The 288,358-nt window shown below is 46.0% G+C and overlaps 2 protein-coding genes and 1 long non-coding RNA gene across 8 annotated transcripts; 1 reads left to right on the forward strand and 2 right to left on the reverse strand.

Moving 5' to 3' along the window:
* Nucleotides 1-751: 751 nt before the first annotated feature.
* DICER1 (dicer 1, ribonuclease III) lies at nt 752-71,878 on the reverse strand. 2 transcript variants are annotated; one of them, NM_203359.2, is made up of 29 exons: nt 71,739-71,878; nt 49,065-49,128; nt 47,924-48,024; nt 43,700-43,888; nt 42,737-42,899; nt 41,628-41,758; nt 39,773-39,907; nt 39,164-39,324; nt 36,840-37,008; nt 35,079-35,551; nt 27,479-27,611; nt 25,971-26,213; nt 25,285-25,436; nt 22,603-22,735; nt 21,862-21,937; nt 21,038-21,177; nt 18,993-19,172; nt 18,546-18,759; nt 18,190-18,343; nt 16,557-16,739; nt 16,185-16,290; nt 15,501-15,676; nt 13,757-14,540; nt 10,854-11,009; nt 6,969-7,857; nt 5,008-5,276; nt 1,606-1,768; nt 1,424-1,499; nt 752-1,098 (listed from the first exon to the last, which is right to left on the reverse strand). In NM_203359.2, the coding sequence occupies exons 4-29, from the start codon at nt 43,841-43,843 to the stop codon at nt 933-935; spliced, it is 5,769 nt and encodes a 1,922-aa protein (NP_976235.2). In that variant the 5' UTR covers nt 43,844-43,888; nt 47,924-48,024; nt 49,065-49,128; nt 71,739-71,878; the 3' UTR covers nt 752-932. The 2 variants fall into 2 exon arrangements, with proteins under 2 accessions (NP_976235.2, NP_001421951.1); NM_001435022.1 differs by lacking the exons at nt 47,924-48,024; nt 49,065-49,128.
* A 25,012-nt stretch (nt 71,879-96,890) lies between these two features.
* CLMN (calmin) lies at nt 96,891-218,964 on the reverse strand. 5 transcript variants are annotated; one of them, XM_024982132.2, is made up of 15 exons: nt 218,680-218,964; nt 140,842-140,903; nt 137,016-137,111; nt 134,590-134,673; nt 131,825-131,917; nt 130,795-130,985; nt 128,583-128,776; nt 125,231-125,313; nt 118,638-120,272; nt 114,655-114,851; nt 110,571-110,631; nt 109,905-109,975; nt 109,381-109,477; nt 106,786-106,994; nt 96,891-103,990 (listed from the first exon to the last, which is right to left on the reverse strand). In XM_024982132.2, exons 1-14 carry the CDS (start codon nt 218,759-218,761, stop codon nt 106,830-106,832), a joined length of 3,111 nt encoding a protein of 1,036 aa, XP_024837900.1. In that variant the 5' UTR covers nt 218,762-218,964; the 3' UTR covers nt 96,891-103,990; nt 106,786-106,829. The 5 variants fall into 5 exon arrangements, with proteins under 5 accessions (XP_024837900.1, XP_024837899.1, XP_024837901.1 ...); XM_024982131.2 differs by having other exon boundaries at nt 96,891-106,994; XM_024982133.2 differs by lacking the exon at nt 109,381-109,477 and having other exon boundaries at nt 96,891-106,998.
* Nucleotides 218,965-222,880: 3,916 nt separating this feature from the next.
* On the forward strand, nt 222,881-227,575 carry LOC112443218 (uncharacterized). The gene is made up of 3 exons (XR_003031537.2): nt 222,881-223,699; nt 226,632-226,750; nt 227,142-227,575. It is a non-coding gene; the product is annotated as an uncharacterized lncRNA (long non-coding RNA).
* The last annotated feature ends 60,783 nt before the right edge of the window (nt 227,576-288,358 follow it).

Consider the following 288,358-nt stretch of genomic DNA (forward strand, 5'->3'; position numbering starts at 1 on the left):
ATTCTTATGATGTATCTTTTAAAAAATCCATAGGTTACATATTCTGGTTTTGAAAATGTCTTCAGTACACCTGACAGAAATTCTCATATAATCCTGTCATTAGTTAGGTTACAGCTATACTAGTGAGTCGTTAAGTATCACGCTGTCTCGAGGTCTAATGCATAATAGACAGAATGAAGGGAATGTGAACAGTTTGTTCCAGAAAGATCAGAAGTGAAAGAATATCCACAAGGATTTTACTTTTAAGGCAAGAACCTCTTTTATGCAAGATAGCATGGCATGAGAAAACTTGAATGTGATCTGCCAACACGCCGGCCCATGCTGATCAACAGTCTGTCCCTTACTAGTAAGTGCAACAGTGACCGGGAAGCATCGTCTTATGCGACACAACGTGGAAAGGAGAGACAGCACCAGCACACTCCTCTCTCAAACCGCATCCCTCTGCTCGGCTTATCGACGCCGCAGGGCGGGCTCTGCCACGCACGCTGATGGCTGCCCAGAGCTCTCAACAGAACCCGTTGTGGGGGGGGTGCTGTTTCAGGTTTAAGCTCCTTGGACTCCTAACTCTAAGCAAAACCGACCAAAATTAAACTAAAATGAAACAAGACAAAAACTGTCAAGAATCACTTTGAACACTTGCGAAAATGTCATCAGTAAAGCACTCTCGTGATTTAAACAAAGCAGAAGTGAGGAAAGAAGACAAGAAAGATTGTGTTTGCGCAAAAAACTAAAACTACAGTTAGTTCCAAAATTTTTATACATAGGTTAAATGTTTTATTCTGTAATCTATCTTGTTATCAAACAAACTTTACGTTCTGCCTTCAACTCGTTCCACTCACTATCAGTTTTAAATCATCCTTTTCAACTTAAATATTTTCCACCTTAATTCTGCTTTCCTTTTTTTTTTTTTTTTTTAATTTAAAAAGGGGTTTTCAGCTATTGGGAACCTGAGGTTGATTAGCTTTGAGGCTTCGCAGGGCTCTTCTTGCTGCTGCAGACTTGGCAATCCTGTAACTTCGGCCAACGCCTTTGAACTTCCCCTTCCCGACCACTTCCACGGTGACTCTGACCTTGCCATCGTAGGTTCTCTCAGCTGGGCTGCAAAAGAGCCAAGCAGCTCGAATGAGAAGTCAGACGTATTTATTGTTATTGTCAATCAGCACCGAGTACGTACTCTCAGGCTGACACCTCACAGAGGAAACGTGCCTTCTGACAGCTGCCCACTGCCAACAGACGGTGCTGCCACGTTCTTCTCACGTCCCAGGAGCAAAAAGAGCCAGCCAATCAGGCTGCAAATCGCAACCGCAGGACAGCACGTCCCAGGGTGAGCATTTCTTCAAAACCCGGAGTTTATGGCATCTCTGAGGACTTTCCCCCTTGTTTATCAGTGAGTTGACGCTCTTCCATGCACACTTTCGCTTACCTGAATTTGGCAGTTTCTGGTTCCATTTCAAGCAATTCTCGCACAGGGGAACGGGGCACATTTGCAGAAAATTTTTCTGTAATCAAAACGAAAGAATAATGTGCTTAATACGCTTGTTGTTTTTTTTTTTTAAGTTGCTTTTAATTGTGATCCTACTTCTTTCGAAGGGGAGCCAACCGTACCGATCAGCGGCCGCATCATGGGATAGTACACCTGCCAGACCGTCTCCAGCGACATCCCGCTGTCCATGTAAATGGCGCCCGCGAGTGACTCGAAAATATCCCCCATGGCCTTTGGAACTTCAATATCCTCTTCCTTCTCTTCATCCTCCTCGGATCTCCTAAGCTATTATAGTGAGAAGAGAAACTCGTAAGCAGAAAGGCCTCTTTGAAAGGCAGTCTACAGAGATGTTTTCTTTTCTCGGATGTGACTGCTACTATCTCTTTAACAAGGGAAACAACATCAAACGTTTATGACAGGCCAACGACACTGTAATAGGTTCTCCATAAAAGCTGCTGTCGTGTCCGACTCGGAGACCCCACGGCCTGCAGCACGCCAGGCTCCTCTGTCCTCCATTAGCTCCCAGAGTTTCCTCAAATTCATATCCATTGTGTCCGTGACGCTATCTAACCACTCATCCTCTGCCACCCCTTCTCCTTTTGCCTTCAGTTTTTCCCAGCATCAGGGTTTTTCCCAATGAGTCCAGACATTACCTTATCTTAAAAAGTTTTTCACTTAAGAAAAAAAAAGCTCTTCTCTATTTAGTATTCTGTATTCAACAAGGGAAAAAAGATTACTTTCAAATAAAACCAAAGACAACACTAACACAAACTGTAACAGTCAATAAATTTATGAAAAAAAATTTCAAATTCATGCACAGTCACAGAACTGAATGCTGAAATAGCTCTACCTGCCGGCAGCTCAGCCAGGAGCCAGCAGAATCCTCATCCATGCAGTGTGAGAAGGGTGCACACTGCTGCGGGGAGGGTAAAGCGCCACTTTTTGACAGGGAAATTCTACTTGGAAGGTATTTTCCTCCCAGCTCTCCTTTTATTAAACTGCTTAATAAATCATTCTGACAGAGAACCTGACACATAGTAGGTATTCAAATTAATAGAATAAAAATTTACATCTGTAGCAAATGCCTTTTAAAAGTTCCTAATTCTTTGACGTGGCAATTCCGTCTCCAGGAGTTCGTCTTAAGAGGGCAGCTGGATATTTAAGTATATTTATCACATACATGTTTATTAAAACCCTAACTAAAAATACGTTAACCATTCAGCAACGAAGGAGCTGTTTGGACACATTATACTTCAGCCATATATTCACTAGCATGTAGCCTACTAAAAGTCATAATCCCAATTAATAATGATTGGAGAAAGTCACCCACAGTATATTAAGTAAAAAACAGGGTATGCGTGATAGAATTTCATTTCGTATGTTATCTAAGTTTATGTTTATATACATTAGCAACAAAACATCACAAAATGATAATTTTGGTTATTTTATAAAATACAAATTACTTGTGAAAGAGAAATAAAAAGAAGAGGGGAGAGCCATTTCTAAATGGATTGCTTAGCCACACAAAATTCTATACAGTGGATTTATAATGCCGACTACTGGAAAAACAAGACAACTTACTGTAGTGGATGGGAATTTTAAAACTTGCCAAGTTTATAAGCATCTACTTGTGGCTCAGACGGAAAAGCATCTGCCTGCAACGTGGGAGACCCAGGTTCAATCCCTGGGTTGGGAAGATCCCCTGGAGAAGGAAATGGCAACCCACTCCAGTACTTTTGCCTGGAAAATCCCATGGACAAAGGAGCCTGGTAGGCTACAGTCCACGGGGTCGCAAAGAGTCGAACATGACTGAGCAACCTCACTTTCTTTTTTTCACCAAGTTTAATTCTCTTCTTTTACAAATGAGGAAACTGAGGCCCAGAAAGGTGAAGAGACTTTCTTAAGATCAAACAGTAAGTTAGAGAAGCCAGACCATGACATTCTCCATCACTTTTTCGTAACTTCCATACATATGTTTATACAAACAAAGGGCAGGAAAAGAATGAACAAAAACTAGCAAAAGCCAGTATGTCCAACTGTCATCGAAAGGTTTTTTTTTTACCAAGGACCTTAGTTCTCCAAGGAGGGAATTGAACCTGTGCCCCCTTCATTGGAAGCTCAGAGTCTTAACCACTGAATCACCAGAGAAGTCAAAAGATAACTTTAGTTTTAGCTAATTCCTCAACTTCTGAGCTTACGTATTTCTACAGGAGGAGACTAGAGGCAATACTGAATGTATCTGAGGTGGCTGTGACTCCTGGTCTCACTGCTGGCTGTACTCCACCTCAGGCCCCTAATCTCGGAAGAGTGTACCAGGAGGAAGAGGGCAGGAAGGGTACCAGCTATGCCCCTCCTTCAGCACACCCGCCACCCAGTTCACCACCTGACCCTCTGCCCTGTGGCTCCACCTCCAAACCCAGGCTCCCCACTTCTCTCACAGGACGCCAAGGAAGTGCACTCCTCCTTAACAAAGTCTGTGTAACTAACAACAGGGAGGCACATAGTCAAGAAAGAGTAATTACAGTGGCTACCAGAGTTATGAATGGATTCCCTGAGTTCTCGTAAGAAATCTATGGAAAGAACAAAGGAGTCAGAATGAGAAGAAGAAATGAGAGTACTCTCCTGGGTACCCAGGTATGTGGATGGATGTTAGTGGAGAATCAGAGGCTGGAAAGATCTCAGCAAAATCTTTTCTTACAAAACTTCAAAACAGGTCTCACACACACACACACACACACACAAGAATTAGCTCCATCACCAAAAGGACCTTTGGCTGAACCTACAACAGACGTCTCTCAAATTCCAATCCTTAGAATTTTAGAAGTTTGCTTTTTAAATGAGATTTCCCCATTTCAAGTGAAGCAGGATGTACATTCGTGATGCTTACCTGAGATAGAGCAAATATTTCTGATCTATTTTAAACAGACAGAAAGGACAGAATCCACCATGCCTAGCTCTCACTAAGGTTAAAGCTTTTGGGGGGACCAGGGGGGGAAGGGTGGGCTGCACCTCTCTCGCGTGCCTGAATACCGGAAGCCCACATTGGGGGGCAGGGGGCGCGGTGCACCTCTCTGGTATGCCTGAATACCGGAAGCCCACATTGGGGGCAGGGGGCGCGGTGCACCTCTCTGGCATGCCTGAATACAGGAAGCCCACATTGGGGGGCAGGGGGTGCGGTGCACCTCTCTGGCATGCCTGAATACAAGAAGCCCACATTGGGGGGCAGGGGGCACGGTGCACCTCTCTGGAATGCCTGAATACTGGAAGCCCACATCAAGGACTGGGGATGAAGCTGCTGGAAGCCCCTGGCTCCTTCTCCTCACCAGAATGACCACAGTACCTGTGGCCAAGTTTAAAAGGGCTGCCTGAAGACTATGACCCACGTAGGTTTCCTGGAGAACGCAGAGCGTGCTGAGGACCATGACCCTGGCCTTCAGCCAGCTCTTTGGATGGCTGTGTTGAGAAGCCTAGTTGGAAGGATTATTTTAAACACTGAACTCAACATATCTTAAAACAGCACTAACCTCAGAATCCATTCCTTGCATTTCGTTCTTCTCGAGCTGAAACTGCACGAAATCGTCGATGACATGGAAGAGCTCGGGAGAAACGGCCTTAAAGTACTTGTGGTAGTCATACTTCACAGCCAAAGACGCGAAGATGGTATTGTTGACCAGAGCAGAGCGCAGGTCAGTCAGGACCCCTGGGGAGTGCTGCCGTGGGTCTTCATAAAGGTGCTTAGTTATGAGGTAGTCCAAAATTGCATCTCCCAGGAATTCTAAGCGCTGGTAACAATCTGAAGGAAGATTCAAAGGGAAGCCATGAGCGCCAGCAAAACCACCGACATGATTCCAAATAATAACTCAGTTAAAGGATGGATTCCCCTAAGACCCACTGAAAAGACCTTTATTGAGGAGGGGGTTCCATTTACACATATATTCTTAAATGACAGAATTAGTGAATGACATCCTACTGAAGCTTCTGGAAATTAAATTCTAATGGCAAATTAAGCACATTTCTGATACATAAATTGGGGTCATAAAACCCTTAAGTTGCCAAAAGACTAACACTCTTTAAGAAAAAGGCATTTCCCAAGTGACATCATTTCACTGAGCCTTTTCCTTTGGCTCTCTGCTGGCCAGGTAGGTGCTGGGGCATCATTCTAAAGCCTCCATCACGATCGGCATCTCGCAACGTCAGACCTGCACAGGTCCCCTCCCCACGCTCTGCTACCACCACTGGGCACTGTCCACTCACACTCTGGAAAGTGTGGGAGTGGTACATGCCTCACCACTCCTGGGTTACATTTGTTACATAAGGTAACACTTGGTACAAGAAGACCTTCTGCTCAAACTGAATAAAAAATGGTGACTTTGACACAAATCAAGGAGAATAGCGGGGGCAAGCAGAGACCTTAGGCAAAAATGATCAATGTCAAAATGTGAGACCTTATTGACACTAACCAACACTTCTATTTTCTCACACTGATTTAAAAGGAACCGTTCAACTGTAGAAACCCAGGTGGGAACAGATTAAGGGTGAGTGGCCCCCTCATCCCCAGTGAGCTCAGAAGCAAGGGCTGAGACAGAATAGAACCCAGGGCTCCTTCCAGTAGAGTGCGGTAGAAAACCAGGCCTCATTTCTTCTCCACAAAGAAAAACAGGTTTCAGTTTCACCAGTGTTTCTAGTCTAGAGCAGATAATTTTTCACTTTTGGTTTTACATTCTTCTGATCATCTTAACCTACATTGTTTTTCTTATACAAACGTTATACTCAGCTTTGGTTTTCTGAATTCAAGCGCTTATGACTCTGACATAGAGAAAAAAAACAAAACACAACTACAGACTCTCGCTGTTTCACAACCTGAAGCTGGTTTTGGTTTTAGGCGCCTATTCTCTCTTCTAATCGAATGGACTGGGAGTCGATTAAATAAAGGAGAGAAAGAAACATGGAGCTTACTGCAAAGCAGGTGACGGGAAAAACAGAGCAAGGGCGATGAAACCTTCCTGTGATAAGAGTTTCTTTTAATCGATTCCTCTTTAGACTTTAAAAGACCTTAAGAGAGGGGCCTTTTTGTTCAGGAAGAACAATAAAAAGACAGGGAGACACATCCAGGATACAGGAATAAATTATCCAAGAACCTGAAGCAGCAGTGGCTGGACACCATAAAGGCACTGCGGTGGGATAAAATGGCAAAACACATCACAATACTAAGGCTCAAACCTAATTATGCTGCGTAGGAAATGACAAGAGTTGCTAGGACAGCTCTGCTCCCAACTATCAAAGTTTAGGAACAGTGTAGCGCCCAGAAAGATGAGGGGAAAAAAAGGACCGCTTTCATTTGCCTGCGCTTCCTCCCCACGCCGTGCATATTAAGCTCTAAGTCTGTACATACACAGATTATTCTCTTTACATTATTTTATGGGTCGATCCAATTAACACCAGGTCTCATTTTCAGAGCAGCAACCTGTGGTCTGGGGTTCCTTACCCGTGATCGTATTGTAGTGGTAGGAGGCGTGTGTAAAAGCCTGTAGAAGGTAAGCCTTATTCTTGAATCTGTAGTTGATTTTCTTTTCGAAATTTTCAAAACCCGAGATCAGGTGACGCAGTGTCCGGTCTGCGTCGGGGTGATCAAACATACACCTCGGGGGGATCTTCAAACACCCATACTCCAAGTCTTTCAACACAGAGGCTCGGTAGCCGGCTCCAGAGGCGGCCGCACGGCTCCCTGAAAGGTTCTTTTGTTGGCTGGTGAAATTCTCCCTGGTCGGGCACATGGCCTTTTCCCGATCAGTCCTTTTAATTACCGGGAGCACCTTCAGCCCCAGCGAACAGAGGAAAAGCTGAGCAGCCCTCTCGCCACAGCTGGTTAAATAGCAGCCCAGCAGGGCTTCCACACAGTCGGCTATGCTTTTGTCGGCAATGCACTGCTCGGTGTGCAGGTCGTAAGAGATGGACTGCTTCCCTGTGTCCACACCACAGTTTTCTTCTGATGGATTCCAGAACCCCACCACAAAGTCATCCTCTTCAACGGCTTTGCTCGGATCCAGATAGCACATCGCATCCCAGGAGCTGTAGTCGAAATCCTCAAAATCGGATGAGAATGGCAGACTACCAAGGGAGGACTTTTTGGGCATTTTCCACTCGTATGCAGAATCGGTGGCAGAAAAAGGAGAAAGAGAGATTTTCTTGACGAAAGCCCCTGACCCCATCAGCATGTTATCTATGAACTTGATGTGCTCCTGATCGTATTCCAGGAAGTCGTCCTCATCGTCCGCATCCTCCTTGTGAGCCCTCCACATCAGGTCCTCCTCCTCCTCTTCCTCCTCCTCGAAGTCATCGTCCAGTTTGCCATTAGCCAACATGCAGTCTTTTGTCTGGAAAAGGGGGAATGGGGAAGGAGGGGAGACATAGCTGCTGTTTTTAAAAGGGTTTGAGACTCAATAAAAGCAAGGGTTATGGATAATTTCAAATGACAACCACAAATACTAAAAGGCAACTTTCAAATCACGGCCATTTGTTTTCAATTAACATAAAATAAGTTATTTAATCATATAAACAAAGTAAAACATGTTCTTTGAATGTTCGTTTTCTAAGTTATAAAATGACCTTTATCTAGTATGAAGCTTTAAGTTAAGGATTTTATACATGGATATAAAGTTTAAAATTAAGGCTCACAAGGCAAAACTTCAGCTAAGAATTATTACTCTGGCAAGATACACAATGAAAGCTCTCATATGCCGATCACAGAGCTCTTCGATTTTGCTGACAGTTTAAAAAAAATTTTTTTAAGATTTTCAAATTAACAAAATTAAATTCCAGGTGTAGAAAAAGCATAACTTCTGCAATTCAGTAAGAGTATAACATATAAACAGATAAAATTATTTTCTTTATAACATTAACATGTACAGTGGGGCTTCACGATGAAGGTCTGTCCCTACTGCCACTTCAAATCCAAGCACATTTGCTACAATGTAAAACCAAACTGCCTTGCTTGGAAACTAAAAGTGATCACCATGAAGCTATGAAATTATGCTTTTCCCTTCAGGGTAACAGATTATAGCATAACTGACAAAAATAGAAGACAATTTAGACTAACATGAAACACAACAATCCCATTTCTGTCAGAAGGTCTTTGCTAATTCCAGTTTCTCTGGCCAAAGCTTATTTGTGAGTGACAATCTTAATAATGGGCAAGGATTCAGTAACCATGGAACTTTTCTGCAATGCTAGAAAGACACCAAATTTCTGTTGTGCAGTGAAAAAATAAAATAAAATAAACAAGACTTTACTTGGGGAGAAAGGCAGGAGGGTGTGCTTCAATTCTGATAGTGACAACTTTGCAGAGTATTATGACAAAAAGGTTTTTAAGCTTTCTGTGGGTTTTTTTTCAAGAGAGATACAAACAGTGCATTTGTCTGAAAAGAAATAAGTGCAATGAACCAAGCCATGTATCTACAACTATCTCTCTTTATATTTTTTGATTAAAAAGTTTACGATTTCTTTTCAAGAATAAGGAAGAACACCAAAAGAAAAAAGAAAAAAAAAGCTATAACGGTGGATACCTCTAGGGACTATTACCTAATAAAAACCTTATACTTTCCCAGAGTAACATGAGATGTTTTTGACTATCTGGTCCATAAGGGCGGGGGGAGGGGTGGAAAAAAAGGCCAAATTTTGATTTTAAAAAAAGACAATATTTTCATTTAAAAAAATCTTTATGTATCTTTAGTAAGATGCTACCATAACCAAAAATTGGCAAAGTGCAAAAAAGGCTGGGGTTTTATCAACAAATAAGCTGTGTGATCTTGTGCAAAGTTCTTTAATGCCTCTGGGTTTCAGTTTTTCTATCTGCAAAATAGTGGGATTCTACCTTACTAAATGGTTTCCAGGAGTACTTCCAGCTCCTTAAGAACAAACAAAAACAAAAAAACACTAGCAAGAAACTCTTTGCTCTCACAGTTCAAGTTCACTTTCCACCTAAGCTATTCCCACCTCTGGCATCTGTACACAAAACTTTCATGTAAACCTACTTGCTGAGCAGCGAAGCAGGCAGAATAGGAGTGGATTAAGCATAAGTTTCCCAATATCATCTAACAGTCTATTTCGAGATGCAGAAATTATTAAATAAAAACATAAGCAGTATTTTAATGCAATCTAAAAATCAAAGTACCAGGCCATTTGAAATGCTACAGAAAATAAATAAGAACTTTATGTTGTATCTTTAAAAAAAAATTTTTTTTTAATTAAAAGGACATGCTAATATCCCCTTTATGCTAAAAAAAAAGTTTTTAAAGCACCAATGATACTATGAAACTATTTATAAGGTAGGGTAAGTATTTCTGGAACTTTTGTCATAGACATGCAAGATTTTCTCTGAGGTTCTCAAAATCATACACACTTTCCTCTAAGCTTCTATTCCTAAATTAAATAACATATATAATTTTTCTAACCCAACTTGCATTAAAATATTCAATGCTCTGCCAGGTAGTCAAATACTGCACAAGTATAAAAACATTCTCAGTGAACTGGTTAAAAAATCAAAACAGGGTCACCGAGCATGCTACCTGGAAATACTTAAAAACAGATTGTCTAGGGCATACACGTCAGAAAGAAGATGAGAGAAAAAAAAAATACATGTAGAAAACAAAACTTGTGAAAGAAACGGTATTCTCATTGCTGATCTGAAGTAGAGATGAAGTAACAATTAACCAGTTCATCATTAATGCAAAATAAATGTCTGAAAAATGACACGGCTGGCAAGATGGCCTCCCAGCCAACCGCCCTGGACGGCGGGCTTCCACAGCTCCGGGCTCCCAGGCCCTGCGAGCTGCCCTCTGGTGGCCTTCCAGACGAGAGAAAACACAGCAGCAGCAGCTAACGTTTGCAGGCTGCTTTTAAGTTGTTGGCAAGATTTAAACTATTTCCAGGAAACTACAACCTTTACGTATTTTTATTTTTTTAAGGTCGCAAGAGGAGAAATAGTCCTGAGGAGGCCCTGAGGTGCAAAAGCAAGATTTTACTGAAATCATTTCACAGACAAATTGGAGATTATAGGCTACTGATTTCACTGAACAGAGCTAAGGATCTATGATAAATCGCAGTATGTCATATTCAAGTTAAATGTCACAGAGTTAAGCCCCTTTTTATTTTTGAATCACAACACCAGATACTCTTTTGCCTTTGGCAAGGGAAGATAATAGAAACTGTTCTCTATCACAGTTACAACACTGTTCTAAATTCAATGAAATCAATTTACTATATAGAATTTCTACTCGATTATAAACACCCTGGGAAAAGAAACAAAAAATTAATAAAACAAGATTCTGCCCCCTCACCAGAAAATAAATCCACTCAGTTACAAAAAACTTACCATTTCATCTTTTTCCCATTTCTCTGTGTTACTTTTGTCTTGATTTACTACGTAACCAGGAGGAAGCCAATTCACAGGGGGGTCAAATATGGACACCACCATGCGGCTGGGCAGCCCCTTCTTTTTTCCAAGCCGATACAGATTACAGTTGCTGACCTGCAGCAGAAAAAAATTTATGCAACACTTATCCATAAATGATCGCTGTGGAACTCATATAAGACATTAATGTAATTTTTAGCTAAAGATTCTTCATATTCCATAACTGGTCATCAGTTACACAGACTGAACAGCTTTTCTACCTATTCATGATAGGAAATATTAAATTCTCATGTAATCTGAAGATATAAAATTCAAACTGCTGATTGGAGCTATCAAAATAGGAAATAATCGAAATCCACCAAGTCCAAAATGTCCCAATATTCTCAATGAAATAAAAGGCGAAGTACCATAAACTCTAGCTATAAAATAAAACCAGCACTGAAGTAATTTTTTAAGTTCCTTGAACCTAAACTATAAATATGATTTCAACTACAATGCTTTTCCAAGTATCATTCTTTTGTTTTGGATGGCATTTCAAGGTATTTCAACTATTTTAAAACAAAGCAAAAGCAATAAAGACAAACTCCATGTTTACTGACATCAATAAACCAGCTTTACTGTCTTCCCTCGGGTCCATTTTTTCTAAAGCCTTCATCTCCTCCATAATCTCCTCAAATCGCTGTGTCTCTGCCTAGCTTTTACTTGAACACCAAGGTCTAGAACTGTCGATCTCATTTTCCGAAAATAGGGCTCCTTTTTATTAAGCACTTCATGAGTCCCTTTCCCCCACGTAACTCCATACCCCTGAAAAAGCACCCATGCTGGAGAGGCACTGGTTGGGATGTGAGACAGAGAAGTGGTCCCTGAAGCCTGCAGGATTGGGGGGAAGCCCCCCACGAGGCTCACTCTGGGCCGAAGGGCTTTCCCACGCCGCCCGCATGGCGTTAAGTAGACTCTGGTTTCCCTCTCCACTCCATGGGACCACGGCATCGCAGATGCCAACGAGAGGATAAAGAGCGACAGGCACTTGGATGGAAATTACAAAGTCAGTGGAAATGGTTCTTCGGAAGGAGGAGCAAGAAAGAGCTCAGAGAGGGCCCACGGGAGGTACAGAGTGGGGCGGGCCTCATTCACATGGAGACATGAGGCGAGCAGCAGAGTAGCAGCAGCAGGTGTGTGCAGGCCCGGGAAAGACAGCCGGGGAGGCCGCCTGGCCATGGCAGGGCTGGGGCGGGCATGCCGAAGGGCTTTCAGCACCCTGCTGCACAAGTGACGATGATCTCTGCACCAAGTAAGGAGTCAGAGCTTTCTGAGCAGCGGGATGGAAGAACTTTCAAAACGGAAAATAATCTCTTTCCTACCTAAGAGGATGAAGTTACTTTCTACTCACTCTCAATCTCTGCAACCACCCTGGGGAAATCTCGTTTGCTTTCAATTAGCACTCTTAAAAAGACGATTCCCCCAGACCGCATCTAAGTCCTACATTCTTAATTACCTGAACATTCCCCCGCCAAGTCTGTCAAGTAGAAAGCCCTAAACTTCACTTTGACTCCGACACTCCTGCCTCCCCCAGCACTGGCCCCTCAGAGCCCGGCTGCCCTGGGGGTTACTCCTGCAGCAAGCACCCTCTTTACTTAAGGAGGCTGCAGGGAAGAGTGTGGAAGGCTTGGACTCCAGCCTCAGCCACGCTCCTGACCATCCCAGACCAGCCAGGTGAACTGCACGAGCCGACAAAACACTCTAGGCAAGAGTTTCCTCATCTGCAGGATGGGGCCATATTATCATCGACCTCTCAGGGGTTCGCTGAGAAGACCGGATGGAGAACGTCTGTGGCCCGCTCAGTGCACTGCCAAGTGTCATGGACAACAGCAGGGGAGGGCGGTGTCATGGTCAAGAGCAAGGTCTCTAAAGCCGGACTGTCTAGGCCATGCCACGTATTTCCACACTTTTGACTGCTGCCACGGTTTATTCACCGAGTGCTGACACGCTCTGCCATCTGTTCCCTGTTTACACACTATAAATGCACGTCCTTCCATTAACGCCTTCCCTGATCACAAGTGATAGCCCTTCCTTCCAAGTGCTCAGCAGCTTTGTGTGTTATATGCCAAGCAGGTACCTGGCGCCTTGTGATCCCTCTCTCATCATCATTTAAATATTTATCCTCATTACTTTTCTTCTCTGAATCTTAATTCCACACTACATTTAGTGTCACTCCTGTGCGGGGTTTCCCTGGTGGCTAAGCTGGTAAAGAATCTGCCTACAATGCAGGAGACCCAGGTTCGATTCCTGGGTCGGGAAGATCCCCTGGAGAAGGCAATGGCAACCCGCTCCAGTACTACTTGCCTGGAGAATCCCATGGGCAGAGGAGCCTGGTGGGCTACAGTCCGTGGGGTGGCACAGAGCCAGGCACGACTGGGGACCAGCACTATCCCTTTCCCGTGCACGTGCTCCGGAGGCCCCCGCTGCCCCGTCGGGTGTGGCGGCCCCTGCAGCAGGACCTGTGAGTCCTCTGGACCACGGATGCTGGAAGCCACCCTGAGTAATTCCTCTAACTGCACAAGGGTTTGGAGAAGGCAGTGGCACCCCACTCCAGTACTCTTGCCTGGAAAATCCCATTAACGGAGGAGCCTGGTAGGCTGCAGTCCATGGGGTTGCTAAGAGTTGGACACGACTGAGCGACTTCACTTTCACTTTTCACTTTCATGGATTGGAGAAGGAAATGGCAACCCACTCCAGTGTTCTTGCCTGGAGAATCCCAGGGACGGGGGAGCCTGGTGGGCTGCCATCTATGGGGTCGCACAGAGTTGGACATGACCAAAGCGACCTAGCAGCAGCAGCGCAAGGGTTAAAGGACAGTTCCTTACCTTTTTGCTTCTCATGTAGGAAAGGCGGCCCTCATGCGCATCAGGATAAGTGCAGAAGAGATACGTGGTGATGGCATGCTTGAGGAAGGAGTCGCCAAGCATCTCGAGCCGCTCCAGGTTAAATCCATCACTAGCGTTCGAAAGGGTCAAAGCCTGAAGAATGAGCCCAGGGTTGGGGCCAAGCGTCCTCGAGGAGTACCCAGGAGAAGGGCTCTGCTCAGAAGCTGTCCTGTCCGGGGGCGCCTCCCCAGTCTCTGTAGTACCAGGCACGGCAGCCGTCACGGGACTTCCATCTGAGGTAGATGTGTTAGCATTTCCATCAAGGTATTTATTACTCAGTAGAGTACATTCATCGCTGGGCTTGGGCTGGTTCTCGTAATTGTATAAATTCTGAATGGGATATGAGGTAGTTGGTTGTACAGGTATTTCCTGCTTGTAGTAATTCAGATGGTTTCCTTGGCAAAAGTCTCTGTTAGCTAAATCGTAACTGCCATTGGCAAGACTTTTATTGTAAGAAAGACCATTAATTGCTGTCAGATCTGTTGAAACTTCAATTTGGAGCTTACCAGGTGACTCGCTGAACAACGTTCTGCAGTTCACAGACATTTGGTCATGATTTTCTAGAGGGGAGGTTCTATTAGCACCTTGATGTGCAGCATTTTCAGGGACGACAATTGTGCTGTGCTTACAGTAATTCTCATTTTCAGCTGAAGAGGAGTTAGCAATTGAGATGAAAGATTTGCTGTCGATAGATTTTTTCCACCCGAAGTCTAAGTTAGGGTATCTGCAAAGACATTTTTTATAACTTTTCATCAGACCCTTCAAAGAGGCTAGTGCAATCTGAGTAAAAGTTAAATAAAGATCAGTATAAATATATTCCTACCTTAGAAGAGAAATAAAGTTCCAAGGCAGACATCAGCACTACTGGGAATTCTTCACAACATAAACCACACAGTGGGACACGGCTCCCAACCCCGCAGCTCTGGGGGCGCGGAGCTCATGAAGCCTCGGGTCAGCCTAGCAGACCCAGGGCCACAGACTGCACGCACTGGGACTCCAGGCCAGCGGGGTGACTAGCTGGGGAATTTCGAGTAATTGACTCAATGTCTCTGTACCTTAGCCACCATCCCTGGAAGAGGAACCAATAATTCCTACCTCATAGGACTATCCTAAAGATGAAATCATCCAACATAAGCTATAGCGCTTAAACCAGTGTTTGACACGGTAGTAAGTGATTGGTACTATTTAACAAGTTCCTCAGTTCCTGAAGCAACTTGCTCTTGCCAACTGGATAAGCAAAATAAATCTGAGTCATTAAACCAGTAATTTCCTTAGAATGCAGAGACTTGACTAGTGAGAAGAGAACAACTGAAGACGCACACGGAGGCAACTGCTCTTTAACACATATTTGATTTATAAAAGAGGAAGAGCCTTAAAATGTCAGCCCTGGGACAAACAACTCTTTCCATTTTTACTTGAACTGCCACCACTGAAAAGGGAACCATTGGTTTTGACCTTAGGCTCTCCCCTCCCTTTGAGCATCAGCAAACGATGACTCAATATACCGATGTTCACTCAGGAGTCAAATGATGCAACTATTTCAGGTATTAAATAGATACCACATTTTCTTTCCAATCTTTTAAAAAATTATTCTACATAAAATTAAAATGTGAACCAAAGTCAGTGCTTTTTGCAAACGGGATTTCATGAGCCATGTTCTTTCTGACCCACAGCACAGGCATACCTAAAATCCACAGGAAGTGACCTGACTCCCACACCAGCGTCGCTGGCCGTCTGGGCTCTGAGCTCCTCTGCAGTCAGAAGGCAGTGAAGGCGGTAAAGTATGCTCGGGAGACAAACGGCTTTTCTCCACAGTGATGCTGGAATTGGATGTATAGCACAGAGTTCTGGAACCAGTATCTGTGAGTGAGCAAAACATGTGGATGAGTGTAAATTGTGGAGAGGTAAATATAAAGCAAGCACACAAGAGAATAAAAATAAAACTCAAAAATCAATTTCACTGATGAATAAAGACAAAAATCAGAAACACTAGCAAAATCTTATTTTTAGAAATGTTTTAAAAACTAACCCTTTAAGGAAAACAGGATTTATCCTAGAATTTCATGACAGAATGGCTACCAGCGGACCAAGCATAAAGGCCAAACCTCTCATGCTTACCAAAAAGACATTCATCGTGTTTGACAGACACAACAAAATTCTGTAAAGCAACTACTGTTCAATAAAAAAAATTAATTAATTAAAAAAAAGACATTCAAATGAAGTCAATATGCCACATTAATTAAAGCAAAACAAAACCTAAGTGTTGGGCAACTTCCCAAAACTCCTAAGTCGCTCAGTTCACTTGGTGACATAAAACTCAAGCGCCTTCCAAAACACCAAGTCATGCCAGTGACAGTGGACGTGCTACCTGCTTATTCTGCAGGCTCTCCCACTTGGCTTTCCTCTTCTCAGCACTGCTCAGAGGGAGAGCTTTCCCCTTCTGATTCAAATGACGAGGTGTCAAAAGATTGAGTCTAGAAAAAATTCAAAATAATCTTATCAAAGACAAAAACAAGTGCACTCTGACAGCGGCTCTACGACTTCAGGGCAGCTCCCTGGAAGAGCTCATTCAGACTGCAGACCCCTGGACCAGGCTCTGGGCAACTGTGTGCGCCAAGGACCTCCTGAGTTCAGGTCTACATACCGGTGGGCCGCAGGGACCACAAGCCCCCCAACCTGCCTGCTGACCTGGGGAAGCTGGCACAGGTACAGCCCAAGTGCCGTCTCTGGAGTGCCTTACCGTGAAGACGTGTGGTCCACGTCCAGCAGCGGCTGGTTGAGATTGGTCAGGTCAAGGTTATACTTTGTTTTATAATACTCCGCAAACGTTTCATACTCAGGGGAAGGAAATTTACTCAGGGGGGTAAGATCAGTGTACACGTCAGCGACATAAAATCGATGAGGCTGATCAAAATTGCGGTATCTAAACAAGAAAAACAGTTCCAGTGACTTTATGGTTTAAATCAACTATTCTCAAAACACAAACTGTTTTGAATACAGAAATGCAAATAATGATTTTAAAGTAAGAGTTCAAAAGGTTAAAAATATATAACAACAATGACACTTCAACTCTAATACATTTCAAGTGAATTTAAGCCAAGAGAAACTATATTTACATCAAGTGAAAACCTGACTCTCCATTCTCTCCTATTCTAAATATCTCATCCTTATTCTAAATATCTATACTTTGATACCACATGAAAGCCAAATGGCTCCTTTTGTCATTGTTCAGTTGCTAAGTCGTGTCTGATTCTTCACGACCCCTTGAGGTACAGCACCTGTTCATCACTACCTCCCAGAATTTGCTCAGAATCATGTCCATTGACTGGGTGATGCTATCTAACCATCTCATATTCTGCCATTCCCTTCTCCTGTCGCCTTCAGTCTTTCCCAGCATCAGGCACTTTTCCAAAGAGTGTGCTGTTCACATCAAATGGCCAAAATATTAGAGCTTAAATGGCTCCTTTAAATATCTCTAATTTCATCAATATAAACAGTATAGAAAACTTTCAATATCCAAGCAACCAAGTAAATAGTTTATATATTACTAACGTTAAACACGAAAGATTCTCGCCCCACAAAACGTATGTTACTGCACCATTTCTGATATTGATAGGCTGCTGTTAACGAACATTTAAAACGTGGCACTGAGGTACAAAGTGAGAACAGAAAAAACAAAACAGAACAAAATCCAAAGACAACTGCAGCCAGTATTTTAATTCTTTAAAAAATGTGATATTTAATCTTAATGCTCCAAAACTTTATTCCCTAAATTTTTACCGAAAAGATGGCACTAGTGGTAAAGAACCTGCCTGCAAATGCAGGAGACATAAGAGACTCGGGTTCAATCCCTGGGTCCGCAAGAGTCCCTGGAAAAGGGCATGGCCACCCACTCCAGTATTCTTGCCTAGAGAATCCCACTGACAGAGGAGCCTGGCGGGCCACGGTCCACAGCGTCACAGAGCGTCAGACACGACCAACGTGACTTAGGGCACATACAGCAAAGCACTGTAATTAACTACTTTCATCCGTTTAATAACACCATGCCTTTCAACAACTTTAATAAACTGTTATTTATAACCAAATTCTTTAAGACTGTGGGGATTAAAAGGATGGAGGTTTTACAAAGAAAGCCTATCAACATCATTTAGATGAGCTGAGCTTCACAAAGTAAAATCCTTTCACCAACCGCACTTCAGGCTTTGTTTTTATGTAAGTAAACTGGGCAGCACAGGCCTGCCACTGGGAGATACCTAAATTTTCTACTGGCCATGGCCATGCCAGGGTCACAGCCCACCACCTGCCCCACGTGCCTAGGGGGAATCTTCAAAAGCAAGTGTCACCTCCACTTTGATTTCCACTTAACACCTTACCTTGGAATGATAACTGCATCTTGGTAATCTTCTAATTTGAAAACAAAAGGAGTTTCTTTTGAATACTTTGTGCTGGGAATGCCTATTCGAGCTTCAGATTTCTCGATATCTTCCATGAATTTAAAGTCAATGTCCAAAGTGCTGGAGTCATTAACTTAGGGAAGAAAAAGATCTTTAAGCTTGTTAAAATGTAAAATACGGGTAAGACCCTCCCTCAAGCTCTACCTTCATTCCATGTGCCTAGTTCAGAGTTATCAGAGATTTCTGTACCATCTTCAGTTAAGCTCATTGTTAAGCAACACTTTGGTTTTTTAGCTACTATACAGACAACGCTTTAGAGTCTGGGTCCTTCTTACCAACATTAAGAGGTAGAACGCAGTAGGCTGAGTCCGCGTCTGTGGGTTTAAATTCTAGTGCAGGTTTTTCAAGCCGAAGAATATGTGAGAATATATACTGGTGAAGCCTTGTGATCAACTCAAGCATTTGCAGAGATAACGTGAAGCCGGACTTCTTCAACTCAATAGATATGGTCACCTCTCCAGAGCGCGTGTACACAGGAAAGTGTGGGATCTTCAGAGAAAGAAAAATAAAGCCCAAGGTTAGCCAAGATTTCAGTTCATTATAAACAGTTAACTTCAGAAGAGGAATGATGCTTTCTATCAGGGGAACAGGAGAGACACTTCCAAGTGTAAAATAGTGACCATTTTGAGGTAACAAAAGACAGTTAGTTTTAAAGTCACTTTTCCTTTAAAAAAAAAAAAAAAAAGACAGTCCAACATAAAAGGCCGCTATGAAACGTCCACCTGAGGTATGGGCTTGGCTGTCAGTATTCCAAAGCATCTTGTGGTGTCCTCAGGGGGGTAGAGCTTCCGCCTTCTGAAGTTGAGCTCATCAGGTAAAGGTGTCGTCAGGACCATTCCGATCACGTACAGGTAACAGGGCTGACCAGGCCTGGGGTAGCTCTCCCTCAAACATTCTGGAATCTGGGAGTGGAAAGAAAAATGTAAGCAACAAGTGCCAGCGTATTCACCTCTTTTCCAGATGTTGGCAAGAAAACAAATTTATTTCCTGGCTTTACTAAAAGCTGATGAGAGGAAACTAAGACCCAAGGCAGGAGACCTCCTCATTTACTTAACCTCACCGGAGAAGCATACAAAACCATCAAACACCGCAGGGTCTTTTAACACAATACTATTCATTTGATGTGGGCTTCCCTGGTGGCTCAATAGTAAAGAAACTGCCTACCAATGCAGGAGACATAGGTTCAATCTCGGGGTCAGAAAGATCCCCTGAAGAAGGAAATGGCTACCCACTCCAGTATTCTTGCCTGGGAAATCCCACGGACAGAGGAGCCTGGTGGGTTAAAGTCCATGGGTTGCAAAAGAGTTGGAATACAACTTAGCAACTAAACAGCAACATTTCATTTGATCTATTTCTTTTGACTAGAGAATAAAGGTTTTCTTCCCTGGGTTTCTGAGTCTTTACTCACTGTTGAATGTCAGAAAATAAAACTAGCCAAGTTTTTAAAAATCCTACATAATCCTGAAACTCAGATAACCTTTAGTAACACTGTCACATACCATATCATCTTCCAGACTTTTCTGGAATAAATGTATACATTCCAGAATAAATGCACATAAATATATACACATACATATTTTTCATTACAAATGGAACCACAAAACAAATGTATCACTGATTTTTAGCTCTGGTTACTACAATGAGAATATCTTTCAGGGTCAATACAAGTCAGTACTATTTTTAATGGCTGCCTGATTAAAGAGTAAACTATGACTTAAACTAAACTAAGTTTCTAAACTTCTAATATTCATACAACCCCACCCAATAGTCTACAGTTTCCAAGGCTCAATAATATAAGTAATTACATCTACAGTTAAAAGGTGTGGAAATGCTGGCTAAGAGATTTAGTTACTAGAGTATCAGACAGTACAGAATGCACCTATTAATTACACAGGATGCAAAGCAGTACTATGCTTCTCAAAACACTTATTAGTGGTAACATTTGTCACATGAAACTAGCCCAAGAACCTCTAGGGTAATGTTAGAATAGGAAAACTGGATATGAGAAAATAAGCAGTTCAGAAAATCGGATAACTTAATTCCTGATTTTTGAAAAAGTGACATGATTTTGAATCTTGAAAATGCTTAGCTGGGTGCAAACTTTTTTAAAAAAAAGTAAAAACTCAATAAAACTGCAAAAAAATAAATAAAAAGAATCATATTTAAGCTAAGATCAAAGTACATAGCAAATTTCTGCTTTTGTCTGGGGGTTTAGTAAGGTAAAAATATTGACTAATATTTTTAAAATAAGTACTCCAGCCCCGCATGGTTACAGCTAGACAGGACACGTGGGAAAAGCTGACTATGGCCCGTCAGGCCACACCCTGACTCCCGACAAGTCGCGGGCTCACCTGCCGTGCGCCCCTCACCCTGTACGGCACATGCCTGTTTTAGCACACATACCCTCGAGGTCTTAGTTCCCAGTGTAAGGCAGAGCGAGGACCTGGCCACTAAAGTGAATGAAACAAAGACTGTCTCTTTAAATGACATTAACTCATTCTGGATAGAATGTGATAAACACAAGAATCCTTTTGAGAAGAAAAACAAAAGCGATGTCTGAAGTGAGAAAGGGCACATGCTGTACATGTGACAGCGACGGGGCTGCTGTGAGCAGAGCTGTGAACGAGGCCGGGAGACAAGCTGAGACCCACGGGGTGGGCTGCACTGCACGGGTTTGGGAAGCCAAGCAAAGGAATCCGGGCCTGGTACAGCAAGCAACAGCAAGTCAGAAAGGCTAGGTTTGTATTTGGTTCTAACCAATACCTACTGCTTTTGGGTAGCACTGTCTTCGTTTTGTGGAACCTGGTCTTCCTGGAACACTGGTCTCTTCTTCATCGTGTAAATCCAGCTCTTCCTCATATTTAACAGTCTCCTTCCCAACTGGCATCAAATGGTCATCCAGTTCGCCTGAGAAATGTAAAGAGAAGGAACGTGATTTTGTAATAAAATGCTCAATCCTGATTCTGCCTAATTAATCAGTGGATCATCCAGAGCAGCTCTGTGCTGGGAAACAACTGGACAAATCACAAAAACTAAAGCATCTGTGCTTTTAACAACAGAAGAGTAATCACGTGTGATAACTGAAGGCAAAGTCGATTGTGAGGTTCATATATTCAGTATGATGAGGATTATAAATTCTGTTTTAAGACTCAAAAACAAAAACATGTAAACAGGAAAACGGTATCAGATCATCCTTTTATGAATGCCACCGGAAAACAAGTCCACCCATTTTTTAAAAAACTTTCATCTGTACATAAATATAGACTAATTTGAGAAACTGATACATTACAACACAAAACATAAATGTTCACGATTCAACAGTCAGAAGACCTTATTACATTTATATATTTAAAAGGAGTTAGAATTGAGAGCAAATACATTACAGCTGCTCAGCTGTGAAAAACAGAGCTCTTCCACCTTACAGGGTCTTCAAGTTACATCACACTTACATCTATCCTCCCCGAAGCATACCACCAGCAAGGCGTTCACAGCCCGCAAAACCCTGGAGACCCATAAAGCCCTTGAGGTGCTTTTGTTATACAATGTCTTTAACTTTATTTTTATTTACATGTGTTTTTCACACACTCTTACCAATTTTGTGCAGTTTTTCACAGCAAATGAGAGCCACGACTCTTTCAGCCAACCGAATGCAGCTCATTGGGGGACCCTGGAAGTTACAAAAAAAACATGTCCACAGTATATGCATGGAGCTGGAGTATTGGCGCATAAAACACAGATGAAACCTCTGCCCTAGTATCTTTAAAGCTGAAATTTACCAAAGTTCTTCATTGTGAAAAACATCAGCCAGTTTTAAAAGATACTATTGTCTATATTTGAAAGCCATCTTTCAAAATCCTGCCCAGTAAAACCTACACCAGTTATCATAAAGAGTTTACAATCTTGATGAATTTAAATTTCAGTAAGAATTTAATATATCAGCATTGAGACCAAGGACAGCAATTGTACAAAGGTATATTTTTCCAATCAACAACAAAATCACTAGAACAGCCCAAATGTATTTAATGAATTCTGTGTCACTGTAAGGATCTAAAGCCACAAGGGAATGATGCCGCCAGAAATGTTCAGAGTAAAAGACTTTAGAGGAATCTTCAGAGGTCGTCTAGCCTAATTCAGAGAGTCTACAAATTACATATATATAGTCTATTGAAGACTCGAACACGTAGTTGACTACAAAAGAGATTTTAAAATGTACTTTTTAAAGTAGATTTAAAGCCAAATTTACCTATAACTTGCACAGCCTTAGAGAAGCTGAAAACAAATCCATTAACGACATTAACTTTAAGGCACAATCATTTCTTTTTCTAAACTTACAACAATGGAGGCTCGAAGAGGTGAGTTAATTGGCAGATAAAGAGTTGAATAAAATGTACCATCAGGCAACTCTCGGGTTCTACATTTAGGAGCCAGATGAGTAAACGGATCACTTGGTAATCTAGCACAGTATCTGTGGGGGGGAAAAAAAAAAGAAATGGTAACACTGAGTCTACAACTAAGAAACAGAAGGAAAAAAACTGATATTCACATTCTACACTTTGATTTTTTATGTTCCTCTTTCCCTCTACTGGATAGGTATTTATATGCGTGGTTTCAGCATCACTGCTTCAAACTTTCAATAAGATGGACTAGTATGTTTATATATATAAAACTCTGAGATGACGTTTTATATCTGTGCTGTTCAACAGAGAAGCCACTGAGCTCTTGAACTGTGGCAAGGGCAGCTAAGAAACTAAACTTTTTACTTTAATTTTCATTAAAATTGATACTTGAGCATCAACAGCCGTATAGGTCTAGAGCTATGACTGGACAGTGCAGAAAGTATTGTTCAGAATCCATTAAGGGAGCAAACCGCTGTTTGTTCCTTAGTGATCACCAACAATTGTGGGGGCCTGTGCAAGGCAGGCATCAGCAGTGGGCCCGGTGTTCACCCAAGGAGGGCAGGAAAACAACCGGGCCACCCCACAACAGCATGAGGAAGGCAGGCAGGAAGCCGGCCCTGAGGGAGCTTAGCCCGAGCAGGGAGGGGGCCGGGACAGGAAGCCAACCTGGCGGGGAAGAGGATGCATACAAGGAGGGCAGTGGAATGGGTCGCGATGCTGCAAGGCCAGGACCTGCAAAACGAGGGCTGCTGAACACGGGGGCAGCCCCTGGAGGAGGGAGACCGCTACGTACGGGGAGCCTAAACAGTAATTTATCTGACGACAAGGGGAATTGAGATTTCTCACTATTAAACAAGACAGCCAGGGAGAAAGATGGAAAAGGGGACAGCAAGAACAAACCCTCTGGAGTCACAGTCAAACTGGAGCTAACCACAGACAGGCAGTCAGATACAGGTGTAACACACGTGAAAAGGCACGGACGTATTTTCTAGCTCCATTTGCCAAACAGCCCGGCAGCAATGATACTCCAGAGGCAATGAACATACCTCGGTTTCTAAACACAACTCATCCTCCACTAAAAGGAGCCAGGACCTTCTGGAGAAATAGCCAATATCTAGCCTGAGGGCAGGGAAACTCTGAGTCTAGAACATCTTGTGTGCCTTAAAATACAGAAATGTCCAAAGAATAATGGTGATGTGTTAAAAAGACACTGAAGTTACACCGAAAGGGTCTTCATCAGCCAAATTTTACACAATTTTCACATCAAAATAAACAAGAAACGAGAGTAAAAGACTAAAAATGACTGAGCCAAACAGGAGTCCATTAGTTCACACTAGATAAAAAACATAAAAGGAACAAATAAACAGAGAAAAGAGAAAGCTCCTTCTCATGGCAAAATGACAACTAATAAATGCAGAAAGAATTAGGGAGTCAGAGAATCCCCATTTGGAAGACATCACAGAAATAATCGATCTAGGCAAGAAATATCAATGGGTGAAAACTGAGGAGAGGGATGAATTTTATATAATCTCAGAATGTCTCCCCATGAAATACTCATGAATTACGGAGGGGGAAAAGGCAACTGTGCAGGAGAGAAAGCCGGCCGACCTCAAGCAAGTGACGACAGTTGCCGCTGTCACCAGAGGACAAACCGACACACAGTGACCCGGTCAGAATGCAAGGAACCGAGCATCGCTTCGCTGACGTGCTGGCCAAAAACGCGCACCGGGGTCCAGGCATGAGAAAATACCAAATGAACCCACACTGAGGGGCAGACGACACAGTGACTGGCCTGCCATCCTGTAAACATTCAAGGTCATTCAAGCCCAAGAAGGACTGAAGAAAGCTGCCAGGATGAATCAGACCAGACAGACGAGGAAAACAAGCATGCTCCATGGCCCTGCGCTGGACCCTTTCCCTTCAGAGAACATTCTTGGGAAACCTGAGTGGATTTTCTCTGGGTGTTCTTTGCAATATTCTTGGAACATTTTAAAGCATCCTTGCAATATTTTAAAGTTTAAAACTGTTCCCAAATAAAAAGTTAAAAAGAAACGCTTACATTTTCTGCTCCTCGATTTTGCCTCTGCATGAAATTTATACTGATATGTAATCTAGCTATGCATCTGCTTTCCTTAGTTCTTAAAAATGTTATCACCAAATCAGGACAAAGTACGGATAAAATGGCATATACTTAAAAAAAAAAAAAGTTAACGTATCAAGTCTCCCATTTCTGCTAAAGGAAAATTCAATGGCCGCCAACACTTGACACAAAACAAGTTTCAAGATTTAGAAAAGAACAGTGAGCGTTACAAAATTAATTTCAATCCAATTAAAAGATGTATGCATTCATTAGGTCGGCCTTAACAATGAGAAGGGAAACATTTATTTCTGCACAATACTAGAAATATTTATTTCTGCACAATACTAGTTTTGCATTCTGACCAAAAAAAACAAGGAACAGAAAAAAGCAACTTCTTTTTCTGTCACTGAGGCATCACAGGCCATAAACGGAGAGATTGGTTATTGCTTGCAGATGGTGAACAACACAATACTTATAGAGTCAGACCGAAATCTCACGGTTCTCACAGGTTGGCTACCACGTAGCCTGCGGCCGTACCTGTTGACGTGCCCAATGGCCGTGTTGATCGTGACGCGGGGACCGTCCTCAGGCCTCAGCACATACGGTGGGAAAACATCGTCGTCATCCACCACGGGCTCCGTGTCGGCCTCCCCGGTATCAACCGACTTGGAACATTTGTTTCGCAAGATCTGAGCAGTTTCAGAACAGAATTTATGAGAACAAATGCCTTTCCTGCCACTGAACCTAAGAAAAAGCTCTCTTGACATGAAATATCTCTCTCTCCTAAACACATACCTCAATACTCCAGAGCCACCTGCTGCAGACAGTTTTTCCCAATGCATCCTTCCCAGCTCCAGCCATATGGAGACGTTCCCATACAGGGAACAAGACACTGAACTACACCGACCTACCAGCACACAAGCGATCACCAGTCTTACATGAGTATCTGGGCTGTGTCATCACTCTCAAACCAGTCTCCAACTCAGTCAACGAGGATGACACCGTCCACGTGAACAGTGTACTTCCTAATCTTCCCCAGTAACCTATATGACCATTTTCACTGCCATTTTATTGTAAAATACTGCTGGCTCTGTGCAATTACTCTCAACTGTCTAATAATCTACCCACTGCACACCTCTGTTGAGACTAATCTCTGAAGATACAACTGTTTTTATTATTTCTATATGCACAGGAATAACTTACAGATAACATGTACATCTTACCTTTTCAATAGCTTTGTATGTTTTAAGGTCTTCTTCAAAACTCTTTATTTTATCTGTGTCTGCTAACATTACATAATTAGAGATGGGTGCCCTCGCTCTTCCCTTGGACTGAACGTAGGATCGATACTCTGTGGGCAGATCGAAACGAACCACCAAGTTGCATTTCGGTATGTCAACACCCTCCTCCACAATACTTGTTGCAATAAGCAGGTTGGTTTCATGTGCTCGAAATTTCCTAAGTACCTGAAAAAAATCCACCAAGAAAAGGAATTCTAACAAAGTTTCCAAAGAAAAGAGCACAGTGAAATGAAGGGACAACTGTCATTTGTGACAGTACTCTGAGCACTCGTAATCCAGGCCAGGCTAAAAACAATGAGTATCACACAAAACTCCAGACACCATGAACATCCGGACAAAGAAACTCTGATTCAAAGACATTTTCAGCTGAACATGACTTGAAAAAATCAAAATGCCTTTCTACTTTAGAGAAGCACCCATGGACAAATCACAGTCTTTTGGCTAAAGACACTGGCTTCTTTAATAACCACCAGAGTGACCAAATGAATTCACTTCTGAAATCCTGTGGATATTCTGTGCCTCCCTATGGGACCTATGTCTGTGCACCTATGCCAACATCCCTCCAAAGATGTCAAAACTGTGTCACTAAAATCCCTAAATCACTTGGAATTAAAAACTACAAGCAAAGCATCACTTATTTTCCGACATCTTGGGACATACTTAATGTAAGGGATCATAAATGATTTTTTTTTTAACTGAAAAGTTTTTTTCATACTAGATTTAAGGTAACATCATTTCCCAATTCAGCGTAAGTTAAATAAGAAATTAAGCTGGGTTTTAGACTGATCTGTCAAGACTCTGGCTACTGAACTCCCCAAACTTGGAGTATTATCAAAGAAAAATGACTTCAACATGAATGATTCTGCTTTTAACTTAAACAACAAATTTTACATAAAAAGTTTTTATTTGCAAGCCAGGAACACTATGTTAGGTTTTTATCATCTTTACAGTGCTATTTCCTATATCAAATCTTGAATAAAAAGCATGAAAAAAAATTAAACCAAAAATCTTTAAAATATATTGTTGTTTTTAAAATAGTCAACCAAGGTAGGACTTTGAATAGCAAACAAAACACATTCTAGGAAAAAGATTTCAGTTTGTTGCTTCAGAATCATAACAAGTCAGCAAGAGTTATATTTACACGAGCTGTCTTCTTCTATGAAACGTAGCTGTGTATCCTCAGCCCCATAAAGGAAAATAAAATGGCCGATGGCAATTAAGACACAAAATTGATTTACCAGACAGGTATTCTAATTCTACACATGAGAATCATCGTTCGGCTACCTCAAGGGAAACGGTGAGTCTCTGTTTACGAGTACTCTATATCACCAAAAAAATGCAGAGGAACTATAGAGAGAGGGGGTTCCTATGGGCAGAGTTTATATATGTTCTGAAAACTGTTACTGTAAAATTATTTTCACTTAGCTTACCTCTTCCTGTTTTCTGAATTCCGCTTCCATCTGTTTGTTCCGAGGCTGATTCTTTCCGATGCCATGTCCAGTTATAAAATTGCTGCTGATGTAAGCCAGCTCTGGATCTTGTTTGCCAGCTTCCTTTATCAATCTAAGAAAATTATACACATTTGGAAGTTAAGCACTGCTGAGGGAAAAAAAAAATTAAACTTTTGTTTGTAGGGTCTCTCTTAAAGTGGAAACAGGAATTTTTTTGCCCACATACCTAACAAACCAGTCTTGGTATTTTCCCTCCTCTAGCTTAAAAAGAAATCACCATCGCTCTTCTCTGTGTCAATCTGTGCACTAAATACTCAGAACACCAAAGACAGGGTTGATTTACACGACACGGGTGAACAAAATGGTCACAGTCCCTCAAACTTTCTAATTTGGCAGTAATGACCTTCACAGAAACGTGGCCTGGGAAGTGACAGCGCTCAGCAGAGAGAAACATGGACTGTCCATGTGTTCTGGCTTTAGGCCAAGCCCTATAATGAAAAAGCCGCACACACTCTAAGCGCATGCACAACTTGCCGCAGTGGTCTTGCCCGTCTCTATGACCAAGCTTTCCGAGAGTTAAGTACCAAACACCCCAAGGGAAACTTCACTCTCCTCTCTTTCCGTGTGGTAAGAGTCCTAGCTGCATGTGCAAAGAAAGAAGCGTGTTATTTCTGTTCGATTTACCCCAGTGCCCTGTCCCCCTGGAAGGAGGGCTCCAGGGCAAGGAAAGCCTCCCTCCACTGATAAGCATCTCCATTCCCAACACTTCATGGCCCTGCGGACGGCCACTGACCACAGTGCTGCATGAAAGGCCACTGAGCTTCAGCCCTGCAAGGCTGACAGAGCGTGCCTCCCTGCAAGGCTGAGATAACTCCCCTCCCATCCGGGCAGGAGCTAGGATAGGCTCTTGAGCTCGTTCCCCTTCCTGCCTGCTCCTCTCTATCAACCCAGAAAGCTTGTCCCTGAAAGCGGGCCCTCGGCTACAAAATGAAAAAGAGCTACGGGACAGGCTCACGTTACATGGGTGCAGAAGGTTAACAGTTAGTGTTGCCATTACAGCTATTTTGGAAATATCCACATTGGAAAACTCAGCACACAGGATAAATGGTTCCACACCTGACCTAAGTGATCCCATATGGTTCCTCTGAAGTCATACAACGTAGCACAAATTCCTAATAGAAAATTGCATTTTTAAGTCAAACCATTCTTTTTTTTTTTTTTTAATAAGTACATGAAACAGACTAATATCAAAGCCCTGGGAAAAACCTTGAATGGCCATCTAGAATATCTTCCTGTCTCCAAATCAGTAAAACACTGGCATGCCTAGGTTGGTTTGAGAGTCTGCTCTACAGTTCAAGTACCTAAAATGTTCAAAGTCAGAAAGTTTTTTAATATGTTCAAAGATTTGTTATTATGAACTTATGATGTCAGTAACAGAAAACAGTGTTACACGCAAACTGCATGCCCCAACATCTAAAATATGAAATCAATTACTGTAGAAATAATATGTACTTCCAAACTTTAGTTTATGTAAACAAGCAATTTGAACAAAACAGAGGTTTAAAAATGCGTTTCCAGTTACTCCTAATTAGGCAGAGAATGTATCTTAATTTGCCTAAAATAATAAATCTGGTAGACTTCAACTAGCTGAGAATTGGAAGCACCAAGAATACTTTTATTTCTCCTTAATGAGACTCTCATCAGGACTGCAGGGAAAGGAAGAAACAATGAGCACATTCAAAGACAAAGTCCCTTGTAAGCAGCAATTAAATGCTACATACCTATGCTCACAATGTTTAAAAAGCAAAAATTTCTTTATCAGATATGTGTAAGGAATCCCTAAAGACAAGCTATGGGCTTCTAGAAAAACAAACCCAGGTCTACTGCTGTCAGGGCACTTGTATTAATAAGGACTACACTATCTGCCCTGAGATCTCACGGTACCACAGAACTGCCAGGACAGAATCTCGTTCTTTTAATTTTACACTGAGTTTATGTGAGTTGTTCCAAAAGCAAGCTGTCTGATAAAGAATGCTGTTCTCTAGTGCAGCAAACACTCACTGCTGCTGCTGCTAAGTCGCTTCAGTCGTGTCCGACTCTGTGCGACCCCACAGACAGCAGCTCACTAGAGCTCCTCAAACAATCTCTAGCAAGCAAGTGATTTTTTTTTCCTGTTTTCAAATTCACCTGAAACCAGTATTTTTGTAAAATTCCATGAAAATTAACTACTAAGAAAACATAACTTAAAAAGTATTAAAATTCAATGGCCAACTGTATAATATTCAGCAGACATAAAAATGTGAGAGTTTATAAATACAATCATATTCAGCAGACATAACTTACTCTAAAAACTAAAAGAGCTGGTGCTTACCGTCCACCTCTGTACCTTCCTCACCGTGGCCGGCACAGGCCCACCCTGTGCGTGCACACAGCCTCCCCGAGCACAATATCAGGCGGTAAGACTGCGGTGTTTGTATACAGTGTCTCTCACTAACGACTCAGTAAGAAAGGGAGGTATTATTATTATCTTATAGATGAAGATGTTGAGGCTCTAAAAAGTGAAATAACTTGCACAGAATATACACCTAAAAAGTGAGTGAAGATAAAAAGAACCAGGGCTCCTCGGAGAAATGGCTGATTCCATGGCTGAAGCATTCTTCTACCAGAAAGTCAGGCAGGGTTCAAAAATCAGAAGGATCGGGGCATGTCAAAAGGACATAGGCACTAACCTCCAACAGCCCCCAGTGGCCCACGGTGGAATAACTTATACAGAAAACTAACCCAGCATCAGATCATAACCAAGGTATAAAATAAACAAACACAAGTCCACAGTGATAAAAGAACATGAGTCAACAAATATAAACAGATAAATAGGATAAAAGAGACATGTTTCCCTTACAGAAGAATTTCAGTAACACACATAGAGAAGCCCCTCTCCAGGCATGAAGCTGAATTCCTCTCTCCCCAAGATAAACCAGCTTCGGTGACCTGCTTCCAAAGAATAAAGTAAGAAATAAGAAAAATAATAACTTCACAGTGGAGGAAATGGGCAAGTGCAATCATAATCACGTGATGAAGTTTAACATTACCCACGATGGTCTGTGTCGAGACCACGAATCCCCCTAAGATACAGCAACGAGAAGGGCACCTCATATCCGCAGCCTTCTTTCAAATGCTAAAACCCAGTCTAATCCTGAGAAAAACATCAAATTCAAACTGAGGGGCAGTCCACAAAATACCTGTCCTCCTCACATCAAGGTCGTCGAAAACAAGGAAAGAACAAGAAGCCGTAAGAGACCAAAGGAGATTAGGGGGAAATAGAACTAAATGAACTCTGGTACACCTTGGATTAAAAAGAAGACATTAATGGGAAAACTGGGGAAATCCAATAGAGTCTATAAGTTAGTTAATAGTAATACACCAACGTTAGTTTCTTGGTTGCAACAAACGTACCCTGATAAGGTAAGATGTTACTGACATAAGATATGGGGGAAACCCAGAATGGGTAAGGGTACTCAGTACATCCCTGCAACTTCTCTGTAAAGACAAAGCTACTGGGAAAAGAAAGGGGTGGAGGGATGGGGGATAGAGAGAAGACATCAACCCAGGTTTGTTCAATGCCAAAGTCACACAATACTCATAAATCACACAGTGAAAAGAGCTCTAGACTTGGAGAGTAGAAGTCACTTTCTGCCACTTGATCCTTGAGTTATTTCAGGAGGTCTGCGAAATGCCAGGCTGGATAAAGCACAAGCTGGAATCCAGACTGCTGGGAGAAATATCATCTATGATAGAGTAAAAACATCTATCTTCTTCCCTCATGGAGTGCTCTGAAATTTTAAAACTATATAAAAGTACCAGACATGAACAATGGACTGGTTCCAAACTGGGAAAGGAGTACATCAAGGCTCTATACTGTCACCCTGTTTATTTAACTTATATGCAGAGTACATCCGGAGAAGGCAATGGCACCCCACTCCAGTACTCTTGCCTGAAAAATCCCTTGGCGGAGGAGCCTGGTAGGCTGCAGTCCATGGGGTCGCTAAGAGTCGGACACGACTGAGCCACTTCACTTTCACTTTTCACTTTCATCCATTGGAGAAGGAAATGGCAACCCACTCCAGTGTTCTTGCCTGGAGAATCCCAGGGACGGGGGAGCCTGGTGGGCTGCCATCTATGGGGTCGCACAGAGTCAGACACGACTGAAGTGACTTAGCAGCAGCAGCAGCAGCAGCAGCAGCAAAGTACATCATGCGAAATGCCAGGCTGGATAAAGCACAAGCTGGAATCCAGATTGCTGGGAGAAATATCAATAACCTCAGATACGCAGATGACACAACCCTTATGGCAGAAAGCAAAGAGGAACTAAAGAGCCTCTTGATGAAAGTGAAAGAGGAGAGTGAAAAAGCTGGTTTAAAATTCAACATTCAAAAACTAAGACCATGGCATCTGGTCCCATCACTTCATGGCAAATAGATAGGGAAAAAAGGAAACAGTGACAGACTTTATTTTCTTGGGCTCCAGAATTACTGAAAATGGTGACTGCAGCCATGAAATTTAAAAGATGCTTGTTCCTTAGAAGAAAAGCTATGACCAACCTAGATAGCGCATTAAAAAGCAGAGACATCACTTTGCTGACAAGGTCTGTATAGTCAAAGCTGTGGTTTTTCCAGAAGTCATGTATATGCATGTGAGAGTTGGACCAGAAAGAAAGCTGAGTGTCAAAGAACTGATGTTTTTGAACCACAATGTTGGAGAAGACTCTTGAGAGTCCCTTGGACTGCAAGGATATCAAACCTGTCAGGCCTAATGGAAATCAGCCCTGAATATTCATTGGAAGGACTGATGCTGAAGCTGAAACTCCAATACTCTGGCCACCTGATACAAAGAACTGACTCCCTGGAAAAGACCCTGATGCTGGGAAAGATTGAAGGCAGGACTAAGTGGATGACAGAGGATGAGATGGTTGGATGGCATCACCGACTCAATGGACATGAGTTTGAGCAAGCTCCCGGAGTTGGTGATGGACAGAGAGGCCTGGTGTGCTGCAGTCCATGGGGTTGCAAAGAGTCAGACACAACTGAGCAACTGAACTGACTGACTGATACAAAAGGTAAATTATAGACGATAAAGCCTTCAGTATATAAGGCAAAAGAAAAACTGTAAACCCAAGACTGTACACATACAACAGAAGTAGCTGTTTTTTATTTTTCTGATTAGGAGAGTAGAAAACCGCCCATGTATTACAATAGCTTCTACTCCCGTGAAACTGTGTGCTGAAGAGTGGTTTTTCCTCCCATTAAATTGATGGAAGGAAAGAATCTGGATTTCAGGAAGTTTTTCTAAGCTTATTAAAAAGCTTACTGGAACAAGACCTCTATTGTACATTTAATTAGCTGCCCATAAAGTAAACCCTCAAACCACTCCTGATTCATCATCCAACACTAAATTCCAGGCACACTTTATGAAAGTTGATCGCAATTAATCTGATCCTCAAAGTCAACAGGAACTAACACTGATTTCTGATAAACCTTTTCAGGCTAATATTCCTTCAGTGAAAACTGGCACATCTCCATACTTACAAACACACGTACAAAAGAGGAAAAAAGGAAGAAAATGAACCCCCAGTCCTCTCCAAGCCCCAGAAAATGTACTTAATTCTTAACCCATCCTGTGTGGGGCAGGGAGTCCGTCTAGAACTCGGCTTAGAACTGTGCCAACATTAAACTTTTCTGACCCCAAAAATGCCTTTCCCCCATTCTAAAAAATAACCTGAGTAGTCATGCACTCCCTGGACTGTCTCCTGGCAGTCTTCCCACTGTAAAGCTCTGGTTGTTAGCGTTCTGTGATACCCAAGGGCATGATGATTATACAAAGAAGTGGAAACGAGGAGGCAGAATATCAGGATTCTTGAATGGTCTCTGCCACTGACTGGCAATTTAACTCAGAGCAAATCACTTATCCTCCGGACGCTTTCCTCTTTTTTTTTTTTTTTTTTTTGCTTATAAGAGTAAGTGGGTTGGATTAGTCAGGGAAGTTCCTTTCCAATCTTAAACTTCTGATTTCAATGTAATTCACTACCTAAAATTATTTCACTTCATATCCATCATCAGGATCAGGCCCAATGACTAAGAAAACTTCCAGACTGAAAACCGCCAGATGACGACCCCAGAGTCCAATTTCTCGTTACTCAAGTACATTCTCAAGTCAGAAGCAGTTCTTTTTTTTTTTAAACCCCAAATTACCTCAGGAAACAAAGTTTAATTTCTCCTCAGAGATCAATACTTGCAGAAAAGGTTCTTAGGGATCAACTTTGGCCAATTAATAGATCTTGTAGAAACAAGTAGTTTGAAGTACTAAATAAGGACTCTTTTTGGCCCTTACAAATAATAGAGCAACCATCCACAAATCAAAAGAAATATGCATTAAGTGACCACGTGACACAAATTTGAAGTGAAGCTCCTTGGCTGGGTCTATATTCAGGAAAAACACACTTCTACTGAAGAAGGAGGTAGGGTGGAAATTTACAACCTAATTGGCATTCACTGCCACCTTTGCCAGTATTCTCTGAATTCCTAACATTTTTATTATCTTCTGATTCAGAAAATTTTAATATGTAGTCTATGAACCAATTCAAATTTCAAACCCAGCTGTTACATGCTTTTCACTGCAAATGTGCAAACCTGAATAGGCATTTGTTAAGAAAAAAAGCTAACACAGAAAAACTAGCCACAGCAATATCCTGATACAATTTATCCTAATATCACCTGAAGGAGAAAGCGTGGTGTGAAATGCTCAAAACCACGCCTAACACATGATGTGTGTGCACTCAGTCATGTCCCACTCTTTGCGACCCAGTGGACTGTAGCCTGCCAGGCTCCTCTGTCCATGGGATTTCCCAGGCAAGAACACTGGAGTGGGTTGCCATTTCCTTCTCCACTAACACACCATGCTGCTGCTGCTGCTAAGTCGCTTCAGACTCTGTGCGACCCCATAGATGGCAGCCCACCAGGCTCCCCCGTCCCTGGGATTCTCCAGGCAAGAACACTGGAGTGGGCTGCCATTTCCTTCTCCAATGCATGAAAGTGAAAAGTCAAAGCGAAGTCGCTCAGTCGTGTCCTACCCTCAGCGACCCCATGGACTGCAGCCCACCAGGATCCTCCGTCCATGGGATTTTCCAGGCAAGAATACTGGAGTGGGGTGCAACCGCCTTCTCCGAACACACCATAGTCACAGGTTAATAAATATCTGAACTAAATCTAACAACTGAATACCAAACAAGGAAGGTTTACTTTAATGTCAACTTAATTTTTCTGTACTTGCACTCGATTTCAGATGGATTAGAAAAGATTAACATCCTTTAAGAACAAAACCTCAGTCAAGTGATTGTATATACAAACATCCTGCTGATCCCAGGATAGCGTTACACGTTGAGTTCTGACGTGATGGTGCCAAGTGAAGGACGCGTCCCTAAGCCTTCTGCCCAGCTCTTAAAGCTATTACAAGGTATCACTTCACAGAACAACAAAAAGCTGCCTGTTCTACTACAGGGGAAAAAATGTTAATCTCAGAGAGTTACCTGTTTAAGACCACGGCTGTGTATCTTCTTTCCACAAAAATAATTCCACACAAAATGTTGGTAAACGGAGAAGGAAAATTTGTCTCTGGCTTTTCTTTCTCTTCAATCTCTTCATCTTCCTCGTCATCCTCAGAATCGCTCCAGGACACGTAATTATCCTGGTTCCTATTATTATACCACTCCACGCTTTCAAACTGCTGCCGCTCATACGGTTTGTATTTGCGTAAGATCTCGAGCAGCTTTATTACTTTAGGAGTGACAAACTTCAGGTCAAGCGAGGCAGGGGAGAAGTGCTCTTCACACAGGGCGTGGATTTTCCGTAGGAAAGTGTCTGTGAACAACAGAAACTTCCGGTGCAGCTCCTCCTGCTCATGTTTGATGTGTTTCTGCAGCTCTCTGACCATCATTCCAGCTACTTTATCGGCACACCAGGGTCCCAGGACAACCAGGACCGCACGGCAGTCTGAGAGTATCTACAAAAAAAGGTAAAGACTCCAATGCGAAACAATACTCCTGCAGAATCTTCACGTGGAGTCCAACTAGGGTTTCAGTTGTCTTCAATCTGCCCCTTCAAAATAAACTTACCCCACTAATATCAACACTGGGGTTCATTCCTTAAAAGGTTAGGGAGAGGGGTCAGCAGTCTTTCCAAGCTCTACTTTTTCATACACATGCCCAGAACCACCCTTCTGTTTTCCCCAGTGAAAATAATCAAATGACAGAAATTAAAAGAGGCAACTGTATACGGTTAATAAAGCAACCTCAGAGCTGTGGTCAGAAGTACAACTAAGTCATTTACTTCCAGGTAAATATGCAAGAACTACATAGCAGAATATATAAATGTGTGTACACATGCAGCAGAGTATGTCATTTTATTTTAGGTATCAAAGAAAAGCAAGATGATTTTCCTTGAACTGTATCTGTGCCCCAGAGTGCCACAACTTACAACCCTAGCTCAGACTGGAAATGTAAACCCACAGTGGGGCTGTAACTGCCAGTTCTGCAGGCAAATGAAAGACCCACTGGGTTGAACGTGGACTTAATGAGAAGACAGATGCTGAACAGAGTCTGGGCATTGCTGCTCCAGAGAAAATCAGCAAGAGAGAATTAAGGATTCGATCCAACACGGTAGTAACATTCACGGCTGGCTGGGACAACTGACAAATTGTCCTGGGACAATGGTTCTCAAGTTTTAAAGGCAACAGGATTCACTGAGGGGCTTCCAATCTCAGACAGCTGGCTCCCACCCCAGAGCTTCAGATCCAGCAGGTCAAGGGTGGGGCCTCTCACGTGCATGCCAAGCAAGTTCCAGAGGGAAGCTGATGCTGCTCGTCCAGCAGCATCCACACTTTGAGGACCACTGTCCTAAGGAATCGCTTCTCAAAGCTGCCCTACTCGGAGATGATGGGCTCATGTCCAATTACATACAAAGAAACAACAGAAGAATTCTTTCAGCTCAGGGTTTGATCAGGAACTAACTCATTTGACTAAGAAAAAAAAACTGGGACTCACTTCTTATATTCAAACAATCATGACACCTCCTTAAACCAGGGAGGTCTCCACTTAATAGAAATGTCGGTCAGGTAACACTAAACTCAACCCAATATGATACACTCAATGAAAAATGTCCAAAGATACAAGAAGGTAAGGCCTTAAGCGAAAATGTATATAAAACAGCCTCATTAAAAGAAAATTCATTTCAACATTAAAAATGTATCAAAGCCTTTTATTATACTCTGTACTTACTTCACATAGGCTTACCTGTTTAGAAATTAAAGTAGAATCTCTTTCTTTTGAATGTACAGATATGTTACAGTCATTGATAAAATTAAGTGCTTCTTCTAACTCCATCAGCAGTCTTTCATAAAGCCCACTTCTGTCAGTAAATGGTCCACAGTCTACCACAATCTCACATGGCTGAGAAGTATATCTTTAACATCAGAAACAGAAGTCGTCAATACCACAATAAATTCACTACAGCATTACCATCCATTACATATCCAAGCCAAAAAAAGAAACTCCCTCTTTTCAGCTGTGTAACTACTTGGAAGAACACGCAGGCTCACAACAAGCCTTCCTCAAGTTGTACCCACTTCTATCTGTACTATATTTGCCGGCTAAGTGTCAATAAATGCACAAGGCTAACAGTCAAAAGAATTCTGTTGTTTCACTGTTAACCACAGGTTTTTCATTTTGATTTTTAGGTTTAGACTTTCACCTTTTGCCCCCTAAGGCATCACCCAGAATGAGAAAATTTGTCAAAATAGACAAGAAACTCAACAATGATTACTTCTCAGACCCAGAAATAGGGAAGGCAGGAGGAGATCATAAGGAGGAAGTATTATCATTAAACATATCTATTTCCAAACTACTTGAAACATTTAGCATTTGCAAATGTCAACTTTCTTGGTTTTTAAATAAATCTTTTAATTTATTTTTAACTGGAGGATAACTGCTTTACAATACTGTGTTGACCTCTGCCACACAGCAACAGGCATCAGACACAAGCACACACACGAGCCCTCCCTCCTGAGCCTCCCCGCCAGCCCCAGGCTGTCATAGAGCGGTGGGCGGAGCTCCCTGAGTGACACAGCGACTGCCGCCGCCTCCTCTGCACACGGCAATGTGCGTGCTGCAGTGCTGCTCGCTCAGCTCCCACCCCCCTCCCCACACCGTGTACACGGTCTGTTCTCTATATGTTCTCCGTCGGAGCCGCTGTTCTTGCCCTGCAGACAGGTTCATCAGTAATCATTTTTCTAGATTCCATATATATGTGTTAATATATGGTATTTGCTTTTCTCTTTCTGATTTACTTCACTCTGTATTATCAGGCTCTAGGTTCATCCACCTCACTAGAACTGACTCAAATGTGTTCCTTTTTAGGGTTGAGTCATATTTTAACATGCCCTCTTAAGGAAAACTCCCCCACATTTCAATCAATCACAACAGTATCATTCCTTGGATCTTTCATGCCTTTCATAATATGACAACAACACATACAATCCTAAAAGCATATATAATAATTAAGGAAAATAAATATATTAAAGATATGTTTTAAAATGATAGTGTTCATTATTCCCAACTAGAATTTATAAGTGAGATTTTGAGAGCTAAGTAATGCCAAACGCAATAGAATATCTATCAGTTTTTTACCTAAACGCCTTAAAGGCCATCAGATTTGTATTTCATATCACATCTAACTTCCATGAATCTAAATGTTACCTTTTCTTCTCATTTAACAAAGAGAACTCTTTCCAAATTCCTACCAAGTGACAGGTGTTTTCATGTCAATGTAACTGATCACCCAAGAGTCCCCTGAAACCACTGGTAATGCCATTTTTTAGGCTCAGGGACAATAAATGACGCACTTGAAGTCACACATTAGTGGAGCCAGTCCTCAAAACCCATGTGTGATTTAACTTCACAATCTGAGAAATAAGTCTTCTCTAGTGTAACTGTTTCAAGAACCACTACTTGGTAATCATTAACCTTGTTAAAGGCTGTACCTAACAAGGATATAAGGATAATTCAATATGAACTGAATTAGTCATTGTAATTTAAAAACCTAACTTATAAAGGCTCCCTTCTACCAACTTAGATTACAAAGGCTGTGTTATATGTTTCAATGAAACTCAAAATAGCAACCTCCTCAAAGAGACAAACCTAGAAACAGGTCAGAAATTCACACCCATTTTCAAAATCAGAGGATGCTTCCCATTATTTTCAATCAGACCGTAAAATACTGAATTATGTAAATAAATTAATGTTCTTTCAAACCATCATGTGGGATGTTTGGGTCAGAACAAAAAAACGCACACACTGACAGAAAAGGACACAGATCTCCTACTGAGTTCCCAGCCCTCATCAACATGAGCAGACAGGCTGGGACCACGTGTATCCAACATTCCCTCTTAAGGGTGAAACACTGCCATCTGTTACGCTTTCTGGAAACAAGGCTCAATTCCTGCATCTGAAGATGACTGTCCTGATAAGGAATTCTTAGGTCTTCCAAGGGAGTATGGAACCAAAGGCCTAAAACCACCCTAGCAGGTTTCACTGAAGCCTAGTTAATCCTAAGCGCTTACCTGTCTAAGACCACCAAGTCAGTTGCAGTTTCAGCATTACTCTTAAGAATTTTCTCCAGTTTCTGAATCTTCTCTTCCAATTCCTCTGGATCACATTTCCCATTTAAAATGGAAGCAGTTAGTCCCAAAATACGAGGACATGATGGACAATTTTCACAAAGCTAATGTAACAAAAGATACTGACAGTAAGGAATTCATTTTGCAAGGCCCCAACCAAAGAGACAGCATCCTGATTAAACATGTCAAAAAGACCTAACAAATACCAAAATGGTCACTTACGGAATTTATTGTAGCTTACTTAAAAGATCAATTTATCAAAAAGGAACATTTAAATATGCTATGATAAACTATGCAATTCACTTATGATAGATCACATAATTTACTGACTTTTATTGTTTAAACTTTTATTATAGATTTAGAAGTTATAAATGTACTAATATTATAAATTACAGATTTAAATGAACATTAGTTTAATATTCAGTCACTCATTCCTACACTGAAACCAAGTTCCCAAAAGTGGTAACTAATATTGCTTTTGGTATATAAAAACACTGCTTTTACTCAGTAATCTGACTGCATTATTAACACTGATAAAATCTAAAAACTTACCTTCATAATTTCTCGGTAGGGGTGGTCTAGGATTGCAAGATGACACTCATCAAACACCAAAAGGTTAATGTCTGACAGTGATAAGTAACCATTTTTCAAAACATTCAAGGCGACATAGCAAGTCATAACGAGAACCTAAAATAAAACTGCTATCAGTATACAAACAAGCCATTCACCTGCCTGGATATACTTCTATGAAATCAGATTAGGGAACTACTGTATTTTAGGTAAGGATTAAGAAAGTCATCGTTAAAAATCACAACAACAAAAAAATTACAACAAAAATTCTCAATGTATGGAAGCTCATACTTGAGACTCAAGATGTAAAACAAGGAAAACATGGAAAGAGACAAGAAAAAAAATACTGATAATGGAGACCAAGTTTTTATGATAAATCTACTCAATCCACTTCAGGTTTTCAGCTTCCTCATAATTTGATTGATGAGACCTGTCAGTTTTATCAGATCACAAAACAATTCACACAGTTTTTTCCTGTCAAATTGACAAGGTTTTCTGGAAGAAGACATGGACTCCTTAGTTTTTTTAATGGCTTATCATTCTGTGGATTTTAAATGAGTTATTAAGAGAGCTTAACTAAAAGACGCTTACTCCTTGGAAGAAAAGTTATGACCAACCTAGACAGCATATTGAAAAGCAGAGACATTATTTTGCCAACAAAGGTCCATCTAGTCAAGGCTATGGTTTTTCCAGTGGTCATGTATGGATGTGAGAGTTGGACTGTGAAGAAAGCTGAGCACCAAAAAATTGATGCTTTTGAACTGCGGTGTTGGAGAAGACTCTTGAGAGTCCCTTGGACTGCAAGGAGATCCAACCAGTTCATTCTGAAGGAGATCAGCCCTGGGATTTCTTTGGAAGGAATGATGCTAAAGCTGAAACTCCAGTACTTTGGCCACCTCATGTGAAGAGCTGATTCACTGGAAAAGACTCTGATGCTGGGAGGGATTGGGGGCAGGAGGAGAAGGGGATGACAAAGGATGAGATGGCTGGATGGCATCACTGACTTGATGGACGTGAGCCTGAGTGAACTCCGGGAGTTGGTGATGGACAGGGAAGCCTGGCATGCTGCGACTCACGGGGTCGCAAAGAGTCAGACACGACTGAGCGACTGAACTGAACTGACTGAACCCAATATGTAAGACATACTAGCAGACCAGGGACTGCTTGAGGTCAGTTAGGAAACATCATCTCTTAACCATTTCAGATTCACCAACACGTGAAAGGCCCTCAACACAAGCTGGTGACATGGAAACGTCTAGGTTACAGAAGTGACAGTCACTCAGTCATGTCTGACTCTTTGCGACCCCATGGACTATACACAGTCCACGGCATTCTCCGGGCCAGAACACTGGAGTGGGTAACCTTTTCCTTCTCCACGGGATCTTCCCAACCGAGGGATCAAACCCAGGTCTCCCTCATTGCAGGCAGATTCTTTACCAGCTGAGCCACAAGGGAAGCCAAGTTACAGGAAGTCTCCATCAAAAATACTAAGATCTCAACCAAGAAATGTCAAGGCATTTAACTCAAGAGTAAACTTTCTGAAAGCAAGTTATCTGCAAGATGGAAATAGATCATAGGAATTTTCATTTTCAAACAAAAAATCATACTGTAAAGTTGTTTCTTTTCTATTCAGTAACAGCAACACAAAGGACTAGCTTATTTGGATTTAGGATGAGATTATAGTAAGAAAATGCATGAGGACTAGTTTCTAGGCTGACTAAGTACAGGAAAGTAGAGTCTTCAAACCTAATTCACGTAACGAGGGCTACAGGTCATCTTACGAATCAAGGACTTGTACAGATTTATTAAGTGAAATTTCTTCATTTATGAGTCTTACCTGATGTTTAGTAAACTCTTGGTTCCATTTCTCTTTTGTCCAAGATGCACTTACTTCTAGGTTTGAGTATTCCCCGACCTTGAGATCTGAGTGAGTTCTGACAGCTGACACTTGTTGGGCAACCTGGTTTGCTGATTACAAATACAATATTCCACGTAAATGCAAGAACTCTTCCCTACATGGCTCTCTGGACAACAACTGATTAAACAGCTAAGGGAAATCCTTATTATTATATATTATATCTAACCACCAATTTTTTACATAGCCAACTTAAAATCATACTTTCACAGTTATCTCCAAAATATGCTTCTTATACTCACCACCCTGCCTCTCTGTCACTCACTTTACAAAGTCTTAGATCACTTTCCTTCTTTAAGGTGCCTTTCCCCAATCTAAGAACACAATTTCTAGGCTAGAAAGGCAACTACTATCCACCCCTCCTGCTTTCTTCAATAAAATCAGATTATATCACCAAGAAATAACACAGACTGATATGCATTTAAAGCACATGAGAACATCACATGCTGAAACAATCTAAAAAGAAAAGAAAAAAAGGAGAGGAGTGACATGGTTATGTTAGTACTTGAGCTGTTTATATTCACATTTTATACTGTTTATTTTAATACATAACCCCAAACACATAAAAACCTATACTTTAAACTCTTACTGAATATCTAACTTTCAAAAAGCCTCTTTCTTTCTACAACTGGTATAGTAAAATCATAAATCAAAAAGTTACCTATAATCAGGCTCCTTATGATACATTTTGTGAAACTAAAACATTAAAAACAAAATAACTAACTACCAAGATCAGATTATATTCCAAAAGGAATCCTTCAAAAGAAATGCAGAGCCAGAATTAAATGCAGTTCCATTTAAGAAGAAAGCTAACATTTAACATCTATGAAATAGGATGACTATCATTTAAGAGAAATACTATTTAAAGTTAACAAATAAGACAGAATGATATTCTGCTTCAACAAGCACATTATTCATCAACCTCTCTATACTTTCAAGACTTTAACTTTATACCCCAAGAGCAAATCTGCTTAACCATAAGATCTCATCCAATTTCCTCCATACAATTTGATAAAATAGTGCTTTATTACCAGAGTTGACCAAGAACACCGTCCTTTTGCCATTTCTGTTGAAGTCTCCCCTGATCTGATAAGACAGCTCTTTAGTGAGTAGTACTGCAATAAACGTCTTCCCTGAGCCAGTGTTTAAACAGACTATGGTATTATGATCCAGAGCTGCTTCAAGCAGTTCAACCTAGAAATACAGTGGGGAAAAAAGATTACACACTTCTTGTCTAAGTACAGAATTTTAAAAACTGGATTTTGTTTCAATTCAGAAAATTCCACTATTTTCTAAAATCTTCCTCCAATAAATTTGCCCTTGAAGCTTACCTTCTACATGTTTATTTAATAATAATAATCAGAGGCATTAAAATGCCGGTTACACATAGCCGTGCTATATAAATATGCAGAAATGGCATTTACAATTTCTTTAAAAATCATTTTCACAGGAACAGAAACTTTCCTAGAATGATATGAACAACTGAAACACTATAACTTAATGGAAAATAAGTGGTTATTTAAAATTCATTTGCAAAGTCAAAGTAAAGAAGAAAATTAATGATTTTACTACTGCTTATTATACTGATCTACTCTTATTTACCACTTTAGACCAACTGTAATAAAATATACTGTTTCTTTAAAAAAAAAAAAAAAGACTATAACCATAGTTCTGACAGTCTATGTTTGTTCAAACCAATCTCGATTCCTACCCAGATCATGAGGACAGACACACCCAAATAGATACTCAGGAACAGTGAGGTTTTCACAGGGTAAAAAAGATAAGAAATTTCATCAATAAAACTATCAAATCAATTACCCAGCAGATGTTAGGAAAGAAAATGACTATTAAGAACAAAAGTATTTGGAATGAGAAAATTAATCAGAAGAGGAAAGCTTAAAAAGGTAAAGGAGTTTTATAGAAGTTGTGTCAACTATATGCAAATTTATTCCATTTTAGTGAAAATGCTCCAGTATTAGTGTTCTCATTAGTACCTGATATTTTCTTGGCGTATAAATGTTATCATGAATTGCTTCTTGTTGCCATGGCAGTCCAAAGAAAGGACCCATTGGTGAGGAAGCAGGGGTCATGAGCTGCAGGCCTGCCATGCTGAGGGGTTGCAAAGCAGGGCTTTTCATTCATCCAGTGTCTCTTTCATTGCATTTTTGTTCTAGCACAGCTTACTACAAAAGGGAAAAAGAATACCATTACACAACCATGCAGGGTTAAAAACAAAAGAAAGCACAGAAACAAGAGAAACATCAGAATATCATTCCTATGGGCCTTTTCAAATTCTTCCTGTAATTGTTTTAGCTTTTTCTTGATCTAAGAGGATCTGTTTTAAAAGTCAAGCATTCTACCCTCGCCAACCCAGCAATTCTATACCCAGAAACCTGCCTGAAAGGGTTAGGGAGATGCACAAAGATGTAAACACATGAATATTTATTGTCACATTATTACTTAAGAACAAGAAATAACCTTAAAATGAATTAATAAACAATTATCTAAGTAAATTATGGTCTAGTCTTAAAGTGGAAAACTTTAAATCCATTAAGATAATACAGATCTATGTTTACTGACATAGAACCATGTCCATAAAATACCTTTAAAAGAAAATTTGTATACTATGATGCTCTTTAAAATAAATGTGTTTATATACAAAACATGTAAATATATATGTAAATATATTTCAAACATCTGTAAATTCTATGATGCTATTATTGATAAAATAATGAGAAAACTGTATGAAAGGCATTTCATACCGTGTACACACAGGAAGGAGTCAAATGCCACCAACATTTGGTCATTTTATGAAAGGACCGTAAACATAGAAGAAGGTCATTTTTCTTAATTGACACCTTATCACAATTGCACAGCTGACTATTTACCTAAGTATCTTTTAAAATTGTGCATATCCTAGATAAATTAAAACAAGGCAACACCATTTTGTGAAATAAGAGCTACTTCATGGAGTCTAAGCACTCTTCTATATTTCACATATTCTTCCCCAAAGATAAATTTGATTATGTAAAAGGATAAAACAGAAATTCAGGCTTTTTAAAAGTCCTAACCTGCAGATAAAGGGTTAGGGTTCAAATCTCTATGAGAAAGCCCACCGGCGCAGGACTGACTTGCCCGTAGAAGGGAATTTCCCCTTGTACTGCTCTGGAGTGTTCACTGTTATTACTCTATGAAACTGGAAAGAAAGAATCCCCACTCTTTGTTCCTTGAGAACAAAAACTTTGAATCTCTTGACCTGTTAAATTTATAACCATGGTACAACACAGTGACTTAACTGTTGTGTCTAATCCACCAAGAAGCCTCGAGAGTACAGTCTCTTGTATGCATGGGCTTAACACCAAAATTTTGATTTCAGAGCTTAATTCAGCTGACAAGAATTTAACATCCAGTTAATACAAGTAGCACCTCCAATAAATGGCCACAGGGCCTCAGGCTTCAGCAAGGCGGTGTGTTCGTGGACCAGAGAGCACAACCATTCTCAGTATCCTTCTCAGAGGAAGAAGGCAAGCAGAGTGTTCCAGAGTACACTATGAAAAACCATCAAGTCCTTCTTTTGCCGGGGTCAAACAGAACTACATTTTCCACAAGAAATAATGTGCTCATTCTCTACTGAACCGAAGTCCCAACAGCCTTTCCTGCTACCTCTTCTATACTCAGCACTCACTTCTCTCAACTCTGCAGGCCCACAGGATAAACAGTCTCGGGTTGATCAGTCAAGCTTCCTACTCAAGCTGGGGGCAGAGAACCTGAAGTGGAAGGCTATTTTACCTAACAGCCTGAGACCCAGCAGGTCATGCTGAAGGCCCAAGGCTGAGACCTGCAGGCACCTCCCACATGGCTACCCATTCTTGAGGTATCTCCACACAGTGCTCCTTATCCGCAGGTTCCACTTCCACAGGTCAATCTATCCTTGGTTGGATGAATCCACGGATGCAGAGGGTCAACTGTACTATGCAAGGGACATGAGCACCCGGGGATTTGGGCATCAGAGGGTCCTGGAACCACTCACCGCGGGCACGGAGGGACAACTGTACTTCTTCACTACTCCAGGCCACTCACTGGTATGATTATTTAAGCCTGATGCTTCACTTCCCACCCAGCCCAAATGTTAATCCAAGATCAAACAAATAAATGGTGGAGGGATCAGGAAAAAAGCCCAAATCCTGCTGGTGGATGGAAATTCTCAAAGGAGAAAAGAGGGCAGCTGTGTAAATCCTCAAACACACCTCCTCCACCTCCAGGAACCCTCCTTCTTACCACTGTCATCATTTCTTCTGATGTAGACAACATTAGTAGTAATGATAGAGCCAGAAAAGTCTAAAACATAAATGAATGTTCTATTTTTAGAACAGTGTTAAAAAAATCTATTTATAAATACTTAAAAATTTATTATAGACTATATAAAAGTTGGAGAAGGCATTGGCACCCCACTCCAGTACTCTTGCCTGGAAAATCCCATGGATGGAGGAGCCTGGTAGGCTGCAGTCCACGGGGTCGCTGAGAGTCGGACACAACTGAGAGACTTCACTTTGACTTTTCACTTTCATGCATTGGAGAAGGAAAAAGCAACCCATTCCAGTATTCTTGCCTAAAGAATCTCAGGGATGGGGGAACCTGGTGGGCTGCCGTCTATGGGGTCGCACAGGGTCGGACACGCTTCAGTCTAAAAAATAAAATCTATTTTTAGAATAGGCTTAGAATAGTCTAAAAAATACAATGATGCTCTATTTTTTTAAGGGCACTTGATATTCTTCAAAATTATCAGTATCATAAAATACAAAGAAAAACTAGAAATGTTCCCAATTAAAGAAGACTGCGGAAACATGACAACTACACGCAGTAACTGACCTCAGACTAGATCCTCTCCTGTTACAGAACCAAGGCTATCAGGGCCATTATAGAGCCCAGCGATAAGGCCGCAGACAACGCACTGTCACACTCACGGAGCTGGGCACCGCGCCATGAGTGCGGAGGGAGCACCCTTATTCTTGGCAAATCCACAGAGGCGCATTCAGGACTGAAAGGGCCATAATGCAGGCAACTTATTCTCAAATGGCTCAGAACCAGAGACTACACATAGAAATAGAGAGCGGGTGTGACTGACAAAGCGAATGGAGCAAAACAGGTAAAGCACGCAGTCTTTGTCCTAGTCTTATTCTTTCCTGTAAGTCTGAAATTTCTTCCAAATCAAGAGTTTTAAAAAGTAAATAGTTCAATATGACCCATGAGACCAGCATCTCCTTGAGTATAGGAGCTGTACATCTCACACACACTTCTATCACCTACCAAACCAAATCACACCCCAGACATAACAAACAAACAATACAGGCTGAGGGTGAAGACAGCGCCTAGGTGCATGGCAGATGCCTTCACACGGCGTCTCTTTCCCCTTCATCAGGTATATCACATTGCACATATTCTAAGAGACACATACGGACGCGGCTCATTCTTGACTGGCACACACGTTCCATGACAACAGGACGTGTGTCTCATTCTCTGCAGCTCTTAAATTTCCGTACGTGTGTCATATATACACATCTAAATAAAAACGTGATGAACTCAATCAGAGATTCATGAATGTCCACACAATAGCATACACAACAGAAGCACAGACAGCTTACAAGAGACTTCTACAGTACTTGGTTTGGAAATGCACACCCACCCGACTCCTACTCACCCTGAAGGGCAGATACAGGAGAGAAAATCTGCAAGGAAATGGAGAACAGGAATTGAACCCTCCCATTACATTCCCATTAGGTCACAATATTTAAACTAATTTTCATTCACTTCGCACAATGACTGGCCCCAGTAATATACTATCTATTTGGGAAAAGCAAACCCAACACTGAAAACTCAACAAGTAATCCAATAATGTGAAAACTCAAAAAGCCTATAATTTTGCCAATTTTTACTTTCTTTGGCATGTCTCTCTTAACTTGGCCTTAATGAAAAGCTCTGAATCCCTACTGGTAAGTAAAAGTTCTAGAGTTTCATAGATTAACTGCCTATAGTTAACTGTCTCAGCAGAGCCAACAGGATAATCTACGTGACTATTTTCCGATCACAGATTTTAACAATTAACACTCATCAAAGTGGTAACACTTTCATAGTTTTGGATGATTCGTTTAGAAACAACTTAGTAAGACACATGAATAAACTCTCTTCCTTTTTCCACATAGGATAAAGCCCAGATTTACCGTCTTAATGTTTGAGATCTCTGTGTTGCTGTTGTCTGAACTGCATTTTGACATTGTGATAGCAGTTTATTGGAAAATCACAGCATACCCAAGCTTCTGCTCTAAAAATAAAGGCAAAAATAGCCAAGTTTAAGATTCTTGCGCTTAAACTGAATATAAACACATCTACAAGAAAGTCCCATTGATATGAAAAGTTGAATAAAAGGCCATTATTTTGTATTAAACTTTAAACAAAAGACATCTGGGTTATTTTAGGATACTAAGTCTTATTCTAAAACAAAGAACAAGACAATGAGCTGTAACAACAGCATGCCTAATTTCCAGAGATCAGGGGCAGGGAGGAGGTGGGGTTATAGCAAAGTTCGAGGAAAGATCTTAAAATGAATACAACGAAATCCAAGTACATAAAATTCTAAAGAGAATGACTAGGAAAATGGAATAAATAAATAAATGTGTGTGTGCGCGCGTGTGCACACAGCTGTTCAGTCATGTCTGACTCTCTGCAACCCCATGGACTGCAGCCCAGATGTGTTATTTCCTAAATCCGTATACACAAGAGAAGTACAGAAGACCACCAGAAGAGGTACTTGTCCGAGTAATCCAAATCAGCTGGTGCTAAGTAAGTCTTCACCACATGTATGAAGTCTTATCAGCAATTCAAATTTCTCAAAGAAAATTTAAAACATGATCTTAAAGAGCAATTAATCTAACTATAAAGTTTCACTAAATTCATGTATGAATAAAAGAATTCAGGAAGACAGTTCAAGAATGTTAATACTGTGGAGAAATTTAAAGTTAAGGGTGGTCCCAAATAATCCTAAGAGACTAGATATCAAATAAGAAGCATAAAGCAATGATGTGAAAAGCTTAATTCAATTAACAAATGTTGATTTTCCTAGATCTGGTACCAGATTTAATTTATGCTCCTTAACTTCAACGCCTCTATTACCACAGGCTCAGGAAAAAATGAATTGGCAGCGGTCTCTTCTCACTTATTTGCATCTGGTCTAGTCTATAGCAGTTTAAAGGACATTCACGTAGAGGTTAAACTTTCTCATTTCATACATAAATTGGTTTTGCTAATAAGTTAACAAAGCAGAATGGGGGAACCTTAACACTACTTTAGTATTTACATATTTACCTCAAAATGCTGATTCTAAGTTCTTTCAGTTTCCAAGTCTGTATTAATTCATACCCTAGGTAACCTAAAAGCAATCAGAGAGAGTATTTTAGAACATACAACTCATTTTTAAAAAACAACTTTAAGAAATTTCCTACTTGACAAGATTTTCATAATTTACTTATCTGAGTAAGATCTCTGATAAAAACATTTCTTGTATTTATTTATTGGGAGTCAAGAACACAGTATATGTATGAAAGAGTTGCCCTTTAAAATTAGTATTTATGATGTTCTATTACAATTGAAAAATTTTAAAAGCTGTTAGCACAATCCAATCAGATATATAAGGGAGAATTTCTGGAAGTAAATTACATTTTCCCCCAGTAAAATCTTGATTTTAAAAACACTTAAAGACTACACTAAGTCAATATCGTGCTTTCATGAACTTATAACCCCTCTTCTAAGGAGTCGGTTTATGTTTTCTAAAACTACCTCATGCTTTGACTTTTAATTCCATTCTACACTGCCACCTAATATTACGCAAATTCAATACAACAACTTGGCCTGATATGTCGCACTAGACATCTTTTCAAGTAATATTCACCTCTATTCTAGAAACACCAAAATAATAAGCTGATAACCCTTGAAAATTCAATGCAACTACACTATTACAAAATTACTGTTGAGTTATCCAAATTACTTCCCTAAACAATTCTGTATAAAGAGACATTAGAAAGTTAACATGCCAAGCACAGTGATAATTTATTTTATTTTCATACTACACAGCTAATAGGTCAAGTTTTCTAATTTTAATTGATGATCATGATTTAAATTACCAAAAAAATAAAAAAGTGTTTGATAGGGCTCTTTAAGATAACTCTGCAAAAGACACACCACAGACCACAGGCTCAGTCAAGTTCCAGTATAAACCAACAAATTTAATCTAATTAGCATCTAAATCCCGTATATGGCTGTATCCTTTCAGACAAAGGCTGTAACAATGGCTAAACCCTCCTAGTCTTAAATCAAAGGCATCTAGAGCTTCCTGCTGCGTATTTTCAAAACTGGTAACAGAAAACCTCCAACTCGTTCATTTTATTATGTATCAGAGTCTGATACTACTAACTTTACGAATATCAGTGTCCCGATTTCATCTCTACACCCATGAAGTCCAAAACGCGCAACCACCATGAAGTCCCAGAGTGAACAAAAGAAAACACACACACAGTATCGATACTGTGACATTAAGACACTGTTGAAAGTGCTTCTGGAAGCTAACATATAAAACTAAAAATGTCTTGACGAGCTTTTAGTCCCTACTGACAACTATGCTATGGAGATCCAAGACATTAATTTTAACTCCAACCAAGCCTAAATGCTAAAAGCATCCCTGGCTATGGATATAAAATAACAGGTTTAGAATACAGGTTGCTCATATAAGCACAGATTAAAAATAAGTGGCTTAATTCTCCCATTTGAAAACAAAGGGGAAGGCATCCCTCCCCCTTCCTTCTTTTTCAGAACTCTTTTCAGTCCTTGTCGGCTGTACTTGAATCTTTCTAAAAGCTAAGTAAGCCTCTAGCCAGTCTCACTTCCCAGGAATGTTTCCTTAAGATATGTAATCACCAAGAAAGATATGCCCAATCTCCCAGTTTCCCAGGATGGCCTAATTTGTCAACCGACTCCAAATTGCAAAACCTACCTCCAGTCGTAAAGATACGAGAGAATTGGAAATTTTATCTTGAAAACACGAACATAAAGTGTTGTAACCACTTAGCATACGAAAGATTAAGACTTCTATCTTTGCGATCTCTTTAGTGGATAGCCTAGATACACATCACATTCTGGTTTAACGCTTACTCAATAAAATTGTTTCCTCCCCTTCTACGTTTTTGGAGAGATTTTCTGGTTGAGAGGAGGTCATTTTTAATTATATTTTCCCAGCATCAGCTTAAAAAAAAAAAAAAGTTCAACTCTCAAGCGGTATACATGATAAATAACAAAACCCCTTTCTTAACATTTAAAACCGTAAAGAAATCCTAAACTATGCTGCCTAATGGCACTGGAGAGAACGGTTTTCAAAATGAAAAGTTGGCAAACACCTCCTCTTATCCCTAAAAAGGAATCTGCACACAGGGAGGATCCAAAGTGTTTACAAACAACTCCCACCAACCTCCCTTTTCGAAATTAAAGTTAGAGGAGAAAGAGAGTCAGCTGTTTTAAGCTAATTCGTAAGTAAAGGCGATGAGCTCCCCTCTTAATACTTTGGGGCATACAGTCACTCCCTCCTCACGGAGGCCCTCTGATAAGGCAGGACACTGGGTAAGGCCTCTGGGGATGTAGAAGGCAGTGTTTTCTAAGAATATTTTATTAAAATCATCTGAATGCTAGCAGATGACCATCTGTATCAGGAAGACCAAGGCCCATCCAACTCCACCACCTCTAAGTTTGTTTCCCTCCTATAAAATAGAACACTTGACTAGTATGAGGATTAAGTAATTGAATGCATATTAACCTTGATAGAGAAAAAGTGCTTACCCAGAAATGCAGATGACACCACCTTTATGGCAGAAAGCGATGAGGAACTAAAGAGCCTCTTGATGAAAGTCAAAGAGGAGAGGGAAAAACTGACTTAAAACTCAACATTCGAAAAACAAAGATGATGGCATCCGGTCCCATCACTTCAGGGCAAACAGATGGGCAAACAGTGGAAACAGGTGACAGACCTTATTTTTTGGCTCCAAAATCACTGCAGATGGTGACTGCAGACATGAAATTAAAAGACGCTTGCTCCTCGGAAGAAAAGCTATGACTAACCTAGACAGCATGTTAAAAAGCAGAGACGTTACTTTGCCAACAAAGGTCCATTTAGTCAAGGCTGTGGTTTTTCCAGTAGTCATGTATGGATGTGCGAGTTGGACTATAAAGAACGCTGAGTGCCAAAGAATTGATGCTTTTGAACTGTGGTGTTGGAGAAGACTCTTGAGAGTCCCTTGGACTGCAAGGAGATCCAACCAGTCAATCCTAAAGGAAATCAGCCCTGAATATTCATTGGAAGGACTGATGCTGAGGCTGAAGCTCCAATACTTTGGCCACCTCATGAGAAGAGTTGACTCACTGGAAAAGACCCTGACGCTGGGAAAGATTGAAGGCAGGAGAAAAAGGGGACAACAGGATGCTACAGTTGGATGGCATCACCGACTCAACAGACATGAGTTTGAGCAAGCTCCAGGAGTTGGTGATGGACGAGGAGGCCTGGCATGCTGCACTCCATGGGTTCACAAAGAGTCGGACACGACTGAGTGAATGAACTGAAAGAAGCCACACTCCCATCTCTATCTATAATCATTGTTTTCATAGAACTCTTAAGACTTTAAGGAACTCCTTTAAAGAACCTAAAATGTTTTATTAAGATTCAATATAAAAAAAGCATTCTCAAAGTTGAAGAACTATACAAAATTTTATACAGTATTTTTAACCAGATGAACTTGAAAAACCACTAACTCCAAACTACTAGTCACTATGAATTTACAATAAAATGAAAATCAATTTAAATCACAAAGCATGGTATATAATGTAAAATAAAATTAAACAGCTTTCTGCCCGATCTCTTTAAAAGCAAAAACCAAAAAATACTATGTGCTCCTTCTGTCTGGCTCCCCAAACTTCACTGAAAACATTAGTTAACTGTTTTTGAGGCAATGAAATGGTTCACATGCTTGGGCAAGTAATCATCCTCACCATTACCATCCAGTAGACAAGCTTGGAAAATATAAAATGCAAGAAAAGAGAAAACAAAAAGATAGGAAATAACCAAAATACCCATGATACATGAAATAAAGATTTCAAGGATTTACCAACCATTATTTGGTGAATACAGATTATGAAAAGACTACAGTCAAATCAAAGACTGAGAGACCAAAGAGAAAAAAGGACAATAATTTCAAGAATTTAAACACTGTAATTTTTAGTCTTAGGTAAATACACAGCACAACAGGAATATTTCTATTTTCACTGTTGTCATAACTATCATTATTAATTAGAAATCCTTGCATATTTTATCTAGCCTACAACATTACACAAGCTACATTCAGATATGCTTCCTCGGCATTATCATTTATAAGAGCAAAAAGGGCCCCTCCCACCTTCCCGAAAAACGCAATGTCTAAGGACAAATGAGGGAGTGCTCTGGTAAACCACAGACCGCTCACTTTACAGGGTGCACTTCAACTGGGCTATTACAGTGATGACAGTCTGTAATAAACAAAAATGCTGATGTTACGGGCTTCAGTGAAAAAAAACATTTTTATTTACAGGAAGATCTGGTTGTGTCTTTAAGTTAAAAACTAAAGAAAAGAAGAAAGGGGAGAAGGGAGGAACAGAGGAAAAGAAAATTCCCCCCAAAACTGAGCATGGGATTACTAACGTAAGTCATTTCTTCTTCCTTAAGGCTCTTCTGTATTTTAAAATTCCCTACGATTCGGACACTTTATTACATTTAAAATTAAACAAAGTTTTAAACTGAGGATGAAGACAATAAACATCATATGACTCTGTCTTAAGTACTGGCGAGGAGGACTCCGTTCTTAAGCCACTGAATGTGGCTGAAGATTTACCCCCGTTTGTATAACTGACACCACAAATTCACCAGCTTTCTTTTCCTGCACTACTCGATGAACCAAACAAATTCCTGCATTTCTCTAAAATCTGTAACATAAACATATTATGTTTACATTTCAATGCAATTATGCCTAAAATTAAATTTGTCCAAAATTGAATACAGGTCAAATATCATCTTAACAAATTCCATCCACCAAAATCTCCATATAGAAAGTAACCCTAGGCTGCCAGCCAATGGCGCACTTACTTGGAATACTTCTTAAAAAGACAACATTCCAACGCATCAAAAGGGCACTGATACCCACCTCTGCCCTTCAACTCACCTATAACGACCTTTCCTCTGCAATTTTGTTTTCAGAGAGGTGAACATTTAATACATCACTAACTTTCAAGGTGAGTTTTTAGGTTAATATTTGGTTTGAAGTTTCTGTACTTCACTCAATAAAAAACAAGTGCTAGAATGTTCGGCAATCTTTCCTCTTACCACGTTAGAATGTCCAGGAGGGAAAAAGGGTCACGGTTCTGACAGGCTGCTCTAAGACACTACACAAAGCGAAGATTTCACCAGTAAAAGAGAGGTCAGTTTTGAGACAAAAGGAGCCTAAGAAACTGCTAAGGGTAACAAATGCTTAGTCAGTGTTGAGTCAGGAAGCAAATGTGTTAAAGTTTCGGGTGAGAGGCAAAGCCCTCATCACAGCCACATGCAACCACGCACGTGCTCTGCATTCCCGTGACTCCACCACGGGTGTACCACACTCCCCAAGCATGAGTCTCTATTTCTGGAGCCCCAAGCCCTCCGCCCCACCCCTAAGATTTCCCTAATAACCCCCATCATTCCGCTCTCCTCTCTTCCAGCACAGTGGGGGCTCCCTACAGTACCCAAATCAGGGCTTCATTACATATGCTCCACATTAGATGTTACTGCCATTGCTCCTTCCCCCCAAAATCCTAAGACCTTTGAAAGGAAAGATAATCTCATACTTGACTAACATAGAGGAAACCTGGCAGTGTCCATAAAAATATTTTCATTCATTAATTCTATGTTGAAAATGAACCTTATTGATCTAAACCTAAATTAACCTGCATCTTTTTGTGACCAAACAGAAAATTCAGTTTAGACACTTCCTACTTTTAAAAGATTTTAAACAACCCAGATGATCCAACAAGCTTAATACCCCTGCTCTTGGCCCCTCCCCCAACAAAGAATACTTCAGGGCTGACCTCAAACGATCAAAGCAAGAGATGCATCAATATGATAATTTTGACATCATCCAACTATATCCATTCTCCCACCCTGGCCCTTTTCATGTAACTCCCAACCTATAAAATTCTCATGAATGTTTCATTTTAGAATTTATTTTATTAGGTTTAAAATTCAGACAAAACTATTTAATGTCAACCAATAAATGCAGGAAAAAATGACAGGAAAATCACCACTTTGAACCATCACGTTAGTAACTGAGACAAGAACCACTGTTGCTGTGCACTTACTATGTCATGTCCGACTCTGCGACCCCGTGGACTGCAGCACGCCAGACTCTTGTGTCCTCCACTACCTCCTGGAGTTCGCTCAAATTTACATCCATTGAGTGAGTGATGCTAACTAACCTCTCACCCTCTGCCACCCCCTTCTCATTTGCCTTCAATCTTTCCCAGTATCAGGGTCTTTTCCAATGAGTCAGCTCTTCGCCTCAGGTGGCCAAGGTATTAGAGATTCAGCTTCACCAAGTTCTTCCAATGAATATTCAGGGTTGATTTCCTTTGGGATTGACCAGCTTGATCTCCTTGCAGTCCAAGGAACTCTCAAGAGTCTTCTCCAGCACCACAATTTGAAACCATCAATTCTTTGGCAGTCAGCCTTCTTTACGGTCCAACTCTTACATCTGTACAAAGCTACTGCAAAAACCACTGCCTTCCACTTTTTCTCCTTCTATTTGCCCTGAAGTAATGGAACCAAAGCCTCTTGATGAAAGTGAAAGAGGAGAGTGAAAAAGTTGGCTTAAAACTCAACATTCAAAAAACGAAGATCATGGCATCTGGGCCCATCATTTCATGGCAAATAGATGGGGAAGCAATGGGAACAGTAACAGACTTTATTTTTTTGGGCTCCAAAATCACTGCAGCCACAAAATTAAAAGACGCTTGCTCCTTGGAAGAAAAGTTATGACCACCTTAGACAGCATATTAAAAAGCAGAGACATTACTTTGCCAACAAAGCTCCGTCTAGTCAAAGCTATGGTTTTCCAGTAGTCATGTATGGATGTGAAAGTTGGACCATAAAGAAAGCTGAGTGCTCAAGAATTGATGCTTTTGAACTATAGTGTTGGAGAAGACTCTTGAGAGTCCCGTGGACTGTAAGAAGATCCAACCAGTCCATCCTAAAGGAAATCAGTCCTGAATATTCATTGGAAGGACTGATAGTGAAGCTGAAACTCCAATACTCTGGCCACCTGATGCAAAGAACTGACTCATTTGAAAAAAGACCCTGATGTTGGGAAAGACTGAAAGCTAGAGGAGAAGGGGACAACAGAGGATGAGATGACTGGATGGCATCACCACCTCAATGGACATGAGTTTGAGTAAACTCCAGGAGTTGGTGATGGACAGGGAGGCCTGGTATGCTACAGTCCATGGGGTCGCAAAGAGTCGGACTTAGTGACTGAACTGATGTGACCAGATGAGCTTATCTAAGTTTTTTTTTGTTGTTGAGTTTTAAGCCTGCTTTTTCCCTCTGCTCTTTCACCCTTATCAAGAGGTTCTTTAATTCCTCTTCACTTTCTGCCATTACAGTGGTATCATCTGCATATCTGAGGTTATTTATATTTTCCCTGGCAATCTTGATTCCAGCTTGTGATACATCCAGCCTGGCATTTTGCATGATTACTCTGCATATAAGTTAAATAAGCAGGGTGACAACATACAGTCTTTTCATTAAGAATCATTAAAGGATGACAAATCTATTGGGTGAAAGTTTCAAAGTCTGTCTGTATATACTACCTACTAATTCAAATGAAAAAACAAGAGAGTTCCAGAAAAACATCTATTTCTGCTTTATTGACTATGCCAAAGCCTTTGACTGTGTGGATCACAATAAACTGTGGAAAATTCTGAAAGAGATGGGAATACCAGACCACCTGACCTGCCTCTTGAGAAACCTATATGCAGGTCATGAAGCAACAGTTAGAACTGGACATGGAACAACAGACTGGTTCCAAATTGGAAAGGAGTACGTCAAGGCTGTATATTGTCACCCTGCTTATTTAACTTATATGCAGAGTACATCATGAGAAACGCTGGGCTGGAGGAAGCACAAGCTGGAATCAAGATTTCTGGGAGAAATATCAATAACCTTAGATATGCAGATGACACCACCCTTATGGCAGAAAGTGAAGAGGAACTAAAGAGCCTCTTGATGAAAGTGAAAGAGGAGAGTGAAAAAGTTGGCTTAAAGCTCAACATTCAGAAAACTAAGATCATAGCATCCAATCCCATCACTTCATGGCAAATAGATGGGGAAACAGTGGACACAGTGTCAGACTTTATTTTTCTGGGCTACAAAATTACTGCAGATGATGACTGCAGCCATGAAATTAAAAGACGCTTGCTCCTTGGAAGAAAAGTTATGACCAACCTAGACAGCATATTAAAAAACATAGACATTACTTTGTCAACAAAGGTTCATCTAGTCAAAGCTATAGTTTTTCCAGTGGTCCTGTATGGATGTGAGAGTTGGACTATAAGGAAGGCTGAGCGCCAAAGAATTGATGCTTTTGAACTGTGGTATTGGAGAAGACTCTTGAGAGTCCCTTGGACTGCAAGGAGATCCAACAAGTCCATCCTAGAGGAAATCAGTCCTGAATATTCATTGGAAGGATTGATGCTGAAGCTGAAACTCCAATACTTTGGCCACCTGATGCAAAGAGCTGACTCATTTGAAAAGACCCTGATGCTGGGAAAAATTGAGGGCAGGAGGAGAAGGGGACAACAGAGGATGAGATGGTTGGATGGCATCACCGACTCAATGGACATGGGTTTGGGTGGACCACAGGAGTTGGTGATGGACAGGGAGGCCTGGCGTGCTGTGGTTCATGGGGTCACAAAGAGTCGGACACGACTGAGTGACTGAACTGAACTGAATTCAAATGAAAAACTGTTATTTTTACACTGGAAAAGTGAAAGTGTTAGTCACTCAGTCATGTCTGAGTCTTTGTGATCCCACGCACTATAGACCCCCAGGCCCCTCTGTCCATGGAATTCTCTAGCCATTCCCTTCTCCAGGGGATCTTCCTGACACAGGGATCAAATCCAGGTCTCCAGCACTGCAGGCAGATTCTTTACCATCTGAGCCACCAGGGAAGGTGGCTAGAAGACATGGTAAAAATGAGGGGGTTTTGTTCACTGCTGCTTGGATGCTTAAACCTGACAAATAATACCTCCTTAACTCAAGGGACAAAGTTAATACCACCAATATTGGGACAAACTGACAATATGTACCTCCTAATGTGATGAACTGAGAAAAGAAATATCATTTGTCAGAAGTGCAAAACCTGAATGTAATCCTGAGGAAACATGAAAACAAAATCTGAGGCTCATTTTACATAGCAGCTGGCTTGTGCTCTTCAAAAATGTCACTATCACAAAAAAAACAGAAACAAAAAAACTGAGGAACTATTCCAGATTAAAAGAGAAAAGAGACAGGACAACTGAACACAGTGTACGTTCCTGTACCGAGTCTTGTATCAGGGAAAGGAAACTGCTACAGCGGACGTTTGGGGGATGAAGGAGGATCAGAAGATGCCAGCCCTGAATGTGCCAACCTGGCACTAAGGCAACAGAGACGGCAGACACAAGTGGGACTCTCTGTCCCCTCCGCCCCCGCCTAAGATGATAGCTACTAGCAAACGAAGGCCAACAATAGGGGATTCTTTATACGACTGCTACAACTCATAGATTTGAAAACTATTTTGAAACATAAAAGTCAAAAACAAAACTCTGCTAAATACTGACCTATATGTTTGACTACTAGAAGAACACAGAAAAACGGAACACGTCTTATTTTATCTCAGAACAGTATAAAAAGTAGTATTCAGTCTTCCCCACTTAAGAACACAAGCAAAACTCTCATCGTACCTTCTGACCCTTAAATTATTTGTTCACTCATTCAACAAATATTTATTAAGCAAAACATCCCTAAGGCAGACTTGTATCCTATAGGATGTGAGAACCTGAGGTGAGTTTTGAAGAACGTGCGGGAAGGGCACTGCTCGGGGAGAAGCCCACACAGGCATCGTGGGGACCAGCGGACAGCATGCGCAGAAGCACCTGAACAGGCGAGGCGACGGGCGGAACCACAAGCCGCGTGGCACAGTGTGCGGCCGCAGGGGAACGGCTAGACCGTCGCACGTGAGCAGGAGCAAGAGCATGAAGGGCCTTATAGGCAGCTCTACAGGGTCAGAAGCTCATCCCGTGAGCCTTTTGAGTCTCACTACTCACCAAGGGTTGTCACCGACTTAATCTCGGCCTGAGCCTCTATCAAGGCCCGCTGACAAGAACATCTAAACACAAGGCAAGAGACTCCTCGCTTGCCTCTTTCCTTTAGAGGGGACCCTCCTTCTCCTGGCTGCAATCACTGCCTTTACACATACTGGTTTGCCTGGAACCATCCCTGCTGGAGCACTGCAATCCCTTATCCCAGGAACCACCCACCCACTCACTCTAACCACGGATGAACCACAGCATAGGTCACCCCATCTCCAGCGCCAATTCACTATCCCTGCCTGCCTGTAGCATATTTCCACTTGGAGATCCTCACTTGGCTTTCAATGGAGCCTTCCCCAAAATTCCTTAAGTACAATTGATCTAAAAAGAAAGCTGAAGATCTGCTACTGCTAAATGCAATTTTTTAAAAAAACAAAAGACCACCACCCAACACACACACACGATTTCCCTTACCAGAATTCCAGAGATGTTTCAAGAAAGAAACGCAGCATCAGAATAAATGCAGTCTCCTAAGGGGCTTTCCTGGTGGCTCAGTGGTAAAGAGTCCGCCTGCCAATGAAGGAGACCCAAGAGACGTGTGTTCGATCCCTGGGCTGCGACGATCCCCTGGAGAAGGGAATGGCAACCCACTCCAGGATTCTTGCCTGGGAAATATTAATACCGTGGACAGAGAGGCCTGGCGGGCTACAGTCCATGCAGCCACAGAGTCGGACATGACTGAGCGCGCAAACACACACAAGGTAAGAACTTTTATTTCACCCAATTATGTTACAATTAAACCCAATATACATCATATTACAGGAAAAATCCAGATAAGACAGGAAAGGAAACAGGCTCCAAAGACAGGGTGGTGAATGAACCCATCTGTTAGCTCTAAGACTGCAGGTAAATAACTCCTCTCTCACTGAGTCTCATTTCTATAACAGGACCGACACAGATGGCAACCCCTTGGCTCACTCCTTCTCCCCTGCATAATTCACAACACAAACATTTAATTATTAGCTAAGTCAACGATGCCAATTAAATTAAAAAAAAACAACAGGTTAAGATGTTTGATGTGGGGAAAAAAAACTGCACATACTGGGAGAGGCGGTGAGAGACTGCAGGAGCCACACTCGAGAAGGCTCTCTGAGCCCTCTGACCCTCCCTGGAGGTCAATCAAGAGCAAGCTACGGGGTTTACAAATCTTGGGACTATAGAGAATGGGAAGAAGAGCAAGAACCGAAACTACAACTGCTCTCATCTTTCGGGATTTTCGTTCTCCTCTTTAAAAAAAAACAGGCAGTTACCCACCCTGGACCAAAAGACAAAACCGGCAGCTACCGTATCCTCAAGCTCATGTTTATAATCCTATACTGTTTGAACACGAGCGAAGCTGCGAGGACACCCAATAAGGACCTGCTTACACGCGACTGCAAAGATAAACGTCCGGCATCTCCAAGGGATCCCCTCAGTAAACTGCCTGAATGGCAAGCAGACGAAGTGACTGACACAGGGTATCCACCACTAAGAGCAGAAGACGGATCTGTCAGGTAGGGGAAACGTGATGAATCAAACCAGGACAGGGAGACAGCTCAAAGCCTTCAGTGGAGCCCCTCTGAGCTTAGGATAACATCTAAAACCCTTGCTGTGGCGACCTGCCCCTCCCTCTCCCCCACTGGCCAGGCTAGCTCCCCCAGCTCCTGCTGGCCACAGGACTCAGACCCTCCGTCGAGCTCCTTCCCAGCTCAGAGCCTTCACACGCACCATCCCCTGCTATCCGCTCCCCAATCTTCAGTCTGGTGTCACAAAGTCAACAGCTTCAGTTAAAACAGTTAAAAAACTTTTTCGGCACTCAGTATAGACAACACAGGTAAGCATTTTGCTAGAGCATTTGCTGCTAAGGCAAGACAGACTTCATACATGCATACGTGTTTAAATGTGTGATGCTAAAGAGGCCTTAGGAAATGCAACACATATAATCCCTATAACCAGAACCAATCCAAGTTCAGGCACAAGCACGATCTTCTTGAACAAATGAAGAAAGGCCAGCACAATGAGAAGCCCATGCAAGTTAACTAGAGTAGCCCACACAGCAATGAAGACCCAGCACAGCCATAAATTAATTAAATTTAAAAACAATAAAATAGACAATACTGACGTATCACGTGATTAAATGCTGTAACTTGATGATGCAACAGAGAATGACTCACACATTTAAACTCTTGAGTAAAAAAAAAGAAACTGAACACAAAATCTCACCATATAATTTCCATGATAGAAAGTTAAAAATAAGGAAAAGTAATTAAGTCAGAATGATGTTTGCTCTTTTTTGGAAGAGGCTGGTGAGGGGAGAGGGAAGTGCCTGAGAGGGGCCATTTAGAAACCTTACAAAATACAATATAAAACAAAACCTTATAAAGTACGGGTCATACGTGTTCCTTCATCTGGGCACTGGTTACAAGCACGTTCACTTTGTGTGTCCTTGTGATTCATGTGCTTTCCTGTGTCACAACTGAAAGTGATTTCACTTAAAGCTAATTTTCAAGGAGAAGTAAACAATCCTCAATACAATGTGTAATAAAGTCTTCATTTACCATGGTAAGTACAGTTTCAGAGTAAAGAAGGAAAGTGAGAAAATTTACTTTTATTAAGCATTTACAGTCTCTCATCTGGTCTAATCCACAAAGCAACACTAAGACAAGAATTAACTCCACTTTACAAGGATTTGAAATAACTTGCCCAAGACTATTTGACTAATAGGAGAGGTGGGATTCTACTTAGAATTTGGTTGACTCCAAACTTTTATTTCCACAATATACAAAACACCATGGTCTCAAAGGAAGTGTCAGTTTACACGGACTTACCAATCAAAGTATCTATGTGGATATGTTTCTTTTGATCTCTCCAGGGGGTTGAAAAAGAATGGACCCAATTTAAGATTAACAGATGCCCAATGGATATTTTATTTTTAACTGAATCTGCACAAACACAGATAAGAAAATACTGTTTTAATTGTAAAGCTGTAACAGCTTAAATCAGCCCTGTCGATGGATAGTTCTCCTGGCCTTTCTAGTCTAGGAACATAGGTACTCAATAAATACACAAACAGACTGTATCTCACCATTTTTTTCAGTATCTTTATCACATTTAGCTGAAGACTAAACATGATTTACTCCTTGATACAAACGCTACCTAATGACTTCTCCAGTGGAATAAATAAGTGCTACTTTAAGAGAGATGATTAACATAAAGGGGGTTCAGACATAGTGAAATAATTAGACAAATTAATATTATGGAAACTGCAATGTACTATGTAACTTTTTCACCACTCAGCACAGACAACACAGGTAAGCATTTTGCCAGAGCATTTGCTAAGGCAAGACAGATTTCACACATGCATGTATGTGTTTAAGTGTATGCGTGCTATTGAGGCCTTAGGAAAATGATTTATTTCCCTACTCCTGGCCAAAATATGGACCCAACTCATATGTAAAAAGCTACCCCGAATTCTCCTAATGTTCAGCAACAAAAAAGGTAGAGATTTATAAAGACTGATTATAAATAATAATAGTATTCTTCATCAGAACTCTGTCATATGTCAATGAAAACTACTTTTTAACAAATTATCCCCAAAAGAAAGCACCCTCTAACAATGCTTCATTTCATATATTTTATTGAATAAGAGCTGGAAACTGAAGTCCATATATTACATAAGCAATAAAGAATTACTCTTTTTAGGTACTAATAGCATTTGGAAATTATAGCTTGCCTTAACTCCAGTAGAATATACACACTGCATTTAAATGTCTAATTTAAATTATTCTATTATTTGTTCATATATCAACAAGATTATGCATTTTCCTCCAAACACCAAAATTATGTTTGATCTAACACAAATAAATTACCTGGGTTCATTATATGTGATAGGTACATATAAAGATTTTTAAATTAGGGTTTTTTTTTTTCTTTTTAATGTTCAGCTATACAATATACAAGTCTATGGACAAAGGCAGGTAATCCCAGTATTGTGTTATATGCAAAATTTAATAAGCTTTCAAAATTAAAATAAAAGAGTGCCTATCAAATATTTTTCCTCATTCATAGTATCAGAGGCCTCTCAGTGGGCTGCTTGCTCTACATCATAAGGATCAGATCAAAAGTTAAACAGCTCCTATCAGATTCTCATTCATTAATAATCATTTACTAAACTGTACCTCTCATACAGTTCATGGCAAGAATGCTGGCAGGAGGAGAAGGGGATGACAGAGGATGAGATGGTTGGATGGCATCACCAAATCATGGATATGAGTCTGAGCAAGCTCCGCGAGATGGTGAAGGACAGGGAAGCCTGGTGGGCTACAGTCTATGGGGTCACAAAGAGTCGGACACGACTGAGCGACTGAACAACAACAAAGCTGTACTAGATGCAGAGATAAAAGATGAAAAGACTCAATTCTCTCTGAAAGATTCTGCCATCCTAAGGCAATATCCGACCTGATCTACTTTCTAAGCTTTACTTCCCGAGGTTTTCACCTTAAGTTTCCCGCTCAGAACATCTCATGATTCCACCACTACTTTCTTACGGTCGCTACATTTGACCTCCACGCTTCTTAACAAATGCAGCCTCTCTTTTCCAGGTCTCACATTTAATCTAGATTCAGCTTGAAACGGAGAAGTCTCTGAATTACATGAGTGCTTCAAAGATTACCAACCACAAGACTTGGAGACTTACAAATGTTCTCAGTTTAAAAGTGAGAAAACCAAAACTAAGTATAGAAAGGCCAGGCGACCTGCCCTTAAAGACACATCTAGTTATTTAGAAGTAAAGCCAAACTAGGATGCAGGTTTCCTAACCACTCATTGTTTTACACTGTTCATTCATCCCACTGATCATGTCTGCCTCAGTTTTCTGGAACTGTGTTGTTCCCTGGTTAACCAACTACTTCTCTTTATTTGTGTACATATAGTTTAAATTGGCATCCATGGATGGGGTCCCACAGGGGTCCCTGTACCTCCTACGAATGTACATAAAATTCTGAATATGCACATGTACACTTTTTCTGGGGATAAGATTCATATCTTTTGTCAAATCAGGAATCTCCAAAGAATAAGACCCACAGGGCTATATCAAGTACACATGACATACATAAAAAGTTTACGCTGCTTCAAAATATAGATTCAAGGATAATGCACTTATTCATACATAACAGAGGAACGATGGTTATGTAGGAAAGTTAGCAATTGGCTCTGTTACGCTTGGTATCACTACTACAGGGACCCAACTAAGCTGAACCATCTGATCCACTACAGACAAGCCTCACGTAGAATGAAGTGAAAGTCACTCAGTCTTATCCAACTCTTTGTGACCCCATGAACTACAGTCCACTGAATTCTCCAGGCCAGAATACTGGAGTGGGTAGCCTTTCTATTCTCCAGGCGATCTTCCCAACCCAGGGATCAAAGCTAGGTCTCCCACATTGCAGGCGGACTCTTTACCAGCTGAGCCACAGGGAAGCCCTCACACAGAAGACTTATCTGTGAAATACTGCTCTCAAGCCCTTTTTCTTTTTCATCTTCCATTATAAAACTAAACATACATCTCAATATTCAAAAATTTGGGGAGAAATCACAACATAATCGAATCACATTAAGAACAGATTTCCTCTAATGTACATATTTGAAGCAATATCAGCTAAATTTTATGCTGGTTGTGGGCTAGAACTGGGCTAAAGGTTTAAGAAACTCAATTTTTCCTTACAACCTCAAGAAATAGGTACTACTATCAAGACCGGATTTCAGATGAGGGAGCTGACTCAGAAAGACCACCAGACACCCTGTGCTCCTCATGGATAAACTCAAGGAAGCAGAATTTGAACCCCTCTGACACCAAAGACTTGCTCTTAAACATTCTTATAATGCTTTGATAAAATATTAATATATTTAATTTTGCAAAAGGAAAATAGCTGAAAATACAACTAATAGGAGCTACTCTTGAGTGACGGCCAAGCAGCGGGACAGGCACGAGGAGATACCACTTAAAACTCCGGCTCATCATGTTAAACTTACCCTCTTAAAAAAGTCTCTGCCACTGCCTTTCTCTTTCCCTTCAAATAGGATTACTGACCTAACTCCTTAATCAAAGAACCTTTCTACATCATGTCAAAGATCAGCTCTTAAACTGAGATCCTTCTCTTATTATCTGAGCTCTTTAAACACTTTATTTTAAAATTCTGGTTCGCTGACATGTTCTAATCCCCAAGAGAATTTCCAAATGTTTTCTAAATTCCTACTTTATTGCACACATTGAGCTGTCACCTAAAAAAGAACCACCACGACAACTATCAGGTTAGCCAGCTTCAGCAATAAGAAAGCCTACAACACCAGGAAAACTCCCAATTTAATAGCGATTTTCTTCTATGAAATTCTTAATTCTCTCTGTTCATAATGCTTCCATACACCTGATCATGTGTCCTCACCTGAAGAACCAGGCAGCATGATCTGTCCAAAATCAGAACAGTATTGATTTAAGCAATATTACTTTACATAGAACTGTTAGCTTCTAAGTCTTTTAAAAACTAATATAAAATAAACTAATTTATTCACTTGGCAAATCTGAGCACCTTGTTTATGTCAGCACCGTTCTGTTCTACCCTTACTATCCTTACAATTCTATTTGTTTGAAAGGATAGTACATTTAACAGAGCATGACACTTAATGTTACCATGAGCTTCAAAAATCAGAATACTAAGACCAAAATTCAAGTCTTCCATGTCTTGAATCTAGTTACTCTTACTGACATCCTCAGACAAGTTTTCTTGGGGCATCTTCTTAGTCACCTACTTAAAATGGATAGCAGCCTTGCATACTTAAAAAGAACCACCAATTCAGTGACGATTTTAGGGAAAATAGGAAAACAATTTGTACTCAAAATTTTTAAAAATTTAAAAAAATTTCTTACATGACTGAAAATTTCAATTTCATCAGTTCAGTTCAGTCGCTCAGTTGTGTCCGACTCTGCGACCCCATGAATTGCAGACACCAGGCCTCCCTGTCCATCACCAACTCCCGGAGTTCACCCAGACTCACGTCCATCGAGTCAGTGATGCCATCCAGCCATCTCATCCTCTGTCGTCCCCTTCTCCTCCTGCCCCCAATCCCTCCCAGCATCAGAGTCTATTCCAATGAGCCAACTCTTCGCATGAGGTGGCCAAAGTACTGGAGTTTCAGCTTTAGCATCATTCCTTCCAAAGAAATCCCAGGGCTGATCTCCTTCAGAATGGACTTGTTGGATCTCCTTGCAGTCCAAGGGACTCTCAAGAGTCTTCTCCAACACCACAGTTCAAAAGCATCAATTCTTTGGCGCTCAGCCTTCTTCACAGTCCAACTCTCACATCCATACGTGACCACAGGAAAAACCATAGCCTTGACTAGATGAACCTTTGTTGGCAAAGTAATGTCTCTGCTTTTGAATATGCTATATAGGTTGGTCATAACTTTCCTTCCAAGGAGTAAGCGTCTTTTAATTTCATGGCTGCAGTCACCATCTGCAGTGATTTTGGAGCCCAAAAAAATAAAGTCTGACACTGTTTCCACTGTTTCCCCATCTATTTCCCATGAAGTGATGGGACCAGATGCCTGTTGAGCTTTAAGCCAACTTTTTCACTCTCCACTTTTCACTTTCATCAAGAGGCTTTTTAGTTCCTCTTCACTTTCTGCCATAAGGGTGGTGTCATCTGCATATCTGAGGTGATTGATATTTCTCCCGGCAATCTTGATTCCAGCTTGTGTTTCTTCCAGTCCAGCGTTTCTCATGATGTACTCTGCATAGAAGTTAAATAAACAGGGTGACAATATACAGCCTTGACGTACTCCTTTTCCTATTTGGAACCAGTCTGTTGTTCCATGTCCAGTTCTAACTGTTGCTTCCTGACCTACATACAGATTTCTCAAGAGGCAGGTCAGGTGGTCTGGTATTCCCATCTCTTTCAGAATTTTCCACAGTTTATTGTGATCCACACAGTCAAAGGCTTTGGCATAGTCAATAAAGCAGAAATAGATGTTTTTCTGGAACTCTCTTGCTTTTTCCATGATCCAGCGGATGTTGGCAATTTGATCTCTGATTCCTCTGCCTTTTCTAAAACCAGCTTGAACATCAGGAAGTTCACCGTTCGCAATATATTGCTGAAGCCTGGCTTGGAGAATTTTGAGCATTACTTTACTAGAGTGTGAGATGAGTACAATTGTGTGGTAGTTTGAGCATTCTTTGGCATTGCCTTTGTTTGGGATTGGAATGAAAACTGCCCTTTTCCAGTCCTGTGGCCACTGCTGAGTTTTCCAAATTTGCTGGCATATTGAGTGCAGCACTTTCACAGCATCACCTTTCAGGATTTGAAAGAGCTAAACTGGAACCTCAAAAATAAGGCTTTTCTCTCTGTATTCATTCACAGAGTATATACCTCCACACAAGCAATCCTACTTTTTAGACCAACACACATTCCTGAAGACTGGCAGACAGAATCCTGAAAATCCTGACTGCCTATATAATCCGGAAAAGAGTACATTTGTGAATGAATTATTATTCAACATCTGTCAAAAGCCTGAACAACACAACTGACCTACTAGGGATATCGTCTGAAGGATAAATTAACTAAACTCTAGTGAATCAAATCACGAGAATGTCTATATCTACATTACTAAAGCTTTTCCATTATGCCTGAGGCCTTTATCCAGTTTCTCTAAAATGGCATGTGAGAAATATTTCTCTATCATTTGCAAAATGTAAAAAGTTTTCTCTACATATTGTTAATGTCATTTTACATAAGAATTCAGATGCGTATTCATCATACAAGAGAAAAGGTTGCTTTTTCCTGCTTAACTGGTATACTTCCTTTCATTAATCAATATCAACTATAATTAGTCCTGCTTCCTCTTTTTCTTTTATTAATATTTAAAAAACGAAAACCTTTAGTGACATGCAGACACTAATTATCCTTGTTGTAAGCTTCTCTTCTAATTCTCTCCAGCTCCCTCCACACCCTACCCCTCCTTCAACCTTCACCATTATTTTCACTGTCCTCTCAAACATCTATTATAAGACCACCTCAAAACCTTTCTCATAGTAGGCAAATAATAAAACACATACACCCATCGGGCTTTGAAAATGAGCTGAACGCTGGAATATCCAAAATGCAGAGCACAAGGACAAGTCACTCAGCTCCAACTTAATATTTATGCAAGTTAAACATGGACCTGAGCGGTACCTTCCTTTCCCATCCAACAGAGCTCCATGATGGACCAACTGAATGAATGCAGTTACCTGCCAAATGCTGGTAGGAACTGAGATCATAAAAATTAGTAAATCCTGGGTTTCAAGAAAATTAAAGTCTTCTATTAATAAACAGTTCCTATTTGTAATACAGTATAACCATCTGAACAACCCTGAGAAAACTCGGCAGTAAGTTCTGAGTCAAACGTGCTGATGATCAAGAAACAAGTGGACCGCTTTTGGGGAGATACTCCAAAGAAGAAGAAGCTGGGGTTCCAACAGGTATTTGTTCACCTTTGTACAAATATTTTTTGCTATTTGTTCATAGGAGCATCGCTCACAAGGCCAAAAGATACAAACAACCCAAGAGTCCATGGGGGGATTAATGGATAAGCAGACACATACCTACATATCCGTGAGCAGGAGATTCAGAGACGGAAAAGAAAATGGTGGTTGCCTGGGCCTGGGAGGAGGGTGGAATGGGGAGTTAGTGTTTAATGGGTACAGTTTCAGTTGAGGAAGATGAGAAAGTTCTGGAGATGGACTGGTGGTGATGGGAGCAAAACAATGTGAACGTACTTAAGGCCACAGAACTGTACAGTCCAAAGTGGTTAAAACGGTATGTTCTGTTGTATTTTACGACAAAAAAAAAGGGGGGGGGGGAGAATCTTACTCAGATAATCAAAGGCCCCATGAACATTTAAGACAAGAGTTTCATTCTTTTAACAAGTACTAATTAAGGGCTTACCTGCAACTTATGCAGGTTGTTCCCCTAAAATTCACTTGGAACAGCAATGTAATGTTGGGAAAAGAGCCCACATGCAAAGATTCGGAAATCAAGCCATGACTCAGTGCTAGCTCTGCCACTTCTAGATTCACAGCTCTCTGAGTCTTAGCTTCCTTGCATGTACACACAATAAGACAATATTAAATCTGTCTCAGGGTCACAGTGTGGATTCAATAAGAACATAGATAAAAGAACCTGAAATATCTTGGCATATATTACCAGGAACTTCTTATTAATAAATGTTTCCCTTTGCTCTTTAGCCACAAGTAATGACCACAGGATGCTAAGGTCACAAGTGAGAGAATGTCAAAGAAATACCTACTTTCTCAAACGAAACAAGCATCTCATACATCAGACAGTGGCAGGGTATAAATCTCTCAATGTCAAAAAGTCACCCTTCCTCAAAGGCAGCACTACACTAAAAGTACAACCCACTATACACGGCCACAAAATCACTATCAAATAGGAATCATTTGAGCCACACCAAAATAAAATGTTTTCTAAAACCAAGCCAATAACATTCAGAAATGGCAAAACCACCATGCTTGACAACTCATTCACAGTGCCACAGGTATGGCACAGTAGACAGAACTTAACCTTTCATGATGAGATGACAGCATAAAAGGTAAAGCAAACCCTTATTATAATAATTGTAGGAAAAAGGTCTTTTCTCCCCAAATTCAATGTGTACATCTTTTCTTAAAACAGCATTTTGATGCCCTGAATAAATCCATGAAATGTTCACAGTGATCATATTAAAAGCACTCTTTGTAGCGCTTCTAATCTACAGTATTACAAAATATGTCCCACAATGAAAATTTGAAAAATTATATCTAAGTATATACAGCATATATTACATATAATATGATTTGCCACAGAGAGCTACTAACAAGTTTTGCAAAATAAACTGATTATGCCCACCTAGTTCCCAAAGATATTAATACTAAAATTACTATTCACTAGCGCCCTTATTCAGAATCTGTACCATCCATCCTCTAATAAATTATTGGAGCCCTTGGCTAAAATGTGTATTTTTATTTAGAAAATGTAATGTTTATACCAATATATTTTCAATGTAGTTAACCTTTACTAAGACACATTCTATATATATTTTTTATTTTTCTTTCCCCCCGAGTTACTTTATTTCTAATCTGTGCCCTTTTCCATTCACTGCTGCACATGAAAACCAAGCAACAGGAAGAGAACTGAACATCAGGATTGTGAAGATCCAGAAAAATCCAAGGGGCTTCCCTGGTGGCTCAGAGATAAAGAATCTGCCTGCAATGCAGGAGACCCGGGTTCGCTCCCTGGGTTGGGAAGACACCCTGGAGGAGGGCATGGCAACCCGCCCCAGTACTCTTGCCTGGAGAATCCCATGGACAGAGAGAGAAGCCTGACAGGCTACATACAATCCATAGGGTCGCACAAGAGTTGGACATGACTGTAGCGAGTAAGCAGCAGCAGCAGCAAAATCCAAAGCACCAAAAAAGCAAAGACTTCAAATTAAAACTCTTTCATCAGCTGAATATTTGTAAATATAGTCACCTCAATACTTAAAACTGATCATCTGGGTAAATAAGGTGTCCCTGTAAGCATGACTTTCTCCACAAAAGCATGGACTGAACACTCTACAGTAAATACTCCCTCACTCATCTGTCTTTGCAAATCTTCAGGCCATTAAAAAGACACATTAAGTGGTCTGCTAGCTCTACACTGCGGGCAAAACCCTGGAGGAACTCAGCTTTTCTGAAAAGTCTACCCCCACCCCACCCCCCCAAAAAAAAATCTGCAGTGCTAACTTAAAACATACAGATGTGCCAAGGATTGAAAAACCCTTTGCCAAAGCCTCGCTTTGCAAGGGTCCAGGGGCGTGCTGGCACCAAAAAAAAAAAAAATCGGAGAGGAGGGGCGAAAAGATGGCCTCGGCCACCCGCCCCCTGGGGACCCAGAGAGCTGGTCACCTGCCAATAGACACGAACAATCCTCGCCCGGGCGCGCCCGCGAAGGCTCGCGCTTTCCTGCCAGCGCAGGAGGGCCCAGCCTGCCTTCCCTCCCGGCCCCCTCGAAGGTGTCCACCCAGGAGGCCAGCGCCGGCCACCGCGCAGCCTCCCGGGGATGCTCCCGAGACGCGGCGGCGGCGGACCCCACGCCACCCTGGTGCGCGCAGCCGGACCTGTCAAAGCCCAGCTCTCCGCGGGCCGGGGGTGGGTGAGTGAGCGGCGAGGACCCCCCCGCGCGCTCCACTCCGGGTGCGGAGGCGCCAACGTGCCCACCCGGTGCCCAGGCGACCCCGCGCACAAAGTCCCCGGGAAGCGCCGAGTCAGGACGCACGCCAGCGAGTCGGGGCTGCGCCGAGCCCGGCGGCGCGGGGACCCGCCCCGCCCAGGACCTTGCGAGGAGGCCGCGCCATATGCCCCGCGCCGGTCTCCCCACCGGAGTCCGGAGCCCACGCGGGCCTCGGCGGCGCGCGGAGACGCTCCCCGCTCCGCCCCCCACTCCCGGGACACAAAAGCGGCTCCGCGGCGGGGGAAGCCCCCCTCACCTGCAGCACGGGGCGCCGCGGGCCTTCGAGAACCATCGGACCCCCGCTCCGGCGCGCGCGTCACAGCCCAGGCCTCCCGGTGCCGCCCGGCGCCGCCGCCGCCGCCGCCATGTCCTCCCGCTCGCCGTCGCCTCGTCCCCGCTGTCAGGTCACTCCATCCAACCTGGGGCCTGGAGCAGCCCGCGCCGCGCCGCGCCTCCGAGCCTCGACCCCTCCCGCCGGCGCCTGCGGAGACTGCGCAGCGCCCGGCTCGCTCGCGGCCCGCGCACGGCCCCGCGGCAACGGCGCACGGCGGCTTGGAGAATCTCCCCGGCGCCCGCGCCCCCGCTCTCCCCCGCTCGCCCCGCGCCGGCATGAGAGCGAGCCTGTGATTGGACAGCGCGCGGCGGTGAAAGGTTAATCCCGGCCCCCCAGCCACTCAGGAGCCGGGAGACAGTGGACGCGAGCGGCAGAGGCCCCTGGCGGTGTTTGCGGCCCGGAGGAGCCGGGGCTGGACGTGGACGTTCAGCGGGCCCGCGCGGAGGCCAGGCACCTTCGCCGCCCGCCCGGTGCCTGCACGCCCGGCCTGCGGACGCTCGCTTGGCTCGGCGAGAATTCTGCTGGCGCTCGGAATTCGTCCGCCTTCATGGTTGCCCCTTCTGGCACGGACCGCCCCCTAAACGTGGCCCTTCGCCTTGGCCGTTAATTGTTCTCCCGAGAGCTCGGCGCTCTTTTTCACCGCCCCATCCCCTTTTTAAAGGACCGTCCCACTCGCCTGCATTTCCCCAGGGTTAGTGGTCCAGGGCCCTCCGTATTAGGGAAGACAATTAACCCCACCTCCTTCCCCCAACCCACCCCATCCCCAACCCGGAACTAGGATGACCAGAAAATGAGATGAGGGCAGCGGCCCCACTTATGTAAATAGTTTATTTGAATAGATCGGAACCTTGCACTTTATCTTGTAGCTGTGAATTAATATGGAGGTCCAGTAAGTGACTGGCTAAAAGAAAATCGCATTAGTTTATTCCAAAATATGCATGTCTTCCAGATGGCTCACCTGATAGACTGGTTTACTCCAAAAGAGGTAGCATAACCGCAACCATGCTTCTGCTAAGAGCACATAGCACCTACCGTGTGCTAGACACGTCTAGGGCTGCGCTGATGCAAAGAGGGCTGTCGACCATTTAAAATACGGCTAGTGTTGATTGGGGGTTTCCCTGGTGGCTCAGACGGTAAAGAATCTGCCTGCAATTTGGGAGACCGGGGTTCGATTCGTGAATTGGGAAGATCCCCCTGGAGAAGGGCATGGCAACCCGCTAGTATTCTAGTACTCTTGCCTAGAGAATCCCCGTAGACAGAGGGGCCTGGCAGGCTACATACAGTCCATGGGGTCACAGGAGTCGAACACGGCTGAGCGACTAAGCACAGCACAGTCTTAACTGAGATAGGAGACCTGAAAATCAGATGTATGTTTTCCTTACCAAAAAAGAATATGAAACCACACTACTATTTGTTATATTCATTACATGTTAAAGCAATAATGTTTTTGACATATTGGGATAAATATTGGGGTTTTTTTTAATTTGAATTCTAGGAAGTATTTAATGTCTTTTGTGGCTAGCATTATGTTGCTATTGGACAGGCTGTTGTAAGCTTTGATTTTCATGTGGATCCTGTAAAGCAGATGCTGTTGCTTGCCCTCCATTTTATAATAACAGAGGACAGAAATTCATAACCTCTAGCAAGTAAGCTGCCAATAAGTGAACAACTTAGATTTGAACCCTGGGGATCTGGCTTCAGGGCTGGTACTACAGTGCTCACATTTTGATCGTTATATATACTGTCAGTTGGCAAGATGTTTCACAAACATAGAATGTTCATGGGCAAAATTAGGAAGTAGAACACTCTTTGTCAGGTCTCCATAGAAATAATTTTCTTATATGTATCAAGCATTTATATTGCACTATAGGCAGAAGGCCTCCCCAGGTTGCTCAGTAAAGCCTTTTTGGAGATGATCCTTAGAAGAATGACATCTCTGGGTAGGGATAGGCACTGGGGTTCACTAATAGTGGAAATTTGTGGGCAGGTAAAATTTTCATTCTCTCCTATTGTCCTCTCAGTCTGTCAAGACTAGCTGAGCTTCTCCTTCACCAGGTTTGTCTGATTTTCATCAGGGTTGTTTTTTTTTTTTTTTTTTTAAACTTTTAAAAAGAGTATTACATATATGGTTCATTCATTAGAAAGCATAAACAGGTATACAGTAAAAAGACTCTCCCACACCCGTCCCCATGCTCCAAACAGGTAAGCACTGTTCCTTGCACATTCTCCCAGATGATTTTTTTATACAGTAGAAGCCAAGACATTCCTCATTTACAAAAATGATAGTGTGCCATACACATTAACTCTTACCTTGCTTTTTGTAACAATATATCAAGAATATACGTCTATAGCAATAGATACAGAACTCCTTGCTATTTTTTTTCAAATCTCCATAACATTTTATTGCAGGGATATGCACATAATTTAACCAGTTCTCTATTGATGGACATTTAGACTTCCAGTCTTTTGTAATTGAACACTGATCCATTTTATAATTGATTGAGTATATGGGATAAGGTATGAATCAAAATACTTTTTTTCCCAGATGGCTACAGAGTTTGCCATTTATCAGCCATTTGCTGAAGAGTTCATTTCTAGATTCTGTGTTTTGTTCCATTGGTCTATCTATTCATGCTCCAATTGCTGGTTTGTTTTAAATCTGGAGACATAAAATCTTACAAGGGATAGTGTTTCGCACTTTGTTTGCATCACTAGAAATCTCAGAGCTAATATTTCAACCCACAGTAAGCAATAGTATAGTACCATGTGGTATGCATTTTCTGTGGGCTAATTTTTTATTTTCCCTTTGCCCTGATTATTTCCACAATTTGTTTCATATTCTGTAGAACAAGCCAGGATATAAATATACCTTTGTTTAAGATTCTATGTTTGCATGTAAAGAAACCAACCTGAAATAGTTTAAAAGGGGGAGAATTTATCAGAAGCATACAGGAACTTGTTACAAAAGCCCAGAGCAGGCATTCAGCTACATCTTAGCAAAAGACTAGATCCAGGAGTTGGAAAGCTTTCAGGGACCCAGAAGTTACTTTCTGTGTGTTTATTCTGTGGTTAATTTTCTGTGTCTCTGTCTCATCTGTGCATCTCACTCTCCTGACTGATCTCCCTGCTTTTCCACCTTCATAGGAGAATATAGGCATCCCTATATTCAGCTAGGTAGTCAGCTCAGAGTCGGGATCAGAGCCCAGCAAGGAAGGTGGGGGAATCGGTCCTGCAAAGTCAGGTGACTTATCATGTACGAGAGGACTTCCCAAAGGAATACTATGTAAAGGATGAGGGGAGCCAGATTTCTCACTGTTGGAGAAGGGGATTAAGATACAGAAAGGGGAATAGCAAGAAAGCTTGACAGATTGGATAGGAATTGGAAGTACTGATGTGAATTCAAAGTTTTCAATATATAGACATAAGTTCAGTTCAGTTCAGTCGCTCAGTCGTGTCTGACTCTTTGTGACCCCAAGGACTGCAGCACACCAGGCCTCCCTGGGAGATACTAGAAAGACAGGGAAGCCTGGCATGCTGCAGTTCGTGGGGTCACAAACAGTCAGTCATAACTTGGCTGACTGAACAACAACATATGCTCAGCTCAATCACTCAGTCATATCCTACTCTTTCAGACCCCACAGACTGCAGCACGCGAGGCTTCCTGGTCCATCACCAACTCCTGGAGCCTACTCAAACTCATGTCCATTGAGTCAGTGATGCCATCTAACCATTTCATTTTCTGTCGTCCCCTTCTCCTCCTGCCTTCAATCTTTCCCAGTATCAGAGTCTTTTCAAATGAGTCAGTTCTTCACATCAGGTGGCCAAAGTATTGGAGCTTCAGCTTCAGCATCAGTCCTTCTAATGACTAGTCAGGACTGATTTCCTTTAGAATTGACTGATTTGATCTCCTTTTGCAGTCCAAGTGATTCTCAAAAGTCTTCTCCAACACCAGAGTTCAAGAGCATTACTTCTTCAGCACTCAGCTTTCTTTATAGTCCAACTCTCACATCCATACATGATACTGGAAAAACCATAGCTTTGGCTAGATGGACTTTTGTTGGCAAAGTAATGTCTCTACTTTTGAATATGCTGTCTAGGTTGGTCATAACTTTCCTTCCAAGGAGTAAACATTTTTTAATTTCATGGCTGCAGTCACTATCTGCAGTGATAAAGTCTGCCACTGTTTCCACTGTTTCTCCATCTATTTGCCATGAAGTGATGGGACCAGATCCCATGATCTTAGTTTTCTGAATGTTGACCTTTAAGCTAACTTTTTCATTCTCCTCTTTCACTTTCATCAAGAGGCTCTTTAGTTCTTCACTTTCTGCCATAAGGGTGGTGTCATCTGCATATCTGAGGTTATTGATATTTCTCCTGGCAATCTTGATTCCAGCTTGTGCTTCATCCAGCCCAGCATTTCTCATGATGTACTCTGCATATAAGTTAAATAAGCAGGATGACAATATGCAGCCTTGACATACTCCTTTTCCTATTTGGAACCAGTCAGTTGTTCCATATCCAGTTCTAACTGTTGCTTCCTGACCTGCATACAGATTTCTCGTGAGGCAGGTCAGGTGATCTGGTATTAACCCATCTCTTTCAGGACTTTCCACAGTTTATTGTGATCCACATAGTCAAAGGCTTAAGCAGAAATCAATATTTTTCTGGAGCTCTCTTGCCTTTTTGATGATCCAGCAGATGTTGGCAATTTGATCTCTGGTTCCTCTGCCTTTTCTAAAACCAGCTTGAATATCTGGAAGTTCACGGTTCATGTATTGTTGAAGCCTGGCTTGGAGAATTTTAAGCATCACTTACTAGCATGTGAGATGAGTGTAATTGTGCAGTAGTTTGAGCATTCTTTGGCATTGCCTTTCTTTGGGATTGGAATGAAAACTGCCCTTTTCCAGTCCTGTGGCCACTGCTGAGTTTTCCAAATTTGCTGGCATATTGAGTGCAGCACTTTCACAGCATCCTCTTTTAGGATTTGAAATAGCTCAACTGGAATTCCATCACCTCACTAGCTTTGTTCATAGTGATGCTTCCTAAGGCCGACTTGACTTCACATTCCAGGATGTCTGGCTCTAGGTCAGTGATCACACCATCGTGATTATCTGAGTCATTAAGATCTTTTTTGTATAGGTCTTCTGTGTATTCTTGCCACCGCTTCTTAATATCTTCTGCTTCTGTTAGGTCCATACAGTTTCTGTCCTTTATTGTGCCCACCTTTGCATAAAATGTTCCCTTGGTATCTCTAATTATCTTGAAGAGATTTCTAGTCTTTCCCATTGTACTGTTTTCTGTAAGGAGAAGGAGGTATGCAAATATATCATCGACTTAAAACCTCAAAGTGTAAGATTTCTAGAACAAACCATGGGAGAAAATCTTTGTAACACTGGGTTAAGTCAAGGTTTGTTTGATACGAAAAAAAAAAAACAAAAACTATGAACCAGGAAATCTTTTAAATTGATAAGTTAGACTCCCTAATTTAAAAATTGATCATTTAAATTTCTGCCCTTTGGAAGACATTGGTAAGAAAATGAAAGACAAGCACATACTGGGAAAGATGTTTCTGAAATATATATCTGATAAATTATTTGCATGCAGCATATATAAAGAATTCTTACAACTCAATAATGAATACAACCCAACTAAAAAAATGGGCAAAATGTTTGAACATAAGCATTACCTGTGGAAATATACAGATAGCAAAAACATAAAAAGGTTCTCAACATCATTAGTCCTTAGAAAAATGCAGGTTAAAACTACACTGCATACCTACTAGAATGGCTAAAAAAAAAAAAATAGCCTTGTGGCTAAAAAGACTGACTAATGCGTAATATCCGACTGCTGGCTGACCGTGTGGACTGCAGCCTGCCAGGCTCCTCTGGTCATAGAATTTTCCAGGCAAAAACACTAGAGTAGGTTGCCGTTTCCTCCTCCAGGGGTTCTTCCCAACCTACAGCTCGAACCCACATCTCCTGTGTCTATGAGAATACAGGACAATTATTAATGGAACTCTCATACATTACTGATGGGAATGCAAATAACCACTTTGGAAGACAGTATGGCCGTTTCTTATAAAGTTAAATATATGCTTTCCATATAACTTGGGAATCTCATTCCCTAGCTGTTTACCTTAAAGAAATGAAAAACAAATGTCCACGTAAAGACTTCTGTGTGAATGTTTATAGCAACCTTTTTCACAGTAGCCAAAAACTGGAAATGACCCAAATGCCTCTCAGTTGGTGAATAAGGAAACAGATTGTGGTTCATCCCGAGAATGAAATACTATGCAACAATAAAAAGGGAAAGAGCTACTGATACATGCAACAGCACTGTTCAATCTGAAAAGAATTACGCCAAGTGAAAGAAGCCAGACAAAGGTTACATCCTGTAGAATCCTGTTTATGTGACATTCTGGAAAAGGCAAAACTAGAGGGAAAGAAATGGAATCTGTGGTTGATGGGGGCAAAAGATGAGGAGGAGGGAATTGATCACCAAAAGACACCAGGAAACTGGAATACTGGTAGCCAGGTAAAGGATAGGGAGCAGTCCAGGTAGAAGGAACAGCATACCCGAAACCTAGAGGCAAAGAGATATGGCCCATTCAAGGATCTGAAAGTCCAGTACTGACCCAAACAGAGAGCCAGAGATGAGAGAGAGAAAAATGGCACCAGGACGCAAAAGGGTGTGTGTATTATTTAAGGATTTACTGCTTTATAGAAACTGTAGAAGAGTTTTTGAATCAAAGGTGATATGATCAGATTTAATTTTTTTTTAAATGTTAATTGAAGGATAATTGTTCTACAATGTTCTGTTGGTTTCTGCCGTACAACAACATGAATCAGCCGTAACTATACATGTGTCCTCTCCCTCTTGAGCTTCCCTCCTGCCGCCCCAGACTCACATTTTAAAGTTAATTTCCCCGAGTGTAGGAAATGTGGAAGAGCACAACTGAAGTGTTTGTTCACAATAGTGTAAGAGATGTGGTGGCTTTGATGAGTTTAGGCTTTGTGGGAGTGAGGTGAAGCTGAATTAGAGATATTCGGAAGGTAAAATGTGAGTGTTTTATTCTCCATTGTGGTTTCAAAGTAACCAAGACTCTATTTTCTAGAAAGTTGAAGGTGCAGTTAGGATAACACACTGCCAGGCAGCAGAGCTTTGTTAACTGTGATTAACAGTCTTTGTCACAGGGTTAAACTTTTATTGTTATTTTGCTTTGTTTTTAACAAAATACTTAAAACAGCAAAACACAAATCTTAACCTACTCAAACAGCATCTTCAGCTAGAATAAAATGGAAAAAATATACCAGTTGGGCACCTTCAATATCTTTTTCATTGTCCCAGATCATAGTTATATCATGCCTCTCTTTTGACTTCAGTGAAATTAACTAACTATTTCTTGTCATCTTTTTGGGGGGGAGTTGGCATTTACTTCAGTGATGATTTTGCCTTCACATCAGTATTGAATCCCTGAGGACTGTTTTAATTTACAGCTAAAGAACGTTGACCTTCAGAGTATGCAATCTTTTACCAGAAGTTATCTAAAACCACTTTCTGCTTTTCCCAGTATCCGAAATAATTCTCCTACAGAGTTTCAGTATCTTTTCAATCCCACAGGGAAAAATAAAACAACAGAAAGATTACAGCATGTGATACTCATATCAGTGTCACAATATTGGATTGACTTTCCCTACCAACTGGAATAAAACAGTTTTCCTATATCTCAGCTTCCGCTCTTTTTCATTTGGAAACATGTAATCTTAATTTATATTGAATTATTACTTAGTAAACCACATTCATGCAGTGTTAGTACTTCTGATAAATGATTTTCTAAAGGACCTTAGAATTACAAAACCAAGCTCGCCCAGATTTATTTTTAATGTGGTTAAACAGAACTACAGATTTTAAAATTGATTTTTAGTAACTTTATCATTCATCCTCTCTTCCAAACCATTTTCTTAGACAAATTAAATTTACTATGGTTTTTCCTCTTAGTTCTCTTTCTCACAAATTTTCTTCCATGCAGTTCTGACATCTTCCCCATGTGACATGAGCAAAGCAAATCAGAATAAAAATGCTACCAGGGTAGCTCCCTGCTGTGATCTGAACATTTGTGTCCCCCAAAATTTGTACGTTGAAATCCAAGTTGCTGGTATTTAGGAGGTGGACCTTTGGGGGTTATTAGGTCACGAGGGCGGAGTCCTCATGAACAATATTAGTGCCTTTATAAAAGGAGGCCGGGGAAGCCTCCTCTAGCGGCTCAGTGGTAAAGAATCCACCTGCAAAGTAGTACACCAATTCAATCCTTGGGTCGGGAAGATCCCCTGGAGGAGTGTATGGCAACCCTCTCCAGTATTCTTGCCTGGAGAATCCCATGGACAGAGTTGCCTGGCACGCTACAGTCCATAGGGTCACAACGAGTCAGATGTGACTGAAGTGACTTGGTGTGCACACAGAGCACCTGTAAACTGGAGTCAGAGAGATTCCCAGGATCCAAAAGACGTTGACAGGCCTGGGCTTGATCCAAGAGGACTTTATCAGTTACAGGATGGGGCCCAGTATCTGATGAGGTTCTCAGACAGCATTATGACCTCACATAATTTTCTAGATTGATTAGGATCCAACTGATAAGTGAGGATATTTGGATAATAGTTTGGGGCTCCAGGAAATGAGATTGAAAAGGCTGAGCAAAGTATTCAAGTTCTAGCCCAGTCGGCAGGATTCAGGGCTGTTTTTGAACCTTTGCTTAGAGAACCAGGAGACAAACCAAGAACTTGGGCAGAGGCTCAGAACCATAGACTGGGAGCAAACAAGGCTGGAATCTGGAGGAAACTTTCAAATTAGTGATCCAACAAGGACTGTTGACAAGCCATCCAGCTTAGAGCATCTCTCCAGTTACCCCAGGGCAGGCAGGTCTCCTAGCATCCAGTTCCCAGCTCCCCCAGGGCCCCGCCTTGCAGCTGTAGGGAAGGAAGAATAATGTTCTTTTTACTTTTCTGAGTTCTTGGCTGACACCCTTGTACTAAAAGGCAGATTAGCAGAGAAAAACAGTTAAAATGTGCAACACGCGTCATGTGGGAGACAATTAAACCAAAAGTAACTCAGATTGTGATTTAGAATTCCAGAGATTCGACAACTTCAATAAAAAATAATTTGTAGAGAAATGACAGGACAAAGGAGAGCAGCTTCAGGCTCCCAAGGAAGGCAAACTTGGAAGGTGGGAAAGTAAATAAAATACATGGGAGGAAAGAAAGGGACTGAGGTTCATTTGCAGATTCCTCTGGTGCTATCTCTGTGCTGATAAGAAGGTCTTCTTTCCTCCTCATCCGGGGAGGGTACCTTTCACACTGGAGATTTATCTCCTTTCAGGAAGCAAGAAGAGGGTCAGAGTGTCCTAGTATTTGCTGTTTCTCACATGCCTTTAATTCAAAACAATCAATTTGCCAAAGTGGCCTATTTAGGGGGACACATTCTGGCTTCCTTCTCAGTGTGCGTGTCTTCCCCAGAGCCTGGCTTCTTCAGGACCCAGTGGTCAGCAGTCCCTGGCGTCCTGCACCCGCCATCTCCCACTGGGGGTTTTATAGTGCCTCCAGGAGGAACCACTCCAAGAGCAGCTTTCCCAAGCATCTAGCAGATGAATTTCCAACAAGTTCCCCCAGCGTGACACTGCAGCAACTGCTCGGCCATTCAGGAAGCCTGCCCTGCCCCTCTGACAATTTCCAGATATCAGCTCTCAGCCTTTTTTTTTTTATCTGCAGTTCCTGTGTTCTTTAGCATCTCTTCTTACTCATCAATCTCTCATGACACCAAAGCCTGCTTCATTTAATAATTCTTTATATTAAAATTTCCCTTTCAAATTTCTCTGTGCTTTCTGTTTCTTCGGGCTTCCCTGGTGACTCAGACAGTAAAGAATCTGCCTGCAATGGGGGAGACCTGGGTTCTATCCTTGGGTTGGCAAGGTCCCTGGGAGAAGGGCGTGGCAACCCACTCCAGTATTCTTGCCTGGAGAATCCCATGGACAGAGGAGCCTGGCGGGCTACAGTCCATGGGGTGGCAAAGAGTCTATTTCTTCATTGAACCATGATTAACACAGAGTACCGATCACAAAGCCTGAGCATCTACTGCAATGGGGCATGTAACCGGCACTGTTAATGCTACTCAGTCTCCATTCTCTTCTTCTATTGAAGGGGGGCAGGGTTTAAACTAGGCACATAGACCCCCAAAAGCCTTTAAATAGAATTCAGGGTGTCCATGCATCAGGCTGAGGAAAAAAATCACATCTTTGTCTTGACTGCCCTCTAACTGAAATTCAGCATTTCCTTCAATTGTGAATGTAAGTGATGGTCATAGTAGGATTCATACTGTATGTAACTTTGTTACCAGAAGGAATCACAGATATTTTTATATCACATTATGATGGCAGAGACCTTGAAATTTTGCTTATGCTCATCTTAACTTTGGAGTTATAGTAGTGATTTAGACCAGCTGCTATATTTGTTATTCTTGCAATAATAATCATGGTTGCAACTATTCTTACAATTATTTATTTAAGATTTATTTCCTTATTTTATTTTTGGCTCTGCTGGGTCTTCTTTGCTGCACGCGGACTTCCTCAGTTGCAGAGAGGAGGGGCTCCTCTTGTTGTAGAGCGCAGGTTCTAGGCACGTGGGCTTCTGCAGTTGTGATGCTTAGGCATAGTTGTCCCACGGCATCTTCCTGGAGCGGGTACCAAACCCATGTCCCCTGCAATGGCAGGTGGATCTTAACCACTGGACCACCGTGAAGCCCCCATAATTATTTTTAAGTATTTTAAACTTTTTAAATTAAAATTTTGCTTGAGAATTCTGTGAAGCAGTTTCATCAGATGGACAAAGGTGTCGATAGCATGGGAAAGGTTAAGGAGTCCTCCTCTAGACTGATAGAAATTTTAGGGAAGCTAAATTCTTCACTTCCCAGCATTGCTGGAAGCCACTTGTGGCCATGTGATCAGGTTTTGATTCATGAGATGTGAACAGAAATAATGTGTGCAACTTCTTGGTTATGCCTTAAGGCAGGGGTCCCCAGTCTCCAGGATCTAACGCCTGGTGATCTGAGAGGGAACTGATGTAATGATAATTTTTAAAAACTGCACAATAAATTGAATAGGCCCCAAGCCATCCCCCTGCCCCAGTCTGTGGAAAAACTGTTTTCCAGGAAAGCGGTCCATGGTGCCAAAAAGGTCAGGGAGCACTGCCTTACGGTTCGGACCGTAAGGCGTGAGCCTGATACATACCTCCTCTTTTGTCCCTTTTTGGGACAGGAATCAGGTGGGGCATACAGTGGTGGGGGACCAGATCTGTCATTTTTTCAATGAGATGATAGAAGCTGAGCATTGACGGTGACAGAACTTCAAGATGGAAAAAATCTGGAATCTCAATATACAGTATATTGGAGCCAGCAGTAAGAGCCTAAACATACCCTTGTGTACTGTTTGAACCACTGGCATTTTGGGTTTTGTTCTGGTAGAAGAATCAATATCCCAATACAAAAAGTCTGTGAAGTCTGCAGAAAATCTGAGCAATATTGGGCAATGAATCCAAATTATTTGGGCTGAAACCTGCCCTCTATGATGAATCTCACTATGGAGATGGGGTATGTGGGTGGCTTTACTTGAGCTACTTCTGGGTGGCCAGCTGACTGGCCTTTGTTCACTGTAGAGTCGAGTCCACCGTGTCTAAGCATCTGTCAAGGATTCATTCTAGTCCTCCCTTTGGCTGGTCATTTGACCAATTTCAAAGATGATACACATTACACTTAATCCAAAAGAAGGGGTTTTTTTTAAGATATAATTTTTTAAATTGTTCCAATCATCCATCCATACATTTATTTATTCCCTCTTCAACAAAGGTCTTTGGAGCACTGGCCATATTCTAATGTTCTCCTAAAGACTGGGGAGACAATGGCAAGTAAGATCTAGGGTCTCACCTCGGGGAGTTCTCAGTCCAGCATGAGGGCAGGAGATGGAGGCAGACTAGGTGGAGTTAATTCCCCAATGCTTTGCAGTTGCTTTATGGGACAACACTGAACAGACTAAGATACAAAAGCTCTGATTTAAGGTTTAATGACCTTACACACAATAAAACCAATGATCTCTGTGATTCTATGGGTCGTATTTTGTTTTATATGAGGAAACCCAATTATGTAACTTTCCTACAGAATAGCTATGAAGGTCAGTATCTGAAAAAAATCAACAAGAGATGACGTAGTATTTGAGATAAATAAGAATAGTAATAATAGAGGCAATGACAACAGATTTCATGCATTGAACACTTTTTATGTGTCACTTACTGTGCCAACAGGGGGATCGTAATCAGATGCCTGGCCGCTCCGCTGAATGTCCTGTTTGTCACTCAAGTCCAGTCCGTGGCCCAGTGCCACCCATTTCCGAGGTGAACTTGAACTCCCTCCGAGATTCTGTCTTGTCCTTCTTATACGCCCCTGCCCTGGTTCTGATTCTCTGTTTCTCTTCTGAACTCCTTACAGTAGCTTCCTAACCAGCATCTCTGACCTCTAGTCTTAACTGGCTACAATCTACCCTCTGCTTTGCGTCCAGATGACTGTTTCCTCGTCTCTGCCTTGTTCGACGCTCTCAATGCTCCCCAGTGTCTGCACACTTTTCAGCCTGGAGTTCAAGGTCCTGGAGAAGCTGGTCCCTACTTATGTTCTCAGTCCTTCTTGCCCCACCGTCTTACTAAGTTTCAGCCAAGAAGCCGACCCTATTTCCTGTTTCAACGCACGATGAAATTTCACACCTCTGTGCAGTAGTTCATGCTGTTCCTCTTGCCCGAAATGCCCTTCCTCTCTTCCTGTGCGCTTTGAAAGCCTCCTGTTCTTCAGTATCTGTCTCAACTGTCTCCTCCTTTGTGAGGTCACCCCATTCTGAGACCTAAAGCCAACTCTGCTCAACCCCTGTTCCTGAAACAGACTGAAGGTCTTCCTTCTCCCTCCCTTCAAGGCACATCGAATATACTTTTATTCTAGCACTTATTACAGGTTACAGGGAATTTCTTTTTACTCTACTAGACAGTGGTTGCTTGGGTGTTCTCTCAGTTCAGAACGTACTGTCTGGTCCATGCTGGGCATAACTGCTGTGAATGACTGACCTGACCCCACATGCAACAATCACCTCTGACCATGTCCTTTTGTTACCCTCAAATGCTGGTCAGCCAGGGGTAAGTGAGAATATCATGACCTTACCTTACCCTCACCCCTGGACTGCCATTTCCCTCCCATCTCTCCAACACTTTCCAAAAATCCTTTCCCCTCTCAAGGGTCATTTTGTTTCATCCCATCCCGATGACTGTGGCTTGAGGGAAAGCAGTGTAGCTCCCTTTATACACTCAAACCTCAGCCTTTCTTGGGTAACACAGGCTCAATAGGTCACCAAATGTCAGCTGGGGCTGGAGGCTGCCTGAACGCTGTTCCACTGCTCAGTGTTCCTGAGGGCTGCATCCTCCTGTTCATTATATCACTCAGAGTCCTGCAAAATGCTCTGAGCACGACATCACTTACAAAACTCCTAAATTCATCATGAAAACAACCTAGGATCCATCGAGTACAAAACTCAGGGATATCCAATTCAAAGTATTTACAGTAGATGGAGCTATATATTTCCACTGTGATCGACTCTGTATTTCATATATCATGTGAAATTATTAACATTTCAGCAGCTGTCAGTTCTTTTTGATTAAGTAAATTAAAAGCCATGGGATTCACTTTGCCCTCTTTATCCTTGCTACCTAAAAACTGGTTTAAAATGTTATTCAAGAGTTTCCCTGAAAATGGTACTACGATCAAAAGTAATCGGAACAAGTAATAGACATTATTAAATGCCAGAGATAAACCTTAATTCCTAAGCTATGGACTTGGGTAATCATAATGTGTCAGTGTAGGTTCATTAGCTGTAACAAATGCACCACTGGTAAAGGATGTTGATAACAGCAAAGGATGCATGCAGTTGCAAGGAAGGCTGGGAAATCATCTTTGCTAGGAGGTGACATGCTGAGCTAAATATCTGCAACAGATAGTAAGGTACTGCTAGTATCCTGCCACAATATGATGCTTTAGAACTTTTTATTATGGAAATTTTCAAGCATATAAAATTGTATAATGAATTTCAATGTACCCATCAAACATCTCCAACCATTAGCCACATTAGCCATCCTTGCTTCATACTGCTCACTTCCCCACAGCCTGCACTTCCCGCCACCCCCCGCCGGTTTAAAAACAACAACAAAAAAAATTGTGGTAAAATACAGTCTGTGGTATCTGCTGGGGATTGGTTCTAGGACTCCCATGGATACAAAAATTCACAGATGCTCAAATCCCTTGTATAAATGGTGTAGTGCAGTGGTCCTTTGTATCCATGGATTCTGCATCTGTGGATTCAACCAACCCCAGATGGAATTCAGCCTACATTTGGTTCAGTCTGCAGATACAGAAGGCCAACTGTGCACATACATAAAAGCTGGGTTATTTTTAGCATGACATCTTATCCATAAATACTTCACAATGCTCTCTGATGCTGACTTTTTAAAATCTAATTGTCTGCCATTTTTATACAGAACAATACTAATAGTTTGTTAATATCACCTAATTTCCAGTCCATACTAAAAATTTCCCCTGTGGCTCAGTGGTAAAGAATCCACCTGAAATGCAGGAGACAAGGAGAGGTGGGTTCTATCCTGGGTCGGGAAGATCTCCTGGAGGAGGAAATGGTAACCCACTCCAGTAATCTTTCCCACAAAATCCCATGGATAGGTCCCACTATAGGACCCGATAGTCTGGCAGACTACAGTCCATGGGGTTGCAAAGAGCCAGACACAACTGAGAAACTAAATAACAATAGCAACAACAATATCCAAAAAATACCCACAGGCTTTTTATAGTTGTTCATTCAAATGGAGTCCAAACTCCATACACTGCATTTGGGTGTTATATCTTATGTCTCCTTTATTCTGTAACATCTCTCCAACACCTGCTTTTTTAAATGCCATCAATTTTTTAAAGAGACTAGGTCATTTTTCCTGAGTAGTAATATGCCACAATAGATTTTTAACTTCTGTTGAGATAGGTCCTCAGGAATCATTGTTTAAAATAAACTTCTAGAATTTTCTGGTTAAAGGGCATGAGCGTCTATCTGTATGGCCTTTGCTCACTACTGACAAGCAGAGGTGTTTCTCCAGAACCTACCTAACCGCCACTGGTTAGGTATTATCGTGTCACATTCCTCAGAGCCTGGTGAGCACCAGGGCATATTTGAAGTTGTATGCTAGTTTAGCAAGTGTGAAAAAGTACCTTTATTTACATTCTGTTCATTTACTGTGCTTAAAGTAGTATTAAATACATTTCCACCTGGATATTTATTTACAATTCATGCTTTCTCCTATGTGGCTCGATCGTTTAGATTGTCTAAGCCTCTAATGCTGAACCCCTCTAACCTCTCTAGGTAATTCTGTAATAACTCCTGTTATAATAATGGCCGTCCCTTGTCTTTTTTGTAGTTAAACTTTTTAAAAAATTAATAAACTTTATTTTGTAGTACAGGTCTTGGGTTAAGGAAAAATTGAGGGACAAGTACAAAGAGTTCCCATATCCCCTACTTTCTTCCACAGTTTCCCCTGCTATTGACATCTTGCTTCCATTTGTTACAGTCCAGGAACCATAGTTTATATTAGGTTCGCTCTTTGTGTTGTATAATTCAGAGGGTCTTGATAAATGTATATTGTCAGATATTCACCATTACAGTATTGTGCAGAATAATTTCACTGCCCTAAAAATCCCATATTCCCTCTATTCATCCCTCCCACCCTTCCCCGTGAACCCTGGGAACCACTGATATTTTTACTGTCTCTGTAGTTTTGCCTTTTTCAGAATGTCAAATAGTAGTTGGAATCATACAGTATGTGGCCTATTTACTCTGGCATCTTTCACTTAGCAATATGCATTTAAGAATCCTCCCTATATTTTCATGACTTGATAGCTCATTTCTTCCCTATTTGTTCATGCCTCTTGGTTTGTGGGATCTTGGAATCTTAGTTCCTCAACTGGTGATTGAACTCAGGCTCTCCGCAGTGAAAGTGCAGAGTCCTAACTACTGGACCACCAGGGAATTCCCACTCATGTTGCTAAATAATATTTCATTGACTAGATGTGCCACAGTTCCTTCATCCATTCACCTCTCGAAGGACATCTTGGTTGCTTCCAAGTTTTGGCAATTATGAATAAGGCTGCTATAAGCATTCATGAACAGGTGCTATTGTTTTTTTTTTTTTTTTTGGTGAACATGAGTTTTCAGCTCACTTGGGTAAGTACCAAGAAGCATGATTTTGGGATCTTATGGTAAGACTATGTTTAATTTTGTAAGAGACGGCCACACAGTCTTTCAAAGTGGCTGCACTATTTTGCATTCCCACCAGAACAAACGAGCATTCCTGTTGCTCCACATCCTTGCCAGCGTTTGGTGATGCCAGTGTTCTGGATCTCAGCCACTCTAAAAGGTATATATGGCATCTCATGTTGTTCTAATTTGCAATTCACTATGACATATGATGTTGAGCATCTTTTCATGTGCTTATTTGCCATCTATACATCTTCATTTGTGGGGTCCATTCTGATCTTTTTTTTTTTTAGTTTCAATTGAGTTTTTTTCTTACTAAATATGAAGAGTTCTTTGTATATTTTGCATACAAATCCTTTATCAGATATGTTTTTCAAACATTTTACCCCCAGTCTATGGCTTGTCTTCATTCTCTTAATGTCTTTTACAGTTAAACTTTTATTTTGAGATAATTATAGGTTCACATGCAGTTGTAAGAGGTAATACAGAGAAGTCCTTTGTACCCTTAACTCAGTTTCTCCCAATGGTAACATCCTGCACACCTGTGGTGCAGGATCACAACCAGGATATTAGCATTGACATGTTAAGATACAGAAAATTTCAGTCACTGCAAGGATCCCTTATGTTACAGATCCATCATCTTTTGAATGGTCTTTCTACACCTAGGGAAATTCCTGCCTTTAGAGTCCTGCCTCCCACTATAAGAATGAGAACTCAGATTGAAGCTAGTACATGGGCACATCCATGTAAAATTGATTTAGAAGTGGGCAAAGTGAGAAAACAGGCTCTTGTGTTGCTGGCTTGGTGGTGATGGGGATATCTGGCTTTGAGAGAGGCAGCCGTGGTGGGGGCTTGCAAAGCTGAGGTCTTGGTGTTCAACAGGCAGTGAGGGAGATGAGGAGAGGGGAGAGAAAGGAGAGGAGAGAAGAGGGACAAGGTGGGCCCTTGCACCTTTCCCCAGGACCTGGTGGGACAGGACCCCCGTAGGATTTTCTCATCGGATTTGGGTATTGTTCACCAAGCTTTAGCCTCCCGAATCTGGTTCTCTACCTTTCCCAACAATTCTACGAACAAGTCCATGTCCTTTTATTTACTTATTTAGTTTACTTTGGAGGAGTTTATAGCTAATTATACAAATGGAATGAACAAACAACACCATTTCTGCCCCCTCCCCAGCATTATTAACTACTCTGTCCCTATCATCTTCATTAACTTATTTCTCCTTAATCATCAAGAATAAATCTCTCTTGCTTGGAACTAAGACTCTTGACTGATCAATTTACTTAAGACTCAGGTTTCACTGGACTCCAAGAGACAGGTGAACTTTTTAGCACTTGTATTTATAGGAGTTTTGCTACAAAAATGTCTGTGGAAACCAAAATAATGCAAGTGTCCATCTGAGACTGGGTACCAGATTATTTATATTAATATTAGTGAGGTTAACCCATGAGACAGGCAGCAGAGGAAAATAGCCAGGATACAAAAGATGCTGAGCCCTTTCTCTGAGACAACCATTAAGATGTATGTTGAGCTATAGTGGAAAGTTAGATTTTAGGGACAGAGACCTGAGGATTAAAATTTAGATTTTGTTATCAGTTTCCTGTGTCCCACCTTGGATGAGGTACTTGATAGTTCTCAGCCTCCATTTGTTTCTTTGTCTATAAAATGGAAATGATAATAAGTTACCTCCCAGGTTATTATTGTGAAGGTTGAAGGAGAAAATGAACATAAAGGGTCTGACAAACTTTCTGGTTTATAATAGATACTTAGGGACTTTCTTGGTGAGCCAGTGGTTAAGACTCTGCCTTCCAATGCAGGGGACATGGGTTCAATCCCTCCTTAGGGAACTAGGGTTCCACAATACTGTGGGATGAGGTAAAAAAAAAAATTTTTTTTCTAATTGAGCAGTAGAAGACCAAAAATTCTAAAGAAAAATCAGACATAAACAGACAAAAGTTTTTTTTTTCTGAAAGATATATTTATGTATGTATGTATGTATATAATAGATATTTAACTAATGGTCATTTTTATCAGCTGTTCCATTGGGAAAATAATAAGCTAAATCCACTTCCCAAGATGGAGAAGAGGAGGCTGGAGCAGATAGGACTGGCTGCCTCCCCAGGATTCATTCTTCCCTTTTTTAACAACAGATTTTTCTTTCTCATGGGCAGCAAAATTCCTAGCTACAGAACTACATTTCCCAACCTCCCTTGCAGCACAGGGCTTCCTGTTTCACAGTGTTGGTCAATGGTTCTTACATGAACGTCTATGGGAACTATTTTATATTCTCTGTGTAGTTTCCTTCTACCTTCCTAGCACAGGAATGTGAGGCTGGGGCTGCAGAGGCCATCTCATGACCAGAAGAGACCATGCTAAGACGGCAGAACAGAAGACGGGAGAAATCTGAGCCTTTGGCGGCATCATGGAGCCACTATACCTTGGGACCACCTGCTTCAATGTCCGGTGTGAAAAACGAACCCTGGAAGGTGAAAGCATCAAAGTCAGAGTTCTGTAACATGCAGCTGAATGTAATCCCTAACTGATGTGAAGACCACACCTATCGGGCTGTGGACCCAATGAAATAGCTCCGAGTAGTCAAGAAGGCAATGGCAAGCCACTCCAGTACTCTTGCCTGGAAAGTCCCATGGATGGAGGAGCCTGGTGGGCTGCAGTCCATGGTGTCGCTACGGGTCGGGCGCGATTGAGCGACCTCACTTTCACTTTTCACTTTCACGCAATGGAGAAGGCAATGGCAACCCATTCCGGTGTTCTTGCCTGGAGAGTCCCGGGGACAGCAGAGCCTGGTGGGCTGCCATCTATGGGGTCACACAGAGTCGGACATGACTGAAGCGACTTAGCAGCAGCAGTCATCTTGAAGAAGAGCTTCCCTGTAACTCAAACGGTAAAGAATCTACCTGTGATGCAGGAAACCCAGGTTCAATTCCCTGGAGAAGGGAATGGCAACCCACTCCAGTCTTCTTGCCTGGAGAATTCCGTGGACAGAGGAACCTGGCAGGCTACAGTCCATGGGGTCACAAAGAGTCGGACATGACCGAGCAACTAACAGTACCACTACTAATGACCTTGAAACATGAGTTACAGAATGTGCTAGGGGAAGGCAGCCTGGATTTTTATCCTACTTATCACATAGATGGTAAAAGTGAAAGATACCATTTTTGGATAGATTTAGAAAAACTAAATATTTTCCCATAGCATCTATGAAATGGTCTGTCTGTCTCTGGTTACAGATTTCATTGGTCCCTGGAGTGCAATGCCAGCTACCATTTCACCTGCTGTACACAGGACGTTTTGGAATTTGACTCCCTTCCTAACTGGTGTCCAGGGAATCCCTGAGTGTTTAAGAGGACGGGAGAAACCTGATTTGGTCGTGTCTGGTGTTTTGACGATGCTGGAGGATGCAGGCTTACTGAAGCCAGGCATTCACCTGGATCCCCAGGGTGACAGTTGGGACAAAATCTCCCACATCTCTGATAACCACAGGCCCTGGGCAGTGTCTTGCCCTGGCAGGTGTAATTCTTCTAGTGGTGGACAAGCCTGCTTGCCAGACCTGAATTCAGTGGAGGCTCAGAACCAAACCCAGTAAGGCTTGTTGGGATGAAACTGCCATGAGTCTTTCGTCATCCATTTCCCGCAGTGGATGGGCAGCTCTGGGCAGCCCTGCTGGGGCTGGGCTGGTTCTGACGGCCACTTCAAGTGTGTGATCCAGTGGGGCTGCCTCTTCTCCCGCCTGCCTCATCAACTCGGATGACCTTTCTCAGTCCAGCTGTATCAGTCAAATAAGAAATACCACATGCCTTTATGAAACTTGGTGAGATACCCGCAAAACAAAATTAGACCACATATCTGTGAGGGCCTTATTCTCCTTACAAGGAAATGGAAAATTATTAGAAAATAAACCAGTCAGCTGTGACCCAGAAGTTTAGATAAGCAGTGCCTATTAATGAAAAATTACTGTGGTTGCCTTAAGACAAAGATGATCATTTCCTTTTAGAAAGTTGGAGGTGCAGCTGGGTTCAGGCAATGCTACTCAGGGGTTCGTCTCTGGCTTCTTGTAGGTCCCTGAGCCTCAAAGAAGTAAATTCATCTTTGAGGGATGTTACAGGACAATTTTATGTCTATTACATTTGATTATAAAAAATTAGGGGAAATCCCCTGGTGGTCCAGTGGTTAAGACTCTGGGCTTTCACTGCCAAGAGCCTGAGTTCAATCCCTGGTGGGGAACTAAGACCCCAAAAGCCACATGGCTCGGTTGTATTATTCATGTCATTTTTAATATCACTTCTGAGGTACTTAATGTGTAATGTATTTTACAAAACTCGGTCTATAAGAGACCAGAAATAAATATATTTTTTTAAAAGGCCCTTCATCCAGATACCTTGGGAAAGCCTAGAGTTTCTCCCCATAGATTCTGATTTAGGGAACTCTGCTCAGATGGGCAGGGCTCCTGTCCACACTCCTACCCAATCTCCATCTGCAAGTGCACCTTCCTGCAAGGGGTGTCGTCTGGGACCCTCCCAGAGTCTCCAGAGACTGAGCTAATACTTCGTAGTCAGTAATTTCCCATAAAATGGCACCTATGTGATCAAACCAGTCAATCCTAAAGGAAGTCAACCCTGAATGTTCATTGGAAGGACTGATGCTGAAGCTGAAGCTCCAACACTCTGGCCACCTGATGCAAGAGCCAACTCATTGGAAAAGACCCTAATGCTGGGAAAGAATAAAGGCAGGAGGAGAAGGGGACAACAGAGGATGAGATGGTTAGATAGCATCACCCACTCAATGGACATGAGTTTGAGCAAACTCTGGGAGATGGTGAAGGACAGAGGAGCCTGGTGTGCTGCAGTCAACGGCATCACAGAGTCAGACACAACTTAGTGACTGCCCAGCAACGTGATCTGATCTTTTAGTGACACTTGGCCCAGGCTTGGTTGTCAGGTTGGGCTGGATATGGGCAGTTTCTTCATTGAACAGTCTTGTACAGAAGGCCTATCTCCCCACCCCCGAATAGACAATCAATCGACAGGAATGAGATTAAATACTATACTCAGACTTTAGGTTTGTGTGTGTGTGTGTGTGGTTACTACAGATGGGCCGCTATAACCCAGTAGGACTGACCTAACACAAGGATTTTGTCGGCAGAGGCGCAGCTCTCATGGTAATTAATTCTGTCCCTTCATGCCAAATCTCAGTGGTTGGGACATTGCTGCCCAGGGCCAGAGAGAGCTGTAGTCTAGAAATGCTACTCCATTTAGAACATTCGAGGCTGTCGGAACATCACGAGGATTACGGCAATGGCACCAAAGAGTCTGCTGATGATAAATACTGGGTAGGAGCGGGCCGAGTTCTTAAAGAAATCAATAGTTGAACCGATTCTGTTGTTTAAGAGAGGAAGGAAGGAGGATGCTCTCCTGATAAAACCATGAACATTTATTTAGGGTTATTTCTTGGGTATTTTCACAGACAGTAGATCATCTCAGGCCTCACATTGGGGTTGTTATTATTTCTATTTCACATTTGAAGGAACTGAGGCCTGGGAGACTTGAGACTTGCTTAGGGTCCCTGGGAGAGGTGACCCCTGATTCAGAGTGCCCAGGGAAGCTCCCCTATTGTTTTCCTCCCCACGGCAGGACGTGGGTCTCAGATTGGAATGGGTGATTTCTCTCTCCCCCTGAGCCTCTGTGAGCTCTGTCTGGGAGCAGCCGCGGACCCTGTGCCCCAGTCCACGTTCTCCTGGGGGGGTCACTTTCTCTCAAGGGTCCCTTTCAGGGCCACAGAAGGCAGGCTGATATGATGGGGAAAGTCTGGTGGCCCCAGGTTCTTATTCTAACTCTGCTGGGCAGCACGTGAAGGAACTCATTTTCCCCACATTCATTTTTTCCTACCTCTTCTCATGGGCGGGACGTGAGAGATGTTTTGAGAGTTTTATGATCATTCAGTGAGGCCCTAGTCCAGCACCTGGGCGAGAGCTCAAGAAATGGTAGCTGGACTCCATAAGCATTGCTCGCCTCTCTAGCTCCTCCACGAGCCATTTCCGAGGATGGATTTGATCTCAATCCTGTCTTTAGCAGTGATGCTGAGCCCCCATGAAACTCAGTAGGCCCTCTGTACAAGACTGTTTAATGAAGAAACTGCCCACATCCGGCCCAATCTGACCACTAGGACTGGGCCAAGTGTCACCGACGCTGCTAGTTGCCCATTCCTACCTACAGTCTCTTCCTGTTGGCAATTAACTGAGCAGAGCATTCAGCCAAAGGACCCGCTTCCTGCCTCCCTGGCAGCTGAACAATGGGATGAAAGCTGACGTGTTGTGTGGTTCTTCCGGGAAGTCTTATAGGAGGGGGCAGCCCAGTTCTCCTCTCTTTCCATTTTGCCACAGAGGACACGGATGCATGCTCTGGATGGACAGATGCCATCGTGGACCATGCAGACGAGTTCAGTGGTTTGGGTACGACGCAGCTAAAAGAACACTCGGGGCAGCAGGAGCAGCTGAAGCTGTAAAACCAACCCAGATCAATGGCCTCTCTCAAGAGAGACAAGACTAAAACCCTCCATCGTGTTTAAACCATTGTTTTTTGTGGGTTTTCTGTCAGAGGCAGCTGAAACCCAAGCTAAATGTTAAGGCAATCCTGGAAAGAAAAATGTCACCCCCATCTTTCTTTGAGCGCTTAGCAGTATCACCACCTTGTCCAAATGAAAACTCAAGCCCCCAGGTTCAAACGTGATCGCACGCAGCTGGTTTCAGGCTTCAGCAATCCAAGTGCGTGGTCTCCCTTGCTATCATGTTACTCTCCCGCCCCCCTTTTTAATGTGGTTCAGATAGTTTGATGTGTTTCCACCCTGTTTCTCCATTCAAGCAGGAGCAGCCTCCACACATGTCAAGGAAGGTTTCTTCTGTGTTGAAAAGATTAAACACATGAAGAAACAGGGGAAGAGGAGGGAAGGGAAGGACAGAGGGACCGGCTTGAGGGAGTGGCCTCCTGATCCACTGGGAACCTGGGCTCCCAAAACCCATCAGAGATTCCCAAGCCTCTAACGTGACGCAGCAGCAGAGCAGCTAAGGGCTATCGGGGCTGGGCCATCCCAGGGTTGACACACTTGTGCAAGGAGAGGGCAAGGAGACATGTACCCAGCATCTCAGCTTAGTGTGCTCATTCCACTCCAAACCTCCTCCCCCCATGACTCCCCCATCTCAGCCCAGAGCGCCTCCACCCTTCCCGCTGCTCGGATCAAAACTTAGAGCCTTTCTTTTTTACCAAAAAGAAAAAAATATATATTATTTGGCTGTGCAGGGTCTTAGCTGTGGCATATGGGATCTAGTTCCCCAACCAGGGATGAACCCAGGCCCCCTGCATTGGGAGAGCAGTCTTAGCCACTGAACCACCAGGGAAGTCCCCTTAGAGCTCTTCCAGATCCTCCCTTTCTCTCACACCCTACACCCAATCCATAAGCAAACCCAAAGAGTCTGCTCTGATAATACAGACAGAGCTCATCATCGCTCCTCACTCCCAGGGCCCCCATCTTGGTCTGCACCACCATCCTCTTTCCTGCATTGTCGCCATGGCCTCCTAGCTGGCCTCCGGGTTCTGCCCTTGTTCCCAAGTCTATTCCCCTCACGGCGGCCAGGGTGAGCCTGGCTCAACATGTGCTCAGAATCCTCCAGGAAGTCCAGGTCACTCAGGGTGAAGGCCAAAGTCCTTAAAACACCCAGCACGGCCCTACCCGCCCCGCCCCAGTGAACCCCTCTACTGCTTCTCTCCCGCCTCCATCACCTGTGCTTAGCGACCCCAGGCTCTTGGGCGTCCCCTAAAAACACCAGCCATGACCCACCACGGTGCCTTTGCGCCTGCTTTTCCCTTCGCTTGGAAAGCTCTTTCCCAGTTATTCAAGCGAGTTGTCCTTGCATCTTCTGCAAGTCTTTGGTCTAATGTCTCCCTCTCAACGAGGCCTCCCTGACTATTAACACTTTATCACCTCCCCATCTACCTCCAAACCGATGCTCCTGACCTGATCTTTCTTGCATCACATCTTGATAGGTATCTGACATGCTATATACTTTACCTATTTGGTTTATGTCTGTCTCACCTGTTAGAATGTAAGCTCTGTTGAGTACGACAACTTTGGTTTCATTTATTACTGTATTCTCAGCGACCACAATAATGCCTGATGCTAGGTAGGTGTGTGATAGATACCTGCTGTATCACCTCTGATTTGCTTTTCCTCCTTCCTTGCTTCACTCTTGCTGTCCTGGGATTGCACCACTCCTCAATGATAACATAAGCACGTGAGGTTTAACTCAGGCTCTGTTTTCTGAGGGACCTAGGCTATTACTACAGTAACTTGTTACAGATCACACAGTTGGTAAGAGACAGACCCAGGATTCAAACCTAGGCAACCAGCCTAACTCCAGAATCACAGGGGCACCACCACTCCCACAGGAAGTGCCATCATCACTACCGATGTTGTTCCTTCTTAGAGCTGCACCTGCAAAGGCGCGAGGCAAGTTAATGGTTTAAAAAAAAAAGACGGATTTCTTACAATCTCTATGGTTCTATAGTCAGTTGGCTTCACTTTTACCCTGGCAACAGTGCTCTTTGTCGGGATGAAGGAAAGACAGTGTAATTTCTCGTTGGGAAAGGCACGGATACACATGGAAATGAGAATGATCAATGAGCTGGTTGATTCATGAGATTTATACCCAAAATTTTTCTTAAGAATACATGTAATTTTACAAGACCATTCATCATAGCACCAAGCCTAATACTCCTTAATAGAAAACAGTCAAATAACAAACACTCCAGTTAATTTCCCACAGGTATAAATTATGCAAATAATCATTTATATCTTCATTTACAATAATTAATAAATAAGAGTGCACGTTCATACAATTTTTTTACAAAGATACCTTTTTTTTTACAAAGCTACAGCTATGTATAGACTAAATAGACAAAATAATTCTTGTACTACAAAATAACATTTCACTTTTTTCCAATAGTTCTTAGTCCTCTCAGTAAAAATATTCAGACATTATCAATTAAGTCCTGCCATGATATTAAAAGAAATGGTAGCAGTGAATCTATTAAACATACTACAGACCTTGAAAAAATAAACCTATCATCACTCAATACTATACACTTTCAACACCTCCTGTGCGCAGGTTTACTAATTGGTCCCGACCTCGCACCTGCTCCATGGCAGGGACCGACCATCCTTCTGTATTTACTCTTCGTCTTTGGCCGATGTTACCAGCATCAATGTAAGTGACGCCAGCAGCTAATTTAGGGTGCAATTCAAGGGCAAAGGGTCTCTGTTTCATGGTACCCGTTCCCCAAGTGCCACACCCACCCCAGGGACATTCTACACAAACGTGCCAGTCTTTGGCTTCAAGGATCCAATGCTAGAATGCAAGCAGCCTCTGATTCAAGTGGAATTTCTGTGCCTGGACAGAGGAGCCTGGTGGGCCACCGTCCACGGGGCTGCAGAGAGTCGGACACAACCGAGTGGCTAACACTATGCGTGTCGATGCTCAGAGGGGCTGGGGGAAAAGAGGAGAATAGAAAGGTCCAGGTGTTTACATCTGTGTATTCCTGTGGCTGAACTTGTGAATTGCAACGAATCTGAGAAAACTGCTGCATCAGATGCTGATTTAATTTAAGGAGACCAGTTTAGTTCTGGGAGCCCAGGAAGCAGATCTTGCACATTCTACAAGCTTCCACCCCCACACCTTCCACAGACAGACTGCCTTTTATTCCACCGAACCCTTTCCGAAGGCACCTTTCTAAATACTGAAGCCGGAAGCCGTGCTCTAAGCTTTGGAATTCACTTACAAATGCAGAGGCACATTTATTCTAAGCAAATAGGCCACTAACTGAGATGTTTAAAAAAAAAAAAACCGAACTTGCTAACCTTTGGATTTTTAAACCTAGGATGAACTTCTAAAAAGAGGTCTTCAAACTTCCAACCCAGAAAGGTAAATGAATTATTCAAGGTGTCACAGCAGGCGGGACCGAGCTAGGACATGCGTTCCTAACAGCCAGGCCAGTGCTGTCCCAATCTGGAACACTGTCAACTCTCTAGGTTACAGACACTCTTAAGAGTTTCCTTTTAAAAAGTGTTTCAACCAGGCATGTTGTGGCTATCCTCACAGCAAAGTCCACTGACTTCTGGTGGGGCTAAGAGAAGTGGGAACTATCGCAAATGGGAGGAAAAAAAAAAAAAAACCCTATCAAAAGATACTTTTCTATTTGTTTTTGCAACAATGCAAAACCTACAACTTTTTAAAGGCAGAACAAAGCGGGAAAATGGTGATTCCTATCTCACAGACCAACCTGTTGTCTTACTCCCAGGAATTCATGTTCTCATTCTTATTTTAATCGTGTTCTGCCCAGGACAATGAAATTTGCTTTTCAAAGGAGGGGGCCTCTCTTCCACTCTGAAAAGCATATTAGAAGAACTGAGTGAAGAGCTGGGGGCGGTTAATTAAAGTCACTCACTCCTGAATGTTAAGACACTGAATTTATGCTGCTGAAGGCCCTTTAAAAGCAGTCATTTTAGTTATAAATTTGCAACCTTAGGGTAAAACTTGAATTTGGGGTGTCCTCAGGTATTAAAATTTTTTAAACTTATTTTTAATTGAAGCATAATTGATGTACAATGTTACTCAGTCACTTTTACAAACTGAGGATGAAGGAAATATTTAAGCAGTGTTGATGTGGAAAGTGAAAGTGTTAGTCACTCAATTGTGTCCAGCTCTTGGCAACCCCATGGACTGTAGCCCACCAGGCTCCTCTGTCCATGGGACTCTCCAGGCAAGAATACTGGAGTGGGTTGCCATGCCCTCCTCCAGGGGATCTTCCTGACCCAGGGACAGAATCTGGGTCTCCCACATTGCAGGTGGATTCTTTACCACCGAATCACCAAGGAAGGGTCAAAGTGTGCAGAAACCTAGAAAGGGGAAGAACACAAGGTGGGGGTTACAAGTGACAGATAAAGTTCACCACCTGCCCAGCTCTGAGGTCCTCACCCACTCTTGCCAACTAGACTGAAGTCAGTAAGAATCAGAATCACCTTGGCGCAAAGCTTATTTTCTAAGCAGTGAAGTCCTGGGTGGAAATCAACGTTTCGAAGGAAGTCCCATATTTGCGGTTCTGCCACCTGCCAGCTCTATGATCTTATTATTTTTCCTTCTTGTGTTTTAGCTTCCTCTGAAGCTAAAAGCACCACCTCCTGTGGTGAAAGAACCACCTCCTGTGATTGTTAAGGGTCCAGTGAGTTCATGGGTAGACTTCCTCTTATAAAAGGTATGAGTTAGGTTTGAGACAGAGCAGCTGGCAAGAGGGAGGTGGGTTGGAAAGAAGCTGGGAAAAGCTATGGTAACTGAATATAACAAAAGGAGGTCTAGTCAAAGCTTGGCGAGGAGGGACAGGCAGGCAAGGAGCTGCTGAGTAGCATACAATGTTGTAACGAGCTCACAAGGAAGCTATTAATATTTTTGGCTGCACGTGGAACTTTCCCAACCAAGACTCGAACCTGTGTCTCCTGCAGTGGAAGCATGGAGTCTTAACCACTAGACCACTGGGCAAGTCCACAAGGAAACTATCATTCACTCAACAAACATGTACTGAGTATCTACTCTGCACAGAAGATGGTCAGAGAGGTTATTTGCCCAAGGTCATCCAGGTATCTGGAGACAGAGCTGGAACTGGAACCTAAATCTAGCTGATTTCCAAACCTGCCCTCCTCCCCATCCCATAAAACCTCCTGGGGAAGGAAGTGACTATAAAATGAGTGGGCGGGCAGCTTCAGTTAGAGAGATTTCTGCCAGATGAAAGCTGGCCTTGACATCTAAGTGTCAGGGATTTTAAAGTTACCAGTGGGATCAGGGCCAGACTGTTGTGTATTTAACACCATGTGGTCAAACAGCCTGAAACACTGGCTGTCTTCTTCCCACAGAGGAGGATGCTTTTTGGCTTGTTGGTATTATAGCCCTGGGCTAGAGGTGACTGCTTGTCAGATGGGTTTTCATCAAGGTTCTCAGAACAAATTATAAACATCTAAGTTGATCTTCCCTGTGCAGGAGGACTTGGCAATTCCAGAAAAATCAGAGGGGTTCCAGAACTCTGATGATCTCTGCTGACCCTTGGGAAGTAGGGGCTCAGAGTCTCCAGGCCTTTGCCCCTTCCCAAGATGGCAGAGCCCACGAGAGTGGAGGACGGTGAAGACCTGCGGGTCACTGTGGAGCTGTCATGCATTAGAGAACGGAGGGCCAGGGCTCACCTGGAGCCTGAGGCCACAGCATCTGCATGCTCGCCATGGAAATGGAAAATTCTGGATGCAAAACAGAGTCCCGGCTCTGCTTGCATCAGGTTCACTTCCCTTGGCTGACTGTTTTTCCTCAACGAGATGCCCAACAAGAGACAGCGCAAAAAGAGATCCATGGGATTTCATGTCCAGCAAAGAAGCCACATCTCATTTCTTGGCTCCCTGACGCTGGCTAACCGTTAAGGCAAACTCTGCAGCCATTTCCAGCAAATGAGCATGTTATCACTCATGCTGGCTTTCAGCCTTCAGCTGCTCAGCCCAGGTCCTGGCCCTCGTCCTGAGCGCAGCCCCACTCAGCAGCTGGATGGACCGGATGAAGAGCCAGCCGTTCAGTGGGGGCTCAGGACGGCAGCTGTGGCCCCAGGCACTGAATCTGCCCCCAAAGGTGGTTTCAGCAGAGATGATGCAATGTCGGGGCGAGAGAAATAACACCTCTGGACCCAAAGGGCATCACGGGCTCTTGTTTTCTGGCCAGAGCATCACCGAGAAGGTTCTGAAGAGCCATGCTGCCTTGAAACTTGCACACAGCCCACCTCGGGGACTTCAGGACGTCAATGGAGATGGCTGGGGAGGTCTCCAAGCAGAAAGGAGAGAGAGGCCACATCTGCGAGCTGCAGTGGCATTCTGGAGAGTTAAGAAAAGCCAAGGTCACATGAAAGAGAGTGCGTCACAGGACTGCCCTTCAGTGACACGACCATGGAGACAGAAGAGTTCTTAACAAGGAAGCCACCATGAATTCTGGTATTCAAGAGATACAGTCTTTCCTTGTTTCCTCGGGCTTGTGTCTGAGATCAGCTCCTAGATGTTCTGAGTCCTTGATGGGAAAGGAGGTGCAAGTGAGCTTCAGGGACCGGAGGCTGGAGGTTTGCAGAAAACTCACTTGGGTGTCAAGATGTCCCTCCTGAGGGCACTAAGCAACACTGGGACTAGTCATTTCTCCTTCCTGATCCTCGCCTTTCTCATTTCTTAAATGAGACACTGTGATCCCTACGTGATCCCTAAGGCTAGCAAACAATCTACAATTTATGGAGATCGGCTATACAGGGAGGCAGCCTCCAAATCTTCTGCCTTCTATGAGATCAACCTTCACACAGAGCACGTTAGCACTGCACAGGGATGAGAGGAGAGCTGGGGAGAATTCTGCTGAATCCCAGGAAGGGAGAAGCAGCCTGTGTCTGGAGTGGTTGTCTAAGGGGCAGAGAAGATAGTACTCCGTTCTCAGTCCTGGTGGGAACCCATCTCCCCACAGAGTCCTGGCTTGACCGGGAAAAACTGCCCACCCAGTTCCAAACAGCCACCCAGTAGAGGGAGCAGCCGTATTGTTCACTGGTCGACACCAGTGTGGGCTACTGGTTTCCCAATGAAGCAAGGCAAGGAAAACATAAAAAGTGCATGGAGCTTGGGGGCAACGGGAGCTCTAAGATGGTTGTGTAGGGGCAGGAGGTGAAAGAGGCAGGAAGGAGAACCCCTATCTGCACTGTGGCATCAAGGGGAGCACTGTGTGTTCCCTCCCCAACACCCCCAATCTGGCCCAGTGCGAACTGAAGGCGCTTGAAGACCACTGGCTCAGCAGGACTCAGGGCAAGTTCACAAGCATGTCCACACAGCAGCGAGCTTGCCTAACCAGCAGGGAGAGAGCACGCAGGGGACTGCATAGAGAGGGCCCATGTGTTCGAGATGGTGACCTGAGCACGTGGGTTCATGTCTTCCCTGGCGAGAGCCCACAGAAACAAGAGCAAAGGAATGGAAGTGATGGCATCATGAAGACAGAATGATGGAGAGGAGGTGACAACAGGTGAGAGATGCCAACCCATTTATGGCAGGGGCAGAGTGGAGGCAGACGGGCAGGGCCAAGGAATCCCAACACCTCGTATGTGCAGAGGAGAGGTGCGGTACCGAGCTGCAGCCACTCCTCAGGGGAAGCAGAGGAGGTCCAACCCAGGGACACCAGGCACAGTGCGGCGGGACCGATTCACTGTGTCTACATACTGATGGTGATGAGACGCCTGCTCAGAGGTCAGGGTGCGGGCACTCAGGTGTGCGCCAGCATGTCTGGGTACGGCCCTACAGTCTGTGTGCTGCACAAAGAGGCAAGGCTAAGGGGAAACTGGGAGTTAACTCTAGCCCTTGCTCTGTTCCTTGAGCCTTTCACTGGAGAAAGAGGCAAAAAATGCGCCTGCCAGTTTGGCCACATGCCCACGGGTGGCTTCTGCCCCAGAGGGGCACCTATCTGGAAGTCATCCACTCAGAGGGAATGCCCTTTTGAAACTGCACGAGGGCTCTGCATAGGCTAGTAGCAGCCCTGTGTATGCTCAGAGAGAAGTGGAAATATCTCTAAAGAAACACAATGAGAAAAGACCTGCATAAGACCTACTGATATGTGTGGTTCTCCCCTGAAGAGTTCAGGTGCCCACCTGGTGACCCTACAGAAAAATCCACGAGTTGACAGACAGAGTTTCCAATCCATTTTTTGAAATATCACTCTTACACAAGAACAGATCCACAGGATCACTAGATATCTCAAGAAAACGTGTAACATGAAAGACTGAAACTAACCAAAAGAAAGGGAACTTAGAGGAAATAAAAGCAAAACAGCAGAAAAGAAGTTCCTCAAAACCCCACTATCATGAACATCCAGGGAGAGAAGTTCTGCAGCCAAGAAACAAGAACAGGACCCTATAAAACAGAAACAAGAGAACAGCCACAAAATGTCTTGGAAATTAAAAACCATTCACCAGGAACACTGAGAAGTTAACTGTCTTTGCAAGCAGATAAAAAATTAAGAGATGAGAAACAGAAAAACTATTAGAGGATTAGCCTGGGAGGTCCAACATTGGAACAACAGGTGGTCCAGAAAGAAAAAATGTGAACAATTTGAAGAAAACTTAAGAAATTTCCCACGAGAGCCCAGAACGAGGCACACCATCAAGGGCACACCGTCACTGGGACTGTTCAGAACACAGAGAATGAAGGGATCTGAAATGTTTCCTGGGAAGGTGGAGAAACCCAGGTCACAGCTAAAGGCCTGGGAATCAGAATGACATTAAGAATCTCAACAACCACGTTGGAGGTGGGAGTGGTGGGAGGGTCTTATTTTCCACCCACAATTCTATATCCAGCTACCCCTGGGTAAGGGCAGAATAAGGACATTTTAAGTTATGCAAAATCTCAAAAATTTACTTCCCATGTTCTTTTCTCAGGAAGTTATTAAGGAAGGTACCACACCAAAATCATCATCATCATCATCATCATCAAGGAGAAAAAAATTTGACGAGAAAAGACAAGCAACTATAGTACACCATTTGGTTCAGAAGTAAACAGACCTCGTAGGCTCACGATGAAGAGAGATGCACCAAACAACAAAATCTAACCATGCTGGAAAAACAAAGTGGGGTTAGGCTAAGAGCAAGATCCTTCTCGACCATGGTAGCAAGCCAGCAGGTATCTTGGTATTCTAAAAATAAAAAGAAATATAAGCATGTTATATAGAAATGCAAAGGTAAATATTAGAAGAAATAGGAAGAGTTGAAAGGGTTACTTCCAGGAAGCAAGACACAGGAGATTGCTAGTTTCCATTAAAAGCCTTCTTGTATTTGTTTCTTTTAAAACTATGAATATGTATTACTTGGATAAGAATTAAAAATAAATTCTTAAAAAAAAAAAAGAAAACATGGGGTGGTTTGTCCTGCGGGCTTCTTACTCACCTTCTATGACTGACTTTATTCACACAAGCCTATCCTCAAGTGAGAATCTTTTTTTCTTAAAAAAAAAAAATCAGTTTGCTGCCAACTTGAACTAAATGATTTTCAGGCATCTTGCCAGTAGATGGTTTTAAATAATATTACACTTTGTAATGGGTGAGAGAGAAAACCTGCAGACTTTTCTGAACAAGGTCTAGATCCTTAAAATGAAATGATTAACGCTTGGGTCAGCTCTTCCTTGGCTCTTCAAGCATCTAATTTCGGTGAGGACTGCTTGATGTCCAGAGTTATAAAATATCACACACATAATCTTTAGTATCTGTACCTTTGAGCGTTCAATGATGCTAGGGAGCTCATTAATTAGCTCATTTTCCATGGGACACTTGGCCCTGTAGATGGAATTGCTCCAAGCTCCCAACAGCTTTCAGCTTGGATGGCTTAGATTCGTTCATGGAGAGAAGGCAGGCTATAACTAGAGTGGGATAGAAGTCAGGTTTTGGCTGTCATCAACTCAAATGTGCTAGGTAAATTCTTTTGGCCATGCTGGAATTCTGTAAACTGGAGACCCACTGCTTGAAATAAGCAAGCCCTTGGCTTGCAGAGAGAGAAGCATGATTCTTGGAGTAAGAACAACACTGGTGTGTCAGCTGACAGGCTGTTAGAGCCGTGAAGGATATTCCAGAAGGAACGGGCGACAAGCCTGGAAGTGAGCAAAACTTCGTGGGAAAAATACGAGAAAAAAACAAAGGTTGGCTGTTGACCTAAGAATTTTGGTTTTGTTTTAAATGAGGACATTCTTATCTATTCGTTTTATTATTTTATTTTTTTCAGGACATCCCTGGGCCCAAGAGAAGTTCCCTAAGAGAGGGGACAGCTCCGGGGGGGACATCGGGTGGCCTGGGTACACTTGCATGTCTGCTACTGGTTGGCTGTGCCATCTTGGTCAAACGGCTCTGCCTCTCCAGGTTCAGCAGCGAAGATGCTGTCTGAACGCCCCTCTCGACCTCATAGTCTGTGGGTTTATAAGTCTCACTCAATATGCTTTCTGAGCAGGGGAGGACAAGGGGAGGAGGAAGCGATACCCAGGGAGGCAGGGCCTGTGTCTTGAAAGGAAGCAGGGAGCCCAGGGTAGAAGGAAGACGGAAGATCAAAGGGCGGCTGGATGCCGTTCCTCTACCACCTGCCAGTTCTGGCTACTTCTCAAGATGCCTTCTGAAACCTTTCCCCTTTTCAAGAAAACCATTATAACGGACCACAAAGGACGGCGGTGCAGACTCGCACTGTGCGGCGGTGCGCACACAGGTGTTCTCGGGACAGGAACCTGCTGGGCTACTACCTGCTCCAACACCAACCAGAGCTCGTTCTCAGCCAGGTCACCCCTGCCCTCCTCCTGGGGCCTTGGGAGGCTCTTGGTGTTTACAGTACTCTGCAGGGCCTTGGGTACCAGCCTTGGGTACCAGCCTTGGGTACCGGCCTCAGGAGCCATGGATGGAAGCCGGAGGTGGGGGGTGCGGGTGTAGGACTGCCCAAGACAAAGCAAGAGGGATCCCAGGCCTTGCCGAGTCAGCCAAAGCTCTGCTTTTCATGTTTCGACTAGACCACCCCCTGAGAATCCTCTTGAAAGGAGGATTCCATGGGTGGAAAAGGTTTGAAAAATCACAGCTTTATCTCAAATCAGTCAGTGCAAAAGCAAAATGAAAATGCATCCCCTCCCTAGAAAAACACCCTAGCGTGAACAAGTGTGCACTGCAGCTCACGACCCAGCCTTTACTTTCTGTGAATTTTGCCGATTGTGGACGCACTTTCCTGGAGCCAGCAGTTTTGTGTTGTTCTTTGGATAACCCCTTCTCCCACCCCGTGAAGACCACGACCAACCACCAGACCACCACAGGGCCCCCAGCGCCTTCACCCAAATGCCCCTCTTGGAGGAAAGTGGGGCAGTTTTCTTCCCATAAGGGCTCTCCCTGGGGTATCCATCCCCTTTGTCATCAGGAGGTAACAAACTCAAGTCCATCTGGGACCTTAAAAGCCGAGCAAGCTAAGAATCAGTGCTTGTGCTCAGTCGATGAGTCGTGTCCAACTCTTTGCAACCCCAGGGACTGTAGCCCGCCAGGCTCCTCTGTCCATGGGATTCTCCGGGCAAGAATACTGGAGTGGGTTGCCATTTCCTTCTCCAGGGGATCTTCCCAACTCAGGGATCGAACCCGCATCTCTTGTGTCTCTAGCACTGGCAGGCAGATTCTTTACCACTGAGCCACCTGGGAAGCCCCATAAGTCTCAGCCATGAAGCTTAATAGTAAAACCTGGCAGAACAAGGCACACAAACAAACCCTACCCAAGGATCCGGCCACACACCTGAGTGTTATGTTCACAGCCTAAGAGAAAAGCATGCTTAGGACTTACAAGAAAAGAAAACGAAAGGAAACATGAAAAAAAAATAGTGGGGAAGGGTGGGGGGGGTGGTCTAAGTTTCCTTGGAGGTCTTCCACTATCTGCAGAAGTGCCCCATCCCGAATAGGCAAGAAGAGGAAGGAAGGAGAATGCCCACCCCACGGCCAGGGTCCTGTCTCTTTTATTATGCAGACGCACGCATCAGAGTCTGTTGACATCCAGCTGGGGGAAGAGCAGCAGGCAGTAAACCAGGAGCCAGAGGAAGAGGATAAAGTACATCACGTCCGGCTGCTGGACCAGCTGTGTCAGAGAGTCGCTCTGGGAGCTGTGGATCTCCCGCAGCCTGGCTTTGCCCGAGTGGTTGGCCTTCCTGCAGGAGGGAGACACACCAAAGCAGTCACAAGCAGGGTTCCTCCACCCAGGGGACCCCCACTCCCTCCCTGTCCTCCAGCCTCACTGCCCAACTGGAGAGCCAATGGCTCGGTTTCCCAGCGAGGGGCAGACCCAGGTGGAGGGTGGGGTCCCGGGACGCTCTGAGCTTTTAGACCCTCTCAGTTCATCTCCACGACACCAAAACAGAGGAGCTGTTAGCCCCAATCTGCAGATGGGCCTGCTGAACCTCGTGGGGTAGGTGGAGGGTGGCTTTCTCCAGCCCACACAATGACTTTTGTGACAGAGCCAGGACCCGGGCCAGCTCTGCACCCTCCTCCAGGATGTGTCCTGTTATACAGCAGTGCCCTGAATGCAGAGTTCAAGGCTGTCAGCTCTTTTTTATGCTCCCAGGAACAGAGGGGCTTCCTAAGGAATCTAAGGAGAGAAATGAGGCGTTCCCTGCTAACTGATCATTTAAAAACAGCCATTAGCAACAAAAAGACACACCTCTCTACCATCTAGTTTTTGTTCTTGGCTTCGGAATCTAACCTTGAAAATGATTACCAGGTTCCATATTGGTGAGAGGTATCTTTCTTATTTTCTTTTTTAAGAGGACAGAGTAGATATATAATTTTAAGAGAGTAAATATATATATATATATATATATAATATCTATTTTTATTTATCTGGCTGCACCAGGTCTCTGTTGCAGCATGCGGAATCTCTGTTGTGGCAAGCGGGATCTAGTCCCCTGACCAGGGATTGAAGCCGGGACTCTCTGTGTTGGAAACATCGAGTCTTAGCCACTCACTCTCCAGGCAAGTCCCTCTTCTCTTATTTTTATCTTATTTTAAAAGAAAGTGAAGTGAAAGTCGCTCAGTCGTGTCTGATTCTTTGCGACCCCATGGACTGTATGGAATTATCCAGGCCAGAATACTGGAATGGGTAGCCTTTCCCTTCTCCAGGGGATCTTCCGAACCCAGGCCTCCTGCATTGCAGGTGGAATTCTTTACCAGCTGAGCCACCAGGGAAGCCCAAAAATACTGGAGTGGGTAGCCTATCCCTTCTCCAGGGGATCTTCCTAACCCAGGGATCGAACCCAGGTTTCCCACATTGCAGGTGGATTCTTTACCAACTGAGCTATTAGGGAAGCCCTGCTGCTGTTGCTGCTGCTAAGTCACTTCAGTCGTGTCCGACTCTGTGCGACCCCATAGACGGCAGCCCACCAGGCTCCGCCATCCCTGGGATTCTCCAGGCAAGAACACTGGAGTGGGTTGCCATTTCCTTCTCCAAGGGAAGCCCTAAGGTAGCACTAAAATGATGTTTTACTGTTGCCTGGTGGAGGGAGTCTAGAAAGGGGCTGTGTGGTGGTGACAGAAAAGGCTCAGAAGACATTATCTGATCGCAGTCGGGGCTGGGGGTCTCTGCTTGCAGCTGCATTTATAGAACCCGTGTGTAAGCTCCTCGGGGTCAATCTGGGGCACATGACAGATTATGAGAAGCAAAAATCACCTCTTCCCTGAATCATCTCCTGATATAGCAAGAAGCCAGGCCAAGAGGGGATTAAACCTTTGCCCTGGTCTGGAAACTGAGTGATTCCCACGCAGATAAGGGGCAGAATTTCTTTCTTCTTAAAACTGTTTTTAGAGAAATTTTAAACTACTTTTTTTTTATTGCATAGGTAATAAATGCTCAAAAGCATAGAAAACGCGACGGCATTTCTCAACCTTGAGGGTTCAATTTTCAAAGAGTCTATCTCATAAAAGCTAAAAGTACTATTTTCCTATGAGGATGTCAAGCCCAGTGGAAAATGTGAATTAATATTTCCATTTTACAGCAGGAGAGGGAAACAAATCTTGCCTCTTTTTTTTTTTTTTTAAGAACCGGAGAGGTAGACGTCTAAAGATCACACTCCTGGCTGTTGGGAAATTTTCAGAGTCTTTCCGTTTGAATAATCTAAGTCCTTCCAGGCTTCCCTGGTGGCTCAGAAGGTAAAGAATCTGCCTGTAATACAGGAGACCCGGGTTTGATCTCTGGGTCGGGAAGAGCCCCTGGAGAAGGGAATGGCAACCCACTCCAGAATTCTTGCCTGGAGAACCCCATGAGCAGAGGAGCCTGGCAGGCTATAGTCCATGCGGTCACAAAGAGTTGGACACAACTGAGTGACTAACATTTTTCAAGTCCTTCCAAGCCAATTCAAATCCATGGCAAATACAATAAATAAATAAAATTAAGTGATTCAATAACTTTAACAGGGATAGGGACATCTCAGGATTGTCAGAGTTTCAGATTTGTCTGCCTGCTTATGTTCTAAACGGGCGGTGTTACAACCATTTGACACTCAGTCTGGGCCATCTAGTTCTCCGACAGTAAGAAATACTTTCATAGACATCCTGGCATGTTTCCACTCCCTCTTCATGTCTGCTCTGATGCCATAAAACTGTAAAATCAGCTCAGTGAGCTTCTGAGTATTGTACCTGTGGTGGCGACACAGAAGGAACACGGTTGTCAGGGGCTACAGCATTTTAAAAAGCACACACAGTATCCCATCCCTACCTCCTCTGCCTGGCTCTGTTCAGAGGGCCAGCTGATGCCACTGCATTATCTCAATGAAGACTCACACCCAGGTCTCATGACCCAGACCTGCCTTTAAACCAAGTCATTTTTTTCTGAACTGTGCCCTGCTTGTCAACCTGGATTCATATCTACGTTGCCCTCCCACTCACATTCAATTTCCATTCACTTTCTCTGGAACAGGTATTTTCTTGCATGTTTCTAGACTATTAATATTATTATCCAACAAAGCCCTAGTTGGAGAATAGCCACCCCCAGAAGGTAGACTGTGTGATTAAAGAAAAAAAAAAATCCCTTAAACCCTACTGAGCCTGGAGTCCAGCCACCCACCTGGTTAACATTCTGTTTCTTCTGTCATCCACATCCGCTGCGTTCCTCAACTGAACATAGCTAAAATGATCCTACAGTGAAATTTATAAACAAAACCCCCGCAACCCAATTAGTAAAGATGAAATCTCTGAAACAGAAAATAAGATGATTTTAAATATACAAAGTCGAGCATGCCATGCTTTTCTCAATCTTGCAAACGTCTAGTTCCACAATAAAACTAGTATGTAATGATCTACACAAATTATTCCCATGGGTGGACGGAAGAGGCCCCACCCCCCACAAACGGGGCAAGCTATGGATCAACACATGCAGAGCTAAGCGGTTGTGAAGACAAAGGGAACCCTCTGCTTAGGCTGCATCTCTGTCTTTGAAGGTGATCTTTCTGGATGTGTGTGCAGGGGTTGGGTGGGAGGTCTTGGATATGATTGTTATGACAAAGAGGCCTTTGGGCTTTAAAATCATCACTTTATTTACATCCCCTAATGCCCAAACTGGACATCTGATTGGACTGTGCTTAATGACAAGGTTTCAATTTGCTTGTCTTCTATCCAAAAGCATAGCTGTTGCACGTCAGTAATTTCAAAGCTCTGGACTGGGGGGAAGGAAGGAGGGAAAGGAATTGATTAGCAGGGGCCGGATGCAAGAAGAAGAAATTCACATACTAACCGATTCCAAAGACCTATTAGTATGTCGTCGAATGTAAATGCTGGAGTCACTGTGACTCGTCCTGAAAAATAAACACATGTTTTGAATTGATGCCACCAAGAACTCCTCATTGCCCCCTTCCCGAGGCTGCCACATGTGGATTTAGGCAAGCTCTGACTTAAGACCTAGTGATGGAAATGAGACCCATTATCCAGTATGCGTGCTTAAAAACAGCAGGATGATATGAAAGAGACACACTGAGCCTTCATTGACAAGAAAAAAAAAAGTGAGAGATAATTTCAAATAGAAAGCAGACCACATATTCTTAAAAATCGTAGGGTTTCAAAGCAGGAGGAAGATTTCTCTTTCCAAACATCCCCCAATCGTCGGACTCACCAGAGGTCGTCTGCAAGCTAAAGTCAGACCTGGATTGGGTCCTGGGACCCGGACTCCCTCTGCAGTGCTCCGTGCACGATGCTGAGGATTCCTGGGTCTGGACCACCTCGTTTCCTTTCATACAAGAGGTGGCGGATTTTCTAGCTATATCTGTCAGGCTGATGTGGGAAGTATCTCTGATCTTCTAATGAAGCTGCTTCAGTACAGTTAGAACTGGACATGGAACAACAGACTGGTTCCAAATAGGGAAAGGAGTACGTCAATGCTATATATTGTCACCCTGCTTATTTAACTTATGTGCAGAGTACATCATGAAAAACGCTGGGCTGGAGGAAGCACAAGCTGGAAACTAGACTGCCGGGAGAAATATCAATAACTTCAGATATGCAGATAACACCACTCTATGGTTCACTCCCAGCTGATTGACCATAGTCAATTAACCATAGTTGATTAACCGTAGTCAAATAGTTACACCTCTGATCAGTTTTCCTCATCTGTGAAATGGATCATCATTCCCACTCCATCTGCTTCTTGGAGCTGTCAGGGATACTAGCATTCCGTAGGTCAAAGTGGTCCTGTCTTGCTGCCCAACAGAAGAATGAGGTGTTGGATGTGGACTGGCCTGATATAGAGACCATCACATCAGTCTCCTCAAGGCAAACCTACTATATGGCATTGTGGGGTCCAGAGAAGAGTTTAGTCCCATTATTGTCAGCCTTGCTATTACCGCTTACGGCTGTCCCCTAAACATCACCAAGCTCTTCCCTTTCTGCGGATGGCACGTTTCCAGCTAACAGGTTTTGAGCACCTACTATGTCCCAGGTGCAGGGCTAGGCCTAGGGAAACTTCAGCTTCATCCTCAATTCAAAGTCTGGGTTAGTTTTTCCTGGCTGGTATCACAGCACAGAAATGAAACAAAATGCACCAACAGAAAAAAAAACAAAAAAAAAAAAACACAAAGAACCCGCTCCTCCAGGAGCCCACATTGAACTGAGAGAGCATGCCCACTCCTTATCATTCCCTACCTCCTGCCCCCAACAAAGAACTTTTATTCCTTGAATGCCGAACGCAAGCCAGGTGCTGCGCTAAATGCTAGGACCATACTGGTCCTAGCTGGCTGGAGCTGGCTGACAATCTAGGGGGAGAGTAGATGATAAATACGTCCTTCCACATATTATTAAAGAAATGACTGCTTTGATCAATGCTGTGAAGAAAGAGAATAGAAGCTAAGAGAACATATAAAGGGGTATCAAAAATAGCCCGGAGGAATCCAAGAGGGCTTCCTGGAGGAAGTGGTAGTGGAGCTGAGACTCGAGAGCAAGATAGAAAACAGGCAGGGGACAGACGATCCTGAAAGGTGAAGGAGATTGGCTGGGGGCATTCCAGGACCTCAACTAAGGCCAGGGTGCTTGGTGCGCTGGGGATGGGGAAGGGTGGACAGAGATGAGGCCATGAGGGGTCCTGCAGGCTCTGGGCAAGCGGCCTTTCCGCCTAGACCAACGGGGAGCCACGGGGGTGACTGACAGCCAGGAAAACACCCTGTATTGTCCCTGCGCAGAGAGATAGATGCCCAGGGCTCCGTTCCTTTCCTAAGCCTCAGCCAGGCAATGACCTCCGTCATCAGTGCTCTGGAGTCAGGCTCGGCGGGGTGGGGGGGGCAGTGAGATGCCCTGAGCACAGGATGGGCGTTGGGGTCCAAGTTCCTCCATGCGCATGAGCGCCCCTCCACGTTATCTGATGACATTAGGTATCTAGCTTCCACCTTGGCTAAAATGCTGCATCACAGTTACAGCTTTGCTTAAGTGAGATGGGTTGGAGGAGCTGAGAGATCAGAGTAACACCTTTGCACGAAAAGGTCAGCCCAGCCTCATGCTCACAGACACTGAAATATCGGTTTACTTTTCTCTATCCCTCCCCCAGTCCCATCTCCACGGGGTGGGTTTTGCTGGCCCTTCTGATGAAGAGGGACGAACCCATGGTGCTTGCTTCCTCCCCACCCCCATGCTCCCGTTTCTCCTCCCGCCCCCTCCCATTCCATGAATGCTTCCTGAGATGCCTACTATGTGCCAGTTGTTGCTCAGGCTGTTTGTCCCACCTGGAACATCTCTCTCCCTCTCCCAAATGCAAGTCCTGCTCATCCCTTGATGCTGAATTCAAATGATCTCTCAGCACCTAGGCTGCCCTGACCCTCTCTGAGGTCTCATCATAAATCCCTACTTGCCTCTTATACCCAAGGTGCCCACCCAGTCCCAGCAGGATAGATGGAGCACTCCCTGTCTCCTTCCAGCTGAGGGCTCCTGGAGGGCAGAGCTGTGGCCGGTGTCTTCCAGAGTCCCCAAGTCTAGCGGGCTCCATCACACATACATGACGGCTCAAAGGCTGCTAAGGCTGATCTGCTTAGGGAGAAGGGGGCAGTCTGGCATCTGACTAGTGGCCCCTCCCGAGTTGGGGTGGAGTAGATGACAGCCCTGGACCACCTGCCCGGGAGTGCTCATCTGCATTTAGAGCAGGGTCAGGTCCAGCCGCATAGACGTCTGCTGGCCAGTCACGGCCAAGGGCAGGGAGAAGGACTTACAGTCATAGGCTAAGTTGGCAGCTGCCTCCCATTGTGCCTTGTGTCTCCTCCCCTGGGCTCCCATCTGCTCTTTGTCCCCCAAAACCCAACATGGGAGCCAGGTGGAGGGGAAGTGGGAAGCAGGGCACTGGACAGCCCCACCCTCTGGCTCTCCCTCTATGGGCTTCAAGACCCCCTCCACTCCCGCAATGATTATCTCAATCATTTCCCTCTGTGGTCAGCATGGCTCACCCAGCACAGGCAACGTGGGGTCACAGAAGGAGTGAGGACTTCTGACAGGTCTGGGTCCAAGACCCCCAACTCTGGCATCTCCTAAGCTGGGAGGTACCCCCCAAGCTTCCTAATGATGCACAGTCATACCTGCCTGCCTATCAGGGTGCCCACGAGAATTGATGAACCAATGTAAGGGAAATGCCTGAATACACAAGGGCTGGTACAAGCTGATGGTAAATGTGATGATGAGTGAAGGTGGGGAGAGACCAGGGTCTTCTGACATTCAGCAGTTAAACATTTTCCCTGGGAATAATCCGGACCATCTAGTGGCCTCGGAGTGACACAGCAAATGTGTGTTACAGGCTTCCTAGCAGTTTAAGTTCATTATCCTCCCTGCCTCCCCCTCCCCTCGGGTAAATCGACCATCCTTACTGCCTTGGACCCAAACTCGTGGGTGAAGCTGTCATATTAAAGTCTAGCTTCCATGCAACAGTGATAAATGGTTCCCTCCACGCATATTCAGCACATCCCTTCCGATTCTGTAAGATGCTCCTAAACGGCTAAGTTTGGTCTCTACCTACACTGACTGGTAGTTATCATGGACTAAGGGTGGCAGGGTCAAGTCTATTACCTCTCATCCCCACCCCTACCTACGGTTCAGCCATCTCTCTGCTTGCTGCCCATTTCCACCCAGAGCTGCTGGCGGTGAGGAGAGAAGGTGAGGTGCAGGTCCTCCTGGTTTTGTGGGGAGGTCCTTGGGGGAGCCCATGTGTGGAGAAGGAGCACTTTGTCTGAATCTGTTTCCCTTGCTGTCCAGCCCTGCCCCCACATCCCCATCCAATCAGAAACCGGAAGTGGGATGAGATTAGAGAGTAGCTCCCCAGGCAGGGGCTCTGGGGCGAGAAGATGTTAATAAAATACCTGGAAAGGACCTTGTGGTCACCGGTGTCTTCTTCCAGGTCATCTGAGGAGCGAACAGTTCCAGGTGCTACAAATATTGAGCTTTCTACGTGGTCCACATGTTTCCTTTTCTCCTTTTTTTTACTGCTGATCGATTCTTCCATTACCTTTTCCTCTAAGGGGCTGGCTAAGTTTTCCGAGTTTGGGGATTCCTGGGACTAAAGGACAAGACAACCAAATACAAGTCAGCATTTTATGCCGCGACGTGGAGTGCGTGACACCAGCCAGCAGCAACCCGCTCCACCTTCACTCCAAGGCCCACTAAGGTGCCCCCTCCAATCCTGCCACTCCCGTGGGGTCCTTCCAGCACAGCCCAGGGTGGAGGAGAAACCCGCCAGAATGCCTGCTCCCTGTGCAGAGTTCCAAACGCTCCAGACGGATGGATCAAAACAGCATGGGTTTTCCAGTCAGTAAGACCTGGTTTCAAATCTTGGCTAAGTCAGTTCTCTGACCTTGAGTAACTGACTTGATCCCTTTGATCTTCAGTTTCTCTGTCTGTCAAATGGGTATAATAATTATCAGCCTCTGATAAAGTGCTTATACCACTGTGGTTCCTATAAATGATGTCCCCCACAGCGGGCAACGGTTAGACCCTTCACACAGCTATCATCCACTTAACAGAAGAATGGCTACTGGAGGCCATGGGAGCCAAGGGTTGTAAAGGTGGCCCCTGTGTTTGAGGAGATGAGTCTTCACTGTGCTTTTAGCCAAAGGTGGATGGCAGCGCAACCTCCGTTGCATTTACATAATAAGGAAGATTCTTTGACCGTCAACCCCACCAAGCTCTCTCACATGAAATTAAGAAGCGTGGGAATTGTTGGCGATACCTCTCAAGAATTCCGACATGGGCTGGAAAAACTTGCTCAACAGGTATTCTAATAAGAGGATCAGAGTGGCCAGACCCCTGCGGCCCAGGAGAACAAAGCTCCCTGCAGATATTAAACCCGCTCTCAGCAAGCTGAAATGCCAGTTCCTCCATCATCAGTGAGCAAATGCTACCTTTCTGAAAGGTGAGATGAGGAGAGGACTGATTTTCTTAAAGACTAGAAGCCAGAACTTGGCATTTTCTAGTCCATTTAGAAGATAGTGTTTTTCTTTTCTTTTCAAAGGAAGGCCGGGTATGGGAGAAATTCTCCATCCATGTCATCTTCTTTGTCAGGAAACAAGACTCCCAGACCTCACCTGTCATCCTGGGCCTCACCGCTTCCCCTCCCCGGCCCTGCTCACTCACTGGGATCAAGGCCTGGCTACATACCCTTGGGAGCCAATTACAAGGTGTGTTTGGAAGGAGTGGGCACCTGCTGGTTGGACGGGTGAGCACCGGAGGAAGCAGCCCAGTGATGAGCGATGCGGGCGGGTGCCCACCCCGGAACCCAGAAATGCAAGCTCGCCCCAAGCTCTCCTGCAGCTCAGCATAAAACAGATGCAAACCTAGATCTCCGGAAGCCCTTCCCAGTCCAGGGCTCTTCCAACCTTGTCCCAAACCATCTGTCCACATGCTGGCTACACACACAGGCGCAAAGCCTGCCTTTGGAAGCAGAAGACAGTGAAGTGCCTCATCTATGCGTCCGCACTCAGTCACCGGGGGAGGAGACTGAGGCGCTCATTAGTCATTTTCCAACCTTCTTTTTTTTTTTTTTTAAATTTTCTTGGCCGTGCAGCAAGGCTGTGGGATCTTAGTTCCCCGACCAGGGACTGAACACACACCCCTTGCACTGGAAGCTCAGATTCTTAACCACTGGACCGCCAGGGATGTCCCCTCATTAGCCATTTTAAGTCACACAGAGGGGCAGAGAGGCAACTCAGGCCCTCTCCTCACCACCCACTTGGTCCCCTTTCTTTTGCCCGAAAAGAAATTTTCAGCCTCTAACGGTTCAGAGAATCATCCCAGTTGCTGTTGTCATCCCCAACCTGGGGACCCTGAGACCTACTGAGGGGCATTTCCTACCCCGCAGGATTTTTGGGGTCTCCCACAGGATAAGCCTGCTCTGACAGACAGCAGACGGCCGGGGAGGGGCAGGAAGGCAGGACTGGGCTCCTCTCCCTAAGGCAGAACAGTGGCAGGCAGGTCGCTGGCACCTATGAGCCACCCAGCCCTCTCCTCCAGCCAAAGCCAGAGAGTGGGTGCTCGGCCCCGAAGAACTGGTCAGGCCACGCTTGGCTTCTACACCGTCAGGGCCAGAGAACACTGCTCCACCCCCCAGCGCTCAGGCAGGGGCTCCCCTCCACTGTCTGGAGTTGGCAAAGCCACAAATGACGCTATCGATTCTGGCCCGTCTAAACCCTAAATGTCTGGTTTTTAAAAATTAATTCATTCGTCGATTTGGCTGCTCTGGGCCTTAGCTGTGGAACGCGAGATCTTTGGTTGCACCGTACGAACTTTTAGCTGCGGCAAGTAGGATCTAGTTCCCTGACCAGGGATGGAAACTGGGCCCCTTGCACTGGGAGCTTGGAGTTCCAGCCACTGGACCACCAGGAGAGTCCCCTAAATGTCTTCTGTATGCGCGCGTGCTCAGTCACTTCAGTGGTGGTCAACTCTGTGCGACCCTATGGACTATAGCCCACCAGGCTCTTCTCTGTCCATGGGATTCTCCAGGCAAGAATACTGGGGTGAGTTGTGTGTTCTCCTCCAGGAGATCTTCCTGATCCAGAAATCAAACCCGGGTCTCCTGCATTGCAGGCAGGTTCTTTACCACTGAGCCAACAGGGAAACCCCCTAAACGTGTTTTAAGGTTACTCAGATTCCCTTTCTGCAGCCTCCCCGGAGGGCAAGGCTTTCTTGTTCCTCCGAGCACCTCTGGGCCCTCACTGGATCCTGTCTTGACTCTCCATCAGCTCAGGGTTTAATTTACCTGTCCTCACAGGGCACCCCAAACTGCCATTCAGTGCACATTGACAGCAGCTTTGCAGGCCCTGTCAGGCTGGCCTCTGGAGCCCAGAGATGAATACACAAATGCTCCCTCTTTACTGGCAGAGAAAATTACAACCCATGAGACTCAAAAAGAGTCCAACATGACTGAGCAACTAAGCATGCAAACACACACACACACACACAAACAGGTGGTAGGCAAAGGCCTCCAGATAGGGGAGCAACTCCAGCAAAGCCTGGAGGCAAAGGAGCATCTGGGAGGCGGGGAAGAGGCAGCTGTGTCTGGAGGGGCAGGCGGGGAAGGGGACCCTACACCCTCTCACCGCTCACTCTGGGGGCCCCTTTAGAGCTGCTTGGCCAGGTGAAGGCAGACTCAAGGTGGCAGACAGCGTGTGCCTGGCTGCTCCAGCTCAGACGTGCGTGTCCTTCCCTGGCCTTGTTTATACAACCCAATTCTAACAGCAGGAGCCAAACTATCATGCCAAACAGATAACAGGCCTTGAAATATCAAGGCTGGGGTCCAGTGTGAGGTCTGGCTTGGTTTTCCCAGCTGCTGGAGGAGAACGGGCTGCAGTTGACTCAGTGCAGAAGAGGCGGAGCTGTGATCACTAATGAAAATAATTTCTGATATCACTACGCTGGGACTCCCCCACTGCCACCAAGCATGACCTCAGCTTATCTCCCAGGCAGCCTGTGGGCAGGGCCAGGACTACGGGGAGGCCAGCAAGGTGTCCAGAGTGCCAAACTGGACCAGTGTCCCTCTCAGATACTCACCTAGCCCTATGCCTGAGCCTGGAGTGAATTTCTCCCTAAATTCTAGACCTGGGATGCCTGTGCGGGAAGCTGCATTTCTCTGTTTTATGGAGGAAGAAGGGGAATTTAGGAGAAGGAAATAGCAACCCACTCCAGTATTCTTGCCTGGAGAATCCCATGGACAAAGGAACCTGGCAGGCTATAGTCCATAGCGTCACACTGGGTCGGACCCAACTGAAGCGACTTAGCACACACGCACAGGGATATTTGGGAAGAAGCACAGAATTCCCCACGCAGGGTTTCCAACTCCATAGTCACATACCTGATGGCCCTGCACGGGGACGCTGTCTTTGGCCTCCCTTTGCTGGTGGTCCTCAGGCGAGGGTTGGGGAGAGGGTTCCGAGGCGGGACTGGCATCCTCCGCGATGCTGGCCTGGGGGAGGTCCTCGCCCAGCCCGGAGAAGCTGAAGCTGCTCTGGGAGGCCTCGGCCTCCTCGGGCTCGTCCTCCCTGGCCCCCAGGTCCAGCAGATAAGCCTCCGGTTCTTCCAGGTCCATCTCTTCATTTTTCAAATCCTCCGAGCCTTCCGCGTAAGCCTCCAAAACCGCCGCCAGGGGCACCTCGTAATGCGGGTAGTAGAAAAGGTCATGGGGGATGACGGAAATCTTGGAGAGCGGGGGAGACGGCTTAAAGTCCAGGCCCTCCTCGCTGGGGCTGCGGAGGGTCTCCAAGCTGACGCTGCTTCTTGGCGGGTTGGAAGGCAATTCTCCCCCGAGCCCCCGGAGGCACTCGGCTTCCCCTTCCTCCTCGCCCCGACGGCGGCGTCGGAAGGACTTGCGCTTGGCCTTCTCATACACCTCTGGCTTTTTATCCACCAGGGCCTCCTCGGGGGCCAAAGAATAGCCTTGGTCTTGGTCTCCAGGGTCCTTGTGAGGGTCAGGTTGGTCGAGCTTCACTGGAGCCTCATCCGAATCTGTCTTCTTGTGGGCGGATTTCCCTCTCCGTTTGCCCAACCTCTCCGGGTGATCCTCCGACAGCTCCTCCTCTGCAGGTTTTTTCTCATGAGGCGAAGGAACCTCGTTGAAAGCCTGGCTGGTGGAGGCAAAATCGATGAGGTCGCTGTTAAACTTTGAGGCTTTTAATGGTATGGCTTCAAAATAGTCTTCTTTATCCATCGCTTCTACCGTCAGCAGCTTCACCTTGATCTCCAAGGCACTGGCCATAACGGTGTTCTCTCCTGGGGGTGAGGGGAGATGGCCTTCGTCCCCAGGGCTGGATGCCCTCTCCGAAGCCCCATTCCAGGAGGGAGAGGTCCAGGAAGTCGGAGGATGACTAATCTCACCATCCACTGAGGACATGTCGCCAGGGACCTCGTTGGAGGCTACTTCCAGGATCTCCGGCGCCTCCCGTTTCGGTGTTTGTTCAGCAGCGTCAGCCGCCAAGACCCGTTCATCCTGCTTGGACGACTCCTTGCTCTCTCCGGGGCTCCCTTCAAAGTGCAGGTCTGCACTGTAGAAAGGGTCCTGACTGCAGGAGGCATCCTTGTAGGTGTCAGCCTCAAAGTGCACCGTCTTCTTGATTGGCAGAGAGTTGGACCTCCGGCTGTCCTTTCTGGATGATAGGATGGAAGATTCTGGAGCCGGTTCACTGGTGCTGTTGAGCTTCCCGGGGATCCCTTGGAGAACCTGCTCGATGATCTGGTTCATGAACTCGGAGGAGCTGTCCACCAGCTCCTGGCTGGAAACGCCACCCAGCCAGGGCTCCTTAGCGTCCTCAGGCTTGTCACAGACAAAGACTTTGGAGGGAGGCGGGTGGCTGGCCTCATGGTTGATGGTGTAGGCTCGCTCCCCGTCCTCGGTCAGAAGGAAGATGGCACTCTCTTGTTCCGAAGGGGTTTCTTTGATGCGAACGAAGGTGGATTCTATAGGGGCTTCTTTGTCAGAATCCACAAAATCCTCCTACCAAGAAACACAGGGCACCATGAAATTATCAGTGTCTAAGTGCCACGTAGAGTCCCCTCTCAAAACACAAAAACAAACCAGCAAGAGCACTTCAGAATGAATGGAAGTATAGATGGGCAAATGACTGTTGTTTCTGCTGAAATGTGAAAACGTCAGATAAGTTAAAGAGAAGGTCATTTTCGAAGCTATGACTGCAAAGACATCTCAATGAACTGAACTCTGGAGAAGGATGGGCCCTTTCTAAGCAAGGAGATTATCGGCAACCTCATACCTGTGGGCCACTGCCTAGTCTGGGTACGGATGAGAAGTGAACCCACCTAAGATAAGGAAAGAGCAGCTAAATCTTTACTGATTGTCGGGCTGGTGTGAGACATTGAATCCGGAAGGGCCTCAAACACGAAAAACCACTTCTGTTCATATACTAGTTTTCCCACACAGGGACTTCTGTTAAGCACGGTGCGGCTGAACTATTTACAGAAGCCAAGACACAGAAGCAACCTAAGTGTCCATAGACAGATGAATGGATAAAGAAGACGTGGTACATCTATACAATGGAATACTACTCAGCCATATAAACAAATGACATAATGCTATTTGCAGCAACAGGAATGGACCTAGACATTATCATATTAAGCAAAGGCAGAGAAAGGCAAATACCATGTGATACCACTTATATGTGTAATCTCAAATGTTACATAAACGGACTTATTTACAAATCAGAAACAGACCCACGGCCACAGAAAACAAACTCGTGGTTTCCAAAGAGGGAAGTGGGGGAGGGATAAATTAGGAATTTAGCACTAGCAGATACAAACTACTATATATAAAATAGACAAAACAGATAAGCAACAGGATCTACTTTATAGCACTTAATATAGGGAACTATAGTATCTTGTAATAAACCATAATGGCAAAGAATTTAAAGAATATGTATGTACAGAGATCCATATACATATATAACTGAATCACTTTGCTGTATAAGAGAAACTAACACAACATTGTAAAGCAATTATATTTCAATTTAAAAAAAAGATGCAGCTGAGAGCAGGGCTGAAAGTAGAGAGCAATCTTGGTGGTTCTGCAGTGCTTGGCTCCCAATGTACTGGTGGGGAGAGTGGATTGGTCTCATTCTAAAACTAGTTGAAATCAGAGAGCTGAAATTAAATAAAACTGCAACAGAGTCCTTATCAAGTTCTGAGAAGGTCAAAATGGTCAGCTCCTGGTCATAGGTCCTTGTTTGGGAAAGGGTTACATTCTCTGGGGGTGGGGGAAATATCATGTACCTCATCACATATCAGATATGGCATAAAATTAAAGTTACCTAGCACCCTGATTTTTTTTTCTTAATATAACCAGGGTTTCACTCTCTGTCCTTTTCAACTGAAGTAGGACATTTCATTCATACATTTCAGTATAGTCATTCATTTCCAGCTGTACATAGGATGAGGACAGGTCTGATCCATGAACATGTCTTAAATAAGTGGGTTGCTGTATTTTAGGATTATAAACATTTTTCATTATTGGAACGTGTAATGAGGACCTTCTGCAGAATCGTTTAGAACCCAAACCACCAGACACAATTTTTATAGTGTCTGTATATTTGTGATGCAAGGTCTTGTAAAGGTTTTTACCGAAAACTACCATTAACCAGTCTCTCTTACTGACAATAAATTATTAATAAAATTTTAAAAAAGATACAAAGACGCAAACAAAGAGATCCATAATCAAGAGAAACATTAGTCATTAGAAGCAGACCCAAAGATAACCCAGGGTTAGAATTAGCATAAAGACCATAAAACAACCGTTTAACCTACACCTCAAGAAACACAAAGGTCATTCTTCAGGCTAAAAAGAAACAATCCCAGATGAAAGCCTGGATCTGGAATAGGGGAATGAGAAGTACTTAAAACGGTAAATGTATAACTGATATAAAAGATGATCTTAAAAGTTTTCTTAAAAAGTCTCCTGCTTACAGCAAAAATAATAACAAACCATGGCAAATTAAAGTATACAGAAGCAAAGCAAATGACAATAATAGCAAAAGGAAGGGAGAAGAAAAGTGAGTGGAATCAAATAGCTGCATATTCAAAAATATATAAAATACGTACCTATTTAAAATTGTACAATGAGGGACTTCTCTGGGGATCCAGAGGTTAAGAATCTGCCTTGCAATGCAGGGGATGTGAGTTCAATCCCTGGTCAGGCAACTAACATCCCACAGGCTGAGGGGCAACTAAGCGTGCAAGCCACAGCTACTGAGCCCGTGTGCTCTGGAGCCCGTGTGCCACAACTAGAGAGCCCGTGTGCCACAACTACTGAGCCTACACATCACCATTAGAGTCCGTGCACCACAAAGGATCCCCCGTGATGCAGGGAAGATCCTGAGGCAGCCAAATTAAAAAATAAAAGTTACCTAATAGTAGTCCAAGGTAGATTGAGGTATGTTCAAGATGAGTATTATAATCCCTAGGGAGAACTACTAAAGAGATAAACAGATGTGGCTAAAAAGCCAACAGAGGAGATAAAATGGAAACCAAAAAACAATTGAACAATCCAAAAAAAAATGAGAAAGGAAGAATAAAGCAGCATAAAACAGACAGGACCAGTGGAGAACAACAATAAGATGGCAGATTACATCTATGTAAATGGGCAAAAAATACACTAATAAAGTGACACTCTAATAATTCTTGTCAAAATGGATAAAAAACAAGACCCAACACTAAGGTATTTTTACAAGAAACATTCTTTAAATATAAGCACACCTACACTGAAAGGAGAAAGATATTAACAGAAAATGATAAATCATACAAATACTAACTTATGATAGCTCCTATATTCCTATCAAATTTACTCCATGATGAAACAAAACAAAAATAAAATGATGACCTCAAAGAGAAACAACAATCCTTAATGTATATGCATTTATGGCATAGCTTCCACACACACAAAGCAAAATCTGACAGAACTAAGAACAATAAAGTCACAATCTTAAGTCAGAGGTTTTTAACTTTTCTCCCTCACACTCATTGATAGGAAAAGAAAAGAAAAAAAGGGCACTTCTCTAGAGTATTAGAACAGCATATTAACCAACTCAGCCTAATTGACTACTGACGCTTTCACTGTACAGGACACGTTTTTTCAAATGCATATGGTACATTTACCCAAGTAAACCATATGTCAGGGCATAACGCCAGGCACAGTGTCTGGCACACGACCAGGGCTTAATGAATATTTATTAAAGTGTACTGCAGTCAGCTGAATTACTAAACTTAAAAAAACAACAGTTCGACAGGAGTCTGGATCAGCTGGGATGCCTCATCTGTATCCCCTAGGGATGCAAACAGACCGTTCTTAGGGGATGCCCTGTGCTGTGTGGGTCAGGGGGACTTTCCCCATGTGTTCTATCTTGCTTGACCCCTCCTTCCCCAGCCCCAGTCTCTGACCCCAGCACTGGGGAGATTCAAGTGTCAGATTTGCTGAATCCAAGCTATGACCTTGACTCACACACACATCATAAGTTTTAGTTGATTTCAAACTCTGCCTAGGTTGAAGAGCTCAGGACTAATAAAAGCCCCGGTCCCTAGTATTTCCAAATTTCATAATGAAGATTAAATTAAAGAATGACATTAATATCACCATTTTTTGAGCATCAACTGTTGTGCCAACAGGACTTTACATATCTATTTACTCTTCACATAACCCTGAAAATGTGGGTCATATTTCCATTTTACAGATGGCCTCTCATACAGACAGGTATCAGAGAGATTAACTAAACAGCTCAAGGCCACAAAGCTTCAAGTGGCAGAGCTGACATTCCAGCCCATGGAATGCCTGCTTCTAAAGCACCCTGGAAAGTGATCTGTGGCCCAGAAACAGATGGGAAACACACACGTAGGGAGCCTGGAGAGGATCCAGCCTGGCTCTTCTGAGTTGTGCACAATGGGGTCTCAGTTTTAGCCATATGTTATAAGGAATCTAAATGCCTGAGCTTTGGAACCACAGAGAACTGAGATCAAACCCCAGCTCTGCACTTGGCAGCTGGGCAACCCTGGAGAGGTCTTTAAGCCTCTTTGAGCATCCGTTTTCTCTTCTACAAAATGAAAATCACGATACAGAGTCAAGTGGGACTGCAGGGGTGGCAGTCAGCCCAGAGACACACAGGATGCTGACCTGACAAGCCTCCGGCTAAAAGCGCAGCCTGTCCCTCCTGTGAGTATTAGTTCTGTACGATTTTTTTTTTTTTTTTTTTGGCGGGGCGGAGGGGAGTCTAGTATTTCTAACTACTTGAAACAATAATGTGTTTGTTGACTTGTCACCTGTTTTCTCTATTAGAACAAAGCTACAGAAGGTCAGGGACCTCATCCATCTCATTGACCGTTAAGCTTCCCTGAGCCAGCCATGGGTGTTCCAATAAAGTAATTTTCCAATAAAGTCAATAAAGGACTGTTGTTACTGTTGTGATAATTATTACTATAATCCTAGGCTTGTGGATGGGTTGGCTGGAGGTTCAACAGAGTCTTGACAACTTCTAAAAGGTCTGATTTTGCTCCAAATAATCAGTCACCAAGTATGCTCAGATTCTAAAAATTAAAAACATGTGCTTGGTCATTGTCTTTAAAATTTTTCACACTCTGATAAAATCTGGTAGACTGCTAAAATGTCCCATCTGACATCTAGAAAATCAAGTCGCTGATTCATATAACAAGCGGGCATCTTAAAAGTTTGGGATGGGGAGAGGTTTGTGAGAGGTGTGCCTGACTTTCCATTCTGCTTTTTACCGGTGCATACGTTAGCTATGATTTTGAAATGAAAATGTGGCAAGGCACATGAGATCGAGATTCAGTTATTACAGTAGCCACACAGCTCAAACACCAGCTTCATCTCATGGTCAGAACTCATCATCTCATGATGGAAATGTACAGTTTCTGAATTATAGGTAAGGAAAACAGACATACGGCTTCCAACTCCGGGAAATGTTCTAGAAACTGAGCCACGTAAGTCACGATGGACTGCTCATCTGGTGTGTCAACCATGATGTCTGTTAAGAGAAACAGAGGAGTTAGAAGGACATGTAAAACACAGGTTGTATTTTATTTATTTTTACATTTTTTTTTAATTTTTAAATTTTTTCCAGCTTTATCGAGGTATAATTGACAAATGAAAATTGTATATATTTAAGGCGTACAATATGATAGTCTGACATACACAGACATTGTGAAATGATTCTCACAATTAAGTTAATTTACACATCTATCATCTCACACAGTTACTTTATTCTGATGTGCTAAGAAAACTTAAGATCTACTCTTTTAGCAAATTTCTGGTAGACAATACAGTGTTATTAACTATAGTTACTATATTGTATGTTAGACTTCTCCAGAACTTATGAGAGTTTGTACATTTCTCTACTTTTTCCACTGCCAACCCCCAGCTCCTGGTAACCATCATCATACTCTCTAGTTCTATGAGTTGGACTTTTTTAGGTTCCACATATAAGTGAGATCATGTAGTATTTTTCTGTGATTGGCCTATTTCAGCGTAATGTCCTCCAGGTTCATTCGTGTTGTTGCAAATGACAGAATTTCCTTCTTTCCGTGGCTGAATGATATCTCATTGTATATACATGGCATTTTCCTTATCTATTCATCCACTAATGGACACTTAGGCTGTTACTATGCTTTAGCTACTGTGAATAATGCTGCGATGAACACTAGTGTGCAGATATTTCTTCAAGACTGCAATTTCCTTTCCTTTGGTTTTATTTTGTTTGTTTTGGGGGTTTTCTGGGGTCTTTTTCACTGCACTGTGCAGCTTATGGGATTTTAGTTCCCTGACCAGGGATTGAACTCTGGTCCACAGCAGGGAAAGCACCAAGTCTTAACCATTGGACCACCAGGGAATTCACAAGCTTGTTTCCTTTAAATTTAATTTCCTTTGAATATATGTTCAGTAGAAGGTTTGCCAATAGTTTGGCCACCTGATGCAAACAGCCTACTCACTGGAAAAGGCCCTGATGCTGGGGAAGATTAAGGGGAGGAGGAGAAGGGGGTGACAGAGGAAGAGATGGTTGGATAGTCATGTTCATGACTCAATGGATACAAACTTGGGCAAACTCTGGGAGACACCAAGGGACAGGGAAGCCTGGCGTGCTGCAGTCAATGGGGTTGCAAAGAGTCAGACATGACTGAGTGAGTGAACAACAACAGAGAGTTTGCTGGATCACACAATTGTCTTTTTTTATTTTTTGAGGGCTCTCCATGAAGTTTTCCATAAGAGCTGAACCAGTTCACATTCCCACAACAAGAACAGAGTTTTCACATGGAATCTTGGGATGCTTGACGCTGAAGGATCCCACAGACCAGGGAGGTTTTTTCTCTTTATTTCACATGTCAGGAAATTTAAGCCCTTTAAGTGAAGGGGGATGATTTGAGTAGTAAAGCCTCACACTTGGCTGATGAGCAGAGAAGCTGGGATGGAGAATCCAAGACTCCCTGCACCCAAGATTCTGTTATTCCCGGCTGGCCAAGTCCCTCCCTGTGAGTGGCCAGTTCACGGCCCATCCCATCAGTGAGTCTGTTGTGCTGAGACCCTTACACACTGCCAGAGAGAATCCTAAATAAGCCTGACCCACGTGGAATATGATTTGATAGAGATAACCAAGTGCCTTAAAAAGGCGTGTACTTTCTAGCTGCATCATTCCACAGATGGGACGTGGTCCCGGAGGAAATAATCTGAGATGCACACTGAACTTTATCTAATAAGATGTTCATTGCAGCATTATATACAAGACTACGGAGAAGGCAATGGCATCCCACTCCAGTACTCTTGCCTAGAAAATCCCACAGACGGAGGAGCCTGGTAGGCTGTAGTCCATGGGGTCGCTAAGAGCTGGACACAACTGAGCGACTTCACTTTCATTTTTCACTTTCATGCATTGGAGGAGGAAATGGCAACCCACTCCAGTGCTCTTGCCTGGAGAATCCCAGGGATGCCGGGGGCCTGGTGGGCTGCCGTCTATGGTGTCGCACAGAGTCAGACATGACTGAAGCGATTTAGCAGCATAGAAGACCATTCCAAAACAACCTGAACATCTACCAGTGGTAAAGAGTTAAGTACACTTTGGTATGCCCACTAGATGGACCATTATGCAGCCAATAAAAACATAATGAAGACATCCTAGCAGCATGAAAAATATTTACATCACAATTATAATGTTTAGGTTAAAAAAAGGAAGATACACGTTATGTGGTATCCTGGATGGGAGGGGAGTTTGGGGAAGAATGGATACGTGTATATGTATGGCTGAGTCCCTTTGCTGTGTGCAGCTGAAACTATCACAGTATTATTTGTTAATTATTTGCTGCTGCTGCTGCTGCTAAGTCGCTTCAGTCGTGTCCGACCCTGTGCGACCCCATAGACGGCAGCCCACCAGGTTCCCCCGTCCCTGGGATTCTCCAGGCAAGAACACTGGAGTGGGTTGCCATTTCCTTCTCCAATGCATGAAAGTGGAAGGTGAAAGTGATCTGCGTAGCTACCAACCAAGTTCACAGCCTGCAGCTCCCTGTGCTTCTTTCCATTGCTACCCATTTTGCTGTTTAATTGTCAAGACGTCTCATACCATTTTGATTTTTTTATGTTCCACCGCTACTACTTTCTTTTGTATTAAACAAGCATTTCTACTTTTAAAAAAAAAAAAAGTTTTTAAAAAAAAACCTTTATTTTGTACTGGTTAATTATTTGCTAACCAGTACAAAATAAAGGTTTTTTAAAAAAAAATTTTTTTTTAAAAAACTATTTTTTTTTAAGTAGAAATGCTTGTTTAATACAAAAGAAAGTAGTAGAGGTGGGACATAAAAAAATCAAAATGATATGAGACGTCTTGACAATTAAACAGCAAAATGGGTAGCAATGGAAAGAAGCACAGGGAGCTGCAGGCTGTGAACTTGGTTGGTAGCTACGCAGACGTTCACATGTGATTATCACAGAATCACAAAAATGCATGTTTGTTTCATGCATTTTTCTACATGAGTGTTATATTTCAAAATAAAAAAAGTTCTAAAAGCCTTAAAAAAAAAAAAAACAAAAAAGGAAGGGACAAAGTCATACATACACCGAATGATCCCAATTATGTTAAAAAATTGTATTGAGATATAAGGAAAAACAGTGGGGAAATTATGTCAGTGGCAGGAATATAGGAGATATAAAAATGACTTCGTTAGATGTTTCTGTATTCTCCAGAATTTCCATGTGGACAGAAGGTGTTACAGGTTAAAAATGAGTTATGAGGGAAGAGAGGACCACGGCTACCTTCTGGCTCCAGGAGCCTGGGGATGTGAAGGGCATCGTGAGCGATGCTGAAAGCCTTCTCCAGATTCTCCCGCATGGAGTCTTCCAGCGCCTGCTTCATGTCCACCAGGCTGGGGTCGATGGCCTTGATCACAGCCAGGAAAGCCAGCCCGCTCCGCCAGCTGCCTGCAAAGTCCTGCACCGCCACGCCATACCTGAAGGGAAAGCAGCAGCCACAGGGCAGGTGGGTAATCAGACTCAGGGATGCCTCGCCGGCCTCCGAGTGGGGCTGGGAGCTGCTGACCTGGTGAGGACTCGATGCCCCGGGCCCTGAGTATCAGGACAGCTGCACTGCCCCATCCGTGTTTCCATTTCCGGACAAACCGAACAGGAAGGTTATGTCGCACAAGGAGACATAACAGGAACTTGAGTTCCCCTCCCAGATACATAAATCCTTCATTTAACACATGATTCCTTTTATCAGTGATCTTTGAAGTGTAGCAAACACGGGTGTGTTGTGTCATAAAATAGAGCCAAAAAGTTCATGTTCACACCCCGGCTGCCCCTCTGTGCTTCCAGCGCTGTGGCCTTGGGCAGATCACATACCTTTTTAGACTCAAACGTATAAAACAGAGCTGTCATGGGGCAGGATTAGGTTGAACCCGCCCCCAGAGTGGCCGTACCACGTGGACCATGTGTGATGTAGGTGGCCCACAGAAGCCACTCAGTAAGTGCTAGCTAATGTCACGATTAGTAGAAATAAAATTACAACTTTAAAAATGACAAGGAGAGGTCATCCTGTATTCATTTCCTTTAGACTCCATCCCTCGAGAGCCCCTCTTCCTGCTGCCAATTTCCCTACTGGGGTCACTGAACGCTCTTAAAAAAAACACAAATATCTTTTTATTTAGATATTTATGGAGAGTCATAAGAAGTTGCAAAAGCAGTACAAAGAGCCCTTGGTACACATCATCTGCTTCCCTCAACACAGGGTCTTATGTTAGAGGCGAGGGTCATCAGAACCAGACACGGATGTGGATCCAGGGCTACGAGTCACAGATGAGCCAGGGCTATAAGCCATGTACCAGTGTTTCATCGGTTCACTGTCACAGGTGTGGCAGAAGCGCCAGGACGCTTTGTCTCAAGCACCCATTCCTGTGACCACTGCCACAGCGGTCATACAGACTGTCTCCCCTGAAATACGCTTCCTCTCCATTACAGTCACCCTAACTCCTGGCAATGAGCTCACTTTTGATTTATTTTAAAACAACATTTAATGGTTGTTCACATTAATCAACTCTATCATGTTCAACCCCTTAATCAAAACCCCCAAGATCTAACCTCCCTCCCATCTTTTATTTTTCCTGCCGCCTTTTATTTCCATATACGGGGAAGATGGGATCTGGTGCTAAGTGCTTATGAAGTGCTGGTACTCTGCTTTCACAGAGTTTATTTCATTTAACCCCAACTATCCCATAAGGGGGCGAGTAGTAAGTCACCATCTTATAGGTGCAGCTTAGAGAGGAAACTGATGTACCATGTCTTCCCAATCTGGCAGGGATTAAACACAAGTCCAAGGATTTGGTTCCAGTTCACCTGTCTCAGTGTTGGAAGGGCCAGACTTGACTCTGATAGGTTGCAGCCTTGATTGCTACTCGCTTTTAAGTAGGTACAGACCCTGAAAGATACCCAGAAGCTTAATAATATGCGTGCTAAGTTGCTTCAGTCGTGTCCAACTCTTTGTGACCCCATGAACTGTAGCCCGCCAGGCTCCTTTGTCCATGGGATTCTCTATGCATGAATACTGGAGCGGGTTGCCATGCCCTCCTCCAAGGGATCTTCCTGAGCCAGGGATCGAACCGGCATCTCTTATGGTCTTCTCCACTGAAAGGTGGGTTCTTTACCACTAGCACCACCTGGGAAACCCATAATAATAAACACGTCCATGTTACTAGGATCCAAGGACCAACCCCACTTAGGGATTTAAAGTGGTGAAGGCCCCTTGGATTTCTATCCGAATTCTCTCATCAGATTTCTGCAAACCAAACACTGAGCAAATACAGTTTTGTGTGCAGACAAAGAAAGGACAGAATTCCCTGTTCTGAGAGTTTACGTGAGGCGCCAGGCATATAATGGACACAGAACTGAATACACAGTGATGCCCCCTTCCTCTGCCCTCCTCCCTCTGCCTGGTAGCAGCGCGAGGTGCTGGGGAGCAGGGCATGGGGCTTACTTCCTCGTTTTCCTCTGCACCCAGGCCAACAGCGTCCTGATGGCTTTCCTCTGGTCTTTCACCGAGATTGCCACGCTCCTCTCTGCGGTGGGTGTGGGTGGGAAGGAGGAGTCTGAGTCTGTGCCACCCGAGCCGGGTGACAGGCTGGAGGATGGAGAGTTTCTGCTGAGGTTGCCCGTGAGTTCTTTAATCTGGAAGGGAAATGACATTTCAGACCCAGGAGGCAGACCCAGCATGGGCTCTCTTAGACCCCGGCTGGAGTGTGTCAGTACTCATGATGGCCAGGCTGTTTCGTGTGGCTTGTGCTGCATGCAAGGATGCTTAGCAGGGAGAATCATCTCTTCCTGGAGTCTGTCTAGCTCTGGGCAGAAGCTGCTGCTGAGGGCCTCCTGACCTGGCTCCACCTCTGTGTACATCATTTTTACTCTTGGGAGGGCCATTAAATAGTGAGCCATAATTTTCTCTTTCAAAAGAGGGGGATTTTAGAAGATGAACTATCAGCTTACTCCCTCCTATTCAGGGAAAGAACTTGAGCACAACTCGAAGTAACCCCTTTACACTCGAGCCCCAGACCCTGTCCTTCTTCTATAAAATCTGCATTTTCAGACAGATGCTGAGGGTGTGAAGGCTGCAAGGCCTCCCTGTTACACATGCCTCTTCCTAGAGCTGTCTTTGTAGAGGCTTTCTAGCCATCTCTTATGAACACTTGTCATGTTAGGAGAGTAACTCTACCTAGTTCAATTTTTGGCTGGAAGTATTTCCCTGGCTCTTGGAACCCTTTAGAAGAAAACTACTTTTCCAAGTAAATATTTAACTCTTCAAGTCCCAAGAGAAGAACAGAGCTCACATCACTTTTAGAATCACAGGGACTCAAAATCTTTAGCAACCAAGATTCCTCTGGTTCTTTTCTAGGAAAGAGAAGAGGCAAAAATCTGTCAGAAACGAAATCTCACTGTCTCCCACGATCCGGGCCCCACTCCTGTATTGGCGGAGATGACTGATGTATGTTATGGGAAAGAAGTGATTTTACCTGGAAGAAGAGGATTATGTTCCAAATCAGCCCAAGAACCAAAGAGGGGTTGCCATCTGCTATTTCCGCTGCATCAATGCTAACCAGCTTTACCTGGAGAGAAGCAATGTACGAGCTTAAAGACGGGGTCCAAGTAGGTTGCAGCACTTTATTTCCTGATGCCCTTGTGGGCCTGTTTCTCTTTCTCACCTCTGCTGTTTGGTGATGCCACAGGCCACCTCTTGGGGACCCCAACATGCAAAAGTGTACATAAGTGTGTCTCATAAACAATACACAGTACTTCCCATTATCAGACACTATTCTTAGAGTATTAGCTCTGTTTATTTTCACAACAACCCCACAACACAGATTCTTTTATTATCTCTGTATTTCAGGTGAAGAAATTCCAGAGAGGTCAATGGAAAGTGCCCAGAACACACAGCTAGTAAGAGAGACATCTTTTTCCAAGAACAGATGGTACATGCCTAGGGTCTGTCTGCATGCTACACTAACACCACCAAACTTCCAGATTTAACATGTCTTCGGACAAACACAGATTACTGACATCAACGATCATGGCCATGATGGCTAAGACACTTCAGTTCAGTTGTTCAATTGTGTCTGACTCTTTGTGACTCCATGGACTGCAGCACGCCAGGTTTCGCTGTCCATCACCAACTCCTGGAGCTTGCTCAAACTCATGTCCATTGAGTCAGTGATGCCATCCAACCATCTCATCCTCTGTCATCCCCTTCTCCTCCTGCCTTCAATCTTGCCCAGCATCAGGATCTTTTCCAATGAGTCAGTTCTTCACATCAGGTGGCCCAAGTATTGAAGCTTCAGCTTCAGCATCAGTCCTTCCAATGAATATTCAGGACTGATTTCCTTTAAGATTGACTGGTTTGATCTCCTTGCAGTCCAAGGGACTCTCAAGAGTCTTCTCCAACACCACAGTTCAAAAGCATCAATTCTCTGGTGCTCAGCTTTCTTTATGGTCCAACTCTGACAAGGAAGTCGGAGTTGGTGATGGACAGGGAAGCCTGGCATGCTGCAGTCCACGGGGTCGCAAAGAGCTGGACACAACGGAGTGACTGAACTGAACTGAACCAATTCACCCATTCAGAGCACACAATTCCATGGTTTTTTAGCGTTACCATAATTTTAGTGCACTTTCATCACCTCAAAAAGAAATCTTGTACCTTTTAACTGTCACCTGTCTAATCTCCCAGTTCCTCTCAACCTTGAGCAAACACTCATCTGTCTTTCGACTCGAGAGATTTCCCCGTGCCGGACGTATCACAGGAATGTTTTAGAAGAAGTGGTCCTTTTGGTCTGGCATCTTTCATAATGTTTTCAAGTTTCATCCACACTGAGGCTTGTATCAACACTCCATTCTTTCTCCTGGTGGAATAATATTCCACTGCACAGGAAGACCATACTTTATTCATCCCTTTGTCCGTGGATGGGCATCCGGGTTGCTCCCACCTTTGGGCTATTATGAATGATGGTGCTGTGAACTGGGCCGTGCCCTTTGGTCACCACCATCTGAACCACCTCCTAGGTCGGGTCTTTCCCCACAGTATGGGAAGCAGAGCCCACCTCCCTCTTCAAAAGCCAAAACTGCTTTTCTCTGCACTTGGCAGCCAGGACATGGGCGAGGATGCAGGCTTATCAGCCCAGGCCTTTGAACTTGAATGAGTGACGCTGAGAGTTCCTTCCAGGGGCTGAGGGAGTGGGGGCAGAGGGACAGGGTAGTGGCAGCCATGCCCACGTGGGTCCTTGCATTCAGAGGGGGTGGGGCTCTGCAGTGGTCCTGGCATTTAGCAGTCTTGGGCTCCATCTCTGATTCCCTGGGCTTTGAAGTCATCCTGTGACTTCTTGGCATGCTTTCAATACATTCCTTTGCTGCTTAAATCAGCCCAGATTAGATCCCCTTATGACCCAGGAGCGCCAAACGAATGGCACTTTGTGATGACGTTCTACTGTACATGCCGACGTGTCAGGCGAGCTGAGGGCTTTTCACCCAGAGTAACTGATGAAACTTAATGAAAGGGGAACTTTGGAAATTTTATCTCTCTGGGGCCATTCCCTCCCATATTTGAAGGACATGAAGCAGAGTTCAAAACACACAAAAAAGGCTAATTTAAGTCTGGAAAGTTCTATCAAAGAGGACAGAATTACGTGATTTTCCTCTGGCTCAGTCAGCCCCCTTCTCTTCCTTGCTTCTGCCATAGTCTGAGTGCTAAGAACAAGTTTTACACCCTGACATGCTCACTGTACTCTTTTTAAAATTAGAGGGTAATTGCTTTACCATATCGTGATGGTTTCTGCCATACATCAACCTGAATCCCCCACAGGTATACACATGCTCCCTCCCTCTTGAACCACGCCCCCACCTCCCGCCCCATCCCACCCCTCTAGGAGTCACAGAGCACTGGATTTTCACTGTACTCTTATCCCCCAAAGTGCAAAGGAAAATGTCAACTAAATTCTGAACATCTGAGAGCCACTCAGCATTTCCGCCCTTCCCACGCCCAGACATCCACAGTTTTCGTCCTGATGGAACTGGAGAGGCAGGTGGGCAGGGAATCAGGGACTGCATCCCGCCTGATGGATTAGCTGTATCTCAACTGATGGAGCTCCTTTAACATTTCAACTTGTTCCATCTGACTGTCTTAGCAGGGACCCCTTTGCCCGCGTCTCTTGTGACCAGCACTAGACTTCAAATCATGTCTTTTTTTGTCTCAGGGAAGGCTCTGTGAACAAGATGTGTTTCAGATACTTACATTGCTATCTTCCAAAAACTTAAGTGCTTTCGCTATGTTGTTTAACCGAAAAATACGATGGGATGAGGATTTGTACTCGTGCAACTGTAACACAAAACAGAACAACACAAGCAGTTAAGCCCAGACAGGCACTCGGGTCCCAGCGGTGCCATTGGACGCGCTTGCCTTTTTCTTTACCTTTTTCACATGAATCTCAAGAGAAGGACGGGGCTCACAGCAGAGCCCGCATGGACCACATCCAAACCCATGCACGGGGCCCTGGGACACACCACCGTAGTCTCAGGGGTCCCCAAGGGTCGCCTTATTTATGGTTTCTGGGACAAACTCACTTGAGTTGGTGAGGGAGGGGAACCCGGGGGTTAAACAGGGGGCAGATTTGTCAAATTTCCCTCTCTGACCCAGCTCCTGGCTTTTGATAGCCCTCCCTCCCCCAGAGACCATCGGTGACATGCTCTCCTCTCTATGCTGATGCTGTTTGTCAAGGCAGAGAGCACCAGCCGGGAGCGTCACCCACAGCTGCTAAATCATCCGGCAAACCCTCCCTGGCGGCCACAGATGTTTCTGTTTTCTGGCCAAGGGTTTGGTGGACATGTGTCCCATGTCAGATAGACAGAGGGAGAGAGAGATGGAAACAGAGAGAGAAATACAGAGAGACAGAGACACCAAGAAAGAGATGGACACAGAGAAACCCAAAGAGGAAGAGAGAAAGGAGCTTGCAGAAGCAAAAACTCTGACAATGCTCGTTGCACACGCTAGGAGCACCAGCAGAGGAAACTCATCCTGAAACGGAAGCCCACCCCTGCCCCTTTGGGTGAGTGCGTCACACTAACAGGAAAGCCAGTGGGTATCCCTTGCACACGGTATGAACTGCCAGGTGATCTCACCGGTGAGGTCTTGGCTGTTCTCGGCTGGACTCCCGGATCAAACACTCCCAATACAGCCTCCCTTCCCACCAAGGCTATAGCGGCTCCCAGTCAGTGCCCAGGCAACAAAGTGGGAGCCTGGGCTGCTGGCAACACAGACTCAGGGACTAGAATATGCTTTTTCAGGAAGCCTTTTGAGGACTATGCTGCCAGCCCACAGTGAAATCTGTCAAGAAACCAAGTACTCTTTCTACCACAGTGGGTCTGCCCTTCATGAGAATTCATTCATGTCACTTGCTACAGCCCCCTTGGGGGTGGCTACTGGGAAAAGAAAGGCAAGAAAGAGGTGAGAGGTTGCGTAAGACTCCAGCTGCCTTAGAGATGAGCACTGAAGTCGGAGCTCTTGACTTTAAACCCAGAGTTAAGAGCAAACCCAGAGAGGTCTGCATGGGCTGAGCCATGGTTTGGTAGCGCTGGGGCCCTACAGAGACACCTTCATATCAGCCACACTGGGTCACGTAGGCCAATCAAACACTGGACTCTAGAGCCCGTTTCCCAAGATTGACACTCTGGTACTCTAGCCAGATCATTGGACAACCCCCACCCCCCAACAAGGAATATCTGGCAGTGCCTGGGGACATTTTTGGTTGTCACACCGGCAGTGCTACTGGTATCCAGTGGATAGAGAGCAAGGATGCTGTCACACATCCGGCAATGACCAGGTCAGCCAATGCAGGGGACACAGGTTCAATCCCTGGTCCGGGAGGATTCCACATGCCTCGGAGCAACTAAGTCCATGTCCCACAGCCACTGTGCCCGTGCCCTAGAACCCATGAGCTGGAACTACTGAAGCCCATGTGCCCTACAGCCTCTGCTCCACAGTAAAAGAAGCCACCGCAATCAGAAGCCTGAGCACCGCAACTAGAGAAAGCCTGCGTGCAGCAATGAGGACTCAGTGCAGTCAACTAAATAAATGAATAAAAAATAAAACAAAACAAAACGCCAATGGTGCCGAAGCTGTTAACACTGCACGGTGAATCGAGGCGAGAGGACTGACTTGCACACATCAGACAAGGCAACGTGGAGCGCTTTGGCAAAGATCCAAATTGGAATGAACCTCAAGACCAGCTGGTTCAATTCAGTTTCAGCCATATTCACAAGAAGGTTCTAGAATTCTGTGTATCAGCTTTAGTCGCGGGGTGAATTTATAGAATCTGGTTGATAAGATGTCTTGCTCATCCGTATTCCTGAATCTTAGCTCTCATTCTCATTAACTGAATGGCTGGCCAGCTAAACACTCTTGATCCAGTTAAAATCTTCAGCTTTGGACTCACAGAAAACATGGGACGTTTATTTACTTGCTAAGGTATATTTGCTTAGTTATACATGATTCTATCAGTCTTAGTCACTGAAAAAGGAATGTTGCCCTCCCAAGTTTCCCGTCATAGGAACTTATGGATGGCCAGATACATGTACAGACATAGAGAACTGTATGGAAAAGAACTACAGGCAGTGTTTTCCTTTAATTTTTACCTCTTCCCAACCCTTCTGGAACATACGTACCAGATTCCTCCCAGACAGGACTTCTAACAAAGCCATTAGGATTTTGCCATCTTGTATATCGATGAATAAATCTTTAACTTCTAGAGGTGGGTTGCACTGTGGAAGAGGGGAAAAGAAAGTAGCCGATCAGTGATCTGGAGAAAAAAACCTACAACATCCAGCGCTGCCTACGGGCATCCGAGGAGGGAGTAACCCTCTCTCCCCGGAGATGGCGCTACATAGGCAGGAGTTGTGCTGGGGAGCCCCCAGGGAGGCTCCGGGTGGAAAAAGCCAGAAGCCCACTGCTTTCCCTTCTGGCCTGGGCAGATCTGAGGGACACCATGTCCTGTCCACCCAGAGCTCGGCTAGGTGTGCCCTGGAGTCCGTGGGGCCAGCAGGAACCTGTTGGTCAGCTGTCCCAGCACAGGGCTATGCACACCATGCTCCCCGAACCCTAGGCTTCAGCACAGCAGCTTCAGGGACCCCTACTTGGGGAGGCAGTTCCAAAAGGAGACTAACCCACTACATTTCTCTGCCATCAGCTCTTATTGGCTTTTATTTAGAGTTCTAGGTAAGAACTCTATGCTCACAGAAAGGCTTCTGTTGACTAAACAAACTTGATAAAAATTTTAATGCAGGATGGTTAGGACTTACTGAATCTTGGGGGCAAAGGGCCAGGAACCTGCATTTTTAATTACCACCTCCGTCCCGCCCCACTAGCATGAATGGAGCTCCCCTGGTGGCTTAGTGGTAAAGAATCCACCTGCAATGCAAGAGACGCAGGTTCAATCCCCAGGTTGGGAAGATCCCTGGAGGAGGAAATGGCAACCCACTCCAGTATTCTTGCCTGGGAAATCCCATGGACAGAGGAGTCTGGTGGGCATCAGTCCACGGGGTCATGGAGTGTTGGACACAACTTAGCAACTAAACAACAGCAACTCTGTTTACTTTTTGGTACTGGAATCTTTGGAAGCATTATAACATTTCAGCTGGGTACTCACTCTCTCTGCTTTTGGGTACAAGGAAGGGGGTGGTTCCCACTGGAGACAGGATTAATGGGGTGGGGGCAGGGGGTGGCTGCTGTCACCAGCCAGAGAGCCAGGGAACTCTCGGAGCTGTGGCCCGGGCACCCTTTCCTCGGGGAACTCCCACCCCGTGAAAGCCTCAGAGGGCCTGTGTTTTCTTTTTCTATTCAGGAAGGTGGCATTTCCTGGCCTCTTATGCGAGCCCCCCACCCACACCTCTAGGTAGTCAAAACAGGGGAATTCTACCCACAGGTGCACAGAAGAGGGTTCTGCTTCAAGGGCAAGAGTGACTTTGAACCCAGAGGCATATTATTTCTTTGCAAACTCCCCGCTGCTCCTCAGGAACATTCCACACGGAGCACGAGGGCATCAGGTTACCAAGACTCATAGGGGAACGTTATTCCTGCTAACGCGGGGCAGAAACGGCACAGGACCTGAACAAAAACAGCCCCTGATAGATGGACTCACAGCATTTCCAGTTACCAGCCCCAACCGTGGCCGAGCCATGCCTTGGAGCTGAACCAGGAGGGTCATTCCCACTGACTGTCTGTAAGAGCCCCCAGCCCGGGAGCGGCAAGCGGGGCCTTGGCCGGCAGCCATCCGCGTGATGGCAGGAGGAGAAATTGAACCCACTCCAGTGAAAACACTCCTCGGGGTTCCAGACGTTCCGTGGGCTTCATGAGATTGGTATGGCCAAGTAAACAGCACCCCCAGGGGTTTCTTCATGATCTAACTCCTTCGGTAAATTAAGGATTTTTTCCAGAAGCCAGAGAGTCCGTAAATATTTCTGACAGCCTTCAAATTGCAGCTAAGCCCACTTCCCCAAGGAGTTTCTCGGTTTCCTTTACATGAAAGGTTGTTCTTGAAAGTCTCAAGGTTGGAAACACGGCTGTGAATTTTGCCCTGTGTGTTAGGCATCAGTTTCAAGTACTGTCTGATTTATCTTCAGAGTGGGTGCTGCCCACCTGCCCTGAAACAGGGGCAGAAGCGTGGCCGGAGAGAAAATTCTGGATGTGATCGAGGCTAACAGAGATCTGTTTGGGGGTTGAGTTGGTGCATGAGCATTTGCTCTATTACCCTCCATGCTTTTCTGTATTTATTTTTTTAATTTATAAAAGGGAAGAAAGAAAGAAATACGTCCTGGCTAAGCTCCGTCCACCAGGAGGAATTTCCAGTTACCCTGACACACATCAGGCATTAATTTAGGAGTTCGGGGAACTCAAGTTTTGGGAACAGTTTTCCTTTTTTTCCAAAAATAACACTTCACTTTATGAGCGCTGCCGAAAATGCACCAATAGTCAAAACAACGGGCAAATGATTTACAATGCTTCATCCGTGATGTAGAGAATTTTCGCCCTGGAGATTTGAGAAACCTCCTGGGCTGAGTGGAGCCCATTCTACAGGTGGGGAGCAGAAGTGTGGGTGGTCAGGCAGCTACTGGGGAAATATTATAGGCCTAAAGCTCACACTGCGTGAATTAGAATGTCGGTCAAGAGCACCACTTCCTAAACGCCACATTTATTTTCTCTGCTTTCTAATCATTTTAGTGATTTTCCTCTATGAACCTTTCTTTGGGGCAAACTCTTAAGGGCAATCAATATTACTCCTGTGCCTTTAAAGAGGAGAAAAAAGAAGAAATGTCACTGAAGAGGAATCCTTGAGTACCACCACCAGCTTTGAAACACAGGAGACTACTGGTTGGGTTTATTGGGAGAACCAGATCGTGGAATTTAAGATGCGAAGTGAGTAAAATGAATCCGCATAAATCAGCTTTCTTGTAAAAGAAAAAGAATCCCTCCTTCCCCAGCGCTGGGAAAATTTAGAATGTTCTCCCCCCGGAGGCTAAGCTCGTGGTGAGGAGGGTTTGGATTTCTATGCCTCTGAAGGGTTCATTTATCCATCCTGCCCCTCCTCCGCTGCCCATCCTTCTGTCTGGTTCAGACGCTTTTGTTTTAGGGTTTGTGTGCCTGAGAGGCTGGCAAACAAAATGCAGTTGGACCCCGCTTGGCCAGAGAATGTTAGCTAAAAAAATGGGGGTTGCCCAGGAAGAAGAGGGGCTACCAAACTGAATATCCAAGGGAAGCCAAAGGAAGAGCTTTCGTCTCCGAGAGTTGTGGGATTACAGGGATGCAATTCAATGTCTCCAGGTTTCTGGAACACCATGGGGGTGGGAGGTGAGGAAGGCTGTCTTGAGGATTAGAGGAGTTGAGTGCCCGATGCACCAAAACGAGCAGATGACACTGTCGATCGTGTTGAACCTTATGTGAGGAACCAGGCAATCTGGCTTGGTTAAAAACTGTAAGGAGTTCTTGCTTAAATCAACCCAAATACCTATAGATGGGTCTTAATGAGAGCCTCCCCGACCTCTCCAGACTAGAAGTCAAGATCCCCCCTCAATCCCATGTTTGGGTTATTCAACAATGAATGCTTCCTGACTTCTGCTCATCAATTCCCATTTAAAGATGGACCCTGTCCTTCCCCAGCTAGGCTGATAGCCTCACAAGGCCAGAACCTCATGTCTTCCATGTCTTTGTGTTCCAAGTGTGCATGCGTGCATGCTAAGTTGCTTCAGTCATGTCTGATTCTTTGTGACCCTATTCACTGTAGCCTGCCAGGCTCTACCAGGCTTCTCTGTCCAAGGGATTGTTCCCAGCACTGAACTTGATTCTCGGCAATGAGAATGCACTCAACAAACGTTTAAATGAATGACTGAAAACCACCAATGCAACGAGAGCATCCCCCTTCCCTCCTCACTGCTCTGCTGAACTGTGCACCCAGTTACGGAGGCATCGATCACTTAACAACCCAGGCGCCTCGCTTACCTTCTCCAGATGGAGATTTATCCATCTAGTAAAAGTCCGCTTCTGCACATTCTCCCTCTCAACTGCAAATAAAGAGATGCCATTAGCTGGGTGAAAAGAAATACGTGCAAAATCCTGCCCTCCTCTTCCCGAGGGGGAGAGTCTACGGAATCTCTGCAGGATGGACAGCCCGGAAGTCCCATAGGTATGGAAACCTTCCCGGAATGCAGTTGGCAAGGCGTTGGCAGCACCTAGAATCCATTTTCTCCAGCCCAACCCCAAGCACCTTGAACAGATTAAAAACACCCACAAATTCAGAGACATAGAACAAATGATCGGCACAAGCTAACATGATCCCTGGGGTGTTTGACTCTCCAGCACAAGCGCTGGTGGGAAGATATAAATTTAAAGCACCGGCTGATGGTGCCCCACACCTTCTAGGCGGCAGAAATGGGTTAGAAGAGCTGGGATGGAGGAGAGGAGGGGAGGTCAGGGACTAGGAACTGGGAGGGGGCTCGGCAATGTGTGGCAGAAAGAATTTGACAGTCCTGGCTTGGACTCTCAGCCTGATCACCTCCAGCTTTGTGTTCTTGGGCCAGTCACCTGTCCCCATATCTGATCTGCCCCCTGAAGATAAGGCCAGCTTGCCACCAGGCTGCCCTGAGACTGACCTGTGACCCTTCAGGTGAAGCTCCACACAGTTCCTGGCACATTGGCTGTTCCTTTGTTTTCCTCTTTGCAGCTATTATTTTTAGAGCCAGGGAATATTTTGCACCCTCCCCTCTCCACTCCTGGGGCAGGGGAGTTCTGTGCAGCCCCAGTGAGGTGCGAGGGCACCAACTAGAAACAGATCTCTCCTCCCAGGGGACAGCATTCCCCCCCTCCCCAAATAGGTTTCAAGGAAAGATCTTTCCTTTTCAAGGGTTTTTACCATCTGTCAGCCCAGAACTAATTATGTCCTGGACACTCTGTTTCCAATAATCTTTAAATCTGACACCATCACCTTGCAAAGTAGAAATGGATATCTTAGAGATAAACAGGATGGGGCTCAGAGAAGTACTCTGACTTGCCTTGGGCATCAGTTGGAGAGAGACAGAGCCAAGCATCTGTCTATCCACCCCTCATCAGCCAGCACCCTAGAATTGGAAGACTTGGGTTTGAATTCCAACCCTTCCAAAAACTACGGAAAGGCATCTGCAGTGGTGATGATGACGATTGTAAAAAATATCTACTGCGCACTTGCTACATGGCAGGTACCCAACTATGCACTTTACACAGATTCACTGACTTAATCCTTCCTACAACCCTCTCAGGGAGGGACTATTATACCTTCAAGGTGGGAAAACCTGGGCACTTGCCCAGCATCATGCAATAAGTAAGGGTATTGCTCCTATTTTACAGATGAAGAAACCAAGGATCAGAGAACGAATAGGCCACAAAATTGGGACTTGGAACTAGAGTCGGTGCTTCTCCCCTTCTCTCTCAGGTTCTGTGGCATCAGCCAGCTTGATGCCCCAGGACCTGGAGGAAGTTTCTGTTACCAGCGGTGGTACCTGTGGCTTAGTCTGGGTCTGGGAGCCCCGTGGACCATGGCAGCAGCCCCTGCTGCTGAAGCTGCTACGTCTCTCAGGAAGCTTCCTGGAAACGTCGGAGCCAGATGACTCCTAAATTACTAAGTTCTGGATTTCAACATATTGGAAGAACATATCACATATGCTTAAAACCATTTCACATTTCTTTAGCAATAAGAAAATGAGAGGCAATTTATCTCCTGGCGGAGAAAAAAAAAAAGGCTACGGTTTTCTCTAACGACTGTGGTTCTTTTTTTCCTCCCAGCCTCATTATTAGGTAGATAGTGGTGCCCATAAATCAAATTTTAATATTGTGCCTTTCAATCTTTTTAACTGAAGAGCCAGTAGACAGTAATTATACACATAACTGCTTCTCTCCCATGTTCCTTCTTTTCTGTAAGGGAAGGTCACTGGCTAACAGGCATCAGGTTGAAAGATGTCCTTCCGGCAAACTGTGTTTTGTGGGTGGAGAGAGGAGGGAGAAAGGAAAAGAAGCTGATGGCAATGAGGCAGGAAGGGCCATGAGTTACAGAGTCTCAGAACTTTCCAGAATACGGGAGAGCTTTCTGCCGCTGCAGGTTTTCCCATAGTGTGGGTCTCCCATAGTTTTGTGTCTGTCTCGCTGTGGATGAACATGGGCAGTTTCCGGTTTTTCACTGTATGGAGCAGGGCTGTAGCCAGCACTGGGCACAAGCACCCTGGTACGTGAGTCTCTGTGCACAAACGTGTGAATATATTCCTTATGCTTGATGACTCCAAGTGGAGCTGCTGTGTCTTAGTAGTAGGCACATTTAAAAATTTAATAGCTACTTCCAAATGGCCCTCCCAAAAGGCTGCCCCAGTTTATACCTTCACCCCCACCTGTCTTTAAACAAGTTTATGGGGACTGTAAAGTATTTACACACACATTCAAACACTCAGGCTGGTTTCTCCATATGGCTTCAGAGAGAGCAAAGTCTGTCTCCTGAAACAGAAGTGCATTCAGTGAAAGCCTAAGAGAACCAGGCGTAGGCTGTTAGTTTAACTGCGCGGAAGGGTGCAAATGAGGAAGTGGGTGTCTGTTAGTCTATATATACGGCTCATCATTCTGCCCGCCCACCCACCTATCTGTCCATCCATTCACCCATCCACCCATCAGTTGGTCTGTCCGTCCATCCCTCCACCCACCCACCCACCAGGCCAGCCAGCCAGCCATCCACTCATCCATCTATTCATCCAGCCAGCCAGCCTCCCAGCTGATACTTATTCAGTGATTACTACTTGCTGGGAACCATGCCCAACCCTGTGGGCAAAATCACAGATGAAGAATTAAGCATTCATGGAATCTGCACTCCAAGAATTACAGCCAAGGAGGAGAGAAAACATGGGTGCCGCAAGGCACATAAGCAAGGAAAAATGAATTAGAAATTTCACGGGCTGACGGGTTTGGAGGAGGTAATTTCAGACTCCTTGGGGGACTCCTCTGGGGGCCCTAAGAGGATCCCCCATAGAACTGGGACACGGAGGGGATCCCGAAAGGCAAAGACAGCATTTTAGCCCCACCCCGATCCACAGCCAACCTCTGGGTGGCTTCACTCCGGTTCCAGCCAAGGCCGGTGGGGATGCGGGCACAACTCATCTTTCAGAGCAAAGTGGAGTCACAGGACAGCACCGTGGTGACAGAAGACACCAGGGGACCAAGAAACGCAGTCGCAAATAGCAAACGGTCCCGACACGAAACAGGGTACGGAGACCATATTTTCTGTACCTGAAACCAAGACACGCCACTCGGTACACAGGAGACGGAGTGCGAGAACTGAGCCTGCCCCAGAAGGCCCACCTGAGAGCCACACGCCCTCAGACCATTCGCTGTGTGACCTTGGGCAAGGTCAGAACTTTCCGAGCACCTCTGTCTCAGCGTCACCTCTGCAGGATGGGGGCAACCGTGCCTCCCTCACAGGGACGCCCTGAAGACCAAATAGGGTCTGCCTGCAGGGCGCCCCCAGCAGCTGTTCCAGAAGGGCCGCGGCCCTCCCCCCACCGCATGCCCTCAAGGTATTGCGTCTGGTGTCTGGACACAGAGGTCTGACGCCCTTTCAGGGCCTTCTCCATTTCCAAGTACCCACCCCCATCCCATAGGCTTTTTCTCCTTCTGGCTTGCCAAGACTCTATAAACTTTATATAGTTTCCATAAATCCAACGGCCCCTTTTTTCCACGGCACCTATCACGTTGTAAAGGTGTAGGAAACCATTTCTCAAGAAGGGTCTGGCCTTCTCGAGGAGCGTTTGTGGGGCCCCGTGTGGGTTTACTGGACAGCAACAGAGTCGTAACAGCGCTGTAAAATCACCATCTTGGTTCTGCCTGGCCGGCCAGGGTGCCCGTATGCAGAGCAGGGCGGAGGGGCAAGGTGGGGATCCAGAGACAGGGACAGGAGGGGCGGCTCAGCCTTCTCTCTCAAGCCCACCGTCCAAAATTCCCGGGCATGACTTTGGCCCCAGCTTTGCCAAGAACGGGCCATTTGAAAACAGGAGGTGTGACATTCCTTCCTTCTCGATGGCAGGCTCAGGAGTTGGACGCCATAGAAAGAGGGATGCAGGCTCTGGGAATTAAAACGGACTCATTCACACTTGTGGCCTTCTTGCCGTAGGTCCACATTTCCCCCAAGTCTACTTCCCACACAGTAAATATTTCCTCTATAATAGTCTGCTCTTCCCTGCCCATGCGAAAGACCTGATGACTTTATCTGTTGAGGAAAATTATATGCCCTTTATATAAAAAAAAATTAAAACAATATAGGAAAGCACAGAGAAATAGATCTCAAACCTCTTGAAATCTCATTACACCCAGGGATCACCACTATGAACTTTTTAATGACCATTCTCTTAGAACTACACACACACACATGCTCAGTTAATCCACGTGGGTGCTCTTGTACACAATTGCAACGTGATCACCTAAAGACTCAGTATTTGTCAAAGCACGGCTCAGGGATCCCTAATATCAAGAGCTTCTGATATCAAGAGCATGTGAGAGTCAACGTGCTAATCTCTGGGCCTGAGCCAAGACCTACTGGGTCACACTCTCTGGGACTGGGGCCTGGGCATCTGAATTGAATCAGCTTGGGGGTGATGACAGGACACAGCTGGAGAAGTGGGGCCTCCTGGGAAGAGACAAGTGACACAATTCCTTGATCATCTTGGGGCAGAGTAGAGACAGCAATGGGACATTTCCTGTGGAGGAGAAGGAGCTGGCGTTCTGGATCCAGGCCCACGGGCACCACCCCAGACTCTGAGATGGAGACACGTATAAGGGCTCACGGGCTGGCCCTGATCGTTAAGTGCAATAAAGTTTACAACAGCAGCAGCAACGAGAGTCCTTTCCTGCTTTGTCAAAAATGCTCTTCCTGATGACGCTTTAAGTCGCTAATTTCATACAGCTGCTCTGATATGCCTGAGAGATGAACTGGAGCTCACCTAGGAGGGCCGCAGACCGGAATCCCACAGGGGAGGCTGATCCTTTGACGCCCATCCAGAGGGGGCAGCTGGGGGCCTTGTTTCCAGCTTCAGGAGCGCTGCCCGGGCGGGAGGAGGGAGGCGGCTGGGATGGACGAGCTGTGGCCGCATCTCCAGGAGCTCAAAGCCCTCGCCCAGGGCTGGGCACAGCACATGTGCTGAACAAATGCAGCTATGGGTGTTACTGCTCACCTCTGACAAGCTGCTGAACTCTTCCGAAGTTGAGTTTCTTTTCTGTACAATAGAGACTATGCCACCACCACTCCCCTTACCCTGACCAAACAAAATGATGATGCGAGTGTGTGTGTGTGTGTGTGTGTGTGTGTGTGTGTGTGTGCTGGGAACACAGAGGAGTCCAGTGGACACATACGCGCACCCCACAGGCAGCTTTCTACAGAGATGGAGAGTGGCTGCCCTTGTGATGGGTGGCGGCCCTCTGTCCCCAGAGTGGGAAGGTCACTGAGGGCCCCACTCACCCCTCTCTGTCCAGCAGGCTGGGGCAGGTAAGGTGGCTAGAGGCCCTGAGCTTTTCAAGCTTACTCCTGTTGGATTGGAGGCCAGTGGGCAGGACCCTGGCATGCATCCATCGGCCCCCATACCCCAGGCCTTGTTTGCTACAAAGCCCAGGTCTGTCCAGAGGGCCATCTCAGCTCCAGGGGAAGTCACAGCCCCACTGGTGACAGTCTCGAGGGGTTCCTCCGATAGCAGACGGGTCCAGAAACCTCTTGTCCAACCTCAAATGAGTGACATCCTAAGACACTTTCATTCACTATCCCGTTTTGGTCTGAGCTGACTTTCTCCACTGGGTGGGAAACCCACTCTCCTTGCCAAATATCCTTCTTTTTCTCCATGGCTCAGACCCCTTCTCATTCTAAGGAACCATCCCTGCCCACCCCCACGCCCCCACCACCACCTTGGCTCCCTTCAGTTGTGCCAATTCTCTCCATCAGCTGGGGATCTTAAACCTGGAATTCAGACACATCCCTCTCTCTCAGCTGGACTGCCACCAGACTACACAAGGGCACCCGCTGCCCCACGGACAGCACACAGAGAAGGCAGCTCTCGGGGGCCCCGGCCTGCCCCCCTGCCCAGCAAGGACCCCCGGGAAGCCCCCGGCCGCCCCTACAAGGGACGCCCCCCCCCCCACCAACTGTGGTTTTGCTCCTTCCCCTGTCTTTCAACACCTCCCAGAAACACAACCTCATTACATGGCCCCATGCTGGTTCACTTGAGAAATAAAACTCAGAAACAAATTAAACGGCAATTTCTTTTTAAACAGCAGAGGGGCCAGGCTTCAGGAATACCAGGCCAGCAGCCTTCGGTTCCGACTCCTGGGGGCCACGTCCCCCATCGGCTCTGGCGGTGGTAAAGCCAAGGCCTCCACGTGGTTTGCCCCGCCAGCGGTGACTTTGCATTTAATTTCCTTTGTTTTTCCTCCCTCAGTGTTTGCTCAGACCCAGGTCCCTTTTATCGAGACTTTGGTAATAAAATGCAAAACCCTCCTTGGGACCACAGGCCGAGGAAGCCTGCAACTCCTACCAAAAGTATGCAGAGGGTGGCCGGCTGAGTGGGTGGGGGCCCCCTCACTGTCTCTCTGGCTCCTCCATTGCCTTTGTCCCTGGGGCAGCCAGGGGTGCTCCGATGGGCATGGGGGCCAAGAGCAACTCCCGGCTCCAGCTGGCGCAAACCGGTGGTCTCCCCAGTTTGCGCCCGGAGAGACTCCCAATAAAACTGCCAAGCTCATTCGAACCAGGGACTTAAATCCAATTCTCTCACGGGTCCCAGAGGCCACCAATTAACATACCACGTCCTGCCCTGTTATGCCCCTGCTTCTCAGCTGCTCTAAAACACACAACCCAGGGCTCCAAAGAGCTAGTCCCAATTACACACCAAATTAAGTTTTAAGCTATATGTGTGTGTGTATATATATATGTATATATATATATATACAGGACTGGTGCCTGTAACTGAAATAAAAAAAAACTAAACCCACTCTAGCTTTTTCTGTGAGTGACTCTGTCTAACCTCAGGGCTCAACCTTGGTCCACCTTGATTTACGATAGATGACGACAGCCCATCATAAAAACCAAGCTTGGGAAAAAGGATTTTAACACCCACCCAGATGGGCAGACCAGGTGACACGACCAAGCCAGGCAGACTGCCCGGACGCATCCAGCTGAAACGGAGACGTAGGTTTAAGTGGTATCCGACACCTTAGATTGTTTACATACTACACACCTATCCAGGAAGCAAAAGGGTTGATGCTTACACCCAACCATGGAAAATAAGAATGCAGACCCCATCCTCACGGGCTTCCTTTGCCAGAGCCCACAAAGAAAGCTGGAGAGAGAGAGGGGGGAAGAGGTTAAGGAAGGGAAGAAAGAGGGAACCATATTCTTTTCCCATTCTACAGAGACGGTGATTCCTGGGGACCTGAACTCGCCCCTGTGGCTAACATTTCTGCAGCCTCTTCCAAGTACAGTGAGACACTGCATCCATTACTGAATTCTCACAGCAACCTTGACAGGCAAGTAATGGTGCTTTCAGTGTAGATGGGGAAACTGAGTCTCGGAAGGGGAAATGACCTGCCTCACATCTTGAGGGCACAGCTGAGGAAGATGCTAGCCTGGTGGCACAAGCCAGCACCCTCTCTATGGCACCTCTCTGGGCTGGCGGATCCCCTTCCAAGCAAACATCTTGTTGAAGAATCTTCGGGAAGAATCTGTTTCACACCCAGGTGAGCTCCACAGCAGAATACAGGCTGACCTGGTGCTTTGCTCCCAAACTGAGTTTAATGGGCTCAGTGGCAAAGAAACAGCCTGCAATGCAGGAGCCGCATGAGACTTGGGTTTGATCCCTGGAAGATCCCCTGGAAGAGGGCATGGCAACCCACTCCAGTATTCTTGCCTGGAAAATCCCATGGACAGAGAAGCCTGCTGGGCTACAGTCCATAGGGTTGCAAAGAGTCAGACATGATTGAAACAACTTAGCAATAAGAATTAGCTTAACCTCTTGGGTTCAGCTATTTTTAAAAAAAGGAGACTGAAATACTCTTACACATGACCTTGATGTGTATTTTGAAGCACACCTGTCTTTAATAAAGCCCCACACTCACCCTTCAAATGCCAATGTTTTTATGTCCATGCAAAGGCCAATCATAAAGCCCCACACTCACCCTTCAAATGCCAATGTTTTTATGTCCATGCAAAGTCCAATCATCTGAACTGGCCTCTAGAATTCAGGGTGATGCTCTCGAATTAGGGTGACCAGATATCTTGGTTTGCCCTGGACTGAGGGAGATCCGGAGACCCAGGATCAACAGCACTAAGACTGGGGAAGTCCAAGGCAAACCAGGAGGAGGGGGTCCTTCCAGGCAGTAGACATGGTGTATTTGGACAGCAGGGCGGGAGGGACAGCTGCTGGGAGGGGCAGAAGGCCCTGGGAGCCACACGGGAGGCAGAGACAGTGGAACACAAGGCAATTAATATTTGCTTTAAGTGCCAGGGACAGGGGCTTCCCTGGTGGCACAGTGCATAAGAATCCACTTGCCAGTGCATGGGACATGGCTTCAGTCCCTGGTTGGGAAAAATCCCACACGCACCGGAGCAACTACGCCTGTACTCCACTGTGGAGTATAGGGACTGTGGGGGAGGAAACAGCAGCCCACCCCAGTACTCTTGCCTAGACAGTCCTGTGGACGGAGGAACCTGGTGGGCTGCTGTCCATAGCGTTGCAGAGAGCTGGATACTACTGAAGCGACTTAGCATGCAGGCATGCATTGGAGGAGGAAATGGCAACCCACTCCAGTGTCCTTGCCTGGAGAATCCCAGGGACAGAGGAGCCTGGTGGGCTGCCGTCTATAGGGTCGCACAGAGTTGGACACGACTGAAGCGACTTAGCAGCAGCAGCCACAACCATATTCCATAATTCAACCTGTGCTCTAGAGCCTGGGAGCCACAACTCTGGAGCCCATGTGTCACAACTACTGAAGCCCACGTGCCCTGGAGCCTACGTTCTGCAGCAAGAGAAACCACTGCATGGAGAAGCCTGTGCACTGCAACTAGAGAAAAGCCCAGCACCGCCAAAAAAAATGCCAGGGACGGAACAAACCCTGAAACTCCCATTTACAACTTCACCTGCCAATGAAAACTGATACTGGCCTGAATTTAAATTCCTACCATGAGCAGAAGAGGTAACATTGGAAATGACAGTAGAGAAAGACAAGAGGTGTCAACTTCGCCCGGAGCGGGAAGTGTCCCCAACACTTCACGTTAATTATTAGCCTGAGAGTCGAGAGGCTGCCAAGGTGACAAATTGAATGCTTCACACACCACGGGCTCCTTTTTGAAATGCATGTGCTTGAAAACAGACAAAAGTTATCTACATATACAAACCATCTAAAGAGTGCATGCTTGAGTGTGTATACACACACACATACCTCAAGGTAATTTGGATCACCCTCAACCTTCTTCAGGGACTTTTAGTTCCCAGGGTCACTGGAGGAATTTTGGTATTACATGGTCTCCCTTATGCCACAGCCATGATGGTCCAGGGCTCCAGGACTGCACTCTGACACTGAGGTCAAGGTCAGATCATTGCCACTGGGTAGAAACCCTGTGGAGTGGCAAATTCCAGTTTTGTACTCTGACAAACGGCTTCCCTGGTGGCTTGGACAGTAAAGAATCTGCCTGCAATGCAGGAGACCCAGATTCAATTCCTGAGTCAGGAAGATTCCCTGGAGAAGGGAATGGCAGCCCACTCCAGTATTCTTGCCTGGGAAATCCCATGGACAGAGGAGCCTGGCAGGCCACAGTCCATGAGGTTGCAAAGAGTCAGACACAACTGAGCAACTAACATTTTCCCTTTCACTAATCTTACAAAACCCCACTGAGACTAGACTCCTGATGCTCAATCCTGGCTACACAGGACAATCACCTGGGGATCTGGATGTCTGGGCTCTACTCCAGACTAACTGAATCAGGATCCCTGGGGGTGGGCCCAGGCATCTGCATTTTTAAAGCTCCCAAGGTGATCCTGATGCTGAGCTAAGGCTGAGAACCATTGCTCCCTGCCAAGAGTTGGCAAATTTTTCTCATCAAGGGCCAGATAGTAAATGTTTTAGACTTTTCAGGCCATATGGTCTTAAGCAACTAGTCAGCTCTGCGGTAGTGCTGGAAACCAGCCAAGGTGATATACAAATGGTCATGGCTGTGTTCCAATAAAACTTTATTTATAAGAACAGCCGGTGGGCTGCAGCTTGCCAAGCCCTGCTTGAGACTTCACAAGCCTCTGCAAGATTTGCCTGATTTAAGCAGCCATTCTAGACCTTGCTGGTGGCCATACCCCTCATGTCCGTGAGTGCTCAGTCACTCAGTTGTGTCTGACTCTGCGACTGTAGCCTGTCAGGCTACTCTGTCCATGGGATTCTCCAAGCAAGAATACTGGAGTGGGTTGCCATTTCCTCCTCCAGGGGATCTTCCTGACCCGGGTATCAGACCCACGTCTCCTGCGTCTCCTGGTATTGGCAGGCAGACTCTTTACCACTGAGGCACCTAGGAAGCCCATACCCTTCACGGCCCAACTTTTAAGTCAGTTTTGGGCTTCAGGAGCAGGGAGTTGTTTGCATTCTGTTTACTGTTAAAATGGCTTTTCTGGTGGCTCAGATTCAGGTAAAGGATCTGCCTGCAATGTAGGAAATCTGGGTTCAATTTCTGAGTCAGGAAAATCCCCTGCAGAAGAAAATGGCAACCCACTCCAGTATTCTTGCCTGGGAAATCCCATAGAAGAGGAGCCTGGCAGGTTACGTTTCATGGAGTCACTAAGAGGTGGACATGACTAAGTGGCTAACACTTTTACTTTACTGTCAAGAAAAAGCAAACAGCAGTGGCAGTGTGGAAGGGACGGAAAATGGATGGGAAATAAAAGCAGTTACAAAAAACAAACAAGTATTTGGTCCCTATACGTCAGAGAAAGCCACTTGGGTTTTCTCCTCCCACCACCAAAACCAACAAGGAAAATCACATGTGGGGCAACCAGACTCTAAAGTCACGCTTGCTCTTATTTTCCTTCTTCAACAGCTGGCCTTTTACAAATCAGGTTCTATCACCTTGCCTCTCCCTCCTCTGCTGCTGCTGCTAAGTCGCTTCAGTCGTGTCCGACTCTGTGTGACCCCATAGACGGCAACCCACCAGGCTCCCCCATCCCTGGGATTCTCCAGGCAAGAACACTGGAGTGGGTTGCCATTTCCTTCTCCAATGCATGAAAGTGAAAAGTGAAAATGAAGTCGCTCTGTCGTGTCCGACTCTTAGCAACCCCATGGACTGCAGCCTACCAGGCTCCTCCGTCCATGGGATTTTCCAGGCAAGAGTACTGGAACGGGGTGCCATTGCCTTCTCCCTCCTCATCCCCTGCTAAATATCCATTTTGTCTGAAGAATCCAAGGGAGCAAGCATGGAGCAGAAAAACAACTCCACACAATCATTTTTTTCTTCTTCTTTTGTAAAGTTTAAATGGGAACAGGTTTAAAGAAATCAGTAGGCTTAAACGATAACAGGTTTAAAGAAATCAAACAGAGCTACCTGTAGGTAAAATTTCTTAGTAGGTTAAATTTTGTCCAAGGTGAACGATCCCCCACCCACCCATTTTCTTAGCATCACAAGGAACCCAGAATTATTTTGCTCATCAGCATGCTTGGCAGCCCATGTTCTGCATAGAGAGGCCATTAAATACCAAGACTAGGACTTCCCTCGTGGTCCAGTGGTTAATCCACCTGCAGGGTACACAGGTTCTATCCCTGGTCTGGGAAGAGTCTACATGCCAAGGAGCAACCAAGCCCAACCAACCAACCAAGCTCAGTCACAACTACTGAGCCCATGAGCCACAGCTACTGAGCCTGTGTGCCCTAAAGCCCGTACTCTGTAACAAGAGAAGTCCCGGCAGTGAGAAGCCCGTACACCACAACTACAGAGTAGCTACTCACCACAGCTAGAAAAAGCGCCTGCAGCAATGAAGACCCAGGGCGCCCAAAATTAAAACAAATAAGTAAAATTAAAAAAAAAAAAAAAAAAAACACCAAGAGCAGCTTCTCATTCAACCTTGCCATCGAGGCAGTTATCCAGCATCTACGTGAATGCCTCTCAGGATGAAGCGCTCAGTACCTCTCCAAGATCTGGCTTCCACGATCCCAAAGCTTGTCTTATGGAAAAGGGGAAAGCTCAGTGGGTACGAGTGAGGAGCTAGAGGATCTCAGGCTTCGGTCTGGTGTCAGGAAGCGAGGCCATCAGAGCTCACCAGCTGTGGCACGGGACAACTAGAGAAGCCAGACACCCCCAGTTCTTCAAATCCTAACCTTTGAGAGAAAAACTAAAAACAAACAGATATTCTGAGATTCTGGCCAGGAAGCCCTGGAAAATGTATTTTCAGGCTCTTGGAAAATCTGATGAGCTGGAGGAAGGTTTTGCCACCTTGCCTGAAAACTACTGCGATCCCTCCAACCAGATACGCCATGAAGACCAGTCCTTGGCACTGGTTGCTTAGCGGGTGAATTTTTATTTGAAAACGAATTTGTACATTTATGCAGGAGAGGAAAACACTCTAATCTGCTAAAAGAGGGGCCGTATCCTATCACTAACAGATTTTGAACAGGTTGTTATACAAAGGGGCAGATGCCACATCAAATATTCAGGGTTTCCTCTTCAGTGGGGCGGGGGCGATGGACAGGACTCTCATAACCAGTTCACTTCTCCACTTTTCTGTTGGGAAATTCTTCCTTACACCCTAAATATCAGGGAGTTAATTTTGGCTGCTTGAGAGTCCCTTGGACTGCAGGGAGATCCAACCAGTCCATCCTAAAGGAAATCAGTCCTGGGTGTTCACTGGAAGGACTGATGCTGAAGTTGAAACTCCAATATTTTGGCCACTTGATGCGAAGAGCTGACTCATTTGAAAAGACACTGATTCTGGGAAAGTTTGAAGGCAGGAGGAGAAGGGGACGACAGAGGATGATATGGTTAGATGGCATCACCGACTCAATGGACATGAGTTTGGGTAAACTCCGGGAGTTGGTGATGGACAGGGAGGCCTGGCTTGCTGCAGTCCATGGGGTCGCAAAGAGTCGGACACGACTGAGCGACTGAACGGAACTGAACTGAATTTTGGCTGCGCTGGATCTTTGTGGCTGCACGTCAGCTTTCTCCAGTTATGGTGCTTGGGTTCCTCACTGAGGTGGCTTCTCTTGTTGCAGAGCGTGGGTTTCAGGGTGGGCAGACTTCAGTTGCAGCTTGAGGGCTCTGGAGCTCGGGCTCCGTAGTTGTGGTGCACAGGCTTAGCTGCTACATGCCCTGTGGAGTTTTCCCGGCCCAGGGATCAAACTCATGTCCCCTGCATTGGCAGGTGGATTCTTAGCCACTGGACCACCAGGGAAGCCCTATTCCTTAAACGTGAAGGCCAAGTTTAACAAATGAGTGGAACTGTGGCCTGCATATCTGGATATTAACTTTCCCCTGGGCTTCAATTTTCACAAAAATATTGCAGTTGTCCTCAGTATCTTCAAGGAATTGATTCCAGGACCTCAGTGCATAAGAAAATTCATGGATGCTCAAGTCCCTTATATAAAACACTGCAGAATTTCCAGATAATCTAAACACACCCTCCCAGGTACTTTAAATCATCTCTAAATTACCTATAAGACCTAATGTAAATGCTATGTAAATAGTTGCCCCCATGGCAAACTCAAGTTTTGCTTTTTGAAACTTTCTGGAAATTTTTTCAGACTATTTTTTATCTAAATCCATGGATGCAGAACTTGTAGATACTGAGGGCCAGCTGAATTTGATACAGACTCTTCTGTTTATAAACTTTTAAACTTTATTTTGTGGCTTGTATAAACTACCTTACATGTTTTTGCTCAAGAAAGCAGAGTATAATAAATGAATGGACAGACACGTGAATGAGTGAATTCATAAGTAAACAGAGTGGTTGCTACATGATTGCTACCCTCCTCCCCCACCCATGCCTGGTGTATAAGTAGAGATGCTTCTTGAAAGAACGAATGAATGAATAAATGAATGAGTGAATCAGTCCATCAGTGGAAAACCCACCTACTAGTCTGCTCATTACATCTGGTCTCTGAAACTACCAGGCTCATCCTGACACAGCCTGGATCACTCACTTCTCAGCTGTGACCTCTCCAATCTGTCCGTCTAACCTCACCAGTGCGGCTCTAGAAACAAAAACTAGGTCATCTCCTTTCTCGTACCTGCCATTCCTGCTCACAGTATGGCCAGGTTGTTGACGTAAGCTACAGTCTCCTGGTGGAATCTATGGGATGGCACCCTGAAAGCCTGGATAAAGATACCCAGGAGTCAGTATGGGAACCAACTTGGGCGTGTGCTGGCCCAAGGAACTTGTGACCGTTCGTCTCTGATGTGACAAGTTATCGTGGCTCATCAGTGAGAGTTGGATTCCAATTTCTCCCGGGTTCAGGTATCAAGAGGACCAGCCTGACTGCAAAAGGGCCACCACCTGCACACAGCGGTCAAGAGCCACACCTGGCCCAGGTTAGGCACCTCCGCACCTAGCTTAAATGAATGGCCAACCAGGATGCTGCACCTAAGAATGTTTTCAAATAAAAACAATGATGATTGCAAGATCCTGCAGCTAACTGCCACTCAGGAAGAAAAGGGGCACTCTGCCGCATGACACTGCTGTGTATGAACTCATCTTCCTAACCCTTAAAAATTTCTGGTGTCTGCCTTTTATTACTGAAACTGCTACCTTTCCCAGGCTCACTACGTACCCCGAACTTGGCATCCCCTATCTCTTTTCTCTGACCTGTGACCCTAAGGGACAGGTACCGTCATTGTAGAAGGCACTCCAGAGTGCTCTGCAGGGCACCCCCTGATATGAAGATGCCCCTCCCTGGTCGTCAGCCCAGGTGGTAAAGGCAGGGGGACCCTAGAAGCCAACAGCACAGCTACTGGAGCAGGGTTGGGCCCGAGCTCCTTCTTAGGAATCAGAATGGGTCTGACTGAAGTCTGATTGGCCCCCTGAATGCAGCAAATGGCATGGGGGCCAGTCACTGCCACTTGGACTGGAGAGCTGACAGAGCAATTGGGAAGAAAGAGAGACAGAGAGGAGAGATGGGGGGGAAATATGGAGAGGCGGAAAGCATGCAAAGGAGAGCTCTGTCCGGGTCTCTGACCGAGGCCCTGCTACACACACGCTGGCCTCTGGATTCGGTGGGACTCCTGCCCTTATTTCTTAAAGCAAACGCAGCTTTTTAGCTTAATTAAGCTCTCATGGGTTTCTGTTGATCGCAACGAAAGCATCCCCCTTAATTTCTTCAACAAGAAAACTACAAATTCAAAGACAGAGATGAAGGGACAACCAGATGAAGCAAAGCTTAAGGGATACCCACTGGTTACGGTGTGTGGCCTTTATTCAGATCCTGATTCAAATCAATAGCTTCAAAGATAAAATAATTGTATTCTGAAAGTTCACACACATAGCTAAGATAAATTCTTAGAAGATTGTAAAAATGCCAAAATTAGGGCAAGAAGAAATATAGAATTTCAATAAACCAACAGGTATTAAAGGCCTTCCCTGACAGTCCAGTGCTTAAGACTTCACCTTCCCATGCAGGGGGTGCAGGGTTAATCCCTGGTCAGGAAGCTAAGACCCCACACGACTAGCAGCCAAAAAACACAAAACACAAGCAATAGTGTAACCAATTCAATAAAGAATTTAAAAATGGTCCACATCAACAAAATATTTTTTTTTAATGTTTAAAAATAAAATCAACAACAACAAGTCCTTAACTCGAACATTCCCGAATCCCACTTTCAGTTCAGTTCAGTCGCTCAGTCGTGTCCGACTCCTTGCAACCCCATGAACTGCAGCATGCCAGGCCTGCCTATCCATCACCAACTGCCAGAGTCTACCCAAACCCATGTCCACTGAGTCGGTGATGTCATCCAACCATCTCATCCTCTGTTGTCCCCTTCTCCTCCTGCCCTCAATCTTTCCCAGCATCAGGGTCTTTTCAAACAAGTCAGGTCTTCGCATCAAGTGGCCAAAGTATTGGAGTTTCAGCTTCAACATCAGTCCTTCCAATGAACACCCAGGACTGATCTCCTTTAGGATGGACTGGTTGGATCTCCTTGCAGTCCAAGGGACTCTCAAGAGTCTTCTCCAACACCACAGTTCAGAAGCATCAATTCTTCGGTGCTCAGCTTTGTTTATAGTCCAACTCTCACATCCATACATGACCACTGGAAAGACCGTAGTCTTGACTACACGGACCTTTGCTAACAAAGTAACGTCTCTGCTTTTTAATATGCTGTCTAGGTTGGTCATAACTTTCCTTCCAAGGAGTAAGCGTCTTTTAATTTCATGGCTGCAGTCACCATCTGCAGTGATTTTTGAGCCCCCCAAAATAAAGTCAGCCACTGTTTCCACTGTTTTTCCATCTATTTGCCATGAAGTGATGGGACCAGATGCCATGATCTTAGTTTTCTGAATGTTGAGCTTTAAGCCAACTTTTTCACTCTCCTCTTTCACTTTCATCAAGAGGCTCTTTAGTTCTTCTTCACTTTCTGCCATGAGGGTGGTGTCATCTGCATATCTGAGGTTATTGATATTTCTCCCACCAATCTTGATTCCAGCTTGTGCTTCCTCCAACCCAGCGTTTCTCATGATGTACTCTGCATAGAAGTTAAATAAGCAGGGTGACAATATACAGCCTTGATTTACTCCTTTTCCTATTTGGAACCAGTCTGTTTTTTTGTTGTTCCATGCCCAGTTCTAACTGGTGCTTCCGGACTTGCATACAGGTTTCTCAAGAGGCAGGTCAGGTGGTCTGGTATTCCCATCTCCTTCAGAATTTTCCACAGTTTATTGTGATCCACACAGTTGAAGGCTTTGTTGATGCACTAACTGAGGCAGGGATGAAACTGGTCAGTAACAGAGCCAGTTTTCACACCCAGGTCTGGCCCCAGAGCCTGTGTCCCACCCAGCACACTGGGCACACTGCCTCTGACCTCAACCTTGACCAGGACACCAGCCAGCACCGCCACTCCCAGACTTCGCAGCAAACCAGGACAGAACTCATTAGCAGAACTATTCTAAGCCCTTCCAATTTCAGTCACTAACTCCTGCTGCGCCGGGGGCCACCTTGGCGGCTCCCTCTGCACAGGGACGCCTACTTTCTGAGGCTGTGCTATTAGAGGTTCATATATTTTGTCAGTTTTCCCACGTTAGACCACAGCTTCTGCCAGAGAAGAATCCTATTTTCAAAGCCTAAAACCTATCAAAGAGTTTCCCTGGAGAAGTAAGCCTGGAAGTGGAGAGAGCTGGGGAGGGAGACTACGAATATTATTACAAGGTCGTTCTGTATATTTAATTTTTAAAATGATGTGCATACACGGGATAGACATTTTAAGCTTTACTTTAAAAAATTTGCTATGCACCCAACTCTGGGGATAGCACAATCTTTTTTCATCTTTTGTCCCTAATATCATTGGGAGAAATGTTTACCAATGTCCTACCTAACAAAAGAGGGTTCTGTTTGTAAAATGAATAGACACTTATAAAAGAAAAAATTAGAAAGTACAATAGAAAGAAAAAAAAAAAAGCCATGGATTCAGTTATTCCAAGGCGAGCTTATTTCCTTTTATTCTTCCTCTATGTATTTTTCAATTTTGCTTGCTTGTTTTAAAATAATGCTGACCATGTTATATTTACAATGTGGTACTCTGTGGGCCGGGCACTTGCAGTTTGCTTGCCCAATGTCTTTTCTAACCTTTCCTGAATGTCAGTAGTAGAAGCTGTCATTTTTATTATTACCAGTAGGCTTGCTCCTTCTCCATCACTGCGTATCGGCTGTGTTGGGAGAGAGGGCAAAGAGCTTGTCTTTTAGTTTACAGGTATAAGGATCCAGACAGACATAGTCAAACCTGATGGGTAACTGGCACAGCTCTTCATGACCCTGGATTTTGGCCCAGTTAGTAAAGAATCTGTCTGCAATGTGGGAGACCTGGGTTCGATCCCTGGGTTGGGAAGATCCCTTAGAGAAGGGAACGGGAACCCACTCCAGTATTCTGGCCTGGACAATTCCATGAACTGTATAGCCCATGGGGTTGCAAAGAGTTGGACACAACTGAGCGACTTCCACTCACTTCAGATAGGGTGAAACTTTCCGGCTTTTCCTTGGGAATGCTCTGATAAGGAATATTTACCTGAGTCCTGAAATAGAAATCAGGTATGCATGGATGGCAGGAAGCCAACGGAGTGGAAAGCAGCAGACATGGCTAGTCACCACCACCAATACTTATCCTTCCCTTCTTCTCAACTAACAGAATCTTAATCTTGAGCCAGCAATCTGCCTCCTTTAAAAATGATCATTTCCCAGTGTCCCTTGCAGTCCAGGAGAGTTATGTGACAAAGCTTGGCCAATAAAGTGGAAGAGAAAGTTAGGAGGTGGGCTTTCCAGGAGTGCTCTGTAAAAACGAGCAGAGAGGGCTGGAGCTTACTTTTCCTTTAGTCCTCCGGTTTCCAGTCATGAAGCTGTGAAGCTGAAAAACATAATAGCCACTGCTCAGAGTGACTGAGCAGTGAATAGAAGCAGCTGGTTCCTTGATGCCTCTACTGGGCCCCAGAAATGGCTCCAAGCTGCTTATCTCCAGGCTTCTCTGTATGAGATAAATAAATCCTGTTTATGAAATCACTCGAAGTTGGTTTTTTGTTACTTGCAGCTCAATGCAATCTTAACTGACACAATACACACCCTCTTGTATGATATGATAAATCCAGCATAAACTCTTCAACACTTATGCGACTATATCCCGATGGTTGGAGAGTGAGGCTAGTTCCAATTTTTTCTGGCTGCTAAAAATATTTCAGTACTAAGCACATCTATGCATAAGCACCTGTGGGTCCTCACATTTCTATAGCACTGTACAACCTGCAAAACTCTTTCACGTCCATTCTCTCATGAAGCCAGAGACACGTGATTCAAGACAGGATGACTCAGGGGCAAGTTACAGGCACCAGAATTCCCATGATGTCTTCTCTCTCCTTTATGTTTCCCTCAGCATCTAAGTTTTGTTCAAAGAGCCATCCAACTTCGCTGAATAGTGGCTGCTGAGTCCAAGTGAGAAATGAAAAACAAGTACAAACTGTGAAGAGCTAGGGGCGTGTTGTCCAGGTTCTAAAACCCTGCAGATTGACCCTACTGGAGGTCACCCTGTGAAGCCAGGAAGTCTGTCTCCAACTGCAGGGTGCAGAGAACCATGACCACGACAGATTAAGCCACACAGATGGCTCAGGAATATTGTATATTGCGTGGGGCCTCTGAACAACACTGAGGGGTGGGACAAAAAACCCAGAGATGATAACCAACCTTTGCATGTCGGGTGGGCTGGAGGAGTAGCAGGCTGCGGGTGGAGGGGCTGGGGAGGTATTAGAAAAGGTGGTAAAGACTGTGAGGTCTGGAAAAGGCATTAGGAGAGGGCTGGTTCTTAAAAACACAGGAAATCTGCTCCAGGGACCACCTGGAACCATCACCCCCTCTAACCTCGAGCTTTCCTGAGGCACTTCTTATTTCCCACGTGGTACACGCATTTGGCGTCTGCACATAGCCGTCCTGCGTGGGGGGGCCGGTGGGGGAGGGGGAAGTACTGAAGGGCCAAAGACAACGTCCGTCTTCATTCTTAGATGGCGATCATAAAACCACCACCTGCCATCTTGCATTTGGAAAAAGCTTGGCACCTCTGCCCTTGATGTCAGTTTTGTGGACGAGGTCCAATCACTCTGGCTGTAAAGTGAATCCCTGTATCCTCACGGACCAGCCCTATAAAATCAGAGGTGCAGTAAAAGAGACTCATCTCCCAATCAAATGGTCTTTGCACTTTTTACAACACATTTGTTCCCTACATGTCCAATCCAGAATGCCTTCAACTTTATATAATAGATCTCATTTATTGCAGAACAAGGACTCGACACCCTGGCAATAAAATCACAAAGATCCTCTCTTACCCTCGACTGTGAGAACCAGGACGCTAAGAGTATTACGTTCTGGACTCTGCACTGGCCACCTGTGAGGTGTGAGCATTGTGAATGCTAATATCTCCATTTTACAAATGAGGAAACTGAGGCTCAGAGAGGTGGGGGAATTCTGTGTTCAGGGTCACACGGGAAGGGGAAAAAAAGGACTTTTAAATGTCTTAAGCTAATGCGCTCTGATTTCTAGAGCAAGGGGTGTCACAGAGAAAATTGCTGGCTCTTTGTTGGGGAGAGGTCACCTCCTCCGTCCTTCCAATCGCTTCTTTCATAAAAGGAGCAGTTGGAACTCTTTGGGGCCTGGTAGTTTTCCGAGACATTCCTTTCGTTTTGCTTATTCTCAAAAGCGGCAGGCCACGTTCTAAATGCAGGTCCAAGGACTGGGGCCAGACCACGGGGTCTTCACGCAGAGAAGAGTTTCTGTCCTCGGCCCCTGCCGAGGGGAAGGATTAGCAGGCAAAGTCCAACTTGATTGAAAAATAACTTCCCTCCCGGCCGCTTTATGGCTTCGCACCCCTTCCTCTCAGCTCTGGCTGAGTCTGGCCCCAAGACTGCTGGACTCAGGGTGGTCCTTCCTTCTCCAAGGGACCGGAAATTACTAAAGGAGCACCGGAGGGCTGCTGAGCGGACCACATGAAGTCGGGCAGCAACTTCCTCATGTTTTTTTTTTAAAAAAGTTTTAAGACGAAGGCAGTGAACATGCAGGGCCCAGGGCATTCTGGTTCCACCATGTACCAGCTCTGCACTGCTGAGCAATGTGCCCCTCCCATCACGGGTCCCATCTGCAAAGCTGGGGGCAGTCCCCAACACCGTGGGGTTGGCATGAGGAAGCAGTGAGAGCACGTATTTACAGAATACTTAGAACTTGACACATAGCAGTGATGCTGACGGTACAGCCCAGCCCTGGGACAGGGTGAGCCCTTTTACATCCATCAGGTCAGCCAAAGCCTGACAAAGGCAGCTTCCCTGGTGGCTCAGATGGTAAAGCATCCGCCTGCAGTGCAGGAGACCTGGGTTCGATCTCTGAGTCAGGAAGATCCCCTGGAGAAGGAAATGGCAACCCACTCCAGTATTCTTGCCTGGAGAATCCCATGGACAGAGGAGCCTGGCGGGCTACGGTCCACAGGGTCCCAAAGAGTCGGACACGACTGAGCGACTTTCACTAGAACTTGCCAGGTGGCAGTGACGGCAGATGGGACAGCCCAGCCCTGGGACACGGTGAGCACGTCTACATCCATCAGGTCAGTCAAAGCCAGTTCCTGCCATCACTTCTGAGAAGCACAGAAATCTGGCTTTGGCCAAGGACAGGTCTGGCCTTTGCCCTCGGCTTCTGGGAGGTGACCTGTGCCATTCAGCGGGAATGTCTTTGTTTAGGCTGGGGCTGACCACGCCAGAGAGACCACTAGTGTGACCTGGGATGGGGGCTGTGGGTCAGACAGTACCAGTGGGCCTGGAGACTGAGTGCAACCAAGTGGGCCATCCATCAATCTATCAATCAATTGATCATGCCGATGAACCAAGCTCCAATAAAAACTCCGGGCACTGAAGCTGCCATGAGCTCCCCTAGTGGGTGACGTCTGTGTGTATTGCTGCACACCAGCGCCAGGAGGGGGATGTGAGTGGAACCACTTTCATGTGAGCTGTGTGTTTTTCTAAGACATGATCAAACCTGAGGGTGGTCTGAGAACCCCTCCAACTTGCAGTTAGCGACAGAAATAAGGGTGCTCTCCAGGCAACTTCCCCAACGCCACCCCTCCTGAGTTTCATGTCCTCTGGGACCTCCAGCCACCCACACTGGAAACAACAAAGTGGAGGGCGTTTCAGATACACTCTCATGGGCACCTCAGTTTCCACATCTGTAAAATGGGACCCACAGCACCTACCTTTCCAGGCTGTGAGTTGCCCAGGGTCTCGCAAGTGTGGGAGCAAGAAGAATCCAGGCTTCAACTCCATGGCCCGAGCCCTCTGCACTGGGCCACCCTACCTCTCAGGAGCAGAGGTCAGCGTGGGGATGAGCCAGGCCCACCTTCAGAAGGAGGTCCCACACACATGGAAAATGCCGGTTTCTACACTTTTTTTTAAAATCACTACTACAATCGTGGATTGCTGGGAGATGTAGGACAGTGTCACCTGACTTTCCTGGTCAAGTCACGATCACGAGTCTGTTAACACAGCTGCCCAGGCCCAGGCTCTGATGGACAGGACCCAGATGGCAACGAAGGAGCCTGGGATCTGCACACGGAACATCCCCGCTGCAGGCTGACGCTGTCACAGGGGCAGATTTGAGGAGACAGAGACAGAGAGAGTGGATTCCTGCTTCTGGCAGCACTGCCACTGGGCAGGTCTCAAGTTCTGGGTCTTAGTTTTTCCATCTACACAATGGGGATGATGGTCACAGCTGTCCTTTCCCACTTGTGGAACAGCTGTGAGGATGCCATGCTTGGACAGCCCTGGCACTGAGACCCGGGAGCCACAGCCACCCCTAAAGAGGAGCAGCCTATAGCACATACCATGCAGCAGGACAGATGGTTCTGCTACAAGGCTTGTTAGAAACACAGCTCAGTCCCAGTGCAGCAGACACGTTAGGGGACAATCTGAGCACAATCTGAATTCTGCATTTGCTGATGCACAATTTTGTCTTTGAGAAATGCTGAATGTTTAGAGAAAGCTACAACCAGTTCATCGCAGCCAAATAGAGCCACGTACAACTACACAACACACACACACACACGTTCTTGTGTGCACACTTCAAACATCTACCAGCTCCCTTGGGCCACCAAGTGTATCATGAGCCACGCCGATCACCTCTAACGCTACAAGCTGTGATGGGCTGACTTGGGTCCCCCCACAAAATTCATATATTCAAGTCCTAAACCCCCCATAACTCCACATGTGACCATATTTGGAGACGGGGTCCTTCAAGAGGTGATTAAGTTAAAAGGAGGCCAGAAGGGGGGACCCTGATCCAATCTGACTGGTGTCCTAAGAACAGGAGGTTTGGACACACAGAGACAAGGGGAGCGCATGCACAGGGCGAGACCCTGTGAGTACACGGCGAGAAGACCGCCATCCGAGCAACAGGAGGAAGAGGCCTCACCGGACGCCAATCTGCTGGCACCCTGACCTCAGACTTCCGGCCTCCAGAACCGTGAGAAACGAATCCCTGTTGTTTATAAGTCCCCCAGCCTCTGGCATTTTTCTCCAGCAGCCCAAACTTTCCAAGACATGCCTCTAGTTCTATTTCCCCTCATTTCTATTTTCTTATTAGTTGGAGACTTTTAGGAGTACTTATGTGTTTTAGTGGTTTTTCTGGTGTATCTTTTAAAAAATTAATTTTGATTGGAGTGTATTCGCTTTACAATGTTGCGTTAGTTTCTACTGTACATCAAAATACACAACTAATGAGAACCTATTGTGTAGCACAGAGAACTCTTCCTAATGCACTGTGGTGATCTAAATGGGAAGAAGCCCAAAACAGAGGGGATGAGTGTATATTATGGCCGATTCTTTTAGTGTTTTTTTAAACTAAAGTATATTTGATTTACAATGTCGTGTTACTGTCTGCCATACAGCAAAGTGACTCAGTTATACATATATATATATATATATATTGTTTTTTTATATTCTTTTCCATTATGGTTTATCTCAGGATATTGAAATATAGTCCCCTGTGCTATGCATTAGGACACTGTTGTTCAGGAGTACATATGTTATAGCAGAACTGATTGTACTATTCTCTGCACTTCACCTAAATGACTTATTTTAAGCTCAAGTCTTTTAATCCCATGAGGCAAGTAAGTAAGTGAAAGTCGCTCAGTCGGGTCCAGCTCTTTGCGACCCCGTGGATTACACAAGTCCATGGAGTTCTCTAGGCCAGAATACTGGAGTGGGTAGCCTTTCCCTTCTCCAGGGGATCTTCTCAACCCAGGGATCGAACCCAGGTCTCATGCTTTGCAGGCAGATTCTTTACCAGCTGAGCCACCAGGGAAGCCTGAGGCAAACACTACAACTCTCCCCATTTTACAAATGAGAAAACTGAGGCACAGAGAGGGTAAGTAAGTTGCCTTCAGTCACACAGCTGACAAGTGGGCAGAACTGCAATCTGGGCCCCAGAGGTCAGGCTCCAGAGCCCAGGCTCTGGACCAAGGGATGTACAGAGGTTACACGGCTGGACTTCAGGGGAGTGAGGCCCCGAGACCTTCCTTCCCGCAGACACCCTCCACTGAGTCCCCACCACCCGCTCCTCCACACCAGTCTGGGAGGTCCTCACGGAGCTCCCACACCATATTAAACCAAGTCCGACTGACGAAAGAGCACAGCCTGGTTCACGAGTGCTTAGCAGGAAAGAGCTCTCTCCTAGTCAGCCACAGTGCATCTTGCCTGAGGAAATGGCAACCAGGATCTTTGTGATTCAGCAGAGTACTGCCGGGCTTCATGCTTAGAAAACATTTTCTTGATGAGTTTGGTGACTCCCTCGGAAAGCCCTAGAGCACACTTCACCTGCCGTGCTCCCAGGCGGGCATGTGGCATGTGGTGGCATGTACCCAGTGAGGACCCAACACCTCTCTTCCCATGCATCTCATTTAAATGTCACTCACGACACTGAAATGAGCAGGTGGCTCCTGGCTAGACTTTCCTTCACGTATTCATTTCAGAATAAAACCGAACAATGCGCTGAACGCATAATGGGCGTCTGTGTCGACAGGAGGGAAAACAGATGGGGCTTGGCCAGCACCCCACCGAGCACACAGGCACAGGAAAAACTCAATGCCAGGAGAAGGGCTCTCACGCCGGAGGCAGCATCCACTCAGAAACTTCCCAGGTAGGAGTGGAGCCGAAGCAGGAACTTCGAGGTTCAAGGTCAGCAGAAAGGGAAGGGGGAGGAGGGGCCTTCCCTGCAGGAGGACAGAGAAGCCTGGAGCCTGACTCATAACAAAGGGTAGGTTCTGAGACCCGTCGGCCCCCAGCTCCTTGGCAGGGGGAAGCAGGGCAAAAACGGGGACGGTGGGCTTCCCTGGTGGTTCAGTGGTGGAGAACTCACCTACCAGTGCCGGAGGCACGGGTTCCATCCCTGGTCCGAGAAGATTCCACGGGCAGCGGAGCAACTAAGCCTGTGCACCTCAACTGCTGAGCTTGTGCTCCAGAGCCCGGAACAGCAACTACGGAGCCCCCACTCCGCAACAAGAGAAAAGCCTGCACGGCAAAGAAGACCCAGCGCAGCCAATAAACAATACATAAAATTATTTTACAAAGTGGGGGGGGTGGCGGGCTTGGGGAGAGAGCCATGAATGCCACCCAAGGGGTTCCTTTGGACTAAATACACAACAAGGCCATTATTCCTGTGGATTTCCTTGAATTAGAACATGCACTCTTTCATTCTGGGTTGCAGGATGCCAATTAGAATCTGAGAAGTAAACCAAGGCAGAGGCAAGAGGAAAACGGATGATTTATACTTTGCTCACCCAATGAAACAATTGTCGGGACCTGCTGCCAGCTGTGTCTAGACGAGGAGCTACTTGTTACCACTTTTATTCGCTTTTCCCTCTCTATCTTACTTAAGTAATAGATTCTAAGTCATTCTCTTGGTTGTGAAGGATGCCAACTGTAAATAAGGCATCCATTCATTGACAAAGACCCAGCAGGAGCCACTGAAAATGTTTTGCTAATAGAGTAACTATGTGCTTAAGTGTTTAAAATATTGGCACACACCTCATTAATTCAAATTACTCTCTTCCAATTCACTAGCATTACTTCACGGGCGGGTGAGGGAGAAAAGAGCTAACATTTCTGGAGTCAGGCAGTCGGCTGAGTCCTCACCATCATCTTGTTTAATTTTCTCAACAATGGTGCCTCCAAACTCTGTCTTTAGGAGACTGCCCCCTCGCTCCCCCTGCCCCTGCCACACGGCTATAAGGGCTGTGGAGCCACCTTGTTCTGATCCTCTCTGGTCACAGTTTTTGAGTTGGCCAAAGAATCTGTCAGTTCAGTTCAGTCGTTCAGTCGTGTCCGACTCTTTGTGACCCCATGAATCGCAGACACCAGGCCTCCCTGTCCATCACCAACTCCCGGAGTTCACTCAGACTCACGTCCATCGCGTCAGTGATGCCATCCAGCCATCTCATCCTCTGTCGTCCCCTTCTCCTCCTGACCCCAATCCCTTCCAGCATCAGAGTGTTTTCCAATGAGTCAACTCTTCGCATGAGGTGGCCAAAGTATTGGAGTTTCAGCTTTAGCATCATTCCTTCCAAAGAACACCCAGGCCTGATCTCCTTTAGAATGGACTGGTTGGATCTCCTTGCAGTTCAAGGACTCTCAAGAGTCTTCTCCAACACCACAGTTCAAAAGCATCAATTCTTTGGCACTCAGCTTTCTTCACAGTCCAACTCTCACATCCATACATGATCAGTGGAAAAACCATAGCCTTGACTAGACAGACCTTTGTTGGCAAAGTAATGTCTCTGCTTTTTAATATGCTATCTAGGTTGGTCATAAGTTTCCTTTCAAGAAGTAAGTGTCATTAGGGTGGGTCCAAACCCAAGAGGACTGGGGTCCTTAGACACACACGGGGAAGACCACGTGAAGACACAGGGAGAAGACGGCCGTCCACACCCAAGGAACAGATCCGGCCCTCAGGGATCTCAGGAGGAACCAACCCTGATCTTGGACTTGGTCTCCAGAGCGGTGAGCAAATATGTTTCTGCTGTTAAAGCACCAATCTGTGGTACTCTGTTAGGCAACACTAACAAACTAACAGACGCTCTGAGATCCATCCTGCCCACCCGTGCAATGACTGAAGTAATACCGGTGGCCCTGGTGTGTGGGGCATGTCGTGGTAAGAATTATAAAGCCGGCACATGGCAGTCGTGCCACGGGTGTGCCTTCAGCTGTAGCTGTGTCTCCTGTTCTGACAGTCACGCTGCCCCAAGAGCTGCAGAAGATCCTCCCTCCTTTGCTAGAACTCCAAGGAAGCCTGGTGTTTCCTTGACAACCATGTTCCGACAGGAGGAGCCACGTTCCCATCTTTCCTGAACAGAAGGCTCTAAGATAAAGGGCTAGGGGGAAGCCAGCCTGGTCTCTATGTCTGTGGGATGAGGAAGATTCTGGGGATAGGCTCATGCCCAGAGAAGAGGGAAGGAAGCGTGCATGGTTCACTGGATGCCCGCAAAGAGTCTCCTGTGGAGGGAAGGCGTGATGTCAAGCCTGGCATGGGGCATGCCTGTGCAGCTGATCTTGACAAGTGCTGACGGGAGCCTCCAGCCAAGGGACCTGGAATGTAGACCCGAGAGACAAAAAAGACAGTGCTGGGAGGAAACACGTCTGGGCAGACAGGGAGCATGTGGGGCCTGGCCCCGAGCACCAGGTAACAGAGCATCTCATGTGTGCGTGTGTGTGTATACTATGCGTGTATGTGGTGTGTGGGGGTGGTGTGTGTAGTATGTATGTATTTGTGCATGGTGTGTGGGCGTGGTGTAGGGGCACGTGTGTTTGTATGGGCGTATGATGTGTGTAAGGGGTGTGCAGTGTGTACAAGTATGCAGTGTGTGTTACGTGTGGGGTGTGTGTGTACAGGTGTGTGGGGGGTATGTGATACGTGTGGGTGTTTGTGTCGAGCATGTGTGTTTGTATAGGGGGTGTGTGGTACATGGTGTGGGGAGTGGTAACGTGTGTGTGGTGTGCAGGTGAGGGTGTGTGCTGTGTGTGCAGTACCTGTGTGGCGCGTGTGGAGAGGATGTGCCCCGTCTGGGTGTTTTGTGTGTCTGGTTGTGTAATACATGTGATGTGCCTGTGTGTGCGTATATGCAGTGTGTGTGGCATGTTGGCTGTGTACAGGTAGTGAGGGTATGTGATGTGTGTGGATGTTTGTGTACAGTGTGTGTGTTTGTATATGATGTGTGTGTAGTATGTGTGTGTGGGGTGGTAATGTGTTTGGGTGGTGTGTGCAGTATGTATGTATTTTTGTGTATGGTTTATGTATTAATAGTATATGTAGGGTGTCTGTGTGGTGTGTGTTTGTGTCTGTGAGTGTATGTGTGTGTATGTGAGTGTGTATGCATGTGTGTGTCTATGATGTGTGTCTGTGTCTGTGAGTGTGTATGTGTGTGTGTCTGTGGTGTGTGTGCCTGTGAGTGTATATGTATGTGTGTGTGTGTCTGTGACTGTGTATGTATGTGTGTGTCTATGGGGTGTGTCTGTGTGTGTGTATGCATGTGTGTGTGTCTGTGGTATGTGTGTCTGTGTGAGTGTGTATACATGTATGTGTCTCTGATGTGCAAGTCTGTGTATGCATGTGTGTGTGTTTGTGAAGTATATCTGTGAGTGTGTATGTATGTGTGTATGTCTATTGTGTGTGTCTGTGTCTGTGAGTATGTACGCATGTGTGTGTGTCTGTGGTATATGCCTGTGTCTGTGAGTGTGTATATATGTGTGTGTCTGTGAGTATGTATGTATGTGTGTGTGTCTGTGGTGTGTGTCTGTGTCTGTGTGTACGTATGTGTGTGTGTCTGCAGTGTGTGTCTTTGAGTGTGTCTGCATGTGTGTGTCTGTGGTGTGTGTGTCTGTGTCTGTGAGCGTCTGCATGTGTGTGTGTGTGTGTGGTGTGTGTCTTTGAGTGTGTCTGCATGTGTGTGTCTGTGGTGTGTGTGTCTGTGAGTGTGTCTGCATGTGTGTGTGTCTGTGGTGTGTGTGTCTGTGAGTGTGTATGCATGTGTGTGTTTCTGTGGTGTGTTTGTGAGTGTGTCTGTGAGTGTGTGTGTCTGTGGTGTGTGTGTCTGTGAGTGTGTCTGCATGTGTGTGTGGTGTGTGTGTCTGTGTCTGTGAGTGTCTGCATGCTTGTGTGTCTGTGGTGTGTGTCTGTGAGTGTGTCTGCATGTGTGTGTGTGATGTGTGTGTCTGTGAATGTGTCTGCATGTGTGTGTGTCTGTGGTGTGTTTGTGAGTGTGTCTGCATGTGTGTGTCTGTGGTGTGTGTGTCTGTGTGTCTGCATGTGTATGTGTCTGTGGTGTGTGTGTCTGTGAGTGTGTCTGCATGTGTGTGTTTCTGTGGTGTGTTTGTGAGTGTGTCTGCATGTGTGTGTGTCTGTGGTGTGTGTGTCTGTGAGTGTGTATGCATGTGTATGTGTCTGTGGTGTGTGTGTCTGTGAGTGTGTCTGCATGTGTGTGTGCCTGCATGTGTGTGTGTCTGTGAGTGTGTATGCATGTATGTGTGTCTGTGAGTGTGTTTGTGAGTGTGTATGCGTGTGTATGTGTCTGTGGTGTGTGTGTCTGTGAGTGTGTATGCATGTGTGTGTTTCTGTTGGTATGTGTGTGTGTCTGTTATGGGTGTGTGTGCAGATGTGTTCAGGGGTCGCTGCTGGACCCAGAAGCACAGACAGAGGCCCATGGGGCTGGGAAAGGAGCTGGACCCGGAGAGCTCCTCCTGGGGAAGGATGGAGGGAGGCGACCTTGTGTAGCTGTGACACAGGCCCAGGCTGGGAGCTCGGATGATGGGCGTCCCCCGGCTGCCCGCACTCAGGCTTGACCAGAGCAGGGAGGGAGGGCAGTGTGGGCCAGCCTGGGGGCTGCCAGAGCGTGTCCTTCGCAGGACCTGGGAGCCTGCCCCACACCTACCTCTGCCCAGACCCTCTGGGGTTTCAAGAATCATCTGGGAGGAAGGAGAGGGCAGGGCCGCGGTTCCCACGGAGCTGCTGGGAGCGGACAGAAAGGCACAATCTTGACCTGCTTGAGGATCAGGTTTAGGCCCCGCTGGTGGGGCTGCAGAAGGAGTTGACATGTCTGCATCTCGCCCTCCTGGGCCTGAGCTCCCTGAGGGCCCTGGCACTGACCCAGAGGACAGGGCCTCTGTCCTCTGACCCAGTGACCAGCACGGGGCAGACACCCATTCCAAATTATGTGTGTGTGCTGCTGAGAGAATGGAGGATGAAAGCATCACATTTAACCACAACCCCCTGAGTGCTTGACCTCCCAGTGGCCCTTCCTAATGCAGGACTCCTCAGCATGCAGACCCAAGGCCGTGGGGGCCTGGCCCACCCACCTGTCCCCTCCACTCCTCTCTCTCTCTCCTCTCACTGCCCCCTAACATGCCTGCTCACCTGCCTCTGGGCCTTTGCACATATGGGTTTTGCACTGCCTGGAACACCCTTCCTGCCCTCCTCCACCCACTGGTCAAATTCTCCTGGCCTGCCCTGCCCACCCTAGAATGGGGGGAGCCTCCTCTTTGCTTCCCACGACTGCAGCACCCAGGCCTGTGTCCTGTGACTCTCTCATCATCTCTGCCTCCCATGGGTGCCTGGCATTCAGTGTGCACATCACTTCTTCCTTCCTTCAGTCAACCTTGCATTTATTTCTCCATAAAAATCCAACATGCAAATCAAACTAATCAATCAAATATTTGCAAAAAGAATCAAATATACAGTACTATGAGTAGAGTCCAAAGAGTTATAACAGACACAGTGCCAGCTTTTAAGGAGTTCATGCCATTGTCACTCAGTAAGATAAATGTGGGGAAAATGACTAATATCTTGCAGTCAATGTCGCATGTCAAATCCACGGTAAATGTAATACATTTGGGCAAGATGGGGTCAGAAAAGGATCTTTGGAGGCTGGAGAGACCATGGGAGGCTTCCTGGAAGAGGTGACTGCATTCGATCTTGAGTGATGACGTGATTAGGCTTATTCCTATTGATCAAAGGCAATATAGTTGATTCTCATTACTCACAGTAGTTCCATTCTAGGAAGTCACCACAAACACTGAATTAGCAAAAGTTGAATTACTCCTCCTATGGGAAACATGAGTTTGGGTTCCTACTCATGGACACATTTTTTGTCAACTGATCAACAGATACCTTGTTTTATGTGTGTTTCTGTCTGAACACCCTATAGTTAATATACATCATTGACTCATCAACATCGAACTCTGGGCCAATAGCACTGTGACTCAAGCCTGAACAAAGCTTATCTAATGTATGTACTTTTTCTGTAGGGCACATCACAGCCTTCCTGAACTTCAGTGCTGTGTGCAGGGGCCATTTTAAATAGCGAGATTACCAAAAAAAAGCAGAAAATTGCTAGAAGCATGGCACTAACAAGACCTTGAAAGAACACTTGTGGACAGTAAGAGACTTGAAACAAGAAGACAGTCATCACTTTGTTCCGTCTCTGCTGGAACTTGTGAGTTAGATACTCAAATCTTCCGTCACTCTGACATGTCTGCAAATGACTGCATAAGAACTGAATTGGGGATCACAAATAACATGCGGGATGAGGCGAGCTGCAAATACGGAATCCTGGGATAATGAGCACGGACTGTACCCAACAGCATCCCCTTTCACTGTGAACCACCGCGCCATCTTTTACTCTCTACAGTCTGAGAGTCACCAGGGTCTTGAGACCTGCGCAGTGGGACACCACAAAGCACATCATTGCTGTTGGGCAGGGTGGCTCGCCCACCCCGGCCATCCAAGGCTGATGGCAGGTATGCTGGCTCCTCCACCCCCCAGGGGACACAACCTACAGCCCATCTCCCACCCACAGCAAGAACCTGGAAGCCATCAGTGTCCCCTCACTGCTCGGGCCTCTGAAAGCAACCATCAGCTGCGTTCTGATAGGCAATGAATCCTGACAACTTGCAGGAAGCTCCCTCTCTCAGATGCCTTTCCTGGGAACTCCTCCTCCGAGCCGTAGCTCAGCTCAGGGCGCAGGAGAGGATGGCAGGCACCGGGGCCGGGCCAGTGTCTGCATCTGCATTCCCGATCATCCTGGGAAATCAAGCTGAACTCTCCACGTGTCTCCCCACCTCGAGCGGGGCACCAGCCATCAAGTGTCATCACCTGTTCAAAAGCATTAAAGCCACTCTCAGAGCCAACTCTGGGGGCTCTGTTGACCGTTTTCTCAGGGTCTGTATCAGCCCTGTGGTTGACCCAGTTTTCAGCTTGGCTACCAAACATCTATCTAGCCTTTCCCCAGCTGTTCTGCTTACTGGACAGGTCACCGTATTTCCCTCCACAAAAGACAAATATATTCCGGTGATAATAGGACAGTTCAGCAAGCTATGACCTGAAAAATGATCTAGAACAAGCAGACAATCAGCCAAGAGACATCCACTTGGCATTTATTACATGGCTCGTAAAAATAGAAAATGATCTCTCAAGCTCTTGCTGTGTGCCAGGCAGGCCCTGTGCTACAGGTTTCAGAGATATGATCTGATCCAACCTCACTAGGTTCCAGGTAGGGGCTGTTTTCTAGATTTTCTCATCATTTTCTGGAGGAGGAAGTCGGACTTAGGAAGTCAGGGGATGTGACCCAGGCCACATGGCTGGTCCTTCTGGGAGGTGGGATGCAGGCCTAGGGATCATCTCCACAGTCATCTCGTGGGGTTGCCATGAGAACTGAATGAGCAAGTGTCTGGGAAGAGTGAAGACAAATGGCTGGCACAGCAGACACCCAGTAAGAAGGTTGTCACCCTCACCAGTACAGCCTTAGACTCTCCAAGTCCAGACTGAATATCACCACCCCTAAAGGGGCCTTCTGAAAAGAAACCCGTTACTAACCAAGCTCCAGCCAGACAGGGGCCAGCTTTGTGCTTGGTTTTGAAGGCAATGGCACCCCACTCCAGTACTCTTGCCTGGAAAATCTCATGGACAGAGGAGCCTGGTGGGCTGCAGTCCATGGGGTCGCTGGGAGTCGGACACAACTGAGCGACTTCCCTTTCACTTTTCACTTTCATGCATTGGAGAAGGAAATGGCAACCCACTCCAGTGTTCTTGCCTGGAGAATCCCAGGGACAGGGGAGCCTGGTGGGCTGCCGTCTCTGGGGTCACACAGAGTCAGACACGACTGAAGCAACTTAGCAGCAGCACCTTACTTAATTGATCCTTTTCCCCAGCCTAGTGCCCAACAGTGGGCAGACTGTGAAATGGGAGGCCAGACCTAGCGGGCTCCACTCCTCACTAAGCAGCTGTACAGCCTTGGGCCGGTCCCCTAAATACCCTGTCTTTAAACTTGGGGAGAATCATGAATCCACCATCCTCAGTTAAAGAAGTGGTTCAATAAGTGGCTGATATTTTTACAAGATCACAGAGGCTCAAAGAGGTTACAGTTGCATTCTTAGGATATTCAGGAGGCAAGATCCACAGCCAAGGTTCCCATGTCAATGCACTTTGGCCGGTCAGCTCACCACCTCTGTGAGCATGTTTGTAATAAAACCTGGTGTGATGGTTAATTTTATGTGTCAACTTGACTGGGCCATGTACTCAGATATTTAGTCAAACATCATTCTGGATGTTTCTGTGAAGGCTTGTTTTTTGGGAATGAGATTAACACTTAAATCAATAGACTTTGAGTAAAACAGATTGCCCTCCATAAGGTGGGTGGGCCTCACCCAATCAGTTGAAGGGTGGGCCAGAACAGAAACTGACCTCCCCTGAGTAAGAAGGAATTCTGCCAACAGATGGCCTCTGGACTTGAGCTGAGACTCTTCTGCATGTCTCCAGCCTGATGGAGATTTTGGACTTGCCAGCCTCCATAAGCACATGAGCCAATTCTTTAAAATAAATCTGTGTATACACATGGGATTTCCAGGTGCTGCAAGAGGTAAAGAACCCAGGTGCCAATGCAGGAGACATAACAGACAGGTTTGATCCCTAGGTCAAGAAAAAATCCCTTGAAGAAAGGCATGACAACCCACTCCAGTATTCTTGCCTGAAGAATCCCATGGACAGAGGAGCTTGGCGGGCTACAGTCCATGGGGTCACAAAGAGCTGGACATGACTGAAGTGACAGCACAAGTATGTGCAACCTGTGGGTTCCGTTTCTCTAGAGGACCCTCACTGAAACCCACTGGGCTGAGCTGTGGCCCCTGCGAGTGTGGGTAAGAGGAGAAAGTCACTACCTGCAAATCAGACGTCCTGCCTTCAGCCATCTGCCACTGCTCCTACCATATCAGTTTCTCATTTTTTGCTCCCAGTGAATCATATGTCAAGCAGCTGGCTGGGATCAGAAGGAACAAGGCATTCTTTTCATGCTCAGACACAGCCCTGTGGAATACTGGCCTTCCAGTAGCCTGAAGCAGATAGAGGGAAGGAGGGCCTCCCGGTGACATTCTCCAGCCTTGAGGAAAAATAACACTCTGGTTGAATGAACTTAAGTTTGAATGTAATCAGATTCTCTCTATAGCAACAGTCTCACAACACAATCCTCTCGGCAGCTGCGAGCCATCTCCCGGTGAAACCCAGCTCACATGCAGGCCAGAGGAGAAGCCACCATCTGGGCCTGAGACAGCAGGACCGTGTGGGACGGAGGGTCAGAGCTGCTCCTTGGCTTCAGACCTGAATGAAGCGGAGGAAGCGAGCAGCTCCACTGTCTTTTGATTTTGGGGTTCACAGGTGTTCATATAAACATATGCTTCCCCAATTCCCAGATCTCCCAGATGGCCTGACCCACAGCAGAACTGAAAGGTCTTCATCCCAGCCTGTGATTCGTGATAAAGCCTATAGTACTTTGGGTTCATATGGTGCCTTTCAACTCAGCACACGGTCTGTACTCATGGTCCCATTGGACAATGACGTGGCCTCTTGACTCCCAGGCTCCCCTCCTGCAGCCCTAAGCCCAGCTGCCTGCCCACCAAGCTTCAGGCTCCCACCCCAAAATGTGAAGACACTCCTGGGAGGTGATTGCATCCTCTGACCCCTGCATCTAGCTGGGGTCATGTGAAGAAGTCTAGTCAATGGATGGGGTGGAAGTGTCCATGTCACTTTCTGGCTTGGTCTTCCACCCTGTCATGTACTCCTACCCCAGCTCTCCCATCCCATCTACTGGCTGGAGGGCTGTATGACTTGGCATGAGTGAGAAATTAACTTCTGCTCCATGAAACCGCTATGATGCACAGGCTTATCTGCTAGAGCAGCTCACATTTCCCTAACACAGGTTCCTATTTTATGAAGAAGAAAACAAAACCTAAGGAGGATGATGACCTGGGCAGGGTCAAACAGCCAGCCGGGAGGGCCAAGCCCAGGACTCAGGCCGTCAGTGGGGACCCTCCCTCAACAAAGTACCACATCTCTTTGCCAAACCACAGTCCAGTCAAATGCTATCTTTATTGACCATCTCCCTATCATTGACACCTAACTCAGTGTTTCCCTGGTAAGTCAATGAAAAATTATTAATTCCCCCTTATACTTGCCAGATCATCACTTTTTTTTCTTTAAGACACAATTTACATACTATATTCCTATTTAAAGTACTGGTCTGCGGGTTTTAGCATATGCAGAGTTGTGTAAATGTCGCCACAATCTAATTTAAATACCTGCTTCAAAAGAAATCCCATACTCATTAGAAATCATTCTATACTCCCCACACCTCCCCCTTCCCTGGTTAAGTGGTAAAGAATCCGCCTATCAATACAGGAGATGTAAGTTTGACCCCTGGGTCAGGAAGATCCTCTGGAGAAGGCAATGGCAACCCACTCTAGTATTCTTGCCTGGGAAATCCTACAGACAGAGGAGGCTAGCATACTACATTCCATGGGGTTGCAAAAGAGTCGGACAAAACTTAGCAACTAAACAACAGCTGCTGCTGCTGCTGCTAAGTCGCTTCAGTCGTGTCCGACTCTGTGCGACCCCAGAGAATGCAGCCCACCAGGCTCCTCTGTCCCTGGGATTCTCCAGGCAAGAACACTGGAGTGGGTTGCCATTTCCTTCTCCAATGCATGAAAGTTAAGAGTGAAAATGAAGTTGCTCAGTCTGTCCAACTCTTAGCGAAACAACAGCTAATACTACTAAACTCTCCACCTTCCTCTCCAGCCTCAGGCAAACTTTAATCTACTTTCTACCTCCCTTAACTTGAGACATTTCACATAAATGGAGTCTTAGATTATGTGGCCTTTTGTGACTTGCTTCTTTTGCTTAGTATAATGTTTTTGAGGTTCATTCATGTTACAGCGTGAATCAGGGCCTCATTCCTTTTTATTGCTGAATAATACTCCATAGTACAGATATACAGCATTTCATTTATCCATTCCATGTTGATGGACAGTTGGGTTGTTTCCAGTTTTTGAATAATTCTGCAATGCTGCTATGAACATCTGTGTACAAGTTTCTGTGTGGATAGATGTTTTCATTTATCTTGGAAATACAGCTATGAGTGGAATTGCTGGATTATATAGTAACTGATATTTTGAGGGATTGCCAGAATGCTTTATAAAGCAGCTGCACCATCCCCTACATTCGCACAGCAGCGTATGAAGGTTCTAGTTTCTCCACGTTCTTGTCAACACTTGTTATTGTCTGTCTTACTGGTTTAAGCCACCTAGTGCTTGTGAAGCACTTTCTATTTCATTTCCCTAAGGACTAATGATGTCTATTCCAATTCTTTGCTCATTTTTAATTGGGTTGTTTGTCATTTTACTATTGAGACACAAGTGGACATTTTGAGGCAAGTCCCTTATCAGATATGTTGTTGCTGTTTAGTTGCTAAATTGTGTCTGACTCTTTTGAGACCCTATGGACTGTAGCCCACCAGCCTACTCTGTCTATGGGATTTCCCAGGCAAGAATACTGGAATGGGTTGCTATCTCCTCCTCCAGGGGATCTTCCTGACACAGGGTTTGAACCCACATCTCCTGCATTGGCAGGCAAATTCTTTACTGCTGAGCCTTGGCTCATTACTAAATAAACAAGAATCCACGAACTACAAGAGCATTCAAGAAAGGCTCCGAAAGGCTCAGTGGTGTTTGGGATGGATCAGTAACAATCACACACTCGGTGCATCTGTACACTCACGGCTGCATCCAGGGAATTTAATAATTTTGACTATCAGCCTGGGACAGGATGGATAACTGTGAGTGGACATTTGACCTGCGGTTCTACAAACACCACCTCTGTTCTCACCTACCTGGTCTCCACTCTGACTACACACCTTAGGTCAACAATAATACCAACAGCTGCAAAGCTCTGTTTGCCAGAGCCAGCCTGACAATCAGTGACTGCGTAGCCCTTTCAAAGGCTTTCTACGGAGCCATCTTCCATCCAGTCCAGCTTGCACCCAGACTCTCACTCTGAACCCCGCTCAGCTGACCAATCTTGAACCTTTCCCCTACTTTGGCTGATAAATAAAAAACAAATTCTTTGCCCATATGGTTTGAGAGTTGTTTTACTTCTTTTTCTTTCTGTGTGTGTTTGTGGCAGAGAAAGACAAGGAAGAGTTTTGCCCTGTTATCTTCATAGGTTCATGACCTGGGCTCTGGCTTAGCGATCGGTTTCACTCCATCCATGACTGCAGTCTTTCTATTTCCCAGTTATTATCATTTCTCATCCCTGCATTTGCAGTGTAGTCCCCGCCCCCTGCTTTTGGCTCGAGCTTGCTTCCTCCTGGAAATGCTTAGCTCTCAGAGCTCTGCACAGCCCCAGTCCCCTCTCCCTCCTCTGGTCTTTTTCTCCCCATTGCTCTGCTTGGAAACGTCTGTTTTCTTTCTCTCCTCCCTGCCCGCCCATCAGACCCACATTGCACTAACCACACCTTTTAAGCTTCCCAAGGCTACGTGGCATCTGGGACACTGAAATCAGCCGATATTTTAATTGCCACCCCTGCCCATGCTTGGCAGGCATGGACCATGATTAGCTGTCATCATGCCATCACATGGTCAGCAAACATACCCCCTGGGGAGCTGCCTGCATCTCTGTTCAGCAGCGGCTGCCACATGCCATTTCCTGTTGGTTCCTAGACACCAGGGCACATGGCCCTGGTCACTGGTTAGGAGGGAAGCGTGTCCTGAGCCCCAGGGAGCTGGTCCCAGCACGCTGCCTCGGAAGGACGCCTCCAAACCTGTGACTACTGGTGGGGGAGCCCCTGACTGGGTGTGTCTCACAATATTTTTATAAGACCATCACTTATTCATTCAACAAGCAATTACTGACCCCTCCTATGGGCCAGACAGTGCTCCAGGCCCTGGGGAAACAGCATAGGTGGGTATCTTGCAAATGATGCCAACAAAAGCCCCAGATGCGTGACACCTGCACGTCTGATATGGAGAGGTTAACAACCAAGGGAATAAATACACAAAATGTCTAGTCCGGTAGCAGGGTATAAGGGCCAAAGAGAAAAATAAAACACAAAAGGGGAAGGGAGAAGGAGTCTGTGAGTGAAATAGATGAAAAGTGGTAGTATTTTAATTCTCCCAATTAAAATTTCAATCAGTAGTCCTCACTCTGGCACAATTCTGACCCCAGGGGACATTTGGCAATTCCTAGTTTTTGATCATCACAACTCGGAGGAGGGTGCCACAGGCATCTGGCAGGCAGAGACCAGGGAGGCTGTTAAACCTCCTCTGATGCACAGCACGGCCCCTCATGACGTAGAGTGATCCGTTCCAAGATATCCCTAGTGCTGAGTTCCAGAAACCCTGGCTAGGGAAGGCTTATCGAAAAGGTGACATCTCAGTTCAGACCTGAGGGCAACAGAGGGTAGCAAATGTATATGATCACACACAGACACGCATGTATACACACACATCGGTGCACATGGATTCTGACACAGGTTGGGCATGTAGTATCTTTTCGGTGAGATTCATCACTGTTATCCCTGTATCAAGGTCAGTACCACGGACTCCTGGGGGATGTTGAGGACACAGGGAAATAAAGGCAGGACAAGAAGGCGCTTGTTGAGGAGGTGGAGGGACAGATGGAAGCAGAGGGAAGTGGTGCAGCCAATGCCAGGGAGCTCGCACCGGGGGCTGGGCTGTGGCTGGAGGGGCAGGGAAGGTGATCAGCAGGGCTGGAGTGGACTGACCCCTCTAAACCCTTCCAGAATGTCCAAACCTCACAGAGACCCAGATGCAGAGAACAAACTTACAGATAACAAGGCAGGGAAGGGAGGGGTGGGATGAACTGGGAGGTTGGAACGGACAGATAAACTCTCCTACGTAGAAAACAGGTAACTAATGAGAACGTACTCTACAGCACAGGGAACTCTCAATGCTCTGTAGTGACCTAAATGGGAAGGAAATCCAGAGGGGATATTGGAACATGCATAGCTGATTCACTTTGCTGTACAGCAGAAACCAACACAACGGTGTAAAGCATCTATACTCCAATAAAAATAACAATAATAATAATAATGAAAAGGATTCTCACATCTCTGCCTTAAAGCATCTCTAATTAGAAGAGACCTGGAAGACAGAGCAACCAGGTGCAATGGGAGCCCCTGTTTGGATCCCAACTTGAACGACAATGGCAGAAAGCAAAACCAAAGCCGTGCACGGAGACAATCAGGGAAATCTCAGCGCTGGTGGTATCAACGATATTAAACGGATTTTGTTTGACTTGTCGGGTGTGATGATGTTGCCATTGCTATGGTTTAAAAATGTTTCTTTTGGAGTTCTCGACTAAAACATCTGTGGATAAAATGATCTGAGGTCTGGGATTTGCTTTAAAACCATCAGGGCCGGTGGGGGAGGCGGGCTCGGGGCCCAGGGTGACACATGGGAGGTCGCAGCTGGATTAGTGCTGAAGCTGCAAAGGGCGAAGGGTGCACCGTCCTAGTCTTTCTACTTTGGTGAATGCTTGAAATACTCTATAATCGCATTTTCTAAAATTAATAGGAATTAAAATATATGGTGGGCTTCCCAGGTGGTGCCAGTGGTAAAGAAACTGCCTGCCAATTCAGGAGATGTAAGAGACTTCAGGGAAAAGGTTTGGGGAATCAATTTCATCATCCCCTCCCGGTAGGCAGACGTGGGTGCGGGAGCCCATCCCAGGGTCTTGAACTGGTACTTCCTGGTGCCGTGAGCACAGGGAGAGAAGGAGGAAGGGTCTCATCACGTGCCCCTGCTGCCAGGACCCCCTTCACTAATTTCCTGGTTGAGTGAGGCCTTAATAAGAGGCTGGCATTTTGGATAGACCATCTCAAGGTGCTCTCAGAATAAAATGGAGCTTGTATGTGCCAAGAAGCCTTTGCCAAGGACCCACTCCCAGTCCCAAGCCACCAAGAGCATCTTATAGATGAGGACCTGGTCCAGGCCAAAGATGAAGAATCAAGCTTAGATGTCAGACTTCTGATTAACTGACATGCTGGAGATGCAAACAAGTAAGGACCGGAAGTCTTAGATGCGAGTTCATGTTCCACCTGCAACCTTACTGAATCATTTCAAAGAACAGCATTTAGAGAGGTCATCAGGACAAAACTATCCCAAGTCACACAAGTCCTAGATAACCAAAGCTTATCTTCTGACGATCCGAACTCCTCTTGATGGAAATTTTGGTGAGCTCAATAACTTTTCTTCTGGTGTTTCAAATAGAAAGTAGCAGTCACTTTGGTTCAGCAGTTCAGGGCAGTGCTTAGAGATTAGTTGGGCTAGTCAAGAGCAGAAGAGAAACAGGAAATGAAAACATGAAATAAGAAGATGAGTGCAAAGCACAGAGAATCAGGTGGGGGTCAGGGACTCCCTCAAATCCAGATTAATCAATCAATGAGGAATCTTTCATTCATTCAACAAGCCATGAATATTAACTCTGTGCCTGGCACTGTGTTAGACACAAGAACTCACAGGATGAAAACTCAGCATCCCCGCCCTCCAGGAGCTCATGGTCTAAAAGCAAGGAAGTCCAAGCTACCATCTCCGGCAGCAGTAAGCTCCTCATTCCCTCGACTGGGGGAAAATCAAGGAAGGTTCCCAGAGGAGGTGATGTCTGGAGAAGCTAAGCTTTAAAGGCTGCATAGGTGCTCTCCCAGGCAGTGCTCTGGGTCAGTCTGAAACTACCAGCATCAGGACACCTCTGGATGTAGGAATCTCTTGGCCTTGCAAAGGCAAAGCAGTCTCTCTGCTCAGAGATGCTTCATTAGGCCCCGGGGAAATCAGTGGCATGTATCTCATGCTCAAGTAAACTACTACACAGGACCAGAATTAAGTCTAAACTGGGAAATGCTTCTGAGACTTTTTGGAATTTCCTATGACAGCATATGTTGGCTTGAAATTAAGACGGCCCTATTCAAAGCCATTCTTAGCTGAAATCTTCCTATCTGGACACTTGGAAGCAGGTTTTAGAAATTTTGACTTTCAACTCTTGACAATGGTTTGTGACAACACAGTGTTTTCTTGCACGGAGATGGGCTACTCCAACACTGGGAGATGGAAGGAGAGAGGGGAGCGGGTGTGTGTGTGTTTCTCCATCCCTTGATCCACCAGAGAACTCTCCACTTTTGTCTGTGATGGGCCACACCCTCTGGACGTGGTTGTGTGTCTCTGGTCAAGGGTAGTAATTTTCCTCAGAGCGGCAGCTGCATGAGGAGGTGAGAATGTGAATTGGGTTCTGAAGGATGAACAGGAGTTCACCAGCCACAGTAGCCAGAGAAGAGAATGACCAGGGACCAGTGTGCACAAAACACCTGAGCAGTTTGGTTTTGCAGGAGCAGAGGATGGGCAGAAGGCAAGTGCCAGATGTTGGATGGTCTTTGTTGCACTAAGATCTGGACTTCAACACAACTATGGCAGATGGCCAACTCAGAGTTAAGAGCATCACTCTGGCGGCCTATGGAGAGGAGGCTGGGATGGGAAGCAAGAACAAGTCAAGAAGTCATTTAGGAAGCTGTCTCGGTCCAGGCCCAAGTGATGGGAGCTTGGACAAGAGCAGAAACTGGTCACATTTTAAGCGGCTTCTCAGGCCACGTCCCCCAGGGCTATTGCACTTTGCTTCCATGACCTTTCAGGAATCCCAGTCCCTGCCTTAGCCGGTCCTTGCACCTCCCCTCTGACACTCCTCTCCTGCAAATCTGCAGAAGCAGTGAGAAGTGATTCTGATGAGCTGACTGTACAAACCAGCACAATCCTGTGGATCTGAGCATCATGTCTGTGTCTACATGAATAAATAAAAACCTGTCCGCCTACGTCGGTCCTCTGCCCACAAACCCTGCGTCTGATAGCAGCGTCTCTCCTAGCTCAGCTCTGTGGTCAGTCTCCACCGAAGCCCAGTGCCTCACACAGACCAGAGGGCCAGGTTGCGGGGCCTGCCTCAACCTGCCCAGCCTCCTAAGCACAGGTCTGGGGCCCCGGGAATCTCAGGGGAGCCGGGTGAATCAGCCGGCAGTAACTGGATCCATAATTTCCAATGATTCCAAGAATGAGAGGAGAGTCTGTGAGTTTCCCTTCCTGTAGTGCCAGGGTTGCCAACCCTGTGGGGTCCCATGCCCAGGGTCTCTGATATAGCAGCCTGGGGTGGGGCCTGATAACCAGCATTTCTAGTCCATCCCCAGGTGATGATGAAGCTGGCACCCAGAAATCACACTTTAAGAACCTCTGCTCCAAGAGCTTAGCAGGTAAGATTTCCATGAACCAAACCTTCAGTAAGACTTGGGCGCTGGAGAAGTTCTGGGATTCTGGGTCTTTGGTGGGATCCCATAGCTCACCACTCATGACCAAAACCACCCAATATCTTTTATCTCTACATCCTCCTGTGTTTTGAGGGGACAGAAGGATTCCTGGCCAGCTCTCTGCAGTTTCCCTTCTCAATCAACCCCAAAACAATTAGTGAACATCAAGATTCTGTGTGCATGCTTAAATGCCACTTACCAGTTTACAAAAGCATTTCCTGACCATTAGCTGTAGGTTCTTTCAGTGTGTCTCTGACTCAAGTCAGGTTTGATGCCAACTTTGCAGCTGAGGAAACAGCCTCAGGAAGGTAGTGACTAGCCTAAGATCTCACAGCTGAAGAACAGAGGGGCCTGGGAGAGGTCTCTGGCCTCGGCCTCTAAACCCTGTAGGAGTTCAACATCACCATAGCAGCATCCCCCCAGAAGTCCTGTATACAAAGGCCTCACTCACACCAGATCCCCCACTTGGAGAGGACTAACCTGGGCAGCTACAGCCCAGAGTGGCCACAGGTATGACCTGGCCAGTCCCAGCAGCAAGGAAGCCCATGGAGGGCCCTGAATGAAGGCTGGGGATCAGAGGAGGCGTTTTGAAAGAGGTAAGATGAAGGGAAGTGAGGTCGAATGAGACGGCAGGGCTGCAAAGAACAGTGCTCCAGGCAGAGGGAATAGGAGATGCAGAGGATGAGGGACAAGAGAGAGCGACTGAAACTCGAGCAGCCAGAGCACCGGTTCTCCTAGGCGACTAAGGGCGAGTCGAAGAGACAGGTGGATTCTGCGCTTGGGGGTCTCACGAGGAACATGATGGAGTCTGGGCTCATCTTATCCATCGCGGGCAGGAGTGTGAGTGAGGACTCTTTTGAAAGCTGTTTGGACACCTCTACAAAAATGAAACACGTCAAACCTTTCAGTTTAGCAAGTCCACCTCTGAGTATAACCCAGAACAGGTGCTGAAGTCCACCAAAAGGCATGCCCAAGAAATGTTCTTAATCACAGTATTCGTAGAGCCCCACACCAGAAACAACCTAACTGTCCATCCACAAGGAAAAAGGAAAACAATGCTGCTTTAACACAAAGAGATATTATACAGACGTGAAAAAGAACGAACGACTGCTCCCTTCGACCTGAATGAGCCTCACAGACACAGATCAAGCAGAAGCCACAACACATGTACACAAAGAATGCAGGCTGCACGATTCCATTTATATAAAGTTCAAGAACAAGGACTGCTTGTCATGGTGAAAGGAATCAGAACAGAGGTTACTGCTGGAGGCCGGTGTTTATAGGGAAGGGGCACAGCGGGGAAGCTCCTGAGGTTCTACAAGTTCCCTTTCTGTGATTCTGGGGAGTAGTTGCATAGATGGTGCACTTGTTAAAATTCACCGATTTGTAAGCTAAAAGTTGGGCTTCCCAAGTGGCAAGGTGGTAAAGAATCCGCCTGCCCATGCAGAAGACACAAGAGACACAGGTTCAATCCCTGGGTCGGGAAGATCCCCCGGAGAAGGAAATGGCAACCCACTCCAGTATTCTTGCTTGGGAAATTCCACAAACAGAGGAGTCTGGTGGGCTACAGTCCATGGAGCTGCAAAAGAGTCAGACACAACTGAGCAACTGAGAACACACACACGCTGAAGATTTGGGCAATCTGTACATCATACTGTACACATATCACACTCGATAAAAGAGACCTACTGAGTGATATTCTTACTGTATCTATATTACACCTTGACTTTTTCCCCTACCAGTAGGAGAAATTATGGAGAGAATGACACAGAGTTAAAGTCAGAGGGATGGATTTCTGCAGCGGTCAGACCCGCGTATGGTTATTTAGAATCCTGACATGCAACCCTTGGTGCTTCCCAGGTGGCTCAGTGGTAAAGAACCCGCCTGTCAAGCAGGAGACATGGGTTCAATCCATGGGTTGGGAAGATCCTCTGGAGAAGGAAATGGCAACCCACTCCAGAATTCTTGCCTGGGAAATTCTATAGACAGAGGAGCTGGGTGGGTTCCAGTCCATGGGGTAGCAAACAGTCGGATATGACTTAGCAACTAAACCACACCACAGCTAGTGTGCAGTGCTGCGTTATTTTCCAGTGTGAAGCAGAGTGATTCAGTTATGCACACATATATACATATATCTACATATATATATATATATTTATATTCTTTTTCAGATTCTTTTCCATTAGAGGTTATTACAAGATATTGAGTAGATTTCCCTGTGCTATACAGTAGGTCCTTGCTGTTGACCTATTTTATATATAGCAGTGTTAAGTACTAATTCCTAACTCTTACTTTATCTCTTCCCCTATCCCATCTCCACTAAATTAAGGATCTGGATGTGGAGAGATCCTGGATTTTCTGGATAGGCCCAGTGGAATCACAAAGGTCCTTATGAGAGAGGGGCAGAGAAGGATTTGACCCAGAAGACAGAAGGGAAAGCCATTAACAGAGGCAGAATCGGCAACAGAAGACGAGACCCTGCTGACTGTGAGGCTGGAGGAAGGGGCCACGAGCCAAGGGAACCCAGGTGGTCTCCAGAAGCAAGAAAAGGCAAAGAGACAGATTTTCTCCTGGAGTCTCTGGAAGGAATACCGTTCTGGTCCCTGGAAGTGAGACCACATCACCTCCAGAACCATCAGATAATAAAGCTATGTTCTCTGCTATTATATATCAATGCGTACATGTAGAATCTGGAAAAATGTTACAGATGATCTTATTTGATAAAGAGACAGAGAGAACAAACATATGGACACCACAAGGGGAAGCGGGGCAGGGGTTGGGATGAACTGGGAGACTGGGATTGGCACATATACATGACTGAGTATAAAACAGATAACGAATGAGAACCTACTGAACAGCACAGGAAACCCTACCCAAGGCCCAGCTGAGCTTCTGTGCTGTGCTCAGTTGCGTCCAGCTCTTTGCAACCCCACGGGCTATAGCCCACCAAGCTCCTCTATGTGATTTTCCAGGCAAGAGTACCGCAGTGGGTTGCCATGTCCTACTCCAGGGGATCTTCCCAACCCAGGGACTGAACGCGCGTCTCCTGCGGCTCCTGCATTGGCAGATTCTTCACCACTGTGCCACCTGAGAAGCCCAGACACAGCACTCTACGGTGACCCAAATGGAAAGGAAATCCAAAAAGAGAGGGGATATATGTAAACGTAGAGCTGGTCCACGTTGCTGTACAGCAGAAACGAACAGAACACTGCAGAGCAACTAGACTAAAATAAAAATTAATGAAAAAATAAAGCTGTGTTCTTTGAAACCAGGAAGTGTGGCAATTTGAGATAGTGTCCACAGGAAACGCACAAGCCTCCTTATGATGCTGTGAGGAGCTGAATGTCAGATCAGCTTTGCTGTTCTCTGAATTTCTCAACCCCAGTTGTGGGAGGTCCCTGGAGGCCCAGAGGTGAAGACTTGGCCTTCCAATATGGGGAACGTGGGTTCAATCCCTGATTGAATGCCTTGCAGAGAAAAAACCCAAAACATAAAACAGAAACATTGTGGTAACAGATTCAATAAAGACTTTAAAAATGATCCACATTAAAACAAACAAAAAAAACCATTTAAAACAAAAACCCACACCAGTTGTATGAAGGGAGTATGCAGAGGACATTGAAAGAGCAGAGCTTGAAGGTCGACCTTGTAAGATCCTGATTCTGTCCTTTCTCAGCTGGGTGAGCTGGGAAAAGCTAACCTCTCTGAGTCTCACCTATAAAATGGGTGTTGTGTTATTCTCTATCTGCTTCATTTTGTCTGCATTGCTCAGATTCCAAGAGTTCGTTGGCAGTTGGGGGTGAGGGTGGGATGGGGTGGGTGGTGGCGCTCAGTACAGGGCCAATAAGCCTTAGCAGTCCAGGAATAATGATGCACAAAAGCCAGGATATAAGAGGGCGTGCGTGCATCTCACGTGGTTGCAAACAGGTCACAGGAAAGCATGGTTGGAAAGGGCCCTATTCTCTGAAATGGTCGTTGTGTTAGTTTCATTATTATTAATAGCCTCCGAGCTATCTGCTAGGCTCCGGCCTCACCAAGCTGTTGTGTCGAATTCTTCGTTTCCAAAAGAACAGGAACAACTGAAAAAGAAACCACCTTGGAACGGGTTTTAGCTGGTGGAGTGGAACCGGGGATGTTTCCGTGTCCCTGGTTACTGATGACAACATCCACGCACCGAGCGGCAGGCGTGGCGCCTCCAGACTGCCTGGGACTTGGCTCACCCTCCAGGAAACCACCTGTTGGGACCGCCACATTCAATGGGAGCCCAGCTGCCTAGCAATGCTCTGTAAACAGATGCCTCCTCCCGCCCACGCCAATCTGCATCCTCCTGTTCCCACAGCTCCTGCCCTGCTGGGAGCTAATACCTATGGCTGCAGAGTGCCGATGCCAACAGAACAAAACACACACACACACACACACACACACACACACACACACGGAAACCAGACACCTTCATCCTGCCGAAAATGTCCCTGGCCAGAGTGTCTGCCTCTCATCCCAGAGGTTCTTGGTTACAGGCATGGTCAGGATGGTCACTTTTGCAAATAAACATCAACCCCCCAGAATCCTGGTGAAGGGAAGATGAGATTGGTCCTTGCAAAGGCATCAAGGGAATGTAGAGCAGTATCGCCCTCCCGAAAAGTAATCAGGTCTTGCATTATCCGAAGCGCCAGAAAGAAATTCCTAAATCCAGCGACCCAATATGTTTGCACCTCTTTAATTGTCCTAAAGATCATCAGAAACCAGGAGAATGAATGAACAGGCATAGAACTTCATCACAGCAGGATATATCAAAAACAGGGAAAAGCTGGAGGAGCCCTAAATGGTAAACAGTGGTTTAAAAAGTCATAGGGAGAAGTCTTATGCAGCCACAGAAATGGTGTTTATCCAGCTTTTAAGATGTGGGAAAATTCTGAGCTCCTAATACAAAATGAAAAGGAGCAGGGTTCAACACTGTATATGTGCGTGCTAAATCACTTCAGTCGAGTCTGACTATCTGTCGACCCTATGGGCCATAGCCCACCAGGCTCCTCTGTCCATGGGATTCTCCAGGCAAGAATACTGGAGGGGGTTGCCATGCCCTCTTCCAGGGCATCTTCCTGACTCAGGGATTGAACCCACATCTCTTGCATTGGCAGGAGGGTTCATAAGCATACAAAATTGTGTACAGGATTGACCAAATAACGACGATAAGCATTTATTAAGCACTCACTGTGTGCCTTACTATGAGAATCCCAAAGACAGAGGAGCCTGGCAGGCTGCAGTCCATAGGGTCGCAGAGTCAGACATGGCAGAAGCAACTTAGCACTACTGTGTGTCTGGCACTGGGCTGGGGCTTGACATGTATTTATATGACATCATTTAGCCTCACTGCAAGCCATCGAGGAAGGTTCCACCTTAGGCCCATTTCACAGACTAAGGGACTGAGACATGGAGAGAAATCTCTAGTTCAATTATTCCTCTGCCTGTAGGTGATGACACGGCAACCAGTATGCAGGTCCAAGTGACTGTATGTTACACCATTTATCCTCAAACCATCAATACATTCATGGGGGGAAAAGCCAGAAAAGCAGATGTATTGAAATATTAATTGCAGTCATTTCTGCATGGTGCCATTTGAAATGATTTTCATCTTCTTTATACTTTGGGTATTTTCCAAATTTTATACATCGGACATGTGCTACTTTTAAACCTAGAAACTCTGCTATTTTTAAAGGCCTCCAGAGATGTCATAATGTCCCCTAGAATGGCTTAAATAACAACGACACAAACAAAGACCAGTAATGAGAGATCTGCCCTCCCAGGACTGACTCCCCTTGCCCCCACCTTGGAACAGACAAAAGCCATACTGTCTTACCCATTCATTTTCCTTCCCAGGAGATGCCCTTGACTTTGAAGACCTTCAAGTCAAAAGCCTGACAACAGCACTTCCCTTCCACACTCTGGAGGCAGAGGGGAGTCCTCTGGCTTTACCTGCTCTCCCGGTTCCCAGGCCAGGGATGGAGGTCGGGGGATGGGGGGGGGGGGGGGCGAGGGAGGGGGAGGACTCCATTTGCACCCCCCACCCTGCAAAAACACCAGCTTTCCCAGGAGCCAGGATTTGCTGGGAGCGAGAGAAAAATCATGGAGGATTAGCACAGACAAGCTTGGGAGGGCAAGATAAGGCTCGGAAGGTCAGGCCTGTGAGAACACAGGATGGATGCTTATGGGGGCATGGGGACCGGAGGCCCTGAGTCTGTGCCTCTCCAAGGTCACAGCTAATTCAATCCCAGCACACCCAACCAGCCATCAGAGGTGATCAGACGGAGGCACCTAAGTACCAGGAAGAAGACGTCTACAAGTGACAGAGCAGAAGGAAATTTTACACGTAGCCTTCCCTGGTGGCTCAGATGGGAAAGAATCTGCCTGCAATCCAGGAGATCCAGGTCCAATCCCTGGGTGGGAACGACCCCCTGGAGAAGGGAATGGTAACCCACTCCAGTAGTCATGTCTGAAAAATCCCACGGACAGGGGAGCTGGGTGGGCCACAGTCCATGGGGTTGCAAAAGAGTCAGACATGACTGAGCAACTAACACTTTTCATTTTTTTTTCGTGACTGTGAGAACAAATAAAAATGTATTTGGGAAAGGATTAGAAATGAAAAAAAAAATTAAAAATGACACTAATTATATCAGAGTGCATGGGCCTGAATGTACTTTCCTTTCTTTCCCCCCCACCTTCTAAGCTTTCCCTAATTTATTTTGAAATGAAATCAAATAAACAGATGTTTTTTTGAAACTCTCCTGGGAAGTCTGCCAGGCTCTGGTCTGTACCGCTCCCTTTGGACCATGCCCAGGAGAGGTTTGGAACTGGCTCTGTGTCAGGGGCAGCAGGGAAGGGCAGAACCATGCTGGTGCACCGCCCCGGGAAGCCCTCTCTGGTTCATAAAAGGAAAAAAGACATTCATGGCAACAACACATCCCCAGGCGGAGTTGTCCCTGCAAGAGAATGACAGCCTGGGCTCCTTCCTGCCCACACTGGGGCCACGAGACAAACCTGCGATCTCTAGAAACCAGGCCTGGACTTCCACGTGGTAAGGAAGAAGGCAGCATAAAGAAAGGAAGAGGGAAAAAACAAATCCCTCCCACTCGTCTCGCACTTAATGCTGCAGCCAAAGCTCTCTGCATGCCAGCAGGGAGGGTGCCAGTCCCCTGCCTGGCTGGGGGTGGGTGTGGGCTGCCAAGGGAGGAAGTGGGAGAGGTCCACACCCTCATGGAGAACAGACCAATGGGATGTGGGGCTGGGGAGGTGGGGCTCGAGGTATGAAGTCTGGCCCTGAAGAGCTGCCCTACCGCCCCAGGCAACTCCCCTACCCACCCACTCACTACACCCCAAGCAGCCAGGACTGCAGGGCAGCCCGCCTGCTGAAGGACCTGTAATGAATAGGTAGGACGCATTCTTCCATCTAGAGGTATTTACTAAGCATCTACTATGTGTCAGCCACTCAATGAGGCCACAGTGATGAGCAAGATGCCTGGGTCCTGCTTGCCAAGGGAAGACAGACATTAGTCTGGAAAACACAGCCAGCCATAGAATCACAGAGAGGGATTGTTGCAAGGATGAATGAAGAAGGTTAGGCTCTAAGAGATGGAACCCAGGGTCCCTCAGGAAGGAGGTGGGCTGGGGTGCTTGTCAGGCATGCACCTTGCACATAGTCAGTGCTCAAGGACCCACACCCACTGGCATCTGGGTGGAAGGATCAGGTGGAGCAGAAAGACCTGGGAGACAGACCCACATCCACAATCCAGCTCCCTCCCTCGCCTAGCCCTTCCCAGCAGCTCCATACTGGACAAGTGACTCTTGGTCTCGAATAACGTGCAGAAAAGTACACATGTTAAAGCACTGGGTTGAGGATGAGGATTAGGTCGCTGTGGTGTGTGGTTTCCCCAGGCAATGCCCTCCCTACCCCCTCTCCCCAGTTCATGCCCATCTGGAAGACTGACCCTCCTCAGACTGCAGCATTGGGCACCCCTGTCCTCCGGCCACCTGTTGGAAGGACCAGGTGGGGATGGAGAGGGGTCTGATGATTCAGTCCCCGGCACTCATGGGGTCCCCTGGTAGCTCAGATGGTAAAGAATTGGCCTGCAATGCGGGAGACCTGGGTTTGATCCGTGGATTGGGACAGTCCCCTGGAGAAGGGAATGGCAACCCATCCAGTATTCTTGCCTGGAAAATCCCATGGATAGAAGAGCCTGGTGGGCTACAGTCCATGGGGTCGCAAAGAATCGAATATGACTGAGCAACTTTCACTTCACTTCTTCTCATGCCAGGGCTTCATTCATTCACCCTGACCCACAGTTCCTCACCAGTTTGTAAAGGGTGCTTTGTGGGGCGGTGGGGGGGTCTCCACAGGGACCCCCTCTCCTTGAGTCCCCAGGGCTGCACCTCCTTGCCTGGGCCCTTCTCCCACCCCCACCCTGTGAACAGCCCTTTAGCAAACCCTGCAGACTCTCCCCTGTGAGTTTCCTGCTGGGCTCCCAGCTGATAAGACCTCATGATAAGCTCAAGGCATTTGAGTGCTGATGACAGGGTGGAGGACATTGTCCCTCGGGAAAATGTGTTCAGGCTGCCACGCCCACAAGCTGGCTAATCCCAGAGGTTGGTAGCCGGAAAGAGTAAGTGAGAGGCTGCAGAAAAAAAACCAGTTCAGAGGTCAAAGCTTGCAGGCACTCAACAAACACCCCAGGCATTGTGCCAAGTGCTAAAGATAGCAGCGTAAGAGACAGCTTTTCCTCCTGGGGAATGGCCCAGCTGAGGGGACAGATGTGTAAACAAGTGACTGGTGTGCACAGAATAAGAGTGATGAGAGCCGACGGCAGCAAAGAGCGGAACTGCCAGTCTGTACGGCCCTGATGTCAGGAGGGGCTTCTCAGAGACACTGGGTTCAGCCTCTTTGGATGTATAGAAGTTTGCTGGCTAAAGGAGCACATGGTGCGGAGGGGAAAAGGTGAGCAAAGACAAGGACATAAGACAGAGTTCTCATGTTGACCAAAGGACCAGGTCACTCCACATGACAGCTGGCCGGGACAGAAGAGCCACACAAACCAATCCCACCCCAGGACCTTTGCACTTGCAGCTTCCTCTGCCCAGAGTACTTTTCACTCCATCTTTGCAGAGTTGCTGCTGGTCATCACTCACCTCGTCAGAGGCTTCCCCTGACTGCAGAGTCTCCTGTATGGGCTTTCTTTGGCTGCTGTAAATCAACACAAAAGCAGCAACACAAAACCACAGAAATTCATCTCAAGAGTTCTAGAGATCAAACCCTGAAAGGGGTCTCACTGAGCCAAAATCAAGGCGCTGTTAGGTCTGGAGGTTCTAGGGGAAAACCAATTTTCCTTCTCCAGCTTTGAGAGGCCACCCACATTCCCTGGCTTGTGGTCTTCTTCCCTCTTCAAAGCCGGCAACAGCTGGTCAAGTCCTTCTCAAGCTGCCTCTCTCTGACTCTGACCTCTCGCCGCCCTCTTTCACTTGGAGGGACCCTTGTGATTACACTGAGCCCACTCAGATAATCCGGGATAATCTCCCACCTCAAGATCCTTCACTTAATCACATTTGCAAAGGCCTTTTTGTCCTGGGAAAGCACACATCTGCATGTTCCAGGAGTTAGAACGTGGGCCTCTCTGGGGACCAAAATTCTGGCTCCCACATGTCCTCCTTCCCCACCCATCACCCTCCTTCCCTAAAGCATCTTGATTTTCCGCCAGGCACTTCTTTTTTAAAAATAAGTTATTTATTTTTGGCTGCCCTGGGTCTTTGTTGCTACATGCGGGCTTTCTCTAGTTGCAGCGAGCAGGGCCTCCTCTCTAGTTGCGGGGCACGAGCTTCTCACTGCAGTGGCTTCTCTTGTCACAAAGCATGGGTTCTAGGCGCACGGGGTTCAGTAGTTGCAGCACACAGGCTCGGTAGTTGTGGCTCACAGGCTAAGTTGCTCTGCAGCATGTGGGATCTTCCCAGGCCAGGGATCGAACCCGTGTGACCTGCACTGGCGGGCAGATTCTTATCCACTGTACCGCCAGGGAAGTCCCCACCAGGCACTTTTAACACCCAGATCTTGATTGCTCGTGCGCTTGTGTACAGTCCATCTCCCCCACTAGGATGTGAAGCTCCGGGGGAGTGGGGTCTAGCCTGTCTTGCCCACCTCGTGTTCCCAGCACCGAAAACAGTGTCTGGCATGCAGGAGATGCTCAAACCAAGATGCACTGGGAGGAGAGAGGGGGGCGGGCAAGTGAGGCCCACCTGTCAGCCAAGCCCTGGCAAGCCTCCCACCCTGTCCCTGCCCCTGGGACACAGCGGTTTCCAAAGCCTGGCTCTTGACTTCAGGTAGGTAACAGGCACTGAGTCTGCAAAGCTTCCTCACGGAGCTGCCAAAGTTCACCATCTAGAAAGAGCAGTTATAGGAGGGCCAGTGGAGGAGGGTTCACGGTGAGGCAGCGGGTGCCAAGGACAAGGTGGCAATGGGCCTAACGGGAGGGGGAGAAGAAGGGGGACAGGGATCCCAAGCGTGGGGCTGGGAGGCCAGAGACCTGGACATCTGGAGACACAGGAGGAGCGGCCTGCTCTGGACCCAAGGAAATGGGCACTGTGGATCCTGACACGTCAGGGGGCTTGTCCACAGAGCAGACCCCCAGTTGGGTGCAGAGGAGACCACAGAGCAGGAGAGGGCCACAGCCAGATGGGTCCAGATGAGGACAGGCCCCGGCCAAGAAGTGCCAGGTGCCTCCTGAGGGCCTATGTCCTGCCTTCTCACCCAGGCTTAGTGTAGGGCCCAGGATATGGGGGGGAATACATCAGAAGCTCAGACGGGCCACACAGCCAGCAAGTGGCAGGGCTGGGATGCACGTGACCCAGTAAACAGTGTGGACGACACGCCTCCACACGCAGGAACCATGAAGACCAGCAGCTCAGTGGGGAATAGAGTGCATCGCCATGACTCATCTAGCCCACCCCGATGGCACACCCCACCTCGCTCCATCACTGCCGCCTTCTCCCCCTGCCTGGGATGCCCTCCATCCTCCCCCTACACCACCTCTCTACTCGGCTGCTTTCAAGGGGGACATTGATCTTGGGGGCCCCATGTAACACATCTGCTCACCCTGCCCCACTGTCTTGCCCTGCTGTGCAGTCTGTCCCGGCACAAAGCTGTGGGCACCCACGACACACTTCAGGACCCCATCCCACATTGGCCTGAGCGCAAATGCCCCACCGTTCACTGGCCATGTGACTTCGCACAAGTCCCTGAGCCTTTCAGTGCTTCCAGCTTCCCCTCTGCCCAAAGGGGATGTCACGAGCATCCTTGTGCAGAGCGCCTGCTACAAGGTAGGTTAGTGGAGACACTGACATGTAGTAGCCTGGCCCCAGGGCCTATCAGAGTTCACTGCTGAGTAAATCTGGCTGGATGACCGGCTCTGGTAACGACAAAGCGTCTCCCCTCTTTATGCTGTTCTCCGCTGCACCGTTTCAGCCCAGAAGTTAAAAACCAGAGACCATCCATAGTAAACACAGTGGGAATAATAAAACTGGTTACCACGGGGAAACTGTGTCCCAGGTATTATATATACATTGTCTTGTTTCATTTCCAAAATGAGCAAGTGAGGTAGCAGTTACGAGCTCATTTATGGGTGGGAAAACTGAGACCTCAAGAGTTTAGAGACTGGTTCAATGCCCCACAACAAAGACACAGCAAAACTGAGAGTTGTGGTAGAGACTATTGGTTGCTCCCCACCTCAAATATCCCTTCTCTCTTTCTTCCATAAAAATAGACTGCCTGTTCTTAAGTGGGCACCACAGACTATTTCCCAGCCTCCCTTGCACTGAATCATAACCATGTGACCACATGCTGGCCAATGAGATGAAAGCAGAAATGCCAAGAGGCAGTTTCTTGAAACTTCTACTAACAAAGAGCTAGAATCTACTCCTTGACCCTTCTTTATTGTCCCTTCCTCCATCCTGCTGCCTAAAACACTAATGCGATGGCTGGCGCTCTAGCAGCCATCTTGGACTGTGAGGTCAAAGCTACACAGGAAGATGGCAGTGGAATGGGCTAGAGGGAGCCTGGGTCACTAAGATATTTGTGGCAGATAGTTGCCTAACAGCTTTGGACTGCCCTCAAAGAAACAAATATCTGTTTCCAACACTGTTGTCTGGGTTTTTCAGTAACTTACAGCCAAGCCTAATCAAGACAGATCCAGAGTCACCCCCAGGTCTGTCTCTCTCTGAGGCACAGAAAGCAAAGGCAGGCCAGCTAATGTACTCCCAGGGAGGGCTCTGGGCTTGGTGCCTGTGGGGCCCAGAGTGGAAAGGTGCTGTCAGACTCCTACCTGTGTCCCTCCCTGCGGGTCTCACTTTACTAGATGTGAAAGAAGTCTGTAAAGTCTCGTTTACAAGGTAAATCTATGCCTGGGGCTCAGTGGGGTTCTGTGGCTTTTACAAGGAAGAGATTTCAAAGATCAGCCCAGAAAGTGCTTACTTACACCAGTGGTCACAGGACCATAAAAGACCACTCTTATGCCATCCTGAATAAATGAACACACCAGAATCAAGAAAAAAAAACAAAAAAGTGATACAGAGACTATCAGCTTGTCAGTGGTTTTTCATTCTTTGTCTCTTCTGGAAGTCAGATTTATTGACGTACAATTTACATATAGTAAAATTTACCCTCTTGTGTACAATGTTGTAAGTTTCAATGAATAAAATCACGGAGCCAGCACATTCAAGACATAGCCTATTCTATCAGCCCACCCCCTCCACAAAGCTCCTCCGTGCCCCACGGTAGCCAATCTTCTTCCCCCGGTTCTTGGCCCCTGGTAAACACAGGGCCATTTAAAAATTCTGATTTGGAGATCCAGGGATGTCACACGTGCAGGAACTTTTTCATTCTCAGCATTGTTCGACTGTTCACCAACTGAGGCACTTTTGCATCATGTCCAGTTTTTGGCTCTTGGGATTAAAGCAGCTATAAATATTTCCATAGAGTTTCCCAAGTGGTATTAGTGGTAAAGAACCTGCCTGCCCGTGCAGGAGACGCAAGAGATGCGGGTTTGATCCCTGAGTCAGGAAGATCCCCTGGTGAAGGAAATGGCAACTCATTCCAGTATTCTTGCCTGGAGAATCCCATGGACAGAGGAGCCTGGCAGGCTAGTCATGGGGTCCCAAAGAGTCAGGCACAACTGAGCACACACATCACGCACACATATTCCTCAAGGTGGGAAACTGCTGGTGAAACAGCAAAGAGTGTATGTTTCACTTTGTAAGAAACTACCAGGATTCCTCAGTCCAGTGGTTGAGAATCCACCTGCAATGCTGGGGACTTGGGTTCGATCCCTAGTCTGGGAACCAAGAGCCCACGTGCCTCGGAGCAACTAAGCCTGAGCATTGCAACTACTAAGCCCACGCCACAAGTAGAGTGTCTGCGCTGCAACGAGAGATCCTGTGTCCCACAACTAAGACCCAACGCATCTAAATAAATAAATAAAATATGAAACAACAACAAAAAATAAGAAACAACTGAACTTTGCCAAAGCAGCTGTGCCATTTTGCATTCCCACCAGCAGGGGAGGAGCAGTCCAGCTGCTCCATGGCCAGGCCAGCCCTTGGAGAGAGAGGACCATGGTCCAGGCACAGCAGTCTAAACAGTCCTTCCAACTGCAAGGTCAATTACCGCCCAGACTCAGCCCACCTGCCCACCCCTGCTGCACCTGCTTCCCAACTGGTTCCTGCCTGCAGCACCCCCTCTCCTCTCCCACTTCTCCCCAAGTTTTGTGCCCCAGTGAACCACAAAGCACCTCGGGGAGCCTCGTTCTCTCTTGTCATTAGGGACAGAAAGATCTATCTGCCTGGGGGGAGCTGATGGATTCAGCTTGTCGCATCCCAGGTCACCCTTCGCTGCCTGACAAGGGCTCCCCTTTTAGCCACCACAACTTTCTCTTGTGCCGTCTACCACTCTTGGAGACCAGCTGCACGAGAAGACAAGAGACTGTTCAAGGGGCCACAGAGTCACCAGCCCAGGGACCTCAGGGAGGAAGGGGTCAGTCGTGCAAAAAGATGGTTAACCTTAGTGACAGGAATGTGACTCCCCCGTCAACGTGTCCGACTCTTTGCGACCCTATGGATTGTAGCCCGCCAGGCTCCTCTCACCATCAAGGTTAACAAAGAGCCGCACCATGTTTGACCCAGTCATCATTTTTCAGGGGCCCTATTCTGAGAATGGGCTTCCCCGGTGGCTCAGAAGTAACAGATCCACCTGCAGTACAGGAGATGCAGAAGACCCGGGTTCGATCCCTGGGTCATGAAGATCCCCCAGAGGAGGGCATGGCAATCCACTTCAGTATTTTTGCCTGGAGAAGCCCATGGACAGAGGAGCCTGGGAGGCTACAATTCATAAGGTCGCAAAGAGTCGGACACAACTGAAGCAACTGAGCACGCGTCCTGAGAATACATCACCCAAAGCAGAGATGCCTGCAGAGCGCAAGATGCTCAAGAAGCCAACTCTGCTTGGAGCGCAGCCTCACGCCTCCCAGGACGGAGCTGGTTACAAGAAGCACAGCCTGTGCTCGATGGGACGGGGTGTGTCTATTCTCTGGGCACTGCTGAACCAGCCCACGGAGGCGGCTCAGACCAGACCCTCCCGCAAAGGGCTCGTGTCTGATGGAGGAGGGGATAAGTCACAGCAGAGTGACAATGAAGGGACAAAGCTGAGATATGGTGCCAAGGGCAGAGGGGGCCTCACCCAGCACGGGGCACCAGGGAGGCCACCCAGCAGCACGGAAGAAGGCGCTGGATCAGACACGACAGGGAGCAGAAAAAAGCAGGACTCAAACAGGTAACTGATACAAGTGAGGAAAACACAAACTCATATGAAAAAGACCAGAAGGGGTCACGCAAAACTAACGGCGGCCGGTGTGACAGGACAGTGGCCCCAAAATGTGATTCCTGACTTTGACAACCCTGTGAAACCAAAAACAGTCACTGCCATAGATGATAATACAGCAGATTCATGCCACTGGGTCGTGCCAAGTGCTTCGCATACATTGTCAGTAAATCAGGACTTGGTTTCCTCTAGGTACTTTGGGGAACAGAGCCCAGGAGGTCAGGGGGCTCATCCTGCAGCCCACGGCTTCGGTAGCACGTGAGGGCTCTGTTTCAGACAGCACAGTCCCCTCTCCTACACCTGCGCCCTCCTCACCACCATCTGTGCCCACCAGAACTGCCCCACCAGCACCCTAATGACCCATTTTAACTCTTTAACCCCGGAGCTTCTAGATCTGAGCCCATGAAGACCAAAGAGATGGACCAGTGTTGGGCTCCACGGCCTCCGGAGACAGAGTTCCAGGTGGGTGGTTGACCCATTTGCTCAGAGGACTCTGAGTTTCCGGCAGCAGATGCAAAGTCAAGTCGAGACTCCAACCCACATCCTGGCCTCCAGGGCACAGGGTCGGGCAACACTCCACTCCCGATTCCTGGCCAGCAGTCCAGCAGGACGGGAGGCTCATTTGACTCTGCCGCATCCCATCACCAACAAATTTGCTAGAGAAATGAACACCAGTGATGGCAGGGACGATGCCAAGCGCAACTGGACTCTGTTGCGAGGGTGACAAACGTCAGCTGCAGACTGGGAGTGGCGGTGGGTGTGTGCAGAGCTCCAATTAGGTGTGGGGCTTTACAGACTTTGTTTTATCAGAACAACCCTGTGAGGAGGACAAGATCCACCTCCACCTGATGGATGAGGCATTTGAGACTCAGAAAGGTGAAACAACCTGTCCAGGGCAGCAGATGCTACTGGAGCAGGTAAATTTCTTTCCCGCAATGGAGTCAGAAGTCAGGCAGGAGTCAGGGGTAAGAGCCCCCACTTGGAGAGTCAACCACAGAATAAGGAAGTCAAAGGGGGCTTGGGGCCCAAAGACCCCACACAGGAAGAAGAGCAATACAAGCCCCAGAGTCTGCACATTTAAGCATGAAAAGGCCCTCCAGAATCATAGTCTAACCCAGCCCTGCCAAGTCAAGATATAAGGCAAGCCACATGTGTGAAGTTACAGTTTTTAGTAGCCATGTTGTAGAAAGTCCCATGAAACAGGCAAAATTCATTTTAGTAATATACTTTTAACCTACTATATCCAAAGTATCTTCATCTCAACATGAAAACAAAATATTGTCAAACTACTCATGTTTCACATTTTTCCAAAAGTCTTCAAGTTTTACACTCACACCACATCTCAATTGGACATGCACTTGTAGGCACAGGTGACTGGTGGCTACCATAACAGGTAGTGCAAATCTCACCCTTCAGTTTACACTGAGGATACTAAGGTCCACAGAGGCGGCTGAATGAGGCCAGAGCCACGTGCTTGTTAATTGCAGTGCCCGACGTGATCTTGGGATGAGTATGGCTTAGATGAAAGAACACAGGTTTTAGAGCAAGAAATACTTGAAGCCAAATTCCAATCCAGCTGCTCTCCAGCTGTGTGACCATGAACCTCACACTTGACCTCTCTGAGCCTCAATTTCCTACATGAAAAATGAAGTAATTCCCCTCCTCATACAGTGGCAATGAGAATTAAATATAAAATACCCAACAGATTTCTTGGCACACTGTAGGCATTCAACATGGGGACATGATGGTTATATAGGTCATGAATACATTGCCTTCATCATCTACATTTTCACCATCCCCAACCCAGAAAAATGACGCTTGAAGGGAGCAGCCTTTCCTGTCTTAGCAGGGGCAGATCTGCCTGACCTAGGACAGTGCAGGAAAAGGAAATGAGAGAGATGGGCATGGGAAGCGAGGACATGCCCACAGGACACCAGAACCACAGTGCCTGCTGTGCCCAAGGCACCCCAACTCCAGGGACTAGAGCCAACTCAGGTTCTGCCAATGGCAGGGAGCCCCTCTTCAGAGCTGAGCCTATTTGTCAATTTCTTTTCTTTTCACTACACTGTGCAGCATGTAGGATCTTAGTTCCCTGACCAGGGCTCGAACCTGTGCCCCTACAGTGGAAACTCGAATTCTTAACCACTGGACCGCCAGGGAAGTCCCAGAGCTGAGCCTATTTGCATGAAAGCAAATCACAGACCTTTTGGCCCCTGTGATAATGGCACAGCGCCCCAGTCTACTGCTTCGCTGAATGGAAAAAATCCAGGAGCTCTGTCTCAACTCCAAAGACATGCCCACCTTCGCCCAGCGCTCTGTGCATTAGGTGTTCCAGATCGAATACAGCCCCCAAGGCCACCTCCGGGCCCTCCAGTCGGTAGAGCTGTGTCCACGAGCCACACGTCTGCCCGCCTCAGCCTCTGGGTGAGATGTCTCCTCTGCCTGGAATGTCCCTCTCCCCTTCCATCTGGCTAATTCCCACTTATCCTTCTCACATCAACTTAAAATGTCACCTCATCTGAAAGTCCTTCACAGCGCCTGCCGCAGGCTTCCCTTGCTGGACGCTCTCGTAACTGTCCACTATCACAGTCATCATTATATCCTGGTGGGACCCTGGGGACCGACTCCCTGTTGTGGACCAGAGATGAGGGCCGTCTCTCCCTGGCATCTGAGAGAGCACCTGGCATCAAGCAGATACTCAACAAATACCTGTTGCAAGTTGTCGTGGCATGAAGTTCTCTCAGGAACCAGAAGAATTCTGGTTGGTTTGATTTGGCGAGAAGAGGCAGTATTTTGGAAAACAAACGAAAGTTGCAGCAGCTGCACCCAAGGCATTAAGCCATTTTCCGTGAATAGTCCAAAGGGTCGTGCGTCGTTGCATCACTTTGCTGGACACTTCCAAGAACTGGAGAGCACTCTGGTTATAATGGACACAATTCACAGAACAACTATTACATCAACTATTGATTTTCCAAGAGCCTCAAAGCTGGGGTGTCCTATCAAAGAGTCTTTTGAGTGAGGGGCACACGAAGTCACCATAGCTCCTCTGTGTCCGAGAGTGGAGATGGCTCTTTAGAAAAACACAACATTCCCCCTTTCATCTGCATACATGGTGCCCTGTTAGTTCTCAAATGGGTGGTAATACTCCCCCAAGTTCAGTTCAGTTCAGTCGCTTAGTCATATCCAACTCTTTGTGACCCCATGGACTGCAGCACACCAGGCTTCCCTGTCCATCACCAACTCCCGGAGCTTGCTTAAACTCATGTCCATTGAGTTGGTGATGCCATCCAACCGTCTCATCCTCTGTCGTCCCCTTCTCTTCCTGCCTTCAATCTTTCCCAGCATAATGAGTTAGTTCTTCGCATCAGTTGGCCAAAGTATGGGAGTTTCAGCTTCAGCATTAGTTCTTCCACAATGAATATTCAGGACTGATTTCCTTTAGGATTGACTGGTTTGATCTCCCTGCAGTCCAAGGGACTCTCAAGAGTATTCTCCAACACCACAATTCAAAAGCATCAATTCCCCCAAGTAGAAGGAGATTTTGATCATCACATGATTGGCATTTTGTGGGCACAACCAAGGATGCTAAATCTCCTGTAACATGTGGAACATCCCACCCAAGGAAGACCATCTGCTCCAAAACCCAACAGCATCCCCCCAATACCTACACATTGTGGAATTCTGGCCACAAGCCAGCCCAGACCATGTCTCCAGGTGACATGGCGGCAAGGGGAAAAATGAGTCCAAAAATCACTTCATTTTTCATGAGGATCCACTAACACCTTCCGGATCTTTTTCCGATGCAGGCTGGACCAGTCTCCTTCTGAACACTCTGGCACACTCCTACCTCTGCACCTTGGCTTGTACCAACCCTCTCCCTCACCACCTAACCATCTGCCGTGCCCACCCAACACATGGTCCTGCTATGTGGCACCTTGCTGGATGGCTTGGCCCCCTCATCCTGACAATCTCCAAGGGATTCCAGCCTTCAGCTAGACAACTCACTTAGTGCTTGTCAACTGCCCCATGGTCTCCACAATGTAATCACCCAGTACAGACACCAAATCTGACCTCAAAATACTAAGCGATGGATTCATTCATGGTTGTTCAGTTGAACCCCTACCAAAACATCGACCACCATACCAACACAACTCCTCTTTTTCTTAAAATAAAGAAGGAAACATTTATTCAAAGGTCCTGGTTAGTGGCAGGCACTCAGCATTCACAACTTCTTTGAATCCTCCAAACAACCCTGGGAGGGCCTTCCTGCGATCAAAGTGACATTACAGGTGAAAGAGATCAAAAAGTGAAGGCTACAAAGTGAAGGAACTAAAATTCAAGTTCAGTCCTGGCTTCCAACACCTCATTCTGCCATGACCAGACAGGCTCTTCTTTCTCTGGTTTTGTTCATATTTATCAAATGTGCTTACTTGTTAAGGGTTGCAGGACAAAGAGGCATCATTTCAGGGGTCCTGGGGGGTCATGTACTGCTTTGGTCTTTACTGGACTCTCCAAAGAATGTTTCTCCTGTGCTCCTTCTCCAGCATAATCCAACTCGCTCACAAATCTAGACAATCAAGTCAAGTCAGCCTGGCAGTGTCTGATGGAGGCTCAGGCAGGATAATCTTTAATCATGCCATGAAGAATAGTTTAACTTTCAAAGCCTGGCCCCAGCCAATTCTCCCCCAGGTGGCCTGTGGCTTTGGGCTTGGGAAGGTTTTATAAAAGCAGGCAGGGTTCCAACATCAAACAATGTAGAAACCAAACAACCTGTTCCTTCAGCAGTTTGGTTTTTCTCTTCCAAGGAACCAAGGCAACTCGTGGGCAGCAGAGGCAGCTGCTTTAAAACAAAAACAGCAAAACAAGCACATAAAGGTTAGCACAGGGAGTCCAATTAAAACCCCACCTGCCAAGGTGAGAGGAGTTTTCAGCCCACTGATCAGGGTGCTGATGCCTGGGGGAACCTCGGTGGCAAGTTCAAGGGAGAAAGTCCTTCCGCCTGAACAGATGCAGCCCGTGCAGACCCCTGACTCCCTTGGATCCCCAGCCCCAGGTATCCATTGTGTGTGGCTGGGAAAACAGCCATCAGGCGACTGTTTCACACCGCCTGCCCCCCCCCCCCCCCCCCCCCCCCCCCCGCTTACCACCCACACCGTGACTTCCCTGAGGTCACCTGTTAATGAGTATTCAGCAATGGGCTCTTGGAAAACAGTCAAAAGGGAAGACAACATCACCAAGCAAGCATCTTCATGCTTGGAATCTTCAAGGCTAAGGTGAATGCAGCACCTGCCTGCCAATTTCCTCTGAGGCTGTCCTGAGACTCTTGGAAAAGTGAGGGAGTGCCTTCTTGGAAAAAGAGGACAGACAGAACATGGACTCTGATTCATGTTCATCTGGAAATGCTATAAAACCTAGAGTACAGGGATCTTGCCTGGTGGATGTATTGCATACAGAGAACAGAAATCCTCCAGGACGGAAAGGACAGAAAGGGACACAGTGACAAATTCTGCGGAGCAGGGAAAAGACCAACCTCTGATACCTGATTTACCAAATTCAAGAAATAACAGATAACTAGTGAGAACCTACTGTACAGCACGGGGAGCTCTACTAAGGGCTCGGCGATGACCTAAATGGGAAGCAAATCAAAAAGAGGATGTGTTTGTACAGCTGACGTGCTCTGCTGCACAGCAGAAGCTAACACAACATTGTAAAGCAACTGGACTCCGATAAAAAATTTTTACAAACTCAAATGGCAGTAAGAAGGGACAAAAACCAATTCCATGTACAAGATGGACATCTCAAAGGCTCAGAAAAGAGTACTGACAGGTACCTCTGGAAACAGGCTGGGGTTAAAGCATGCAAAAAGAGGATGAAAGGAAAGAACCAGGTGTGTCCTGGTATCTCCTGCCCACATCTAGCTGGGTGACTGTTCCTCCTCCACCAGGCATAAGACTGGAAGTTTATTCTCTAAAAAGAGAAAGAGAGGCCTCAATGCAAGTTGTACTCAAAACAGGCAGATTAAATGATTTTACACTTATTGGATGCAGAGGACCACCCTGTCCTAAGCCTTCTTCCTCCTTTCAGCTCCCAGACCTCCAGCCCTTACCCGCAGCAGTCTGATCTTGACCCTCCAGACAGGAGACTGCAAGACCCTTGCATGAGGAGTCTGCTCAGACAGAAGGAAAGACTTAAGCATAGTGGCATTGGGTTCCCCACGAAACAACCCACAGGGCACCCATCAGAGGAGTTCTGGTCAGGGAGCCCTGCCCCCTGTGCTCAGAGGACACTTTTTAGTCCCCAATTCTTAAATTGGAGAAGCCAACCAAGGACTGTGAATGAGTCAGCTAAAGAAAGAACTTTCTAACGTGAAAGCTCCAGATCAAACAAACACAGTAAACAGAGGGAGAGGCAGAAAGAACACACACATGTCAGCCCATCCAGTGTGCCTGGGCAGCTCTCAACCCTTCACCTCTGGTCGTTCTTGTGATCACCATAGCTCTTGAGACAGATACCACGCTGATTATTCTCACTTTACAGATGAGGCATTTGAAGAATGACGAGGTTAAACAACTTGCCCGAAGTCACAAAGCAAAGAAGAGGCAGAGGTGGGATTTAAACCGGGCCATGTGGCCCTATGCTCTCAACCACTGCCTTTCAAAGCATCACCCCAGCTACCACGGTCCATTGTTACAATTCTCAGTGGGAAAGAGAAGGTGCTGAACTCCTCTTAAGAATAAGAAAGAACTCTAGCAAATTAAAAATGTGATAGATTAAAATGTGGAGCATTAAATTGATGCAGTCTCCCAGAAAGGAGAGCAAAAAGCAAAAGGGATGGAAAACAGAAAACGATAAGAAAATTGGAAGATTCGTCCAAGAGGACCAATAGCCAAATAAAAGAAGTTCCAGCAGGTTAGAGAAAACCAAGGAGCAGAAACCATGATAGAATTCCAGAAAATATCCTAGAACTGAAAGACATAATTCCAGATGGAAGGATCTCATAGGAGCTCAGCATGACAGATGAAAAGAGGCCAGCACCAGGGCAAGTGACCTGGAAGTCTCGGGAAACTGCGGACTAAAAGAGGATTCTATCAACTTTCAGGGAGAACAAAAACAGGCCACACCACAAATCAAAAAACTGCAACCCTGGAAGCCAGAAGACAGTGGGGCAAGGTTTTCAATAATCGGAAGGAAAATTATTTCCAACCTTGAATTTGATGCCCAGCTAATCTAGCAAATCAAGAATTAGAGGAGAAGAAACCCAATTTTCCCACATGCAAATTCTCAGAAAATTCACCCCTCTGATCACTCTTTCTCAGGAAGGATGTGCTCCTATATTCAAGGGACAAAGCCATAGAGGCAGGCAGGAAATGGTAGATCTGACCCAGGACAGAAGGGAGCCACAGGTGATCGTGACAGAGGCCTCCGGTGACAGCCAGGTCCCAGGTGTGGGGAAATGAGCCCGGACTGGGGACAGGTCAGAGCATCCTGAAGTGCTGAAGAAGAGGAAACAGAGAATTTACCTGCTGCATCCAAATGACGTGAGGGACTGGTGTGAGGATAATTTAAACACATACGCCAACAACACCAGGCAACTCCAGGAAATCAGAAAGCAGAGCAGGAACGGTGACTGTAGTTTACTCACGACAAAGCTCTGAACTGCACCAGCCTAGTAGGATCACTGTTAGCTTCAATTACCCATCTTACCAAAATTATGATGCCAATATATCGGGAAGTGAGGAGGACGGGAAAGATCTGTGGTTAAAAGAGGTAAAAAGGAGACTTACCTCCTTCCTTTCCATAATACGAAATCAGAGCCTAGAACCAAAATATCAAGATGAAGGAATACATGCATGTTATTTACATGTATGGAAGAAAAGAGCAAAACCATCAGCTGGGAGAATTTGTGAGTGACTGCCTCTAGGAAAAACGACAAGGGGACACCACCTGTTTTGCATATAAACCTTGGAGAACACTACAGTCTCAGATGCCTTGCAAAGGGAAAGCGATTAACAGACATGGATGAAGACGGGTGACATCACTGAATGTTCTCACAGCTAAGAGAAGTTGGGATTATCCCCCTTTCACCAAAAAGATATCGTCAGGCCCAGACAGCTAGGCAATTTTAAAAGGTGGCTGAAGCCTAAACCTTAGTTTTGCCAGATCCCAGAATCTATACTTTCCTTCTGAGTCTTCATTTATATATTCAACCAATATGAACTGAGCATACACTGAGCCTGGGACAGAAGGTGAGGCCCTGGGATAGAGTAGTGGATGAGCCAGGTCCCAGTGCCTGAACCACTGAGCCTTCTGGTCTACCAGGGCAAACCAACAGTCAACAAGCCACAACTAATAACAAATCCAAGCCCAGCAGTGCCCACCCTGGGTGGTCACAGTTTATCAAGGGTAACGCTCATCTGGTTCCTGGCCTTCTCCTCTGCCAGCCCACCATTGGTCCCACAGCATCATGGCACCTTGTCCTCCCCAACCCCCCTGCACAGGTGAGTCATCACATGCCACACCATTGCGCTTGCCCACAACACTTCAGGAACTCAACAGGCCATCACCCAGGCCTTCCAGCCCCCTGCCACCCAGGTCCAAGGCCTTCAGCTTTGATTTGGAAGGTATCACGTTTTGTTTTGTTTTAGATTAGAGTCAAGCTCAAAGGCCAGACCAGTTCTCCAAGGGAGAGCTACACACACACAGTCCCTTGTGTACATCGAGGGAAAGTGCATAACCTTGCACAGACTGGCCTCAGCAGGCACTGATAAGTATGCAGGGCCAGTGTAAGGCTCAGACACCAGAGTGGGGAGGGTTAGTCACTCAGTCGTGTCCACTTCTTTGTGACCCCATGGACTGCAACACACCAGGCTTCCCTGTCCTTTACTATCTCCCAGAGTTGGCTCAAATTCATGTCACTAGCTGCAGGATGGGGCAAAGTAGCCAAACTTCGCTGGGCCTCAGTGTCCACATCTGTAGAGTGGGGAAACACCACCGACCTCAGAGGGTTCCCACGGTGCTTTATAATCTGCCGTGGCCACAATACAGCGCAGGCTGAGGCTGACAGGTTGGTTTCCCATGGCTGCCTCTAGCCGCTTCAGCCATAATTCAGGGTTATAGGGATTTCATCTTGTCAACCTCTGAAAGGAGATCCTTGTCCCAGCTCTTCTCAGAGCTGCCCCTGGGAATCACTAGTCAGGAACCATCAGTTGGGAATTCAGACTTGACTTTGTCACAGTGTAAGGAGCCTGGTATGTACGTGACTTACAAAACAGCTGAGTCACTGAGCCCACTCTGATAAGAAGCAGAACCCAAGGCTGGCTGACAGCTGGCCAAACAGCCTTTAGCCTGGCCCAGTTTTCTTCCTGGGTTCCAAATCAACTGCCCTCTCCACAGCCAGCCTTGGGCCAGGGCTCACCAAGTCTTCCCCCTTCCCCCAAATCCAAGTCCCATCAGTCTCCCCTATTAACATCCCCTCCCCTCAACTTACTCCATCTGCCCAGACTTGGTTCTGTTTCTTGGTTCTACCACTTACTAGCTCAGTAGAGCTTGGCATTCATGATGTTCTTGCTCAGCCTTAGTTTGGGGATGATAGCTAATAATGCCCACCACATGGGTTATTTGGAAGATGAGGTTCAGGGTCCAGAAAGGGGTCGACCCTCCATCCCTACACTCCCCATAATCACATCAAAGCCCCATGTATCCCTGACTTGACTGATTTTTATACAGCCTGTACTCTACAGTATACATTTTTACAACATCGATGCCCAAAATCATCCTTAGTCACTCAAGCCGGGTCTCAGCTAGATCAGCCTGACAAGGACGGGAACAGGCTACAGCACAGGAGAGCCTTTGAGCTACCCTGTCATCTTCACTGTCCCGCATGTTTGGGGAATTCCTGGAACATCCGATTGCAATTCCTCCTTGTTTTATAAACATAAGCAGGAATAGAAAAAAATAAAAGTGTCATTATCAGTGAGCACTACTGGTTCCATAAACTTAACCATGGAGCCGACGGAACCAGAGCAAAGAACATTATGGGGTGACCTTCAAGTAAGCAGAGAGGGGATGTTCAGGGACATGAATGAGATAACAGAAATACAGCATGATGTCATTCGACCATGCTTAAACAGTGAAGAGTGATTAGGGCTTTCCTTCCCTTCTCTGGGAATTTAGGTTCCTCATAATTGTATGTTTATGTTTGAACTTTTAACGCTCGATGTCACGTTGCCAAAAATCACGAACTGCATATAAGCCAATCCTCTAATGATGCTCTCAGGTTTTCTAAATACACTTTGATATTTCCCATTAAATAAAGAGTGTTTATCCAGAGTATCCGAGACTTGACTCACTCGGGGTTATCAGCATTTCCGGAGTTCGTGTATCTCAACTCTAAAGGAACACAAGGATTAGAACGGAGACGGTATGGCTGTCCAAGCATGTTGAATCGCAGGGTCCACATAACAGGGGGGTACCTAGAGGCTGCTGTGACGTCACCCTCTTTCTGCCTCACCACGAACGTCGCCAGGGCCACCCCGGAGCGGCGTCCCCCGGTCATTCACAGCCCTGCGTGTATCTCAGATCACACCACTACTGCACGTGGACCTCTGAGCAAAGAGTCTCTGTAGGCCTAGGCAAGCCCCCCTCGCCTGTCCCCTCAAGTCCTGCTCTGCTGCCCTTGGCCAGGCAGCCCACCCACCAGATTCCACAGCCAAGTGGGGCCAGCCTTGTGACTAGAGCCCAGGCCTCTGCACTCCTGACTCAGGCTCAGCACCACCACCCTAGGTGTCTATCACACGCCCCTAGAAACGAAAGGGTATTCCAGGTGTGCACATGTTCCCCAGGAGCGTCTCTTCCAGGAAAAAGGAGAAGGCTTGAAAAGCCACCTGTAATTCATTCATGTGTCAGTTTCCTGTTGCTGCTGTGACCGATTACCACACACACAGAGGATTAAAACAACACAATTGTATTATCTGAAAGTTCTGGAGTCAGGGGTCCGCAACGGGTGTGACAGACCAACATCAAAGTTGTCAGCAGGACTGTGTTCCTCCTGGAGACCCTAAAGGAGAATCCTTTTCCTTCTCGCTCCAGCTCCCAGAGGCTGCCCGCACTCCATGGCTCACGGCTGCTTCCAGCAATGGCATCACTATGGCCTCTGCTTCCATCCACGCATCTCCTCTCCAACCTTCCTGCTTCCCTCTTACAAGGATGCTTGTGGTCAGGGGGACCCACCCAGGTAACCCGTGATCACCCCAAGATCCTGTACTTAATCGTATCTTCAAAGTCCCTTTTACCAGAACACAGTCCCTGGTTCTGGCGACACGTTTGGGGGCCGTTATTCAGCCAATAGCAGCGCGGCAAACAGTTCTATAGTTGAGAGCTGGCGGGACAAAGATGCATGAGCTCCTCTGGGGACCTACTCAGGGCTGGGTGGCCGGGAGTCCAGGGGAGGTGGCTGTGAATTCCTCCCTAGGCGGGCGCAGGCAGGGTGCTGCCCTAGATATAGCCACGGTCATTCTCTGCAGAAGGAGACGTGCAAACAAAGGTACAGGGATGAGAAAGGAGTGACTTGTGGGAGAAACAGGACCCAGCTATTCTGGATGCAGCTGGTTGATTCCAGCAAACACAGAAGTGAGGGTGCCCAGAGGACACGGCAGGGTTTCTGCCCAAGGGCAAAAAGTTTTGGTAGAGGACTGACTTGGCAAGAGAGAGACAGAGAGAGCCAGACCTCCGGATCACAGGGCTGAAGTGGGACCAGAGAAGCTAGAAGCAAGAAAACAGTGGTCCTGGCAACTGACTAGGAAGATGTTTGCAAAAGCAGGCAAGAGAGGCAAAGAAAGGGGTAGACAAAGATGCTTGAGGGTCAGGACTGACGGCTGTGGGAGGTGAGAGAGGGCCCCATGTGAGAGCCCAGTCATTTCACCACCAAACTCCCAGGTCACCTCCACGCCCCCTCCCCACCCCCTGCCCCAGTTCCCAGCAAGGAGGCCACAGAGCGCTGCTTTTTAAGTGTGTCATACCATAGAAGATTAAAAATAGTTTAAAAGAGATATAAAAAGGGATATAAATACTGCAAAGGCTCCTGCCTGCATGGAGTGCACCCCCCTAGGAGGGGTAAGCGGGGTGGGGCATGACATCGAGCCCTAATGCCTTCCAGTTAGACACCCACAAGTTCTGCAGGAGTAGAAGGTCCCATTGGTTGACACCAGAACGATTCCAAGGCTTCTACAAAATTCCCTAAATCCTCCCTGGCTTTTCCTGGTCCTCAGAGCTCTGGACTATAACCTCCAAGCAGCAGTGGATCCTGGTGCTCAGGAAGGGCAAGGGGAATGCAGCTGAACGGGCCACCTCTGGGGTCCACCCCCTACACTGCACCCCAGCCCGACCCTGCCTGCAACCCCACCAGAGAGTCCTCTCCCGCCCCCACCACACTCCCCTACCCCGTGGTCCCACACTGTCCGCCTCTGGGATCACAGATATTTTCAGGCCCACATCCTTAAGGCTGGATCAGGCCTCCCCTGGCCCCTTACTCCTGGTAGCACCCACCTTAGCATCCTCAGTCCTAAAGTGCTCATCTTAGCCTTAAGATGCCCTTGTCCACGGTGCCCTGAGTATCCATCCATCCCTCCATCCCAGCTCCCACATTCCAGGGCGGACTCAACAACGATTATTTGAACAAACGGCTAGGCTTCCAGGGGGAAGTCCATTTCTAAAGCGGGCACAGAACCCACCCCAGGCACGTGTCAACCTTCTGCAAATAAGGCTGGGCAGCGTACATGCAACAACCCTTCACAAGCATCTCTGACTTGTCAGGAGACCTGGGTCTGGGTTGAGAAAACAAAAGGACCCTACCACCCAACAGGAAGGTCTCTGGATTCCCACACTCCGAAGGGGCCAGAGAGTAACCATTTTGGGTTTTGTGGGTCTCTGCTGTCACAGCTTCTCAGTTGTCACTGTGATACACTTGAATGGGCAGAGCTGTATTCCAATAAAACTTGATTCCCCCCAAACAGGCAGCAGGCTGGATTCAGCCTTCAGATCATAGTTCACTAATCCCTGCCCTGATATGAAAAAAAAAAAAAAAAATTAATGAAAGAAAAGCAGACAGACTACTCAGGGAAAAACTGTGAAAGACTCTTTAAAACCACCCTTTGTGATTTTTGATGCTGCCTCTAATTCCTTCTGTGACTGAGACAATCCACCACTGTTTAAAAAAATAAGAGGTGCGGGGACGGGGTGGGGGGAGTAAAAAAAGGTTTCTAATGGTTCAACCACTAAAAAGACAATTACTTTCTTCTTCTCTCTTCCCCTCTGAGGCAGGGCAGGCGTGACCTCTGGCTGGTCAGACAGGACTCTGCCCACTGTCTCAGCTGTTTCGGTCAAAAATTAAATGTCAGAATGTTCCCCGGCTCCGGGAGGGCAGTTAATGTAACCTGGGCCTCTTGGGCAAAGGGCTGGCTCCCCAGAGCGATGGATCTGCTCAGAAGCCTCCCCTCAACCCCGGGACTGCTCTGATGGAATCAAGGCCAATCACTAACAAGGGATTCTGCGAGAAAGCTCTTCCAGGGTCGCCATCTGGATGGAGGGCTTCTGTCTCACTGAGGACCAACCCTTTCGGTGATGGGCTTCTGTTCCACATGGTCTGGAACATTCCTCAGTACAAATGCCCATGTGAAGGGCAGGGACCATGCATGAGCTGGTCCCTGAACCTCCCCCAGGTCAACCCTCAATTCTGCCCAGCTAGTTCAGAGTACGTGTCCCAGACCTTTCCTGGATCACCCTAAGAACCACGATTAAGCAGCCCAAGAATAAACCAAGAAGGCGCCTTATTTATCCACGTGCTCTTTTCTAACAGAGCTCATGACCTACAACCTCTTCTCCACGGGACCCTTAATGGGAGTAAGTCTCCCGCTCCTGACAGTGAGAAGAATTCAGGAGCTCAGCCAGCTGTGCTCAGCGGTGCCAAGAGCTTCAGGATGGCCGCCCACCCATGTGTACCAGGGGCTGGAACCAGGATGGCTTTACGTGGGGATGCTCTGTCCAGGGAGCTTCCCTGGTGGCTCAGCAGTAAAGAACCCGACTGCAATGCAGGAGACACAGGAGACTTGGGTGCAATTTCTGGGTGGGGAAGATCCCCTGGAGGAGGGCATGGCAACCCACTCCAGTATTCCTGCCTGGAGAATCCCATGGACAGAGGAACCTAGCAGGCTATAGTCCATAGGGTCGCACAGAGTCAGACATGACTGAAGCAACTTGGCACGCACACCCGCTCTGTCCAGGGCCCGCCCCTCCCTGCACCACCTTCAGGGTCCCATGTGAGCCCGACAGTCCTACCCTCTCCTTCGTCGGATGAGGAGACTAAGGCATAGGGATGGGGAAGAGATTTCCCAGGATCCCATAGCAAGTGAGCGGGCAAAGCCAGGACCCAGACCCGGGCCTGCAGCCGCCCTGTCCTGGCTGCGGCTTCCCCAGCTGCACACCTGCTCCACCTGGAAAGGCTGTTCGAGAAGAATCCGCACCCGGAGGGAGGCAGGCAGCCGGGGCTGGAACACAGCCTTTCGTGGGCAAAATCCAGAGTTAACTCAAAGCCGGTGGCATGACTCCAGCTGGGGGGCCGAAAGCCATGTTCTACATACTGACTCATCCTTTAGAACCAAGCACACAGCCCCGGGGGCAGAGCCTTAATGGGCAGCAAGTTTCTGGAGGATGCGAAGCGTCTGAATTTGATTTACTTGGTGGTTTTTTTTGTAGACAAACGCCAGCACGCTTGCTGCGCCTTCTGAGAGCTGAGGAAGGCAGAAGCAGGAGAGATGCCCTGTCGGTTCTTTGGCTTCTCTGGGTGCTACCAGCTTTGACCATGGCGTAATTTCCTGATCCCATGGCTGTCTGCGCAAGAGGTCTTTGTTGTTGAGTCGCTCAGTCTTGTCCGACTCTCTGCTACCCCACGGACTGCAGCACACCAGGCTTTTCTGTCCCTCACTATCTCCCAGAGCTGGCTCAAACTCATGTCCATGGAATCGATGATGCCATCCAACCATCTCGTTCTCTGTCGTCCCCTTCTCCTCCTGCCCTCGGGAGGGTGCCAGGTGCGAGGAGCAGGAGGGGAGGCTGATGTGGCATCCTGAACCAGACCCCACAGGGCCTCCTCCACTAGGGAAGGGACTTGGACTTGACCTTGTAAACCAGCGCAGCCTGACCTTTTCCACACCCCAGCACTCATGAATAAGGATGCTTATCCTAGGGTGGACGGGAGCTGCCCTGCGCCCTCAGGTTGGCCATGGAGACCCGCTGAAAGCATTAGCAGGGACGTGTGTTGGTGGCCGGGTGGTGGGTGACTTGAAGGAGGTCACTATGGAGTCTGGGCTGGCGTGAGGAGGGCCTGGGCATGGGCCAACGGGAGGAGAGGAGGAAGCAGGTATAAAGGCCAGGGCCGATCTTCCTGAGCACACAGGCACAGTCCTGCCCCTGAGCGTGCCTTCAGGCAATCCTGGGCCACTTTCCTGCCTTCCGTGTTGCGTAACACAATAGAATTCGTGCAGTCAAGTTACTGCTATGCCCTCAAGGTCTGGGTTCTCAGGTGGCACTAGTGGTAAAGAACTCACTTGCCAATGCAGGAGACTTAAGAGACATGGGTTCAATCTCTAGGTCGGATTGCCTGGAGGAGGGCCTGGCAACCCACTGCAGTACTCTTGCCTGGAGAACCCCATGGACAGAGGAGCCTGGCGGGCTACAGTCCATGGGGTCGCAGAGAGTCGGACACAACTGAAGTGACTTAGGACACACACTCAAGGTCTGGTTTCAGTGCCGACTCCCCCCAGAGGCCCTCCTGGCTCCCCACCCTGAGGCTACCAGCTCCTTCACCCAGGCGGCCTTTGCCCAAGATTTACAGAGCCACTGAGACGGGAAATGTGGCTTAGTCTGACCTGCGTTCAAATCTCAGCCCCACTTACGAGCCCATGACCTTGGGGGCAAGTCATTCAAGCTCTCCACTTCCCAAACAGCCTCCAAGGCTTGTGCAAAGAGTTCTAAATAGCGGTTTGTGCCTTGCCTGGCACGCAGGCTGCTCAAAGTTGAGTGAACTGTCACCACCTCTGTTTGGCAGTCAATTCCAAGTGTCCCGAGACACAGTTTGTTTTGCTAACCCTGGGTGATACTGCTCTCCGATAAATCCTGGCTGAAAGAGACACTGAAACAAGGCAGGGATGCTGCTTAGGGAACCCCAGTTAGCAGGCCCAGTTGGCAGTGCTGGACCCCCCTAACTAGCAGGCTCCCCTAGAAATGCAGTGAGGAAGGCTTACGTACGCCCGCTGCTGCGCTGAGTACATGCGCGGCCGTGCCCCACTCTTTGCAACCCCATGGACTGTAGCCCGCCAGACTGCTCTGTCCATGGGATTTTTCCAGGCAAGGATACTGGAGTGGGTTGCCATTTTCTACTCCACCAGATCTTCCCAATCCAGGGATGGAACCCACAACTCTCACATCTCCTGCATTGGCAGGTGGATTCTTCACCTCAGCGTCCCCTAGGAAGCCCAGCCCTACTTAACTCCATCCACCTCCAACTCTGGGTGCCAGATCTTAGCCAGGTCGCTCAGGAGCAATGAGGTCAAGCTTCACAGCATTAAACCCAACAGGCGCCCATGCAACAGGAGACGGTCCCGCACTAAACGGATGACTTTGCTGCCAGAAGCAGAAAACTGGAGTCCCAGTCTGGCTGAGTGCCATGATGGTGTTACACTCCTTCAAAGCAGGGACAGGAACCGACTCTGAGCTCCCTGGTGTTTGCATGACACGATCCTCTTGTTATATGTTTACTAAACTCAACAGGAAAAGGGCTGTGAATCTTGGGGGTGGTGGAGGCTCCCTATATAAACAGGGGCGTCTTCCAAATCCTGGCCTGACACCAGCCTTGGACCAACAGTCAGGGGACCCTGGAACTGGTCCAGCGTTCAGCTGGACCCTGAGGCTAAGTCCAAAAGCGGGGCAGTCAGGGCAGCCTTGTCATCGGAAGGGCACCCAGCTCGCGGCTGCCCGAAGCCGGGCTGAGAACCAAGGCGCAGACCTGAACCAGCTGCCTCCAACCTCCACTCCACCCCACACGGCTCCCGGGAAGTGGGGGCCACCAGGTGGCAGCTGCCCACATCCTGCAATTCCATGTTCTCCCCTCTGAAAAGGTCAACAGCTTGGGCCGCCCCCGTTTCCTTGCGACGGACCCTGTGGGGGTGACACCAGCAGCTTCTTGCCCAGATGGACCTCTGTGCTCTTGGCCAGAGAGTTCTTCATCTGCAGACACTTTTAGGAGCCCACGGATGCAAGCACATAGAAAGGACTTCATGTGTCAGGTACAGGGAGTCGTCACAGCCCTCCTGAGAGAGGCCATGCTTCCTGCCCTGCTCACCCCGACCTTCAGAGACAGGTCGGGAAGTCTTCATTCCAGCATTCCAGGGCGGTGACATTACAATCATATTTGCATGGATTCCAGAATTCCACAGTTCAAGGCCATAGAGAAAAGCTTGTTGGAGGCTGAGGATCCGCCTCGGTCCCCGTGACGCAGATCTGTGAAATGCCACTGTACCCGGCATCCCATCACCACGACAACTGCTGCCCACCTGTGCTCGAAGGAAGCACAGAGTTTGGAAAACAACCCTTCTGCCTGGACTCCTGCCTCCCTGGACTAGTACCGAGTTCAAATGACCGAGGCCCCGGCCCACGGCCTACATGTCACCCAGACACGTCCAGGGCCGGCCGACACCCACCAGCTGGTTTGGGCAGATGCTCTAAGCACGGTGAAGGCTGCCTTCCAGACCTGGTCCTTTCGCTGGACTTCCTGAGCACCAGAGAGACGAGGAGAGAAAACGGCCGTTTAGCATCCTCAAGAGATGGGGATGCCAAGGGAAAGTGGGAGAGAGACAAGACAGATTCCTGTCCCCACCTCCTCTCCCAGCCTCTTCTCAGCGATGCTGGGCAGAGCCGCACAGCTATCGGCCAGCAACTCCACAGCGCCCCCCAGGACTCACAGCTCCAGCCCTCCAGGACAGCCTGAACTGCAAACAGCCCAAAGGGGCCTCACTGAAGAACATATCAACGCACTGTGGTACATTCATACAGTGGGTGAGTCCTTGGCAAAAACAAGGAAGTACGTTCTGCCTGATCTCGGGCTAGGAGCGCGACTGACACAGCGAGATGCTGGGCACTGGGGACCTTTAGCAGGTAATGAAAGGGTTCCCCAGCTGCGTTGTTAGGATGTTTGCAAAACCCTGCAGATATACTAAAATTCACTGAATTATAAACTTAGGTTGAATTTTATGATATGTAAATCATACTTCAGTGAAGTGATTTTTTAAAAAACTTTAAAAAAGGAACTACTGATACAAGCAAGAAGGTGATACAAGGACCAATATAATGCAGAACCAAAAAAAAGGCCATTTCAAAAGAGTACATACACTGTACTATTCAATTTTGTAAGAAATTCTAGAGGCAAAACTATAGCAATAAAGATTAAAATAGTAGCTGCTTTATTAAGGTGGGGGTGGTGGGAAGGGAGACAAAATATCCATCTGAGTACTAGAAAATTTCTACATCATGATCTTAGTAATGGTTATACATGTGTATCCACCCATAAAAATACGTTGGGCTTGTCCTTGAGATTAATGCATATTTTATATACACATAATAAACATAAATAACACACACAACATTAAAAGTTTGTTTTTTTAAAACAGCAAAGCCCATTGACGCTCAAACTGTAATTGGCAATTGAATGGAAGTGAGGGCAGTTTACTGGGAGCTGAGAGAGGAGAGTCCACTCGGTGAGCTCCTACTCAACCCTCAAGACCCATTTCAAATTGCCCCCATTCAGCAAAGCCTTCTCTCACTGTTCCAGGTTTAACTAGCTGCTCATATTGTTGAACATCCCTTCACAAGCAGATATCCTTCACACTGAGAGTTGAGGAGTGCAGGGAACGGTTGCACCAAGATTTGGTTAGTCTGTGCTTATTAAACACTCACTGATTGCCTCACACACACACCCTGTGACAGCCCAAACTAGATGCCATCTCAGCAAAAGATACTAACGCTCACCCCCAAAAGAGGATGTCTGTTCTCAGGCAACGGGACCCAGATGTGAGGCATCGAAAAAGATGATTTTCAGTATCTCCAGCTCAGTCCTCCTTGTTTTACACCAGTCACAGCACAAAAGGTTCAGGGGAGCCCAGAACAAACTCGATTTCCAGTGTCCAGTGCACAGGGCTCCCTTCCTCCCCACTTCAAGTCACCTCTGCCTACACTGTCCCTGCCCGGCCTAGGGGTGGAACAGACCATGTGGGCCCCCAGGAAATATTCTACCAAGTGTAATATTTAATTAAACTTTACTGCCTGGGCACCCCTTTCAAGACTGCACCCCACCCACTTGGAATGAGAGGGGGGACTCACCACCCCACCGCATTACTTCTCTATCCAGGCCTCCCAGCTCTCTCTGAGTCACCCCCTAACCATGGAATCTCTAGAAATCCAAGCCTGAAGAGGAAGCTGCTAAACTTCCCTGCTGGGGTCTATATAAGTGAAGAGAGCCCAGAGGTGGAACTTGGTCCAGTTCTGCAGAGTCCATATATGAAAAGAGAGAGGCTGGAAGTACACCTCCACAAAAAGCAGCTTTCTTTGGATGCGTGGGTTACCAGGAGACTGTGGGTGAAGTTTTTCCTTTAAATATGTTTGTGCTTTCTAAGTTTCCACAATGGACAGACTCCTCGGGAAGATAAAGACACTTCCTCTGTGGCGGGAGACAGCCCCCCACCCCCAGCCCAGGTCAGACCTGCTGGCTCCCTAGCTTCTCTTTCACCTTGTCCCAAGATACACACAGGTCCTAGCGTCCCGTGCCACGGGCGGCCCTCGCCCTTATCCTACCCCCAGCCCGCAGCTCCCCGAACAAAGCGGCCTCTTGACCCCGCGCGCCTCTGACCTCCTTCTCCTCGTCCATAGCGAGGCGCCGCCCCCCATTCAATTCCCCTAGCCCTGGAGGTACTTAGGAACTGTGTGCAAACACACACACACACACACACACACACACACACGCAAACGCACTTTCTCCTCCCCTCCCTGACCTGGGCCACCACCCCCAAGAGCCCAAGTACAAACTTCTCCAAACTCTTAACTATAGCTGGAGGGGGAGTCGTGACGTCCCCTCCACAAAGCAAATGGGATGCCCCCCGCCACACACACACACACAGACACACACACACACGTGTGCCACCCCACTCCCGGGTCACTGTTCATCTGGCCCGGGGGCGGCAATGCCCGGGTTTGAGGGCGGGTGTCTCGCCGCCACCCCACCCCCCCTCCGCCAGGGCCCCCAGTAAGTGACAAGACGGGGACAGGACCGGGCTGGGGCCGTCGCGGGTCGGAGCTCGGTCGGTGGGGGTGGGGAGCGGCTCCCGGGGCTCCGGGCTCCCCCCGATCGGCGCCCCTCTCCGGGGAGGCGGGGGCGCGTTACCTTGCAGGTTCTGGACTCGGATGTCGCTGATCTGTCCGATGAGCTCCTCGCGCTGGAACCAGTCCCATTCCTGCGCAGCCATGAAGCGCGGGCGGGAGGGCCGGGGCGCCGGGGCCGGGCGCGGGTGGCGGGCGCGGAGAGCCGGGCGGGCTGGCGTGCGAGCGGCACGCACCCGGCGAGGGCGCCGCGGAGCCGGAGGAGCGCGGGCGCGGGCGGGGCGCGGGCGAGCGCGCGGCTGGCCGCCCCCGCCGCGGGCTGGCAGCGGGAGGGCGCGGGGCGGCGGGTGCGGGGCGCCGGGCTAGCGCTCACTCCCCCATCCGGGGGCGGGGGCCCCGGGGGCCGAGGGGAGGGGCGGGGCGGGGCGGGGAGGGAGGCTGGACTCCGGCCGGTTTCTTTCTTTTTTTTTTCCGGGGTGTTTGTGGCTGGGATTGTGTGGTTGCAAAAGGGTTGGTGATGAAGCGCGGGGTCCCGGCCCCCAGATTGTGATGTCTCGGGGGGCGGTGAGTCGGGTGACGCCACCCCGCGGGTCCCTTATACGCCCTCCACCCTGACTCCCAGCGCCTCCCCCCACCCCGCTCCCGTCCCACCTAGGACTCTGACAGGCACACCCTTGTACCCCAGGCCCCCTGACCCCGCTCAATTCGAGGAGGCAGCCCCCGACGAAGTGGGGCGCCCCAAGCCGTGCCCATCCATCCCTGGGACACTCGGGCACCGGCCAGGGCCTGGGAAGGGGGCCAGCGAGTGTGCAGATGGAGTCGAGGGGTTCTCTCTCCAGATTTATTTTCTGGGTTTGGATATTGGGAACCTCTTCCGCGGGGATCCAATACAGAGGTGACCCCAGATTCTAGGGAGGAGGGAGAAGCCGGCGACACAAGGGGAGCTGGGGTACTCCGTGGCGTCTGGGGCACCTCAGTCTCCAAGTGACCCTCTCTGGGGCTTTAATGAAAGCGGAAGAATGAGTGTGGACCTTTCCGTGGGGGGTGTGTGTGTTTCTTCACTGTTTCTTTTGAGTCTAGAGAGTTCCAGGATCTTATTTGGGGCTCACAACTCATACCTTAGGCAGAATTCTTTACTGGCTTTTCAAACACAGAAAAGAAAAAAGAGGCATTGGAGTCATGGAATTTGCCAAAGGCTGAAGCAGGAGTTAGGGACGTGAAGTCCCTGCCCCCAGCTCAGTACTCTGACCCCTTCCAGAAAACAAACAACAGACACACAGAGAAAGAGGGGAGGAGAATGGCGTACATATGAGATATTCCAAGAGAGGGAAAAAAACAGGCAGGGCTCAGTGAATATTTATACATATGGGCCACGTTCATCATCGCCACATTCATGTGGTTGAAATACTAGAAACCTCGGTGGGCTACTCCCTAATTAAGAAATAACAATGAAGCCCCCACCGATGCACAGACCCTGTGCCCTTGAGGCAGGGCCCTCAGGTAGATTCCTGGGAATGGTGGCCAGCCAACAAACAAGGAAATGAGAGAATTAGAAACAGAAGTGAGTTCCAGGAAAAAAAAAAAAAAAAAAAATCCACCCAGGCTAAGCAACTGGGATGCAGACAGGGGTCAGGGAGGTCTCCGAGGACTGAATTGGAGCTGAGCCTAAAACATGAAAGGAGCCAGCTTCGGGGGCAGGAGGTCAGTGGAGGCAGTCCTGGGGAACAGCCAGAGACGGACGTGGCTGCCCGCATGGGCTACCACTTCCGTCGGGGGACTTTATCTGGAAGATGAATGAGAAGCTAACTGTCCGGGTCCACAGCTCTAGCTTGCTTTCTCTTTCTCCTTGTTCTCCATTTGCCAAGTTCCCCGCCACGAGCATATAGTTTTACAATCAGACAGAAAACCAGTAAGTTCTTTTTTAACCTCTCAAGGCCCTTCCCAGGAGTTCCCAGCCTGCCCTGGCTCTCCTTGAGGGTCTAGAAGCCTAAAGGAGGCCCTGTGTTGCCGACGGGAGCCCATGGGCGTCCAGGCACATGCCCCCAGGCTGAGGTTGGTGCTGCCTTCCTCCTGATTTGATTAGAAAATGCATGGTCATTTCACACTCCAGGAAGCAGGGTCTGTGTATGTGTCCTGCAGAGCAGGGTGCAAGAAGCCAGGCCTCAGCTCATTTTGCCCCATCTGCTAGCCATCGCCTGTTTTTACACTTCAATTTATTTTTCATAATTGTTATGGGCTAAGTTAGGCCGAAAGTCATTTTCTTTCCCCAGTCGAGAGCCAAGAGAATCAGCCTTCCTTGACATCAAGATCTCAGGGAACAGAGGGCTTTAAACAAGCGTCGTGGATGTTAGCTGCAGGGATGGGCCATCTTTCATGATAAAAAGATGTCCGTTCCTGTGAAGGGAACACCTCATCTTTTGGGGGCCACTGCATAGGCGGCAGCCACTCCCTGGCGAGGAGGGGCCTCGGTTACCACTGGTGGAGCACCAACTGTGTAGCAGATGTTGGCTCACCAGCCCAAAGAAGTTCTTTCTTTGCATCCAAGTGGAAAGAAACTTTTAGGTGGTTTTTTTAAAGTGGGCTGGGAGCCTGACTCAACACTGAACATGATGCTGGCCTCTACAAGGCCCAAGAATAGTCCCTGAACTCATGTGTCCATATCACTCCCTCCTCCCTTCAGGGTCTCTGGACTCCGGCCTTCCTGATTGGTCCCTATGCCACCTCCTTCTCCATCCATCCTGATTTTCCACTTTTTTGATCAAGTTCAGGTCCTGTCCAATCACCTCCAGGCCTTGATTCCTTCTGCTCCCTCTGAAATGTCCTATCCCTTCCCTGTTCCCTGCCCTTCACCTTCACCTGGTTTATTCCTGCTCTATCATATCTACCATAAGAGAACCTTCTCCAAAACCTCTGGACCCAGCTGAGTGCCCGTCTCATACAATTCCCATAGTACTCAGTACAATTTCACGATGTCCCGTGGACCCTGCTGTGGAGTTTCCACATTGCATTATAATTACGTTTCCTAGATGGTGACTGCAGCCATGAAATTAAAAGACGCTTACTCCTTGGAAGGAAAGTTATGACCAACCTAGACAGCATACTGAAAAGCAGAGACATTACTTTGCCAACAAAGGTCCGTCTAGTCAAGGCTATGGTTTTTCCAGTGGTCGTGTATGGATGTGAGAGTTGGACTGTGAAGAAGGCTGAGCGCCCAAGAATTGATGCTTTTGAACTGTGGTGTTGGAGAAGACTCTTGAGAGTCCCTTGGACTGCAAGGAGATCCAACCAGTCCATTCTAGAGGAGATCAGCCCTGGGATTTCTTTGGAAGGAATGATGCTAAAGCTGAAACTCCAGTATTTTGGCCACCTCATGCGAAGAGTTGACTCATTGGAAAAGACTCTGATGCTGGGAGGGATTGGGGGCAGGAGGAGAAGGGGACGACAGAGGATGAGATGGCTGGATGGCATCACTGACTTGATGGACGTGAGTCTGGGTGAACTCCGGGAGTTGGTGATGGACAGGGAGGCCTGGCGTGCTGCAATTCATGGGGTCGCAAAGAGTTGGACACGACTGAGCGACTGAACTGAACTGAACTGATGGTTCCCCCCACTTTAACTGTGAACTACTTGAGAATAAGGGTCGTGTTTCATTAATTTCTCTATCTGAGCACTTAGCACAGTGCTAGGCTTAGAGCCAGGTCTCAAAACTGAGTGAATGGATGAATAAATGACTTTTGTATTGGCTTGAACTCAGAAAACAGGGATCAAATGGCAAACAGTTGATCCCTAGGTCTTGGGCCCAAGTAAACTTCTGGGGAGGCCATCAGAAAATGTTTGTGCATTGGCAGTGGGTAAAACCCATGCTGCTGGGTACCAGGGAAGCACCACACTGCGAAAGGTCCCTTCCTTCTCAGGTCCATGCAGCCTCCAGGGTCTGGAATTCTGGCTGAGAGGGAGGGCCATGTGACTTCCAAGGGGGATAAGGTTATTTGCCCTCTAGCATGAATTAACAGTACTGTTTTTCTTTTGCACTTTCATTTCAGAGGAGGAAAAGTACTCTGCCTGAAGGCTTGACTTCCCGGGACTTTCCAGAAACTAATTTTCTAGAAATTGTCCAATTCTGCTAGAATCCTTGTCATTGTTTAAAACTGATTGGCAAAACTAATACAATTATGTAAAGTTTAAAAATAAAAATTAAAAGAAAAAAAATATATATATAAAGAGTGTAAAAATAAATAAATAAATAAATAAAAAACTGATTTCTGCCAAGTGAAAGGAGTTGTAGAGAATCCCTGGTCCGAACCTCAGAGAGCCTCAAACCCAACATCCCTGCCCGCAGAAGGACTTTGAAACCTCAGGTCTTCCTGCCTCTGCTAACAGAGACTGATGACTTCAGGCAGGTCATCTGGACAGAGGTTTATATCACCCCATCCACACTCCCACTGGCAGAGAAGACAAACAACAAAGATAATCCCAGTGGACCCTCCCACCCATTTCCAGGAGAGGAGTGTGATGGGGGCATCCCATCGGGAAATTGTGTTCCCTGGTCACTGTCATCGCCCTGTTTGTGTGCACAATTCTTTCGGGTTTGGCCAGTCCTTTCTCAATCAGAGCTAATCTGGTCTTCACCATGACCTTGTTAGGCCAGCTAGGCAGGCATCACTTTTAGACGAGGCTTAAAACTGCTTAGTAACCTGTCCAAATTCAGAGTAAGCCAAAACCAGACTTTGTCCTCTCTGCCCACCCACATCAATCCCACATACCTATGCCTTGTCTTGTTTATATAACACTTGAAAAATCATAGCTCCATTAAAATCAGAGTGCTCATCAGCATATAAAACTGTTAGCAATTTCATATCAAGTCCAGTTTAAAAATTGTGGTGAATCCTACCTAATCGTGCTTCAACTAGACTAAGAACATCTTCTGAGCAAGGAGTCTGCACTGTGATGTCATAAGGCTGCATTGTAGGGTAGACTCCCACCTCCTGACCTCATTTATTCATTTAAAAAACATTGGTTCAGTGCCCACCCATGGCCTGGCCCTGCAGGAGGATCCAATAGAGGACAAAACCAAGACTCTGCCTGTGAGCAGGTGTTCCAGCGCAGGCGTTTGGACTTTGTTGTTTTAAGGGCAGAGAGGAGCCTTTGTAGGATGAAAAGGGGTCAGATTGCCCCTTCTGTTGTGGCATGGGAAGGGATCACGGTTTGGGAGGCCCTGTTGGTCTCAGTGACACAGGTGCGAGATGGTGATGGCCCACACCAGAGCAGCTCGTGCAGAGACAGATTCTCTGGCTGTTCAGATAGTGGTGTTGACAGTACCTGGAGGCTGGCTAAAGGATTTTGAAGCATCTGTCCATGTCCTTGTGCATGTCTCTTAAACCCACTTTATTGCACATTTCTCAGAAGTGCTGTGCAGGCAGGACTGCCTAGTTCATCTTTGTCTTACCAGAACCTGATATCATCCTGAGCACATAGCAGGCGGTCGGTAAAGCTCAGTTGCGTGTATGAATGAATAAATGTGTATTTAACTCCGTGAAGCAGTAACTCTAAAATCTCTTGGAGCCCTGGGCTCCTCTAGTTGGGATCCCCAGATCCGACTAGAAGTCCCACTTCTCTGGCAGTCCGGTGGTTCAGACTCCAAACTTTCAATGCAGGAGGCACAGGTTTGATATCTGGTCTAGAAACTATGAGGCTTCCCAGTGGCTCAGTAGTAAAGAATCTGCTTGCCAATGCAGGAGACACAGATTCGATCCCTGGGTCAGGAAAACCCCCTGGAGAAGGAAATGGCAACCCACTCTAGGTTTCTTGCCTTGGAAATATCATGGACAGAGGAGCCTGGCAGACTGCACTCCATGGAGTTGCAAAAGAGTCGGATACAACTTAGCAGCTAAACAACATCATCTAGGAACTAAAAGCCCACATGCCATTCAGCGTCACCACAAAAGGGGTCTCTTCTATGCCTTAGGAATGCTAGTGAGACTGAACGTGTTAGTCACTCAGTCCTATCCTACTCTGTGCGACCCCATAGACAGCAGCCCACCAGGCTCCGTCGTCCCTGGGATTCTCCAGGCAAGAACATTGGAGTGGGTTGCATGAAAATGAAAAGTGAAAGTGAAGTCGCCCAGTGATGTCCGACTCGTGGCGACCCCATGGACTGCAGCCTACCAGGCTCCTCCGTCCATGGGATTTTCCAGGCAAGAGTACTGGAGTGGGGTGCCATTGCCTTCTGCACTTTGTGACCCCACAGAATGTTACATGTCTGCTATTTGCTAATTTTCTGCTGCTAAATTCTCTATGTTGATTACTACCTGCCTCCAGGAATACTGAAGGACATGATACAAAGGCTGGTAGCAGGGAGACACACTGAAAAACAGAAGGAATTCAGGTTCAAGCAAAAGCATGGAGGATATATGTGTGTAGGCAGACAGTGAAGGCTCAGGCTGTGTGACGTTGGGCAAGTTTTTAAACTCTCTGGGCCTTTGGGGGTTTCATCTGTAAAATGGGGCCCAGAGTCGCTACCTGGCAAAGCTACTGTGAGATCAAAGATATGCATATAGAGAAGAGATGCTTTAGTAAATTCAGATCATTTCTGTGGCATAAAATGAACTGCCCATGAATCTGGGAGATTCCCCATAATGTAAAATATTAATGTATTCTCTGGGATTTTATTACTTTTTAGAGTGTGGAGGTGTTGATGGGTGGTTAAAAAAAAAAAAATCTTGCTTCCCTAAGTAGACACCACCGGATGTCCCAATTTCCACAAATAAAACCCTTCATTTCTTCCAGGTTTGAATAGTCAAAGGCTGCTTCCCTGGAGACAGCTCTGCTAATTTTTTTTTTTTTTTTTTTGCCGGCATTAGAACACTATTTAAGGAGTATACATTTTCCAGTAAAGCAAATGATGAAACTTTTTCTCCCCCAGAGTGTGAGATGTTGGCAATGTGATGATGTGGGGAGGGACAGGATGCTTCGAGGAAGAATAAATACCCTGTATGAGGTACTTGCAACAACATTAGGGAAATATATAGAATTTAACATTTTGAAATCAAAAGAAAACTTCACTGATGATAAGCTCAGGAAGGGTGGTTTAAAAGCCAAAAGTTAGGCAAATAAAAGTCCCTGGATCAGCCCCTGTCCCTGCACAGACAAATCAATTTCAACAAATTTATTGCCTCTCTTACCTGCTGTGCAGCTGACATTTATCGCAAAATCAGTCTTGAGTGGGGGAATTTATCAGATGTCTTGCTTTATCTCATTTAATCCTCTCAACAACCCTTTGAAGGAAGTATGATTATCATCCTGGCTTTATTGATGAGGAAACTAAGGACAGAAAGAAATTCAGGAATGTCCCCAAGGTCACACATGTCATAGGTTAGTAGAGAAAGGACGCAACCCCAGATACTGTGCCAAAACCAATTTGATCTTTCTTCTCTATGGCTGCAGCTTTAGAATCTTTTAACTGGCCCAACTTATTAAGTGGAATGGTTCATGTTGGAGATTCACTGGGAAATGAGTTTAGCTGTTTTTTGTTGTTTTTCAGTCGCTAAGTCACATCCAACTCTTTGTAACCCCATGGACTACAACACACCAAGCTTCCCTGTCCTCCACTATCTCCCAGAGTTTGCTCAAATTCATGTCCATTAAGTCAGTGATGCTATCTAGCCATCTCATCTTCTGCCGCCTTCTTCTCCTTTTGCCCTCAATCTTTCCCAGCATCAGGCTCTTTTCCAATGAGTAGGTTCTTCGCATCAGGTGGCCAAAGTATTGGAGCTTCAGCTTCAGCATCAGTCCTTCCGATGAATATTCAGGGTTGATTTTCTTTAGAATTGCCTGGTTTGATCTCCTTGCAGTCCAAGGGACTTTCAAGAGTTGTCTTTAGCACCACAATTCGAAAGCATCAATTCTTTGGTGCTCAGCCTTCTTTATGGTCCAAATCTCACACCTGTACATGAGTATTGGAAAACCACAGACCTTTGTTGGCAAAATGATGTCTCTGCTTTTTAATACACTGTCTAGGTTTGCCATAGCTTTCCTTCCAAGGAGCAGATGTCGTTTAATTTCATGGCTGCAGTCACCTTCCACAATGATTTTGGAGCCCAAGAAAATAAAATCCGTCAGCTAACTGTTGGCTTTAGGTAAGCAAGACCACTGGGGGTGAGATTTTCCTGCTAGGTCAGGAGTAGAAAAACTCTGTCCATTGCCCTCTGTAGGGAGGTTTCTTGTGTTTGTGTAAAATGCCGAGCGGCATTTCTACTTCTGACCCCTAAGCGTTTCAAAGGGGGCAGCATTTCGTTGTAAGAAACACTTACTGTAGCTTCGCTGGGAAGGATGTATGTTTCGTGTGGTTGACATGGAATTTAAAAGGTAGAGTGCTAAGGAGTAAGGGCAAAAGCCTTGATCTAAACCAGTGATATAAGTCCTATTGATTTTATCTGGTCTCCCAAATCTGTTCTTGGTTGCTAGCGTCCAAGGATGGCTGCTCCCACATGGAGAGGTGGAGTCTAATTTCCCTTCCCTTAAACCTAGGATGGACCTAATGACTTTCTAGACCAAGAGAATCCGGCAGAAGCGATGTTGTAGGACGTCTGAGGCTGAGTCCTAAGAAGCCTTGCAGTTCCTGTCTTGGCCTCTTAGAACACTAACTCCAGGGGGAGCCAGGTGTCCTTACATCTGAAACTGCCATGCTGTAAGGAAGCCAAGCCAGTCATGGGCAGCCAGGAGGAGAGAGACAGAGGAAGAGAGAGGCCTCAAGAGCTCTCAGCTGCTCCAGCCATCAGGCACGAGAGTGAAAAAGCCATCTTGAACAGATGCTCACCTTCAGTCCAGCTGAACTCTTGATTACCCTGGATACCGTCTGCCAGTAACCGCATGAGAGACCTTAAGTGAGAACCTCTAAGCAGAGAGCCCCGTCAACCCCAGCCTTGTTGGAGAAAAAGCATCGCTGTTGCTGTCTTAAGTCACTAAGTTGTGTTATGCGGCACTAGATAACCAGAGCGCCAGTTTCTTGTCTCTGCCTCCCCAGGCGTCCTGATTCAGGCCACCAGCATCTCTCTCTTCCACAACCTCCACCCCTCTTGCTGGATTCCTTGCTCCCCGGCTGTGCCCAACCTCACATCCCAGTGTGTATTCCCCACAAGTCCCCAGAGCAATCTTGGATGGCATCAGGACCTGTCATTTTCCGGCTTCCCATCACACTTTTCATGAAGAACTGCCTCCTTCCCACGTCTGCAGTGCTCTACAGGATACAAACACTGTATGGTATCATCTATGTGTGATATCTAAAAAATTACACAGATGAATGTGCATACAGACTCACAGTCTAAACTCCTGGTTACCAAAGGAGAGAGGGGGGAGGGGAGGGATAAATTAGGGCTCTGGGATTAAGAGATACAAATGACTATACATAAATCAGATAAACAACAAGGATGTCCTCGGTGGCACAGGGAATTATACCCACTTCCTTATAATAACCCTTAATGGAATATGATCTGAAAAAACTGAATCACTGTACCCGAAACTAACACAATATTATAAATCACTTCAGTTAAAAAAGAAGTTCAGAAACAATCTGTGAGGTTCAAAATTAACAAGTTCAAAAGCACTACTTTCTTTCTTTTTTTTTTCCAAAGGCACTACTTTCTATGACAGAAGTCAGGATAGTGGACAGCTCTGGAGGGAGGTGGTGACTGGGAAGGGACCTTAAGGGGTCCTCTGGGGTGCTCGTCATGTTTTGTTTCCCATACGAGTCTGATTGTGCAAGTGTGTCTTCACTCTTTGATACTTTGCCAATGTGTGCATTTTCAGGGTGAAGTTCCGTAAAGCGTTCAAAAGTAAGAGCGCTGCCCTGCCTCCTGCCAAGCCACTTTTACATACACTCTTGCTCTACTTGGAATTCTCTGCCCTCTTTTAGTCTTTCCCTGGTGAATTCCTACCGGATGTTCAGATCTAGCCCAGACCTTTCATCATTAGGAAACTCTTTTCCTATTGTGTCAGTCAGTCCTGAGTGTGTAACAAAGCACCCAAAAATGTGGTGACCTAAAGCAACAATCAATAATGAGCCTATGACTCCATAGTTGCCAGTTTGGGTGAGTCTTGCACTGGTCTCCCTTGGGCTCTCTCAGGTATCCACAGTGAGCTGGCACCTTGGCTGGGCTAGGTGCCCTAGCGTGGCCACCTATGCATGGCAGTTGGCACCCTGTTGATGGGGTCACCTCAGTCCTCCTCCATGTGGTCAGCAGGCCAGCTTGGGCTTATCACATTATCATCTCAGGATCTCAAGAGCCACAAAAGAGGGCAGGTCTCAACACACAAGAGCTTCTTAAGCCTCTGCTTGTGTTGCACTTGCTAGTGTCCATTGTCCAAAGCAAGGTACAAACCGAGTTCAGATTCAGGAGGTAAAGAAATAAACTCCACCTCTGGATGGGGGAAGTCATGGCCATGTCTTCTAAACCATCCACCCTGCCCTCAACCCACAGAGAGGACAGCTTCCCTATTACATACTCTCACACTCCCTGAACTTGCCCTGCACGGCACTCAGCCCCCTGTAATTGACTATCTGAAAAGTGTATTGTTCATGAAAAGAGCTTCTCCCACTTTAACTCTGTACAAGCAGGGGCTGGTATGTGGTCACTGTGGCCAGCACAGTGGCTGGGACATGTTAGGTGCCAGTAAGTATTTGGACAAGGAAGCAAAAAGAAGAAAATGAGGAGAAGAAGGGAGGATAAAGGGGTTAAGAGGGAGAGAGGGAGGAAGTCCTGGGAAAATGGAGGCATTTCTTTGGTAGGGGCCAGGCTGGACCATCTCTGGTAGGCTGGGCATGCTACGTGTCCTTCCAACTCACTCTTCGCAGGTCAGCTTCTGAGTCTTGGTTCACCCTGTTCCTCCCAATGGCTGCTCTCCCCACTTCTTTCTTCTTTCTTCTGCTTGTTCAGTCCCTGGCTTTTTCAGTGGGTAGCTGAAGGTTCCTCATCTAACCAAAGCAACTTTCTCCTTCCTGCCTTTCTCCTGAACATCATCATGGCTCAAGGGATCCCCAGCATTAACTGCCCACGCTGTCACGAACACATGGCTCTTCACAATCTCAATTCAACACCCTCCCAGCCCCAGGAAAAATCTGGGCTAGGTATGTCAATATTTCTATTAAATGGATAAGAACATGGGGTTCGGGGAATCTCTGTGTCCATGGTCACCTGCCAGGAAGAGGTGGTGTTGGGATCCAGTGTTGGTCAGCTTGGCTCAAAGATCCCCAAACTGTGATGTCCAGAGTCAGACTCCATACCCCCGAAGGAAGAGGCTCTCTCCTCTGTCTGGACAGGAGTGGGTTCATTGAGGGCAGAGGGAAATGCAGGAAGGAGGCACGAGCAGTTTGCCTTTGTGGATGCCAGAGCCTGAGGACCGGGGTTCTCCCCTCTCTCTGGGTGAGAGCAGGTGAGAGAGAAAGCCAACAGGGAGGAGGAGACACCTGCCGTCTCCTGGCCAGCCAGGGGTGGTCCTGGGATGACGGGCCCTGGTTCACACCTGCAGCTCCCCAGGCGATGCCCTGTGGGTGGCGAGCCTCTGCGGCTCTGTGGGCCATCAGAGAGCCCAGCGCCTCTCAGAGAAGAAGTGATTCTCAAGGGGGAAGGGGTTTCCAAGGCCACACAGCAAATCAGGGCAACCCCAGGGACCCACGATGGAGGCCAGGGCTTTTCTATCACACCCTGTCCTTCCTTACTGCCTTCATAGCTCCCATCTGCCCACCTCCATGCCCAGCTTTCAGCCTGGCTGGTGACCAGTCCAGGGGAATGAGTTGTTTAAAGAGCCAGTTCCCAAGGCCAAGGAGGGAGGGGAGAGGCAGAGGGAGCAGGCAGATACTGTCTGGGATGGAATCCATAATCAGCCTTTGTGACATGCCTGTGAATATCTTTAGAACTGAGCTTTGGTTTAAGCTGCCAGATGCGTGTTAGGTGCACTGGTTAACTAGAACCTACACCCTAGGGCACATCTTTAAAGTAATATATTTAGGAATCACACTCCACAGAACAGCAAGCCTCAAAAACAGTTTGTTGAATTGGTGCATGCGTGTGTGATTAAGTCACTTCAGTCATGTCCAACTCTTTGCAATGTAGCCCACCAGGCTCTTCTGCCCATGGGATTCTCTAGGCAAGAATACTGGAGTGGGTTGACTCCAGGGGATCTTCCCGACCTAGGGGACCCTAACCCTAACCATCCTCCAATGCAGGAGACATGTCCTGCATCTCCTGCATTGGCAGTTGGGTTCTTTACCACTAGCGCCAACTGGGAAGCCCAGAATTGATACCAAAAATTTTTAGATAATTAGCAGGGGCGATATTGCAAATACTTTCCATTGATGAGATTATCCTTACACAAGAATTCTGTTTGGTGATGGATACCGCACAGGCCCTGTCTCTGAGTGAAATGAGCTCAAGGATACTATGAACCCAGCAGCCTTACACCTTCAGAGGAGCACTCAGCCCACGGCTCTAACTGGGCCTGCATCACCTGCTAGACAGGGACTCTGAGATCACTGAGAACCTCAGACCCTACCTTCACTTGGGGTCCAGTTCTCAGAAGAGGGTCAAACTTGCCCCCAAGCCGCTCTACTCTGTAGGACACTTGACCGATACCTTAAAGGGCAGCAAGCTGTCCTCACTCTGCCTACAAGTGGCTCCTACATTCAGGAGCCATTCTCCATGTTGTTTATGTGTTACTTTGTCAAAGATTCACCGTGGTGATGGATAAACTGTGGTCCCTCCAGACAATGGAATATTATTCAGCACTAAGAAAGAAATGAGCTATCAGGCCATGAAAAGACATGGGGAAACTCAAATTCGTATTCCTAGGTAAAAGAAGCCAATGTGAAAAGGCTACACACGGTAGGATTTCAACTATGTGGCTTTCTGGAAAAGGCAAAATTATGGAGACAAGAAAAAGATCAGTGGTTGCCAGGGGTTAGGGACAGGGAGAGATAAATGGGAAGCACTGGGGATTATTAGGGCAGTGAAACTAGTCTGTGTGATACTATAATAATGATGGATACATACATTAACATTAAACCCATAGAGTGTACAACACCAAAAGTAAATTCTGATGTAAAGTATCTATTTTGAATGATGATGATTTGTCAATGTGGGTTCAATGATTACAATAAATGTACCGATCTTTGGGGAGGTTGTTGATAATAGAGGAGGCTGTGCATGTGTAAGGTCAGAAGGTACACAGTAAATCTCTGTGCTTTCCACTCAATTTTGCTCTGAATTTAAAACTGCTTAAAGAAAATGAAAGGCTATTTAAAGACAACAACAACTTGTTGTGACCCTATGATGACCCAGATCACAAAGGGAGACGTCAAGGTACAGAGTGGGTGATGTGCCCTCCCCAAGGCATCACGGTAAGGAGGGGATGGAGCTGGGATTTGAACCTGGCTCTACTGTCTGTCTGCGCATCCTGTCCATACAGGCTGCAGACATGGAGCAGCCTCCATCCTGCAGCTGGGTGCCAGGGACCTGTGCAAAAAACAGGCTTAGGAGGCTAAGATAGGAAAAGACCTACAAATGGCCCTCCCTGGCTTCACACCCTCCACGGTTCTGGTGCTGAACACTGGCTCCTGCTCTCACCAGGCCCTCCAGCCTTACCCCTCATCTCACATGCCTGTTCCCTGCCACACTGGGCTCCTGGATCACACCAGGCAATTCAGTTCAGTTCAGTCACTCAGTCGTGTCTGACTCTTTGCGACCCCATGGACTGCAACACACCAGGCTTCCCTGTCCATCACCAACTCCTGGAGCTCACTCAAACTCATGTCTATCAAGTCGATGATGCCATCCAACCATCTCATCCTCTGTCGTCCCCTTCTCCTCTCATCTTCAGTCTTTCCCAGCATCAGGGTCTTTTCCAATGAGTCAGTTCTTCACATCAGGTTGCCAAAGTATTAGAGTTTCAGTTTCAGCATCAGTCCTTCCGATGAATATCCAGGACTGATTTCCTTTAGGATGGACTGGTTGGATCTCCTTGAGTCCAAGGGACTCTCAAGAGTCTTCTCCAACACTACAGTTCAAAAGCATCAATTCTTCAGTGCTCAGCTTTCTTTCTGGTGCAACTCACATCCTTACATGACTACTGGAAAAACCATAGCTTTGACTAGACGGACCTTTGTCGACAAAGTAACGTCTCTGCTTTTTAATATGCTATCTAGGTTGGTCACAGCTGTTCTTCCAAGGAGCAATCGTCTTTTAATTTCATGGCTGCAGTCACCATCTGCAGTGATTTTGGAGCCCAAGAAAATAAAGTCTGTCACTGTTTCCATTGTTTCCCCAGAAGAGAAGCTAAAGGAGAAAAGGAAAGATATACTAAGACAATTACACACCACCCTCTTTGCTCACCTGACTCACTCACTATGCTCTTCCCACCCCTGCAGTCACAGCCCAGTAGGTTAACACCTACTCAGGCCTTACAACCTCTGCAAAGAGAGTGAGACTCAACAGCCTGTGCCCTTTGACACAGACTGGCCTGGGGTCCTCCCTCACTTGGCTTCATATTGCTGTGTGACCTTAGACAAGAGGCGCAACTTCTCTGAACCTCAATGTTATGCATCTACAAAGTAGGACAATGATGGTCATTGTACGGGTTAGAGAAAATACCTGTCAAACACCTGATACAAATTCTGCTGCATAATAAGCATTCCAAAAATGGTACTTATCTTTGGGAAGCTTTTCCTGCCCAATTTCTCCAGGAGAATTAGACTCCTTACACATGTATCTCTATACCTGCAACATCCATGTGCATTAACCTGCAGTAAGAAATCCATTATTATCATACTATCCTGGGTCTTTGTTAGCAGTTACTATGGGCTGGTGTGCCAAGAAGTTTGTTAAGGTTTTTCCATAAGATGTGAATATTTGCTTCTTTTTGTTTTCTCTCTCCTCCATGGCCCTGGTGCCGCAACCCCAGAGGTACAGCTCCGCGGGGTCAGGGATCTTGTCTGCCTTGCTCATCTCTGGATCCCAGTGTTTAGAAAATTGCCTGGCACTTGGGAAACCCTCCAAGTTGGTTGGGGAAATGAATGAGTGGCAATGAATGAACGAATGAAAAAATGAATCCAGGCTCAACTCCTGCATTTGTTTAATTTCTCAATCCATCCCTAGGTCTTGGCATCATAGCTAGCATGGATGTTCTTCTGTAAATGTAGAATGACCTTTTCTTATCAATACTTATTTTTTGGATTTATGAACTACAACAGTATAACCGATACATCTGATTAGCATGAATGAAGCCTTTCACAGAATTTAAACAGGACTGATGGCCACATGGTGTCCATTCTCTTTCTCCATTCCTTGCTTGCTATAAACCCATCCATAACTTCGCTGGGCCTCAGCAAATTTTTGGTAAAGAGATTAGCGTGAAACTTGCAGCCCAAGAAGACTGGGCTTCCATTCAATTATTCAACTTCTCTTTGATTTACAAGTTGCAATTTGTCATCATTGTTCAGTCACTAAGTCATGGTCAACTCTTTGTGACCCCATGGGCTGCGGTACACCAGGCTCCTCTGTTCTCTGCTATCTCCTGGAGTTTGCCCAGATTCATGTCCATTGAGTCGATGGTGCTATCTAACCATCTCATCCTCTGCCACACCCTTCTCCTTTTGCCTTCAGTCTTTCCCAGCATCAGGGTCTTTTCCAGTGAATCAGCTCTTCCCATCAGGTAGCCAAAGTATTGGAGCTTCAGCTTCAGCATCAGTCCTTCCAATGAATATTCAGTCAATTTCTTGTAGAATTGACTGGTTTGATCTTCTTGTAGTCCAAGGGACTCTGAAGAGTCTTCTCTAGCACCACAATTTGAAAGCATCAATTCTTTAGCACTTAGCCTTTTTAATGGTCCAACTCTCACATTTGTACATGACTATAGGAAAAACCATATGGACCTTTGTTGGCAAAATGATGTCTCTGCTTTTTAATATGCTGTCTAGGTTTGCCATAGCTTTTCTTCCAAGGAACAAGTGTCTTTTCATTTCTTGGCTGCAGTCAACATGTGCAATGATTTTGGAGCCCAGGAAGATAAAATCCGTCAATGCTTCCACTTTTTCCCCTTCTATTTACTAGGAAGTGATGGGACCGGATCCCATGATCTTAGTTTTTTGAATGTTGAATTTCAAGCCAGCTTTTTCACTCTCCTCTTCCACCGTTATCAAGAGGCTCTTTAGTTCCTCTTCACCTTCTGCCATTAAAGTAATATCATCTGCATATCTGAGGTTGTTGATATTTCTCCTGGCCATCTTGATTCCAGCTTGTGATTCATCCGGCTTGGCAATTTGCATAATGTACTCTGCATATAAGTTAAAAAAGCAGGGTGACAATATACAGCCTTGTTGTTCTCCTTTCCCAATTTGTAATCACTATGCGGGTCAAGAAGCAACAGTTAGAACTGTACATGGAACAACTGACTGGCTCAGAATTTGGAAAGTTGCAATCTGCATGCCCTCAACTTTGCCTGATTGCTGGAAATTCACACGGGCATGACATAACACAAGAGAGAACATCACACAAGGAGTATTTGTGGTTGGAGGAGGGGTGATCACGTTTCCCAGAGTGACATCTAGGTGACACCTCAGGGCCAGAAAAATCTGTAACCTGTCTCCCGACCCACAGCCCTGTACAGATGAGTGGACCCTTCTTTCCACTGGGTATCTTTGCCAGGAGGACCCCAGGTCCCATGAAGTGACAGAGGCTGCCTCCTCACACACCCGGGCCTAATTTGGAAAGGAAAGAAATGCAGACACTGAGAAAAGGGGGTGACCTCTTGCAGCGAGGGCAGGTGGCCAAGCATTGGTATCACCTCTCCAGTAAAATTGATGTACCTCTTAATCAGCAGTGATGGCGAATTGTTTCTTAAATGCCGCTAAATACGAAGAAGGGTCCCTGGTGAGAAGGCAGAGTTCACGTTAATTCTCCACCAGGGTGTTCCGCCGCAGAAAAGGGTTTCTGGCAGCTCCTACCTGTGAGGAGGGCCCATTTCCTGAGGTGGCTGATAGGCATCTGGAAACCAAGAATTGTCTGCACGTTGCCTGCAATTTCCTTTCCATTTTACGTGTCCTCCTGCCCCAAGAACCATTATTTTTTAAGAAAAGCAAAAATTAAAGCTTCATACCTCTCAGGAAGAGTGTGGGGGAGGCCACGTACCAGCATCTGGTAACTTGCCTGCCCCCAGAAAATGACTGCAAGTGAATCCACGTAATACTCCCTTAGAGAATAAGCAGAACCATCTGCAGGGCCCCGGGAGCCTCGGTGAGAAATTCCACATGAGGTCCTTCTGGAGGGAGGCGGTGGCCCCAGAGGCGCCAGTGAGACCCTGAGCTGTGACTGCCTTCACCACGTTGGAGTCACGTAGACCTGAGTTGGGTTCAGCAGTGCCTGACACTAACGAGCTATTTAAATTCTCTGAGACTTGGGTCCCGTCTGGAAAATGGGCTGGACACAACGAGTACGTGAGCATAAATGTCCATATGGCTCACCTCTTTCTTCCTGGAAGGAAACACCTTCTGGACTCAATAAGTGGGCTTGAACACCGAGTCCTTATCCAGTCTCACTGCGCAGCCATCAGCTGAGATCCACGTGAAGGATGGTCTTGGTATCTCACGACGGCCCTTTGGCTACGGCATGAACAGTCACTATTTACTCGGCGTGGGGCACACACAGCTACTCCGGATCAGCACCACCTTCAGGTTAGATGGTTATCACCGCCTCCACTGTGTGTGTGTGTGATAAGTCGCTCCGGTCGTGTCCAGCTCTTTGTGACTCTAGGGACTGCAGCCTGCCAGGCTCCTCTGCCCATGGGATTCTCCAAGCAAGAATAACTGGAGTGGGTTGCCATGCCCTCCTCCAGTGGGATCTTATTGACCTAGGAGTCGAACCCACATCTCTTATGTCTCTTGCACTGGTAAGTGGATTCTTTACCACCAGCGCCACCTGGGAAGCCTGTCTCCTTGTACAGATGGGGAAACTGAGACTCCAGAAGCGGGATTTACAGTAGACATGTGTTGACTTTTTTCTGACCAATATCACTTCCTGCTTCTTCTGAAAATAGTACTCTGACTTCTTTGGGAGGAGTTACCTCCTCCTCGTGGTCGGCTGGCCAGTGGACTTATCAAGGTGCCCACATCGTCTAGCCAAGGAATGGGTGTGGGGCCCAGCTCAACTCATCAGAAGCTCTGTCTCTCAACCCCGAGTTTCAAGCACTGAAGATGGCTGGATAGCTGATACAGCCAGAAGAGAAGGGTGCGGTAGTGTGTGAAGGAAACCCGCTCGTCAGTTCCTGCTGCGTGGAGCCCCACCCTGGGAAGCGTTATCCTGCCTTCAGAATCGGGTCCTTTCACTTTCCTCTTAATTCTGAAACTGTCTACGGCCTGCCCTTTACTGCCTAAGTCAGCCAGGTGGGTTTCTGTTGCTTGCAGCCCCCAAATTCTGACTGACACAGGAAGTGAGTCCTCAGGGTCACAAATGGAGGAGTGGCAGAGTCAAGACAAGGACCACGTCACCAGGCTGCCAGGCCAGTGCTCTTCCCACCATGCCACAGAAGTGGCCTTGGGGAGAGCCTTCAGTGAGGGGTGGGGGGAGCGGCATCAGCAAAGGCCCTGATGGGAACGCACGTGCCCTCGGGGTCACGGAGCTGTCGTGAGGCCAACGTGTGGGAGGCGAGCTTTGACGGCAGCCACAGGAGGCAGGTTTGGGAAGCCTGAGAGCTCCTGCCACCACACCCTCTTCTGTGGCCTTTTCATGGACTATCTTTACTGCTCCCCTCAGCAAACTATTTAGCTATTCAAGCCCTCAGCTTGTCACATATTTTTAAAAGCAAAAGTGGAAAGCATCCTGAGTCAGGTTTCCTCATTTCACTTAACAATGGGGCAATAAATATTGACTAAGCTGTGGCATTCTGGAGAATGTTCCCTCACACCCTTCCTGGTTTGGAGCCTTGCCCCGTCCCCATCCCTCAGGCAAGCCACTGGAACTTTCTTGTCCTCGGGGGCTTGGCCTTGGACCAGATACAGGAGGTGGCAGAGGCTTCAGTCAGAGAAATGTCTGCTCATGTTCTCAGCCTCTCACTTAATTCACTTGTTGTGAATTTAGGACAATTTACTTGAAGCTGTGAGTCTCAAGTTTTCCAATCTGCAGAAAGTGAGACTAACACCATCTGTCCCTTAGGCTGGGGCGAGAAAGATGCGTTGTGTCCAGGAAGCTGGCACGTGATGTTTGCCTGCTCAGTCCCCGGCACCCCTCCCTCTGGTCAGTGGACCTGAACTCCGTACAGCTGATGACCCATCAGCCAGAAGCGGATCTAGGTCACAGGAGCTGGGTTTCAGGAACAATTCCCACACCTGCCTGTGGTCTACACTGTTGATTGTCTAGGCAGCAGCTATTGCCAGGGTTTTTCTTCCCTGCCCACTTCCTCCTCCAGAAGCTGAAAATCCTAAATACTCCTTTTCCCAGACTCCTTTGTGGCTACCAGAGGTCACATGACCTAGTTTAGCCAATGAGATGACAGAAGTTCCTCTTTCATCTCACTGGTCCCTGGGAGGCTTCAGGGAAATATTTATTTTCCCCTTGCAAAAGGGAGAGGGTGTGGAGAAAGCCCTTTTTCTCCTTACCTGTGGATGTCATCATGTGAAGACGCTGGGGGCAGAGCCCAGGTCAGGGCTGGCTTTGAGGGTGTGTGGCCAGTGCAGTCATTTTGAAGGTCCCTGTGCTTATGGTGTCATGCTCTGTAGTTGCTGTATTAAAATTCTGAATAATTTTATCTTTGAGTTCTTGTTTCATGAGTGAAGTCTCATGGGACAATGGAGCATGTCCTGGAGGAGTGGATCCTCGGTTTTCCCCACTGCCTTCCCAAGGGGTCTCTTGGCTGCCTGCTCCCCTGCTGCTCCAGGTCCCATCTGGCCACCAAATGTCAGTCCAAGGTTGAGGGAGAGGAGCCCGGCAGTGTCCAGTTGCAGGGCAGGACCCCCACCACCCCCAGGCCCTCATGACGAAGCACGGCATTATATAGCAAATAAAAACACCATATATCAAGAAAGAGACTGTGGAGGAAAGGAATATGTTTTATGTTTTAGTACCCTTTACAGAGCTTCTTTTCCTGTTTTATAATAAGGGGTCCTTCGTTTCCATTGCATCGAGCTCTGTAAATCATACTGCTGGTGCTGGCTGAGACTACTAATTGGAGATGGCAGAGACTAAAGAGAGAAAGGAACTGGATTCTTGATTTGTCAAGCTGTTAAACCTACCCCCTCAGCTGCTGGCTGAGATAATCTTCATTGTTTAAGCCCCTGTCGATTAGGCATCTTGTTACTTGCAGCCCAAAGCACCTAACACAAAGTCATTTTGCTTTTTACTCTCAGGAGGATGCCTTCAATCCCCGTTGACTAGCTGATTGAGAGCACAAGAAACAGTGGTCTGTGTGTTCCTTGTGGACAGCAAGGACCCCTCTCAGATCACCAAGCAGCAGTTAGTCCTGGACCTTTTCTTAGCAGTGATAATAATTTCATGATTCATATTATGGTGCCATCTTGTATGATTCTGATGTCAGTATTATTTTGCTCACTTTTCACACGTGGAATCAGAGGTTCAGAGAGGTCAGGTCACACAGCTCATAGGTGTTAGAGGCAGAGATCAGATCCATGATATTTCATGGCTAGAATGAAGAAAGCCTTGAAGGAACTATTTGCTCCTGTACTATTCACTCATCCCTGGCACCTGCTGGAATTCTGATATGCTGGCCTAGAGGTCAATGGCCTAGATATCACTCTCTGGCTGCCCATCTTCTTCAGGAGCTTCTCCCTAAAGCCACTGCCAGGCCCAGAAGGCAGTGAAGCAGCATCAGATACCAGCAGAGCCCTGGAGCTCTGTTCAGGCTCCTGCATCCTGTCAAGGTCCCCTTTGCTTTGTTCTCAGGTCCAGAGTGAGGCCATCCCCTGGCACAACATTTAGAGCCCTGCCCTCTGGTCAGGACCCTGGGCCAAGGACTGATGCTCGGCCCTCTGGTGAGGCACAGCCACAGCTCATGGAGATAAAGTCCAGAGCCCACAGTTATTTTCGTTGCTGGGCACAAGAGCTCAGCCTCTCTCCCCACACATTTTTCCAGGACCCTGAATCCTATTTGCTCAGAGAACATTTCCAGATTCCCTTTTGCTTGTCTCTGGCCCATAATCCATGTTGAAGCCTGAGGTGTGGCAGGTGGACACCCTTGGGATTCTCTCTGACCCGCCCACTCCAGCCCGGCCAGGATGTTCTTACACACACCGTCAAAAGGGCGCTTCGGCGGCAGTCTGGGGGAAGCCAGGCATCCCTTTATGGTAATAGTCATAACTGCAGCCAATTTGGGGTAATTGGTGGCTTTTGCTGGGGAATTCCTGCCTGTCGCAGCAGCCCGTTTGCAATGCCTTTGATCTCTACCAGTCTCCCTGAGACACGAAATATTGTTGTCATCTTCAATTACTCCAAGGGGCAGCTGTGGCCTTGACCTTGCCACCAGATGTCCCCAGCCTGCACAAGGCGGCAGCAGCCATGGAGGAAGGGTGGGCAGCAGGCAAGGGGGTCCCAGGGCCCTGTCCTGGGGACCAGGGCCCGCGGAAACCCAACCGAGGCTATGAGCTAAGAAGGGGTTCTGGACAGGAGGGTTAAGGGAGGGGAACATGCTAGCAAATCATAAAACATAGGATGCTGAGACCCTCTTTGCGCCAAGCACCTCTCTTTTCTTTACATCTCTCAGCGTCTTCTCTGCAAGATGTATAATTATCCCTGCTTTATAGAGGAAGAGCCTGAGGCTCAGAGATCCTTGTAGAGTAGGGATAAGGCAGGTCGGCGGGTGGGGAGAGGATGGTGGAGGGAGACGTCCAGCCCAGGTTTGCCTGGCTCGGGGCTAGAGTTCTTTCCATGTTGCCCAGCTCATTAGATCTATGGGTGAGATGCAAACTCCATCTTCCCAGCCAGGCCGTGAGCTCCTTGAAGGCAGAAACTGCATCTCATTTAAATCTGTGCACTTCCCTGGCTCCTAATACAAAGCTGGGCTCAGCGAGGTGTAGTCAAGCCCTGGGATCAGTTCCTTGGTTTTCTTTTTTCCTTCACCCTCGCTTCTCAGTGATCCCAAGCAGACTCTTAGCTTTAATACATTAACTCCACCCTGACAGCGCCCACACTTATGTCTCATAGATCCAACTGCCTACTTGGTATTTCTACTTTGATGCCTTACAGACATCTCAAATTCAACACATCCCAAACTGACTTCCTTATTTTTCTTCCAAAACTGGCTCCCCGCATCTTCCAGATCTTAGTATTTGGGTACTCTCTCTGTGCCTAAGACGCCCTATTGATTCTACCTAAAAATTAACAATCCATAATCCAATCATTTCTTCCCCCAACCCCCCTCCACTGGCTGCATCCTCTCACAATGAGATTATTGCAGTTGCTTCTGAATTAGCTTCCTTGTGTCTGTCCTTGTCGGCCCGCCGAAGACTAAGCTCAGCCCAGCAGCCAGACAGATCCTGTTAACACTTCATTCAGAAGGGGATGCTTTTCTGCTTCAACCTTGTGGCTCCTGACTCCGCCAGGGGGAGATTCATGGAGGTCCCTGACCAAGCGCCTGGCATCTGTGAAAGGCAAGTGCATCTGATAAAGGCCATGGCAGGAGCCATGGGCAGGAGGATTCATTCTGACTGGGGGACAGGGGGAGGGGAAAGCTTCCAGGAGATTGAACCTTGAATCTATCAACAGTGCTGTCAGGAGTTTACAGCTGGCAGGTAGCAGAGCTCTCGGGGCTGCAAGCTGGCCAGTGTCCACTGAGGGTTGAGCTCATCAAAGGGCCTGTCCTAGCTCCTAGGGGTACACATGTTCACACCCCACCCCCAAGCCCTTCCTGCACTCCTGCTGTATGTGGCCCTGGGCAGGTTCTCAGCATGCAGCCCAGGACTCAACATCCTCACTCCTCAGAATGATGGCGCTGGTATTCCACTGGGATAGACAGATGGTGGTGGTGGTGGTGGTGGTTTAGACACTCTGTCATATCTGACTCTTTGCAACCCCATGGACTGTAGCCCACCAGGCTCCTCTGTCCATGGGATTTCCCAGGCAAGAATACTGGAATGGGTTACCCATTCCCTTCTCCAGGAGATCTTCCTTACCCAGGGATTGAACCTGGGTCTCCTGCAGACAAATAGTGAACAGTATGAACAATATGCAGAGGGGAAGGTTCTTTGGGAGTACCACAAAGATTATGACAATTTACATGCAGTAATAAATATCTGCAGCAGCTCTCAGCCACTAACCTGGGCCACCAACATGGGACGTTTATGGAGCCACAAAGCAGTCATATGGGATTTCTTTCTTTCAGGGCTGATTCAGGACCCAGTGTCTCTTGCCTTCCAGGCTGGTGAGCACTGACCTGAACTGCCTGTTCTCACGAGTTTGTCCTGCTCCCCCTACCCCCCTCCAGCTCCCACTGCTTCCCTCTGGGCTGAGGTGTGCTGGGCACACACCCAGAGACCTTTGTACTGTACTTGGGAAAGTTATTTGATGAGAAACTTTTTGCATTTTTTCCTTTACCTCTTGCCACAGGCTTCGGCATACATAACCCTGCAAACTGCTGTGCCAGTTCCTTGTAGAAGCAAGGCAATTTTTATTCTCTCCCTTCCTTCTATGTCAATTCCCTCTAAATATGTCCATGGCCACTTCCTCCTTTCTTTTCAACCATTGTACACCTTTCTAACTATGCCTGCACCAACCTTTATAGGTGCTATGAATGTGCTATTCCCCCACCTTTATTTAAGCATTTCAAGAGGAGGCTGGGATCTGAAGCTACAACTGAGAACTGTCTGTTTATCCACCTAAGACCTCGAAAATATTTCACAATGAGCAGGTCAGGTTCAAGATGATGCTTTCACGAAATTGAATTCCAGAACCAGGAACATGTGGTAAAAATCAAAGTCCTGACTCTAAAACTGTAGGGGCTCAAATACCGGCCCTGAGACTCACCAGCTCTGGTGCAGTCGCCCTTGTCTCTCTCTGTGCAGAGGGACTTGATAATGTGGTGGCCACTTGGGCTTCAGCCCCATCCAGACTGAGGTTCAAATCCTTCTGCCACTTTTCTTTAGACTAGCTCTTTAACCACCCTGGCTGTGGTTTCCTTGGTAAACAGTAACGCTGATGCTGTTTACCTGGTGAGATCTTGGGAATGTTGTGTCATAAATCCCACAAAGAACCTGGCATGGGGCTAGCCACATAGTTGGCACTCATTCCTCTTCATGGCCAGTGGTTGGACTCCAGAAAGATTGGCATGTGGGTGGTGTTTGGCAAATGCGCAATGCCACACTGATGCGTAGCTGTTTCCTGCCTGGGGCATGTTCTCTTGCAGCGAAGCCCCAGAAAGGGCTCTGGGAAGAACGGACTGAGAAACTGGACTCCCTGGGCACCCAGTAGCTCATATCCAATCATTATCATGATGGAATTGTTTTCCCAGGGGCTGGTATGACAGTTTGTGGATTTTGCAGATTTTTTTTTGCTTTAGTATTTTTTTCTTCTACTAACCTAACATCTGATCACTTTGTATTTCTGCGCAATAAAATGTTAGGTAGCAATACAAAGCAGGGTAGGAAGCTGGAGAGGAATGAAGGGATGGAATGGGAATATTTAAGGTAGAATAGTTAGGGAAGGCACTTTTGCAGAAGTGGCATTTGAACAAAGACTAGAATAAGGATGTGAACCGTGTGAGAATTTGGAGAACAAGCTTTTCTGGCAGAAGGTAATGACCCTGAAGTGATGTATTCGTCAACTGTTGCTACAATGATGCCATATAACAAACATCCCCAAATGAGGTGGCTTAAGATGACATCTATTTATTCTTGATGATGCCTCTGCAGATCCACTAGTACGTAGCTGATCCAGGGTGGCCTCATCTGGGCTTGGCTCCAGGGTACATATCTGTGTTTCTCATCCTCTTTGGATCAGTCGGCTAAGAAGGATATATTCTCAAGATGGAGGTAGAAGAGCAATAGGGTGAGCAGAAAGAGATGAGTTCTCTTACAGTCTAGGCTTAGTACTGGCACACTATGGCTTCTAAACATATTTCATTGAGCAAAGTACATCCCATGTTGAGGCTAACATCCATGGGGCAGAGAAATATACTAGATATACTTTATTTATAGTGGAAATATACTAGATATACTTTATTTGTAGCAATTGCAAAGTCACGTGGCAAAGTGCATAGATATAGAGAAGATGCAGACTTGGGAACAGTGGTGCTATTTATCACAAGTGGAAGCTAGCTTCGTGTGTTAAGTGTCAGCCACAAGGTCAGTATGGCTAGAGTAGAGTGAATGCGGTGTAAAGAGGTAGAAGTTGAGGGGAGTGACCAGGGCATCCAATAATATACAGTCTTGATAAGAACCTGGACTTCTTCTGAGTACAATAGCAAGCCACTAGAGTACCATTTGTCATTCTTTTAATTTTAATCAAAATACTTCATGTACTATGAATTATACAATTGTTAAGAAAATACATCAGTGATAAGTTTTTACAAAGTAAAAAGCAGTTTTGCCTATTTTTAAACTTCATATGACTGCAAATACTTTGTACATATTTCTTTGTGCCTGTCTTTCTTTGACCAACCTTGTCTTTGAGATTTCATCCCTATCTGTACATGCAGCAATTAGATCTTTCTCCCCCCATAACTATTTATTTTTAAACTAAATATTTATTCATTTTATATAACCACACCATGATTTATTTATCCATTCTTATCGTTGCTAGTCATTTGGGTGGTTTTCAGTTTGTAGCTATTAAGAGTAATACTGCTGATACATGCATATGTATGGCTGAATCCCTTTGCTGTCCACTTGAAACTATCATAACATTGTTAATTGGCTATCCTCCAGTGTAATATAAAGAGTTTTTTAAAAAATAAAGAATAATCCTGCTAGTAACATTTTTATTCATGCTTTTGTTACACATATGTAAGCATTTCTGTTACATATGTACACAGGAATGTTTAGTACAAGTTCATAGTATATAGAAATGATCAATTTTAGTAAATATGGCCCCCAAATGTCATTATTGGATGTATGTATTATAAGTATCTTCTCCCATTTTATGGCTTGCCTTTAGACTCTCAATAATATCTTTCAGTGAACAAAAGTTCTTGATTTTAGTGTAATTCAATTTATCAATCTTTTCCTTTATGGTTAGAGCTTTTTATATTGATTTAAAGAAATCTTTGCCTAAACAATTTAAATAAAATTTTGCCTACACAAAAATATTGCTTCTTCTAGAAACTTTATTGTATTATTTTCAACATTTCAAGGCATATTGAAAATATATAATGAACTCATGCAAATCAATAAGAAAAAGATCTGAAAGGATACATGCACCCCAGTGTTCATTGCAGCACTCTTTACAGTAGCCAAGACGGGGGAAAACTTAAATGTCCATTGATAGAGGAATGGATAAAAAAGGTGTGGTACATATGTATAATGGGGTGTTACTCAGCCATCAAAAAGAACACAATAATGTCATTTGCAGCAACATAGATGGGCCTATAGATTGTCATACGGAGTGAAGTAAGTCAGACAGAGGAGGAGAAATATCACATGACATCCCTTTTATCTGGAATCTAAAAAGAAATGATTTACAAATAAACAACTTACAAAACAGAAAGAGACTCACAGACTTAGAGAACAAACTTATGGTTGCTGGGGTGAAGGATGAAGGGAAGGGACAGCTAGGATTTTGAGATGGACATGTATACACTGCCATACTTGAAGTGGATAACTAACAAAGACCTACGTATAGCACATGGAACTCCGCTCAGTGTTATGCGGCAGCCTGGATGGGAGGGGAGTTTGGGGGAGAATGCTTGCATGTGTCTGTATGGCTGAGTCCCTTTGCTGTTCACCTGAAACTATTTAGGTGTTCACCTGCAGCTATACTTCAATACAAAATAAAAAGTTTTTTAAAAATCCAGACAAATCTACTTCTTAAGTGAATAAAATTATTGAATAGGATCTTCACAAAAGAGGACCTCCAAATGGCCAGTAGGCACGTGAAAAGGTGTTCAACCTCATTAGTCATGAGAAGAATGCCAGTTCACATTATCTGAGATTTTATTACACATCCTCCAGGATGACTGAAATTAAGGAAAACAGAAAATACCAAGTGTTTATGAGGATGTGCAGCAAACTATTGGTGGGAATGCAAGGTAAGTGCAGCCACTTTGGAAAACTTTTTGACTGTTTCTACCAAAACTGAACATACCATATATCTTACCAATAAATGGGTCAGGCCAGCACAGGCTGAAGATCATCCCACATAATTGTTGAAGATGTGAAAGGCAGGAAAGAATGAGAGCCCATTTCACATCAGAAGAGACTGAAAAGAAATGACAACAAAATGCAACTTGAGGTTTCTTATGACCAGACTCTATCATGCCATTTTTACTTCTTCTTTTTTTTTTTTTTTAACAATCTTGTTATTTTTTTTCTTGATTTATTGCATTGGCTGGGACATAACCTGAGAGTTTCAAACAAAGGAAAGGCATATTATGACTTGTTCTGAAAGATATTTCTTGGTGCTGTATGGAGAACAAATGGGACAGGGTGTGGCAGCAAGGGGACAAGTTAGGAGACTTTTGCAATAAACTAGGCGAGAAATCACAGTGACATGGACCAGGGCAGGAGCTGGAAGGAGACAAGCAGTCAGCTGCCGTTAAAGCCATTGCCAATAGAATTTGCCAATATGAGTATCAGTTCAGTTCAGTTCAGTCACTCAGTTGTGTCCAGCTCTTTGCAACCCCATGGACTGCAGCATGCCAGGCTTCCCTATCCATCACCAATCCTAGGGCTTGCTCAAATTCAGGTACACCAAGTCAGTGATGGCATCCAACCATCTCTTATGAGTATATGAGTATAAGGGGGAAGAAAAAAGGTAAGAATGACTATGTGAGGTTGTTGGTCTGGATGAATGATGCTGTCATTTACTGAGATGAACAAGGCCAGGGGAACCTAATGTGGTTAGATGAGCAGTGGGAAACAAGAATCCAAAGTCTGAGATATCCAAGGTATGTATATGTGTGTGTGTGTGTGTGTGTGTGTGTGTGTGTTAAGTCACTTCAGTAATGTCTGACTCTTTGCAACCCCAGAGGAGCCCTCCAGGCTCCTCTGTCCATGGGATTCTCCAGGTAAGAATACTAGAGTGGGTTGTGATGCCTTCCTCCAGGGGATCTTCCCAACCCAGAGGTCAAATCCAGGTCTCCCTCATTGCAGGCAGATTCATTACCAGCTGAGCTACCAGGGAAGCCCATCCACGGTGAGGCAGTATCAAATAGGCGGTTGGCTTTGTGAAGCTCAGAAGAGCTGGCATGGCTGGAGATGAATATTTTAGAGTCATCAGTGTAAAAAGATACTTAATGCCTTGAGAATGGACAAGGTCACTAAAGGTGTAGTTGTAGGAAGAGGAGAGGAAAAGAGAGAAGAGAGGGGAAGGGAGGGGAAGGAAAGGAAGGGAAAGAAAGGAAAAGTCCAGAGGAGAACAGAATCTGGAATTAGAAACCAGCTAAGTAGGAGGAAAACCCATGAAAGCGTGGTGTCTGAGAAAGTGTTTCAAGGCAGAGGAAATAGTGATCAACAGTGTTATTAATAAATGCTGCCAGGAAGATGGGAGTGAAAATTGATCGTTGGATTTGGCAAATTGGAAGTGTAAAGACTTGACTAAAAGTGAGACTGGGTAAATGAATTTCCTTGTCAAACTGTCAAGGAGCAGTGTCAGATGCAGAACTCACAGATCACAATCACTATTACTCCATAGGGAATATGTCCCTCCCATCTCTTGAATCATGAGAATGGCAACCTCAGTGAAAAGTGAAGGAATGACCATCGCCACTCAAAGCACTGACTGTACTAGTCTCAGGACCTTGGGATTTTCCAGAGTCAAGGCAGTTGTATGCCTTGCTTTGAGGACCTGAGGTGAACCACACCCTTGCTCCCACCAGTCTATATTTCCAGGTGAATGGCATCGTGAAATCTAGATACAATTTTATGCAGAGAAAATCCCCAAGCTTTGCTTAAGCCACTCAAATGCTTGGCAGGAGGAATTCCCCGGTGGTCCATTGGCTAAGACTCCACACTCCAAACACAGGGGGGCCTTGGTTCCATCCCTGGTCAGGGAACTAGATCCCATGTGCCACAACTAAAGGTCCTTCATCTTCAACAAAGATCTTGTGTGCTGCCACAAAGACCCAATGCAGCCAAATAAATAAATAAACATTCAAAAAACAAAAACAAATACTCAGTATAGGTGGTAACTTTGGGCAAAATTCATTGAGGAAAATTTCACTTCTAGTTCACTGATGGATGGATGGACGGATTTTTTTTTTTTTTTTTTTATTCCTTGACGTATCCATTCTGCATTCACTCATCACACAATCATTCTAGAATCCTTGCTAAGTACAGGTCCACTTGGTTCAGTTCAGTTCAGTTGCTCAGTCGTGTCTGACTCTTTGCGACCCTATGAATTGCAGCACACCAGGCCTCCCTGTCCATCACCAACTCCCGGAGTTCACCCAGACTCACATCCTTTGAGTCAGTGATGCCATCCAGCCACCTCATCCTCTGTCGTCCCCTTCTCCTCCTGCCCCCAATCCCTCCCAGCATCAGAGTCTTTTCCAATGAGTCAACTCTTCACACGAGGTGGCCAAAGTACTGGAGTTTCAGCTTCAGCATCATTCCCTCCAAAGAAATCCCAGGGCTGATCTCCTTCAGAATGGACTGGTTGGATCTCCTTGCAGTCCAAGGGACTCTCAAGAGTCTTCTCCAACACCACAGTTCAAAAGCATCAATTCTTCGGCGCTCAGCCTTCTTCACAGTCCAACTCTCACATCCATACATGACCACAGGAAAAATCATAGCCTTGACTAGACAGACCTTTGTTGGCAAAGTAATGTCTCTGCTTTTGAAATGCTATCTAGGTTGGTCATAACTTTCCTTCCAAGGAGTAAGCGTCTTTTAATTTCATGGCTGCAGTCACCATCTGCATTGATCTTGGAGCCCAGAAAAATAAAGTCTGCCACTGTTTCCACTGTTTCCCCATCTATTTCCCATGAAGTGATGGGACCGGATGCCATGATCTTTGTTTTCTGAATGTTGAGCTTTAAGCCAACTTTTTCACTCTCCTCTTTCACTTTCATCAAGAGGCTTTTTAGTTCCTCTTCACTTTCTGCCATAAGGGTGGTGTCATCCGCATATCTGAGGTTATCCCAGCAATCTTGATTCCAGCTTGTGTTTCTTCCAGTCCAGTGTTTCTCATGAGGTACTCTGCATATAAGTTAAATAAGCAGGGTGACAATATACAGCCTTGATGTACTCCTTTTCCTATTTGGAACCAGTCTGTTGTTCCATGTCCAGTTCTAACTGTTGCTTCCTGACCTGCATACAGATTTCTCAAGAGGCAGGTCAGGTGGTCTGGTATTCCCATCTCTTTCAGAATGTTCCACAGTTTATTGTGATCCACACAGTCAAAGGCTTTGGCATAGTCAATAAAGCAGAGATAGATGTTTTTCTGGAACTCTCTTGCTTTTTCCATGATCCAGCGGGTATTGGCAATTTGATTTCTGGTTCCTCTGCCTTTTCTAAAAGCAGCTTGAACATCAGGAAGTTCACGGTTCACGTATCGCTGAAGCCTGGCTTGGAGAATTTTGAGCATTACTTTACTAGCGCGGTGCGGCGGCGGCGGTGGCGGCTGCGACCGGCGCACTAAGCGCGGCGGCGGCACGCGGCCGAGAGGAGCTACCCCAAGTCCGAGGTCAGGGGCAGAAGCCGGGAGGACCCCATGCCCGAAGGGCGGCGGCCAAGAGGAGCTACCCCACGTCCGAGGTCAGAGGCAGCGGCCGAGAGTGCCAGGCTGCGACAGCGTAGGAACGGCGGAGAAGACCTACCCAAGTCCGAGGTCAGGGACGGTGGCCAAGAGGAGCTACCCCACGCCCCCACGCCCAAGGCCAGGGGCGGCGGCCGGGAGGACAAGTCCACTAGAGCTATGTAAATACATAAGCCATGGTTCAAAATCCTGTGTGTGTGTGTGTGTGTGTGTGTGTGTACATGTGGGGAGTGAGATATCAGCTGAAGGTCATACAGTGGGTGGGATCAATGTCAGGATGAAGGCAGATTAGATGCTGTGAGCATCAGAATAAGAGAAGGGTCAGGTTTGTCTGGGGAAGTTGAATCGTCCGCCAGTGTGGCTATGAGGTGACAAGGGCTAGAAGGAAGACGTTAATTCTCCAGACTGAGAGTGGGAGGAGAAGGCATCCAGGGGAGGTGAAATAGCGTGGGCAAAGGCAAGAAACTGCAAGGCATCTGGAAAGTTTAGACCATAAATGGAAAGAAGCTTTGCAAGCGCTAAGCCCGGCCAGGTCCTAATAGTAATCATTAGTGGTAATAACAGCACTGGTTAACATTTATTCACTTAGTTGAATAGCAACACTTAATGCGTGGTTGCTGTGTGCTAGACCCTTTTAAATGAAGAGAACATTATATCCTGGGGTGTTTAGGCGGAACTATTTTATTCTTCATTTTTGTCAAGGCCCTGAAATGATGGCTTCAAGGAATAGACTCCCATGTTCTAGAAGGGATTCCAAACCACCTAGGTCAAACTTGCCAAGGAGCTGGTAGCAACTGATTTTGTGACCTCTGTAGGCCCATCTGGGATTTCCTGGTAGCTCAGTTGGTAAAGAATCCACCTGCAATGTGGGAGACCTGGGTTCGATCCCTGGGTTGGGAAGATCCTTTGGAGAAGGGAATGGTTACCCACTCCAGTATTCTGGCCTGGAGAAATTCATGGACTGTACAGTCCATGGAGTCACAAAGAGCCGAACATGACTGAGCAACTATCTGCCCCAGAACATAAAGGAAAAGCCAGGAGATTGGAGGAGTTGTTCAATGAACCACATTGGGGTGGTCCATGTGCATGAGCCCCTTCCCACCTCCACACCCCTCATCCCTTCTCCAGTTAGGAGGAGGGGGTGGTGCTTTCCTCTTGTCTAAGGCTAGCCGGGAGGGGTTTTGAGAAGATCTCAGAGAGAATGACATGTGTCATTCACAGCTTCAGAGACACAGTGGACTGGTGTGTGAAATCTTGTGAAATCTCAAGGGCTTTAAGAGGCTACTTGAAGTGGCTTTGGCAGCAGAGGAGGGGACAGTACAACTGTACTTGTGTTGATAATGGGACAAAGGATGCAGAAGTGTTCCACAGGGACCACAATGCTCCCAGGCCTTTGTTCCCTGCATCAGGTGCTAGCCTAGGGAGGGAGGAGCTTTAACTTTAAAACACCAGTAAAAGTGTTGGTTATTACAGTGACTGAACATAGTATTTACAAAAATGAGGCCAGGAGACCACTGTGACCCTAGGATTGCTGTCAGTATTGGTATTATCCAAGAGGGGCTCCCCAGGTGGTGCTAGTGCTAAAGAACCTGCCTGCCAGTACAGGAAATGTAAGAGACATGGGCTTGATCCCTGGGTCGGGAAGATCCCCTGGAGGAGGGCATGACAATCCACTCCAGTATTCTTGCCTGGAAAAGTCCATGGACAGTGGAGCCTGGTGGGCTACAAGTCCATGGGGGTCGCAAAGAGTTGGACATGACTAAGCAACTTTCACTATTGTGCCACTAAAAGACAAACAAACACAAGAAACAAAGAAAACATCTTTAATCTGATAGTACAGGGGCTGATAGCACACAGGGGCTGGCACGCACATTTGCAACTTTGAAAGTTCACAACTTGAATGTTCATACGTAGGGGGCTTACTGTGCTCATATTGAAGCTGTTCTCATGACAAGCAGGCTCTTTTCCTCCTGGCTTGATGTCTCTGTGGCATGGCTTGGTGAAGGAGCTCAAAGCAGCTCTTGGGGGTGGTGAGCTTCTACGATGGGCCTGTAGTTTCCTCTCCAAACCTGTGTAAACCTCTGAAGGGTGGCTCTGTGGAGCGAGGAGGCTGGTGGAGATTAGGAGTGGAGAGGGTGAAGGCCCCCCACAAAGTTGGCATTGGGACTCCCACTGGGTGAGATCCAGGGCAGTGCAGCCGTCCTGGGTGGGTCTGAAGACTCAGACCCTGCAGTTGGGATGGAGGTGCCAGAAGGAATTCAGCAGAAGCAAAAGGCTAGAAATTTACCCTGGAGTAGTGTTGGAAAGAAGAGAGGTTATAGGAAGATCCAGAGATCTCTGCTTCTGAAAAGAAGCAAGTTTGATGTAGGCACAGAGAAAAGTCAAACAACCACCTGTTCAGCAGCCTTAGAGAAATAGAGGGGAAACTAACCAGGTCTCTACAAACAGAAGCCCCTGGGAAATGGAGACTGGATGCCTTTGTCATCTGCATGGTCCCGGGGAGAGAGGCGGGAGCTGGGGAGATGGTACCCAGTGGGCAAACGTCAGCCCAGAGCAGCTGCTCAGCACCCCTTCTCAACAGCACCCCTTCTCAACAGCACCCCTTCTCATTAGCACCGCTTCTCATCAGCACCCCCTTTCTCATAGCACCCCCTCTTCATGGAACTAGTTGCCTCACAGCTCCCTCTTTGTATAGTAGCATCACTCTAAGAAACACCACTCTGGCCTTAGGACACCCTTCAGAGGTTTACACAGGTTTGGAGAGGAAACCACAGGCCCATCGTAGAAGCTCACCACTCCCAAGAGCTACTTTGAGCTCCTTCACAGCAAAAGAAGTAACCCTACCTCCATCATGTTTGCTTGGCCCGGACTCCAGGAAACAACCTATAGATTCTAAAAGATAGCCCTTATTTGTTTAACATTTTAATGGCTCCACCTGGCTCCAGAGACATTTACAAGTGTTCATTATATGGCTAAAAAAAAAGCCCAATTAAGCCTCCAGCATCCACAGTAATATTGCACATCAGCCTTCCTGACCAGAGGGGGACAGTGGAATCTCCTGCAGCCCAAGGTCATGGGGGACAAAGATTGGGGAAGGCGTGGAGTCCCAGCTGTGCCCATGACTGTGGGTCCTTGGGGAAAATGCGACTTCCTTCTGACAAGCAATTTTTCCTTTTGTGAAATAGGCACATGATTCTCACCCTGGAGTCTTAGGAGGTGGTTTTGAAAGCTAAATGAGAGATGAGCTAGGGCTTTACATGTGGTGAAGTGCCTGACCAGGTAAAGATGCGGATATTGTTCTAAACTTACAAGTACCTCCCTCTTAATGGTTTACAGAGGTCCTGGAGTTTGTGTGTGACTGGGTCCTGCACAGGTGCGGGGTAGGGACGGAGTGCCAAAAGGAGGAGTTCTTGGGACCCTCCTGGCTAGCTGTTCTGGTCCCCAGGGGACAGGTGATAAAAGGTGGCTGGGTCACATGCAGGGCAGACCTGCTGAGGCACCTCTGGGCCTGCAAGGAGACCCGCCCATACTCCTCTAATCCACCCTGAGCCAGCTGTTACACTGGAAATGCCTTGTTCAGACACAGGCTGACGGTACACAGCTGCTGAGTAGCAGAGCTGGGATTTCAGTCCTGCTCCCCTTCAGCCCAGGTTCCTTCCTCACCCACCCCCTTTCCCAGCCTCAACAGCACCCACACACCTGTGGAACCTGAGGTGCCACCACAGCAGGTGGATCACACGATGCTGGCAATCTAGAAGCATCTTGTTGGAGAATCAGAGAGATTTGTTTTTCAGGTAACTGACCTGAATTCAGAAGGTTCCTTTAAAGCCTTGACCACCTTGTAAGTGTTTTTGGTTAAAAAGCTTTCTAAATAGTATCATGCATGTATCTACATAGATGCAATAGAATGCAGTCAATCCTCAAGTTTAGAATACTTCATTTCCAATTCAAAGATACTGCCTTGAAATAACATCCACGGAGTCTGATTTTTCTATGGAAATAACAGTCTGATTTCTCTATGGAAACAATGTCATAATGATGGGCTACATCCCTCACCAAGGATTCAAGGCCCACTTTTTAATAAGAATGAACAAATGATCACATTCAATTCACACTAATTAATGCAATTAGCTATTCTAACTCCAATGCCTAGCACAGTGTCTCACAGAAGATGCTCAGTAAACTTTTTGCTGAATTAATGACGGAATAAATATAGATGACACAGAGCTATAAAACACAATCAATAAAAACATTTATTTACTATATCTCCCAGAGGAGGGACTGAGGGCCAGGGAACCCTGAGATATAAAATGCCCAGGGTCTAGAAAAGGGAGTTGTGTGTAAGAGCAGAAGCAAATAATTTCAGATTTTCTATTTTTTTCTTGATCAGTTTTAATAGGTTTCACTTTTTGAGTAATTATCCATTTCATCTACATTGTCCAATTCATTGGCATAAAGTTATTCATTATTATCCATTTAATGTTTATAGTATCTATAGCAATATTCCCCTTTTTATTCTTGATATTGATAAATTGTGTTTTCTCCCACTCTTTTATCAATCTAGCTGGGGATTTATATACTTTATTAATTTTTCATGGAAACAACTTTTGACCTTGTTGATTTTTGCTGTTTTTTGTTTGCTGTCTATTTCATTGTTTTTGACTCATTTTTAGAATAAATTTCTGTTAGCTAAAGTTTAATCTGTTCTTTTTCTCCCTATATTGTTAACCTGAAAGCATAGATCATGGACTTTAAAACTTTATTCTTTTTTTAAAAATTTATTTAGTTGAAGGATAATTGCTTTACCATATTGTGTTGGTTTCTGCCATACATCAACATGAAATAGCCATAGGTCCAGTTGACTCTAGTGGTAAAGAACCTGCCTGCCAATTCAGGAGACATAATAGACGCCAGTTCGATCCCTAGATTGGGAAAATCCCTTGGAGAAGGGCATGGCAACCCGCTCCAGTATTCTTGCCTGGAGAATCCCCATGGACAGAGGATCCTCACAGGCTACAATCCATGGGGTTGCAAAGAGTCAGACACTACTGAAGCGACTGAGCACACTTGCATACATATGTCCCCTCCTTCTTGACCCTCCCTCCCACCTCGCACCCCTTCCTACCCCTCTAGGTTGTTACAGAGCCTCCGTGTGAGTTCCCTGAGTCATACAGATATAGCCATTTAAAGATGTATGTTTTCCCGTAAGACGTGTTTTAGCAGCATCCCTCATATCTTACTATGATATATGTCATCATCAACCAGTTTGAAATACTTTCTAATTCTCTTTGTAATTTCTTCTGAATCATGGAGAGAGGAAAAATAAAACTATTAAAGAAGAGCCAGTGATGACGCTCTTCTGATCTGTACTGTAGCCTGGAGCAAAAGGAAAAATCTGAAACACTGGTGTCTGTGCACTCAGTCGTGTCTGACTCTTTGCTCAAGAAATGCAGGAACACTGATGCTGTCATTATTTAAAATTTTGAAGTTTTGTTCCTTATGGAGTTCTTGAACTAATTTTGATTTTCTTAAATACTATCTTAAAATATCATTTTCTTTGATTACAAGGTTTCCTGATACCCCTTAAATTTTGTACCCAAGGTGAATGCTTCACTTGTCTTTCTCTGGTTCTGGCCCTGTTTCAATGAGTTATTGGTAAAGTAATTGTTAAAACCTCCAACTGTGATTGCAGCTGCCTACTGTCCCCCTTCATTCTTTGAATGTTTGCTTTACCTGTTTTGAAACTTTATTATCCATACATATACACTGAAGTTTGCTATGATGTTTTTACTAATCAGTGATTATAACATGAGACGTTCCTCTTTTTCTCTGGCAACACATCTTGTCTAAGCTTGACTTTGCTATTGTATCCACACTAGCTTTTCTGTGCTTAATGGTTTCACGTTATGTACTTTTTCCGTCACTGGAAATTCAGGTCTGTTTTCTTCATTATATCAAAAGTTCTGTCTTGTCAACAGCATAGAGTTGTGTCTTGCATTAATTTTTTTATTCTTTACTCTTTAATCCAGTCCGGTAGATGCTATCTTTTAATTGGCGTGTTTATTTTACATGTAAAGTAATTACTGATATGGTTGGCTGTAAGCCTTAATTTTCTACTTATTTTCTTTTTGTCTTTTTTCCTCTTTCTTTCTTTCTTACCCCTTTCAGGTTTTCTTTGGGCTAATAGAGTATTTTTCAGTGTTCCAATTCTCTCCCCTCTCATTGACACTTTGGCATCTGTATTATTTTTTAGTGGTTACTTCAGTTATTACAGTATGTACTCTGAACTTATAGTTGACCTTAAATTAATATTTTACCACTTCATGTAAAATGTAAGAACTACAATGGCATAAATTCATTTATTTTCTTATTCTTTTGTGCTTGTCTTGTCATCCGTTTTATTTCTACATTATAAACTTTTACACATTTAAATATTTTTTGCTTTAAATGTTTAATCATATTTTATAGAAATCTTTTTTAAACTAGTCATTTATGTTCACTCACATATTCAACATTTTCAGCACATTTATTTTCTTCCTTTAGATCTGTTTTTCCATATGTGTCAGTTCCTTTTAACCAGAGGCAGTTTATATAACATCTCTTGCATTGTGAATCTGCTGGCAGTAAATTCTCTCAGTGTCTGTTTATCAGAAAATGTCTTTATTTCCCTGTATTTTTGAAGAAAGTTCTTACTGGATATAGAATTCTAGGTTGGCAGTTGTTTCCTTTCAGCACTTGTAAAGCTGTGATTCCATTGTCTTCTGTCCCTCCGTGTTTCTATAGAGAACAGAATGTATCTGTCACTCCTGCTGCTCTTTTCCTGTGCTGGATGTATCCTTTTTTATTCTACATGTTTTAAAGGTTTTCTCTTTATCTTTAGTTTTCAGACATTTGACTATGATGTAGATTTCTTCATCTTTTTCCTGCTTGAGGTTTGTTGATCTTTTTTGGACCTCTGGTGTACTGCAAGTTTGGAAAGGAAAAATGTGGCCCTTATCTCTTCCTGTTTTTTTCCCCTGTCTGCTTATCTTTCTCCTCTTACAAGACTTTAGCTGAACGTCTGTTAACCTGCTGGATCTGTCCCACTAATCATTTAGGATCTCTTCTTTGTTTTTCAATATTAGTTTCTCATTTTTCTTCAGTGGAAGCAATATGTTTTCCTTAAGTTAACTGATCATTTCTTCTGCTGTGTCCAACTGGCTTTAAAGCCATCCAATAAATTTTACAGATGTGTTGATGTATAATCGACATACAGTAAATTTCACATATTTAAAGTGTAAACTTTGATGAAATTTGAGATATGGAACAACCACAAAATATCACCACAGTTAAGATAATGGATTTACCCATCACCCCTAAAACTTTCTTTGTGCTTCTTTGAAATCTATCCCCCATTCTCACTCTCCTTCAAGGCAGCTACTGATTTGCTTTCTGCTACTACCAACTAGTTTGCATTTTCTAGAATTATATATAATTGGAATTGTACAACATATATCTTTTTTCCTTTCTGGATTTTTTTCTCAGAGCGTAATTATTTTGCCCTTCATCTGTACTACCATAGGTGTCCTCACGCGTTCACTATTATTGCTGAGTAGTATTCTGTTGTATGGATGTACTGCAATCTGTTTATCCATTTACCTGTTGATGAACACTTGGGTTGCTTCCATCTGGGGGCAGTTATAGAAAAAACAGCTGTGAATATTCATCTACTTGTCTTTGTGTAGACATATGCTTATATTTCTTTTGTATAAATTCTTATGAGAATATCTAGATATGTAGGTGTGTGTTTAGCATGAAACCACCAAACTGTTTTCCAAAATGGTTACACAATATTATTTGCCCATCAACAGTGCATGGAAGTTCCAGTTGCTTCACATTGTTGACAATACTTGATTTAGTTAATTCTTTTTGGAAGAGTGAAGAATACTGGAAATGATGTATATGTAGGTAAATGTAAAATATGTATTTTCTCTTTTAAAGAATCTGCTTAAAAGATAATTGACTAAAGTGAAAAGACTAACAGTTTATTCTAAGGTTTATAATATAAAGAAGTAAAAGTGTATGGCACATTAGCACAAAGCCCAGGAGGGAGGAAATGGGACACTCTGTTTTAAGGTTTTATACAGTATGTGAAGTGATAGAATATCATTTGAAGGTAAGACTGTGATAAGTTAAAAATGTGTACTATAACCCTAAAGCAAGCACTAAATCAAAGAGGTATAATTAAGAAACTAACAAAAAAGATAAAACAGAATCATAAAAAGTACAATCCATCTGGAAGCAAATGTCAATACCAATAGCTTCCAACCCCACCCCCACCCCACCACCCCCACACCCCACTGCTGCTGCTACCCAGAGCTCTCGCTGAGCGGCTGGCCTGGGAACACCCCAGGTGGAACAAAGCAGTGACTATTGGTTGGAGAGACTGAGCCAACAGCTTAAGTCCAGCTTGTTTTAGTTTATGTTGACTTGCAACACCCAACTCAATGTCCCTTGAGATAATCCTAACAACTGGGGGCTGTCTGCTAGGTTTTACTTTTTTTTTTAAATAAATATATATTTATTTGGCTGTGCCAGGTTTTGTTGCAGCATGTGGAATTTTTTTAGTTGTGGCATGCTAATTATTAGTTGTGGCTGTGGGATCTAGTTCCAAACCAGGGATTGAACCCAGGCCCCCAGTGTCAGGAGTGTGGCGTCTTAGTCACTGGATCCCCAGGGAAGTCCCTAAGTTTTACATTTGATTGAACTTTAATAGCACTGAATAAACCTATAAATAAATACTTAATGAGTTAAAAATATATAATCCAAAGAAGGCAGAAAAACAGAAAAAAGGGAACAAAAAACCAAATGGGATGCTATCAACCAACATGACTTGGTTGACATTTATAGACCACTGCCCCCAAGGATAATAAAGTACAAGCTCCTTTCAAGCACCTTGAACATACACCTAAGTAGACCAAGGTCTGGACTACAGAACAGGTCTCAGTAAATGCCTAAGGATTCCAATTACACAAAGTATGTTCTGTGGTGAAGGAATTAAATTAGAAATCAATACTCAAAAGATATCTGGAAAACCCCACAGTATTGGAAACTAAATAACACACTTCTAACACATAGGCCAAAGGAAAAATCAAATGGGAAACTAGAAAGTAATTTGAACTGAATGCAAATTAAAACATTCACAAGATGCAGCTAAAGTGGTGCTTAGAGGAAAATGTACAGCACTAATCGCCACGAGAAGAGAGCAAAGTTCTCAAAGCAATGACCTACACTTTCACATTGAAAACAAGAAAAGGGAGAGCAAATTAGAGCCAAAGAAAGAAAAAGAAGGGAGGTGATAAAGTAAAATTAGAAATCAATGAAATTGAAAAGCAGAGAATGAAACCAAAAGCTTTATTTTTGAGATTAATAAAATTGTGCGTTTTCTTTTTTTCCAAGACTTGTATTCCCTCTTTTTTTTTTTTTTTTTTCAGTGCCTTCAAATGTTTTTATTTATTTATTTTTTTTAAATACAGTGTCCAGAGGTTTTAGCCATCACAATCGGGAGAGTTACTCTCATTCAACCGATTCATTTGCTGTAATGTAAGCCCTGCTTCACTATTTGTCATTACCAGAGTGTCTCCTTCTGTAGGCTTCTCTCCTGTTTCTTATTTGCTGTCTCAGAAAGTAAGGGATCAGATGATCACACTCGTGAGAGTTGTGTAAAAGCAAGACTAAATGGCTCTGGCGGACTCACTCATGAATAAGGTCCCTGAGTTTCAGCTCAAAAGCCTCTTTTGTTTACTCCTTGGAGGCAGTGTGATGTAATGAAATGGAGACAGGCCACAGAATCTGACGTGATCCAAGTCGAAATCCTGGCTCTGCCACTTAGCAGTTTCATGACCTTGAGTAATGTACCTAACCTCTCTGGACACAGTTTCCTCACTGGTGGAATGGGGTTAACAGGAATCTCCAGATTGCTGTAGGGGTAAAAGGACATAACACAGTGAAAGTGCCCTGCACAGCTCCTGGCACGGTAGGTGCCACCAGGAATGAGTTTCCCTCCTTTTATTCTTTTCCTCCTGTTTGGAGAACAGCTGTCAAGTTGCAGTGCATGTGTGTGTGTGCTAAGTCGCTTCAGTCATATCCGGTTCTTTGCGACCCTGTGGACTATAGCCCGCCAGGCTCTTCTGTCCATGGGGATTCTCCAGGCAAGGATACTGCAGTGGGTGCCCAAGCCCTCCTCCAGGGCGTATTCCCAACGCATCGAACCCATGTCTCTTATGTCTCCTGCATTGGCAGGCATGTTTACCACTAACGCCCTCTGGGAAGCCCATCAACTTACCTCCAGGTAATTAATTTAGGATGTTTCTAGATACTGATACATTGTTGTTATTCAGTCACTAAGTCAGGCCAGATTCTTTGCGACCCCATGGACTACAGCACACCAGGTTCCCCTGTCCTTTACTATCTCCTGGAGTTTGCTCAGATGTCCATTGAGTCGGTGATGCTATCAAACTAGCTCATCCTCTTCCACCCCCTTCTCCTTTTGCTTTCAATTTTTTCCCTGAGCATTTGAGCCAAATTGCTTTTTAATTTTTCTTCCATTGTGTATGTTCTAAGGAATTGTGAAGGCATCAAAGACTCGTTTCATATTGCAAACACTTCTCCTTGTGTGTCCACTTTGTGTTATACACTTAGGAGGAGTCTGAGAGCATACAAAATAAACAGAAGTAGCAGGATCTTGTTTAGGGGCTAATGAAATCCATCCATTTATTCTCAGGAGACCGTGTAAAGGCTAAGGCACCATCTGACGTCCTCTCTGGGCAGATCTTGGGCAGATGTGTGGATGACCCACCTGTCTTGGGTGAAGTGTAGCCTCTAGCAGACCAAGCATCATACACCTGCCTTCTGTTTAACAGCTGCTTGGTTCCACAAAAGAAACATCAGACATTCCAGTTTCCAGCCTCAGAGTCGACTCTTCCTCACATCTGTCTCCATCACCCTCCTTCCCCTGAAAACTTAACTTAAAATTGAGCAGGGCTAGGGAGTGTTATCAGGAATTATCACACTGTTTCAAGTGTGTAATGTTCTTAAGAGAGGATAAGGGGATTAAAATTCTATACATTCTAGAATCCAGCCTTGGGAACTCTCCTGAGAGGAGAAAAGCCTGCTGTAATCTGGCCAGTATCTTCACAGGCCAACACACTGCCCAGCCACATTCACTCAGTTATTTTTCCATTCATTCATTCATGCAGATTTATTCATTCAATTGTTCACTCATTAAACAAATATTTCTTGAGCACCTACTATGTGCCAGACATCAAGCCAAGTAATGGGGTCTCTAAGGTAAAGTTTCCTCATTGGAAAAGACTCTGATGCTGGGAGGGATTGGCGGCAGGAGGAGAAGGGGACGACAGAGGATGAGATGGCTGGATGGCATCACTGACTCGATGGACGTGAGTCTGGGTGAACTCCGGGAGTTGGTGATGGACAGGGAGGCCTGGCGTGCTGTGATTCATGGGGTCGCAAAGAGTCGGACATGACTGAGCGACTGAACTGAACTGAAGGTAAATGGTGGGGGACTCAGCTTTGCCTGCTCAGTACCCACTCCCCAGCCTTTTGTCTAGGAAGCAGCTCCATCTAACAGATACAGCCTTGGTGGGACTGTCATCCAGCTGGGCCTGTTTTTCTGTGACCCAAGAGTCTTCCCCTGGAATCTGCATGTTGAGCAGAGTGACAGGAGGGCTTCCCAGGTGGCTGTAGTGGTAAAGAACCTGCCTGCCAATGCAGGAAACATAAGAGACGCAGGTTCGATTCCTGGGTTGGGAAGATCCCCTGGAGGATCCTCCAGTACAGCAACCCACTCCAGTATCCTTGTCTGGAGAATCCCACAGACAGAGGAGCCTGGAGGGCTACAGCCCATAGGGTCACAAAGAGTCAGATACAACTGAAGCGGCTTAGCACACACGCACACGGAGCGGCATGAGGATGACGAAGGGCTATTCTTCATTTACAGTGCTGGCACCTGAAGGACTCTCCTGATACCCCTACTGCCTAGAGCTCCCTCACTCCTTTCTGAACCCAGCTTTAGATTTTTATTGAGACTCTTCAAGTTCTCCCAAATTCTCCTGATCAATTCTGTTTTCACATACATAAACCACTGTTTGTTTTCTGTTGTTCAATTCAGTTCAGTTCAGTTCAGTCGCTCAGTCGTGTCCAACTCTTTGCAACCCCATGGACTGCAGCACGCCAGGCCCCCCTGGCCATCAGCAACTCCTGGAGTTTACTCAAACTCATGTCCATTGAGTCGGTGATGCCACCCAACCATCTCATCTTCTGTTGTCCCCTTCTCCCGCCTTCAATCTTTCCCAGAATCAGGGTCTTTTCAAATGAGTCAGTCCTTCACATCAGGTGGCCAAAGTATTGGAGTTTCAGCTTCAGCATCAGTCCTTCCAAAGAATATTCAGGACTGATTTCCTTTAGGATGGACTTGTTGGATCTCCTTGCTGTCCAAGGGACTCTTAAGCGTCTTCAACATCACAGTTCAAAAGCATCAATTCTTTGGCTCAGCTTTCTTTATAGTCCAACTCTCACATCCATACATGACTACTGGAAAAACCATAGCTTTGACTAGATGAACCTTTGTTGGCAAAGTAATGTTTTTGCTTTTTAATAAGCTATCTAGGTTGGTCATAAGTTTTCTTCCAAGGAGCAAGCATCTTTTAATTTCATGGCTAAGGTCACCATAACCCCAGAATCCTAACATCTTCCCTGCCCTCCAGGATCCCACAGTCTAGTGAGAGAGACAAGTAAACACATGATCTGGGTTCAGGGTACTCTGATTGTGAACTCTGGGAGCTTAGAGGAGGAGCCCTGATTAATGTCTTGTCCTTAATTCTCTTTAATCAAAATGTCCTGAAAGTTACCCCTAAGTGTTCCAGTTATCCATCACCATATAGGTTAAAAAAAACAACAACCCACAACTTTGTAGTTTAAAATAGTGAAGCATCTCTAATGATTCAGTGATTTGACTGAGCTCAACTGGGTGGTTCTTGCTTATGGGCTTTCATGCTGTTTGCATATTAGAATTTGGCTGCGGCTGAAATTATCTGCAGACTTTACCTTGCAGATATCTGAGATAGTTTACACAACATGATGGCAGGCTGGTTGTCAAATGGGAGAGCAGCAAGCACACCCCAGTATGGGCTCTCCATGAGTGGACTTCTTCCTACATGGTGGCTGGGTCCTGAGATCACTCCCAGATCAATTTAGGAGACCCCAGTGAGTGCTGCAGAGTTTCTTATGACCTAGCCCTAGAGCCTAGCCACTTTCTACAGTCAAGCAAGTCGGTAAGGCCAGGCCAGATTCTAAGAGAGAGGAATTAGATTCCACGTCATGATGGGAGACTGGAAAAGTCACATTACAGCAGAGAATGCGGACGAGGAGATACTGCTGTGATCACCTTTGGAAAATAAAATCTGTCTCACCAGGCAGTCCTCCTAGAACATTCTCTGGCCACTAACATGCCGTGAATGGGTGGGATGCATGATATTTGGTCCTGAGTCTCTCCCAGATGTCAGGTGTGACTCATCACTTTCATATCAATCCTCAGAGCCTCCAGGCATCATCATGAAGCTTGGTTACAGCATCAGGTCAAACATCAAGGTTCTCGATCTATGCTCTTTTTACACTTTGCTGCTGCTGCTGCTACGTCGCTTCAGTTGTGTCCGACTCTGTGCGACCCCATAGACCGCAGCCCACCAGGCCCCGCCATCCCTGGGATTCTCCAGGCAAGAACACTGGAGTGGGTTGCCATTTCCTCCTCCAATGCACAAAAGTGAAAAGTGAAAGTGAAGTCACTCAGTCGTGTCCGACTCTTAGCGACCCCATGGACTGCAGCCTACCAGGCTCCTCCATCCATGGGATTTTCCAGGCAAGAGTACTAGAGTGGGGTGCCATTGCCCTCTCCCAATATTGCTGTAACGCAGGTTGCATTATGAATGAGGACAAAACCTCAAATAAATTAATATTTTTATTCCAGTAATTTGTTGTGAGATTTGAACCCAGGTCTGCGAGCCCCACTAACTGAATGGCTTGCCTAGAAGATGCTTTTGCGTTGCTATGGAAACTGGAAGGGCTTGGGGTTAAGACTGGGCAGGTTTTGGCTTAGGGTGGGTGCTCCATAAATGCTGCTTGAATGAAAGGATGAGGGATGAATGAACGAATAGCCCAGCATTCTGCTCAGGATACCTTCTGGACCTTTGAAAATCCAACTGCATCCCTTATCCTCCTCATGTTGCATAGTTTCCTGTAGTTCCCGGAGGTGTGCTCTGTTGCTCAGTCCTGGTCCGCTCTTTGCAACCCTTTGCGCTATACTTCCTCTGTCCCTGGGATTTTTCAGGCAAGAATACTGGAGTGGGTTGCCATTTCCTCCTCCGGGTGATTTTCCTATGCAGGGATCCAGAGAGCTTCCCTGATAGCTCAGTTGGTAAAGAATCTGCCTGCAATGCAGGAGATCCCAGTTCGGAAGATCCGTTGGAAAAGGGATAGGCTACCCACTCCGGTATTCTTGGGCTTCCCTGGTGGCTCAGCTGGGAAAGAATCCACCTTCAATGTGGGAGATCTGGGTTCGGTCCCTGGGTTGGGAAGATCCCCTGGAGAAAGGAAAGGCTCTCCACTCCAGTATTCTGGCCTGGAGAATTCCATGGACTGTACAGCCCACGGGGTCTCATCCCACGTTTCTCGTGTCTCCTGCATTGCAGGCAGATTCTTTACCCACTGAGCCATCAGGGAAGCTCCTCCTGCCCTTCAGGGAGGTGAAATTCCGGTTTGCTTCAGGTTGAGATTGCCAGGAGAAGGAGCAGCCCTCCCCTTTCTGTTCCTAGCACTTGGTCACACTCTATAGGGGTACCTGCTCCCCACTTTTCTCGCAGCTTCCTCTACCTGCCTTTCCCTACTGAGCTCCGAGAAGCAGTCGCTACCCTTGCACCAAGTGTGGACGCGGCCATGATGTCTCGAAATGTTTCCCCTTATCTGTTTCCACAACTTGAGGCAGACGCCATGTCTTCTTCCCCGCTTACATGTCCCCTATGCCTTTGAACTGGGTCTGACCCACAGGACAGTGGCCAGTTAAGTATGTGTTCCATGAATAAACAAGCGCACAACCGTTCCGAGTGAATGACTTTGGAAAGCGCACAAGTGCTGTTCCAGTTCAGTGAAAAACAAACATTTGGCTTCAGCTGGGGGTTCATTCCCCCTTGGCTTCCTGGGTCATTTCAGTTCAGGGCTCCGTTAAGGAATGCAGGGTTTTGCCTGAGCTGGGCAGGGTTGCAGTCAGCCAGCGATGGGTGCCTTAATTAGGTTCAGAGAGGAGCTGGGGAAGGCGTGCTTGGTGGAAGTCCCCCGGCCCAGGGGCTGGGACCAATCCACGGGGCTGGGAGGCAGCCCACGTGATTTGTGCACAGCACGCCCCGCCCCATGTGACCTTGAGCGCGGACCCCCAGGCGGCTGGGTCTGGCCTCTGACAATGCACAATGCTGCTCACAGGGCCACAAGCGCTCCATTGAGCTGGCTCCCAGCACCCTGGAGGCGGGAGCAGAGGGAAGTGCTATGAGGAGTCTTTGTTCAGGAGCAAAGCGGGGCAGCTACTCAGCCGCCCACACAAATATGTAAAGACTCCTTAATCCTGGCCATGGAAAAAGCCCACCAGGTCACTCCAGAGCCAGAACCAGAATTGCCGCTACCAGTAAGGAGAGGGGCTCCAAAGAGGGACAGAGCCGGCTTGTCCTCTGCAGGGGGCTGGACCAGGCAAGTGTGATCTCATTCCAGAGAGCACCCGGCAGGCACTGGCCCTGGAGTCTGTTTTCAGGTGGGGAAACTGAGGCTCAGAGAGGCCAGAGCATTTGGCCAAGGCCATGTGAGGGTGGCTGATCCTGAAAAGGACCAGAAAGTCCCCAAATAGCAGGAGCCCAATGATTATGACCCTAAGGCAATGGTGATGCAGATCCTAAGAATCTTTCTAGGATTCTTCTATTTATTTTAGAAAGCTAGGCTGCTGTGTTTCTGATGGGGACTCTGCCACAGCTGATGCAAAGAATATGGGCTTTGGATCTGAAGAATCCTAGGTTCAAATCCCTGCTTTGTTTGCTACAGCTGTAGCAAAGGTTGTCTAACCCCTCTGTGCTTGGTTTATAATAGTACCAGTCTAACAAGCTGCTTGTGAGGATTCGGTGAGATAACACATGCCCAGCCTGTACACAGAGCCAAGCTCACGGGCATCTGGTCCTGAGGATTCACAAAGGGACCTTCAGAACTGTGACATGTGGACCTCAACATAGCCCAGTCAGCCGATTCCCTCTCTGGACTTCAGTTTTCCCCTCGGTAAAATATTAGCAGGCAGTAGACCTGGACTCGAATGGGCTTCTCGCCATCAACAAGATGGACACTTTAGTTCAAGTTCAAAGGTGGGTCAGTCTCTGTGGTGGGGACTGCCTTGCGCGTTGGAGGATATTGAACTGCATCCCTGGTCTCTACCCACCAAGTGCCAGTAGCACCCTCTACCTCTGCCATTTGTGATGAGAAAAAATGTGCCCAGACCTTGCCAAGTGTTCCCTGGAGTAGAAGATGATGTTCCATCTCTGCCTATAGAGCAGATGAGGAGCGGACAACACCTACCTGTGCCCAGGCTCTGCTGGGGACTGCAGGCGGCATCACCACAGGGACCTCATCTTCAGGTTCTGTTCAGTTCAGTTCAGTTGCTCAGTCGTGTCTGACTCTTTGTGACCCTATGGACTGCAGCACACCAGGCTTCCCTGTCCATCACCAACTCCCAGTGCTTGAAACATGCAATAAGCATTCACACAAGAAACAAGTTCTGCAGGGATTCACCAGGTGGCTTCTCCAGGCCAGACCCTAGTGGGACCTAAGGTTCAAGATGAGGCATCACTACCTCCAGGAAACCCTCAAGATTCTCCAGGCTAAGTTAAAGCCCTTCCAGACATCATCTCCCTTGGCCTCGCAACAACCCTTGGAGATGATGTTTGCAGATGAGAGATTTGAAGCTCCATCAGAAATGGGACATGACTTGCCCAATCTCATGCAGCCACTTAGAACCTGATCTCTACCCTCTAGGGCCCAGCATCTACTTGACTCCCTTTTGGAGTACCCTTAAAGGCTGCTCTAGCCAGTCGAGGAAATCCTGGATCCCAGAGGAGAGGCAGCCTAGCTGGAATGACAAGATGTGAGGCTGTGTGGGTAGTGGAAGGAGCCTGGACCTGTACATAAAGCCCCAGCTCTGTTGCTCACTGACCATGTGGCCTCTGAACCTTGCCTTTCATATCTGTAAAGTGGGCATAATTATACCTAATCCAGGGGCTTCCTGTGAAATTTTGGTGAAGTAACAGAGTTAAAGTACCTGGCACACAGTAGGTGCTTAGTAAACAGCCGCTATAATGATGACTATGTATCATATAATGCATCATCCCTAAGGACGCAGGACTGCCAGGGAGGCCTGGCCTGGGCAGCCTGTAAGCACCAGCTCCTTTTGCCAGCTGCAGGGCTGGAGACGGGCCCCTAGTTCTGGGGAGTGCAGGGCCAGGGTCCACCAGAAGGGGATGTTTGAGCTTTGCCAGTGTGGAGGCCACAGCGCCCCCTACTGGACAGTTGGCCGAGTTGGCGAAGGGACCGGCCACCTTGCACGGCCAGTGCCCCTGCAGGAGTGACCTCTGGCCTGGCTGGAACTCCACTGGCCGGCTTGGCAGAAGCTTCCGGCCAAGGAGCCGCTCACAAAGACCTTCCTGAGCTGGCCCCTTTCCCAGGTGAATCATTTTGTGTCGGCCGGAGGAGCCGCATCCTGCCAAGGACTGCCTTCCTTGATTCACCCTGGTTCATTCTCCCATTTCTCTAAGTTAACGCCAGCATCTCTCGTCTCGAGAACAAAAGTAGACAGAAATCTTCACAAATGAGTCTGGCTCCATGTAGCAGGCAGAGGCTGCTCGTGGCCTCCATGAGCAATGGGCAGGGCTCTGGGCCCTGGAGCAAGTTCCTCTGCTGAGAAGTTCTCCCATCACAGGAAGGAGATAGTGTTCATCTTTTTCCAAGTCCTTTTTAGCTCATATTTAATAAGCTTGCCATGGAGCAACCATGACGCTGGGCACTAGCACTCAGAGAATCCTGGAGGAGGGCAAGTGTCCCCTGGGTAGAACTTCACTAGAAATGATGACCCCTTTTAGTCCTCTGAGTGTTTCCATAGAAGCTGAGGGCCGTGATGAGGTGCCCGGCACACTCACTCTGATGTCAGGATGGCCAGTTGGGAAGTAGCTTTGACTCCTCTCCTGCGGTTTAACAAGCAAATGTGGTGCTCCCTCTGGCAGCCGGACTTTATCTCCTAACCTGGCTAGAAATGTGAGGGCTCTCCTGGCCCGAGGAGGGACCCGTCTGTGGGCTCTGGCTTTCCAGGTGCAAGGGGTTGCTCCATCAGACATGAGCTTCTGCCATCAAGCAGTGAGTTGCTAAGTTGAAAGGAGATGGAGAGAGAAGATGAGGAATTGAGTGGTTTCAGATGCCTTCCTTCCAGGTCCGTCCCCATCTGTGCATAATTGCAGGAAGGATGAGATGGACCGTCTAGGTTGTAGCCTGTTCTGCCTCCTCCAGCGCTGTGACGAGCTCAGTGTATGCAATGACTTCCCCTTCCCTTAACTGAGTAAGGAGAGTATCTGCTTCATGGGGTTGTGCGAGGCTTTAGGGGAGTGGAGAACGTTCACGAATGAACCTCTCTGCTCTCTTGATTACAGACTGGGTTCTAGTCACGTCAGCTGATGGCCTCCAGGACATCCCATCACTGTTCTGAGCTTGGGAAGCTTGGACCAGCCAGGCTCCAAGTCCCTCCAAGTACGGGAACCGACAATGTCTTCCTCTCTCCCCTTTGGGGCAGGGAGCGTGGGCTTCCCAGCAGCAGAAGAGTCCACCTTTCCAATCTCCCTTCCTCATCCTTTCCCTGAATATTTTCACAAGAGTTAAAGGAGAGCAGGTCTGTCAAGCATCCAGCACACAGTGGGTGCTCCTTAAATGTCTGTTCCTTTCCTTCCTTCCTTCCTCCCCTGCCCTCTGGTCCATTCTCTTAGCTTTTAGTTTGCCTCAAGTGACATAAATAATACATGACTGCACCCTGCATGCTTATCAATCTTTAGGCAGGTGACTTTCAGGTAGCAAGAATAATAAGTCTTACTTACACATTTCTCATCCTTTTTCTTAAAAGGTTTTTAAAAACCTAACTAATATGAGAATTTTCCCCCTGGAGCTAAAAACCATATTCATTCGATTGAGCAGTATTCTCAAAAGGGGTGGGGAGTGTGTGCCTCCCAGGAGGCATTTATTACTGTCCCAGTTGCAGGGGTGCTATGGGCATCAAGTGGATGGAGGCCACAGGGTTGCTGTTTAACATCCCACCGTGCACAGAAAGGCCTCCCAACGACAAAGAACTACCTGGCCTCAAATGCTGAGGTTGAGAAACGCTGGTCTAAATTAGCAGACATGAGGGATGAAGCATCTCCATGTCGGAGACAGCTGCTTCTAACCCACCAGGGCTCCAGATTGCCCCACTTTGGGGATGATCCGTGGGAGAAAATTTGTATCTGCCACATCTGGAAACAGAATTCCTGGGCAAGTGACGCCTTCTGAGTCCTTCCCTGAGGGTTTCTGGTGGGCAGCAGGGGTTAGCTGGACTTAGCATCGGAGGCCAGCTGCAGAAGCTGGTTCTCTGTTTTCCTACTGTGTGCCACTGGGCAGGCCACTCAACATCCCGATCCTAAGGAGGGTCGTGTCCATCAGTGGCTCCTAAAGAGTGGGCTGGTTCTGGAAGCCCAATAGTAATTCTGGTGACTCGGGGACCGTCGCTTTAAATAACATGGGACCACACCAGGATGTAATTGTTCCCTTTTGAGTTTGCTTCCAAACCTCAACCTCTGGTTGAGTCGAGGAGAAAGTCTCCTGTTGGTGCTGCTCTGTCCTGAACGCTCCTTTGACCTTCACTCATCTCCCTCTGGGTTCAAACCTGGAGTGGGGAGGCCCAAGCTCAGAGCCATGGGCAGGCGGTGGCTCATCCGGCTGGAATTTATTAACCTGGACTTCCTGTCATCCTGAGACAGGCTGGGATCTGGGACCCTTTGCTACAGTGCTTGCACCTGGACAAACTGCTCCTGGATCGCAGCAACAAAGAAACTACAAGGAACCACTGTATGCATGTGAGGTTGGGGCAAATTCTGGACAAAAGACTCAAAAAGACCAACTGCCACTTCTGAAGAGCTGGAGCACAATCAGTGGGTCGGGAACAAAAGCAGAGTCTAGCACATGCCCCCTGCACACAAGACCACCTAAGCCAGCCCTCCGACCTGACCCCTACACACACCCCTACCCTCACCCCGTGTAAGGAACTAGCTCACCCGCCATGGAGAGCGAGCAAGGGAACCCTTTACCTGCTTTCTCTTTCTCCTGCAGCTACAGGAGCCCCAGCAAAGCCCTACCTGAATTTCTCCTCTGGCTTCTCATCAATTCCTGTTGATTAGGGGAAGGCCGAGAACCCTGGTTAGTATCAACCCAAGGCTTTGTTGGGGCTACAGTCTACTTACAGCAATACAAGTTCTTCTGAATGAGAGTTTCAGTAAAGACACCAAGTAGACTCGAAGGAAAGTATTTAGTAAATAGCAGCCTGGGTGGTACACAGAAGGGGCAAGTCCGTGCCAAGTGTCCAGGAAGGCCTGGGGTTTGGAGCTGTCAGAGGAGGAGGTGCTGTGCTCAGGCCCTCAGTGGCAGCTCAGCTTCCTCCTGAGAAGGGAGGAAGAGCAATCTCTTCCCTCCTGTCGATGAAGATGGCCATTCATCCAGCAGTGCGGGGCAGGTGCTTGCCTGGTCCCTTGTCACTGCACGCTGTGACCACTTCTGTGCAGTCAGTCCCCTGTCTCAGGGAGGAGGGCTGCAGTTGTGTGCTTACCTGCTCCTCAGGGCTGGGGCGTGGAAAGGAACTAGCATTTCATCTCACAGTGTTAGCTCCCGGGGAGGTCTTACTGACCCACACTTTATAACAAGGATTCTGTGGTTTAGGGAGAGGTCACTTTCACTTTTCACTTTCACACAATGGAGAAGGCACTGGCGACCCACTCCAGTGTTCTTGCCTGGAGAATCCCAGGGACGGCAGAGCCTGGTGGGCTGCCATCTATGGGGTCGCACAGAGTCGGACACGACTGAAGCGACTTAGCAGCAGCAGCAGCAGTCCCAGCTTGAAGGCTACACAACCGGTGAATAGTAAAGTCAGGCTTCAGAGGGAGCTCTGTTTGCCTTCAAAGCCTGTGCTTTTCTCATCAGAGCCCCCTGAGGGGCAGGCTGCCTGCCCCCCACCCTGACCACTGTGAGCAGACAGTAGCCAAGGGTCAGGGTCAGAGTCACCAGCCAGACCACAGGTCAGGACTTAACACGTCACCGGGTCTCCCTCTGTGCCTGGACTTGCCCTTGACCTCTATCCACACATGTGGGGCAGAGCGGACAGTGAAGACTGACTCCTACACTCCCCTTTAACATTTACTGCTAAGTTCAGCACATGTACTGCTGCTCTGGGCACTTGTGTTCTGGAAGAAACCCTGGTTTTGCAATGCTGGGCTCAAATCCCAACTTTCTGGTTTCTGGCTGAAGGATGTCTTTGACTCCAGTCTCCTCATCTGTAAAATGGGCATAATGACAGTAACTATCTCATACAGGCGATGTGAGATTTACCAAAGACTATACAGAGCTGTTATATAATAGGTGATTCTCAGTAAATAATAACATTTTATTAATAACAAAATAAAATGCAAGTGTGATTGTGTACATTAGTCATGTGTGTGCTCAGTCGTGTCTGACTCTTTGCAACTCTTTGCAACCGTCTGAACTACCAGGGAAGCTCTGATTAAGTGGAATTAAAAATAAAATGCAAACGACTGTAGCTAGGGCTTCCCTGGTGGCTAAGTGGTGAAGAATTTGCCTGCCAATGCAGGAGACATGGGTTGGATCCCTAGGTTGGGAAGATCCTCTGGAGAAGGGAATGGCAACCCACTCCAATCTGAGAAATTTCCATGGACAGAGGAGCTTAGTAGGCTATGGTCCATGGGGTTGCAGAAGAGTCTGACATGACTTAGCGACTAAACAATTATAGCTAACACAATTCACATTGAAACCGGAGCCATGTCAGCTTAATCAACAGCGTGGGAAGTTATCGCCCAGAATTATTCATCAGGATAATTAAAAACTAAAATAACAGATGTGATTTGGATTAGCATCTGTTTTATCAATACCATCACCTAAGAAAGTAAATGTGTGTGTCTTTGGTTATTTTGTTTGTTTGACCCTATTAATTTCTAGAATTCTATTCCAAGTGATGTATTTGGATTTCCAAGAGCTACAAATCGGCAGTCCGCTTTATTTCCTGTTTCAGCCAGCGTGGAAGGAATTTGCTGGTTTCTTCTACAAGATAATCCTAATCACTGTTTCCCCTCTTCTTTTCTGCTGACAAGATCACCGAAGAATGAGGCTGTCTGTGTTTGCTCCTCCGAGGCACTTTCCTCCTCCTTGGAGCCTCAGTTTCTTTATGTAGTAAAATGGGCATACTTCTGGCTGGTTTCCACAAGTTTCTGTGGGACTGAATAGGGATGCAGATCAATCTTTCCCATTCCACTCCAAACAGGTGTCTGTACCTGTGGCAAGCTGAGAATGAAGGAGCTGGCTTGTATTTCAGTGTCAAAGGGCAGGACGACGGATGTGTTTGTTTGCTTTAATGAATTTTGTTTGGGCTGCGCTGGCTTCATTGCTGCGCAGCCTTTCTCTAGTGGCAAAGAGCAGGGGCTACTCTAGTTGTGGTCCGCGGGCTTCTCACGGCAGCGGTTTCCCTTGTTATGGAGCACAGGCTCTAGGGCGCTCGGGCTTCAGTAGCTGTGGCATATGGGCTTAGTTGCTCCGAGGTAGGTGGACTCTTCCCAGACCAGGGATTGACTTGATGTGCTCTGCACTGGTAGGTGGATTCTCATCTGCTGAACCATACGGGAGGCCCCAAAATGGGTATATTTAAACCATAGAGGACCCCAGGATGATCAGTGCTCCTGCCAGGAGGGGTGTCTGGGCTGAGATGGCAGAGGGAGCACAGATTTGCGTCTCTCAACTGGTACTCACTCATGCAAGTTCACTGGTTGGAACTGCGGGAAACACAAATGCACCATTTACATGTGTTGCTTCTTTGCAAGGCTCTGTAGATACATTTGCAAGTTAAATGTATTTAGGTTATAGTTCCAAAATCAATGCAGATGGTGACTGCAGCCACGAAATTAAAAGACGCTTGCTCTTGGAAGAATAGCTACGACAAACCTAGACAGTGTATTAAAAAGTAGAGAATCATTTAGCCGACAAAGGTCCATATAGTCAAAGCTATAGTTTCTCCAGGAGTCATGTATGGATGTGAGAGGTGGATCATAAAGAAGGCTGAACACTGAAGAATGGATGCTTTTGAACTGTGGTGTTGGAGAAGACTCTTGAGAGTCCCTTGGACAGCAAGGAGATCAAACTGTTGCTGCTGCTGCTAAGTCGTGTCAGTCGTGTCTGACTCTGTGCAACGCCACAGATGGCAGCCCACCAAGCTCCCCCGTCCCTGGGATTCTCCAGGCAAGAACACTGGAGTGGGTTGCCATTTCCTTCTCCAGAGCATGAAAGTGAAAAGTGAAAGTGAAGTCGCTCAGTCGTATCCGACTCTTTGAGACCCCATGGACTGTAGCCTACCAGGCCCCTCCGTCCATGGGACTTCCCAGGCAAGAGTACTGGAATGGGGTGCCATTGCCTTCTCCGGGAGATCAAACTAGTCAATCCTAAAAGAAATCAACACTGAATATTTATTGGAAGGACTGATGCTGAAGCTGAAGCTCCAATACTTTGGCCACCTGATGCAAAGAGTTGACTCACTGGAAAAGACCCTGATACTGGGAAAGACTGAAGGCAGGAGAAGGGGGTGACACAGGATAAGACGGTTGGATGGCATCATCAACTCAACAGACAGGAGTTTGAGCAAACTCTGGGAGATGGTGAAGGACAGAGAAGCCTGGTGTGCTGCAGTCATGGGGTCACAGAGTCAGACACAACTGAGTGACTGAACAACAGCAACGACAAGGTTATAGCTGCACCAAACCATATAAGGCAGACAACCTTCCTCTCATAGAGACTAGTTCACCTGGCAGGAGAAATTTTGAGGACGATCATGCTAATAATACATAAATGTAAGTATCTGGGGCCTCATTACTAGAATCCCCTTCTGTAGTCTTAAATGCTTTGTACAACTCTAAATTTGAACACTCACGGACACATCAGGTTACCAGATGAAATACAGGACACCTACTTACATTTGAATTTCAGATAAACAGTGAATAATTTCAGTCTGAGCATGTCCCATGCAACACTTGGGAACACGTGTACCAGCAAAAAAGCGCTCACTTATTATCTAAATTTCAGATGTAAGTGAGCATTCTGTATATTTATTTGCTAAATCTGGCAATCCTATGCACACACAAATAGACACATTTGTACATGTGACTTTGCATGCACAAACACCTACTCCACATACACAAATATGTGCTTACGTATACAGAGGACCAGCTTCCCTGGTGGCTCAGTGGTAAAGAACCTGCCTGCCAATGCAGGAGATGCAGGTTCTATCCCGGCATCAGGAAGATCCCCTGGAGCAGGAAATGGCAACCCACTCCAGTATTCTTGCTTGGAAAATTTCCATAGACAGAGGAGCCTGGCGGGCTACAGTCCATGGGGTTGCAAAGAGTCAGACACGACTTACAACTAAACAGCAATAACACAGAGGACTGGTATGTCCAGTGCCTGTGGATTCAGATGTGTGTATGTGCACACACACACACACACACACATACACACACTCACTTCATCCCCCTTTGTCACTGAGTGCAGTTGAGTCCCCAGGATGTCCTCAAAGTTGAGTTGACAACCATGGCGTCTGTTTATGTTTGATTCCTGAGGCCGATTCCTCCCCAGTTTCTCCAAGAACCTGCAGTTTCTGGGCAGTCCTTACTCCTCCCTGAAGTCCCCCTGGATTTTACAGCTCTGGCCTGGTCTTGGAGCAGGGCCTGGGCGGGGTAGGCAGCTTCCCTTCCTGCTCTCCAACCTTGGCCTCTTTACCTAACTGTGTCTCCGCCACTTTCCAGACTGCAGGCTTTTGGCTGGTGGCCTTCTCAGCACAGGACTCTTCCCCTGGGCTCCCCAGCTGCTCATATCAGGAGGTTTACGGCCCCAGGGCAGAGCCTCGGGGCCTGTAGGCTGGATGTGCTGAGATTTTTATTGGCATCTCCATCAAGACAAGGGCTGTGGGGGTCCTTCAGGGCTTCCGGAGCCGCTTTATGGGAGCCAGCCTTCCAGACGCACTGGGAAGCGGCAATTTCCAGGGGAGTCTGGTTTCCTAGCTGGGCTCACATCCCGCTTCCTCTGTGTTTGGCTTGGCAGTGCCAGGCCTGCCCGTTTTGATCCCCACCTCGTGTTGGGCCTTTGTGGCTGTGGCAGGATGAGATGGTGCAGGGTGACCGTCCCTCCATAGCCCGGGGACAAGCGCAGGTAGATCAGAAAGAACTCAGGCCCCTCTGGTGCTCTGGAGTTTGAAGACATTAAAACACAAATAAAACTCCCTCCAAACTCTCTGCACTTTGGGAACCCAAGCTCGCCTGGGAGGAGATTGAATGGCCAGGTCTTAATGAATGCCAACCCCTCTGGGATCCAGAACAGGAAAAAAGAGGTGGGCGGGATTAATATTCTGCAAGGGGATTTACATTTTAAAACTCCATTGGGAGTTCAGGCCACTCTCAGCTTAGAGCGGCAGAGTGAAGGAAATGCTGTGGGAGAGAGGGCCTGTGTGGTCCTTTCTCCATCTGGCCGACCCCCAACCAAATGAGCAACCAGCCTACTTTTCATAAAAGATTCAAGGTTAATATGAGGCACTGGGTTGCAGTCCCCTTAATTCATATGTTGAGGTCCCCTCCCCTAAGACCTCACAATGTCACTGTGTTTGGAGATGGGGCCTTTAAAGAGGTGATGGAACTGAAATGAGGTCACGAGGATGTGCCCTAATTAGTCTGATGGGTATCCTCATAAGGCGAGGAGATTAGGACACAGATGCACACAGCAGAGACCACATGAACACAGAGGGAGAAGGCGGCCGTCTGCAAGGCCAGGAGAGAGGCCTCAGGGGAAACCAACCCTGCCGACACCTTAGTCTTGAAACTCCAGCCTCCAGAACTGTGAGGAAGACAAATTTCTGTTGTTTAAACTGCCCCAGCAAACTAATACAGTTAACAAAACGAAGGAGGTCACCGGGTAGAATTCTACTTTTCATACTTGACCGAAGTGAGGGGCAGCCTCTTAGCTGAGTGTGAGGGTGGGTACCCTGGCCCACCCACTGCCCGGGGTGGTGACTTGTACCTGTCCACCCCAGACTTGCAGTTCATCTTGGCTGTCCTTTGCTTTCCTCACTCACTCACTTGTAGTTTGGATTCCCTGAGGAGGTGGTCTCTGAGACTTGGGTGTAAGTGGCTTATTGGGATGTGGTTCTAGGTAGTGTGTAAGGGGATAGGGAAGGAAGGAAAGTTAAAAAAAAAAAAAAGGTGAGTTACTGAGTGATTTTCGTTGTCGGCAGTAAGAGGTCAGTACTGCTGGAGACCCTCTGAAACGCTATCTGGAGCTCCCCTCAGAGCCGTCCCTGCAAGGGGCAGTGCGGGGAGCGAGCTCCGCCCATGGCAAAGGTCATGAGGAAGGAGGCTCGGCATATGCAAGGGCGGGATCAAGCCTCAGGAGTCTCCCTGGAAATTCTCGAGCATCTACCCCCAAAACCAGAGTCTGCCTACTTTCTGCTTTGTGCTTTCACCTACACCTCTGACTTTACGGGGGGCTGTCCCCCACTACCTCTCTCTGAAAAGAGAGTTAGCTTACAGCTCCAGTTAATAATTCCTGGGTGTGACAGTGTTTCAACCTACAAACTCCTTTGGAAATCCTCTAGCCTGCCTGAATAGGTTTTTCCGGCCACATGTGATTGTTCAGAGCCTCCCAACTGTGAGAGGCAGGAGATGTTCTAAACTGTCTAAACACAGATTCCTTTGAGTAGTTAAAAGATTGATTAGAAATTGTATTGGTGAAGGGTTTTTCACTTACTGGGCCAATGTTTGCTGCTAAGTCTCCATACCCCTTACCTACTGTGTCCTTGGCAGTGTATTGATTGATATAATGGGTGTATAGAAATGTAAGTAGTAGCCTCAATGTTTGTAACCTTGGACCCTTGAGTTAATTCTTTTCTTGACTGAGCCCACCTCACCTTTGCCCTATAGGAATGCAGCTTTGTCCAGTGCTTTTTTGGAGGCTGGTGCCTGACTTTGGAATAATCACCTTTAGAGAAAGATAAGTTTCTTAAAATGTTAACAGGCCTCCTGGCCAGAAGATGATGTAATTCACCTGAACTTTTGCATATGATAAGTTTGAAAGCCTGGCTTCGATTAGGACCAGGAACTGCTGTCCTTGCATGACCCCACCCCTTCCCCCATTATCCTCTGTGCACAACTTAAGGTATAAAAACTACTTTGGAAAATAAAGTGCGGGCCTTGTTCACTGAAACTTGGTCTCCCCATGTCACTCTCTTTCCCAAATTCTGGCTGAGTCTCCATCTGGAGCGCGGAACCCGCCATGCTTACTAATTATGCCTGGGCTTCTAAGATCCGACCGGGGAGGCCTCAGTGTCTCCTCTCCTTCGGGAGAATGGAAGGACGCCTGTGGCCTACGTAAGTGGTGCAAACTTCTTGTCTTGAAGTTTTATTGGTCTTCCGCGTAAACCAAGCTACTCAGCCTCTTTTCTCCACTAAATTTTCCTACTGAGCTATCCTCATCCTATTACTCTTTATATCTTTGATAAAATATTTAAATACATAGGTCGCCGACGCCGTCCCCGCTTCGAATACCCTGGATCAGCCGGGGCTGGTCCCCGGCAGGGCAGGAGGCTGGGGTGTTTTTCCAGCCTTCCTATCCCTTGTCTGTGGAGGGTGAACCCTATATGTTTACTCCAGCTACTGGAGAAGGTGCTGGAGTAAAGGCCAGAGACACAGAAGCCCATAGAAATGTCTTATCGGGGCAGGGATGGGGCACCAACGGCTTCTGCTCATTCACTCCCCTCCCTTTGTCTCCCGTGATCTCACTGACCCCAGGGCCTCTCCACACTAGGCCCGGGGATCTGTCAACACTTTTGTGTCTCCAGGATGCCCCCACCCCCGTGGTCTCTCCCTTGAATAGGAGCCCTTCTTACGCTGAGGACTCCCCCACTTCCGGAACCCCCCACCCCACTGAGACAGGTTGGGACCTGGGACCCTTTGCTGCAGTGCTTGTCCCTGGACACACCTCTCCTTGAGCAACAAAATACAAAGACACGGTATAGGACTAAAAATAACTGCAGGCAAGCACAGTGGGCGCAAATTCTGGACAAGAGATACAAAGAGAGCAAAAAACCTAACTGCACGTTTGAAGATCTTCAAGCAAAAGCAGGGGATGGGGAGCACAGAGCAGGGTACTGCACACCTCCCTGCACTCGACACCACCTGAAGTGAAAGTGAAGAGCAAGAATGTTCGTCTCTCAGTGGTGTCCAACTGCAACCCCATGGTGCGTAGCCCACCAGGCTCTTCTGTCCACCATGGGATTCTCCAGGCAAGAATACTGGAGTGGGTTGTCATTCCCTTCTCCAGGGGATCTTCCCAACCCAGGGATCAAACCCAGATTTCCTACATTACAGGCAGATATTTTACTGACTAAGCCACCAGGGAAACCCAACACCACCTATCAGATCAGATCAGATCAGATCAGTCGCTCAGCCATGTCCAACTCCTTGCAACCCCATGAATCGCAGCACGCCAGGCCTCGCTACCATCACCAATTCCCGGAGTTCACTCAGACTCACGTCCATCGAGTCAGTGATGCCATCCAGCCATCTCATCCTCTGTAGTCCCCTTCTCCTCCTGCCCCCAATCCCTCCCAGCATCAGAGTCTTTTCCAATGAGTCAACTCTTCACATAAGATGGCCAAAGTACTGGACTTTCAGCTTTAGCATCATTCCTTCCAAAGAAATCCCAGGGCTGATCTCCTTCAGAATGGACTCGTTGGATCTCCTTGCAGTCCAAGGGACTCTCAAGAGTCTTCTCCAACACCACAGTTCAAAGCATCAATTCTTCAGCACTCAGCCTTCTTCACAGTCCAACTCTCACATCCATACATGACCACAGGAAAAACCATAGCCTTGACTAGACGGACCTTTGTTGGCAAAGTAATGTCTCTGTTTTTGAAATGCTATCTAGGTTGGTCATAACTTTCCTTCCAAGGAGTAAGCGTCTTTTAATTTCATGGCTGCAGTCACCATCTGCAGTGATTTTGGAGCCCAGAAAAATAAAGTCTGCCACTGTTTCCACTGTTTCCCCATCTATTTCCCATGAAGTGGTGGGACCGGATGCCATGATCTTCGTTTTCTGAATGTTGAGCTCTAAGCCAACTTTTTCACTCTCCACTTTCACTTTCATCAAGAGGCTTTTGAGTTCCTCTTCACTTTCTGCCATAACGGTGGTGTCACCTGCATATCTGAGGTTATTGATATTTCTCCCGGCAATCTTGATTCCAGCTTGTGTTTCTTCCAGTCCAGCGTTTCTCATGATGTACTCTGCATATAAGTTAAATAAACAGGGTGACAATATACAGCCTTGACGAACTCCTTTTCCTATTTGGAACCAGTCTGTTGTTCCATGTCCAGTTCTAACTGTTGCTTCCTGACCTGCATACAGATTTCTCAAGAGGCAGGTCAGGTGGTCTGGTATTCCCATCTCTTTGAGAATTTTCCACAGTTTATTGTGATGCACACAGTCAAAGGGGTTGGCATAGTCAATAAAGCAGAAATAGATGTTTTTCTGGAACTCTCTTGCTTTTTCCATGATCCAGCAGATGTTGGCAATTTGATCTCTGGTTCCTCTGCCTTTTCTAAAACCAGCTTGAACATCAGGAAGTTCACGGTTCACATATTGGTGAAGGCTTGGAGAATTTTGAGCATTACTTTACTAGCATGTGAGATGAGTGCAATTGTGCGGTAGTTTGAGCATTCTTTGGCATTGCCTTTCTTTGGGATTGGAATGAAAACTGACCTTTTCCAGTCCTGTGGCCACTGCTGAGTTTTCCAAATTTGCTGGCATATTGAGTGTAGCACTTTCACAGCATCATCTTTCGGGATTTGGAATAGTTCAACTGGAATTCCATCACCTCCACTAGCTTTGTTCGTAGTGATGCTTTCTAAGGCCCACTTGACTTCACATTCCAGGATGTCTGGCTCTAGGTCAGTGATCACACCATCATGATTATCTGGGTCGTGAAGATCTATTTTGTACAGTTCTTCTGTGTATTCTTGCCATCTCTTCTTAATATCTTCTGCTTCAGTTAGGTCCATACCATTTCTGTCCTTTATCAAGCTCATCTTTGCATGAATGTTCCTTTGGTATCTCTGATTTTCTTGAGATCCCTAGTCTTTCCCATTCTGTTGTTTTCCTCTATTTCTTTGCATTGATCGCTGAAGAAGGCTTTCTTATCTCTTCTTGCTATTCTTTGGAATTCTGCATTCAGATGTTTATATCTTTCCTTTTCTCCTTTGCTTTTCGCTTCTCTTCTTTTCACAGCTATTTGTAAGGCCTCCCCAGATAGCCATTTTGCTTTTTTGCATTTCTTTTCTATGGGAATGGTCTTGATCCCTGTCTCCTGTACAATGTCACAAACCTCAGTTCATAGTTCATCAGGCACTCTATCTATCAGATCTAGGCCCTTAAATCTATTTCTCACTTCCACTGTATAATCATAAGGGATTTGATTTAGGTCATACCTGAATGGTCTAGTGGTTTTCCCTACTTTCTTCAATTTAAGTCTGAATTTGGCAATAAGGAATTCATGGTCTGAGCCACAGTCAGCTCCTGGTCTTGTTTTTGCTGACTGTATAGAGCTTCTCCATCTTTGGCTGCAAAGAATATAGTCAATCTGATTTCGGTGTTGACCATCTGGTGATGTCCATGTATAGAGTCTTCTCTTGTGTTGTTGGAAGAGGGTGTTTGCTATGACCAGTGCGTTTTCTTGGCAAAACTCTATTAGTCTTTGCCCTGCTTCATTCCATATTCCAAGGCCAAATTTGCCTGTTACTCCAGGTGTTTCTTGACTTCCTACTTTTGCATTCCAGTCCCCTATAATGAAAAGGACATCTTTTTTGGGTGTTAGTTCTAAAAGGTCTTGTAGGTCTTCATAGAACCGTTCAACTTCAGCTTCTTCAGCGTTACTGGTTGGGGCATAGACTTGGATTGCTGTGATATTGAATGGTTTGCCTTGGAAACGAACAGAGATCATTCTGTCGTTTTTGAGATTTCATCCAAGTACTGCATTTCGGACTCTTTTGTTGACCATGATGGCCACTCCATTTCTTCTGAGGGATTCCTGCCCACAGTACTAGATATAATGGTCATCTGAGTTAAATTCACCCATTCCAGTCCATTTCAGTTCACTGTTTCCTAGAATGTCGACATTCACTCTTGCCACCTCTCATTTGACCACTTCGAATTTGCCTTGATTCATGGACCTGACATTCCAGTTTCCTATGCAATATTGCTCTTTATAGCATCGGACCTTGCTTCTATCACCAGTCACATCCACAGCTGGGTATTGTTTTTGCTTTGGCTCCATCCCTTCATTCTTTCTGGAGTTATTTCTCCACTGATCTCCAGTAGCATATTGGGCACCTACTGACCTGGGGAGTTTCTCTTTCAGTATCCTATCATTTTGCCTTTTCATACTCTTCATGGGGTTCTCAAGGCAAGAATACTGAAGTGGTTTGCCACCTAAGGGGCAGGCAAATGGCCTAAGTCACTCTGGCCCGACCCCTGGCACCTACCCTCCCACCATACAAGGGATAAGCTCAACCCCCTTTGGAGATCCAGCAAGCAAGGAAAACTGTTACTTATTCACGCTCCCCCCTGCTGCAGCAGGAGCCCCTGTAAAGACTTGCCTGAATTTCTTGTCTGACCTCTACTCAATTCCTGTTGATGAAGGAGACCGAGAACCCTGATGGGTAACACCATCACTCTGCTGCCCTTCGTGACACCTGGTGTTGCCCTGAGGCTGTGAAGTTGCCCCAGGACCAGCCCCTCCTGGGGATACAGCTATCCCCTCCCTCACACCCTCCTTTCAGTATTTGTTGAGCACTTACTATGCAGTGGACACTGAGTACCTGCCTTGTGGCCAGCAAGATCCCAGGGGACACCAAGAGAGTAACTCAGGGTCTCTGCCCTCAAGGGGTTCCCAGTCTGATGATGAGAGGAGCTTTGCACCCCTGTCCCTTGCTCTGCAAATATCGGTCAGCCCAGCCCAAACTGCTCAACCTTCTGAACGTCTCTTTTCACTCCTACTTCCCTGGATCACCTCCCAAGTAAAGAGCCTTCACCCAAGTCCATGTGTCAAGCTTTGCCATCAGAGAATCCACATGAAGACCCCACCTGTCTGTGCCCAGTGCTGGGGTGTAATGTATGGATGGCATGACTCTGAGCATCTCTGCTTTGCCAGCTTAGGCAGGGGATTAGGGACTCCAGCTGTGGTCACATGACTTTGCTGCCTTTTTAAATCTGGCTATTTCACTAAGAAAGCTGTTAAAAAAAAAAAAATGTAAAAAAACTCCATCTGTCTGGCTCCTGAATCTGCTTCTCAATTATTTCTGAGCATAAAGAGCAAAGATGCATGGTTAACTAGCATTTCCCCAAACTCCATTATTTATATAAAGAAGATTATATTTTTACTTCATTAAAACAAATTTTTTATTGATGTGTAGTTGATTTATAATGTTCTGTTAATTTCTGCTGTATAGCAAAGAGATTCAGTCATACATACATATATATATATTCTTTTCCATATCCTTTTCTATACGGTTTATCTGAAGATATTGAATATCGTTCCCTGTGCTATACGGTCGGGGTTTGTTGTTTGCCCATCGTATGTATAATAGTTTGCATCTGCTAATCCCAAACTCTGGAGAAGGAAATGGCAACCCACTCCAGTGTTCTTGCCTGGAGAATCCCAGGGACCGGGGAGCCTGGGGGGCTGCCGTCTATGGGGTCGTACAGAGTCGGGCACAACTGAAGCGACTTAGCAGCTTGGGTAAATACCTAGGGGTAAGATTGCTGGGACATGTGGTGGGTTTACATTTAACTTTACAGGTGATTCCCAAACTGTTTTCCAAAAGGATCGCCCCATTGCACACTGCTAACTACCCATGAGTGTTCCTGTTGCTCCCTGCCACCTCCAGCCCTTGGCACTTTCAGATTTCAAAATTTTAGCTGTTCTGGTGGCCATCTAGTGGTACCTCATCTCTATCGTACATTCATATCTTCTTTTGTAAAATGGCTGTTTAAGACTTTTGCCCGTTTTTAGTTAGGTTGTTTCTTTATGTTGTAAGCGTTCTCTATGTTTTTGGGTACATGTCCGTTATCAAGTAGATGGATTGCCGATATTATCTCCCAGTCTGTGCTGTCCCTTTTCAATCCCTTCATGGAGGCTCTGGGCTTCCCTTGTGGCTCAGTCGATGAAGAATGTGGAGAGACCTGGGTTCTATCCCTGGGTTGGGAAGATCCCCTGGGAGAGGGCATGGAAACCCGCTCTAGTATTCTTGCCTGGAGAATCCCCTCGACAGAGGAGCCTGGTGGGCTACAGTCCATGGGGTCGCAAAGAGCTGGACACAACTGAGCAACTGAGCACATAGCACATATGGAGTCTTTCTTCTTGTTTTTACAATTAAGAAAAAAAGCTGTATTTTCTTCTAACTTTCTTTTTTTGGTTTTTGTTTTGAATTTTTAAATTAAATTTTACTGGAGTATAGTTAATTTACAATGTATAAGTTTCTGCTATACAGCAAAATGATTCAGTTATACATATACATACATTCATTCTTTTTTGGATTCTTTACCTATATAGATTATTATAGAATATTGAGTATGTTTTTAAATCTTTAACAGTTTCAATGAGGTATAATTTACACACCATAAAATTCTCTTGGCTGTGAAGCAATTATCCTTCAATAAAAAATATATAAATTTTTTTTAAATTGAAAATTCACTTGGTTTTTGGGGGGGGGGGTGTGTGTGTTTTTCTTTTCCCTATTCAAAAAAAGGATGGAAACCATTTAGAATTTCAATCCAATGTTCTTATCCATAGTTTTTTCCCGTGGACTAGAAGATAACAAGTTTTTTTTAATGTGTGATTTTAATAGAAATATTTGCTCAAAATCACAAAAGAAATATTTGCTTCTTAAACAATGTAGACAAGAAGAAGTTAAAGATACACCAAAGTTCAACTTCAGCCTTTTGGTAGCAGCCAAAATACGATATTTGTCTTCAGCTTTGGCTTGGCGTTTGGAAGGCCAATTACTTGATGCCAACTTCAGGATCATTTCTGGCATCCCTGAACTTGTGTGTGGCCAACAATCACGTGATTGCCTCATCTCTAACCATTTTAATAACAGCAGCAATATGAATAAGGCATGGCATTCAGATTTATTCAGGCTAAACACCTGTCTTGAAATACATACTTTATGTCTTAAAATTCTATCAAGCAATTGAAGTATGAAAGTGCATATATTACTGTATAAATGTGCTATAATAACTATGAGTGTAGAAATTGTTCGTTTTAGGCACAAAGATTATTATGAACTTTCAAATAGTAAAATAAATCGGGGAGGAGCTGACAGTGAAGTGGTGGGAGAGAGTATGTTAGCCAGACGACTTTGTTGTTGCTCGGTCCATACATCACTACTGAAAAAACCATAGCTTTGACTACACAGACCCTTGTCAGCAAAGTGATGTGTCTACTTTTTAGTATACTGTCTAGGTTTGTCACAGCTTTTCTTCCAAAGAGCAAGCATCTTTTTTTTTTTTTTTTTGAGCAAACATCTTCTAATATCATGGTTGCAGTCACCATTTTCAGTGACTGTGGAGCCCAAGAAAATAAAATCTGCCACTGTTTCCATTGTTTCCCCATCTATTTACCATGAAGTGATGGAACTGGATGCCATGATCTTAGAGTTTTGAATGCTGAGTCTTAAGCCAGCTTTTTAACTCTCCCCTTTCACCGTCGTCGAGAGGCTCTTAGTCCTTCTTTGTTTTCTGCCATAATGGTGGTGACATCTGCAGATCTGAGGTTGTTGATATTTCTCCTGGCAATCTCGATTCCAGCTTGTGATTCATCCAGCCTGGCATTTTACATGATATATTCTGCATATAAGTTAAATAAGCAGGGTGACAACTTTAAGAAAGACATTATATCCTTATATCCTCTTTGTGAGTCAGAATACTATAAAAACCTACCTCGGTTGAGTGCAAATAAACATTCATTGAATGAAAACAAACACTGCAAGATGTGGCACCTCAGTAGGGGGACCACGAGCATCTCATTAACTGATGAGTCCCATCAACCGGTTCTGCACTCTGTGTCAACCCTCAAAATGTCACGACTGTTTTAATAGAAATTGTAACAATAAAGTTTTATGTAAAATTATGCAAGACTTTGGCCTTCTCTTTGGCTGAAAAAGATTTTTAAATAGACTTTATGTTTTAGAGAAGTTTTAGGTTCACAGCAAAACTGAGTGTGGTACAGAAATTTCCCTTATGTCCTCTGCCCCAGGAGTGTCTTCTTAAAAGCAGAAGATTTTAACTTAGTAAATCCGATTGATCCATTTTTTTCTTTGATGGTTAGCACTTTTAATATCATATTCTAAAAAATCTTCCTGCCCTAAAGTCAGAAAGATTTTCTTCTTTTTTTTAGGAGTTTCATAGTTTTAGCTCTTACACTTAGGGGTGATATATCTGAGTTAATGTTCGCATATGGTAACAGACTTCCTTGGTGCCTCAGACAGTGAAGAATCGGCCTACAATGCAGGAAACCTAGGTTCCATCCCCGGGTTGGGAAAATCCCCTGGAGAAGGAAGCGACAACTTACTCCAGTATTCTTGCCTGAAGAACTGCATGGATAGAGGAGCCTGGTGGGCTACAGTCCATGGGGTTGCAGAGTCGGACACAACTGAGCGACTTCCCTCACTCACTATGGTGATGGGTATTACTTGTCGACCTTCTCAGTAGATAGAGCTAGGATAGCTATAATATGCAAAAAATGCCTCATCAGTTCACCTTGATGTTTCCAAGTCAAATCAGAACTACACGGGTTTGTTTTGTTTTATGTGACTTCACTTTTCTATTGCATCCCTATCTTCTTTCTTCCACACTGAACACTCTACTAATCAGGGACACAGGGGATGTGAGAATAAAAAGATCCCATAATTACTTGCATTAGGTCATACACTCAACTGTCATGATAATAATATTCATACAACCACCACCAACTATGAATATTGAAAACAGTTGAAGATGTTTCTACATCTGCCCCCCTTTCCTCTTCCCATTGTTCTGTTTTACTGTATCTCCACCATACACATGGCGAACATATGACCAATACATCTACAAATAAGTATGTGTGTGATGCTCACCACAGTCCATCTGTTGATGTCTCGCTATTTTGGTCATCTGAGCTCATTCTTTAGTAGATCTCTTGGGAAGGAATCATGGGGACAATCTATTTTCTGATTCCTGCATCTTGATGACAGTTTGTGTCATTTTTATACCCTCTGTATTTAAAAACTGGTTTACTTCTATATGAAGTGTTTGACTCACATTTTCTCCTCTTGAGTATCTTAACTGAGTTATTATATTTTCTGGCATACATTGCTGATATTTTAAAAACTGACCGTAATCCAATTTTCTTTACCTTATAAGTCACATGCTCTTTGTATCTCAGCTCCCAAAAGACTTTTTCATTAAATCTGTGGTTTCAATAAACTGGTCTTGGTCAATGTTCTTAGGATACAGTGTGATCTTTCAGTATGAAGCTTTCAATCTTTTCTTTCAGGAAAGTTCACTGGAATGATGGTTTTTATTATTTCTTCTGTTTTCTTGCTCTGGTTTTCTTTTGTAGGGTCTCCCATTACCCTCATATCATATTTTCTTTGCCTATTTTCAGTATTTGTCATTGCCTATCAAATCTTTTTTGTCTCTTTCTTGTTTTAAAATTTTATCTGCTTTTTATCTTAAGGCATGTTCTGTTACGTTGTTTGTTAAGGTTTCTTTGATTTCTGTTTTTATTTCTAAAATTGTTTTTCCTTCCATTTCCAATTTTTGAGTTCTATCTCATTTTTTAGTTTTTGAAATATAATTTACATATTTTTGTGTCTCGTATCATATTATTAAGGATTTTTAGCTTTAAAAAAATAATAGCAGGTTTCAGTCTTGACCTGTTTTGTGAGCATGTCTTTCTTGTATGCTTCACTGCCTGCAGGTATATTGTTCTACTTATTCTCTTTCTTTTTAAACTAACTTGGTATAGAATTTTCCCAGATGATTTTTGGCTGCTCATTTTAATGTTAATTTGGTTTCCACGAACTTTTTCAAGGACCTTTGATTCATATAATTCTTCTTACTTTACAGAGCTCTTTCTTCTGTTGTTTTCATGGAATGCGTAAGAGCGTGGTGCCCAGCGGTCTGACTTTGACTGCTCCTCCCCCAGCGTTTATTCTTTTTCTTTCCATCACTCTGATTGTTCCACCATTACTCTGTTTTGACCCTGTTCTAGAAGTTTCTCCTGAGTGTGGATCCCAATTTTATACTTTTTCTAAGACACAGCTAGAAATGGATAGACCCTTGACTTTGAACTTTTCCTAGGAATTTCACAGACTGTTTCTGAAGGTGAGATACCTACATGTAACTGACAAAGAAAGACCTGAAGGCTTCCCTGTGTGAGTGATGTTCCTCGAAAGAGAAATGAGAAGACAACTAACCCACAAGAGGAAGTCAAGTGTAGCCTAGATACTGGATGAGCCAGAATTGGACTTGGATTCTAATAGGAAATGGAAAACTCCAAGTATGTTCCTTTGGGCGAATGTCTGTTCTGAAGCCCGGATGTACTGGACTTGAATTGTTAAGGGCTTTCCACCTACATAGGGAGCAAAGCACACTGTGGCTCTAAAATGGTGGCCAAGCTGATTATGATACTTATGACTGTGGCTTACTTCACTTATTAAGCAAATTCTGGGTGAGCTTCTGCTGTGGACGGGCCTTGTGTTAGGTGCTGGGGACACAGAGACAGACAACACAGATAGTGTCCGCTCAGGGGAATTCATTCCTCTTATCCTGTTCATAAAATTGAAACTTTATGCACCTCCATAAAATACTTCCAAGTCTCTTAACTCACATTTTTGCTATTGGGAATAATGACTCAAGAATTTAACCTTATCGAAAGTAGAATCCTAATAGGAGGATACTTGCATTTCTTTAAGTTGCACATGCCAAAATCAAACCAAACCAAACCAAACAAAATATGGTCTACGTGCCTCAGTTGTGGTTTTAATTTTCTCCTTTGGGGTCCAAATCAGATTTGAGTTTCTAAGGAGGTTTTATCAACAGTGCAAGTGAAGCTGGGACTTTACATTGCATGGAACTCTCCCGTTTGAAGCCCTTGTTGTGAGTGGATATTATCTCCTGCTTTTGAACAGACGTTTCTATGACCTCCAAACCGGCCCATCAGCGAGGCCTGACTCTATCAAGAAATGTGATAAGTGAGGGCAAAAGGTCACCTTTATTGTTCAAGGGAATGCTAAAACTTCAGAAGGAAAACATTTATTATCTGAGGACTTGTTGTCAAGATTTACCACTCTTGTG

The sequence above is a fragment of the Bos taurus genome, chromosome 21 (assembly GCF_002263795.3).
Source record: "Bos taurus isolate L1 Dominette 01449 registration number 42190680 breed Hereford chromosome 21, ARS-UCD2.0, whole genome shotgun sequence".
Taxonomy (NCBI): Eukaryota; Metazoa; Chordata; class Mammalia; order Artiodactyla; family Bovidae; genus Bos; species Bos taurus.

Excerpts from the sequence above, each read along its gene's own strand:
- DICER1 (NM_001435022.1), bottom strand. The coding sequence starts at position 43,843 with ATGAAAAGCCCTGCTTTGCAACCCCTCAGCATGGCAGGCCTGCAGCTC. Across the intron at positions 15,677-16,184 it reads AGAGCCTGCAGAATAAGCAG|ATACTGGTTCCAGAACTCTG; the intron begins GTAGCACGTCCA and ends GCTCACTCACAG. Across the intron at positions 7,858-10,853 it reads AATGGGAAAAAGATGAAATG|ACAAAAGACTGCATGTTGGC; the intron begins GTAAGTTTTTTG and ends CCCCTTTTCCAG.
- CLMN (XM_024982132.2), bottom strand. The coding sequence starts at position 218,761 with ATGGCTGCGCAGGAATGGGACTGGTTCCAGCGCGAGGAGCTCATCGGA. Across the intron at positions 130,986-131,824 it reads ACATAATCCTCTTCTTCCAG|ATTAAAGAACTCACGGGCAA; the intron begins GTAAAATCACTT and ends TTTCCCTTCCAG. Across the intron at positions 109,478-109,904 it reads AGAAACAGAATGTTAACCAG|GTACAATACTCAGAAGCTCA; the intron begins GTGGGTGGCTGG and ends TCGCCACCACAG.